At 41.1% G+C, this 288,358-nt stretch overlaps 2 protein-coding genes across 2 annotated transcripts; both read right to left on the bottom strand.

Annotated features, from left to right (window-relative positions):
• Positions 1–70,812: 70,812 nt before the first annotated feature.
• Positions 70,813–203,275, bottom strand: CHD7 (chromodomain helicase DNA binding protein 7). The gene is given in 40 exon segments (XM_030971645.1): positions 70,813–75,127; positions 75,911–76,015; positions 76,494–76,634; positions 77,043–77,264; positions 77,838–78,281; positions 78,509–78,736; positions 80,360–80,520; positions 80,918–81,595; positions 81,736–81,769; positions 81,772–81,946; positions 82,115–82,343; positions 83,059–83,113; positions 83,332–83,404; positions 83,684–83,813; positions 85,205–85,308; positions 85,889–85,978; positions 89,048–89,207; positions 89,798–89,997; positions 90,916–91,121; positions 91,218–91,328; positions 91,542–91,721; positions 92,380–92,547; positions 92,783–92,978; positions 93,457–93,667; positions 98,448–98,703; positions 100,829–100,972; positions 102,305–102,481; positions 107,095–107,338; positions 107,771–107,892; positions 107,989–108,126; positions 109,048–109,131; positions 110,489–110,603; positions 111,989–112,044; positions 116,928–116,993; positions 118,077–118,214; positions 121,548–121,686; positions 130,759–131,180; positions 161,392–163,252; positions 201,989–202,092; positions 203,081–203,275. Coding segments are annotated over 38 exon segments (9,042 nt in total). The 5' UTR covers positions 163,078–163,252; positions 201,989–202,092; positions 203,081–203,275; the 3' UTR covers positions 70,813–74,173.
• Positions 203,276–222,891: 19,616 nt separating this feature from the next.
• RAB2A (RAB2A, member RAS oncogene family) lies at positions 222,892–266,056 on the bottom strand. Its single transcript, XM_030967307.1, has 8 exons — positions 265,686–266,056; positions 253,931–254,002; positions 250,456–250,523; positions 240,713–240,795; positions 239,276–239,368; positions 235,695–235,806; positions 226,675–226,743; positions 222,892–224,530 (listed from the first exon to the last, which is right to left on the bottom strand). Exons 1-8 carry the CDS (start codon positions 265,729–265,731, stop codon positions 224,435–224,437), a joined length of 639 nt encoding a protein of 212 aa, XP_030823167.1. The 5' UTR covers positions 265,732–266,056; the 3' UTR covers positions 222,892–224,434.
• Positions 266,057–288,358: the final 22,302 nt, after the last annotated feature.

The raw sequence follows: 288,358 nt of genomic DNA, 5'->3' as shown, positions 1-288,358 counted from the left end.
GTTTTGAAGAATTCCATCCCATTTCCCCAGATGAAGCCCTAAGTTATGATCCCTCGCCACTGCAGTCAGTCCTGTCAAAGACATTACACTTTGCATTTCACATTCAGATGAGAGCCAGGGCTACATTCTGACTAGCTGCTACGTGATCCTTCTGGCATACCTTTAGGCTGAATGACTGTTCCAGTTCATGACATCTGAGGTGCAAGTGAGGCAACAGCTTCAGGTTTTGGCAGAAAAGGGCAGGCACTAACCCCAGAGAGAACCTGCAGCCATGAGTTCTGGGTAGTGAGGAGTGGCCACCCCCTATGCAAGCACAGTCAGGAGCTATTTAGGATCTTCACTAAGAATGGTCATGGATGGGGCTATCTTATAACACACCACAGTTATATTATATGGAACTGTGCTACGACAAAGTGATGTGGCTGCCACCTGCCCTGTACTGAGTATTTTCACTATTCTGGGAGTAAAAGACTTGAGTTTAGGCTCTCTTCAGCCTCAGAGGCACTAAGCCCATGTTCCAGGTAAAAACTGTCCACCAAACTGTGACAAGACAATCTATCCCAAGCCTGCAGCATAAGAACAGTAGGGTTTTCATCTGGCATTGAGATTCAGTGTTAGGGAATTCCAGAAAGAAACCCCAGTTATATATACACAGGATCAAAAGATGGCTCAGTAAGGGACCTCAGGAAGTCTCTCATCTCAGCTATGAGATCAGAATAGATTGGCCATAGCCTTGTTCATTCTGGTTTTGAGACCCTCCAAAGATGGAGATTACAGCCTCTGAGTGACCACTGCTTGGCTCTTATAATGGGGGAAAAGGTTTTTCTTATACCCACCTGACACTCCTTTATGTCACCCCTTGACTTCCTGACTTGTATCTGTGTGGAGAACCTGGATTTGTCTCCTCAATAACATCCTCATAGTTACTGGCAGGCTTCTAGGAAGGATAGAGTTTTGCTCCTTATGTCCTGACTCAGTTCCACAGCACTCAGGGTCCTCTGAAGTAACTGTAGATCCTTCAGTCTGTGTCATTAGGTAGAGGCCTCAGACTTCAACCACCTTAGTGTGCACAGTGATCCAACTTTGAAAGAAAGACAAGAAAACTGGAAAGTGCTGTCACACCAGGTATGCCATGCTGTGGTGTTTATTGTGCCCTTCTAATCCTCAGGCCTCATAAAAGTGATGATAACTTTCTTGCCATGCCCTTGTGGTAGGAAATTATGTAAAAGATGGGCACCAGCAAAGACAGTCATAGTCACAGTCTTTGGCACACCTAGCTTTTCATAATTCACTGTAAAAACTTCTAAGTGGAATGCACAGACCCATCTAATAGAAGAGTGACCATCTACACAGAACAAACACTTCTAAGCACACAGGGAAATCAGAAGACTTCCAGGTTAAGATTAGGCAAAATCTATTGGCATCTTCCACAGATTCATACCGGTAGCTTCCTGTTCAGCAGGCTGATTTCTGTATTTCCAATTCTCAGGCATCTAATTCTTCCGCACTAGATAAGCAAGTCTGTCATCTCACCTGGGCTAGGATTTCCCCAAGATGATAGGACATAAAAGAGTAAAGTTTTACTGTATGAGTTCACCTTGAGAATGTAGGTCAAAATTACAGGGTTTACCTCCACAGTCCAGACTATCTCAATTAGCACATATGCTCTTCCTACCTGGCTAAATCAACTTATTCCCCTCTGAGATCTCATCTCTTTTCCATCTGAAATCTGGTTTGTTTTACCTTATTCATGGACCTGGCTACATTGAGCTCTGCATAAATCTGCTGAGGAATTAAAGAAATACTATTAAGCTATATTTAATATTCTAGCGTGGGAGAAAACAGAATCCTTCTTCTCCTATCTTCTTTCCTGCAGAGGGAGAGAAAAATCTGTGGCCCTTTTGTCATCTGACTTCACACAATGCAACTCTTTACCTTTGAGTCCTGGTATAAGGGTTGAGATCACAGGCTTGAATCATCCCTTAGTTTGGCTTGTGAACTTGTATGTCTCATAGAAGACAGGCATGAACAGGCCTGTGACACAAAGTTAATCTCCAGAGTCAAAAGGCTGGATCATTTGAATTCTGTAGGCTGTAAAGCTGTACATAAGGAAAGTGCACCCAATGTAACTCTTTACAGTGGTAGTGCAGGGTTACAGATAAACTTGATAATCTTAAAGGTTTCTTCCAACCTCGATTCTGTGATTCTGGAATGTCATCCATGCATCCAGCTCAAAACATGGCTCTGCATCCAAGTGGCAGAGGTCACCTGGCCAAAGATACCCATATCCTAGAATTCACTTTAGCTGATCAGCTAGCAAAAAAATGCAAACCCAGTCATTGGAAGGATCAAGGTGCCTGACTCTCATTTCCCTAAGAGTTAGGAATGCCCACAACATGACTTAAAGCCCAAAGTACCTTTGGGCATGGAGGTGATCAGCAAAGCAAACCACACAGGTTTAGGACTACAGGCTTGTGGCAACCCTCTGTAGCCACATAGAACTATATTATGTCTGCAACAGCTGGGCCAAAGAATTTCATACACAATTACAAGCTTTATCCAGACCTTTACAAATATTTTGTGTTGGTCTACAAAATGGAGTTGTTTGCAAAATTCAAGATGATAATTAAAAAGAAGATCTTTTAGAGAATATTTTTATATAAGAAAGAAAATTTTTTTTTAAGTTAAGACAAAACATAAGCTAATGTAATGACTGTGCTAATAAGGTGCATTGATATACAATTAAAACTAGTCCCTAAAAATGTTCAAATGTGACAATGATATCAATAAATAATGAGAAGAGGAATTACTTTCAAATAAATTACTATTTTAGTCATACCAAATTCAGCACCCAAGGATACAAAGACAAAAATAAGGACTCCTCAAAATCTCCATTCTTTCTCATTATAAGGGTATGATAGCCCATATGGTGAGAAATGATTTTTAAAGTTTGCAGATTTCACCCTTCAACTGTTGGGAAACAAGTTTTCTTTAGCAGCAAGGCAAATTGAGGCATCATTTGAAATTCTTACCGGGTAAGGAAACTTAGGCTCACTTTTAGTGATACGAAAGCGGCCCTTCTTTGGGACACTACAATTCCAATCACAGCAAATGGCCTGCAAGGACCATCTGTTGCTCTGTTGAAATGCCTGAATAAGAGGGTGAAAGAAGAGGAGATAGCTGATAAATTAGACCTTTCCTGAAACATCTATGTGCATAAATGTTACATCTAAAATAGCTTCATGCTGTCAAAGGAGGATAAGCAACTCTTCTGGTATGGCTTGGAGAAGCATGGGTGGAAACTTCTAATGGAGTGCTGTGTTTGAAAGGAAATTTAAAGTCCAGATAGGTTGTTAGGAATGCTACATGGAGCTGTGTGCCTTTGGACTACCTTTCTATAAGCTGCGACTTAGCTGGGCTGCAAATAAATTGCTTGCATAGATGAAGAAATCACAGTGTGAAATCGTATGCCTGGCGCTATGCAGGAGGTCAGAGCAGATGAACACAACAGCCCTTCTGGCCTAACAATCTATGGAGTCTACCAAATCTTGCAGGAGGTAGACCCTATGCAGACAAAAAACATAAAAATCACCTATGTAGTTACAGTAACAATATATGAAAAATGGGGAATCTTAAAAAATGTGAATTAGTCAGAGGTAATTTTTTATTTACTGAACCATGTATATATGTGTAGGTGGCAGAGGTAAATTAAACTGATCCTTAGATTCAATCACCTACCAGATTTGTCCAAACTATAGAGATTATTTAGTCTAATTCCTGTATATTTCTATATTTTGGAACAAAACTCAAACAGCAGCACTGGTGGGTACTATCACAGAAAGGCCCTTCCAAACCGCCAGCATCTGCCTCTAAACATTAACTGGCTTGCTCACAACTGAAATGCACACAAGAAAGATTGGCACCTGCTAATGAAAATATTGCTTCCCAGCTATGTTGGGTAAACATCAGTTTGATTAAATCATTTTGGGTTTAATAAAGAAGAATGGGTTAGGGTTAGGGTTAGGAGAAACACCGCACAAGTGGCTGGATCCCTATCAGGTGCAACTGATATGAATATGCATCCATATATGTGTGTGTGTGTGTGTGTGTGTGTGTGTGTGTGTGTGTGTGTGTGTGTGGTTTATATGTGTGTGTGTGTGTTTGGGTGTGTGAGTATGGACTCTCTAGTGCATGTTTTTGTCTGCCGTGTGCTGGCGGAGCCCTCGGCGGCCGGGGGCCAGCTCCGAGGCCGGGCCGGGGTCGGCGGAGCCGGTGGCAGCGGATGCCCGGAGCGGGGCCGGGCGAGCTCCCCGCCCTGTGTCCGCACCCCAGTGCCGCCGCTCCGGGCAGAAAGCGGGGCGGCAGCCGGCAGATGGAGCGCCAAGCCAGAAACCGGGCTGGGGAACGCGCTGGGGGGAAGGGGGGGAGCTGCAAAACTGCCCGGTCCTTTGATTCATAAAATACATAAATCCGCCGGGATGAATAATAACAGGAAAAAGCAGCGACTGTGCGCTTCCCACGAGGCGAAAATACTCAGAAGTCCCAGCACCCGCAGGGTGCTGCCTGTCTTTAGCCTGGAATTCAGGTTTGAACGGCAGCTCCGCAGGGTGATTGCTGAGATTCGCGCACCTTCTCCGTGTTCCTCTATCTATTTCACTCGCATCCGTGGAAAAGTGTGTTCCCATCACCACCCTGCAAATTAACAGCATAGAATGCCGTGACTGATGCTTGGTGTTGTAAGACCTGCCATGCACAGTCAGTGCAGCGGCTTATAAAGTCCACGAAGTAGAATAGTTCTGTTTTTTAAAAGAGCATAAAAGACACACACACCAAAAAAAGGCATTTTCAGGAGCCCTTAAAAAAAGAAGTTTTTAGATAAATGGCCCACAGGCAGAGATAAAGCCCTGAATTTCAAGGTCCTATAACTCTCACAGAAGCTTCATCATCATTGTCACAGCTGACGTACAACATTGATTTTTGTGCTATTATCCAGACCAGCCAGGACATAATGTGTGAACATCTACCACCTATTTTTCCACTGGCTTTTATTTCTAATGTGCCCCAGACTCTGAGCAAATGTGAATCTGAGCCCCTTAGTTCAGTCAAATTTATTATCCTTAAGGGAGGGGGACCGAAATCACAATTGTAAGTGCTCCCTCCACTCACACACGCATGCACGCACACACACACTAGATGTGCTGTCTGTGCACCACTCCCCTATTGTTTTCACTGTAACTGATTTTGGCACCAGCTCTTTAGCACTTTGGAAGGGCCTTCATTAGCACTGGGACACTGTCCAAAAGGAATCCAGAAAAATCAACACATGGCTGCTCTTGTTCTCATGATAAATGACAGCTTTGGCTGAAAAACAACAACAGTAAGGAAGCAAAACAAAACCCAAAAAGCAACAAGGGTAGCCATAATGTGAATAGGAGAAGTCAGACATGACTAACTCAGCCTGGATGAGGGAACGGGCTTGGCTAGGAGGGGGCAGGGGAATTCCTCCCTGGGTACTGTATTAAAAAAGTGGTTTGGTTTGGTTTGGTTTGGCCTTTATGCTGACATGGGGGGCTCGTTCTTGGAGGGGAGCGGAAAAACACAGCCAGACCTGAGCACACCACTTCGATGACGTGAAGCAAAGGGCACCAGCACAGTGAGCTATGGAAAATAAAATGTCTGCCATCCTCATGAGGAGGAAGAGGCACCCATGTCCCTCGTGTAAAGCAGAGATTACAAATGCAGAGAATGTATTAGGTTGCCGTATTAACCCATTTATTCCCCAATGGCTGTGTTTACACTCAAATCCTGAAGTGCTTACTCAGGCAAAACTCCCAGTTGACCTAGTCCTGAAGGCTTTAATCAGGAAGTATGCCCAATGACTTCAATGGGAGCTTTGTCTCAATAACTATTCAGGATATGGCCCATAGGGATCTTGAAACTAGAACTAATTGAATTTTTTGCACAACATGCCTTTTCACTTGAAAAGAACCCTTTTTATCCAAAAACAGTTCTTCACAAAATGCATCAGTCATTTTTCTTTATTATTGGAAATTTTCTATCATATTTTACCAGAATGCTCGCAGTTAAAAAAAAAAAAAAAAGGAAATTAAAAAAGCTGGGGAAAAATTAAATCCTTATGGACATCTTCACTTTTTAGTCAAGAAAAAAAAGACAAGCAAGCTTTGAAACAATGTTGATGAAAACTATGGAAAACACTAGAGAATGTCACAAGAAAAAGTAAAGTCCTTTTTTAAAGCAAGGAAAATTGGCTTAGTGAGTTTATTTTGTTGCTACTGTTAAAAATTCATTCCTTGCATTTGATTTCTTACATTAAGAGCTACGATATACTACCAGTGAATACAGAAGTTTGCATATGTAGTTATCTTAAATCACCACAGACAATTTTAAAAGTCATTCTGTAGCCTTTAAAAACAAAACAAATGTCAGCCCTGACCTGTGAAATCTTCCATACACTTAAGCATAGGAGCTATAGGGAGTCCTTCAAGTTGTACAAAATTCAACAAATATTTTAGAACCGACTGACATTCAGAACAGAAGATAGATGTGGAAAAAAGCACTGTAAGGAAAATTTTGAGGAAAACATCCACAAATCTCTGAAAATATGTACAAACCCATCCTAGCTGTGGCAAAATTCTCCTGGACTGCTGAAAAAGTCAGGTTTGTGCCTTTTTTAAAGTCTGAGAACAGCCTGCTTTTCCAAAAATGTATTTCAGGGTCTGGAGTCCAATTCAAAAAAGTTTTAAAATACATTTTGATCTTATCTTTTCAAATGAGAACATCTATTGAATTTCAAGGGGAAAAGAAACAAAATAACAAGTTAAAAATCTGCTGTATATAAACCAAAGTAACATTTTCCAAAAATCCTCCTTGAGCTCTGCACACCACGTATCTCATCCCAACTTGGCACATATCAGATGGCTGGTCAACAGCGACCCATGAGAATACACACAAGACCCTCACACATCAGCTGCATTACAACTTGTTCATTACCACGCACAGCATCCCACATTGATCATGAATATATATCATTAGGAAACAGGCTGTACACTGATGAGAAGGAGTTTGGAAATTGTCCTGCTTGAAATTCACATGAGGAGTACATTTCCGATAGGTGCTTAGCCTGTTGACTTAATATGGTTAAAAGCTAAACCAGTATTATATTGGAACTTGCACCTGGATCTCTATCCATTCAAAAATATTTAGAGACAAGTCCTATTAACTGATTTTTATTTTACTACAAAACAAAAGGCCTGAGGAGATTTGCTGAAAGATCCCCTCTGGTCTCTGAATTTAAATCAAGCTTGGGTCAGGCATTTGTTCCGAAACAGCATGAAACAGCACACCTCAGTGTTTTCAGATGAGCTTTGTGTAAAGCTAGTTCTTTGCAGAGCTACAATTCAAACAAAAATTCAGGGACACTAGTAGACCTGAGTTTATGCTTTCCCATATCTCCCTTGTGAAGCTAAATCACTGGGAACAGTCAGTTGAGTGACTTCTAAATTCCCCTTCACACCCACCCAATTAAACTTTTATCATATGGGTTGATCCTGTGATATAAAACACAAGTGTGTCTTAATGCAATTTGAAGTCGCAGGCAGCCTTCTGGGAAAAGGGCAGATGCCTGATGTACCTTAAGCTGATGTATTGGATGCTGGTTTTTCCTGCTTTATGCCATTAGTACACTTGTTCACCATCTCCCCTACCACATTGCCATCAGGGAGATCTGAGCTTGGCAGCAGGCTGGGATCCCTGCCTCTAAGCTGAAAGAGGTTGAGCTATTTGCAGAAATAATGCTTTCCAGACGTACTAAACAGCACTCATCTTTCCAGATGGAGGGGCATTAGTGTTGCTTCCAGCCATCTCTTCACCTTCTGGTGTACTTGCCACTCCTCCTGTATGCACCACGAGCCTTATGCTTCAAATACCTCTCCTGCATGCTGAGAAACTCTGCGAGCTGCCTACACCTTGCAGCCCTTGGAGCCAGCTGGAGGAGGCATATAGCCCATCCCATTTTAGTGTGGGACTCCTGTCAGATGGAGGAGGGAAATGGGAAATGGGGGACTCTGAAAGGACCCAGAAGTTCAAGGGCCCCTTTTTCTCCCATGATCTGTATTCCTATTTAAAGGATTTAAAAAGGAGAGGATTTGGCAGGTAGATGATCTGCTGAAGAGAAGTGTTGATAGCAGCCAAGCTAAAGGGGGGAGGAGAGAGAGAGAGAGAAAGTCAGCGATGAAGAGGTAACGGCCCCACTGCTAAACTAAAGCTTTTAATGGTCCCACAAGACCTGCAGACTGTCTGGTCCAACAACTGACTAACGGCTAAGAGCCAAGCCTTGAACATGCAGATCTTGGATCTGTGGCACACCAGGCTACATCAACCCCGACGAGGTCATCTGGATCACATGAATGCTTCAAGTCAAACGGCTGAAAAAAATTTATTTTTTCTTTTTTTTTTTTTTTTTTGTTCTTCATGTGAATCCCCAGTGGAAGAAATCCACCGAACAAGCATGTTGATTTTGGCAAAGGCACACACAGTCATTCTGTTCTAAAGATGAGCTGACACGTGCAGATTCACAGATTAGCCATTTCTAAAGGTTAATTAAATATTGCCATTGTTTTCCAAGCTACTAATGTATGTTATTCTATTTTTCTCTGTTAAAGAACATCTGGGTTTTGGAGCTAAAAAATATGCAACCCTTCGTCCCCCTACAAAAAAGGTCTTAAAAAACACACACAGAGTGTCTCCTTTCAAAATATGGCATGACTGTCTTCAGAGTCACATTACAAAAGTTGAGAAAAAAAATCTTTGAAAAAATATCAGGAAAAATGTTCTTTCATAGATCAAAACATTTGATGTGCATTCTCGTCTACCAAGCGTGTCTCGGAACCAGCTCACATGGTAAATGAGCTGTAGAAGAGGCTCCTGGTATTAGTCAGCCTTCGTTATTTGCTGAAGCTACTCAAAGTGATTATATTCAGATATGTTCCTGCTCCATCCTTTGGTGCCAGGATATATTACAGCCAGTTTTGTTTACAATGCTGGCACTGCTGGGTAAATTAAGTGGATCTGTAGAGCTTTCCTTATCCCTGTCCTGTGTCCCTCCTCAGCAGTTTGGACTCAGCTTGTGAACAGACTTGAGGTGAAAGAAAGAATGAGTAGGATTAAGAGAATGGAAGTACACAAATGCTGATTAGGTAGAGTTTTCTTGGCAGGGATGTAAATGACTACAGAAGACTCAAGTCAGTCCTACCCAAGTGATCAAGCTTGGCAGCAGAAGCATAGGAAAGCTAAGCTTTGCTTGCAGCTTCACTCTGCTGTTCCTGTGATACGTGAGACAAACCTTCTTCATTCCTTGCACCAAAACTCCTTCATTACATCTCCGTGCCTCCACATCTCCATGTGTTATGCAGTCTGAAAAACCAACATGATAACATTTGCCTCCTCTTTGCGCAGATAACAATAACTGCTTAAGATGCGCTTAAAAAAGGGAATTCAATCCAGTACCTTCTGTGCCTCCATTTACCTCTCTGTCAAGAAGTGACAGTCACATGCAGGTAATTCACGGTTGTGTCAGAAAGTTCAAGCTATTAACGCAAAAAAGAACTTGAAAATTCTTAGTTGTAAGAAACACAGAAACATAAAATATTGTTCTCAGGATGAGAATGGGATTTTTCATATTCCGTGGCTACTTCTCATCAACCAGGCTTTGAGCTTCAACTTATGCTGTCTGTAATAATCAAAGTCCCTTGCAAATCCTAAAGAGATTAACCCTCCCTATTCCTGATTCTGGCCCCAACTCTGTTCAGGTCCCAGTCACCACCTAGGGTATAGTCTTGCCAACTTATGAATGAACTAAACCTGCTGATGATACAAATCAAAGACCAGTGATGGTCTAACTCACATTCTTCTGCATGACCTTACCATCTTTGCAGCCAAGCTGGAGTAGTACCTGACCCCTTTTTCACCCCTCTCTAGGATGTCAAACTGTGGTGGATCACTTCCCCTGTTCACCTGGCCACACTAGCAAGAGATGAAGGGAACTCTGTACTGTCTTCTGCATCCCTCTATAGGGATCAAGGGCCAGAAAAACAAGGGCATAGAGCTCATGGTGGGAGGTAACCCTGGCTTGGAGCAAGACCAACCAGCATTTGCAGTGTGCCTGCCATATCCTGTGCTGCCATGTACTCTACACCACCGCGTGCAGTTGGTTTCCCTACTGCCCAGTGCTATTACATTCCTGCTGGGATCACAACAGTCAGATGAAATGAGAATAACTCTGTTATTTATTTCTGTTGTGTTCTTCTTGGAAGGATTGACAATTCCTTCTAACAAGCATTTCACTAGTCGACAAAAAGTTATCCATATTGCAGTCCCTCTTCTGACCTGCAAGTTAGCAAACAATAAATCTTAATTACACTTAAATGCTAGAAATTTGCAATGAATGGGGCCACATTAGTCAGTTGTGAATTAGTCCTGACTCCTGCCTCTGCTTTGACTGGAGATGCAGCTGCAGGAATACATAAATTAGTTTTTTATTTGTTTGTGCCGGTAGAATCAGTTGTAGTTGTTTCTTAAGAGCATTTCCAGTATTAGTGGGCTTACTGGCATTCATCCTATTAGCATCTCTGATGCAGGTGCCATCTGGAAAGTTTTATTTTAAAAGACTTTTAGTATTGTACTTAGGTTAATAAGAAAGCATTATTTTTAAATATCGCGGCAGTTTTCCAGAGTGCAGCACAGTCTCATGACATCTGCTCAGTGGATACTTGTTACCTTTGGGTTTATTGAAAGAAACCCTCTGAATAACCTTTTTGTTAGCAATCTGCTTTCTAGGCCCTGCAATGGAATAGCGCTGGAGTGCAAATGGAGTTGCTAGCAGAGGGGATTTTCTATGCTGTAACAAGCTCTTTGGTACTCCAGCACTTATGTGTCATAACATTCAATAAAATCACACAGACCTCCTTCCCACTTGCCTCTTTGTGAGATTCTGCCATCTTTATTCAAGAACTGGAGCTCACTTGACAGCCCAGCCAACCACCATGGCTGCCGTGCAGTTCCCCCTCTGGAAATGGGGGTCTGGGAGGATTTCACCATGGCAGCACAGGCAAATCTATCGTGTACTGCTTTAAACACTGCAATGAGGCCAATCTTAAGTGGCTGCTCCTACTGGCTGGGAGCACTGACAAATTACACCGAATGAGTAATGGCTCATTTGCAATAAATTAAAAGAATCGTCCATTTCATTTCCAAATTTCACCCATTCCGATATTTAGCCTTCAACGGGAAAATGATTCAATGGAAATCCTGTTGGTGAACAGAAGAGTTTCATTTATACTGAGCAAAGTGAGTGCCATTGCCAGAAAAAAACCTCATACCCTTCATGAAATTCACCCTTATTAGTAGCTGACAGAGTTATGGTTGGCAACCCAAACTAGCTATTCAGCAGCTCCCATTAATGAAACCAGAGTAGAAACATTTTTTACAAAAGCATCAGCTGAAGCTTGTGCTTCTGTTTGGAGACATCATTCTCAATATACAAAGCCAAATTTTGCAGAGTCAAGCGCAAAAAAGTTGCAACCATAAACCAAAGCGAAGGAATTGAAATGGTCTTTTCCTACGAAACAGTAGTGTAAGAACTAAGTGTCACTCGAAGACATAGTCAGGGCCAAAACTTCTGACTGGGTTGGTTCTGGTGTGGCTCCACAGAAATCAAAGCAACAAAAGTGCACAAGCTGAGCTGGTTCACAATTCCTAAGTGTTTTTTCTACAGTTCAGTGTAACTTCTATTCTGGTATAAGGCCTGGATCTTTTGAAATATTGTTGAGTAAAAATTAAAGAAATAATATTCTCAGAAGCTGTTTCAGGACTTCTGTAGGTACTAGGAAAATTATTCTAACTGAATGAAATGGAAACTCTAGATTTGTGAGTGTTCCTAGCATACAAACTGCAGAAACAAGCACAACCTTCGGAGGCTCCTAAAGGTGCACCATCTGTACCAAAACAGCAAATAGTACAGGAGTTGCCATCGGACAGAACCAGAATAACCAGGTTCTGCTTAAGCTTCAGCCAAAGAACACAGACTAAAGTAATAAAAATTGTTTTTGGGAGTGGCAGTGGATAGTTTTCTAGCCAAACCTTGGATTTAGGTTCATTTCTAAAGAAGGCAAAGTATAGTTAATCTTGCAAGAAAGAATATCACCACTCAGCTGACACCAGTGTGATGCTGTCATCCTTTTATATGGTTCTTTTCTTCTTGTGCCATACCTGATTTATGAATAATTTACAAGATAAAAGTTTATTGACAAAGTCTAGAAGAGAGAGTTGAGTTCAGCTTTGTGGTTTAGACAATAGCTGCTAGAAAGATGGACTTCAAAGTGAGGTAACAAACAAGGGATATAAGAAATATTCTAGGAAATACTTTAGAAGCCTTGGGAATGTTAATTCTGGATGCAAAACCAAAATGTTGCCTCTAGCCACTGGGCAAGAGCACTCAGAAAAGACCAAGAATAATGAAAAAAGCAGGTGGAATTTGCAAATTAGTTCAAATCAAGATGAACAAAGGCAGATCATTTTAAATAGAGAGAAATACCTTTGGTAGCAAGGTCATATCAGTCAATTTTTATACTGCCCGTTAGGAAAACTTTCTCCACTTGGATAAGTATATTTCCTCCCATGTTTTTCCACATTGTGTCAGGATCCCTACAGATGTAGGGATCTGTGTCTCCAAGTGCTACTCAGCCAAGCAACAGCAGTGTCATCAGGTGCAGTGACTCTAGGTCTGCACAGAGTATCTGGCTGCAGGACTGGGAGTTCAGGTCCAGGCAGTCCAGGAGCTGGATCAGAGCTGATGACCATCTGTACTAAGTCTGTCAGCCAAAACTCTCTTGGCCAGTACAGAGCTGGAGAATGATCATGTCTTTGTCTCTTTTTGATCTTTCAGATTACCCTGGGAATGAGGGGAGCTACTGGAAAGGCACAATACAAGGCTCAGAAGGAGAAAAACAATCTGATAAAAATCCTGGACCTGAGCCTCCTTGGAGAAGATCTTTTTCTTGGAAGCAGGCAAATCTGTTCCAGAGCCTTCCCATTGTGGCCTCAATATATAAAAGTTAGTATTTACTACTTATGGATTGCCTCTTCAGGAGGATTCTGCATTTTTTTCAGGCTCTTGAAGATAAAGGACCATTTGGATTCTCCCAGTAGATGTCATCCAGGTCTGATTGTGAAGCCTTCATGGAAATGGTCTCTCATAATATAAATCAGTCACAACTCTGTGAAGTGTCATCCTGCTGAGGTTTGAGATCAGAATTCTGTTCAGGCCATTTCTCTATCTCCCACCTCCAGGAAATTTGTATCTAATTTCATAACATAGTTCCTGGGCCAAAGTTCTCTGACTACAAAGGTCGTAAAAAACTAGCGGCAAAATGTTAGTGATGCAGCTGTGATTAAAGTCCTTATCAAGGAAAAGCTTTCCCATGTACTTTTATGTTCAAGCCACCAAACCAGTTCTGCAACAACATGTGGCACTGAGTTTCCTGTACAGCCGATGTCTTATCTGAGAAAAGACTGACTTAGAGCTAATGAGGCTGCAGACTAAGTCCATAAGGCAAATTCACATACATTAGGCTGGCATGAGATCTAGTAATAGGGTGTTGGAATAATTTTGATACCCACAGGAATTGAAGCACTTGTAATAAAGGAAATATGCCAACAAGGAACTAAGATTTTACTGATCTGGAGGTAGTCATTAGTCCCATAGGCTGAGAAAGAATTAGCAACAGCTAATAGGATGCAGAGAGATGTGCATATTTATGTGATCTGAATGCCATGCCTTCTTAGATGGGTTCTTGCCACTGCTGGGAATTTTATAACAATATTTTTGTTTATGAGGGGGCCAAATAGCAGGGGTTTTGCATACAATCATTTGACCTGCCTCCAGTCTACTCTGCTCTTTCTTGTTTCCTTGTCTCTCAGTCAAGAACTGAAAAATCTGGCACTCGATACAAACAGCAGATGGGACAGCCTCCAGTTTTTGTTTCAATGCCACCAATAGTCATCAAAGGTGAGGAAACTAAGCAAGAACCACAAACACATAACCCTTTCTTTGTTCTTTACTAACTACACAGAGACACATACAGCCCAGGGATGCTGCTGTTTAGTGAGATCCACACTTGAGTATAGACACACAGTAAAGGAAGATCCACTCTCCTACAGACCTGAGAAGCCACAGCATGTTTACAGCTGCTCCTCAAGCTTCTTGGGGGAGGAGAGGTGAGAGGAGAGGTGAGAGGGACAAGTTCTCACCTGCTCCAGGAACAGGGGCTGGAGGCGGTTCACAGGGACACTGACAAGGCAAGGTGGAAAGAAGGAAGGAACAAAAGAATGCATTTCCAAATGCAGAGCAGCTTCTGCCAAAAGCAAATCCATTAGCAAGATCCTTTGAAGAAAATGTGTAGGTAAGAACCATTAACCACTCCTGGGAGATAAAGCATTGGCATTGAATATTTACTCTACATAGAAATGTGTTCCTATATTCCTGGCATGGTAAAACAAGCCTAGGACTCCAGCTCACTTATTATCCCCCACTGTTATTCTCTCTTTTCTTATGCTCACCCAGATGTGGAAAAAAAAAAAAAAAAAAAAAAAAAAATCCCAAACAACTCTATTAATGGAAAACATCTTTACTCCAGTGGAATCAAGAGGTATGCACTGTCCCTGAACTTAGCTCTGACGGATTGAAGAATGCAGGTAATTTCCAGCTGCCCAACACCCATCTAAGTTTCTTTCAGTCTGAGTGTCACAGTGGTGACACCACTCTGACCTTCACCCTGGCACCACTTCTGAGCTGTTCACTGTGTATTAACAGTGGTTTTTGATACAGGATCAAATGCTAATGATCCCACCTAGAGTATGCCAGTACCACCTAACCCTACCAGAAATATATCCAAAGTTACAGGCTCTGACTGCAGATCCCAGTGATCCTACTGAGTGATTTTGAGTGCCAGCCTGAGTTCCCACCATATCTTCAGACTACAAGTCTGTAGGCACATGTGTGGGCATGATCGGAGCATGTCCTCCAAAGGGTGCTGAGGTTCAAATTCAGGCAGGCACTTGGTCTCAGACTGTCCACAAGACATCTACAAAGAGAGCAAGTGGACAGAGTACAGCATGGCCCATATTTATGGAACCACATATATCTATTTTTCACAGTCCTCTGAAACTGCCTAGTCCAAAGGAAGACCCATCAGTGCTCATCTCAAAGTGTTTAGTTAGCACTGTCTCAGTTTATTTTAGCTCTTCATCTGCAAATCTACTACAGCACACCCCATAAAACACCTTTTTTCCTTTGCAGCTTTTTTCCCCTAGGCTGACCTCGAGATGTGTAGATAGGGGAAACGGTGGCAGAGGAACAACGCTGCGCTTATCCGCTTCCTGCTGCTGACAGGCCTGCATGGCTTTACCTAAGGCTTGACCCCTATCTCTCCTGCACAGCTGCCCCAGCAGATGCTGTGCCCATCGTGGAGATGTGCTACTCATCAAGATAAAAGGAATAAGAATCTATCTCAAAGCACTTAGGTATGATTAAATAAAGGAGGCCATTTCCTGTGCTGCTAATCTGGTGCCTTTCAAAATCACTAACTTCACTTTTTTTTTTAAAGTTACCATCTTTTAATTCTCCTGGGTCTCCTTTATAGTTCTCCTCCTCCTTCCTGGGAAGGGGTGATCCACTTCATGATACGAGAGTGGCTCACAGGGCTGATTAAACTGAACTCTGTGCAACACAAACAGCAATTTTTCATGTACAAAATGAAAGAATTGTACTGCTCTCTCTTTTGAGTTTTGCCTGGGTCAGGATACCCAATTAACCTGCAGGCTCTTGTACTGGCAGCTACCTGCTCTTCACTTTGAAATCAAGTCACTCTCCTGTTTTGGGAGCTCTGCTGCTCTGGAAGTCTTCCTGTCCTTTAATATGACAGAACAAAGCTGAAGCATCTACTGTGAAAAAGTGAAAAAACCAGACTCATTCAATATGGCCTCTTATTTTTTGTTTGAGTATTGCAGTCTAAAGTTCAATAACATCTTAACTGCTTGGCCACTGAGACAAGGTATTTTAGGACTCTAATATCTGATGAGTATGTATACAGTCGAATAAACCTCTAGGTTGTATCTTCCCACAAACAAGACACCTCCATAAATGTCTGGAGGGTTTTTTTTTGTGTGTGTGTCATTCACAGAAACTCAATCAGATTACAAACCTTGCTGGGCCTTCTTCATCAAATACCAGATGCTACATACAATTTCCCATGGAAAGCTCTAATCTTTGGTAGTTCTTTTCTCTTTTTTAATAAAACACCTCAGAATTTGCATATTTATCAACATGCAAGCATGTGAGAGCGAAGCAGTGATTGTGACTAAGCTGACTGTCATCTGCAATAGCCACACCAAATGTGAGGAAGGGCTGCATAGGCAGTGAAGTCCAATCTGTTCTAGGCATGATACAACCCCAAAGCTTCAACCATGGGGCTTGACACTTGAAGCGCAACAGATGTCTGATTGCAGTGAAGGCATCCCTTGCCTTTGCTTTGGAGTGCTGATCTGTGCATGTGTCTGCTGAGCAAAGGCATAGGCAAAAAAAAGGGTTGACTGCATCTGACAAAGTGTCAGATGCAGGGAGCATGTGCTGCACAGAGCACAATCCATATCTCCATCTAAGCCTAGATGGGAATGTGACTGCCATAACTTGTTCAGAGCCCATCTTTACTGCGACCTACTTAGGGTCACCACTAGTATGTGGGTAGTTAAAATCTACAGAAACCATATGCAACTGATATTTCTCTGCTGCAAAGTTTAGCACAGAACACAGTTATTTACACACTGAGTCTGACTTTCCTATATCTTATGCCATGAACAGCCTTTTACATTTGTGCAAAGGAGTGATAAACGACCACCAAGACAGCATGGTAATAAAAGGTGCAAGAAATGGAGATTGAGATTGCTGGCTCACAGAGATCTGTGTCTTTCAAAATTATTTTCTTTTCTATAAATACAGACTTCTAGCCAAAGCGAATTAATTATTTGAAGCTGGAGATTTGGGAAACAAAGGAACAGTTAAACCAATGTTCTTTTCTCTTCCTCCATCAGACTCTACTCAGTGTGATTTCAAAATACATGCAGTGCTTTGGAGTGGACATTTTTGTCCCAGCTTTTAAATTCACACAGATTGTAAGGCTATGCCATACCTTGAAATGCACTTGTATGTGTGAGAATATCCTGCACCAGCTGCATGGAGGCTGATAGCTAAATTTCCCAGGAACCTTAGTTTTTCTGCAGCCCAGAGCTTCCAATCATTAGAATTCCCCAGGTTTCCACCTCCTTCCTCAACAGCCATCTGTCCTGTCTACACTCCAGCTGCAGTCAGACATCCCTCACCACTTACACCTGATCTTTTGACTCTATGCACCTGAAACAATTCTCGCTCAATCTATCAAGCAATACACATTTAGACAATCAGGGAAGCTCTTCCAAAAGCTATGAACAAATTGCCCAGTTTAAAATCACCACTCCCTTTCCCTGATGTCCCAGGCAGGGTTAAAATGGAGGGGAAGATTTATTTGAGGAAGAAAATTCCAGTGCATTTCAATACCACAGTGCATCCTGAAGGAACAGTGTTTGTAAATGTTTGTACTTCTCTGATAGTTGTTCTTTTGATGGTTGATGCTTGCTGTTGTGATATTCTCATGGAGTTATAGAATCATTAAGGTTGGGAAAGATTTCAAGATCATAGAGTCTAACTTTTGACTGAACACCACCACGTCAACTAAACTAAAGCACAAAGTGCCATGTCCAGTCACCTCTTAAACACTTTTGAGGATTCCACCACTTGCCTGGGAAGTTTGTTCCAACACTTAGCCACCGTTTTGGTGGGCAAAGTTAGCAGATCAGAGTTTAACACGCAAAGGAAGGTGGTGTCTACGCAGAAGGGCATTGCAGAAAGGGAGACCAGCACAAGGAGTACTCATGTGGCCATCAGAGTGTTGCAGATTGCCACTAAAGAAATGTGGGATATGAGACTTGGATAAGAAGCTGCTGTGCTTTGAGCCTACCTTGTCTCAAAGCCTAAGGACCTTATAACATGTCTTTTTCCCTCCACCCCCTCCTGCTTCCACCTTTATTTTCCACATTGAAATGCATGCTACATTATTTTCAGTATTTTGCCCACAAAACCTCATCCAACTTCTTTTTTTGACACAATCCTCTTCCAAACAGCAGTCTCCTTAGTTTATAGCTCAGTTAGGCTAGAATGAGCTGTTCTGTATCAGCAAGAAATCTGTTACAGGACAGATGCCAGCATGATTACAAGAGATGAGTAAACCTCAAAAGGCCTAAGATCTGGTTGGGTTTCCATGAAGCCAAACCTCTGGGGATCATTTCTTCCTGCTGGAGAATCTGGTTTTAGAAATAACAAGAACAGGGAGTATTGTTTTTAATGCTATTTTCTGCTCCTGTTTTTAGGCCAAATTTGAGAGTGCAGAGGTGTTCAATTATTTTAATGAACAAATAAAACAGTTTTTCAGCCTGGAGACAGATTTGCTTGTGGTGTGTTTTCCATTCTCAATTTTAATTTTATCATTGAATAAGGTGGCCTACCTCTAGAAGTCTGTTGCATTGTAGACATATCAGAGCATGCCAAATTAAGAAAATCTGACTCCTTATACTAGTTTTGTCACTGCCCCAGCAGCCACAGTTTCTATTATACACTTTCAATTAATAATATTTTTTTGCTCTCTATTATTATTCTATTCATTTTTTTTTTCTTTTTTCACTAAAGGACAGTGTCTGTTTTTAATTCCTGTTAAACTGCCATCAACTTCCATGGAGCAACTCCAGATTTATATTGGTTGTCATTAAGTGCTGTTACAGCACCAAGTTCTTAGCAATAACTTAATTAAAATTAGTTTTGCTGATGTTACTCCTCTTTTTTTTTTCCAGTCAAATAAAAGAAATCATAAAGGAGATTTCTTTACTGGTCAGCCTGGAGAGCCTGCATCTGCTTCTCAGATCCTTCCTCTCTCCACCGTTCTTGTGCCCAGTCTTCCCTCATCAGTCCCTCTCACACACATTGTTATGTAGTAACGGGGTCAGTAGGAAACATAGAGTTCAGCACTATAGAAGTGGAAACAGAAAAGCAGCCATGGGCAATTAACCAGGGCTGTGACTGCTTATGTTTGGTTCCTGCTTCCATTTCTGTTTCCATGGAAATGGACATCAGATCATTGGAAATAAAGTAAATTTTCTACTTCTCCTCACCTTCATATCAGCCAAGCTAGACAATCCAAATAAATCTAAACTTATCTAATTAAACGTGAATTTAGAAATCTTTTCATTTCATTGAAATAAATTGACAAAAGCAGCATTGCTTTTGAAATAGTCAGATGCTGTTGGCTGTCCTTTGGGAAAGGAGTAGGTAAGTTTGCCCACCCCTTTTTGCTTTGTAAGGTATGGAAACATGCAAGCATCCATCTTACTCCTTGCTCTGTGCTCCTGCCTGCCCATTAATATTGTTGTGCTGAACAGTACTCATCACTTGCCCATTAGGGGTCATTTAAGCATAAATGACCCCCCCCCCTTACAGAGACTGTGTGGGTTAAAGACCTCTTCTTTGTCTGGCTGCTAAAGCTTTGAGGTTCATTTGTATTGCAGAGCAGCTGCATAAAAAAGGTTCAAGCCCACCTTTAAAGGTCATATGGTCTCAGAGGAGGAGCTTTGACCTAGAAGGGTTTCCCAGGTGAAAAGCTCAGGGTTTGGGAACAAAGAAAAAAAGTGAGTTTTAAGCTTTCACATTCCTGTGAATGACTCAGAAAGAGAAGACCTGTGTCTTTTGTAAATAAACATATTGGAGACTGAGCACTTCATTTCTCCTCTAGAGGTGAAGATGATCTACAAATCTGCCACACCTGTAAAGCAGTAACAATAATTTTCAGTTTGGCTTCTTACGGGACAGATCAATCACACAAAATCTTGAGTGCTGCTTTCAGAAGAAAGGTCCCATGTCACAAGTCCATATTCATCCATAAGTACCAATTGTCTTTACTGGTCAGACAATGAAGGCATACTTTTGTCTTTATACTCTTCATACTTCATACATGCTTCATACTTTTTTCTCAAAGAAGCTCTCTAATTCTGTTAAATCCAATGAACTAATGAAAACTTCCTGAGACCCAAGAGTAAGAAATAACAACTCTGCTTGAATTGGCACCACACTTTGCAATTTGCAGTGATTGAAAGTAGAAATATCATTACGGTATTAATGCAAACTCAGTGCCACTAAATTACTTGTTTTCTAATGAGGTTCATTTTACGGCAGGAAGAGGGGAAAGCTGCCTTTCCCAGCATCTACCAAAGTGTTAATTTCTGAAGTCCAGTAACAAGAACAGTAAGAAAGCAAGCAATCAAAGTGGATCCATATAGGATGGTAGATTTAAACTGTTTAATTACTGTAGCTGTAGCTGATTATTGCTAATGCATGGATCACAAAAGCATCACTCCTGCAGGAATCAGTCATGCGAGGGAGATCAGGAATTACAGATACTTCACCAATGTGAGGGATTTGGTTCTTTAAAGTGATTTCTTCCAGTGACAAAAGCCTCATGCCTGATACGAATGCAGAGTACGTGACAAATTTATTTTAAAGAAAAGCAGCCTGTAACCTAATCATAGTCAGTCCTAAAATATACTTTTTAAAATGGCCTGTATCAAACTGTTCAGTCACGTAGATTTTTTTTTTTATTTAAATCCACCTCTGTCAGATGGATAAAGTATAGAAGCAGCATTGTCAGATGCTAGCATGTCTTGGGGTAGTGGAGAAAGCCAGATAAAGGGTACCTAAATGTGGTCAATGGTATAAGATTTGATTTTTTTCCTCCCTAACCAGAAAGCAAGCTTCAAACCCTTTTTCTGCTGTAATCCCAGTCATTATGGTTGCCATGATGAACATGAACACAATCTCCTAGACTGAGCTATCTGTATGAGTTCCTTGCCTTCAAAGGCATTGCGCATGCATTTAAAACATAAAACAAGCACACAGGCCATTAAAACTGGTATGATCACCCCCAAAACAACATGGACTGGGATCTAACTTCACACCACTGGAGTTACTCAGAAAGCACTGGAAAATTAGATCATTACAGAGTGTACGGAGAAGCCTATTACGTATTACTTTGGTTTGCACAGAAAGGCAGGGAGCAAGGTGCAAAATATTTAAGGGGCAGATTAAAAGAAAAAAATTAGCTGGAACTGTGGGTTGCAGTCCAGCTTACAGTAGAAGGTTTTCACTGACAGGACTTCCTAGAAGTGATGTAATACATGCTGATGAATAAGTAGGTACAGGCCATATTTATTCAACAACTCTCATAAAGTTATGCAAGACAAATTGTATTTTTCTGACAAAACTGCATCTATACTTTAGCTTTTTCTTCAGTAGTTTAAAGAAATTATAATACCCTCAATTGCTGTTACAATCAAGCCCCTAGTTTTAGGTCTTGTCTAATTGTCATTTTGTAGATTAGATCCCCAGAGACTCTTCTGCTATTGGTTTTGTTCATATCTTAGGAGACTTTTTTCAAGTAATAAGAAAGATTTAAAGTAGATGTCTCTTAAATGATAATAAATACCTGGAGAAGAATGAGGGAATACATTAAAGCTGAATCACTGTTGTGTCACACCAATTTTCCCCTTTTACTCCCGAGATTCCACTGAAATCAATGAAGTTACAGTTACTTAAAGCTGTAGGACTACATGAGTGAGCCAGGTACACCACACTGCAATGATGAGAACTTGCTGGCAGTCTTGCTTGGAATCAAATATGTCCCCTTAAATTTCCTTCTATTTTCACAATCTTGTAGCAGCAAAGCAAAACAAGAAGTTCACTGTGCAGTCAAAACAAAATCTTTTTCCTCTGGTCTAAGTATTTAGCCAATACAGTATCACAGAAACATTGATTTCTGTTCCCAGCCTTAGAATCCTCCTGATAGTTTCCTACAGAACCAAAGACCCAGCACAATCTCTTCTTTTATAGCTAAGAAAATGCTAGGAGAATCGTTATCCCTGGGAAAGATTTCTCTGATGGACGAGGAAGGACTGTTCATTAGTGTCATGAATGATGCTGCCTCTTTTTTATGCAACTTGCATTCACTGATGCTGGCACTGTCAGAGCCTCCAACTGTGTGCACAGTTCAGTTCATCGAACAAGGCAGCATCCTTTCCAGATACACTCAACGTGCGCTATTATGGTTGGGAAATTCATTCCACGGAGGAGAAACATGAATTATTTCAATTCTCACCAAAAAAAAAAAAAAAAAAAAAAAAAAAAGGCACAGTTTGTGCCTTCTTTTTCCATGCTATTAGAGAGATTATCAGGAAAAAATAAACACAGCAGTTGCTCAAGGTCCCACACAAATAAAAACAAGGACTGCAGGCCACTCCATACACAGTGCTGAGCCATTGCTCTTGTTTACTTGTAAGATGCAAAATAACACATTTTTCAATTATTATTTTTTAATAATTATTCTGAGCTGACAGAGTAATTTTGCAAAATTTTGAGCATGAAAATTTGCCCCAAATATTGTCAGTTTTAAGTATACTCTGTTTTCAGCTCCTCCAGTTCAGCCATTTCCCTTTGGTGCATTTAGTGTGGCAGTGACACGCCAATTTGTCTGCAGGGAATGGCTGCCTATCACTGATGCCGAATGTAGGTAGAGGCCAGTCCCACGCTCCTGAGTCACCTGCAGAGCTCAAGGTGCATGAACAAATTACATCTGGTCCCTAAGCACCAAGGACCAGATCCAAAAAAGGAGCTACAATACGTGTCTCTGTGTGTGCCTTGGTGCCTGCCATAGGAGAGAGCCTGGAGCTAACGGCAGGGAAGCAGATACATCTACTCCGAGAAGCAGAGAGCCCTGCAGAGATAATAGCTCACATCCCAGAAGCTGGGTAGGTGCTTTACATCAGTAATGCTGACACAGGGCAAAAAGCCCAGTTTTCTCCTTAGGGATGAGACAGTACCCTCCCAGCATGGTGCCTGGTTCCCATTTGGCCAGGAATCTGCTGTTCAGGACAGGCAGGGCTAGGGGATGGGCTGGTTTCTGTACCCCCTTCACCCTCACCTCCTCCAGAAAACAGGGAAAATATGCAGCTGGGGCATAGAATTTTTGAGATAGCAGCATTTGGCCCTGATCCACAGAGCTCCATGACTTCACTTTAAAAGTGCTGGACTAAACAAGGAGCCATCATAGCTTACCTCCAGGAAAACCCTGAGGATGTGGGATAGGAGTAGAGCTGAAGTCCCTCTCCTCTCTAGAGCTTAGTTATTTTACTCTGTGTATTTTCTCATTTTGGATGCCCCTTTCAGAAAGATATCTCTTTCCTGCAGAACTGAGCAGTTCCACAGAGGGTGTTCAGAAAAAAACCCATGTCACTGAAATCCTCCATCTTCTGCAACAGTTGCATAGTCCCACCCAAAGTGCTTTGCCCCCTCTTCTGCCTGATGAGATTTGCTTCTCTGGGTGGAGAACTCTCAGTCTCTCTATTGGTAAGGCATTCAAGGTGGAAAAAACACCCTTTTCTTTACAAAGCAGTCATGCCTCATAACAAATATATACATATATATATTTGTTAGCTGAAGTAGACAAAACATGAGAAGAAAGAAAAAACCTTTGGCCTAATGGCCAAAGAAGGATCAGATCTGGCAGAGCACAGCAGGTGGATATGAAATGTCCTTGTGAGACTGAGCTCTGCAACAAGATAAGTGGATGAACGCACTGTTCGCAATTTCTAATCCAACTTAAATGTCAGATAAGCACCCTGCTGCACAGCCTGGTCAAGGCAGAAGTACTGGTTAGGCATGCTCCAAAATGGCATTAGATGCCTTAGGAACTTTATTGGCAAAGTCTGAAGGCCTTGCATGGTCTAAGTGCCTTTAAGGCCGTACAGGATCTGAACATGAATTTCAGGGAGCTTAACACTCCAGTCCCTAATTTCATTCCGTTTAGTTTTATCATGCCTAATTTTCCTCCTTTTTCTGGTGCAAGATGGTGCTACATCTGGGATGGAGAATTTATACAGAGGCACATTCCCCAGCCTTTGCTCAAAGGGAGTCTTACTGAAAAGAGGAGGAATCTCTGATAAACCACTTGAGAACCACCTGATAAGGACTTCTTTGGGTCCTTTGAGACAGCTGCCAGCTTTAAAAAACAAACAAACAATCCAATGAAAATGCATGGGACCAACAGAGTGGACTGGAATGTGGAGCATTAATTTTTCCACTATCAGCCATCAAGGTAAAGGGAAGGAAGGGAATAAATTATATGCCTGAAACATTTGTATGGAAACTTTTCCAAACTAGATAAAAATTCAATTATTTATTACTTCAGGAAATACTCTAACATCAACCAGTGACCCCTGGCTGGTGTCAATGCTTCCCCAAAAGGACTGCCATTCAGAAAGCTTTATGATTACCACATAAAGTCTAATCAGTGCATTAAAAATAAATTAAAGATTTGCTAATTGTAATGTAATTAGCTTAATATAATTACATTGCTCAGTGACTGAGAATTTTATTGTTATTGTGAGATCTTTTCTCATTTGGGGGGCCTGCAGTTAAGTGGCACAATATTGACAACCGTTTCTTCCCTTAATATTCAGTTTCAGGAATGGGCTGAATTTTTTACCTGAATCTTGCAATTTATCACAATCAGTATCATCACAAATTACAGAAAGCATCCAGTTACATGATAACTTCTAAATGAAGTGTCTGCAACCAGGGCAGTAGCAGCCTCGGCTGTTAATTTGTCATATTTCATAGCCAGCCTGACACCCTGTCCAATTTGCTTGTAAGCTTTATCACAAAGACAGTTATGAGAGCTGCCTCTGACTCTGAGCAGGATGGGGGAGATGGACAGAAATTCAGCAGCAGCAGCAGCAGCTTTGCTCTTCAAGTTCCCTGTTTTTGCATACGATCCAGATGCAAAATAAACACCCCTCTGTCTTGATGATGTTTTTTTTCTCCATTAAAATCTCTCCCTTCTTTTCTATGCTCCCCCCTTCCTCATTAAGACAACCAATTTTTTCTTTAAGACTCCCTGCTGACCATAATTCGATGGTTATAGTAATTTATTAGCAGTTAGAGGAGTTATAAGAAATAAGAGGGATAACAGTACTCAGGGAGCATCATTACCTATCTCACACAGGCTCTCAATTTCAATCCAAAGCATGTCCTCCTCTCAAAATGACCTGCAAGTTTTTCCTTTTGGGCAGAAGTTGTGCAGCACTATAAAAATGGCCATGAATATCCCTTCAGGATATTGGTCTCTCCTCTCCTGTTATCTTCCAGATGCTCTGAGGCCCTCAATCAATTTGCATTGATTTAAGCAACATCATTCAATACATATTATCAATCTGATCTGAGGGGAATTGTGTGAAGAGCAGGTCTTCTTTTCTGTTCCTGACATGCCAAACACAACATAAGATGCTATGAAACACAAAAAATGGTTTCTAACAGACCAACAGGTGTTAAAAGATGCTTGGACTTACAAAATGCAAGAAACCACATTTTCATTTGTCTAACGCTTTAAAGTCAGGTTGGCCAACTTGGGAGTGCAGACTGAATGTTAGCTTGGATGGATTTTGTTGACAGTATTGGATCCAGGAACAATTTTTAAGATCCTGGTCTGAGTGCCTGCAACATCAACCATTTCATACAATATTAGGGTTCAACTAATACCAGCCTGACATCCTTGGGTTTTTGTGCATAATGAAAAAAAAGCCTCTCCTTGAGGCAGGAGATATTACTGTCCCTTCTACACTTGCTCCATCAATACCTGTCCTTCTCATCCTGTTGCTGGCTGCCCAGCTGTGCTGTTGGGCTGAGGGCTCCACCAGAATATCTAGCAGGCAGGCTCTGCAGAGCTCACCTCTCCTGCCTCTAGGTGGTTTTGCAGATCTGTCCCCTATTACACCATGAAGCAAGAGAGAATGAGTAGGAAATTAGCAGAGAGCATTCCAGTCTTTACAGCTGAGCCTCCAGAGGGGCTATAAAACCTCTCATGCTGTCGGGGAGTCAAGGATAAACAGAGAGCTTGTGGTGCCTGCAACTAAAAGGAGGAATTTGAGAATGGGGACTGCCCAAGGGCACGGAGGCTAAAAGGAGGCAGAAGAATGACAGCACAGAGAAGAATCAAATAAGGTAGAAATCGGTCAAGAAAGTCCACAACTGTAAAAATGGCAGAAAAAAGATAAAAATTTGGAGGAATTTTCAAGTTTGAAGGAGCTTATTTGAACCAAGTGACCATCTGTCAGTCTCCTGAGGTTTTGCCTTTCATGTTGAACTGCAAGCCCACTGATTCTGTAGGATGCAGTCTTCAGCACACGGCTACCACTGTGAGTGAGTCATTTGGTACAGTTCCTGTGGCAAGAATCCCAAATGTGTCAGGCCTGGACTAAAAAGCAAGATGGAGAATGAACACACCTGAAGGCACATTTGGCACTTTAATTCTGAGCAGATATCACTTCTAATTATAGCCAGCCTTATGCCAGCTTACTACCGTTCAAGCGCTTGTGGGTTCGCACATCGAGTGCCAGATTTAATCCATTCAAGGTAAAGCGCAAGAGAACCAATTGCATTTTGCATGCCTTCTACCTGAATGATTTGCTTTGTTGTTCCCAGTTTGCAGTTTGACTTGAAGATTTGCACCCCTCTGGTTAGTTCTGGTTGGCTTCTCTGCAGCCACAGGGGCATATTTTTCAGCTGAATGAAGCCCAGCTGGCAGGCTCAATTTGCCCCACCAATGAGTCATATCTTTCTCTAATTTCACCTGCATGAGAGAATTGCAGCTTCCTCTCCTAATTCCTTGAATTCAAAATTCTTACTGCAAAAGAAGGTTCAAGACCACCCTAGCACACGGAGCCGTAACCCTGCTTGGCTGGAGGACAGTGGCAAAGCTGAAGAGACACTCACTAGTGAACGTTACTTAAATAGTAAGTTTAGTTACGGAAAGCCTTTCCCAGTCTGATCCTGTATCAGATTTTGATATTATATGGTGCCTAGTGCTTCACAAGGAACAATGCTCAGCACCCCACAAGGACACGTTGTTTTCCAGCATGATTTAGGGCTTGGAGCAGAGGGAAGGTTTAATACAATCATGCATCAGTTTCCTTTCCAAACAGCACTGTGAAACACAGAACAGAAGGAGGATTGCCTCTTCACCCCATAAATCCACTTAAGCTTGGATTATGAGCCATATTCACCCAATTTTTGCTGGGAGCTTAAGGCAGCACCATGCTTCTGTTGCTCTGAGGGATGCTGGGAAGCTGGGGCGGGATTCAGGAGGCTCCAAATTTCCAGAAGTGCAATGGCCACATTCTTCGATGTGCAGGGGTCAAACAGTGTAAGATCAGCCACACTCTATGTATGGAAATGGATGAAGTGCACAAAGAACAGGCAGAAGGGTTTGTTTTAGTAAGTAGCAGCCTTCAGAGCATGTGTTTTTTAGCAGCGCTGCCACACTGAGTTGACAAAGAAATAAAAGGGAATACTTCCCCACACACAAATCTATATTGATCCAAATATGGATCTTGTTTCAGTTTAGAGAACAACTAGCACTGATGCTGTCAAACAGACCCATCTGGAATTATTTCAGAAGCTCCATTTTCCACCCTTATGCACAAAGAGAGAGACAAATGGAGAAAAGAAAGGAAAGAGGGGAGGAGAAAATAGAAAGAGGAAAAGAAAAAGGGGAGGAGAGGAAAAGGGAAAGGGAAATAAAAGGAAAGAAATAGAGCATGGCCACTGGCAGGCTGTGTGAAACCTCTGCACCTATCACCTGCTCCGAGCACTGTCCTTCCCTTACTCATCCCTAATGAGCCGGTTCAGTTGTGCAGGGTAGTTCCTAATTAACTCTCTCTCCGGTTTCTCTCTTTCCCCCCTGAGAATGGCCTTTCCAAGAACTTACTTCACATGCACACACCTGGTACTGTGAGATAGAGAGCCTCACCATGGATACCAGCCCCCCATTCCCAGCCCGACCCACGCTCCTGGGATTCAAGCAACTATCTCCAGGAGCTGTAAACTCCAGATGTGCCTTACCTACTGCCAGGAGACACAGTGTGCGAACCCTGCTCACAACTATTATTCTGCACTCACACACACACACACACACACAAGAACTGGCTATGCAGATCAAGCTCTGAGAAATAAAATAAAGCAAAATGGTAATCTTAATCTTCCCTTTAATATCCTACCCTGTGCCAGATAAGAGCAGCTGTGCTCACACAATGTGTCCAACTGGACATGATAAATAGCCTGGGAGAAAAGAAAAATACACACAGACACACAAATATATATGTGCATACACATGTGCTCTAAGGAATTTAAAATATGTTTGCTCACAGAAGTGGTGGCCTCCAGCTTACAGCTTCCTCAATTAAGAAAAGGGTTTAATAGAAATAAAAATGGCCTGCCAGGGTTGGAATCGTACACAAAGTAAATAGAGTAAATATCTGCATGGGTAGCCTGAAGGGTTAACCTTACCAATGCACAAATACTGACTGGCTCTCCTCCTGTTACAGTGTAAATGCTGATTGGAAGGAAGAGATCATTCTAGGTCAGTATGTCCTTTACATTGTGAATAGCTTGACAGGGGCTAATAACTCCTCCGCCTATGGCACCAATAATTTATTATATATTCCTGGGCATCACATACAATCTTTTATTTATATATGTATAATTTGTTGGTTTGATTTTAAAGAGGTGAAGCACAACAATCTGGGTCAAGAAACATGCTTAAACCAGAGGATGCCAAAGGCTCCACTCTCCCAGTCTTAACCAACAGAGGAGAAGAACATCCTGGTTGCTGCTCCCTGCACCAGGACTTTACATGGCAGCTGGGCATCGGGTGGGTCAGCACAGCTGACTTCTTATAGGGATCCAAAGGGTGCATGCATGCATACCCACTCATACTGCAAAGCAATCCCAGCTGCTTTGAGCAATTCTTCGTGAATGGACATGATTGTGACACCAGCAGATTTCAAATTTCTTTCCTGAGTGGTCACTGCTCTGCAGCCTGCTGCCGAGGGAGCCATGCCCCAGAGCAGCCTGCTTTGCTGCTGCCTGCACTGCACTGCATTTCACACCGATGAGGTAATTCCACTGCAGATGAGGTAACCCTGCGAGTTGCCCACCAGCTAGAAGAGGTTACCATATGATTCCTCATGTAAACACGCAGCACGGTCCCCCCGGAGGAGAGCTGACAGCTGCGCTCTGCCGATGCCGAGCTGGTGGCCAGCAGCGGCCCCAGGGAGCCCCTGGCCCGCCCGCGGGGCCTTCGCACTTCAGCGAGACCTGCCAGGCTCCTGCCACGCCTGTGCCACACACTCCTCACACACACTGCTCGGCTTCCAGCCCTCTGACAGGGGACCCTGCTCCCCCGGCGCTCCTGCAGCCAGGCTCACCATTCAGATGGCTCTTTGTCTTCCCACACAAGGTTTCGGGACGCCTGTGCCTTCTCAGGCCCTGGTGAGGGGGTGCATCTCTTCGGAACGACTTCCTCCTGCGGCTGCGGGCGTTAGACCTGGGGGAAATCCCTCCTTCCCTTGCACAGGAGGTGCAGGGGAGGGATGGGGCAGGGGTGCTGCCAGCTGCCCTGGCAATCCCCAATGGTTTGGTGTGCAAGCACTGCCATTTCGTGTGAGTGCACTTTGCACAGGTGATGTTCCTAGAAAGTTCCCTAATTTGCAAACAGCATGAAAAATTACTTCTGTGGTTAGGCAGTGTCAATGGCTGCAACCCTCTTCCACCCACAAGTGTACATGTCAGAGGATCTGTAGGCCTCTGCTCGCCCTGCCAGCAAAAAGCTAAAGCCAAAGTTCCCAAACCCAATACCTTGTTTTCAGAGTCTGGAATCATTGCCATTTACAGCCCTTTACTAGCCAAGGAACCCTACTAGCTCTTCTGTGTTAAGTATTCCCAGTGCTGTTTCCTACCTAGGTGGTAGGCAAAGCAGACTTCTGTGATGAATGCATGAGGAGAAGGAGAAATTCACAAAAGGAAAAGAGAGCAGGACACAGGCTTGTCATCTCCCTAAACTCAGAGTTCATCTGCACCCTGTTCAGTGCCAGGAGTTCTCAAAGCCTCCTTGTGACTGACAGGGCAGCTGGGATCAAATCATACCACACCTCCCAGTAACTACCCGTGCCTCCATGGACTCTACTTAACCACAAAACTGCATTTGAGAAGTTTGTTTTAACAAACTTCCTCTCAGCAGTGGCAGTCACTGATCTGGAAATCTGTTCTGGGCAGACCTAGACCCAGACTGCATGTGACAAGTGACCCAGAAGGACGCTGAGGACTAACATGTCATTAGATGCAGGAAAGCAGCTAGGATGAGCACCTCCTGTTCCATTCCCAGGTTACAAACCTCAGGTCCCCTGGTCTGTCCGGTCTGGAGGAGGTCTAACCAAGCACTCCTGGTAAGTAAAGCATGTATGTACCAAGCATCCAAAGGAAGCTGTTTCCTTCCCCCCTGGGGGTGTGAGGATCAAGGAGCTCCTGGCTAGAGGGAAAGGCTTTCCATCATCCTCTGGTGAGTTTATTTTGCCAAAAATGGGAACTGCTATGTGCAAACCCTGGAGGAAGTCATGTCTCTCCTTCCCCTACCACCCACAGCAGCTGCTTACACAAGGAACAGGTCAAAACGAATTACTGTTATAATTGGAGTATATGAAGGGACACAAATCCATTACTGCTGGAGCTGAGCTCACCTCACTTTGCAAGGGCTGAGGTCAGGAATCTTCCTTCTCCTCTGAGCTCTCAAGATGCCAGAGGGACAGACAGATCTCCTAAAGCCCATCCAAAAGGGATTCAAAAAAGCCAGGGGAGAAATGGGGCCATCATATTCCCATCCCCTCCAGCCTGGAGAGCCATCAGGCTTTGCTCCAGCAAACCTGCATCAAAGCCCCAAGGAACTGTGCAGGGGGACATGTGTTGGACTCCAGACACCACAGCTAGATTTTTAAAAGGTGTAGCTAACTTCATAAGCTCTGGCAGTTGCTGTCATGCATAATGAGATACAGTTAATCATTTCTTTGTCTCATGCTGTAGCTGGATCATCTGCTATAGATGACTTTCCCCTTTTGTAGGGAAAAGCAAAATGCATCAGGTTTTACACATCCCTCTCTCAGACTGGGTGCTGGTCACTGTTCAGTGAACACAAAGCCTGGCAGAGTCAGAACTTCCCTCTGCTTCAAAGGAACCTGTGAACAGCAGATGGCAGGGGCCTAGGGCATGCCTGCCATGACAGACCCCAGGTCCTTGTCTGCATGCCACCCACACCTTTCAGATGTGCACTGGTTTAAAAGACAGCACAGCCTCATCAAGGTAGCCTGAGTGGCCTGAGCTCTCCCAGACCAGTGTGTGAGCAGCTCAGGTGGGATTCACTTCTCTGATCCTTGCTTGCAGCGTAAATGTTACCATCCAAGCTTGTCATTCCCCCTCAGAGTCTGGGAGACAGGCAGGCATCTTGCAGGCACAGCCATCTCAGAAATGGTTATAGCCTAGGATGAGCCACCTTTCAAAGGTGCCATAAAGGGTCTCTAAGGTCATTAGCTTGGACCCATCCCCAGAGGAAGCCTTGTGTTTGGTCAGACCAGATCCACCCTTTGAACGTGCTCGGCAGCCAGGCTGGCACCCCAGCGCTGCCCATGTGGAACAGAGCCTCAGGGCACAGATCCCTCTGCTGCTCTGCCTCAGGATGCAACTTCCTCTCTGAAGGCCTGAATACAGGTGCTGTAAGGCAGGCAGGGCATTAATTATGGCAGAAACTGATGGAGAACCAGCAGGAAAAGAGTTAAGAGAGCCAGGGCTTGTTGCTATCCAGGAACCCAGGCTACCTCACCTCCCAGGATAACCATCAGCCAGACCTTTCTCAAGCCTTTTTTGGCAGGCTTCGTTGTCAGAAAACCACCTGTTACTTGGGAGAGATTCAAATGCATAATGAATTAAAAAAGCATATTGTGTGTTACTATCTAGCCCCCAGACAGATGTGTTATTTAAGTGTGGGTATGATCTGTGCTGTTAATTTTAAACAACATATGATCAAAGATCATGTCTGGCTTTGTGCTTTGCTTCCTTTCAGGTTCTGGCTTGTGTGTCCATGCCAGACAGTTGTGGTTCCTGTCATATGGCAGGAAAAGCTTATTTTACATGCTGCCTAAATTTATATTTTATTGCACATTAAAGCAGCCCATCGGAATTAAGTTATCACAGTGTTTATAATGGTAAGTGAATCGTGGCTGTGGAAAAGAGTACCACACAAAGGGATTTTTTAGAAACACCTACTCCCTACACTCAGGACTTTCAGCCATTTTAAAGACAACAGCAGAGTGAAGAGCAAGACTGAAATAAATAAACCACATCACCACTCCTTTGGGAAGACTGGAAACTGTTGGAAATGGCAGTACTGCCAACCAATCAGTCCAGAAGCACCAGTCAGGCCCTTGGCAGACAGGGAGACATGCTTAACAGATCATGAGATTTTTAAAAAAAATAATACAGTTGAGGTTCTTTTATTTGCTGCTCAGCCTGAGCCTTCAGGCTTTGCTGCCCAGCTAGAATAGCTCGACATCTGCCTTGGATGAATAGCTAAGTAAATAAACTGACCAAAATAAGGAAGAGCAGCCCTGTGTGATTGTTCAGCTCCGCCTCAGAGGCAATGCATGTTTGAAGAGGTCAGGTAAAGCAACAGGAGCTCTGGCACACTCAGAGTGGTAGAGGGGTACGTTTCTTAGTGGGTGCCTAACTACACTGCTTTCTAAAAAACCCACACAATTTAGGGCAGATGTAAAGCACCGCAAAAAAAGTCATTGCTGCTGATGAAGAATCACTGTGCAGGATAGGGGTTTCATCACCAGCATTTGAGGATACAGAGATAATATCAGTTCAGACTTTCTGGATAAGTATATGAAGCAAGATTCATCATAAGAGAACTGAAAGTGAGAGTACTGGTTTGACATCAGTAAATAGGGAGGCAGACCCAGCCTTCATCTGCACCAAGGTAAATGCAATGCTGCTGCCATGGCAAGCACAGGGGCAGTGAGCAATCGCTGCCAGTTGCCCACCTCAGAAATGTGTTGGGGTTCCAGCCCTCCTTTCACTAACAGAAGGCAAGCAAAGCTTCTGCCAGGCTACAGACAGCTGCCAGGCTTTGACCACCCTGCTGGGGAGGCAATAATCCTCTGACACACAAGTTACTCAGGTTCATTACAGGAATCAGTCATCTCTTCTGCCCAGGTGTGCTGGGAGTACTGCTCTGACTAAAGGCTAGGGGCGTTCTGCCCCTGCTCTACCCGGGCCAGGGGTTTTGGCCCAGATTTCCTTCCCAGCCTTTTCATCTGCTAAGAAACTGTTCTTTCTCTGTTGCAGGGTTTCAGCTCTGCCCACTTCAGGTGCTGAGGAGGCCTCATGGCTCCCCAACACCAGTGTGCTCCCAGTCCCCCACAGATGCATGAGCAGGGCTAGCCACTGGCTGCCACTATCCCTATCCTGTGAGAGGCAGGCCAGCCCTCGATCTCAGCTGCCACAGAAATAAATAAATCAAAAAGACATGAACTCTCCCCTTCCAAGGCTGAATTAAGAGTAGCTCCAGCCAGCCAGCCCTTTAGCTGCAGTGCCACGGCTCTCCAGCCACTTGGAAAAGATAGCACCCATCCTCCCTGCTGGGGTAAAATCACCCTTTAAAACCTCTCCATGGAGGGGACCGAGAGAGGAGCTATCTGTGGTACATCTGTGAAGGCTGTCCCCACCTCTGGGAGCCAGGCTGAAATGCTGTGCGAAGGCACAGAGGTGAAACAGTGAGCATGGGTTAAAGGGATTGCACTGTGCTGCTTTAACATAGAAAAATCCTGCTCTGGGGCTGCTGCTGTTTGAAGACCTGAAAACACCCTCATCTACACACACAGTACTGAACAGGAGAGCAAAAGGGGTAAGAAGGGATTGTTTGAGAGATGATACCAGAGCTGAGGAGAGGATTTTAAAGAGCACAAACTCATTTCATATGGCTGAGTGCTGGTGACACTAGTAGAAATTCAATGGATTATGTTGCACCAGAGGTCAGAATATAATTGTCCCTTCTGGCCTTTAAAACCTGTGAATGTATAGAGGAACCTTGAAATTACCAGATTCCTCAGGAATTTGATTCCTGGGGTTTATTTATTTATTTTCTTACCAGCTGCCAGACACAGCATGCTCCTAGACAAATAAGGAGGTGGTAGCTATGGGGTGAGTATATCAGTAGTGCTAATCTCTTGTGGGGCTTCCCGGTAGAATATCTATCGGCCTCAGATGAGACAAGGTTAAGGGATATAAGATAGTTTCATCTTAAAATACTAAGAACTACACTGCTATTTCAGAAGTGACTAGATGTTAGGGAGAACTAAACAACTTGGAGCACAAGTATTCTCCTAGATTTTTTTTAACAGAACTTTCCCAGTCCCCATATTAAATAGCTCTCTGTTGTCCTTGCAAAGGGCCAAAGAGCTAAAGATAGGTCCACTGATTGCTGCTTCCCTTTGTGCCTTAGCGCTAGAGATTCCCAATTTCTATATTATGACTTCATCATTTTAGTTGTGCAAGAAGCTTTTCACAGAATTAATTGGAATAAAATAATACTAATACAAAAATAAACAGTTATTAGTATCTAGGTAGCACCATTCATAGAGGAGGCACTTTGTGAAGGACTATTAGCCAACACTTCTGTCAGCACATGCTCATGCTGGGCAGCCTCATTCTGCAAACCAGGGACACACCCTGACCTGCACTCACACCAAGGAGCTGTGCCAGGAAAGCGTGTTTTCATCTCCTGAGACATGCACTAAAGAAAGGACAGAAAAGTAAGTAAATGGGGGCTGCTCCAGCTCTGAAACAGGAAGAGAAAACGAAGAAAGTTTAAGGTGCCTTACAGCTACTGTTGCCTTCTCCATAACCCTGGAGGTGCAGGACCCAATCTGCTCTATTACTGATATCCACACGGGGAAGCAACTTGGAAACAGCTGACCCTCTGATACTATGCGAAGACATTCAGCAGACCAATTTACCAGTGTCATTCATTTGCACCTTTCAACTTAATGATACCTTACAGGGAAGAAAAATTCAAATTAAAAATTGAAGCTATTAATATATCTTTGAAAATGGTAACGGAACAAGATTAAGACCAATAGGAGGCCACTAATCTTGGCATACTTCTGGTTTTGTACCCTTTAAATCACTGTAATACCTTGTTCAAATTCCAACATAAATAGGATTTTTTTATGAGGGCGTTACTGTTCCTGGTGCATCAATAGCCATATTATATTTTACAAGTGCTAGAGCTGAGAATCCTCACTGCCAAAATAGACCTCCTCACCAGATGATATTAACACAGCTGACAAAATAACATTACATTGAAAAATACATCTGTAGAAAGTGAAATAGAAAAGCAGAAGAACTTTCCTCCTAGAGCTTTTGGAAGGGTTCAAGGGGCTTGCAAAGCAAGTAGAATGCATTTTACAACTTTCTAGCAGAGATACTGCAAGGTAACCATGTCCTCTTCCTTCTGCTACTTCTGCCTTCCTGGTGACTACCTACAGGCAGACTCACATATACATAACAAGCATCAGTCAAGAACAGGCAGCAGGAGGGAACTGCTCCCAACCACCTAACTGCATCTTTAAATTTCTCTTCTCCCTGCCCTCCATTATATCTGTCTGCCTGTCTCTGAGAATGCCTGTTTCCCTGGAAGGGAGGAGGGGACCCAAACAAACCCTCAAGCAATCCCAAATTTCCTTGGTAGGGGGGAAAAAAAAATCTATTCTCCGGAGAGCAAATCTTCAGTGAATCATTTTTCCACTGCTCTGACATGTCAAATACTCCAGTGATTCACCAGTCATGGAACTCTGATTCACCTGCAATAAACAGGGCTGATTGCTTCCCAGAAGCACAGGGGTTTGCATCATTCTGTAAAGGCTCCACTTCCTCCACGCAGCTTCTCACCTCCCTGCCACACACCAAAGCCACAGCAGCAGCCAGGGCAGTGATAGGGAGCAAGAAGTCCAGACTACTGGTTTTACATCAAGGGGACAAGAGGGAAGACAGTCTTGGATAAATGCACAGTACAAGGAAAAGTTAGGAGGGCCCATGGATCTTCCCTTGTTCCGGTTTAAGCGTGAAAATGGGAAGGACAGAAAAGAAAAGTGACAGGAGGAGTTTGGTATTTTTTCGTGGCTCTCATTGGGTTCATCTCCCTGCCAGCACAGGACACAGTTTCTCCAAGAGGGAGCGCCAGAAATAGAACTGACATTACATCTAATGAGCTTTTTGGTGGCATATTCATTAAGCTTGTAGAAAGGGTAAAGAAATGCAGGAAGCTAAGTCTTGGAAAGGCTCCAACTGGACCCCTTTGACTCATTAAAGGAGGGAGTAAAATGAACCGTGCCCCAGGGCAATCGTAAAAGGATAAGTGGGAAAGCAGGAAAGGGTCAATTCATTAAGGACTGTGGGACCCCAGCGGTCCCTGGCTGGGCAGTGTGGGGATAGGGCCACGGGATGGCTGGGGCATGATGGAGCCCAGCACCAGGGATGTCCACTTGCCCTTGGCATGCTGGAGGAGCCACTGGTGCTTCGTCCTGACTGAGTCCCAAAAGGCAGCTGTGTGGGGATCTCAGAAAGCCCTTGCTCCCCACAATTGCCATGAGCTCCCCGTCCACCACCATCAACAGCTTTCCTGCCTCCATCTCTGGCTTGGACTGGCCTTCCTGCCTGCCAAAGGGAGGGGGAAGGGGGGGAAAAGTCAGGCAGCCCCTCCCGAGCCTTGCAGGGGCAGGGGGAGGGAGGAGGAGGCGAACTCAATTGAGCAGCTTCGCGGGGGGCCCCAGATTTTCTCAAACCAGTCACGCCAGCTGCAGCCCAGCCATGATGAGAAAGGAGAGGAGACAGTGCGGCAACGGCTTCTCCGACCCCGAGGGAGGAGGAGGAGGAGGCGGCCCAGGCTGCTAAACTGACACCAGGCAAAAGTTGGCCACGTTTTCCCCCAGCCACGGAGGAATAGCGCAGGCAAGTCAGATGTGACCGTGCTACAGGAGCCAGGAGAAAATAAAAACAAGTGACAGCTGACTCTTGAGGACTTTTGTAGGGGGTGAAGGGGGGAGAGAGGGCGAGGAGGGAGGGAGAGACCTACAAATACTGGGGGAAGGGCAGAGCGCAGCCCAGGAGCCTTCTGCAGCAGCAGATGGAGAGGGAAGCTACCGCTGATTCCTGCAGAGTCAGGGAAGGAGAGAGACAGCATTGCACCGAGGTGATCACATGAATAGGGAATGAAGGCGCAGAACAAAGAAGGGGTTTTGGGGAGAGGGAGAGGGAATTCTTCACAGGACCCCCAGAGCTGGCGCATCCCAGTGCGGTGCCCTGGGGTGCTGCAGGGGAGCTTGGGCACAGCCAGCTGAGGCTGCTGGAGGACAGAGTCAGTGCGAGCAGAGGAGATGTTTGTGCAGTTACCGCGGGCTAATAGCCGGCAGAAGAGCTAATTTCTCAGATCAGGATGCAAGCACATGGTGGAAAGTCTAAATTCCCTTGCTCTGGGCTCCTCTAACCTGCTGCAGGATGAAGCTGCGGAGGCTGTGAATAAGTGCTGCCTTTCTTTCTGCTGGTCCTGAGGTCCCCGATGTGCCGGCGATGATTGTTATGACAGTCATTCTCGATGTGATTGGCACCTCCTGGTTAGATCAAGGTCGCTGTTAGAACACGTCTTTTCATTAAAATGGCCGAGAGCCTGTCAATGACCACAGGCCATGGCTAATTAAGGGAGGACTCAAGGCCCCCACAGGAGTCAGTAATCAGGGCTGGTGCTGAGCCACCCACCCGAAGGGAGCCGGCAGGGCGATGCTGCCCCCAGCACCCTTGTGCACAGGGAGGACATACCCACCCCCGGCATGCCGGGCCACCCACCATCCTCACTGCCGCCACACCTGAGCAACAGCATCACCCCCTGTCACACAGCTCACAGGAGCATCCTGGGCACCTGCAGATGGGCCCTTGTGTCCAGCTAGGTTATGGATCCTACAAAGGGGAAGGATGGATGACAACAGACTCCTTACAGTGCAATCAGGTGCACATTTGAGAGGGACTAAGACCATGAGCAAGCTTTAGATCTGAAGAAAATCCTTTTACAAAAATGTCTAATTACCACCACAGTGTAATAATAACTAATTCCTGGGACAGTATGAGGTTGTCTCTGCGTAGACCTTAGCAAACATGACAAGGTCTTCTTAGGAAAGGACATGACTGGAATGGGTTCACACTTCTAGGATAGATTTTCAGCTCAAACTCCAGTACAGGTGGGATGCAATACACTGACTAAAGAATTATTTGGTGTCAAACACTATGATGAAGCCATATACTGCCAGAGATTCTACACATAATTTGGATAGTACCTCCCCATGGTCTTAGTTTGGCTAAACAGCTTATAAAATAGTCAGTTTCTTCTCCAGTTAAAAAAAAAAATCTATTTCTTGAAAATCTAGGGACAACGTTTTATTCCAAAGGCTGCCATTTCTTTCAGTTCTGTGTCACAGCACTTCCGTCCAGATTCTTTCCTAGGGCTCTCTTATTTATTTTCCCACCACTAAACCATAGTGGGACAGTTCCTCATCATGGGAAAATGGGCCTCTGGGTTGCCTCCAGGCTGCCACGAATAACATCTATTTACTTTTGCTATCAAGACAAGCAATACTGCCTTGTATTCTCTTGCTGCCAAATTTCTCCCAGTTCAACACCAGTTGTACCTTACAGATAGGTTGTGCTAATCTCAAGAGAGCTCTGTGAGCCTCTTGAAATGCAGTTCTACACAAGTTTGTTTGATGATGAGCTTTCCCCTGTTTTGGCAAAGTATTTCCCCTTTGTGTCCAGCTCAGAATGAAAAGACATTTTGGAATTATTACCGCATCCAGGTGTGCCTCCCTTGTTTTGTGTCTGTGAAGGCCCTGCCCAACTTCCATCTAGAGATGAAAGAGAACCAGTTCTTGGAATTTGGCAACAGGACAAGGGGGGATGGCTTAAAACTGACAGAGGGTAGGTTTAGATTAGATATTAGGAAAAATATTCCAGGGTAGGTTTAGATTAGGTATTAGGAAAAACATTCTTCACTGTAAGGGTGGTGAAACACTGGACATGGGTGTCCAGAGAAGTTGTGCATGCCCCATCCCTGGAAGTGTTCAAGGCCAGGTTGGATGGGGCCTTGAGAAACCTGGTCTAGTGGGAGGCTCTTGTCAGGGTTATTCAAACTCGGTGATCTTTAAAGTCCCTTCCAACTCAAACCATTCTATGATTCTATATGAAGTCTATTCTGTGTGATTCTGTGGCATCACACACTTCTGGCCCACTGAATATGGGAAAGAAGTTTGACTTCCTAAACACCATCTGATATACCTTCAACAGGTTCCTGGTAGAGAAGGGGAGGGAAGTTCAATCCCCTCCCCCTGCCCCCAATCAACAAATGCTTTTTCAGCCTTCCCTTCAGTTTCTCCCACCTACTGTGGTTTACAGCTTCCATATTAGGCCCTGCACCTGAAGATAGTTTTGTAGACTATCCAGTTCAGGTGGGGCCTGGCCTTGTTGCTTCACACAAGGTGAATAATGACAATGGTGATGTTTAATTTTGACTGTGATTGTGGGTGAATGGCAGAAGACACAGCAGGGACTTACTCCCTTGCTCAGGAGGTGTGCTTTCCAATACAACTTGTTAAAAGTGTGTTTTAAAGAATCTTTTTTTAATTGCTTTGAAAAGAAGGTAAGCCATGTGAAATTCAGTCAGAATCTCACTCTGATCTATAACTGCCTAGTCCAGGCCAGGACTTCAAGAAAGCCATTACAGTGACACTAGGCACCTACTGTGAGAGCCAGTCTGGGAGCTAGACAGCTAGGAAAAACTACAGCTTTGGTCTGTGTCCAGCAGCCTAAATAAAAAGTTTCCTTTCCATGCTTTGCATTCATCACAAAAGAGCACTAGCTATCTCTTTTATACAGTAAATATGCACTGCCACAGAAACAGATCACATTAAAGTCACACTGGTAAAAGCTCAAGCACGGGATGTTAAAAATGAGGTATTGTAATTATGTTATCTCACATGAATTTCTCCTTTTTAGTGACACACGGTATTCGTGCAGAAATGTCAATCCCAAACATACAAAGAGTGTTTGTTGCTTTCTCCTCTCCCTCATTAAAGCATCATAGAGTTGGCTTTAGAAAAATAGAGTTTAGAAAAAATTATTTTGGTATAAATATAAATGTTCATGTATATAAGTGTGTGTATGAATTGTGATTGTTTATTTACTTTTCATTGTCTATTTGCACTTTGATGATGTTTTATGTTTTTTCACAAAGGTGTCAATGCTAAAACTGAGATTTTTCTGTTATTCATGAGACTCCAGAGGCTTGGGCTTAAGTAAAGTACCAGATGATGTGAGTTCATGATGAGATACAAGGCTGGCCAACATTAGTAATATTTTACAAGATAAATTATATATACTAAGCCAGCAAAGAAAGAAATACCTTGAAAACACAACTCACCTGAAATGCCACTGTGTTACCATTACAAGGAATTGAACAGCTGCACCTTGTGACTTCAGTATTAACAGTGCTTTTCTAATAGTTTGCTATGCACTCAATCTTTGTGATGCTGTTTAAAAAAGAGAGAAAGAGAGAAAATCGAGCACTGAAGTTCAGCAGTCTCAGAGGGGAATACAGTGGGGAGTAGCAAATTTTGAGCAGTGCTAATTCCCATGCTGCTAATTGGACAGAGGCCATTTCCTGCATGCTAAAGTCAAACAGGACAGGAGCATATGGGCTTTCAGAGAGAGAGCTGGGTCTTTGCAATGGAAAAGAAAACACACACTAAAAAACCACCCTAGAAGCCCCACAGAATATTGGTGATTGCAGAGAAATTACAGACAAATTACAAACTTAAAAGCTGTATGCACAGATGCTGCTCCTATTGCTTCTGGGAGAACTGTGCCTTTGAAGAGATGGTACTTGCTCCTTGGGGATATGCCATTTTCAGTGCCCAGTATTCTCCCTTGGCCCTACTGTTAAAGGGAATAGGGTTTGATTTGTTTTCTTTATTAATTTTTAATTATTTTTCACTTTATCTGCATTTCTTATAGGTTTCAGTGGCAGGATGAGATTCTCATTGGTAAGCTTTCTTGAGAGAAGCCAGTATAGTTCTCATGGGCTGGAGGGTTGCAAGATCCATAATGTTGAAGAGGGGACAGACCTGCCCTGCAAGGCTGAAAGTCTTAGGACTCCATGTCAGTCAGCCACAGTCTTTTATTCAGCTAGGTCATATTCAGCCATGCAAGCATTTATTATCAATGCAAACTGTATCAGGACAAGTATCAAACATTACCCGCTCTTCTTTAAACATGTTAAATCCAAGCACAAAAGACTTGAAAAATTATTTTAAGATAGGCATAAGGAGGTAACACTTGTGACAGAGCTGGGATCCCAAGGGTGAGAGGGATGCTCTAGGAGGAGATGCTGACTGGGTCTCTTCCCTGCATCTTCCTGCAAAGAAACTGGTGCAGGGCAGGGTCAAAAACAGGGCACTAACAGAACATCATTCAGATCCATTGTGGCAAGGATGGTGATGGTCCAAAAGAGTTTAATTTCTTCTATTAGCTTCTAATCAAAGATGCCTCTTTTGCTTCATTTGACAGTTTATTCTGCCTACAGCAGTCTCTCCTACACAACACCCTGCCAAATACAGATGCACAGAAGGTGCTGTGCAGGGACTGAGCATGGAAAATTTCAGCTGCCAGAGTGGGTGGTTTAGAAAGTCAATGGCCACGGAACAGAGGGACACAATGGCTCTCATGATGGAGCCAGTCACAACGGGCAGCACGAGCAGCAGCATCCCCGTTAGAGGAGTGAACCTGCTGCATCTCCATCCAGCTTCTGCCTGCAGCCGCAGCTGCTGCCGGCTGACCGCCTGGTTTAGCTGCTGCTGGGACTCCCTCAGTGGCTGTCACACCTGCTCTGCCCTCCCTTGGAAAGCTGCCAGAGGAGAGAGCAGACAAAGGACGAGCAGCACAGCTGGAGCTGCTGGAAACTGCACGCTACGCGGGCTGGTTTAGCGCTCGCCCAACACCCCTCTTCCGTAGGAAGCCTCTTTCCTGCCGCTGAGTTCTGCTCTTCAAGCTCCCTCGTGCTTATCCCTTGCCGTCGTTTTTAAGGCATTACTGCAGAATTCCTTTGTGTTTTTCAGTGTTATTATCGCCGTTTCTCACTGATTTAGCCGCTGCAGACGATACATCTTCATTGCTGGCTGTGCCCACAAGCCCATTTAGGTGGCCTGCCTTGGTGCTCGCACTTGTTTCAATGGCCCAGGACAGCGGGGCCCTGCTGGAGCGCATGGGCACCATAGCAGCAGAGAAGGGGTTAATAAAGGGTTTAATACCAAGAGGCCACACAGCAAAGCCCAAGTTAGGGCCAGCTGTACCCCTCCCCCCAGCCTCCATCCTTCTGCAGGAGCCCTGGCAGGGATGCAGCACTCAAGTGCTTCTTTCCCCACTTCCCTCCTGCCCCACTTGTGTGATGTAAAGCAATCCTTTTGTTTCCTCTTTAAGACATTAGCCTCAGGGGCCATTACAGGGAAAAAAAGGTAGCTGAGGCTCTTTTATCTGAAGGAATCCATTAGGAGTGGGGGTCTTTTCCTTCCTGCATGCCCAGGGAGCAACTCCTGCCTTTGCACTGCTCCAGGGACATCTCGTTGCTCCATGGTCACCTCCTCCCTGCCCCATGGCCATCTCCTCCCTGTTCCAGGGACATCACAGCACTGCTCCAAGGACATCTCCTCACTGCACCATGGCCTCCTCCTTGCAGCTTATGGCCAGCTGCTCATCCCAATCCAAAAATGGGTCAAACGGTGTCACTATGCAGAAAGGATGAATCTGCTGTTCAGAGCCCCCTGAAAGGAGAGGCTGAAAGGAGGAGGAGGAGGTGTTTTTAAATACACCCCAGTGTAACAGATTGGCTTTCTCTTTGCTGACATTTTGGGTGACTGAGGGGTATTTAGTGCTCTGGCACGTCTTTGTGGCTATAGAAAGCAGAAACTCATTCTTGCTCTGTTTATTCTTGCACCAAAAGCAGCAGGCCCTGTGCATTTGCAAGATTCCAGGACCTGAGGCTTTAAATAAAACCCCTGATATTTTGATACTCTTAATAAACTTGAAACCACTGAAATAATAATAAAAAATGGAAAGAAAGTAAAAAAAAGACAAGAAAACTAATTAGGTAGTGGGGGGGAGGGGTTCTTTTTGAGCATACCCTTTGCACTTCCCCAAATCAGGAATCGCAGAGCAAACATTTGTGCTGTACAGTGCATGCCACCAGGACCCACAAGGACCTACCTTAGGCTAATATAAATTGCCTGAGTTCCAGGAAGGCATTAGCAACAGATAGGAGCCTGCCCCAACCTCACCGGAGACCAAGCAGCCGTGGTCAGCCCAGAGCCAAAGCCAGCCCGCCAGCCCAAGTGGGTGTATTTACCCAGGCTTGGTGTTAACTGCTAGCACCATTATGTGGCTTTACCGCAGATAGGAGCTGGCATGCACGGCAGTGATTCAGAAGACAAGCAGGGCAAGGACACCGAAATAATCCTAGCTAAATACAGTGCTCAGCACAAAAGATGCAGATTAGGGTAGAAAAGGTGCCAGAGCGCCTCGCTCCTGTTTAAGTTGTGAGATATTGGATGCATTTGAAGGGCCTTACTCAGCACCTGCGTGTATCCATGCAAGGGGAAGCACCTCTGGAAGCCTTCCCCATAGGCACAGTCATGATGGGCACCACCGAATAGTTAAAAATAGAGGGAACAAATGAGAGCAGCTGCCAGAGCCATGGTGGGAGCATGCGTGTGAGCAGAAATACATGAGAGCCCTCAGCCAGAGCTGGTGTGAGCAGGAGCATTACCATGTCTCCTTGTCAAAGACATCGGGGAGAGAAATGCCAGTGGGCTGACAGCAGGAGATCACCTCCCTGGGCCCTGCCCTGTCCTGCCCTGCACTGCCCTGCCTTATGGTGGCTTTAGGAGAGACGTGGAGGGTGAGGAAAGGAAGCAAGTACAGGCTTCCCTCTCAATTTTGTTGCTTAGAAAATGTAGGGTCGTGGGGAAAGCCATAGGGGGGATTCACACTCTGTTCTTCAAAAAATCAATGGTTGTACATGCCTTGAACCCACATGCTCAGTCTCCAGAATATTTCAAGTTCACGCAATAGGCCCAGAGAATAAAAAATAAATGTAGGAGGACTCCTGCCAGGGAGCACACATGGGAAGGCCAGTGTCTCTGCTGCTGCCCATTCTGACAGGTCTCCCTCTGCTGTATCGTCAACGTCCTCCCCACTCGCCATATGTCACACATACCCTCCCTGGGCTCACCAGCACAATTATGCCGGGCCTCAGCACAGCCAGGGGACAACATCACTTTCCCATCCGTTCAGTGCTGTTGTCAGTGGCTGGGGGGATGAGTGACCCCCAGCTAGTTCTGTCACAGCCAGGAGAGAATAGGAACAGGGTTGAATCCAGTTGCTCGAGGCAAGACAAGTGGAAACACAAAGGTAGTGGGAACAGCACTGGTGTGAAAAATATTTAAACATGTATGATATTGTAGAAGCGACCTCTTTTGCTATGATGATCCTACTTCAGCACGGGCTAGTGCCACAAAACAAGTGGAGATGAGTGTTGTCTGCTGGTAGGACAGCACATGAGCACTGACCTAAGCAGCGCCTCTGGTAGGGCTCAGGCACCAGGATCTACAGCTCAGGTCTGGTGTCCTGCTGTGCAAACTCATCAGCAAAGTGTCTACACCAATCTAAGCAAGTTTACACAGCGAGAGGGTCCTACAGCAGGTGTCTATTTTGTATTAGGGTTTTGTGCCGAGGAATAAGATGCAGGAAGGGGGAGGTGGGTGCCTCACACACATCCCAGCTGCAACAACAGCCTGGTGGGAAGGGACACCAGTGAGCATGCAGGCCTCAGGACAGGCCCTGAGCACGTCCAGTGGTGCCTGTGAAGATGTGTTAAAAACAGCCTGATTTCCAAGCCTGGGCATACTCCTGTGGATTCCCTTCAACGAAGGAAAGTAACTAGCAAGTCCATAGCTGCCCATTAAGGTGACATTCTGACTGCACATTTCTCAGGGCTGTGCTGCCAGTCCCTCAGCACTTCTGGGTGCCATGCCTGAGCGTGACTCCACCACGGCCATGAAGTGGGTGTCTTCTGTCTTCTGGCATGGCAGAAACTCACCGAGCAGCCACAGAGCTACATCTGGTGCTGGAGGTAGCGTAGGTGTCTTGCTCATCCTAGGCTGATGTTCCCAGCAAGGCTGGTGAGCAAACAGAGGTTTATTGCCTCCAGTCAGGGAGGATGGCTGCTCAGGCCTGCCCACCATTGTGCTCAGCCATGTAAGTATGTGCTCCTCGAACCATGCAAGTCAGGCTGATAAGAGCCAGAGAGAACTGCAAGGGATTTTGAAGAGAGTTAATACAAATAAAACAGGTAATCTTTAGGAGAATTGCAAAAAAGGCTAGTCTTTCCCTACCTGGAGAGTTACTGCTGACACCGAGAAACTGTCCTAGCAAAGAGCTCCCATAAGACATTGGAGGGATGTGATGGAAACCCCACCATTTGAGATGTGATTGACTGGACAAAACATTGAAAATATGATGGCTCTGAAGCTGCCAGAAAAATACATCAGAGCTGATCTCATCTATGACAAGTGTATTATGTACTTATGGATGGATCTATACAATACCCCACATCTGACCTGGGGTCACAGGCATGAAACAGTGGGAGTCACTATAAACACACTTATAATTATTTGGGAAATTCTTCTCTTCCTTCCATTCATTAAAGAATACTATTTTGTTTCTCTTTCCACTACTTTACTCACAAAGAATTTGAACCTCAGCACATAAGGGTTTGCAGAACTTTGTGGGGTTTGGAAAAGACTTTAAAATTCAAGCCATTTACTGGAGGAATCTGCTCTGCCAAGATGTGGAGAAAATGTACTCATCCTTGGGAATCGCCTCTATATCTCATTGGTGTGCAAACAATAAACAACACTAAGGGTGATGTTTCTGACAGTCCTTGCAGCCTCATGAGCAGGATTTATGCTGGGTGCCTGTTACACATTGCTGTCACAGTCCTGTTGCTTCATATGCAATTATACTCAATCTTGGGAAGGTGCACCTGGCATTTTTGCCAAACACTGCTCTGTGCAGAGGCCATATGAAGATGATGCTGTGTGAAGGGATAGAGAACTTTTTTCACCTGCTCCCTGCTTCAGTTACAAGCATTTCCTGGGGCAGAGGCCAGACATACAGGGAAAAAGGGCTCAGGGAGTCCAGTTAGCCTAGCTGGTAAGCTTGCACACCTTGGCAAATAGAAAATAACTAATACCCAGAACTTGTTTAACCCAGCATGTTTTAACCTGTTTGGGTGTCAGCTCTGGAGTCTGACCTTGGGTGCTCCCAACCCTCAGGAGAACATTGTGCTCTTTCTGCAGTGGTGCCCTCAGCTGCAAGTGCCCAGGGCTGAGGTGGCCTGCGAGAGGCAGGTGGGCTTTCCTCAGCCCTTCCTCAGCCACTTCACCCTTGCACTCAGAGAGGCAGGAAGGTTGCTGCCAGTCACATCTCCGGGCACTACAGCAGCTGGGGCTGGACTGCCTTGCCCTAGACTTTGTGTCATTCATTTCTCCTCCACTGGGGAATGGCTCTCTGGGGCCTTCGACATCTGCTGCCTCTTGCCCAGGCTGCAATGCTGATTATTGGAGCCGGCATGGGTTCAAGAAGGGACTACAATATTTTATTGCGCCAGTGCTGGTTTTATGAAACCTACCCCAGAGGCTAGGAGGATGGATGGATAAGGAAGAGGTGGACACGGTTCTCCATAACTCTGTAGCATGGAGGGGGGGCTCCCATTCCCAAGGGTGTTGCAGCCAAAGTGCCAGTATGCAGTGGGAAGGGCATTTTGCTTGCACTTGGCAAGCAGCTGTGTGAGGAGAACACATCACTATGAAAGGGAGAGGATGTTTTCCTTGGCTTGGCTGGGGAGGGCTGGAGGCAGGTTTGGGTAGAAATCCTCCTGACAGGCAGAAAAGTAGGCAGGGGAGGGAGATAGGAAAACCAGGAAAGTTCAAACAGGAAGGCAACATCAATAGGCAAGCAACATAACAGAGGTCACCTGTTGGAAAAGCTCCAGGAAAGTTCCCACTTATTCAGGGAGTCAAGAATGTGTTGAGTCAAAGTCTATTAGGAAATTAATCTGGTGGGCTGAGTGGGAGGTGCCTGCCTCCATCTTACCCTCAAAAATACTTTGGATAGTGTCTCACAGCTACTGCCCTGAAAGGCCAAGAAACCCATTGGAAACTGCTGAATGATCCCCAGGACAGCACTGCCCTCAGCCAGGAGTGATTTGTCAGCAGGCGGACAGGGAATGGTGGAAACAGGAGCCATGGACTCCTCCCTAATTCGAAAGGGGAGATTTTTCCCAGCAGGATCTTGACAAACCCAGCAAACAACCCAACAGCACGCTGCTGAGGCCATGTCAGTCCACAGTCTCCCATCCCACACTCACACACCCTGGGGACAGAGCCCTCATCTTTTGTGGGTGTTTTCTCAGCCCTGACCACATCAAACCTGAGGGACACGTCAGATGGACCCGTAAAGTCCAGGAAAGTGGCTGCATCCAAGAGACAGAGGAGGAGGGCTGAGGCTATAACAGCTCACCCCATGAACACCGCTGCAAACACCCCACCAGAGGATTAAAGTTTCCATTAGATGGTTTCCCAAGGCTTTACAGATCAGCTATAAAACTGTGTACTGGGACAAAAGTTTGGCAGCATGGGAACAAAGTTGTGGCATCATTTTTCCTCTGCAGATTTGCCTCAGCCATTTCTCAGCCCTCACCCCACTCAAGAACTGAGCTGGAGTGATGACATTTGAGCACTGCATGACCAGAAAAACCTACATGTGCAAGGAGAAGTAGAGAAGAATCCTGTGCAGGATCGACATTACCGAGCTGTCTTGTGCCTCTGGGATAGCTCTGTGCTGAAAGAAGACAATAAATAACAGTGACTGATGGCAGCAGCAGCATGCCCTGTGCAGAGGGCTCTGTGGAGGACACCAGCAGGATCTGCAGACACAGGGTCCTGAAGGCAGGAGGGTGGCTCGAGGTGCCCAGGTGGTGCCCAGCCCCACACTCTGTGGGCGGGCGCTACCGCCTCCCACAGAAGCAAATTAATGCCTCCCCTCCCTCCCTCTCTGCTTCCCACCCGCTCCTCGCTCCACCTCCGTGGCCACCGGGGAGGGAGCCCGGGGGGCGCCCGGTGGCGCAGGGACACAGGTGCCTGTCACCTGCTCCCGGTGCCAGCTGGGGTAGAGGAGGATGGGGCCAGCAGCCTGGCCTCCCTCGTGCCCTTTTCCTGCCTGACTGGGGCAGAGTCTGAATCCTGCAAGAGAGGAAGTCAGTCTCTAAAAACCACAGTCATTTGCAAGGTGTATGGGGTGGAGTATTTGAAATTGCTTGAAATGTTTTTTTAAAATAAAAAGGGTTGGGGAAGGGAGGGGAGGGGAAGGGGGGAGAGGGAGAGGGAGCAGAGCTGCTGTGTTCCAGGTGGGAAGCAACAGCACAGCAGCCCCAGGTTCAGCAAATGGCACTGGCAGGAGATGGACCGACCTGTCAAGGCCACATGGTGACCACAGCAGTTTGCACCCTCTGACATCCCCTGGGCTGCAGGGTCCCCACCGTCCCCAAAGCTGTGTCACATCCGACAGTGCCCCGGCAGAGGGGCAAGCAGGGCTTCTTGTCCCTGTAATCCATGGTGGGTTTGGAAACCAGCACCTCGCTGGCACCTTCCCCCGGCCTCCTGCTTCTCCCTGTCCAACTTCAGCTCCTTTCCCTTGAAATCGAGTTAAGGGAGGCCTGGGCTTTTCCTTTTGCACAGATGAGGCGGGGGGTGCTGCGGGGGAGGGGTTGCTATAATTGGATCACTCACTGTGTGACTAATCACAGCGCCGGTAACCACAGTGACTGTGGTTTTAACCTTACTTGGTCATTCCCAAGCCACCGGATGACCCAGCCATCTGCAGCAGGGCAGGCAGCCGTGGCGTGGGGCCGGGCCACGCACCCCACACCCTGCCAGCCTCTGCGAGGGTGGGGCAGGGGCAGTGGGACACCGGCACCAGTCCTTTTGCCATCCCTGTGCTGGTGGCCTTCTGGGCAGGTGTGGGTAGGTTGGGAGTGCGGCCAAAGAGCAGACAGGATCAGGAGCTTGTGGTGGGGATGGGCTTCAGCCAAAAAAATCCAGCTCCAGATGTGAAGTTGGATTGTTCCCCAGAGGAGGGGTTCAGGCTTGGCCCAGGGACAAACCCATAGCTCTGCACCTCTGTGTCTGGATGTGACTGGTGACATCCGTGCTCACTGCAGAGGTGGCATCTGACTGCCCTCAATTTGCCCTGGTTCATCTATTTCTGGCAAGAGAGAAACAGCTAGATTATGGATGGTGGATCAGATTAAGTTTTGATTCTTATTCGTTTGAGTAAGAACAATCCTTAAAAGCCATTATTAACCTCTTTACCTTTAATTACCCAGCCAATTGCTGGGCATCCTGGCAGTCTTGCTTTTACCAGGCAACCTGGTGAACCTGAATACGGATAGGGGCAGCACTGCGTGGGCTGCCACTGTTTGTTGGGAAGCAGAGCTGCAGCAAGGTGTGTCAGGGCACTCACCTTTCTCTGTAACAAATACAGGGCAGCACGGTGAGGCCAGGGCACCCCCACCTGCCCCGTGCAAACACAGCCGCGCAGGAGAGCCGGGTGGCTGCTGCCACCATCGCTCCTTTTGAGCCCCGTGTTCAGTTTCTCCAAAGGAGGACGGAAGGAAGCAACAAATGGAAGGAAACGGGCCTGCTTGTGAAATCCAAAACCGGATTGGTAAGAAAAACATCATAAATTATGGATCCCCTGGAGCCGCCGGCAGCCTGTCACTGTGCATGATCTGTCTCCATTGTACTTTTCTGTGTGGGTGAAACTGTTGTAAACTAACACAGGGCGAGCTTTTTCTGCCGAGGATCGCTGCCCGCTGCTGGAAGAGCCCTCTGCCTTCCAGCACAAACAGGCCATTGCAAACCAAATGTTTCGTGTAACCGATAGCAGCCCCAGCGGATAGGCAAGCCCTTGAAGAGGGTGAAGGGGATTGAGGCTTTCAGCTGATCCTGCTCACTGGAGCTTAGCACCGGTGGACGCGCCAGCTGCAAGGACGGGGACGAGCAGCCTGGGCCAGCACAAGGCTGCCCATTGTTCCCCAATACGCTGCTGGAAAAGACAACCGGATAAGGGGAGACGAGTGGCAGCGCTGCAGTGCAGGACACCCATGCTGGGGAGCCAAGGGGCTCTGTCCCGACCCCCAGCCCCGGCTCCCAGGGGCGGTGTAGGGGGCTCGTGGGGAGCATCCAGTGTATGGTCCTCCCAGAGCAGCAGGGGTTATGGTTGTGGGGAGGGGGATTTTCAGCCCCCCAGCTGCACCAGCCTGTCTCGGATACCAGATGCAAGCGGGCAGGGGGAGGAGGGGAACGGGAGCAGAGAACGAACTCAAGGTCAAATAGCGAGGGGAGGGGAAGGAAGAGGAGGTGGCAGGGAGGGGAGGAAGGGTGTCCCCCACGCGGGTGGAGAATCGCTCTTTATCCACCCTCCTTCCCCCCTTTCCACACACCAACCACAGAGGCAGCCTCTCATCAAGATATTTATGAACACAAGCACAAATGGGAGGCTGAGGGGAGGCAAAAAAAAAAAAAAAAAAAAAAAAAAAAACACCAACAACCACCCAACCCTATTTTGCTCATTCTCTTTCTTCAAAGAGCAGATGTGCTGTGGCCTGCAAACCGAGAAGGACACTCCCTTGCTGTTAGCTAATTTAGGCTGACATGTTAGGGTTTTGTGGTTCGAAACAAGAAGTTTAGTAATCAGCCACTAACATTAACCAACACCTCTCACACAACCGCCCACACTGGGCTTGAGCATCCTTATACATAATGGGAAGAAGAAAAAAAAATTTTTTTTTTTCCTTTTGCATAAGACAGTGCTGCAGTACTGCTTGCAAGTCCCTGGACAGGAGCTGATCCAGCAGCCTGCTCTCATGGAAGCCCAAAGAGCAGCAGTGGCAAGGAAAAGGCTGTCATATCACCCTGGTGCTTGCCAAATGCATGATACCCCCACAGATTCAAAGGAATAAGTCTTTCTAGCAGATTTATATAATTTTAAGGAGTCTTGTCTCTCCTTCTAAGGCACCTTCCTGCTTATTTTCTCTATTTCTGGCCATGGTTCAGCAGCTTATCAGAAGGTGGGCTAGTTCCTCATTGAAGATTCAAATGTGCTTCTCTGCCAAATTGACCTGCTGTTATCCCCCCTTTCAGCTACTGTAACCAACACCACACAAACAATGAATTATGAGATTAGAGTTCCAGAAAAATGGCCTCATTCTGCAGATGTTGTGTCTGGAACCGGCTGCTACGGACTTGTGTTTGTTGTGTCATCTTCTTCGCTTCCCTCCCCTCCTCCTCCTCCTCACAGTCCCACCTTCACCAGGTGATGGTGGGAGCCAGGGACCCTGTTATGCAAAGGGTTAATTAGCATCTTCCAACTCTAATACATCTCCCCCAAATAAGAAGAAAAAAAGAGGAGAAATGAGTGAGAGAGAAAAACATCACTGATAAGAGAATAGCCATTGTACAGGCAGACAAGCAAATCATTGAACTGGAATTTAAAATGCCATGGCAGAATTATTTTAAGAGATATTGGAGTTTCACTGCATGGTGGGGACAGCACAATGCAGGGAGGCTGGAGAGGGCGCACAGGGCTCCTTTGTTGTGTGGGTGTGTTTTGGGAGAGGCAGGGGCGCATGTGTGCATGTGTGTGTGTGTGAGAGTGCACACACGTGTGGGGGTTTCACACAGGTGTGTGGGGGTGTCACACATGTGTGTGGGGGTGTCACACAGGTGTGTGGGGGTGTCACACAGGTGTGGTGGAGCTGGCATGCTGACATCAGGGGCTCAGCATCGCAGCACCTGCGGACTGAAAGCATCAGAACACAGTGCTGCAGCCTCCGAAGTACGTTTGCTACCTGAGGAGCTTCAGGGTGCTCTGGTTGGTTTTTTGGGGTATTTTTTTTCCCCACAGCGGATCCAGATTTTCAGGTTAAAGAGTGGTGCTTTTAAAGGACATTTGGGGACAAGAAAATATTACAAAATTAAACAAACACCTTAAACTCCCCATGCTGCTGAGAGTTTTGCTGTTGACTACAGCTGGGAAAAGATTTTGCCCAGGAAGCCAGTGACTGATGTGGATTGAGCCTGGCAGATACACTTCATCATTCTTCTTTTTTCCACTATGCAAGGATTACACAGCTCAATAATTATATCTTTTGTGCAATTTTTAATGCACATTAGAGAGTGATGGATGGAAATAAAAGCTTCCTGCATGCCGAAGGACCAAAGTTATGCACTTGGTTAGTGGTAGGACAGCTTTGTTTCAAAGTCAGTTGGAGCTATTTGCCAATTTCATCATATTTTAGGGGAATAGCTTTGACAAATAAAACAAAAAAAATCACCAGCATTTAATCTGGAGTTTTCAAATGAAAGTATCTACAATTTTCAAAATAAAGGAAACTCAATTCTGTGTTTTAAAATTATGTTTCACTTTGGAAATTATTTATGTTTACGGACTTTACAAGGCAAAACAAAATTAAATCATCTTCTTTGGAGTAAAATTAATCTTTACTTATTTCCTCTGTTGCTGAGCATTATTTCCCAGTTCAATGAAACCCTTTTTTCTTTGTTGTTGTTGTTAAATTTATGTAAGACAGAGTGGTGGGTGCCCCAGCTCACCTGGCTGTCTCCCCCAAAGCAGAAGGAGTTGTCAGTGAAGGGGAAAGTAATTGTCCACATGATGACAATAACTGTGAGTTCTTCAGGATGCAGCTAAGTATCCCTATGAAATCATAGGTCAGGCACCATGGAAGTGGGATGAGTGCAGTGAGGCCAGCAGAGGATCTAGGGTCACCAAACCGCTCCCTCCTCCGCTGCTCACTACCCAGCCTGGGTGTCCCAGCCTGCATGGAACATCCCCTCTGCTTCTCCGGAAAGAGCCTGGGTGTCACCTTACACCAGGAATCTGGGAGTTTCTGCACTGAAAAGCAGATGGCTCCTTGCCCCAAAGTGGGGCAGTCCCATGTCCTCCAGAGAAGGCACGAGTGTGTCTCTGAATTGCCTCGGGTTGCATCCATCCTTCCGCTGCCCCCCACGGGCAGCCTCTGGCACGCTGTGGTGCTGCCGTGTGCCTTTTTAGGAACTGGGACTGCCGTGACCCTCCAGAGGATGAGAAAGCACAGGACGGGGACAGGAAAGCGGCTGCAAGAAGAAGCCCCATGGAGATGCTGCATCTGCTGCATCTCTTTCTTTTCTGCTGGTATTTTAATCTCTCAGCTAAAACGAACAGCAAGTTGCAGGATTTGGCTTGATCTTTTGTGTTTTCTGCAGATTTCTCTGCCTATCATCACATCCTGTTGTGCTCCAGGCAATGTGTACTTCTGGGCTTTGTTTGACACCAAGCTGCACAGGCTGGAGCTATAGGTAGGCTCTGGTATATTAAAAATAGGTAGTGTTCCTTCAGGAGAAACACACTTTTCTGAGAAGCTGCAGTCCTGTTAGGCAGCAGGTTCAAGATCCTCTTCTCCCTGTGTCTCTGATCTCAACTTCTCAACAGCATCAGTTCTCTTTCCACCCACTGCTTTTGCCCATTGTTTTTATTTCCATTTTTTTAAGGCAAACTCAAATTGACGTTCTCATCCCAGTCCTGTGCTGGTAAGACAGGTTATAAGCATCAGCCTCCCTATTAGCAAATTCAACTAATAATATGACAAAGCAACATTTGATAAACACCAGTTATTAAGACCCAACAGTGACAGAAAAGGACATTAGATTCCAGCAGCCTGAGGTCCTTATCCCCTCTTTAGTTCCTTTGTCTGTATTCACAGCAAGTGTTTTCTCCTGCACTGTTGAGAGGTTTTGTATCCTCCAGTCCATTTGCCTTGGACATTTCAGTAGAGCTTAAGTTTATGTATTTCAGTGAAGTTTGAAATGATGCTCAGAGGCAGCCCAGGAGAAAGAGATGGGGAGGAAAAAATTTAGAAAGGTGCTCAGGAGCTGAATATGATCACAGTTGTATGGTAACTACACCCCAGCCCATTAATCTGGTACTGCCATGTCTATACAGAAAGAATTACTTCAGTTTTCTTGGAATTTGGATTGTTCCACAGGGATTTATGAGGCTGTGCTATGGCTGAACAAAATCTATTTGGTTTCATTTGAAATATTCAGGTCAAATGGTTGCATTTGGTTAAACCCCTCGGTAAGAATGAAAAAGGAGGCTGGATTTCTGGTTGCATTCCTGCTTTTCTTCCCCTCCCCCACCCCTCCAAACAGTAAGTCACTCATGAGGAAAGCTGGTGCAAGAAAACCTAGAATTAATTCGAGAAAGTTACAGGGAACGATAAAAAGGTCTAGTAATGGAAATTGCATTAACTTGAGTGCTCAAATCCACTATTAATCGCAATCCCCATGCTAAGAAGCCGCCATTTGGTGCTACGATCCTCTCAGCAATACCCACTGATAGGTCAGAGGGGTCATTCCCAGCAAGGGGACCGTTGTGGTCACAAGTGTTTTGGCTGGATGGTGCCAAGATTGCCGTGGCATCATCTACTAGATTCCATCTACTTTGTGCTGTAGCTGTTTCCCTTCATTCAGGTAATATATGAGCATTCAGGCACCTGGCAGCATTCATTGCTTCATTTTAATCTTTTTTTTTTTTAAATCTGCATTTGAGTTACAGCTCTAACCTTTGCAGCAGCATCTTTTTTAACCCTTTTCAGAATCACCCCATGGCTCACACTTGGCATCTCTGCTATTTGGTATTCTGTCTCTTGGTTACTACCCATATGCATTTTAATCTCTCACTGCTCATATTGTCCTTATATAGATGCCATACCAAACTCCTCCCCATCAACTACAGCAGTGAACACCTGTTCTCACATCATTAACTTTATGTGCTTAAATTCTTCAAGAATATCACTCCTGTCCTGTAGCACTGCTGCGTGTTGAACCCTGATGGATAATCTGTAAAATCTGCAAAATAGCTTCAAGGATGTAATACGGAGGATTTTCCATCCAGATTCACCTGCTGGTTCCCAAACATGCCATTTTAATTTGTAATATATATTCTTGTCTGTTTGGGAATAAGCATCTGGGGTAAAAAAAAAAATTTAAAAAAATCCCAGTTTATCCATCCATTATTCTTCCAGCTCAACTGGTGGTAAATCAACAGCCTTAATAAAGTGCTGAATTTTCCAAATGAACAAAAACCACTTCATGACTCCTGGACGAGAGTCTTTCCAAATCTCCATACAGCCAGCATCAACTTCATCACCTTCAAGGCTCCCAATTTCTTTTTTTTTTTTACTCGAGTGGCAATTTGCACAGGAACACCTTGATGTGCAGCCTGGTGCTTGCTGTCCCTCATCCAACATATCTGCTTCCCGTCAGCAGCAGTATCACAGATCCTGGGGCCAGCCCCCTCCCTCCCTCCATCCCTCCCTCTCTCCCTCCCTCCTCCTTCCTGAGCCTTCCCCAGGAGGTGCCGAGTGGGCTCTCTCCACGTGACGGGAGCAGCTGCACTCCTGCTCAGCCCCCCTCGCTCCCCCTGTGCTGCAGCTGCAGCCCATCCTGCCTACAAAGGACGAGGAGCTAACTTTTTGTGGCATATGCTGTTACAGTCGGCTTTGCTGCATCTTTTGTCTGGATTTGTTGTCTTCAAAATAGCTGAAGCCCCTTTGCTTTCTCAGCATTCACTGAGCCTGAGCATTCAGCCAGCACACACATTAGTGTTTTGTCTTTGTAAGCACTCGTGGCTGCTGTGAATGCAGCCAGGAGTTGTTAGATCTGGGACATCCTGGCACCCTCTTCCCTTCTCTCACATCACAAACTGGTGCTTCCTGCTCAGAGAACTGACCTCAGTCAGCCACATGCTTGACTATCAGGCTATCCCATCCCATCCCATTCCCAGCTCATCACCAGGGGCTTGCACCTTCACCTTTGCTGTGCTGGGGTCCCTGTTGAGCCCTCCAGACCTGTGTGATGATTTATGACCTGAGATCCTTCCCTTCCCAGCATCCCCCTGAGCTTTGCCTTTGCAGTGTTGCAAAGACTCCAAGGTTAGCAAGAGCAAACCTTTTTCCTCTCCTTCTGTCTGTAATGCTCCCAGAAAGATTTAGGAAGACTTGCTCAAGAATTATTTAGGAACGACAGATGTGCCTCCTTCACAGCCTGATGTGCAGGGAGGTTTGCCCATGATGTAAAGGTGACCTTTACAAAGAGGAGTGGTGCTGACAGCCCTCTGGCATGTTCCACAACACGTGTCCCTCCCAGGGTTTTGGGCTTGTGTGTGTCAGGGCACTCACCAGGAGCCCTGAAAGCAGCACGCCACCTGAGTTGTGCACACGGGATTTTGGAATGCTTCCACAGCCACAAAACTCGCTGGGACTTCTGGGGAGAGTATCCACAAATGTGATCCCAAATTCTCTATGATCTCAAGTATTTTTTAGACTACATAGAAAAATATTGTCCTTTTCTAAACTTCCACAGTATTCCAAAATGCAACTCTTGCTTTTCTCAGATCTGTCTTTAAAGCCAGAGGGAGTGGGAAGGCTTCCTTACACCCACAGACAAATGTGGCTCATGCGTAGGAAAAGAGAGACTTTACAAAATAACACCAAAACACCTCATGTGGTGTTGTCACATATGAGAATACAAACACAGCTTTGGTGCAAAACTGTTTTATGCCAGGGAGTCTGGAAGTAGCTGGTGTGGATAAATGAGTTTCAGAGGCAGTTAAGTATGTGCATATTAGGTGAGAAGTCTTATGCTCAGGAGAACCTTACAGCGCTGCATTACACACGTTAGCAGCTGCAAAAACCACAAATGTGAATTTAAAAATTGGAGGAAACTATGTTTTTATGGCTTTTTTTCTTCAGCATGCATGGAGAAAATGAAATGTTTTTCACTCAAATTTTTCATGATGCCTCGTTTATTCTGCATACTCTGTGCATAATACCAGTCTTATTAACCTCTGCCTCCTGCACTCACCCATCAAGTACAATAAAATGGCTCCTCTGATGTCCTTGGTCTGCAGGGAGTTTCCAGAAATGGCATCTGTGCTGACATTGAAATAATCTGCAGTCTGAGGCAAGTATGCAAGTTATTGACGAGGCTGCCTGGCAGTGGCGGTCAGCTCTGTGAACTGCTCTGTTCTTGTTTACTTAAAATCCTTTTCCTTCCTCTCTTTATTTGAGAACACAGTATGGCATGCCACAATGCTATCTCATAGCAGTCCCACACACAGAAGGGCTGGCCAGGGACCGTGGCCCAATATTCACAGTGTCACAGAGGATTCATTGCTCTCTGCTCCTCCACCAGAAGCTGTGGGCTTTCAGTGCCTCTGAAAATCCGGTCTCTGCTCTTGTTCTCCTGGCATCAGTCCCACAGCAGGGTCACAGTGAGAGCAGATTATACCCACCACATGACAGGAGTCAATTCCTACTGACTCCAGGTAGCCGGCGCTGCCACCGTTTCAATCAGTGTGCTGGTAATTAAAAATTGGGCAAGATCCAGCCACTTCCACCTGATACATTGGGCAAAAGCGTCTGGATGAGATGGACGAAGGGGTCCCGAGGCACAGATGGCTTTTCACAGGTCCTGCACAGCCTCCACGGGGAGCTGGAGCCCTGTGGAGGCTGTGCACAGCTCAGCCCGTCTCTTCCAGCAGCCTGCAGGGCAGGAACGAACCCAAAAAAATGCAACTGGGGACTGCACCACAGTGGGGGACTGCAGGGGCTAGAGCAGAGCAGGACACAAGCAGGCACGTAGGCAGCAGCAAAAAGTCATGGGGCTGAATTTGGCCATCCTTCAGTTGATACAGATCACAGGAAGAACAGCTCTATCTCACAGTAATTCCCTGCACTTTTCAGTACAACAATAAACATGTATTTATACAAAGACATCAGCATGAGACTTTTCTCTGATAGCACTTCCAGTCTGCTGTGGCTGAGAAATACAGAGCATAAAGTTAAACCCCCAGAAATAACATTAGCAAGCCATAGTATCTGGCCTCTCAGCACACCCCTGACTGCTCCCCACTTGTCCCTTACAGAAAGAGGTACAAAACCAGAACAGGGAGCCACTGTTGCCCAGACCCTGTCCAGCCACTTCCAGCCTGTCAAAAACTACAGCTCAGTCACAGCATATTGAGATAAACCTGGTGCTCCAGCTTTGAGCCTTTGATCTTCAGCTGGTTTGCAAAGAGAGAAAGAAGAAAAAGGTTAATCACAAACAGCTGATGGAGAAGTTGCTGGTCAGGCAGAAAAATGGCAGATTCCCCTATAACCACACACCTCCAAGAACAGGAGCTTTCACCAGAAAGCAGTTGCCTCCCCATTGCAGGAAATGGGTGCATGACAGGTATTTCCAGAGAGATGAGCAGATTAAACTAGTTTTCCATTTAACTTGAGCATTGGCTCATTAGAGACACCAAGGAAGGATATTGCTTGGTAGGAGCTCACAGCTCTAGTGGGTGTTTATAACACAAGCTGTGTGATTTTTCCAGCTAAGCTGCAATTTCAGTTTCTACCCTGAGGGTTACACCCAGAGATGTTAAAATGGATGCTGAAAGGTCTCTAAGTACCGAATGTCTGTCTGTTTCCCCTGATCTCAACCCCTTTTTGCACAGGCTCATACACCTCTGGGTAGACGCAGCAGCCTGGCCCTCACTGCTCCTTCCATGAGCTCTTGGCTCAGCCAGGCTGGCCAAACCTGTGCTGGGTGACATGCCAGCGCTGTCTTCTTTACCATGAAACCTTTCACCAGTCCCCATGCCAGGGCATCTTCTCCATTGTATCCTTTTGGGGAAATGGTGACAATTGGAGCTTAGTGGCCTTACAACAAAAGCGAAGGTTGCCCTTGTTCCCAACACGGTGCCCAGCTGCCGGCATTGGCTCAGCCACTGCCCCATAAGACCTGGAGCTGGTTGCACAGGACACTCACCAAGGAGGTTTTGGTACTACTGCCTCATTTCTCACCAGGCCACTCAGCCACTACTGGAGGCTGAGGCTATCAGGGAGGAGAGGGGGGAAAAACTGGTCTCTGCTCACTCCAGTGCTCAATAAAAATCCCATAATGAGGAGAAAACCTGGACTTTGCTCCAGGCTCAGGTCTTTCCCGATTCCATCTCAGTTTGCCGCTGAGATAGGCAGCACTGGGTGAAACAAAGAGGGAGCAAGAGCAGCTGCGGGAAGATTTCCAGAGAATAAATATTTCTATTATTTCCCAGTCTGACTGGAAGCATTCATGGGCTGTGAGGAGATGGTTACTCCCTCCACTGCTTCACTTATCTCAGCCGCTCTAGGTGGTGGTTGCAGCAAATGGCACGCTTGCGAGATAACAGCGGCTTTAAAGGGCTGCTGCCTCGCAGGGAAGGGGAGATAGATGCTGACTCAGCTGCTGGAAAAATCAAGCAAAACATGGAAAAGGCACAAAAGTTTGTTCACAGCCTGAAGAGGAGAAAATAAGGGAGGGATTCTGAGAATAGGAAGACGCTGAATTCAGGGTGCATCCGCTGGCGAGGGGAGGGGGGAGGCCGGGCCAGCCAACAATGGAGCAAAACAAAACAACACAAAGGCAGGAAATGCAGAAGTTCAGGTTCACACCAAAGTTCAGGTTCACACCAAAGTTCAGGTTCACACAGTGTAGCTGGGGCAGCTGCCCCACGCACGGCACAAGTACAGCACCTCCTGTGGCCACTGCCCCCCACGACATGGCTGTGCCCACCTGGGGTTTTGGGTCTGTCCCCACACAATTTGGTGGTGCTGGTTTTGTTTTTGTTTTAAATAAGCATGTAACACCTAGTAAGAGGGCTATGGAGCTAAGCTGGTGCTGTGAATGGCGCAGCATACAAAGTAGCCACACAAAGATGGTTTTATAGTACACTGGAGAAGCAGAGTATTTTATTCAAAGACAAAAATGATTAAAACATCAAAACAGTGGATGTCCCCTGTGACTTCTGCTTTCTGAAGATTTGTCAACTCACTAGACAAGATTTGCAGTCCAACCACTTTAGCTCTGATGAAATAACCAGACTAGTGTAGAAGCTGAAGTCTACAATACTGTGCATATTCAGTGCTTATATTTCTATAATCATTTAGCGGGGTGACATTAGGTACCAAAGCAGGGCCATATCAGCAGTTACTTTTCACTCATTACTTATTGTGTGTGGGGGTTTGCTGTAATGTTAATAGTAAATAATATTTACAGAGGCCTCTTTACCAGAGAGTCTTCACAGTTTTCTTTCCATTGTAGAAACCAGCACCTCTGGATGCTGAGCCAGGCAGCAGAGAAATAATGGCTGCTGGCATAAGGGACAGAACCACACGAAGCTCGACTTGGTTAGCAGATGTAGAAAGATAAAATTGTTGATGTAGACTTCCAAACAAAACATATATGGGAACTGAACTCATCTGCATGGCTGGGGGCTGAGCTTTGAACAACTGCTCTTGGCCCTCCAACACAGTGACAGTGGTTCCCAGGGCACGCTTTGTGAAACCTCTCCAGCCAGCAGAGGGAAAGGGCACTGGATCTGCCCTCAGTCCGCTGGGAACCACTCCTGCAGAGTGGCATCACCCTTCCTGCTACAGAGGTGGATTACAGCTCCCAGAGACTGAGCAGGGGAGGGTTGGTTTCCATCCCAAGGCTTCTCTCTGTCCTTTTGGAGATGCTGCTGCCAGTTTTTGGGGCCGCATGCAGCTCGCAGCTGAGCCCGCCCGCCCGGCTTTGCTGCTGCCAGAGCAGCTGAGCTCATTAGCATGTAAAGGAAACGAAACTGCAGCTCCTGCTCTGCTTTGGGTGCAAACCAGGGAACCACAGAGCCACGCAGGAGACACACAGATCCCTGTGCATCTCCGACCCCTGTAGCAGAGCAGGAAGCTGTAACCATTTCTGATGGGGAGGCACCATTTGCTGAAGAGACCCTGGCAAGAGAGAGATGCTTTGCTCCCATTTGGCATCCGCTCTGCCACTGGAAAAGGGGGGTAGAGCCCTGTGGAGGGGACCCTCTCACTGGAGCCAAGCAGCCAAAGTCCTCTGGGCAGCCGGGGAGTCTTATCCAGTGTCTTAAATCTCCACATAAATTTATGGCACTATATAAAAGTTTAAAAAGAAGGAAGAGGCTTCTGTTCTGTAAGGAAAGGAAGTGGTGGGGAAAGGAGTAGAGACAGGCTTAATTTGTGCAGTAGCCTGGAAAGAGTCCATAGGGAGTTTAAAAAGCAATTGTATTTTGGATCCTGAAATTAAGCAGCAAGCCGCTCGCTGTTTGGCTGAGGGTGAAGTGGTCAAATGTCATGACACGTGAGGGAAAACAGCAGCTTTCCATTCCCTGTGGGAGTGCTGGAGTGAGGGGTTTGGATGGGGAGGGAGGGTTACTGCACCAGAGGAATAAAAAAAAAAACCCAAACCAAACAAAAAAAAAACCAACAACAACAAAAAAGAGGACAGGAAGGCATGGACGGAAATTTCAGCAGAAGGCCCAAGCCTACCACAGCAGCAGCGCACACAGAGGCTGTGGTGTGGCTGGGGAAAGGAAGAGGATGCATGGGGCAGAGGGGGAAGGGTGAGGGGGAAGGAGTGCTGGGGATTATAAACCACTGTCAGCTTAATTTCATTCCTCAGGAAAATAAAAAAAATGTTTGTAAGCCCACCGATGAGAACAAGAACATAAGATTCAGCCAAGATGGGTTTGTTAAGACCATATTGCCTCCAATCAAATTAATTTCCTTGTGTGGTAAAGTAATAGGCTTTGTGGATATACTTGAGGTTAGCAAGGCTTTTGACACAGTCTTACAAACATCCTCCTAAGCAAATTGGGGAAGCACACTCTAACTCAAAGTCCTGCATCATGATGGAAAATCAAATTGGGAACTGTATTAAAGGATTTAGCTTATAGTTAAAAGTAGATTCTTCGAGGTCTCTCCCAGGACCTGGCACAGACAGCATTCAGCAAGGAACAGAGATCATGCCTTGATGAAGATGCTTAAAATATTTTAAACAGCAATGTTCATGTTTGAAAAAGGTTCTTCATTCAAAATAATGCAGTCGAGAGGCATCCACGCAATCTGGTGAGAAGCAGAACAAGACTGGAATCAGGCAGAAATAAGACATGGAGGTGTGACCAGCCAGGGGGCCACTGAGAGGACATTCTGGGAAACAGGATGACAAGGTGAACACAAAATGACAGGACATCATGGCAAAAGAGGAGAGCTGGTTAATAGAAGGTGTGAATGGGAAGAGCTGAAGCCCCAGATGAAGCAACCTGGCTGCATGAGCTGTCCTAGCCCAAACACAGGGCCAGTGCCAGGATGTGCCTGAAGACTGACTAAGGGAGAAGTCTGGAAGGGCCAACCTGTAGAGAGAGACTGGGCTAGTCATGGATCATTCTGAGGACAAAAGATTGAGGGGAAACACAGCTGATTTCCAAACTAGAAAATGTTGTCACCAAGGAAAGGGGATTGTTTGGTTCTCCATGTCCAGAGAGAATTAAGAGCAACACAAAAAGCACAAACTACACCAAGGAGAGTAAGGTAAAATGCAAGGGAAGCACAGCATGGTTTGTGGGATCTCTATCTCTCAAGGTCTTTTAAAACTGTTGAAGTGAATATGAACAGAAGAGCATGAAGGATGGTTGGCCCTCTTTTAGGACATTGGGTTGGTTAAACCTCCAAAGGCCCTGCCAGGCCAATGAGAGGCCAATACACTTTGACATAGTAGTGAAACAAAATGGTTGAGCACAAGCCCTTCAATAATAACTCCAGGTATGCAGTCTAATAGCTTAATAGGATGGTTTAGGTTATTTTGTTTAGGACCTGGATGCTGTAAGGCCAGAATCCATAGTCAGGATTAGTTTTTCCACTACGTGCAATATGGTCGAATTTTCACCCTGGGTTTCCAGCTCCTCTGCCATCCTCTGCAACTTTCAATAAAATGTTTATATCACCCATTTTTATTGGCTTTTTGTCTCCTTCTTTGTCAGCTGCTCTGTGAAATGCCCAAGAGAGCCTGGCCCTTTTAAAGTCACACACAAACACATAAGGGCTCAAACAGCGTTTCCTGTACCCACAGGCACCACTGCCTACACTCAGGTCAACATATCCTATTATCTTCATGTTTTGCTTTGCTGACATTTATGAATGCCATTGCTTAGTTAAAGAAAATTTTATTGGGCTAAGAAAGCATGATATGGTGATGTTCATTACTGATATAACTTCTCCTTTCATTCATCATAGCCATAATTAATTTTCTAGCATGGATATAGGCTGAGATTTAAAGCCATCCTTGTGAAATGAATTAGCCCCTTTTCTCATCTTATTTGGAGTTCCCTATTGTGAATATACACCAAGTGTAATAGAGAAGCAATTTATGAGAATGAAATCTCATCTGTGTCCTATTCCTTGCCCTCTCTCTGGTGATTTTATTATGCTGGGGTGCCTCTTGCCATTTGTTTAGAGGCGGGCTGCATTTGTTATTATAAGTTCAACAGGTTGTTTTGCATACATTAATGCACAGCAGGGAGCAGAGACAGACCTTGGATGCGTGAATTCAAACAGCCAAAGCATGCAGTGGGGTCTGTGGGTGAGGGGTGCTGCTGCACGTAACATTCAGCACCAAGGAAATCCTTAGTGAAGGCCCACAGTGGTCCAAGACTCAAATCCCACTAAGCCACAGATCAGTCCTGGAGGAAGAGATGGACACGGCAACCTATGGGCATGAAGCTTGACCTGACCCTGGCACCAGCACACCTCCTGTCATGCCCAGTTGGGTGTGTTCACACAGCTGAAAATGCAAAGATGGGATGGACCAACTGTTTTCATCCAAAGTCTGCTATAAGTGCATCTGGGAAGATTTAAAGGAATCTCTCTGAAATGAATTAGCCCCATTCCTCATCCTATATGTGAATTTAATCACAGCAGTGTGTGGAGAAAGCTGCCGACTTCCCGGGCATGAGCAGTCAGCTTCAAGGGAGCTCAGGAAAGCTGAATGGAAGAAGCAAAGGTTTTTGCAAAGCAGTGAGCTGCAGTGGCAATTCTCCGAGGCCCTGCTCAGGGACTCTGGTGTCTGCAAGCAGCCACAGCTCCCCAGGCCTCAGCAGAAGAGCTCGTACCTTTGGCTTGTGTCAGGAAGTTCCAGTTCCCTTGGTAAAACAAGGAGTAACTATTCAGCAACTTTAAAAAGGCCTGTGGCATCAAATGGTGACTTCAGGCCTTTAAACAACAAAAAACATCTTGCATAGAAGAGCAGATCCTGGCAATCACAGTTACAAGTGTCCTCTTGCAGGAGGACATGTGGATGTAGCTGGATCCAGGGAGTAAACAACCATGGCCACCAGCAATGCCCCTGCCAGTGGCTGGAACTGCTGCACAGGGTCATGTTTTGTGGCTGCCATGCTGAATTGAAAATAAAAATTAGCCTTGGTAACTTTTCACATGTTTTTTACCTTTGGAAAGTGGCTGCATTTGATTTTCCAGAAAACTGGCATATAGCTAATTAAAACTGCGCATATCATCCTAACATTTTATCCTCACTACTGAACTTCTTACCTGACATAAATACATTGCATACTATAACCTGTTTCTCCTGATTATTAACCTTGAACATGGCAACCTATAAATCATCAGTGAAACAGCTGGTGCTCAGCATTGCCCCAAAGGTGTATGATTACGATCATTTTATATATATCTTGCTATGCAGACATGAAAAATTCATTGAAGAGCTTGGTATTGTAAGACTTATTGTAATGAATTTTCTTTAAAACATAGATCATACTTAAAATAGGTGTCTGCTCATTATAATGTAGCCATTTATATCTTCTTGAATTACTTGTGTGGAGCTTGGCTGATCCCTAAAATTTAAATGTAATTCCTAAACAAATTCAGAGTGGTCAGTTTGCCTGTACTTCAGATGATATTTTCATTTTTAGTTTTACGCCTTTATTTCTATGAGGGTAAGGACTTACACCTGCAAAAATATTGAGAGGATTACAGATTTTTTTTCCCTGCAATACTTGGTGTTACATCCATCACTACTGGGATTTCAGCAGCTGCCGCTGGCATTTTAGCTGTGGGGATGGTAGCGGTAGATTCACCTGAGGTTTGGCGCCAGCAAGCACATGAATTGTACAATTGTAAGTCAGTAATAGAACCAAAACCAGGATATAAAGTAATAAAACAGGATATAAAGCCAGAACCTGAAAATTAACTTTTAAAAGCCATGAAATCTGATGGCCAGGAACTCCAGGAACATGGGGAGGTAGTCCAGAGGTAGCAGGTCATCTGGTGACATTTTGGTTTTCGGGATGGCATCCTCACCTTTTCCATCCTCCCAACAGCCATGTGCATAAACACAGCCTGTGTCAGCTAAAAATGTGCTCAGTGATTTAAGGCTACCCAGCACCCATCTAGTGAGCCCTGAGAAGCCTGTGCCACATGTTCCCATCCTACACACGTTTTACAGAGAGGCTCTAACTGTTTGTGTCTAAACTTGAGTGGTTGTTGGCAGGTGACGGGAATCATGAGAGAGGCCCTGCATTTTGCTTCTGATTCATACCATCAATTTATCATCTTGCAGAAGAAACCATTCTTTTCCATGAGGTTATGAAAGGATTTTATCATCTGTGGCTCCCCTCTCTCCTGCAGTTGCTCAGCCAGAAACCCTGCCTAGGATGGGATGGTGCAAGAGCTGCTTGTGCCAGCCCTTCCCATGCATTTTCCTCAAGATAACAGTGTCAATTGAGGGAGACTCTCCCTGCCCTTGCTGTAGCCTCCATTAACAAAGGTGACCAATACCTGTGGAGCTCCACCAAGGACTCTTGCACTACATCAGCCACAGACCCCTTCAGTCTTCACCTTGCACCCCAGGGACATCACTGCCACCTTAAATCTGGCAGAGAAACCACAGTATTCCCACAGAAATTTCTACGTTCCTCCTTGAACTCCTGGTTCTGATTTTGCCTGTGACAATTTTTGTTTACTGCAAGCAGCAGACACAAAGACATTTGCGTGCAACCTTATTGCACATTGGTCATCAAAGAGATCTGTGCAGATTTAATTTGCTTTTGCCTGCTCACAACATATTCTCCCTTACCTCTCAGAAAGAGTGAAGACAAGCATAAAAACCAGCTTCACAATTGCTTGCAGATTATTTCTGTACTGCAAACAGTAAAGGCTCAACAAGAAAACCTGATACCACTGCACGCAAATGTTGCTTGGGTCACCAGAGGCATGAGGCCTAAGAAGAGATCTAAAAAGCCACCTCTCCATGAGGTATAAGTGAAGCATATGGCAGAGAAGCATAATTTGTTCCAATTTTGTAAAGATTCTCTTGGCACGTGAATTCACAACTGCTTAAGGAAGACTTCATTAAATGGTGTGCAAGGAAGCCCACTCATCCTTTAACTTGTGTATGATGAAATTCACGGATAGAAACAGTTTTGCAAATCCCAGTCCAAATCCAGGTTAAAAGCAGCCACCTCTGAAATGGTTGTGGTGAAATGCTGCACACATTGGAGTGCTGTTACTGAATGGCGTGATCCCTCCTAGCCAGCAGCAGCAGAGAAGCCGATCCAAAATCATTAGAGACTGTTGCATAGGAAGGGTGCCAAGAAGAGCTGACAAACATGAGGTATTTAGCAGCATGTACTAAAACAGGCTGAACAATATTTTGGAGCTTGCCCCTCATGGTTTCTAGAAAATTGCTGTTTTCCTTTGGATTAAATATAAGTATACAGTAGGCAAGAAATTATGGCAGTTTTTCACATGGCAAGGGAAACTAATAGAGCAATAAAAAGCTTGCTCAATTCAAACACTGAGTGTTAAAGCGAGCAGAGATATTTTTCTTTTCCTGAATGATCCTTTTCAGTGCAGTTGTATAGAGCCAATGACAGGTGCTCCTTGGTAGAAACGGGTACTTGGAAAGCTACACTTTAGGCCTTTTTAAAACTACCAATTTCTGCTAGAAGACCAGTAGACACTGGAAGCCTCGTCTAACCACTTCTTCCTGATAGAAAGTGGACAAGGATGGAAAATCCAGGAATATTATCTTCTCTCTGACTGTCCCCAATGTATCCACAAGCTCCCTTACTGAGTCAGCTGTAAGCAAAGCCAAGGAAGCACTAAGGGAGGGCTTTTCAGCACACCTGCATGACCAGGGAGAAAGAGAAGCTGTCAGCTTAAGAATATACTAAAGTTTTAGCAATCTACCATCCTAATTTCAGTTCTACCCTACCAGCAGAGCAATGTGTGCAGCAGAAGCTTTGAGGAGAACATGGAGCAGTAATGATGCAAATCTTGCCTCTCAGAACCAGTGCCTGAACTTGCAGCTTCACTAACTGTATTAGTCAGATGAAGCAGCTGCACTGTCACATCCAGGGATAACCAAAGGAATATTAAAGAAACATGAACTACCACCATCCTGAAGAAGTCAGAGTACTGATTTATGTTCCCATTTCTGTGATGTACTATGCAGCCAGAACAAAAAGCAGCCCCAAGGTCAAGTGGTAGCAAGTTGTGCAGTGAAAGCAATGGCCACAGCCCTGCCTTGACAGTGGGAACTCAGGACAATGAGAAGCAAGACCCACAGCTTGGCACACAGTTTTCCATGGAAGTGGGAGATAGAGGAGAGAAGATTCGGTACCTCACAGCCGGGTAGCAGGTTTGCCGTTGTACCGTGGCAGCCACTGATTGAGAGGGGCCGTACTAGGACAGCCCAAGATGTAATGAAGACTGTCATGTTCAAGGATGAGCTGGAGTTCTACCCAGGCAGTCCTAATCAGGGTGGTTTGAGTTCTGCATGATTGTTGCTAACATTAGCCTCACAACATCTCTGTGAAGAAGGCAAGTGTCATTCTCCATTCCGAAGATTGGAAACCGCAATTAAAGCAACCGCCTCAGGGAAGCAGACAGAATTAGAAATTGAATCTGGAGTCCTGGTCTGCTGACTCGCCCACGGGTTCACCTTTCAAACTTGGGAGCAGGCAAGGTAAAAGAGTCAGAGGGCACCTTTTACCTGCAGCCGGAGAGATGCTCCCTGAGACTCCAGCGACAGCTCCTGCCTAATCAAACAGGCACAAAAGAGCAAACGCTGCTTGCAAAACAAAGCGCATACCCCACTGGTCACTAGAGTGCTACAAGCTGGAATCAATGCGATGATTGTGACAGCTGAGAACAAATTCAGCTATGTTTGACAACTTCCAGAAAATATTGGCAGAGGACAGGGAGTCTGCACTGCCCAGCAGCACCTTTGTGAATTGATTAGCCATATAGCAGATGGCAAGCCTGCTGCAGACTGAGACAGCAGAAGATGGCCAGTCTGGTTGAGAAGAACTTGAAGACGACTGGGAAGAAAAAGCATGTCCTTACAGTGACAGCCCAAAATGATATTTCAGAAATGTCATATTCATGGCAGATGAGGAACAGGGCTGATTTTTAACATTTTCTTCAGCTATTTATTACCAGCACCTGTCTGGCTCATAAAGCAAAATTATATAGCTTAGTTTAAACCCCTCAGTTTCAGCTCTTTCCTTCACAAAAAATCCTTAATATTAAAAAAAATTATTTTTTTCTTATAAAATATTCTTCTAAACAGGACTCAAGTAAGTCCTCCCAGAATCAACTGATATGTTTGAGAGAACGTCTATGCTTTCTCTGAAAGCAGGCATGCCTTGAAAGTTTCATTTTAGGAAAATATATTCTGGACAAAGAGCAAAGACACTGCTGTCCTCCTCCTGCCACATATTTTTGGGAGGGGTTTGGCACATGTTTGGGGAAAATTCATATTTTTTAATGGTTTTAGGAAATGCCTTAGGCTATTCAGAATCTGCACAGCTGCTCATCAGTAGCCAGCCATGGCTGAAAGAGCAGAAACTATGGTTCAGAAAAATATGCTATCTTTGTCTGGTGCAGAACAATGCTGCTGCAGTGAAATACAATGGCTGTCTCTTATTTTCTACTAGCCCTTAGAAGGGTGGGGGGGTGGGGGGAAGATGGGAAAAAAACAAGGGAAGGATCACGGAGTTTCCTTGCAGGGCCTCTGAGCGGAGGGAGGGAACATCAGCTCTGCACTCACAGATATGCAAATCCTTCCCCAGGCCCAACAATAGCAGAAACCCTGTGGGAGGAGGAGACCATGGCACTGCTGCTCCCAACTCCTTTACCTGCAAAGCCCACAGGTTCCTGGCAGTTCCAGAGAACTGGAAGGCCAATGCATCATCCAGGAAGAGGAGAGCTGTAAAAGCTGTGGTATCAGATTTGACCACTCTTTGCCCATGGAGCCGTGCACCATCACTGGAGACTTTAAAGCTTACAGTTTGCCTGCCATTCAGTTCATGGGTGCCACAGCCCAGAAGATGGATGAATCCATGGTTAATGTCTCCATATTGCCCCTTAGGTTAATAAGGAACATGTATAAAAAGCTGGAACTAAAAGAAGAAAATACTTTCTGTGGCGAGACCCCAGTTAACAGTATTTGCATCAGCACACTCCAAGTGAACTCTCTAAATGGAGGGATGGGGTTTTTGTTTCTAATGTAACTACAACTACCAGGATTTAATGAAGTTTCTGACTTCCAGCTATCACTAATATCTAAATTTCTTAAGCAAAGACTGAGGGAGGACAAGTAACAGATTGCAAACTACCTGCACTAAGCTACTGGAACAGAAATAGCTCAAATGATTAAGTTTTGATGATTTTACCAGTGCTGATAGCAATTCATAGGACCTGGAAAAACAAAAACATGCATTTATCCCCTTCTAGAAAATACATATTTTGCACTATAGTTCCTTATACTGGTAAATGTTTGCTCTTCTGCAACAAATCTGTTATCTAAAATTGCATGCAGACTGAGCTGGGACATTCACCCTGCATTCCAAGAGAGGTCTTTGTAAGTCCCATTGAAGCTTGATCATAACAACTGTCAATCATATAACTGAATTTCCTTCACAGATTCTCCTCAGAACAGCTAACTCAAACTACTGATTAGACTTGATGCTTAAAACATCACCTCTCTATGTAAGAAGCCATCTCCAGGTCTCTGCAAGGCACCACTTGAAGCCAAAGGAGTACAACAGGTTATTTGGACAGCACAGAAGCAAAAGCTGTAGCCAGAACTCTTTCCCACTGAGGAGTCAGAAACATTCATGGGCCGGCACCTTTCAGGTGCCCAGAAAACAGCATGGAGGCAGTGGGTCTGAGGGCCCTCACATATCCTGACACTTCCTGACCCCAGCCCTGATGTTAAGGATTCAAAGGAAGTGGAACACGAGGCGCAGAAGCAACAGAAGTCTTAAATGTCCCAAGCAGTTCTGTTCACAAAAGTCAGTGGGAAGCTTAATACAGAAAATACAATTGAATACCCCCCTCCCTCCCCTCAATCTTAAGCCCTTCTCAAATGAGGAAGTGCTCAGTGGTAAAGGTCCTCAATAGAGGTGTGCAATTCCAATAAGCAATACACTTTGATATTTGACATCAATACAGAACAAGAGACTAAAGCTGACAAAAAACCTGGGACTAGTTTAGGAATTTGTCCACTATTTCATCAGCAACAGTTTTCAAGACTTGCACTCCTTTATAGCTCCCTTATTAAAAATCGTGTCTGTATTAGCCTAGGCAGATTTGTTGCTGTTCGGTCCTTTCCCTTGGCAGGGTTGCACACCATGCACACAGAACAGGCTGTGTTAGCATGCAGACCACTGCTGTACTTTGACACAGGTACTTTCTTTTTGAAAGCAACACAAGAAAGTAATTTATATTCCTTGATAACCCCATTAACATTTCCATGGCCATTAGGAGGTCCAGCAAAAAATGGTTGGTGGCAAACCAAAGCCTCCTCATCATGAGAGACAGAAAGGGTGCTCCAAATGTGAATCAAGTGCAGAATAGTTTCTGATCTATGCATCTTACTCACATAAGCTTTTATTCATTTAGACACACTTTTAAAACTCCGTAAGAATCTTTGCAATAATTAACATGTAAAAACTCTGTCAAATCAAAGAAAAACCTTCATATTTTCATGTAATACATTTCTCGGACATTAGATGGCAATCCCCCCACTTCATTTTTCATAACCAGGGGCCCATATCCCTTCCAAAATTCAAATGTCACCACCTTCCCAACAAGTGAAGGGTCTGTTTGGCTTCTAGGAAGCAAGGCTGTTTGAGAAGCACAGAGCATGGAGGCTCTCCCATTCCCATGGCATTTGCTCTATTCCAACAGTTCTCCAGTTTTGCTTTTTTTTTTTTTTTTGAGTAGAAAAGGCAGCTGAGTAATGCCATCATGGAAGATGCTTGTACTGGGCATAAGATTCACTCATTTGTCACTTGGACACCCTACATCATGAGTTGGATGTTTCCGCGTCAAAAACCTATAGGCAAAAATAGAAGTTACCAGAACTTCCCCATTTCGACAGAGGAGAAAGGGACTAAGTATGGCATTTAACAATATAATTTCTAGTCTTGCCAATTAAAAAGGGTTCTCCCAAGGGATATCATTAGTCTCTGTAAATCTCTTCTGGAAATTATAAAATTGAACTAAAAAAACCCCTTCTATTTGGTACCATGTGTGGAATACACACAATCGGAAGCACCTACAAACTCTTACAGTGGGAATTTTATAGGTAGGAAAAAAAACAAGGCAAGGCATTTAATAACAATGTAAAAAACAGCTCAAATGAATTCAACAGAGCATGTAACATACCTGCCCAAGTCAATGTGCCTTTGCTTTCAGCCTCTCACTTTTTGCCGCGGTCTACATGTGATGTTTTAGAAAGAGGCAGGAATAACACACCTCATCAACCATTCAGTGATGTCCATGCAGGGGGAATCCTTCCTGACCTTCATTAACTCCCTATGATCTATTTAAGTGGCAGTACAAGACATCCTGACATCTATTCATTTCAACAGTGTGTGCCTGTGATTCATTCACACAAAAATCACTTCCTAAGCCTTCATCTCTCATCTACTTTCATCGTCCATGAAATATCCTTTTCAAGCCAAGTTCACCCATTTTTATATATCCCCCTCGGGACCAAATTTCGGCCTTGCAATACTTGCCCGTTTGAGCTCTTGTGCAAATTCACAGTGTACATGAGAGTGAGGTTTGCAGCTCTCCAGCATTCCAAAAGCACAGATAATATTAGTCCTAAAGACAGGGGTCCACCCACAGCTGGCTACTGAAATAGCTAATTTTTCATGTACTCCACTGAAAATCTAACCTTTTATCCTCACTCTGGAGCTTGTTGTGTATGTGTGTGTCAAGGTGACACCACCATGAAAACAGAAGTTCTCAAATGGTACATTATCTCCAATATCAAAAGGTCACAAAAGGGTACAAATCAGTAGCTCTCCAGAAGAGACACTGGTTTTTATAAAAAGTGGGTCAGTTTTAGTTTCATGTAGGTTGTTTGACACAGTGGTTTCTGGCATCACAAGCTCAGGTCTACAGGATACCACAGAGCCTTTGTATCCCTTGCTGTCACTACAGCATTGTGTTTTTCTACCCATTAACCAAGGATAAATGACCTAGATATTGTGCCTATTAAAGCCTCATTTTTCTTTTGCCCTTTTGTTCTTTAGTGTACCACATTATCACATGCTGAACACATTTAAAGTATTCTCAGTCTCTCATGCCCCTTTGAAGGAGTAAAGTAGGGATTTTAGCGTGCATTTCTGTAGAGTTACTTAGAGTGGAAAATATGAAGGCAATTCAAGGTTTCTCTTCCTGCCTAGTCCCCTGAAGACGATCAGTTCAGCATTTACAGCCACTAATCTATAAAGAATATAGCAGGAAAATGCTATAAAAAAGCCACAAATACAAATACAGAAAGTGAACACCAGTTTGGTTGTCCCTAAACACTACATTCTATAATTACATCTCTGCATATCATGGGTCACTTTTATTAAAAGCATCATTACTACAGTTGGCAGCAATTTACATCTTATCTTACATGATAGCAGTTTCCAAAGAAAAAAAAAATAAAAAGACATCACAACAAAGAAAAACAATACATTTACAAAGTCATGTCTGTAAACTTCAAGGCTAGTTTAGAGTTGAGGTAATGCTGTTTAGCTTTGTGGCTAAAGTAACAAAGTCCTTTAATTTAAAAAAGGTACCTGATTTTTTTCTTTTTTGTTTATACCAGTGCATTACAAGATCACGAGACGATTAAACTGTAGCTTTATCCTGTAAGAACCTTCTCCGTGGGTTAATTTCCAAAAGGTACTCTTCACATTCAACAGCTGCCTTATTATTGCTGTGTCTCAAGACAGAGACATTCACACTATCATGAAGATTGTCAGAGAGAGAGTGTGTGTGTGGGTGTGTGCACGCACGTGAGCGGGTGAACTCCCATACAGTCAAAATGAAGCGCGAGTACGATATGTATGGTAAATTTCATCTTGACCTTCACAGCAAAATAAAAAAAAAAAAAAAAAAAAAATAAAAAAGAAAAAAAAAATTAAATATATAACTTCATCCTTCCTTTAAGCAGCACTTCCTTCTATTAGTGCCACTTGATTACAAATTGCTGCTTAATTCATAATACCAATGGTACCAAAAGAAAAAAAAAGCAGAGCATTATGTCAATTTCCTTAAAAAGACATGATCACCTCTCAAATTTCATCTCTCCTAGGGATAATAAATAATGCACTGCACAATACTTAATGACCAAGATACCTTTTGACACATCTGTATAACATGACTTGAACTTTTTTTTTTTGCTACACTATGTTACAGAACAGCTTATAAAAACTAAGTATGGACATTAACTGTGAGTGTAAACAGTAGGACTACCACTTGTCAAAAGTTTAAAACACTTTAACTGTAACTGGTACTGGTTATTCATCGTTTTCATTGTTTTCTATTTCTTCCCCCCCATCAAGTGAGTCTAATTCTTCACCCTGTGCTATTTCATCTTCTAAAACGGAGGAATCTGCAGTTTTATCAAGGCTCTCCTCTGCATCACTGCCTTCGAGATTTTCTTCATCTTTAAAGGCAGCTCCTTCAGTTTTGTCAGTAGCCTTCTCTTCATTGGAGCCCACTGCGTTCTGAAGTCCTGCTAGTGCTGGGAAACCGGGCAGAGTCAATCCTCCCAGTCCTGGAGGTAGAAACATAGATGGATAGAAGAGGCCAGGAGCCATGGTAGACAGCAGGAAAGGATTGAAGGCCAGAGGGTTTGTGGGCAATCCAGTGTTGGTGGTGGTGGTAGTGGTGGCAGTGGCGGTAGTCGCCGCAGTAGCAGCACTGACAGATCCATTCGCAGAGTCAGTAGCAGAAACAGTGTCTGTGCTTTTCTCAGAGTCTTTGTTCTCCTCTTCATTCTCATTTTTCTTCTCTTCAGCTTTTGAAGCGCCATCCTCAGTCTCTCCTTGACCGGAAGCAGTAGTGGCATTTCCAGTAGTAGCCGTGATCGGGTTATTCAACAATCCGCTTAGTCCAAACATATTGGGCAGTCCTGCCATCCCTGGCAACATCAGAGGCAACATGGCAGCCGGATTTTTAGCGTCCCCCCCAGCAGTAGCAGCTGTTGCTAGCCCTGGTGGAAAGCCCATGAGGCCTGCGAGCTGGAGAGACTGCAGGTTCTGTAGGTTCTGGAGGCTTGTGAGGTCCATTCCAGCAAACAGACTGTTCATTAGTAGTGGGTTGATTCCCGAAGTTGATGCTACAGCAGCAGCTGCTGCAGCTGCTTTGGCAATTTCACTTTTTGGCCTTCTTCCTCTTCTGCTTGCTCCTTCCTCCCTCACAACAGGTCCAGTGAGAAGACGGTCAAACATGGACTCTGGAACAAAACCCTAAAAAGAGAAGGTGAAAAAACAAGCTTTATCCTCGATTGGCTTCTTTAGCTTTCAGCAGTTAACTGATGATGATAGAAGAAACAGAAGGGATTTCAGCATACTCCAAAAGTGGTTTGTTTTTTCACCCTGGCAAATGGTGACTAGCTTAGTACTATAGTGAATGGCAGTAGAACAAGTAAAGAAAGCTGAAGAAATCAAGATCACAGATTTTTTTATATTTAAACACAACAGTAAAATAATACATGCTGAAAACTCTGTAACTTCATTAAATAAACCCCACCCTGATATGTTGCAGTTACAAGTTTGTATCTTCATAATTCATACTGAATTTCAGAATAGTAATATTCTATTAAACTGAATACTTGAAGAATTTTACCCTTTATTTTCAAACAAGTGTTGTAAAATAAAGGCAGAAAACCTATTCCTTTGATGCTGCCTGTTACTGAGACAATGAAGTGTATTTCTGTTATGAATATGACAAACATTTTCTTAGTAGTTCCTAATGTACAAATACCTGTGCTTTTTAAGGATTGTTACTTATTAAAAAAAAAAGGCAAAACAAATGCTGAAGGCTGCCTTAACTGTAGCTGATTTTTTGGTGTATTTCAATCTGCAGCAGCCTTCTATCACCACTCCCTCTGAGCTGGTAACTCCTACACAGACACCATGATTTTCTAAAAACCTAAACCTATGAGATAAAGACTTAATAATCAATTTACACAGCCTTCAACTTTTCTGTGCTATAACCTGCAGTGATGCATGGAAGAGAGTTTCACTTACAGACTGTTTAACAATGTCAGTCCAATCTGGAGCAACAGCAAACTCGGGATTTTCTTCCAGCCATCTTGGCAAGTCCTTCATTGGAGGGGCCATAGCTCCACCCATCTAATGCAAAAGACAAGGTTATGACTTTTAACAAAAACCCACCAACAAAACCAAACAACTACTTATATGGACATTTTCTATCTTTCTTTCTTTCTATCTCTGAAGGACGGCAGCAAAGACCTTCAGTTTATTGTGAAAAAATACTTGGAAACCAGCTAGTGATACCTCAAATGACAAAATCATGTTTTAAAAAAACAGTAAAGTGCTGCAGCTTAGGCAGGTCTGGTAATAAATTTTGTATCTAAGAACAAAATGTGCTATATAGGTTCAAAAAATGAGAGTTATTCATTCAGGTGATTAATATGAAAGCAACAGAGGAGCAAAGAAGGAATTAAAGGAACCAGGTGGCACAGTCTAGTAAGAAAAACTGCTGGTGCCAAATTATTAAACTTTTAAAGAGAAAGCTTGGACTAGGAAACCTGCTTTCCACAAGCAAAGACATTATTAAAGACCTTGACTGAAGTAACTTAATTTTTACCTTCTTTCCATTTCGTTTATTTACAACAGGTACCCTTTCTTCTCCTGTCAAGGTGTTTATATCCAGTTTATTAGGGTTTCGACATCTGTGTCGTTTTTGTTTCGGCTTCTGAAATGGGGAAAACAGCACATCTGCACTCTTCTAGAAAGAAGAGAAATGTATTGCTTTTCATTTCATTTCTTGACAAAAATCACCAATCATGGTACCCCTTCTCACAACAATTTTAAGAAGGGATCCATTAATTTACTCTCACATTACAGGAAAAGAAAATTTTTTTGCATCAGATGAAGAAATTCTACAGAACTTGACAAATGTGGTTCTAACATGCTGTTACATACAAATGTTAAGAAAGAAAAAGCAAATCAAACACCCCAGTGTCACTTGGGTGTGGATAAAATAGGAACGGTGGATAAAGAGAAAACTTCTGTTGAAATGCAAGCTACAAAATCGAATGACTATGCTCAATGTGAGGGAATTCAGTCTGACGTCCATAAAAACTAACTTTTGTATTCATATAATAGAACAACACTTTTAGAATCACATACTTACTGGTACATAACTTGGCATATCTACAGTGTAAGTAGGATGCAACTTAAGCCATTCAACTAGATCCTTGTTTTTCGGGGCATCCTCTCCCACCAGCCTGGTCCCATCCTCTAGATTGATTACAGGGATGCGAGTGTCTGGGTCTAATTGACCAGGAGATGGAATGTTCCTTGCTGGTAGGGCTTCCATATCTTCTTCAAAAGCTTTGGTCACTTCTGCATCCTCCTGAAAACAATCACATCTGTATTAGTTTTCCCTTCACAGAAACACCTGGAGAAATAATTTCAGGCACTGACTGAAATGTTCAAGATTTTGCATACACAAGAGTTAATGGGGCTAAATACTCATACTACATAAAGTAGTATCATTGCATCAGGGAATTTTGAAAATTTTACATTCCCGAACAATAAAGAACATAGTGCTAAAGGCAAAGCAGGTTTTTTTTTGCATTTCCAGTAATGTCCTCCAAGATTCTTCAAGACCCTCCCTTTTCAACACATCAAGAAAGACATACTTAAGCCTCAAAATGTGTATTGTTAGAAATATATTTTGTAAAAAAAAAAAAAAGTAAGTAATTTTGAAAGTACAAGCTACCTAAAACTCAGTCAGAGTAAAATCTTGATGTGCACATTTTGTTTGGTTCAAAAAGAATTAACAGCTCTAAACAAAGAAAAACCTGGTTGGGCAAAAACGGTACGTTTCTATTAGAGAGAGTATAATAAGACTTAAAACACATTCAGGAAGTACCACAGACAGAAGAACAAATATGAGACAAAAGGAAAAAGGTTGTGGTCTTACTACAGTCAATGATGTCCGTTTGTTGCTCATAAATAACAGATCAAGCCCTTCTACATTTTTCCTCCTTCCTCTCCTCCTCTTCATGGGTGGTTCTCCATCTATTAAAGAGCCATTTAGTAGATGCCTTGTGGGTGTGCGTGAAAGACCTGCTTGCAGCAGCTCCATTTGAGTTTTAAAGGCATCAGACACAGGTGTGGAGACATTAGGCAAGATAAACTTTGAAGTAACAGATGAAAAATTTGAGGTAGAACTTGTTGCCTCTCGTGAGGCCTTTGATAAATCTACAACCTTTTCTTGTCCATTTTCTGAGACCACCTGAGACTCACGTAACTGGGCAACCATTTCCATAAGATTTCTCCTCTTGGCAGCTCTCTCAGCCTCAATTTCAATCTTTCTTCGTCTCCTCCTCCTCTGACGTGGAACTGATAAATTGAGTGCATCTTCCTAATAAAAAACCAAGCATTTCCAAACATTAGCAAAGCTCTGTTTGCTATGCTGAGTTAAAAACAAAACTCCAAACACATAACTCTAAAAACAAAGCCTTCATTTTATTCAAAGAAACACTTTGATGTTTTTCCTATTTTATTCATGCTGGTTTATTATCTATTACAAAAGAGAAGCTCATGCAAGATAAAATGTTTTATGTAAACAAGAGAATGCTGTAGCCTTGCCTTTGATAACTGAGGAGAAGCATTGAGATCTTCACTGCCACTGACACTGGCTTGCCCAACCATGGAGAGCTCTGCAAAGCTCCTTTTCTGTAGAGGGCTGTCCACAGCTGTTGGAGTGTACCCAGGTATGAGCCCCTGGAAATCAAACATCTGGCGCCTATTTACTGGCCACTTCCCTTTCAGCACTGCCTCACAGATGTTGTCTAATCGGTTGATCATTACTCGGTCCTGTAAAAAGGAAAAGTATGTAATGAACCCTCAGCGTAAATGTCACCTTTTAAACTCAAATGAGTCTTACGACACAGTCCCGTATCCATAGCTTAAGGAAGACATTCAGAAATAACTGTTCTTGCATATTAGGAATAAACTGATCACCTTGCAAGACACTAACACAATTTTGTGGAATAATAGGTTTTAAAAGCTGCATTTATATTGTGAGGGGAAGAGAAAAGACAAAGTTTTCTGTATGACAATGCACTAACTGAAAAATTTAATAGAAACTCACTGTTGTTTTACAAAACTTCAGTAGTTAGAGACATCAACAGTTAGGAAGGGAAAATAAACACATCTGCAATCAGTATCTTAAAGCTGTTCTCAAGATCCAAGAGGCTGGATCTGCAATTCTGTCCTAGGAAGTGGATCCTCATTAGCGTCACTATTAATAAAGTTCAACATTATGAAACGGGCACCAACCTAGGGACATCTAATGAATGTCAATTTTCATTCCACGCCCATTATCACTTCAAATTTCACTGAAGCGTGTACACTAAAAATCTCTAATTATGTTTATTAGTCTACTTATGCTGAACCTATACTGATGAAGGATTTTCTGTTCTACTTTCACACTATGACTGGAAAAAGATTTTAGCCCATGTTTCCAAAATATTTGCTGAAAGCAGACGAGCATTATTTGATTTTTTTTTCCATTTCAGTATCCAAGCACATTCCAGACTAGCCTGTCTGAAGTAGTAGAAACTTTGTGACTAAGAAATACTGCTGGTTAGGGAATATGAGCATCAGTTAGCTTCCTGAAAAGCAAAACAGTGCAGAAGCCACTAGCAAATCTCAGCAGCTGCAACAGACTGCTTGCTTTCCCCAGAAATAAGCCTATTAAGAGCAAGGTCCTCTTGCCCTGCTACTCCCTTCCCCCTCCCTGCCCCAACCAGATGGCTCTGTTATGGTGATTAGTAAGCTTAAGACTATTACTACTTTATTTTTCTCTCTCCCCTTACTGCAAAGGAGAGTACTAAATTAAGTATGGCTTTATTACAAGGTTACAGTTTTGCATTTTTAAAAGCATTTTATATTAGATAATTTTCGGCACTGTTACCAAAATAAGATACAGCTTCATTCTACCTAAAACTGCTGCTTATGTTTGCAGGATACCTTAATACAATTACATCTGTCAATATTACATAATGGCTTAGATCATGTAGGTCACCAAAACTCTTCCCTACAGTCTCCTCACCCCAAAATAAAAAGGTGATCTTTTAAAGTCTCTGCAGATTGCTCTGCAGGAAAAATGCCTAATCCAAAACTGTACACTGGTGCAAGAGGTGGGACTCTGCTGACAAAAAGTTATGGACCCTATGAAGAGTTCATGTCTGCCAGCAGTCCATTGTTTTACTAAATGACACTATTTTACAAAAAAAAGGAGCAATTTCTTTTATTTCCACTGCTAGTTTGTATGAGCTTAAAGAAAAAAGTGCCATCCCACAAAACATTCACAGAAAAAGGTCTCTTGCCTGCCAGAAGTGCAGTACCACACAAAGCTCACTGTTACTTTTCAAGCACATTTCCTATATTTTACTGAAATTAAAAGAGACAGATGTCTTTCTACCCCTAACCAACCTTAGGCCAGAATGAGAAGGCAAATGTTCTCTCATGAAGCAGCTGAACCACAGAGGGGTCCCCGTCTTCCATGTAGAATCCATCGCGTGTTTCATCCCTTGCGGTACTCATAGAGGCATTGCTTTCTTCATCAAAATTCTTACCCTGAGAAACTGCTCCTGCTGAATAACAATCATGACCAGGCATTAACATCCACTGTCTACCCAGATAGATAAGGTAAGGCAACCAGGCTTCACACAACATTTCTAACTCGGGCTTTTGTTCAGTAATTACTACAGCAGAGCTCCAGCCTTCCACATTTGGCACAGAGACCATGCTTATTGACTCAGTGAGCTTTCCCGGAAATCATCCCTTGTGGGGGAATACCCTGCTGATGCTGGATGGTTCTTATGAAAGCTTATTTAGCCACCTGATATGTGGAAGGGCAGAGGAACTGCTGCATGCAGCCCATCCCATACTCAAGAATAGCACTCTGTGTGCCACTTACCAGCTGGCATGAGCTACAACAGCTGTGGGGCTTGTGCTAAGCACACAGAACTGATCTGACCAATGTATTACCTTCAGGTTGGGAGGATTCTTCTGATTTATCATCATCTTCCAGTTTCTCCTCTTCATCTTCTTCTGAACCTTTCTCAGAAATAGATTTCGGATCTACATCTGTACTCATTTCTATGTCTTTCAATTCACATTTAACAGAGCCAGGCTCAGCCTCAGCATCACAGTCTGGTTTAGTGTCCTTATCTGTAGTATCTGTCTCCTCTTTGATTTCAGACTTTTCTTTGGCTGCTGGATTTTCAGACCCTTCAACTTTAGACTCTGTTGGTTCTGTAGTTTTTTCTTCTTGTACTGGTGTGGATGGGACAATTGGGGGTGTTTGACTGCAGCCAGCGCCCAGAGGGTTTACAGAAGACACAGTATTTGCATTACCTGTCCCTCTGTTTTGAGCAAAGTTTTTGTGAGCCTCAAGAAAAGAGAGTTCAGGATCATTCAGAATGTGATAATCTGTCCTACTGACTCCATGTTTAGCAGCACCAATCAGTAAGTCTTTATCATGTTTACCACACTCCCACCACTCTGGCAGGTCCAGACTTGGCTGGCAAAGCTTTAGCCTCTCCCCCAGCTGCGGGTGATGGAGGACCTGTTCGCGGATCTTGCGCAGCAGCTCGATGCGATATAAAGTTCTAGAAGCACGCTCCTCTGTGATCGGCTCAATCAGCGTGGAAAGATCAGGAGGTTCTGCAAGGACACCAAGTTGTGCTGTTTAACATGGATTGAATGCACACCCACTTCAAAATCATTACACCTGGGCATGAAGTTTCAACAGGCCCATGGTCTCACAATAGTCATGTTGATTTCCAGAGTCAGTTTAAACTTACCATCATCTGGTTTGACTGGCATTCGGCACACTCGCGTCTACACATATTCACAAAGCCATTAAAATACTTTTCCAAGCTTTCATCGGACTTTTTGTCAAGCCTGGCAAATGCTCTGAATTGATTCCACTCAAACTGATGTTTTACAGGATCAAAAATAACTCCAAAAGTAGACACCACACGATAAAAATCGGCTTCTTCTCTTCTTGTCCATCTAGTCAAGGAAGAAGCAAGAGAAGTGAGGCCACTGGATAGTTAAGATTCCAAACACTTTTAGAAGCCCCCAAACCCCCTGAGTTTATTCTTTCAAAACAGAAGAGCTGTATGGGTGACACACAAGCTTAAATAAGATTTAAAGAAAGATTATCACCGGGAAACTCACTTTTGTCGTTTCTCAGTTATTATGGCTTCCCTTTCTGCCTCCAGTGCCCTCACTTCTTCTCGAGGCCGACGTCTCCTGCGGTCAGTCTTCATTAGTGCCTCTTGCCTCATTTGTTGCCTTTTATAGCTGCGCTGATAGGCAGTAATGAGGCGACGCAGACGGGTAGTCAGGGTTGAAGTGTTGGGCCAGTAGAGTTGCCCTAACTCAGCATTGCTTTCACTGTGCTTGCCTAGAGAACAGAGAAGTATTTGCACTGCAAAACCAACACTAAACATTTCAGTTTCTATGGCTATAACTGGATTCCTGTTTTATCAGATAAGAACATGCGCCTCTAATACTGGTGCATAATGAATTAGAAACAGGGTAACTATTGGTAAGAGATAGAAAATAGAATCAAATCATCCAACTCTAGGAACTCAGAAATGCTTGTGAAGCATTTAGAGATAACCATCAAGCACTATAATTCGATGTTATGAATGCAAGCATATTATGAACACTGTAAGTATTTAAATTAATGCAATGCATCTTTAAATACATTACTAAGAAGATCATTCTGCCTCTGAGGAAACACCTATGCTTATCATTTCCCACTTTATTATTCTCACTTAAACTTGGCAATTTTCCTCCATACTGAGGAAACAACGTATTTGTAACTTCCAAGATTATATCAGCAAAACCATCAACGGCTGCATTATGAAACATCCGGTCTTTATCATCATGGTTTCTACTATGTAATTAGAAATCCAGAGAACCATAATGTGGATTATTCAAAGACAGTATGTAATTGTTTTGAAAAATGTGAAGCATGAAGAGATTTGGCAGCAAAAAGCTTTCTGTGGTATTGTCCCAAAACATCTCCTATCCCCTCATGTGCTAATATAAACAGTCCACTTTTCACTAAACGATCCCTTTTTGCTTTTTAAATTTTTTTGCTATAGACTTACTTGGGTGTAATTCTATGGACTCCTCTTTGTCTTCTGGAGGTGAGTTTGCGAATTCCTTGGGGAGAAGACAGAAGTTATTTTAGTTTTCAGTTTTGACCATATGTCATAATTTGAGAAGAAAAATATGTCATCTCTCAAACACAGCAGCAAACAATCTTTTTAAGGAGTGTTTATCCGGTAGCTCTCAAACTTAAAAAACACACATTAAAATAAATATGGAGAATCACTTGTAATTGTACATATTTGTAATTAGAGAAAATTTGGAGTTCTTACATCAATTTCATCCTTGAAGGGAGTTCTGGTTGGCTTATATTCTGGATCTTCATCCTCTCTGTCGAATTCACCCCTATGAAATATTTTTAAAATTTTTACAAGAAAAATACTGGTTTTTGAGAGGGGGCTGATTTTCTGGACAAAAGCAAAAAAGCTACAAAAGCCATCAGTATGGTGTATCAAGTTACACATTTGTATTTCATGCTCAACTGTGTAAACAAATCTATGTACTTTGTACATCATACGATCACTTCATATCCTCAGGCAACATGTAAGTATAATATGACATATGAACCCATGCCAACATATACAACGCTGATAAAGTTTATTAATTTTTTCATGTCCTCCTTACCCATCACCGCCATCTGCTAACATGTCTGTCCCTCTCTGTTCAGCAGCTATGGCCTTTGCATCAGGCATGCCAACCCGTTCCAGAAAGCACAGTGCTGGATCAGCTCTCATGGAATTGTACTTCTCATAACCTGTGTGCAGAGTGGGAGACAAATGCCTTTTTAAAAGCTATGACCAGCTGTGAATAGAACAGGTCTAGGCAGTAGAAGTACAATTTTCTGGATTCATTAATTTATTATTAAATAAAACACAGGTGCTATTGCCACGCTGGAAACATTTAATTAATATTAAAAAATTGTTCATGTTGGTGAATTCCAACAGCACAGAAACATTTTCCCATCAACATTAACATAATCCCAACATTAACACAGATAAGATAGTGAAAAAAGCATCAAATTTCATGTTGTTATAAAGTAAAATAAAAATCTTTCACAAGTGAAAAACTTCTTTAAGTTTCCTTTATGACTTTGGTTCTTGACATTCAATACTCGCCAGTGGAAACACGCAGACACTAACAGGGGCGCACAGACACACACACACACTGACAGACACACTTTCAATAGCTCCAGCCCTGCTGGAACCCTCAATATAGGCTGCAAAAATGCTGCATACATGGGTTATACGTAAGGCCAACGAACCTGTCTTATTAGGTTTAGGATGATGCATGTCAGTAAGATGACACTGTTCCCTCTATGGTTTTCAAACTGCTGTTTGCTTTTTTACTGCCCAAGTTGACTAGATGGAAAATGGCAGATCCCAACAGTGCACTGCAGGAAAATGATTTTTAGACTAGACTTGCCTCAGCTGAGCCCACAACACAGAGCTGCTGTACATAGGCAGAACAGCACAATTCAATTAGGATTTGTACTACAACACACTGCTCCTAACTGCTGTAGAGCCTCAAGCCAAACTGTAATCATGAAAGGTTTTATAAGCCATCATTCTCCCCTTTAGTCAGGCTGGGCTGCTGAGAATACCTCTGCGACCTCCAGAGAATTGGGATTATAATCAGGAATCGCTCACTGTATATATCATGCCAGCTCTGCATCCCCAGCCTTTCAAAGTTAACAAGGCTGCATCCCACTCAAGGGAGCCGGGAGTTCTCAACACTGACATTTGTGAAATATTGCTTGGAACAAAGCCCAGGAGGCACTTGTACAGATTAATAGCAGAGGTTAAGCCCACCGTCCACTTTGACACTGGTTGGCAGAGCTAGCAAGTGAAGCAGTGCTGGAAGCAAAGTTTATGGAGATCTATCTTACTATTTGGCTATTATTTAAACAAATATGGCTTTGTTTTATTTACAGCCAAGAAAGTAATGTTTTCTTCTCAAATGTTCTGCAAACATTTAAAAACAGCATCTGATATTTACAGCTCATATTAGGTTTTTAATGCAGGCAAGAAAAAAGGGAGATACAAGCCAACAGTTCTTTGGAACAATACTTGTTAATATTATGACTGAACAGTCCTACACGCTGAAAGCTTTACAACTGAGTTTTGTTGAGAGTGAGACACCACTTACCGTGTTTAAATACTCCAATTAAAAGGGATTTATCTGCCTCCTTATCCCACCAGTCTGCAGGAACTTCGGCATGGAATGGCTCAGGTATCCATATATCTACTTCACTGTGAAGACAGCATTATACATGTTCTCAAAGGTATTACTAGACAAAGATTAAAAAAAAAAAAAAAAAACACCAAAACAAACCATCCTAAAAAGCCCAAGTGTTTTATGCTGTTCTGTAAATATAAATTTTGACCTGGAAAACCACCCCAAAGCCCAATACAGAAATTGAAATACTCTTAAAAATAATTAGGATGGTTAAACAAACACACAACAAAAAATAATTAATCAACCAAAAAACAACACAAATAGCGCCACCGCCCCCCCCCAACATTAGGCTATTTTGGGAGTCAAATGGTTATCTAAATATGATTAATTTAAGGTCTTAGTATTTTTTTAATTTTTTTAATTGAGATAGAATAATCCCTCAATATTAGCAGAGCTGCAAATCCACTTCTGTCATTTCCCACATCATTTCCTCCCCCAGGAAAATGACCCGCTGCACTTCATAAAACAATACGGCTGAGAACAGACATATAAGAGATAAAGTGTAACCACCTTTAAACACTGCATTATTATAGTATGTGTACTTTACAAAAGCCAGAGTCATAAAGCAAAAAATAAACCTGCACTTGCACTAACCTTGAGTCAGCACCCTCTAAGATCTTGTCTGCTTGGTCCCCTATAACTTCTTGTCGTAGATAGTAGAGCATGCGGACACGCAGCAGGACCCTGGAGAGGAAGGCAGAGGGGGGAAAAAGTTCTTAACTTCAGGACTGTTTGCCAACAGTGGCTTTTGGCAGCTGCTGCTGTTCATCCATCATCCTGCCAAGGCTGATTAGCCATGCTGTATGGTAGGCTTGAAGCGTGACAGATGGTGGCACATAATCACCTCTGTGTGGTGCTTTCTGCTGGCTTCCAACAGGCCTGCCTGGCAACTGCTTACACTGCACAGAGAGGGACCCAGCTCAGCCCGGCCCCGGCGCATTTCATTTAGTTCTACCTAGTGCAGCTTGTGAAGTTTAGACACGTACTCTACCACTGCCTCTGAAGTATTGAAGCAAGTTTGTAAACAACTGAGCAGATGGCTTTCAGTAACTGTTCTGCTTCATTATCTCATAAAATTTCCTCAGCTGCTGCCTTAATACCATTTTTGGAAGCACATCAGAAGTTGTAGGAATAAACGAGATATAAAATCTGGTTTTACTACCTTACAATAAACCCTCAATATGGAATGTCAGGTTTTTCAGATTATACAACTTTTTGCTTCTGAGAATGGGGGGGAAAAATAATCCCCCATTTCCCTTGGGAGATATTAACTATTTTTACTCTTTATAGTTCAAACTGCTATTAAATTTTACCTATGCACAACCTAACTGTTACAAGGAAGTGAAAAATCTTCGTTGCCAAGTTTATTTTTCCCCATTTCTGCAATACTGCAGTCATTTTTGGAAGTGCTGTCAGGTGTTGTGGTCACACTCAAAGCTGGCAGGAGAGAGAATGGCAGACCGGCTTTTCAAGGAGACTAGAAAAGAGGTCATTTCTGTAGAAAAAGTATCTACCTGAAAATAATCCTGCTCTCCTATGTTTACCCAATTCAGGGCACCCCCTGCTGCCTAGTTCATGAAGTAAAACCAGTACCAGCTAAGATGGAGATTACTCAACCTGCCCTCTCACTGTACCTAAATTCATCACAGCAACTGCTGAATTACTGCTGCTCCTGAACAGCAAGGGTGACCAGGGAAGCAGTAATCTGATCACCCACTTGCATGAAAAATTTAGACCACCACCAGTTTTGAGAGGTCCTTGTTAGAGATCAGATGCAACTAGAGCAATACCCGGTTTCACACGTGTTATTCAATCAAACCTCGGAAGAGCAGGGATGTGAATGAAGGTCATGTCTGCAATTCAAAACATGTCAGACATGCTTCTTTCTGTATGCACAGTAACTGGGACCAGTAAGGTGTCCCTGCTCCCTGTGTGGCTATGTAAATAAGCTGTTGAGAGTCTCTGTCATAGTATTAAGCAATAACAGCTGTTACATCAAGCCAAAGAGGAGAAGCACGAAATAAAACCCAAGATAAACCAAAAACCAGAGGCTCTTTGCACCTTCCAGGAGTCCTATGCATTAAACCAGGATACACAGTTCTTAAGGAAAGGACACCAATTCTTAAAAGCCAACTTCAACTGGTACCTTTTCAAGGAAATTACTCAGATTATTAACTGGCTCCACCTCTGTTTGATTTTACCTGTGCTAAAAACATGTAGCTTCTACAATTCATTTAGTCCTGGTGAATCTGGGAAGTGAAGGAAAAAGATAGCAACTGAAAACATTCTTGCATATTTACCAGTCTTCCCGGTCCTTGCAATTGTTCTATTGTATTACTAAAGAAGAAGTATTTAAAAAATTAAGTCAGATCTGCAAACTGATATAGCAAGTAATGAAGACATGTTACCTGAGAGTTTAAAATAATGTGACAGGAAAGAATTTTATTACTTTAAGAGCAAGTGAAATGTAATAACAGACCTGAGTAACAGTTCAGAAAAATCAGAAAGCACTTTATTTGGAAGTGCACTCACTAACGTGATTCTATGAGTATCTGTTGTCATCAGCTAAGAATTAAGCTTGGTTAGCATCTGGAAATGAGCTAATAAACCCCTTAAATGCCTTTCCTCCTTCACATCACACCCCCTATTGACAGCTCACAGGTACTTTTCAAATCAATAGTATCTTTCCACCAAACAGCATTAATGAGACCCAATATATATTCAAACCACAAAAGTAATGATGACCTTTCGGTAACAGTGCATTACAACTGCATGATATATATATAATGAAGAGTAGAAATTTAAAAACAAAAACAAACATCCCAAAATCAATCAACCACGTCCTCAGCTCTAAACCAAGGTATTTTTGGGACAAGGTTTAGTGTCTATGTGCAGAATATAGTAAGCAAAACTGAGATGGCATCAAAGAAAGCTGACACAAAAATAAGATATAATAAAACAAAAGCCAGAAAATATGTAAGGAAGGCTCTTAAGAGACATTCATGAAACAATAAAACATTATATACATTGACCTTTATCCCCAAAAGCTTTTGGTTTAGTTACATGTTTAGAATTTCAAAAATCAAATCAGGACAAATCAATTCAGGTAAAAGAGTTTGGTGAGAAATTTCATCTCAAAGGAGAAAGAATAAATATTCTGTATATTTATTACATATTATATTATTGCCTATTTATATAGATAATTTATATATATTATATATACATTAATAGTCTCTGAGGAGAACAAGAGAGGAAGGGAGAGAAAGAATAAAGAGAAAATGTATGCCCACATATAGGTGAACTACTACATGAAACGCCTGAAATTAAGAACTGGATATATGAGTTTAACATCTATGGAACAGAACTTTAAATACCAGCCTGAGCGACTCCACATGAAGGTAAGAAACAAACTGCTTTTGTTCAAAGATAGCCAGTTGTCAAGTGAAATAGACTTAGTGTAGGACTATAGTCTTTACTTTCTATGGTAAAAAACCAACACTATCTGATTCCATTCTTATTTAGTAGGAAGAGAATAATTTTCTTCAGGACTGTGCTGATCTGTCACAAAGAGCTTACAGAAGTGTCCAGATATCTGTTAAGATGATTATCCCCAAATTAAAAAGTAATAATAGCCTTTATATCCTATTAAATGTCCCTGTGTTCTATCAATATATCCAAAGTTGTGGACTTTTCAAAAGCATGTAGTTTAAAAAAAATCTCAAACCTCTAAATGAAACATTTATTAGTACTTACTTATTACAGTGATGTTTAAGATGTTTCCTATAGCTGTCTTCTTGAAATAATACATCTGGATTACAGGTTGTGAGCCAATCAGCATCCTGCAGCATTGGCTGTGAACTCTGGGCTTTTACTTTCTTCCCTTTCCTCCCTCTGGGCACTGGTGCAGACAGACCTAGAAAACCCCCAATATTTCTTACACAATCGGAATAGAAAAACTTTTACCCCAAACAACATTATAAACATATGTTTAAAGCTAAGTATCCATTACTTTGAGGGCAACACAACCACCAAAAACTGAACAGCAACATGACTCAGTACAGAAAATTGGAAGTAACAAAATCAACCAAAACTTTCATGCAAATTTAGGTGTGAAGATTTCAAAAATTCAGAGTGCTAGCCAGAAAATGGTGTTATATAAATATTTCTTGTAAAAACTCTCATGAATCTAAATGGCCGTAAGGAAACAAGCTTTCTGACTAATGGCAATTTAAAAGAGATTAAATCCAGCAGTAGGTGCCAGCAAAAAATAATGCCGCAATATTTGTTTAAAACCGATTTAAAGGAAAGAGCACTGCATTCTACAAAGTGTCTGAGGGAGACTTCCCCTTTAAGTACAGACCAAGTCAAAGCCCACCTTACTCATAAAATCTGACAAGATCCTACGACATGTCAGAATGGCTATAGTTTAAACCCAACACATAGCACGACTGAAGCAATTCTTTCCTATTTACTAGCATCATTATTTGATTGTGGTAGACATACCGGAATGATTAACCAAAGCTCGAGTTTGCCCATCTGCAGTTGGAGTGATCAGATCCCAGATGAAACTTTTGATATTTTCATCCCCTTTGTAATGATTAAGACAATACACCAGGATAGTCCGGCAGATGGTTTCCACATCTTGCTCTGTTAGCTGACGTTTATAGCGCCCATGTGAGAGGATGTCAGTCCACCGACCCCAGCTACAAGAAAAATATGTTCAATACAACAGCCAGGGTACTGGAATTTTAATTTGTGACTTTCAGTTTAACTCCTGGTATCAAGCAACTTGGGACCTCCTGTGTTAGCGTTAATGCATTTTGCATTTGCAGGTTATGTCAGGGAATACAACATCCAGCACCAAAGAGTTAAGAATGTTTATTTTACAGAACAGGCAATAAGTTCACTGCTCGTAAAGCTGCAATTGAACTACACTCAAATTAATAAAGTACATATGTTTAACTCTAAAGGTCCCAGTAAGCTACAAATAGGAAACTCAACCAATTCCTACAATGATGGGATTTGAGGAACAATTCCTATTTTGAATCAGAAACCTATTACTAGCAACAGTTGCACACTAAATTTAATTAAATTTCTAAAATAAAGACAGTCATTCTAAAGGCCACCATGTTAGAAGTCAAATATAGCTACCTGCTTGCAAAGAGATAAAATTCAAATTAGCACACTCAATGGGGAAAATATCAAGTATCTGAATGTAAGTGGTGACAAAGTCTAGATTGACTGTTGATTTTAAAACCACTTTGTTCTTTACAAATACACTATTACTCTCTTCAACACTTAGAAAAGAGAGGTTGAAACTCATTAACTCAAGAATTCTTTACACTGAGAAACCAGAAACAAATATTCTGTCATCAGAAAACCACTTATCTTACCAGTGAGCTCATAGCCATCTGTGACACACTCAGATACTTTAAACTAAGTAACACATATAAGTGCAATTTATATATATAGCAACCAAAACCAAATCTGACTGGCATGTATAAGCATTATACAGTATGATAGTATGCGAATGTGTCCAAGAGAAGGATGAGTTATTTACTATATATAATTTATTTTCAGCTCTTTAGCCACAATTAGTATATTCTATTTGCATATCTTACCCATAAACCAACAAGTTCTTCTCCACCCTGAAACATTCACTTCTTGCATAACCTTGTGATTTGTCCTGAGGCCTACGGGGCTTTGTGCTAGGCTTTTCCTCAGAATCGCTTTCCAGGTCTGAAAACTCCATCAGCTCATCCTCTTTGACTGCACTGTAGAGTCTGGTTTGCTTCCTTACTCTTGGTGTATCTATAACTAGGTTGTTCTAAAATGATAGGGAAAATGTATAAATTTAGGAGGGAGTGGAGGGGGAGGAGAAAATCTTCAATTTAATTGTACTAGAAAGAGTTATAAAGCTTACCCTTCCATTTAGAGCATCGATATCCAGCTCAGCTTTCTTTGCCCACTTCTGCCAGAAATTAGGGTCATCCAAAGAAATATCTGTCCTGTTCCCAGATGCAACAAAACTAGCCTAGTAAAAGTAAAAGCACGTGGATTGATTTCTTAACTGCATTCTACGAAGAATACCTGTTTTTCACTAGCAAATACAATACTTAGGAAGAGGTAGTATCAAGAAAGAAAGAAGACAAGTACACAAAAAAAAATTGACACAGAAGGCAATTTAATATACTTCCATCTACTATAGTCACATTTTACTCCTTTTCCTCTGAATGTCAATGCATACCTTTGCAAATGTTGAGCCTTTTCCTTCAGATTCAATAGTAATTGTGTGTGTTCGCCTTAAGAGAATCTGATCGATATCCTCTTCACAAAACTTAGACCCTTCATCTTCCTCATCCATCAGAGCACCATATGCCCCCTTTCGAAGAAGATCTTCTATTTCTTTTTTAGACAGCTGTTGCACCTGTAACACATAAGACAGGTTATGGTTTTGGGTTTTTTTGACACCAGCCAATGTGTTCACCTGACAGCACAATCAGATGGATCATCCTTGTATTTGGCATTTTTAGAACTGAAACTCTACGATAATGTGGTGGTGGTCAACCACCCCATTCATGCTGAAATCACCTCCTAAAGAAGACTACAAACAACAAAATTCTCAGGGTGAAATTATGTGAGTGGTTTAAACGACTTAATAATTCATTGTCACTGAATCCCTTTAGCTTTGATGACTGCTAAACTCCTCCTGGGAGCAGATTTAACTTACTAACCTGACAAAAAAGCTAAAGCAAAGTAAGTCCCAAAGCAAAAAGGCTACATCAGCAAAAGTTAACTAGAAGAACTCCATAAAGTGCCAGGATCAACATAATGTAAAGGGTGGAATGATGAGAATGGATCAGGATGGAAGGAACATGACTCCACTTGCCCCCTTTTGGCAGTAAGTGAGCCATTAGATAGGCTGAGCCAGTTCATGCAGCCAATGCCCTTATTTAACCCGACTAAACTATCAGTCATACTCCATCTGAAAACCACTGTTCTCCAGCTAAAACGCACACAAGCAAGCAAAGTATAACACCTTCATAGCATTTGTTGATAATGCATCTTAAAAAAAGATCCCTTACCCCATTTGTGGCATTTTCTCTTCCGCTCATAGATTGTAGTACAGCCTTATCAAGGCCCAGCTTCAAGCTAGCTTTGTCAAACATTTCCCTTTCATAAGAATTCCTTGTTATCAATCTGTAAATTTTCACTGATTTGCTCTGCCCTATTCTGTGACATCGTGCTTGAGCCTGAAGAAACAAAGGCAAAATATTCAGTTACGTGTTACAAATGGAAGAAAAAAGAATTTGAAATAACCAATAGAGAGAACCTACTTTAAAAGTTTTTTTTTCTCAATATAAATAATATTGTTTATGATTTCAAGAGAGTAACAACAGATAGTTCCTCTTGTAAGTGAAGAAAATTTCACAGTAAAAAGGCAAAGAAAAATTTAATTTTCAATAAAATCATCTCTTGTAATATTACCTGGAGGTCATTTTGGGGATTCCAGTCTGAATCAAAAATGATGCAGGTATCAGCAGCAGTAAGATTAATGCCCAAACCTCCTGCCCTTGTACACAGCAGGAAAACAAACCTATCAGAATCAGGTCTTGAAAACCTGTCAATAGCTGCCTGACGCAAGTTGCCTCTCACTCGACCATCAATTCGTTCGTACGGGTACCTGAAAAAGAGATGCATTATAGGGATTGCTTTACTGCAATGGCACTGCTTCTTTAAAAGAATATGCCATTAAAAACAACAAAGACAAATATGCTTCTATGGGGTTAGAAGAACTACAACAAACTAAGAGACTAACTGCATCAGAAAAGACATACTACTTTGTATCTTTCTTTGGTAAAGAACAGACTTTCACTCCAAGGAATTGGATAAAAATTTAGGCCTGAACTAAAAAACTCTAGAGCCACCAAAACATTTAACTGAGAGGTTTAAAGCTCTCCAAATGAGGTCATTTTGTATTCACTCAAAAGAAAGGGCTCAGTACTTGCAACCTCCAGGTTTGCTCTTCCCCTAAGTCAGATCACTATAGAAAACACTGTTTTAATTTCTTCCCTTTCTATATGGATTACTCACAGGTTAAATGCAGTGGTCACAGAGGAAGGCACAGTTTATTTATAATTGTATTATATTGTTGCTCTCACCGTCTTTGAATGAGGTAGTCTTCCAGTATGTCCAAGCAGCGCACCATCTGGGAAAAGATAAGCACCCTGTGGCCACCAGCCTTCAGTTTTGGCAGCAGCTTGTCAATCAGTACGAGCTTGCCAGCAGCCTGGATCATTGCCTGGAGCTGAAAATCTGGAGAGTCGGCATTGTGTGTTTCTTTAAACTCTTCCAAAATTTTCTCTTCAGCACCTGCAAAGATTGGACAGCAATACATGAACACTGCAAAGGGTTTTATTAATAAACAATGAGTTCGCCTTCAATACCCTATAGAAACTGCAGGAATGTTTTAAGCACTATGTGAACAAACATTTATAAAAAAAAATAAACATTTATAAAATATATTAAGCTTAAATTTGAAGCAAACATATACACAAATACAGCACAAATAAAAAATAGCTCTGAGAATTCATTCTTTTTTTTCCTCTTTTGAGCAACATTAAACTCTTTCCTAAATAAATTCATAGAACTATTGACACACAATTCAATGAAAAAAAATGGAAAAAGGTGAAAAAAATTAAACATATTTCAACGGATAAATTTTTTTTTCCTTTTAAAAATGTAACATGAAAGAAAACCATGTCTTGTTTACACAGGAAAATACAAGGGACACAAATCACATTTAATATCTGCCTCTAAAATCAGCCTTAAACATCCACATGACCTGAACCTGCTTCTTTCATTATTAATTTTAAAATAAAAATCCAAACAAAAAAATGGGGGCAGAAGCAGCTATCAAATTATTATTTTACCTTCTATTTCATTTTTTCTCACTGAATGTAGTTTTTTTTGTTCAGTTTGATGAAGCTATCCAACATATTTATTCTTTCCAGCATTAGCCAAAAGTTCTCTCCTGCCACTCACTTTGCCTATGAATGATATGCACAGCAGCAACTATTTTCTTGTTCTGCTTACTATTGGAAGACTACAGACCAAGTTCAAGCTTTCTCTTCAATCTCTCCTATGCTTTTATTCCATTTTTAAGTCACTTCTACAAAGTCGGCAATTCCAAGAGCTATCAGATTGACAATCTTGGCATGTAAAATGTTAGGAATCTTTGTTCTAAGCTTATTTTACTTCCAAAGAAGCCCCTTTTTTGAACCATCTTTTCTTCCCCTCTGCTTTTTTTTTTTTGGCAACAAAACATCATTTATAAAATATTTCTAGTTTGTCTTATATTCAGCTCCAATACTGCTTTTGAATAGCACAAGGCAAGATGGAAGGGTTGGGGGAGGGGGAAGAACAGCTTACTGCCAGGCTTCTGCTGAGCATCCCTCTCTCAAATCCCAGCTCTAAGGAGATGCCTGTAAACAAACACGGAACGCGCCCTTGCTGTGCGAAGGCTGGTTCAGTGCCTGCTGTAACGCGGTGCCTGCAGCAGATCCCACCCGGGGCAGGCTGCCTGACAGCTCCGTGCTGCTCCTGAGCTCACACCGCTCCCTTTTACAGAACCTCACGGACTCAAGATGCGATTGCATTTCAAGATAGTTTTACGTCCCTAGATTTTCCTGATCTGGACTCCCTGGATCATCCTAAAGCTTTACACATAAAGACAGTAAGCCCAAATGAAATCAGTGTAAGCAGACACTCAAAGTTCCTTTCAATCATATCACCGCCCGTCTTGGTAAAACGGGCAGAATTTTGAGCAGTAAATCTCCGATTCTGTACTGAACTTTGGCAATTCAGCTCCGTGCTGCTCCCTGCGCTCACACCTCTCCCTTTTACAGAACCTCACGGACTCAAGATGTGACTGCATTTCATGATAAATTTATGTCCCTGGATTTTCCTTATCTGGATCCCTGGATCATCCTAAAGGTTTGCACATAAGGAAGGTAAGCCCAAATGAAAGGAGTGTAAGCAGACACTCAAATTTCCTTCAATCATATCACCGCCCATCTTGGTAAAACGGGCAGAATTTTGGGCAGTAAATCTCCGATTCTGTACTGAACTTTGGCAATTTCAGGACACAGCCGGCTGTCAAGCAGCTCCTATACAGTAATTTCAGTCATCTTTCCAGGTTACAGGAATTATTTCTGACTCAACTGTGATATCCAGATTTAAGTTTCACTACTGTGAAGCAACCCAATATGCAAGAACAGCATCTGCAAAAGCAAACCACACCACAACAAACCCACAATCTGGTCTATTGCATGGTGAATTTACAGCATCAGAGCTTGGTCTCACCAAGACCAAAATCCAGTACAGATAACTCCAAAAATCTGTTCTTTCAATAACTTTGTCCTAGCTAAATCCTGTAGAAGACCAACCTTTTCTTTTTAATTCCTACTTCAATTGCAATTACGTCATGTCCATTGAGCAGCCTGTTACCAAAAGTTACTTGATGCAGTACTTGCCAATCTGTAAAATTACTTCCTATTCTAGCTGATATTTAGCAGGAGATGAAAGAAAGGTATTAGAATGTGGGGTTGGTCAATCAGGGAAACCTCCACTTCTACTCTTCATTAGGAGAGGCTTCCAGGGCTCAAGAGGGCACAACAAACAGAGTAAGGAGCCTTTCTGGTGGTCAACACTAAGATGTGTAACTATAGAGGCATTTCCCACTGCTGGTTCTTGGAGATAGAGAGGAACGATGTATAAATACTTGAGAATGGTTGCTATGGAAAAAACAAGGAGTCTAGCCCTAAGAAAAATGACAGACAATGCTTTACCCAAGCTGACTGGAGAATACCCAACATGCTGTAACTACCTCTAGAAGCCTACTCCTAGTCTCAGCAGAACACATCCATCAATCAAGAAAGAAACAAAAACCTGACTTTACATTCAACTCCTACCACACAACTTCCATCATATAGCCTTAACTGAAGTTATATAGAAGACTTGTTTGCAACTCTTACACAAAACAAAACAGATTCAAATGTTCAAATAAAAATGCTTGCTCACAAACCCCACAAACTGGGAAGAAAATGAGGCTTCAGAGACACTTTTATAAAAGCAGTTAAGCTTAGAAAACAGAACTTGTAACTGCAAAAAGTCATTCATCAGGAGAATACTGGGCAACCTTAAGTACTCACACTGCAAAAAATCTGAGCAGAAATAAAATAAACTTGTGCCATTACACTAACTACAAAGTTGTTAAATATCAATCAGCAAAATAAAGCCTTGGGCTCAGATGACTACAGCATGTAGGAGAATTTTCTGCCCTAGGACTACAAAGGATGTATTTGTTTAGTTCCATCTCCACACTAACACATCAGGATTTCTTTTTCCCATCAAATCTGAAGGCTCAACCCATCTGCCATGTTGCTAAATGATATCAAGCAAGTCCAGAGGTTCCAAACATCACAAAAATATTTGATAAAGGCAAATGCATTCAAGAGACAAGCCCACCTCCCTTTATTAAGATTAAGATACAGTAATGAAAAAATATTTGAGGTTTTCTAAATTAACACCTGAACTTTATCAGTCTCAATTATATTAAATGATATAAGACTTCTGAGGAAAAAAAAACCACTGCTGTAGGCAACGCTGCAATCACTGCTCATAAACTCTATTTGACAAAATAAAGTAGCAGCAGAATATTCTTTTTTTTTTCTTTCAACAAACATGAAATAAGGAAAAATAATAGCAAGGTTAAAAACTAGCTGAAAGCCAAGAAGCATCAATTCAGACACCCATAACCTGAACAGCCTAAACTATTCTGATAAACACATTTATATAATGGATTAACTTAAGCAAAAAAATCAAATAAAAAACCCCAACAAACCCTGCACCAGAACCACAAAGCTACTTTACTGTATACCATTTGAGTTTAGAAACTGAACAGACACCAGCATGGATGAGTTGAAGTACTTTGGAGTAAGCCTATATTATGTCTTTGGAATAATTACTTGCGCATGAAATATAATTAGATATCATTTCATGAATCAGTTTAAGCATTTCCCCCCCCCCCCCATCCATTTAAACAAAAAATATGAAGAGAAAAAACTTAAGTACTGCAATATGGAAGCCATACAATAAAAACCTGAAAACACATGTGGCTCTGGAACAAAACAGTCTCTCATCATGAAGCCTATAACCAGCATAAACCAACCATAAATCATATCTAGTAAGAAACAGGAGTTGGAAAACAAGAAACTAGTAGAATGCAACCCTGTATGGAGGATTGTGTTGCACCACCAAAGGGAAGAACTGACCAGCACACACAAGTTTAGCATAACTTCAGACAGAGCTGGCTGGTTCATCACAGGGCTGGTCACTTAACAGCCTCCCCAGGGAAGTGGCCATGGCACCACAAGTAGAGTTCAAGGATCATCTGGTCCTTAAGTAATATGATTTAGTTTTAGGTAGTTCTGTGAGGAACAGAGAGTTGGACTCAATAATCCCTACGGTTCCCTTTCAACTTAAGATATTTTATGATTCCATACTACTTGCCAAAGATAATCCTGATCTAAACCCAGTACTATCACACAGAAAAAGTCACTGAAGTCTAGTATGAAATTCACCCTAATCTTTCTCTTACTAGTCAAATTAAGAAAAGTAACTGACAACAGGTGGTCATAAAAGCAGGCTTGATCACAATTTCTTACTCCGCAACTTTTATTCAGAAAATTTAAGTTACTACTTTATGATGTTTGACAGCAAGAAAGTAAGTAGCAGCAAACCATAAGTGAAGAAAAAATTACCGTATTCATGCTAGCACCCAACAACCTGCATGATAACTGAAGTCTTGTTTTTCACAAATAACAGAAAGGAAAACTTTATAAAACCAACATTAACTCAGTCAGGGCTAAGTCTGTCAGAAAGCCTTAGAAAAAAGCAGCACAGAAAAAAGCAGCTGCAACAGCAGCACTGTCCTGGCTAGCAGATATCCATACCTGTGAAAATCTAAAAGGTTATCTCACTTTTCTACTTAAAATAAATGAATAAATAAGAAGACATGCTAAAATAGAATTATAACTAGTGAACATTTTCATAACCATTCTTCAAATGAGAAGAAAAGTAGGCAGCCTACCATTAATAAGGTATGGATGATTGCAGCATTTTCTTAGTTCCATCATAGTGTTTAAAAGATTAGGTACATTTGCCTGACCTCCACCCTTGGAAAGAAATGTGAAATTCTTTTCAAGAATAGCACGATAGTATTTCTTCTGAATATTTGTCAGCTCAACTTCAATGATGGTTTCCTCTTTGGGGGCCAGGTTCTTTTCCACATCCTCCTTGAGACGTCTCAGCATCATCGGCTTCAAAATAGCTTGCAGTTTTTGCACCTGGAAAACAGATGTTTAATAAAATAACTGAATTGAAACTGCTAGAAATCAAATATTCATTTTTCAGTTTCCTTAAGTCTAAAAACCTTGTTTTCTATCTCAAATGCCAAGCAGAGAGCATTGTAAAAAATCTTTCTTCAGTGACTCAGCAGTAAGTTCTCCTTGTTAACTCAGTGACATACACATTTCTAAAGTCTACTTTTGGTGTGTAGCCCTTCTGTTTAGTGATGTCTGTAATTAAATAGATCTCACTCAGAACTATCCTTCTCGACATGGACAGTACTGCACACAAATCATGCAGAGTAACCCTTTGTTAAATCAGCAAATCTGACACTTTTAAGATAACTTTTGCTGTTCACTTCTAATTACTAATCAGTATTTATTGCTATTTTCCCAATTTAGGTATCTGCTTCTAATTATTTTCTTATTTCCCTAGTTTTGACATCCACTGAAGTAGAAAACTATTTAGGACTGGTCTAAAAATGAAAACATTGTATTTCTGTTACCACTTATGACACTGATAATTTTTAGTGTCCCCAGGTTTTCTGGAATATTCATTAAGACACATCCTAAAGGGTGGGAGGGACAAAGAAGAAAATGTCAGTTTTCCTAAAAAAAAGGCTAAGTTTAAGTTCTTGTAAAGCCTCTTACACAAAATTCTGAAATGTATTCCATATTAAAAAAAACCAAAACACCCGGTATTTAGGTTGTTTTAGACTGTGCTTCAAAGTACAAACCATCTCAGTGCTGAAGAGCTAATAATTCACCCTGAAATTGGTAATTCCTGACGCAGACCTGCACAGCAGAAATATGAACAAAAGACACTTTCTCCTGAATTTACACAATTCCCTTAGTAATAAACCAACTTCAGAACAGAAAAGGTAATTAGCAGAGAGGGATGAACAATTGAGAAAATATATGGAATACAACTTCAAGGAATGGAGAGGAAACCCCAAGCCACGAATTAACACATAACCTGTCCTGCCTCTTAAAAGACAAAGTCAATTCCAAAACATCTGAGTGTCAACAGATAAAGAAGTCCTCCTGAACTTGTTGAACCAATCTAATTCTGATCAGAGCCAATGGCATTATTTTAGTAATAGTTCCATGTATGGATTCAAAAGCTTCCAGTCATTTTGAGCTGGCCATACAAAAGCTATGTTGAGAGTTAGGATATATTAGCTCCAGTTCAAACACTTCATTAACAGGACTATATGACTTCTGCCTCAGAGCTGGCTCACTTTCAGTCAGGTCAATGTCCATTCTGACTGACATGTACTAGCATGCACAACCTATGGAAACATATCCTATTTTGCCAGGAGGCCAGGGGCTAGAGGAAGAGCTATTTTGTAATTTAGACTATGATGTGTGAAAGAGTTGTTCTCAAAGAAAGTCAACAAATTCAAGCAGTCAAAAGTTGAAAGATATCAAAAATTGAATTTTCAGACAAAGCCAGCAAAGTTACATACAAAAATACATGCAGTTATTACCACAGGAAGCAAAGGGCCAAATTAAGATGCCATGCTTCAGTTACCTCCTAAAAATAAGGTGGTTTGGCCTTTTAAAACATTTTGATACATACAAAAAAACATTTGAGATATAACACATGTTGCATCTAGGATCTTTTATTTTGTATTAATTTATGCATTTCTTCTCTTGGACAGCTCAAGAAATCTAATTCTGAGTAAAAAAAACCAAACTCCCTCTATTTGGTTACCTCTTGTTAAACTGTGTTTCTAATATGTTCCTGTTTGCACTTAAGTCACTGAGAAAACTCTCAGATATTAATTCCACAGAAGTTACAGGGAGAGTCCCTTCACTCTGATGCTTAAAGAAGAATGTCAACTGACAAGTTAATTCTCATAGAAGTATTTTTCATCCAGAAACCATTACAAGACATCCCACCTCTATTTTTTAAACATTGTATTTTAATAAAAGGAATGTCTTCCTGTTTCTGCAAGACCAATGGACAAAGGACTAAAAAAAAGCAAAAAAACCCCAGAACAGTGAAAAGGCAGAAAAAAATAGATATTATTTTAAAAAGCAAATAATGACGTTCATATACAATAAAATGGATAAATTCAAAATATCTAAATAGAAAAGTAAGTGTGCAAGATAAGTTTACCTGCTCTTCAGTTTTAAGATCCCCAAATTCTTGCATGAATGTGGTTTCTGATGGAAAGCGACCTGGTTCCAAGAAGTGAAGCAAGCTAAACAGCTCTTCTACTGTATTTTGCAAAGGGGTTCCAGTAAGCAGCACTTTATGCTCCTGAAAGGTTAAGAAACAGTTGCCTAGGAATCCATCACTTTCATTTCCAATGGAAAAATACACAAAATTCTTTCCCCTTGTCACCATACATCTGTCTCACCTTTGCTTCCCCTCCCCCCTTCCAGCTACTTACATAAAACTGTTCTCAGGACATTCCTAACTGGTACTCTGGTGTTCCTTCAGTGATAGCCCAGAAAAACACTTCACTACTTAAGCAGCTTCAAAAGTCCTCCAAGATACAAGAACAGATTTTACTGTTCCACAATGTCCCATCCCTTTCACAAGTACAATGACTTTTAGATGGCAAAGCAACAGTTGAATCTATCCCATCATTTCCAGTAAAAATTCATTTATTTACCACACCTCCAATTGACCTCAGTGCACTGATCTCCTCAGGCCAGGAGATCAACACAGGACCTAACAGGAAACCTGAAGCAGAGTTCTACCTTCCTACTACATGCTAAAGAGCACAAGAGTGGCAGAGACTAAAGTAGCTTTAGAGAAGGAGCCCAGACAGGTTTAGCAACTAGCCCAGAGCCAAACATAAATTTAGCAGTGTAACAAGAACTAATGTGAAAAGTCCCATATCTCTATCTGTAGTCTGTAAGGCTATAAGCTCTGCTTTCCTCTAACAGCAACCACAATAAGAAAAACAAAAGGTACACAGCATTTTAAAAGACCGAATTACAGGTATTAGTTTAGCATGACTGCATTGTTCTCACATTTTAAAAGAATATTCTGCCTAAAACAAAGTAATTATTGTGTTTTTTAAATGGTAAATATCTTCATATTATCTCATTTTCTCTGTGAGTTTAATGCACCTATTTTGCACACATAATACATATTTATGTAAGCATCAGAAACCAACTCACTTGCCCTTCCTTAGTCAATGTGAAAGAATATCCTTATGGTCACACAACAAATTAACATTAGAGCTGATATTAATACAGAGCAGTTTAATTCTCATGGCCAAATTGGGCCACCTGACCACATTACACTTTTAAACAAATGTCTATGTGAAGAAATGACTATGGATTAACTCACATGAAGGGAGAGAAAGGAAAGAATAAATTTATTTTTATTGTCTTAGGAGAATCCACATTATTCTACACCTAAACCAATGAAAAATCTTATTAAATATCAGCACTCCAAAACTGAAGGTATGCATATGCTTCCAGGTATTTTATACTTTCTCATCTGCATTCTCTTATTCTTCTTAACACCTGATGATTTACTTGAGAAAAAACCCTTTTCTTTTACTTTTTGATTAAACCGTAAATCAGAAGTAATAAAACTACAGAAGACTCAAAGATAAGAGAGATTCACACTGACCAGATCCATCATCTTGAGTCCTTCCAAAAGCTTACAGTTCCTGTTTTTCAGCCTGTGGGCCTCATCAATGACCACGCAACGCCATGGAATGTTACGCAGCTCTGGGCAGTCAGTCAAGATCATTTCAAATGTCGTGATAATGGCATGGAACTTGTAGGACCCCTTTATCACACGACCCTAAAAAGAAAAGCAAATGTTAAAAATAAACTCCCTGGCAAAGAAAAGAAGCCATTTGCTTCACCTTCAAATTTTATTTTTTAAAAATACAAAAGAGTAGAATGGACAAGACATTTAAAGCAAATTAAGTCATTGTTCCTGCCTAAATGGGGAAATACAATTCTGTAAGCTTGCTACTGACTTCATGATAGCTGTTTTTAATCCTGTAAATAGGCCCACAGAATCACTGTACATTGATTACAAAGTATACAAGTATTTCAGTTTTAATTCATATGGATTATACTAATGCCTTGAGGCATTAATATATTGCTGCAATATTGAAATAAGGTTTTCAGACTTCATCAAGAGAATTCTCTTTTTACTTGAATGGAAGGTACATGAAGGTCCTCCTGAACAATCCAAATACAGCAAAAGTGCATTAAGGTTTTCTTTTTATGACTATTTGAATATTGTGCTCACTGGTCTAAAAATGAAAACATTGTATTTTTTTTTTTATTTTTTTTTTCCCCATTAGACACTCGGGATTCAAAACACCTACAGTTCATAGAATGGCTTGGGTTGGAAGGGACCTTGAAGACCATCTAGTTCCAACACCCCTGCCATGAGCAGGGATGTCTTCCACTAGACCAGGTTGCTTAAAGATCTGTTCCATCTGGCCTTGAACACTTCCAGGGATCGGGAATCTACAAAAACTCTAATGAACAGCTTTGGCAGAAGCAAATATCTGAGCTCTTAAACGCAGAATGTGTATCTGCATACAATTTCATAATACTTTTGTAAGTCTGTGTTAAGCAAAGTTCAACAGGACAATTAACTTGATGTCTGACACCATATTCACTGGTTCATTAGTTCAGTCTTATTTTCAGCACCGATATAAAGACTGTTTTAAAAAAAACCCTGAATAAACTTTATTCAGGAGCATGAAATGAGCATCTTTGTGACATTATGCTAAGCTTCTTCCCAATGCTTTTCAAAGAAAAATGTAATTTGGTACCTCCAGTGTCACTGGGTCTGTGCAGAAAAACTGTCTCTGTAAGGATGAGCATTACACAAGTTCAAAGCTATTCCACATTTTCAAAGGACTCTGTCATGGGTTGTATATTGAATACATTTCAAAAGAAACACATATTTTACAGTAAGGTGACCATTTCTTCCCTTAGACCTGTGCAAGACTGAATCCTTTTATAAGTGACCTGCATATAATCCTCTCCAAACCACGGGGATCAGAACTGGCTACTGACTCAATGAAATGATTGAAAACCTGATATCCTGAACTCAGCATTAAATCTGCCTACTCAAATCAAGAACATTTCAGAGAGAGTAATGACCTGCTCAACAATGCTTTCTCGTGGCATAGTCCAGAAGTATTTATCTTGTTAGGGGCAAAAAAAGCTGTTACTTAACAAACAGCAGATGAAGATACATTAAGTGGGCAGCTTTGAAAGCCAGAAAACTGAAATGCTGTAACCCTTTCACAAGCCAAGTAAATTTCCACCACAAACCAAGCCAGCTCTTTTCCAAGTCTCCATCATTAGCTGTATTTGGCACATATAGGTTTTGTAATCTTAAAGCAGAACTCCTCAGAGGTGGGATAATACAGAAAAAGCACATGGTTTGTTTGATATTCCAACCAGGGAAGGGCTCCTAGGAAGACCTTCCAGTTATATTGCTCAAGAACACCAGAACAAGCCTCTCTATGCGAACCTCACAGCAGAATGTCTCTGATAACCCCACGTCCTTACTGTTGAAGTCACACCACTGCAGAAATTTATTTTATTCTTGACTACTCTTGAGCATTTCACAACAACTTGACTCTGGTAACTGGGGCTGACCCTGAAAAATCACGCTACTGCACATGGGGTAGGTGCTTCTTATGCACGTTCTCTGTTGTTACTGCCCTTCAAAAGCCACTCACACACTCTCAATGTTCAATTGTCTTTTTGAGAAACAGCTCAGATTGAGAAGACTCTTTTCATATTAAGACCTAAAAAGCCAAAGATGCCTGATTTCTGGGTTGATGTGTCTGGCAAGGGAACTAGAAATGATGCTGCCAAATCATGACTTATTTCATTCCCTTTTTGTATCCCATCCTATTCCCAGTGATGGTACTTCGGAGAATGACAGAGTGAACACTACATGGGGACTCTTTTTTTCAGAACATGAAGAGATTTTTTTCCCTGTTTTTGGTTTCCACCATGTGTTTCACAGCTGACATTCTTACAAAGAATAGAACACAGAAGGTGATTTTGTGACACATCTAAGCTAGCTGCCACCAAAAGGATGAGTTCTTTCCATTTCTCTTTTATCCCTAAATGCAGTAATTGTCTGATTCAACTCTTAACACAGTTCAGAGAGCAAAGCCAGCAGAAAATCATTCATTTTTCTGTGCCACGAGTGCTTTGTCATTACTCGCTATGGGGTAAAATGACTGCCACACTCACGGCAAGAATTGAGTTAATATGGCAATGGGGGAACAAAACTTTCTGCTGCATCTTGCTGTAGATCCCTTTAGTTACTTTTAAATCAATGAAACAACATTGCCAAAATAACTTAAGAATCTGCACAGTAAGTGGGATTTTTCAGATGACATTCCTTCAGGCTTCATGCTAAGTAACTGTTAAGGGGAAGAACATGCTGAGAACAAGCACCAATCAAATAGCAAACAAACATGATTTTTAACACAGGAAACTATTCAGCAGAGACAGTATTTGTATAAATCCAAATTTTTAAATTATATAAAATATCAATCTCTGCTAAGAAATTATTTTAAAATCAGAAAAACTGATTTCAATCCCACTTCATTTGTGTCTTATACATCTAGGTAAGAAGATAAATGTGAGAATTATTATAAAGAATAATAGAGATTAATAGAATGGCCAGGACTGGAACCTTAAAGATCATCTAGTTCCAGCACTCCTGCTGTGAACTGGGACATATACAACTTCTCTGGCCCACCAGACCTCAATAAAGCAACTGTTACTCAAATAAATCTTCAACAAACACAGATTTGATTTTCATTTAAAAGTTTCTTCGATAAATTGCTGAGAAAACAGTCATCTTCTAGACCACACAACTCTTACTTCTAACTAATATAAATTACTATGTGTTTGTCTACTATGTTTAAATACATAGTTCTTTCTGTTTGCCCTAATGGCATGTCAAGTTGTGCCACAGCCATACCTTCAAAACAGCTTTTAATCAGTTTTTTACCTGTAAAACCATATTTCCTATCTTGCAATTTCTCTCATAGCTTTGCTGTAAGACTCTGGTTTTTCAACATACTTTGAGGACATGAAGTGAGAACTAAGCAGAACTGGACCACCCATCACATCACTGACAATGAGGAGAATGCTTTTCTCATCTTTAATATAAAGATTTGTTTTCTCCCATGCACTTGCAGTACACCAGCCCTTTTAACCACTGTGTCACAGTGGTTTAACTGGTCATGTGTCATGACAAAAAAAGATCTGCTTTTGTCTTACAGCCTTCCAGAGCTGAGCTCTCCCTATGGAAGAATCATCTTAATTCCTTGGACATAGACAGCCCTGTATTTAGCTATCCTGAGTATTGCTAGATTGGATCCAATTTATTAAGTAATACAGCTTACTCTGTATCCATGAACTGTCTTAATCATTTACCACTCTCCACATCTTTGTGTCGTTTGAAAACTTCCTCAGTAATGATTTTATGTTTTCTTTCAGGTCACTGGTAAGTTATATAGCTCATGGACATGAACCAATCCCTGAAGAACTATGCTGGAAATGCAAATCACTTCTCATTAACAATTACATCAAGAAATACCAGCTAGCCAGTTTTAAATCCACTTAATGTGTGCCATATTGATTTTATATCCTTCTAGTTTATTAATCAAAATGTCCAGTGGTGTAAAATAAAATGCCTTAAAGAAAATCTAAATGTATGAATTCACCACTATCACTTTTTAAAGCTCAGTTGAAAATAGTACTCCACAGGTTGAACTTCTACCCTTTTTCTCTCTTAAGTGAGGCAGATTTTATTATTCTGCAATAACATTCAATGTATGCACATTTTATTTCCCTTAATTCTGTTTACTCTGGGAAAAGCCATGCACTTAGGAGTAGGGATCTGATGCTCCTCTTAGCTTCTGTTTTCAAAATAATTTCCTGTTTCTACCCCTAGTAATTTCTGCTTTCCTTCACTCACAACTATTCAACCTAAGCACAGACAAAATATATCTGACTTACAAAATTTGATAAAGAGGCATTGACAAGTTTAATTTCTGCAAGCAGGTCTTTCCTGGAATGGTAGGCAAAGATTGATTTTTAAGCTTAGTTCCACTTAAAGGAGTTTCTCCATTAAGAATCTCTTCTGCCAGCTCCCCTCAGAAACACAAAATAACAAAAACCTTGCAGGAAAGAATGAAACTCTAAACAAAAGTTGCACCATTTCATGGTGCCCCTTTATTCCACAAGAGATACTGGCCACTATTAAAAAGGATTCTTAATATATGTATCTGTACATCTAACTGAAACCTAACATACCAGTACTGAAAAACTAATTGATGCTTAAATTAATAAACAACTGTAAAGCATATACAAAAAAAGAGAAAAAGAAAAATCATTAAGAGCTTTTACCTGTGGATCTTTGAAATACATTTCATACAACTGAATGGTCCGCCGACTTGCCTGACTCCCATGATACACAACCACATTCAACTCTGTCCAGGTGCGGAACTCCCTTTCCCAGTTGGGAATTGTGGACAATGGTGCAATAACCAAGAAAGGACCATGGATTCCTTTCAAATATATCTCATAGAGAAACGTAATGGACTGGATAGTCTTTCCCAACCCCATTTCATCTGCTAAAATGCAGTTTCGTCTGAAAACAAGAATAAAAACAGGCTTAATGATTTATTCCCAACTTAAAACATAGAAAATCAGTAAGGCAATAACCTGAATAAAGCACATATTTCTAGAATGAAAAGGCATCATAACATTTTGCATTTTAAATAAATGTTATGATTTGTGATGCAGTTAGCATGGATATATCCCTTCTATCTACCTCTCAAATTTACAAGGGGGAGGAAGAAGGAGCAGCAGGGGCATGCATGAACCCAAAGCATTTGCTACAAGAATCTATCTGAAATATTCATGTTCCACCCCAAATTAGTTTGTATATGACTCCTGCAGCAAAAAATGAGCCACGTAAACGATTCTAAAATCTCACTTTAGTGGGTTACTTTAAAAGGCTGCTATTTCAAATAAAAGCTTTTCCAAAGCAGGATTCAGCAGTAAGCTATGTTTTACGTACGTGTTGTACCAATTGAAAAGAAGCCAGTTTACTCCCTCCAACTGGTATTCCCTGAGTTTGTTATTGTTTTTATACTCCCTGGAACTCTCCGATTTCTTCCAGTCATCGGCAGGAGGTCGCTCCTGTTTCAAATACAGCAAATCCCATTAGTGGTTTCTAAAAGACCACATTACTTTACTATTTTCAAATAAAATCCTCTCTATAGAGCCAATTCTTACCACACGCTCCATTTCTGGCTCCCTAGACATCAGTTTCTCAAATTCTTCGATCTTGGCTTGGTCGATGTCTTGCTTGAGCTCCCAAGTGCTGTCTTCGTAAGGAAGCGAACACCACTTCACCAGATAGTGCGTGACAGGCTTTGTTAAGACAAAAATTACATTATCTCACAATACAGAAGGAATAAAAGTGTACACCCATTCTTACAGAAGATCTGCAGGCTAGATGAAATTCAAAAAGCTTGATCAGACCTGAATGCCTGATTCAGCCAGAAGGATAAGCAAACAGCAGGCTGACACCTTGACAACCTAACCAACCAAGTTGAGAACCTGGAGAATGCAGGCTTACCACCAAAATGAGCATAACACATTTGAAATCAGTAAGGTTAGACTAAAATTTAGAAGCAAAACAATATTCCCACTTCAGTCCTTACAATTCTATGCTTTACTACATATTTAAAAATTGACTGTTTTATCAGTGTCATCAGAAACTTCACCACAGACAAGTCAACCATCACCATTCACTGACAGAGCAACATGGAAACAGCGACCTGCCAGTGAAGCTTTCTATTCTCCCAGGACCAAAAGGGAATCTCCAGGAAGATAAAATCATCTTCTTTGCAGAACAAGTCATTAAAAATGAAGAAACAGTGAGTTTCAGGACTTTTTCTGTAACAGGCAGTCTAAACCATTATGACATTTAGCTAAGACTCTTTCTTGCCATTTTCATTTAAATTCTGCATTACACGTATGAACATTGTACTTCTACAATATTAAATATCACTTCTTCGTTGTTCTTGCCTTTTGGTTGGTTGTTTTGCATGCTTTTTTAAAAAATAGGTAACTTAAGAAAAAGTTTGGAACTCTCACTTAACCCCCTTTATTTAAGAGAAACTGCTACATTAGCCAACGTTTTCTCAAACATGTTCCTATTTTTTATACATATATACCATGGTAGTTTCTGTAAATGTTTAACATATTCTAATTAATGTATTTCTAAACAATAAATTCTAAACACAATGTCTGTATGACTAGAGATGCACTAAACAAAGTTTTGTTTACCTCTCCATTATCATCTGTGCTACGTGAAAAATCCATGATTCGATCAACTTCCACATAATCTGGATTAAAAAGCTCATCATCAATCTGTTCAAGGAGAGAGGCAAAAATATAAAAGATATCTCTATTAGCCCTTCCTGAGAGGGAAAATTATTATATATTTCACCAGGCAATAATATTTTGGGTCACGGTGACACAGAATTTATATTTGGCAAACTTCAACATGTTAATTGAAATGCTACAATTCAGCAAGATCATTCCCCGTGAGGGAATCAGACTTCTCAGACTTTGTTAACTGGGCCTCTTAATTACTGTGTGAAACCTTTTACTGTGAGAGAATGTTTAAGAATATTTTAAATGAAGTGTGAAATTACAATTCACTAATGAGCAATCGAAAAGGCTTATGGCATGCAATGCATTTAGCATTCTTGAAAACTACAGCTTGCAATAAAGAAATTAGAGCCTTGTACACTAAGTGCCTTTGGATTATTTTAACTACAGGAATTGTCTAATGCTTTACAAGCAAGATTTAAAGATTATTATTTCAAAAGCAGAGAAAACACAATGCATGCATACACAGTTTCTCTAAAAATCACAATTTGTCAGGTTCGTTCCTATGCCTTAAACAACTTACAGGATTCTCTTCTATATTAAAGCATTGCATTTCATTTTAAGATCCACTTCAACTGAAGAGACAGCCAAAAGGACTAAAGACTGTGTATTTTAAGAGCTTTTTCTGAAACAATGACAAATTCCAAATATTTACAGTAACTTGTGATCCACTTGGAAATATATTAAAAAGAGAAAATGGAAACAATTCCAGCTATCTTCTCTTAGAACAGGTGGAAGTTTTCAATTTGCAACAGGTTTTTTTGTTTCAACTTGAATGATATAGTAAAAATAAATATAAATAAATAAACACAGTAGCTCATGAAGACATTTTTTTTTTTCTTAAAAGACAGCATTTTTCTAAAAGGTAATCTTTCAGAGACACAAATCAGCAGATCTGGTCTTTTATTGACAGGACCCCTGCCACATTACTGCTTATGGCTCTAAGTGAAATTAAATTGATGATAAAAAGCTTCGAATCCCTAGTGAGCAGCAGTCCATAACATAGAAAAAAGGCATGCATTTCTTCTGGCATAATCAGCTCCTGAGAAAAAAGACATGGTACTGATTCAGTCAGGCTTACAAGGCTAATAACTAGCCACTCACTTCAAGGAAAAAAAAACCAACCAAAACTATAGGAAAAAGCATACAATCAGGATAGATGACTTTCATAAACTTGCAAGACTTGCATCCAGAATGCTTTATGCTTTATACCAGAATAGGTGCTGCTGATATATCACAGACTTATTCAAAATGTTCTGCTTGCATACAGAACAAGAATTCCTAGGAATATTCCTTAAACACCTGAAAGAAACAAACAAACAAAAAAACATACTTCAGAAAGGAATTTATTCTGGCCCTGTTTTGCCTTAAACCGCTTAATCTTCTGCTGAATTCTCTTGTCTTTGTCCAGCTCTTCCACAGATGCCCACTGACAGTGAAGGTAAGAACTAGAAGATGAAACAGAAAAATCTTACTCAAAACTCTGCTTCCATTGCACTCCTGATGTATTCTACTAGTACTAGATCTTTCCAGCACAGCGTGCTGCTATGCTTGGAAAACTTGACACTATCTTCTTTACCATAGAGGTTATTAATCATCTTTACTCAAAGTAATTATACTTACTAATGGAGAAACTTGTCAGGAAATAGAAACAACTCCCACTCAAAATTTGAATACATACCCTCTATACTTAGTTTGGCACAAAACTAGGATGACTTTTATTGGACATACTTAAAACATAATTACTATACAAAACACTTATGGTAAAGTCACTATTTAACATCATATTCTAGCAAAGAGCGGGATTTTCATAAGTTAATCAAAAGATGCAAATATTTTAAGTACTACCATCCTATATAATTTTTTTGTGAGAACAGCATTGAAACTCAAAATTACTTGTGAGTCTTTCAAGACTGACAGAGAGAAAAGAAAACCCCCTCGTAAATGCAGTTCCACAGTAACAACATAGAAGAAGGAACAGTATCTCTGCCAAAGTGACCTGTCCTACTCCATAAATTTAGTCTGTCAAAAGCTCTAGTGCTAAGACAGCACAGTTAACACAAAAATTATGTCTATGTAATAGAACTAAACAAAGCATAATTAAGCAATTAAACATTATACAATAAACAATATAGTGCAAAGGATACAAAAATGACAGCATATTTAAAGTGAAGTCAATTACGTGCAGTTAGCTGCCACAAGCACCCTTAGAGCAGACTTCTGTCTCTCAGACAAAAAATTTGGTAAAAATACACAAGGTGTGCTATTTTCCTACAAGAAAAATGAGCTTATCCAGCTATGAAGTGTTTTATTTTAAATTCTGATTGCATTGCAGTTTCAGAGTCCAGAAGTGAAACAACATGCTGCTCTCACCACGATTACATTCCTCTCATGGAGGGGTAACGATCTGCTGGAATACTGAAAGCCATCTCATTTGTTTGTTATCTTAGACATTTTGTACAACATAAATCTTGTTTTTGATACAACATCAAGGGTTATGTTTGAGTAGTTTGCACACACTCTACAGTTGCAGTTAGACCTATACAGCACAGGTGTGTGCTTATGAGCCTGCATGCATAATGAGTCTTTAAGTATTTAATAGCAGAGCAATTTTACCTGTGGATTTAATTTTGGAAAGAACACAAAACAACACTGTCAAACCCTGTACCACCAATGTAAGGTATTCCCCTGTTTATTTGTCACTGTTTTGGGTTAAACATTAGATAGGTTTAAAGTTTAATAATAATTTGTATCAGTTACAAAACCAGTTTTGAATGCTATTTGGAAGTTATATGAACTTAAGGATAGCAATCAAACCCATAACTTTACTTACAAGTTTTTGTATTTTACATAGAATTCCTCTACTTCTACTTCCTCTCCATTCTCCATCTAAAAGAAAAGAAATGTTGAAACGTGAATTAAATCTCTAAACAGCCCAACTTATTAAACTATTTAAAAACTATCTGAGATATGGACTATGGTCCCCACACAGAGACACAAGTGGAGGTGTAGGAAAAGGTTTGTGGGGGAGGACATGGGCGAGGAGTTTCCTCCAGCTGCTTACCCAAGTACATACTGCAGTGCTTACTACAACTTCCAAGACATGAATCATTTGAACTCCTCCCTAACCACATGCAGCTTCATTCACAACCTCACCCCAAATCTGGCTTTCTGCCAAACCCACAGTGTTAAGTAGAAGCCAAGTGTACCATTTTCTCAGGCAGCAGCCAATTAGCAACTGCACTCCTGAATGCCATATGTATTATTTTTGGCTGGCTCATGGCAACTTTACATTGTGGGTTTTGTAATGTTTTAAAAAAGAGTTTTAAAGGGGGTTTATTCCTCCATATAGTTAATAACTCCAAACAAGAAGCCATATAAAACTAAACCTTATACCTCTACTAGAATTGTAGTGCATCAGTGTTCATGGCTTTAGTTTTACTCAATGGTGCAATTAAATTCACTCAGGCAAGATGTCTCACATACAGAGCAGCCAAATTAAATTAACACCCAAAAACTACATTTAAAGCAAGGTTAAAGCTGTGACATAAACCAGCAAAACCAAGGGCATTCAGTGCTAAGAGTTGAGCTACCCCTAACTTATCCCTGGTGCCAAAGTATTGCATAACATATGGCATGTAATACTTTGTTGAATTGCTCCTTAACCCAGCCACAGGACAAACTAAGGACAGTGCACCAGGCACACATTTAGAATTCAGATTATGTCACAACATTAACTGTTTGTTTTTACTAATGAACTTTAGGAAAATTTTAAACAGAGCAGCATTTTCTGGTTCAAACATTTCATCAGGGACAACATCATCTGTAATAAATACTATGTATGCAGCATTAAACAGGCAAAACTGTTGACTGCTGCATAAATCAACAACTTTTGTATGTTTCTACATATATTTAAAATACAAACACACACACGCACACAAGAGGGACTACCCTGAAACTTGAACTGTCATTTTTAGTTACTGGCTAGATTTCACCTCCACAGCAGTGCAATTAAAGAACAACAGTAGCAGCTGCATTAAACTGTGTTCTAGCACAGTGAAGTTCATGCATTCCCAGTCCCTGATTCACACAGTATTCCTTTACTTCCTGAGTAGCAAGGGAGTTTCAGTTTAGCATTTACATCACTCCAGTACAGTCTGTTTGTATTCCTTCCTAGAGAGAGAAACAATACCAGATTCTGCCTATTTCTCCCTAAAGAAATGGAAGAAGATTCCTGGTGCTACTTCTTGATCTTGAATCTTCCATCAAAGAAGATAAGCTCTCCAAACCATGCTCTAAACGCAAACACAGGGGAGAAATTCTCTGACACTCACAAAGACATTGTCAAAGGAAAGAAATCTGAAGATCATCAAGATTCTTTTTAAAACAAAAAAAAAAATAGAAGAGTCTCTCTCAAGATGATATTAATATTTAGAGATCAAAACTGCATTGAAAAAAGAAGTTGGAGATCACATTATCGGAACCTATTCATTGCCCTGAGGCAAAATTAGTCTTTAGGAAGTCAACCCTAATTTTAAGACATTAACTTCTTTTATTATCTAAAATGTATTACAGCCAAGTCTCTTTGATTACTCTTAAACCAGAATCCTTTGAGATCCATCAGTATTACAATGACAACATCATTAAACACCTTTACATAGAGGTTTCATATTAACCAAATTCACTCCCCTCAGCAGCATTTCAGTCAAACATATTTTCTGTCAGCTGCCAACTTAATAACAATAATTTACAATGCACATCTTGATAAGTTCTGTAACTCTCATGAGTAAAACACAATTTTGTATTGTCTAATAGGTAATGTTAACTGGTCTATGTTATTAGATGTTCCATAAGAGTGCATCAAAGATTCACCTAAGCAAAAAGTACTTCAGAAAAAATATTTTTAAAATCTTAGTCTGCCATTCAGCCCCTATGCCCTCCTCCAAAAATTTAATCAAATTACAACTGTCAGCACTCAAGCAGAGGTTAAGAACATTAGGGTATATGAGACAGCACCTTATGCCTCTGATGTCACTGTGCACTCCTCACTACCTGTACACATATATTAACCAGGCAAAAAGAATTTATGCAAAATTCTCCCCCAAAATGATTACACAGACATCCTAAAATAACACATGGCAGACTTGGGGAATGCAGGACACTTCAAATTATCATTTCCAGGTGTGGCCAGGATCTGATTCACAGTCTCTGCAGATAATTGAAGAAATAAATGACCCCTTCATTCAAGCAAATACTTAAAAGCACATAATCTTGCATGCCATTGCCACAGAGGTGATACAGTAACACTGCTAATGCAAAAATTAGTTGTGTAAGCCACTCAGGTGTAGAGACAATAAAAGGGAAAAAAAGCCAAAAGAACAACCAACCAACCAACCAACCCTAAGAAAAAAACAAACCATGAAATACCCCAAACCACCACAACTATCAACTACTAGAAAAATAGCAGATAGAACTCCTTAATAACAGATGCAAAGCAACAGACAAAACCCAATCACTTCAACTGATACACAGCCCAAAATTGTAAACTAATTTGAGGAAGTAGGTACCATACACTTTTGAATTAGTTCTAATTCTCACGTGTACTAGTAGGCAAAAAGAGACATTCACATGTTTAACATGCAGGTCCAGGGTTCTACAAACTCCCTGTCCTTCCAAAATATGTGCTATTTCTGCTGGATAGCATAATCAGTTCTAGCTATTCCTTTTCAAAGTTAAGAAGCAGGAATTCAAAGGGGACTGAATGAAAAATTTCAACATCCAAAATCATCAGGTTTGGAACTCATGAGGAGTGATACACGTACTTCATGCTTTCTGCAAGAAGAAAGATTATTCAAGGGAATTCAACATTCCACATTAGGAACAACTGTGAAAAACACCATCTTTTTTACTTCAAACAGGAACTCAGCTCTACCTTTTACTCCGTACGTTTCAAAAATGGCTGCAAGTACAGGGCTGCATCCTATCTGGTAACTCCAGAGCTAGACTTAGGCTATTTCTCAGAAAACCAGCATGATTTTATGATAAGAATACTGCTCCAAACGCATACTCATTATCTAATGTCCTTTACTTGAATGCAACATCTTTGTTACAACCTAATCCACTGAAAGGTTTCCTAGTGAAGCCTCTCCTCGTGTTTATTTTATGCACTGGTCCTGATCGCAGCAATTTTGCTTTGATTAGTAATCTAACAACCAGGGTTTTGATGACGTTAGTAAGAGTGTAAAAGACCTTTAATAAAAGCACAGTTGGATACTTCAGATGTTAAATATTAACATCCTGAAATCCATTTTTTTTTTGAAATTTGGAGAAGAGGGTTGGGGAGAAGAGCAGGGAAAGAAGAGACACCCCTCAAACCTGCAAATACAATCCATAAAAAACATTAAAGAAAAAGCTCAAAATAGAGCTTGCCTCCAGCAGAGCTTGCAATCAAAGACATGTAGGCAGCAGACCAACTACTTCCCACAAACTGCAGCAAAATACACACTCCCCATGAGTAATCACACCTTTGTTTGCAGGGGAGAGGAAGAAGGGAAGAATAATCGGTGAAAAACAGCTTCCCCTGTAAAGACATTTATGAAAGGACCACATCCTCCTCTCCTGCCTAGCAGACCATCAGGACAAGTAAATACTCACTTTATATTGCCTCAAGTTTATCTGAAAAATAAGCCTATGATTTGAAACACAAAATACAGCTCTAGACTTAAAAAAAAAACAAACAAAGAGAAAAACCACTCCAAAAAGCCTTAGAAGCTTATGCTGTAAGGTGCATAAACAGGTCAGATTGAATCACAGGAACTCATGACATTAAGTGAATTAGGTTTACAAAAGTGTTAATTATGTTAGGACAGTAGTAATAAAATTAAACACACATACCCCACTTTGTCCATGAAAAACAAACAAAACCCCAAAAACAAACCCCAAACCACCACAACATTGAAAAAAAAATCCATTAATAAAGGCAAATTTCCTTTCTCCAATTTGAAAATTAACACTGAGGCAAAGATGAATTGCTGGTTAAAGATCAACATGATGCTGTATCGGTCTAAGTCAGACAGTTTTCTGTCCAACTGTAGTACAAGTCAGAGAATTAGCTCCACAAAAGAGTCTATAAATACAATCATGTTCTTTTTTGGAGTAAGTTCTTTTCTACTTCCTTCTCAGACTTCTAATACTTTGGAAGTGCAAAGGCCAATCAAGTTGAGAAGCAGATTAGAAAAATCTATAAGCAAAATAAGAACCAGGAGGCAGGGCAGAATTATAAGGGAATCACACTGAACTTGAGTGTTTCTTTCACCATCTTAGCACAGGGACAAGGAAAATATTCATCACCTGTCTATGCATCGTACTTGCTCACATGTAAATTCTTTTCAGCTGCTAAGCACAACTGCCATCAAAAGATGCAAAAATTATGGGCAAGGGTTTTTGAGTTCTCTCATTCCTCAAACTCCTATGGAATATTACTCTGAAGTGAAGAGCATCACAGATTTCACCCAAGCATGTATATTTGCAAAACTCAAATTTCTCATCCAAAAAAAGCAAAGAAACAAGTAAAAGATTAAACAATCTGTTTTGTGTATGTCTACTGAAAAACACATTGCATACCATCTGAATACACTTTCAGGGAACCTCCTCTGTTCAACAGAACAGTTTTTAAATTGGGAATATCCAAGGTATTTTAGGAACTCAGTAAGGGCTTCAGAAGAAATATGCTTAGCCTATTTAAAATATGAAGGGAAGGGGATTTATTTTACCTTTTTCTTGACTAAACGGCTACTCATGATTTTCTCCACAATAGGACCTTCAGCATCAGCAGATTCCTACATCATAAACAGCATACAAGAGTTATGGGAGTGCATCTTTGTTAAAGACTTCCTTTATTAGAAAAACTTTAAAATAATTTTTTGTAACAGAAGCTTAATACCAAGAGGACATTTTCCCCCTAGCATGAGAACTTTGAGGATTCAAAGAGATTTAATACCATAATAAATGACTGAAGGATACTTGTTTAAGCCTGTTTTTAAGACCTAGTGCAACTCCAGCTCCCTCAGTTAAGAAGGCTGATGTGCACAGACAAACAGATATAACAACATGAGCAGTTCCCCTGTCCTAAAATGCTTTCAGCACCATACAGTCTAAACAGCAGATGATGTTCAGAAGCTCTAGCTGGCAGTGCAGGTGTCGACACGATCACTCTCAAAATTGCCTGCAATTCTCTATTACATTAATTCACTATTACAACGGGAGGCAAACCATCCCAACTGTCCTTCTGATAAGACACAATTAACAATGGAGATCACATACAATATTTCACAAGGCTTAACAAATTGCCAAATGAAACACCAAAGAACAAGGATATATTCTTGAATAGGTCATCAGTTAAATGAAGTAGTTTGAAAAAGCACTACAAAACAATGAGATTGTTACAACAGTCATTCCTACAGTATTACCCCTCATCTTATTCAAACTATTTTATCCATCATTTACATTGCACAGAGAATAAAGTGTACCCTGCTGGGTACTACAAGGCAGTAATTTCATAAAGGAGTTCTTATGGTGCCTAGCAGCAGGGGACAAGCTTGAGTGGTTTATTAAAGTCACAGAAGCCAGACCACTGAATTCACAGAAGTACATTCTAGATTTCTAGCAGTACAGTTTTGGTTTCCTTTACCTAGGGACCACTAATTTCAAAGAACTCAGCTTGAACTTTTAAGCTGTATATCATCAAGCTGTATATCATTTGCAAACAAAGCCATGAGTTGATATATTTTTTAAGAATGTAAAAACTTATGCCTTCTGACACATTCTATCAATCACATGTGAAAACCATTCAGGAAAAGGGCCCATATTTGACCTCTGAATGCTGCAGTTATGGCCACCTTTCCAGCCTGTTCATATCTGACCTGTTGCTCTGACTGAGAAGTATTTGAAGGAGAGTCTCTTCCAGCAGCATCAGCATCATCAGCCTCTTCATCTGAAATCTTGAACTCCAGGTCTTCGGTATAACGCTTCCTCTTCACCTGCCTGCTGGAGCGTCGTTTCTGAACAGAAAGCATCCATATTTTTCATGAGAAACAAAGTTGATGAGAAGCAGAATAACCAAGAAAATTTCTCTGTGTGTCTCAAATACATTAGTGTGCAGTAAATGCTATAATTTCTACAACACCCTGGTAGAAAGAGAGGACTCAGGACACTACCATTCTGAATTCCTGCCTGTTAGCCATTCTTAAATTCTGCAAGCAAAAAACAACAGAAACCTAAAATGAAACAAAAAACCAACCACAAATAAAAATTGACTTTATGCTTGTTCCCAGCTGGAAAGTGGGGGGGCATTTTTTCCCTTTTTTTTAACATTACTAAAACAACCTTAAAAAATTAGGAAGCCTATCTCAGAAAGCAATTAAAACCCAAGAAGCTGCACCTCTCCATTCACATCTGTAACAAACTTTGACAGATGGCCAATGCAGGAGCCAAACACCACCTTTCCACAGCATGGTCCACTGTGTTGCTAAGCAGTGACTACACACTTTCTTCCTCTCCCCATCCACCTAGTTGTACCAGGATTATCTTGTAGGGGAAACACAATGAAATACGATTTCCTCACTTCACTGACCCAGCACTGTTCAGAAAGGCATCCTGCAGCACAGCATGGGAAAAGACCCCAAACTAATAGAGGAGAATGGAAAACTTGAACCACCCCAAATTGAAAACATGATTTCTGTGCTCCCATACCCTCACCACGAGGATGAGATAAAGCTTTAGCAGGATTGCACAAAACAACCTGTAAAATACAGAAGCATGCATTTGACATAATTTGCAACTTTATGTTCAGTGCTGGGTATTGTTTCTACAACAATAAAATTCAACTTCCCAGACAGTCTGCATCAGGTTATATATTTGAAAAGCTGTAAGCATATGTTGCTGAAGAAAACTGTCAACTGAGCTTCAAATGTCTTAATGGAGTAATGTGTACATTAAAATTATGTTGACTATCAAATGTTAAAAAAACTCCATCATACATACACTACATATTTATATATTTAACACTACTTCTTTATACATCTTTCTCAGCCACTGCACATCTTCACTGATACGTGCAAATACGTACGCAGCTTGTTTAACAGACTTACACACCTGAGTCTCTCAATATACATAGACAAACTCAAATACTTTTAGATAACTAATCATTCTTTTTAAAGCACAAATACTTGGTGCACTTCACAAAAATAGAAATTATTTATTTAACTGAAAATGAAAATTTTGAGCAAAGGTTAAGCTTACATCACCCTTTTAAACAACGGTGACTTGACTTCTACCTTTAACGCAGTAACTTATGGGGGTTTCCAGAAAACAACATTTTTATACTTCAAAATAGTAACACTTGACAAATTTGCATCGTGATTTACATGATCACTGATGGGAAAATACCAATTTTCTTCTGACTCTGTAGGTAAGTCTTACCATTATTTTTGGTGCCAAAAATATCTTCTTCCATTTCCCTAACAGAAAGAATACCTAAAACATAATGGTAGCCTTTATTTGATATTTTTTCGACTTGATGAACTTCCTGTTTCCTCTTACATTCAATGTGGTTTTGCAATTGTTATGCGCTGTTGACAGAAACTGTGCATGTATTTACCTGCACCAGATTAACTCATTAACTGATCTACAGGTAGGAAGGTGAGTAATAGGTTTGATCGTGGAATATAAAAAACCTGCATAACACACAAGGATTTCTCCTCTTTAAAGAAAACAATGCATCACTGTGCATTACTACATAATATCTCTACAGAACGCTCAGGATTTAACACTAAGAATGCAACTGTGTCTTAGACAACTGAGTAACATCAATCTCAGTTGAGAAATACATAACAAGTTTATTAACTGTAGCTGTCCCAGCAAACATGGTTGGCACCCTTTCCTAAGTTCATGCAAAGAAGTGCATTATAGCATACACAGTGCAAGAAACACAAAGTTTCCTGAACTACTTTGCCACATTTAACTAAAAAGTGATGCAAGTGCCCTAGCACTTCTATTTACAAAAAAAAAATCAAAATAATAATAAATCAAAATAAAACATCACTCAATTGTGTTTGACAAAAAAGAAAGGTTTTGTTCCACTAGACTGAAAACAAGCAATCCATGCAGAAATATTGAACTGTAAATGGAATATAATCACCTACAAATTTGGAAACCCAAAAAACCTGTCCAAAGCCCTGAAGTTTCTTCATCTTTTGCCAGTGTCATCAATCAAGCTGGCAGAGATTTGCAGCACAGAACAGAAAACTTAATTCTTCAAACACTTTAATATCTGCATGGTTTAACTCAACTTCTCTAATTCAGAATACACAGTTTGAAGGAATCAGGAAGAGCACGCTCTTCTACTGCTTCTTTTGTTTTTAACTAGAATATACTAGATCACTCACATTTCATTATTTACTACATTCTTCTTGAAAATAGTGGGAGGAAGGGCATAACCATGCTTTCGTAGGACAACTGTTAGCCAAAGTCTTCCCCAGGCTACTTTGACCATTCCCAATTGATCATTGAACATCTCTCATAATCAAAAGCAATCCATCCACAACCTGATATGCAAAGGACAAATGCAGTGGATTCATGTACACTGTTATGACTACATAGGAGTCTCATACTTTCTCCACCACAATCCTATCTCCATCTCTCCATCCTATCTCTTCATAAGGGGATTCTTATTTTTAGTGCCCCCTCTAAACACTGCCAGCAGAAGCAAGCCAGGAGCTGACCACTTCTTAACATGCCAAATGACAGAGCACACAAAACTTGTGCTACTCTATTTCCAGATTTGCTTTACGTGAAACAAAGGTTGGACAGAAGGTTATAGGTGCACAGTGGTCAAGAGAAATGAATCAATGTGAGTCCATGACTGGTAGTCCTGAAAAAAAAGCCCTTCATCCACTAAAGCAGTGTAGCTACAAGTGCTTGACATGCATGTTTCCAACACTCTGCCCTGTCATGCCTCATTCTTGGTTTCAGAAGGTTTGCAAAGCCAATGCAAGAATAAACACCAAGTTTATAAGCAAGACCTTGTAATAGTACATTAAGTCTACAGAACAGAACATTCAGCATCATAACTGCAAAACCAGTCAAAGAGAATGTGTGAAAACTCAGCAGCATCGTACACATATCTGCAAACAACACGACTGTAAAGCAAAATTGTGATGAAAAATACTTGTTTTTGTAAAATATTCACCACGGTGATTTTCATTTCTCACCTTCTTTGTAAACAACACAGAAATTACCCAAATACCTGTATCTCTGTAACGAAGACCACAAGAACTATTGTTTTATGCTTCTAAGTTGTCAAAGCCTACAATGAACTTCAACAAAAGCATTACCTGAACCCCTGGATCATCTTCATCTTCAGGATGAGGTGATGGTGGTGGAGTTTTTTCCAAATCTGAGTTTTCAGAACCTTCCTTTCCCTTGTTAACCTTTTTCTTCGCAGCACTGGCTTCTGAATCTTGCTTCTTGCTACTGAAACAAAGGTATTTTTAATCAGTATTTGTAGAAAAATACAAGCAAGAGGTGCTTAAAAAACAGTTGATCCATGAGATGTTTGTTTTGAGTGACTTCATTATTTTCAACTGCCTTTCTTAAGTATTTCAAAGTAACTGCAAATTCAGTGATGCATGGGCCATCACTACACAAGCCTTAACAACAGACACCTTGCTTCTTTCCTTCAAGACCTTAGACAGTGACACTCAATTTGTACTCAACGAGAAACTAAAAATGAGATGGGAAAGGAAGAGCTGCTCTCCAGAACCTGCACTTTCTGAAAACAGTGTTTGGACACCTGACACCTGAGAAGAGAAACAGGATTACGCATGCGCTTGTCTTGTATTAACTGTGCAGCCCAGGTAAGCAGAACCAGGGCAAGCGTTACCAAGACAAAGGACTGAATTCATCTTCTTCTACAATCCCTGCTATTTCCAAGCAGGAAATGCACTTTAGTGCCAGTGCTGAGGGCACCCATACAGCTTCAATACATGTAACTACAGCTTGTACAGGGAGAAAAAACACCCAGCTAGTATCTCAGCATCTACACAATACCAGAAAGCTATATCCACTGAGAGTGATGTTTTGAGGGTAGTTCCTTCCCTTCCTCCCCCATGAAAATGTTCATCACCTGAAGAGCTGGGACTGTCTCCAGATGCACTCATTGGCTTGGAAATGGGTGAAGACATATATAGCAAAATACAACTTTAAATATACCATCACCAAATCACAAACTGAGATGATCTGCAGCATGGCAGGGGTGAAATTTTTAAATGGCAATAAGAATCGATGGTAGAAGGTAGTATTTTAAAGCACATCTAGCCTTTGAGTCTGAGGCAGATTTTTACTAGATTTTTGTGGTCAGCTCCCAGCAGCCCATTCCCAGTGTGAGGGGCTTGCTAAGGGAAGTTGCTGAGATGGCTGACAGCAGAGCAGAGCAATGTGCTGGTTCCTGACACATGGCAAGCAGAGGTCACCAAGCACTATATAAGACACTTTTATATGGCTTCTACATTCTTATCACTTTACTTTCATACCTGGGAAATTGCCTGGGGTTTGTTTTTTCTTCATGATCCTCATATTTGTAATTTCTCATTTAAACGTCAGCTTTAAGTTTGTTCATTTTGATCAGCACATTAGCCCACCAATAGTGTCTTTTGGAGCTGTAATTTAAATTTTCCCAATACAGTCACTTGTCTCTTCAGGACTCCGACAACTCAGCTACAGCGTTATTTTCTCCTTGCAGCCTATGCATAAACTAGCAATGATTTCCAAGTTTAAAAAAAGAATTAAAAAAAATTTACACACGAAAAGACTGTGAGTTTTGAACATGGATCTGTATTATTGCAAAATTGTCTCTACTTAGCCCTACTGAGGCCATATCTGGAGTACTGTGTCCAGTTCTGGACTCCTCAGTGAAACAAAGACAAGGAGCTAGTGAATAGGATACAGAAGGGATGATTAGGGGTCTGGAGCATCTCTCTTAAGAGGAGAGACTGTGGGAGCTGGGCCTATTTAAAGAGACGACTGAGACTAGATGATCTACAGAGGTTGCTTCCATTCCTAACACTTCTGTGATTCATTAATGCATGGAAGCATCTCAACAGTAGGCATCAAGAGGATGGTGCTAGACTCTCTTCAGTGGTGCACAGTGACAGGACAAGGAGCAATGGCCAGAAACAAAAACAGAAGTTCCACCTCAACATGAGGAAGAACTTCCTTACACTGAGGGTGGCAGAGCACTGAACAGGCTGCCCAGGGAGGTTGTGGAGTCTCCCTCCCTGGAGACATTCAGAATCCACCCGGACACCTTCCTGTGTCATCTGCTCCAGGTGACTCTGATTTGGCAGGGGGCTTGGATGAGATGATCTCCAGAGGTGCCTTCCAACCCTAACAATCCTGTGAAATTAACAGGACTCGACACCGCTCAAAAAAAGCCCACTTCAAACTGTGACAATTAAAAAAAGAATTAAAAATGAAAGGGGATGTGGGGGGAAGAGTCCGACCCGGCGCAAAGAGCGCGGGCACAGCGGGGGCAGAGTTTGGCACGGCGGGAGGAGCGCGGGCAGAGGGCGAGCCCCGAGAGGCGGCGGGGCCGGGCAGCGCGCGTCCCTCCCTCCCTCCCTCCCTCCGTCGCTCGGTGCCTGGCGGGCTCCCCTCCCTCCCCGCCGGCGCTTGTTTCCGCTCTGGCTGCCACCAATGGCACAAAAAGCCGCAGCTGAAGCGGGGCCCCCTTCGCCTTTTCATCCGCACGCCGAGAGCGCTGGCGTCGCCCCGGCAACCCGCGGCCACGTGACCAGCACCTGCTCCGCTGGCCGGCGGCCACCGAGCGCTGCCATCTGCTTCCCTCAATCAGCGCCCGCCCGCTCCCGGCACCTGCGCGGCCGCGGCACGGGAACCCCCGCCGCACACACACCGGCCTCCAGCAAATCACCGCCGAACCGCTTCCAAAAACACCGCTCAAAACCGAACACCAAACAGCGACAAAGCAAAACAAACATAGAACGCCGCTTTACGCGTTTCTCGAACTTGTTTAAATGGAAGGTGACGGTCGCCGCCAGGTGAAGCGCGCTGGCAGCCCGGAGCTTTTCCCCCCGACCCCCGTAAATCGGAGCGGGGCGCGCAATTAAAGCTCAGCCGTCGTGCCGTGCCCCCGGTGCACGGCCGCCTGTGAATAACAGGCTTAAAGCCGGGAAGAATAGCGTGGGCTAGGCGGGATAAAGCACCAGCCTGCTGAAAGGCCGGGCAGCGCTAACGAGGGCCCGCCGAGCCACCGACCGCGCTGTACTACCGGCCGGCCGGGCGCAGACAAAGAGCCCGGCGCTGCGGGCAGGTCCGCCCCGACACGGGTTCCGGTCTGGCCTCCGGGAGAGCTTTCCCTGTCCGAGCCATGACTACACTTCATGAGCTGTATCTATCCCCGAGCCCTGCACCTCGGTGTACACAGGCACCCTCAGCAACGGAGACGCGGTCGAAACGATTCGGACAAAGTTTCAAATCACTTCCCTTTCCAGACCAGTTATAAACACACACGTGAAAGACCGACCAGCTTGCGGAGAACAAAGCCCGTGAGCAGCCCCACCGGGAATTTTTAAGTTCTAAATTCAGCAACAGAACTGCTCTTTTTAAACGCACAGCTACAACTTCTTTGAAAGAAAGGGGGGAAAAAAGTGAAGTAGAAATAGAACAGCACCACCCCTCTAAACGCAGGGACACACTGCTTCCCAGTGCATCACACACGCAGGAGCTTCATCTGGCCAGTGAAAGCATCAGCTTCCTTGCATTGCCAGCAACTGTGCTTCATCTTCCCACGGAGCCAGTGTGATTTACTCCTGACAATTAAATGTACCCACTTTTGACTCAGCCTTTGCACTTTCCAGCAGATCACACTCAGCATTAGCCTGGAACAGAATTACCTTTCCACATGAAGAACAGGCAAGTACTCAGAGATTGTTCTGAGACTCTATCATTAGGAGTCCCTGTCAGCGCTCAACACTGGGTGCACACGATTAGTATTTTCCAAGTCTGGCAACAAGGAATGTAAACTGTAACATACACATTTAAACAGCTACCTCTCATATTTGTTTTTACACATGCATGAATGCAAAATTTAGCCAAGGCCCACTAGTGACAAAGTGTCCAGTCTCAAAACAAGAACTATAAATCTAGGACAAACTGGAGCAGTATTTGCCACACATAAAACTTTGAAGTATTTAAAAACCATCAGTTAAACTCATCCCTCAGAGATGATATCAATACAGACATTTCAGATTAGATGTTTTACAATCTCACTCTCCAACATCCCTTTCTGGTTTCATCCTCTTACCCCTGAGGACTGCACACCATACTGACCAGAGAGGATCAGTATGAAGACAACCTGCAGAAGGTCAAACAAGCAAACAACATGAAGAAAAAGAGGCTGAATAGGAAAACAGTAAGTAGGACAACTGAAACAAGAGAAATATATACAATTTGAGAAAGATATCCAAACTCCAACAAAGTGTTTTGTATCAGCTCAGCAGCCCCCAAGAGAGCTAGATGAAACTCCAGAAACTTACAAGGGCAAACCATCTGACTCAAAAATGACCCCAAAATCATGACATGCTTTATAGGATTAAGGGGGGAATTAGCCCATATGTTTAACCTGTGTAACTACTTCACCTGATCTGGGTAACTCATAGATCTGTTTATTAGTATTTCTGACAACTATCATGGGTTGGATGATGGTTTTTTTCTATAATTCTATGATCTAAAGGAAGTCAGATGCATTACTGATTTTTATTTTACCATTTGGGAACATTGTCCTGTAACAGATTAATGACTGGAACCTAGCTTAGACAAACTTTACACATTCACTGTGGAGCATAAAAAACATTGAAAAACAAAATGTTCTCAAAACGTCAGAGATGTGAGACTTATACTTCACTGCCTTACCCAAGGAAAACAATTTTTTTAAAGCTCCTAATGTAATCAAAGCTTCTTTTAAAATCAGTTTTTACATATCACAAAAGTAGAAAAAACAGTACACAACAAGGTTTTTTCCAGCCTGAAAAGTCAGCCAAATTACTAAAAGGCTTTGATAATAGTGAAGCCTACAAGGCCTGCCCTGCAGCACAAGCAAAGGTAAATATCAGGCAGCTGGGCTGGTTCAAAAGGGAGATGAGGACAGGTGTGAACAGGAACAGCCTCAGCGGACACATGCATGGAAATCTCGCACGATTTCCTGTTCTCTCCCAAAGGCAGCCCCTTCCTGCCTCGCTCAGGATGATCCGACCTTGGGAGTGGAAACTACCACCACTGCCTCGGGACCTCTCTTCCTGTCCTACAGCTCCCCAGGGGGCTGTGTCCTGCTGTCCACACCACTCCCCCACACAGCAGCCTCTTCCCACTTCCGTGGCCAGGAGCCATCCCCTTTCTGAAACAACAAACAGCCAAACCATGTGCCAAAAAAGCTCTTCTCCAACTACCTCTAAAAACCCTTATTATGGTCATGTTTAGCACTCCCCTTATAAGCAACAACCGACTCACCCCACACTGCATCCCAGGCTGCTGCTTAGTGTGTGGGGAAGATGAAGCTTTCCCTGCCACAGGGAGGGGAGGAAGCAGATATGAGCAGCCCTGCAAAGCACAGCACACTGCTTTGAGGAGATGGGACGAGGCAAGGGCTCCTGCAAATAGCTGCCATTTGGCCCTTGCAAATAGTTACTGCTCCTGCCACCATACTCAGTGGCCAGTCTCTAGGGTTTCACAGGAAGCAGCAGGAGAGATATCAGCTGTGCTGCAGCGTGATCTTCTCAAACAGGTGGTCCTCATCTCCTCCAGGGACAGGCACAGGAGGAACAGACATCTGAGCCATGACTTTGCAATTCAGTAGGATTACTTGCCTTTCCCTTTCCTCTACTTTTGGAAAAATCTGCCTGCTTTGCATGTGCCTGAAGCTGGCTTCATACAGTTTAGAGCCCACATAATACTCAGTATCCACCCAATTTAATGAAAACCCTTCACTCATAAGCCTAGGTTAACCTACATTTTGCTTTCAAACTTGTCTAGTTTGGTCCACAAGAGATTTGTTTTGCCAGTGTTATGTTTTTTAGCCACCACTATATTTGTCTTTCAGTATTGGTAGAATTGGGCTAATATCCATTAAAAGTTAATAGTGTAATATTAATGTGTGATCTTTCTTTCACTATGCAGTGTAACATACTAGCAGAAAATTTGGACATTTTCTTTCTTTTTGAGATCCCATGACACAATTCAAACCACCATTAAACTAATGAGGTTCTTCTATTTTCCAATCTGACTTGTCCCTCACATGAAGGTGCATTTCAGTGCAGCAGGCTGCTCATTTTGTTGCAACTTGCACCAAAGATAACAGAGATGTGAAGGATAGAGTTTCTGGGGTTTTGTTTTTATTTGTTACATAAAAGGATTATACTTTTAGTTGAAATTGGAACTAAAATAACAGGGTTATGAGCTATATTAAATTACAAAATGGTTTAAGATAATTAAACATCAGATTTTTTCATCCATGTGTATGCTCTTACAGCCCGTGTCAAACTTAACTATTAAGGACTCGTTATGCTCTATCCAAAAAATATTGCTCCTCAATAAATGCCTACTTTATTTACCTTAATATTACACGATTGCAAAACTCTTCTATTGAAACTAATCATCTTACTCAGGAATGAGGACCATTAGTTACACACAGCATTTTTAGATTTCTAAACCACACTATTCCTTTCAATACTTAGAAGCAAAATACTGAGCATTATAAGCAATAGCAGTAAAGACATGCCAGACACTAACTTTATAAAAATATTTTGCTTCTACCTAATCATCCATAATCTGTATTAACATGCATTAATCTCACTCATCTAAGCTACTGTAATATTTCCTTTCCGGAGTTAGTGCTGCTGAAATACTGTGACTTATATGATTTGGACTGTTGATTTATTTAAAAAACTTTATTCAGTGATCTGTCACTGGACAGGCTCCCCAGTCTTTGATGTTGCCAAAGTAAGCAAGTTTCTTTCACTAATTTAAAATTCTTTGGCAGCATAGGATCCCCACACAGTCTCTGGGTTCTTTGAAGAAGCTTAATATTGAAGCTGACAAGACCACAAAATGAGAACAACCTTGTTTTCAGGACAGCATTTGGTAACAAGAGACACAAGCCCATTACAGCAAAAGCAGGACTTTCTCCACACCCCTGAGCAAGCATAAGGAACACCCAATGCTCTTGCTGCTGCTCCAAACGTGTTTCTCTCACAGGTAAAACAACAGAGCGTAGTACTTACTAGAATACAGTAAGTCACCTAGCCAGCCAGGGACAAGAATCATTGCATGGGAAAGCAGATAAAGACTCGCCTACAAACACAATTAAGCAAGCACTGTTTAGTTCCTTCAGAGGAAACACTACTCCTTTAATCTGCACAGCATGTCCCAAGATTTAGAGAAGATGTGCATAGAGGTATTAGGATGGAGTGGACAGGACAGACCACTCTGAGCTCTGACATCCAGACCATCAGGGTGTTTTTGAGGCAGACTCCTTCTAACCATGGTTTATCAAACAAGGCTTCAATGCAGTAAATGGTTTTTACTTTTTGGCAGCAAAAATCTGGGAAATGCTCAGTAACATTTATGATGTAGCCTGGTCAGCCTTTAAACCTGTGAGTCTAGGGAACTGGAGTACCTGTCTTTAGAGGAAAGTCTGAGGAAGCTTTGCCTGTTTAGCCTGGAGATGACTGGGAAGCAATCTTACCAATGCATACAAGTATCTTAAGGATGGGTGTGGAAACAGTGGGGCCAGACACTGCTCAGAGGTGCTCACTGACAGGACGTGGGACAGTGGGTACAAACTGAAACACAGGAAGTTCCATCTGTCTAAAAAGAAAACCTTTACACTGAGGGTGATAGAGCACTGGAACAGGCTACCCACAGGGGCTGTGGAGTCTCCTTCCCTGGAGATACTAAAAACCTGGACACTAAAAACCTGGTCCTGGATGCACCCCATGCAACCTGCTATAGGTGAGCCGGGTTTAGCAAGGGCCTTGAACAACATGATCTCCAGGGGCCCCTTTCAACCCCAACCATTTTGTGATTCTATGGAAAGGCTATTTTAGCTAATAGAGTACTTTCATTTCAAAAAGACATGCTGGATGATATATAACTTAGAGATTTTCTAAGCTGTGAATTGCTGCTGTGTATGTAAACCTAGTTCTTAGGACAATATGGTACACAGCCAAAGTAAATGCTGCAATAGGGATAGGCTGATCAACTGTAATTTACTGATCAGTTAATATAACCTGTACACAACAACACTTGATTTTACATGCCAGTGTTTATAAATTCTTCAGGAAACATCATCTCTGCTAGTACAGAAACTTTTCTGTCTTGCTAAAGCAATAACATCTTACCGTCCATCCTCATTTAGCTACAGAGCTGTATCAAACCTAACCAATAAATAGTCAGTCTTGTAGAATATATGCAAAGCTGATTCATTAAGTGCAATTTTTAAACCCTAATACAAATGGATTTTGCAAACTGATTTGGATTAACCAAGTCTGGCTGTGCTTCCATCTGGAAGTTATATTTTATAACTCTAGCCACATCTTGAAAAACAGATTCAGATGTTTGGAACAAATTCAGAACAGTTGTAAGAAATTCTAGGTACAAATGAAAAAAAAATATTGAGCTTTAATGTCTTTGTGGTCTCAGTTTTCTTCCAAGTAGGCATTTATAACCACAGTGTTTAGGGACTTGAGGGACAAGGAAAGAATCTGTGTTATTACCTATGACATATTTACTCATGCGTAATGACAGTTTATGCTTTCTTGTACTACTCTGGAACGGTTTAAACCTATTCTGATAAAGGTACATGATGCTGAATGGCAAGTTAAAAAACCCAGTTAAGAAACATAGTTGAACCATCTGGTCTAACCACAAAGATTTTCTGCTAGGAAAATTGTTTTTATGTGAAACAGGAAAATTAATATCATCCCTAAGGTGAGGACACACCAATATCCATATAAAAAATGCCTTTTTAACAGCAGAGATTAGAGCCCATGAGTTGTGTTAGTATAAAACTGTCTGTAAGGGTTGTACAGCATACAACAATGTGAAGTACCTAATTTCTTTATTTAGGGAAAAACATCATCAAACCATTTTACTCTCAGCCTTCATCTCTGAAACCCTACATTAATATTGAAGCTGTTTAATTTCTCAACACAAAAACCACACACAAAGACAGATGAGCATAAGAGGAGAAAGAGTTACTTTTGAAATCTAACACATCCAGAAACTTTTCTGCCTTGAAAGGAAAAACTAACCTTCTGCCTTTCCAGCTTGCTTAAAATAACTGTGAAGCCATAAACAGGAAAGTCAAACAAGAGAAATGTGCCCAAGCTTCTCAAAAACATGATGTTGTAGATGGTATAAGGCAAATGACAAAACAAGATTTCCTCTCCACCCACGCCATTTAGCACAGATGCTCTAGAAATCCCACAAACACACTGTTTATCTCTTATTGCATATACAAGTTTCCTGACTTACCTAGCCTTTTTGCTGGTCTTGGGTTTTGGCGTGGTATTTTTTGCTTTCTTTTCCTTTGGCTCTTTAGGGGTCTTAGGGACTTTGGGGGTCTTGGGTTCCTTCTTTTCCTTGGGTTCTTTAGGATCCTTCGGTTCTTTTTTTGCCTTGGGCTTTTTCTTTTTCTTCTTGTCTTCTTGGGAGCAATCCACTGAGTTTCTGCTTAGATTCTGGCTGTCAAGTCCCCCAGGAAAGTCTTCCTTACCAAAACCTTTACTGGGACCTTCTGCAGCAATGTGATTGTTTTTCTTTTTCTTTTTCTTTTGCTGTGGCTGCGGCTCAATTGATGGCAGATAATCATCGCTTTTCACTAGCTGGGTATTCGGTCCACTAACCTGAGTCATATCCGGCACTGGTTTCTCTAAAAAGGGTTCCGACGGAGAATGCTGAGAGAGATAAAGAGAAATAAAAATTGGAGATCTGCAACTTTGATTTCTAAAACTTTGCTCTTTTGGAACATGAGGTAACAGAGGGAGAAAATATTAAGCACAAGATTAACCTATTAACAAGAGTCAGCATATCTGAAACATTGTGCAGTAAAGAACAATGCTTTTTGCAGTCAGAACAGTAGCAAAATGATCAGAGATTCTTGATGTATCAAGGGTAAAATTATTCTAAAGCTTGTATAAAGTGGAAATATAGAAAATATTTAGTCTACAACACATCAATACAAAATAAAAGCAATTTCAGACATTTCAAAACAGGTTTTAGTAAAATGATTAACTTATTAAAAATTATTAAGCTGCACTGGAATTTTGTCCTTTGGGGACAAAATTGTTAAACTTTGTTTCTAGACATTTGAAGGAGAATAAAAGTGTATTCACAGGCTATATCGACAAAAAATTAATTAAGGCACTTTACACTGGTTCATCTGTGACAGGAGGTATCTTGATCAGCAAGTTAAGGATTAAGCCACTTGAAAATGTAATACAAGGTTACATTTTATATCCAAGATCCACTGCTTCCAGCTTGTACTCAAAACAGATTTGTCCCTGCTCCAGACTGGACAGAGAACTACAGTAAGTGCTTATAAGCCTGCATAAACATCCTATTTCAAAGTCTCTGTAGCATATCAGGTTTACACCAAACCTACAAACTACAGGAAAACCTATGTATAATTACACAAATGTTAAATACCTAAACTAAAATATTTTGGATATATTGACAACTATTTTCACTTCAATGGTTCTGTTCTACACAAAGATCCATGAGTCTGCAGTCAAAAGATATCTCAGCTCCACCATGACTTTGCAGCCTATCAAAGCTCTGACCTGCTTCTCCCTGCCTGCCCATGGTTATAAATGCAGGACGACACTGCTTTTCTAGAAGAAAAGTAATAGCATGACACTGTACTGATGCCTTTCTCACACCTACATATATGGTCAGATCATTTTACCCACCCTCTTTCTCTCTCTGTTTCTCCTCCTTTCCTGTTTCCTAAAAATTAAGTCAGGATGACTCAAGGTGGATTAATCATGGTATAAAAGGACAGCCATTTGACATATTTGATCTGCTGAACTGTGGAGAAGAAAAGTTAATAACAAATCATAATTTTACTTCTACAAAAAGCAGTGCCAGTCCAAGTGCATTGTTCCTTGCATTTCCTTTTCTCCTCCTTTTTCTCCAATGCCACTTACCAAGAAGTGGCAAGCGTGCAAATGAATGACTACAAAACCAATCCCTAAGCATAAGGAGAACTGATGGGCATATACTGATAATCAATTTCAGCCATCTAGATCTAAATAAAAATGCACTTAGGATTTAGGAAACAAAATTCTTGACAATATGACATGAGAAAGTGAATGCATGTATATATTTCCAAATGTATTAATACAATTTCCTGAATGCAAACAAACGGAACCAGAGCAGTCCCAACTACTTCTGCCATTTCTTCACATGAACGTAAACCCACTGTGCACTGAGCACACTCAAATACTCAGAAGCAAAAGGAGCAAGGTTGTCAGGAAGGTAAGACAGGAATTTTTTCTGTTGTCTGAGAGGTCTAAATGGTACATGCTACACACTACAGTTCTTCATGGAAGAGAACAAGAGGGAAGGCCTGAGTGACAGACTGATGGTCTGCATCTCTTGGCTTAACTGAGGACTTCCAAGGGTGACTTCTGCATGTTTCTGTCCTCCACATGTTTATTAAGATCCTTTTTAGAGCAAAAGGGCCTAAGTTGCAATGGAAATCCAGCTGTGATGAGAGCCCCATGCACTCACTGCATTAGCACTGCATCTGTCAGCCCCACTTCAAGACCACCTCATGCTATAGGCATTGTGAAGAATCAACCAACACCTCTTCTAGAGATCTGTAGTCACCACTGGCACGTACAGCTCTGTGCTGGAAAGTTCACAAAAACTGGGTATCTGTATAGAAAACACTACCCCACAAAGTCAGTGGTAACAATGAGTTCTGCAGTCCAATTATGCATTACATAAAATGGAGATCTTTTCAAATGTTCTAATTGGCTGTGAATTTGGTTGACTGAATTAAGTGTCTCAGATTTGTTATATGACACAGAATAAAACTGTCTTCTCTGTACCTCGGACTGTTATGTGCTTGCACTAACCATAATTTTTAGGTGGGAAAATACAGGGATATTACTGAGATCATCTGTAAATACTTCTTATTCCCGAGTTTTCAGAGCAGTACTTTTAACCTCTGTTTTTGAAAGATAGTCAATATATTTCTGCATTACCTGCTATTTTGTATCTCATGCATCCTACATTTTGCAGAAATTCCAAGTGCAAGTTTCACTAATTTTTTCACTGAGCTGTCCCCTACCATACTCAATACTGCTTTAAAATACTGCTCACCTGATATATATATAACATACAAGAACTCCAGGGTTTTCTTTACATTATTTACAGATTTTGTATTGAGCAAGTACCTTGAATTTGGCACTACTTTATTAGTTTGCCATATTAAGAGAGACTTTTACAATCACCTAGAAGCTTATGTATACGGTACAACTTTCTAGAACAGGTCAGAATCAGTAGTTTTATTTTTCTTCCTCTTATGCATACAAAACAGCCAAGCCAACAAATTTTAAAAACCACAAGAAATCCAGTAATGCCATGTACATTTAATTTTACAAAATTTTCAACATTGCAACTTCATTAGTGGTATGACCATCACTGAATAAATATTAAATATTATATTTTATAAATGCTTCAATATTAAAAAAAAAATCCTTGCTGCCTTTGTAAGACTTGTGGGTTGTTTTTGTTTGTTTAAGTCTGAACAAAAACTTTCAGCAGAGGCATAAGCAAATCTTTCCAATCTCCACAACAGCAGTGTCAGTTCTTCACGGCTTGACATTTCCAGTTTTAATGTAAGGTCTGGCCAGAATGCACGGCCCTGAGAATGGCAGCAATTGCTGCCACACTGTAGTACTCTGTGAAATTTCAGATTCTTACTTTTCAGAAACCTTATCCACAAGAGTCATTCTCAGGCTCTAAAACAACTAAAGACTATACATTAGACTAAAACATTATGCCTGAAACAAATACTAAAAAACCCCCAAACTTACTGCCTTTTATTTAAAGGATCAAGTTATGTGCATTACCAAGCATAATAATACTATGGTTTTGGTTCATATAATTCAGAATCTCTGGAACACAGCTACATTGCTGGGATTGCAGCTACAAAAAGACAATTCTGCCCTAATTAGGCTTTGTAGGCTGTATTTGCTATTACTTGAAAATATATTACTTTCGCCACGTGCCACTCCCCTTGCAGTTTGGCATGTTTTGTAATCCACTTACACATGATTTTCTAAATTATAGCACTCTTTCAAAGAAAGAGCTGTGAATACTTTTATTTTTCTAGGAAGTGTGTGGCTGTACGTCTGCAATATGCTAAAACCGTTTATCCCTAACTGACAAGCCCACATTGCTCCCTAGTGTGAAGCTGTGTAGAAGCAGCACAAATCTACTGAGAAGAGACTGGAAGCAGCTTGAAAGATGCATTTTCTTACCCCAAACCAGTTGTCTGCTCTTTCTTAAGAAGGGAGAAAAGGACGAACAACAGGCTTTCACTATAAATATTAGATTAAGCCTACCACAGGGAATTATTTCAAATAGTTCTACTTCTTTAAATCTAGAAAGGATTAGCTCTAGTTACAGGGTCACAATTTCTAATGAAAGAACCCCATTTTCCATTTATAGAATTTTAAAAAATGTGTATATTACAAACTTTTTATCAAAAGATTGAAAAAAATTATCTGCATACTTCACAGAAATTGCTTCTCCTGCTGCTTTTAGTAGTAACAAAGCCATAATTTAGTATGTTAGTACAGAATTTAATCTTGCATGGGAAAGAAACCAGTGGAGATTAAACACAAATAGCTATTCATCCTATTTGATATTGCAGCAGAATTATTTTTGGTATTATTTGAAATAAGGTGAAAAAGGTGCTCAAAAATATTGGTGTGTTTACTAGACCCACATCTCTTTAAATCTTTTAGAGAAAAGCTGTTTTTGTAAACATTTAACAAAGAACAGATGGCCTGTTTTAATCATGTGAAAAAACCTGGAGCTCACATTAATACTCCTACCAGTGACTACTGGGGCTAGTCACCTCCCTAACCAGCAGCATGGCGCAGTCTTCAGTAATTCCATTTAATTTTACAATGGACATTTTCTCATCAGTTCCCACTGCTCGACAGTTAATCAATGCTATTAACATGCAATATCACAATGCAGGACACTCCTAAAGATTGCAGCTTATTAGAGAAAAACAGAGATTCTTCAACAACTGCGAAGTGTTAAAACAATTTGTGGCACAACAGGCTACACAGTATTGTCAGGAAGAGCCAACAACACCCAAGGAAATTAAAAATGAAAACACTATTAGAGAAATAGAATTGTCTGATTCTAGACTGCAAAATTTCTGGAATTCAAACCTATTTTTGAGCTTCCAAATAGGTATCACCAAGACTTGAAAAATTAAAACCAATTTGCCTGTGTTTCACAGCTGCTTACATTTTTAGAGCATAAGCTCATTTTCCCCAGCCCAAAGCATTGAGAGCTGTCTCAAACCAGGCCTGTTACGTGAAGTAGCAAGATGGACAAGAGGCAGGATTAATCCAATGAGGGCGAGTGGCAGGGAGGGAGGTTAAGAAGGAGAGTCTTTCTGTTGCTTGAACAAGGACTGAACCACAATCAACTGTACTGAAAGCAGCTGAGTGTCACTTCCCTAACAGAGCAGCAACTTGAGCCAACACTGAGCTTTACAATGTATGAAGCAAGAGCAGCAAAGTATGTGATGTGACTCAGCTAACTTTGTGAAATTTAAACATCAGCACCAAACAACAAACAATTTTTAAAAACCTCAACTTTTTACCAGGACTACACTTTAATTCCCCTTGTAGATTTTATTTCCAGATTCCATGGTCTTTTCCATATTTAAATAAAGATCTACAACAACACTTCATTTAAATTTTCTTGAATGTTGGTTTACTAAGTTGTCTAACAGTAAAGCAAGTGCTCAGTCAGTCCCCACTGACTTCATAATACAAACCGCTGTGGTATGATCTCCATACAATGGATAATTTCACTTTAGGTAAATCATTGCAGAATATTCTCAACTGCAAGCCTGTTCAATTACCACCTTCACTTTGGAGAAGTTAAAATAACAACCTATGGAAATTCTTTGAAAACAGAACACACACTACAGCATGCTTCCAGCAGCAGCTCTACCTAGTGCCACAGAGATCATTCATTTTGAATTATATCCTTCCTGATGGGACAGCCCAAAAGGTGTTAAAAGCCACCACATAACTAAATTGCGCCGGGATTCTTCCTTTCAAAGGTTAATGACAGGATTCATCCTCCCTCTGGATTATTTAGAATGAACTACTCATCTTGACTAATTTGGAAAGTTTCTGAGTCATACATTGCTTTGTCCCTGCAATTCTCAACTCGTCTCATTAATACTCTCAGAATTAGGCCTCTCTTAGTGCCACCTCAGTGTGAAATGTGTCACTCTTTCTAGACCTTCATAAATACTTTCCTGACATTGTCCATATGCAGTGCTCACATATCAGTAAAAACCTTAGAGTAAACAGGAATCAACACCACCAACAACACTCCGGCCAAATGCCAGTACCTACATTCAGCAAAAGCTGTACAGAATTTTTTCTATACTAGGTGAAGCTCAGCAACATCCTCAAGACTACATTCACACCTTGTTTTGAAAATATGTTTTACTGATCAGTTTCTTCTCCTTTATTGTGAATGATGAACGCTTCCCTTTTCTGTGAAACTACTACCTTGAAGATGTGAAAGTTTCTTTTACTGTACTATGTGAAAATACTTAATATTAAAATATTTTGGAGAAAATGATTCTGTTTAGAAACAACTGGTATCTCAGTAATTCAGAAACCCTAAGAAAATTGTAGTTCCAAAGTGACAACTGGGATTTAAAAATCAACAAGCGCTGTCAGTGATCTCTGCAATAAAGGGAAAGACATCACACCACATGAGAGTGAAAGTCTATTTTGCAAATAGGCTTGGAAGGAATCTAAATTTCTTGACATACCTCTTCAGAACACAAATGAAAGTGTACAGAAAACAGAAGTTCTAGTAATACCTTTCTAGAAACAAAATAACTACTGTGCGTAAAAAAAGTTAAATGTTTTAGCAAAGTGCTTCTGCAATACCATTTCTTAATCAAGTCTTAGGAGAAAACAGAATAATCTAAGATGATTCTAAGTCATCCCACTCTGTTACTGCTCCTTGGAACCTGCTAAAAACAGTACAATTACAAACAAGTTATAACTTGCTGATTCAAAGTTTTTTGAAAAACTCTGGATCCAAAAAAAAAAAATCTGATGCCAACAGCATCCTAACAGTCGAGTGTAAGTGATTAAAACCAATGTTAGTGCCCTCTGCTACCACTGTAAAACTGCCATAATTTCTGATTTGGTGGAGCTGAAAATATCACCCAATTTCACTATTTGGAGGAACAAAACATGCTATGCAAAATACAGAGTTTCTTAATTGAGTCTCAGCACAGCTACAGTAATAGAATTATTTATTTACTGGTCATGTACTCTGTGAAGAAACACAGATTTTAAAAAAGATGAATGATACTAATGTGGCCATCCAAAAAGCAAACATCTCATTATAATTCTACAGCAATTATATGTAGTGCTTTGTGCTCACAGAAAAAGTGAGACCTATTACTAAGCTATGGAATATCAGCCAGTGCAATGAGTGCTGACAGTTTGTTCACAGCTCAAGAAACAACTAACTTGTCCCATAAGAGATGTCCTAGGCTGCTGTCCATTGATCAGAATTGATCAGAATCAGTGTTGACCAGGCAATCTCAGACAACTGCCACCCCTACAGTAATGAAGCATGCATGCTCCAAGTTGCCTTTACATGTAAGACATTGCACAGCTACCACAAGGATTGTATGTAACTGGTGATGTGATGGTCAACAAGACAAATGTTTTATTAATACTTTTTTTGCTAGAGATTACTTTGCAATATAGACTGACCTAGCAGTATAAGGTTACCCCTAATGCAAGCAGGGCAGGTCCTAAGTATTACACAACAGCAGCCTGACTCTCTACTCTCCATCATCACTATGTAGACTGGTTGAGGACTCATGATTTTGGCAAGTTTTTACTAGCTCTAGCTGCAGAGACACATAGAAAGGGTGGGACAATTAGGTACTGGATTCTACTGGTGAAAGCTTATTGATCATGTTGACAGCCTGTCCACCTCAAGCCTGCCCTCTGCGCGTGGTCACAGTAAAAGGAAACTTCGCTTTGCGCATGATCCACTATCGAGCAGAAGACATGCCAGGACATGCCAACATGTTTTACCACAGAAGGTGCTGACTGTCAGACTTGAGGATCTTAAAGGTCTTTTCCAACCTTAATGGTTCTTTGATTCTGCCATGTAACATTTGTACTTAAAAATGTGTGTATTCTCTTTGTGAAATTATGTCTGTGAAGTTATTCCCAGGCACAGCTATCAAGATACCTAGTGCTTACTAGAGAATTCCTTGGATTAGACAATATCCAGGAGATTTACCATCAGTCTTTTCCAACCCCTCTAAGACAAGGCTGCTCATCACCAGGCAAGACAGGGAAGTCACACAGTAAAGTAAGAATGTGTCAGGATGAAAGAGTCTCCAGAGAATATAGTACAGTACTTCAACTTCTCCAGTAAAGGGGGAATAGAGGGGAAGAAACATCTGCACATCCTCAACCAAAACAGTAATAATGAAACTGCTATGATTAAATAAATTAGCATTACAGAAGACTACCCAAACATTTTAGCCCATATACAGGCTGAATTGTTGCTCTTGGGCTTGCATCCATGTCACCCACAGCCCCTTTGCTTCACTGTAGAGGCAAAGCAGTTCCTCCAGAACAGTCAAATGCAAACACTCTCCTTCTCTTGGGCACAGCCCACAGCTTTGGAATTCAAGGTCCTGAGGGGACAGAAAAAGCTGTACTGCCCTGTACATGTACCCTCCTCCCTCCACCAGCAAAATTCTCTCCATTCAGCTACAAAACGTCAAATGCGTGGAGATCCATCCTCTCTGAAGAGCAGCCTGCTCCTCCTACATCACCCGGTATTGCTATCACCATAGTTCATGATGCTCTGATACCAACTATGATTTCCACTAAACACTCCATTTCCTACCCAGAAAAAGAAAATTCAACAGAACAGTCCTGGCTGACTTGATATATTAAGCACTAAAAGCAATGAATGCCCTCTAAAACTTTTCTTTTTCTACAGAAGACTAAAGTTACTCAGAGAACCATTTTCAGAGGGACCTTAAATAGATCATATCTACTGATATCAATAATCTTTCTGTTATCAAATTTAAATCACAGTGACATGCAGCACACGGCACCAGGTTTAGGAGAAAATCAAAGACAAGCATACGTGGCACAAGCGCTGGTTCTTCTGACCACAGACAACTGAAAAAGTTCCATCTGTGCTTTCACTGCTGCAAATAATAGTAGCAGTAATAGCATTACACACCACAACAGCAAGAGCATTTCTATTCTGGTACTTTTTCCCCCCACCCCTTCTAACATCCAAGAGTTACAGAAAAACTTACTTAACAGGCTATAAATGTAAAAAACATAAGGTGATGGGTAGTAAGATACTATATTGAATGTTTACTTGATAAATACATACTATTAAAAAACTTACAAGGTGTATATGTTAAGTCAGAAGCAATATTTTTTTGATTTGTCAAAGATCTAATAAAGTATTTTTTATCTGAATTCAGAATAAGTACACTTCATCTTCTTGTAATTTATAATAAAAAAGTTTACTTTAGTCTAAAGAAAGGAGAACAACTACAGAGAGAAGGGCAGTATGTTTGGGGTGGGTTTTTTCATTAGATTAAGCTGAAGACTTGCAGGCCAGGAAACATTTTTCTCCTGCCTGCTCTGCAGCACTTAAGGATCAAGTAAATACAAATGAGAGAAATGTCCACCTGTCTGATGAACATCCTGTGAGCTCCAGTTCATTACTCATAAGGACAATACTAATCCTTTTTAACACTGAATCACAGCATATCCTGGCTTGGAAGAGACCCACAAGGATCACCAAAGTGCAACTCCTGACCCTGCAAGGACACCCCAAGAGTCACATCATGTCCCTGAAAACATCCAAATGCTTCTCTGTCAGGCCTGTGGCTGCAACCACTTCTCTGGGGAGCCTGTTCCAGTGCCCAGCCACCTCTGGGGAGACTCTCTTCTTCCTAATATCGAAACCAAACCTCCTCCGACACAACTTCATGCCATTCCCTCAGGTTCTCCTATTGGCCACCAGGGAGAAGAGGATTAAGAGTGCTCCTCCCTACACTTCCCTTCATGAGGAAGTTATAGACTGCAAAAGGACCAAACTGCAATAGACTGTAAGGAAATCCACTAGGAGCAGATGGGCACCATGTGGCTACAACTACATAGTGCCCCAATCTAATTACTTGGCACCACTGTATGCCTCTGTACTTCATTACAACATGCCTGCACCAGGAAGTCCTCAAACTCTACCTTCATGGTGTCCTGCTTGCACCCTGCTTGTGTATGCACACCTGAGTGGCCTTTCTTCTGGGCTTGTCTTCCAGTCTTGGGAAGTTTTAGAAAGACACAAGTCACAGACAGTCCTTTCAGCCTTCCTCATGTAATTCACACTCTGTTTTGCCATTCTTACCTGCCCCAGGGCAACCTCTCACCCCTCTCCTGAGGGCACTCTAATGCAAGAGTCTTCAGCAGGACTAGCCCACCTCTGAGAAAGCCATCCTCCAGGGCACTCTAAGGCAAGAGTCTTCAACAGAACTAGCCCATCCCCCGAGAAAGCCTAGGGATCACAGCTACCCAATAAGCCCTCACTCACAGACGTGACTGAGCTGCTCTTCAGCAACTGAAGAGCACAAGACCAAACATTCACAAACAGTAAGATACAGCAACCACCAGTAAAATGCTTTCAAATGCATTTTTAGGCCATTACATTTATTATCATATGATGTTTGTTCCAATATAGTAGGAATAGATATAACTTCTCTATCACTTTCCTATCCCCCTCCTTATATACCTAGGAAAACAAAAGCCCAGCATTTTTCTTTTTAGAGCTCCCTACCCTCAGCTTCTTGTTAAACATCCACGTTTAAGAAGACTGCACATATAAAAAAAATAAACCAGTCACAATTTAATGATAAACATGCATCAGATGACAAGGCTGGTGAAAAGAGGATGCAATTCATAGAGAATCTTTACTAAGAACTTTATCACTTCCCCTATCTGCACACCCCAAGAAATAACAAGTTTTCCCCAAAGGTATAAATATGTATACTACGTTCAAGGAAAGGCCAGTGGCCTTAGATGTTAAAGATTTCAACAGATGTGAAAAGGACTATAACTCCTGGGGTTTTACACCTGTCCATAGAAAGGAGTAGTCCACTGAAGTCCCAAGATACTTCCACAATACCACCCCTAAGTACTTTATTAAATCACAGAGTACTCTGAATGTTCTGTGGTTTGCAATAAGGTATTTTAATAATTTCACCAAGATATCTTGCAGTTAAGAGTGTACCAGATCAAGAAAAATTAGCTGAAAGCATTAGAAGAAACACTACCAGTACAGATAGTTTGGTTTGGTTGGAGGTTTTGATGGTCCACACTTTGGTTTCAATTTGGAAACCAATTCAATGATATTTTATCTGGATGACTGGAAGAGACTCACTAGGCAAATAATGCAATAACTCTTTTTCTTCCCATGACATCTTCCCTGTCTGCAAGGTGATCTTGTGCAATATCCACAAGCAAAAGATTAAATCCTTTTCATTCATTACTTGTGCTGGTGTCCTTTTTTTTTAAACTACAACATGTACACAAGTATTTTCTGCTACATATTTAAAAAAGCACACAGAATTCTCTGATCACATGGACTTCCAATACTGTAAAATACTAAGGTACCACCAAAGAAAGAAAGTTAAACCACTCTAAACCAATTATTATTATTTAATTATTCCAATCTTTGCATTTGCTAACTTGCTCTGATTAAAAGAGCCTCATCTCAGAATTTTCTCCCAAAAGACCATATTTGATAAATGTTTTCTGATACCATAAGATTAAATCCAAAGTATTTCAATCAAGCTGTCTCTACTGTTTATGTCTACTCCAAACCTCAAAGTGTTTAATTGCTGCTGTTTCAATCTCATAGTAAAGATGAGCACATTTAGTACTAGGAGATTCATAATTTAAAACTGTAACTTTATGTTTTGACATTCTAAATGCCATTTCCTTAATCACAAAGAAATACCACATCATGACAGAAAAAGAAACTCCAAAATCCCACTGCCACCATCACTTTGACTTCTATTAGATGTCTCAAATAATTTGGAATTACTTTGCTAACCCATTTTTATCCAATATTAAACTGTTCTTGTCCAGCAAAAATTCAAAACCTTTTTTTCAGGCACTGACCAATCAATCAACCTGCAAATGAAACAGCAAATATGCAATGCTGTCTTAAAAAGATTACTTAGAGTTCATTCTAACCCTAAGAAATCACACTGTAAATTATAAACATTTTTTTAATTAGTCTAAATTATTTAAATATTTCATATACTAGAAAACAAAGAATAATTGCTGTTACTAAATGGATTTTATGCCCTATTACTTAACTTTCTACAAGAATATCTCTAACCTACAGCATCTCTTCCCCAGTTACTCTACAACTGCTGCCTCAAGCAGTTCATAGGATGGATGAGACTTCTAGATTAAATCAGATCTAAATGACTATGACATTAACCTGAAGACAAGGCTCATGTTACCCTGGGAAAGACTACAAGGAGTGATGAAACCAGTGAACGTCAGGAAAGATAAGTTACTTATTCCTACCAGCCTCAACTCATTGCGATACTCCACCCCCCAAAACGGGCTTTTGTTTTATTGGGTTTTCTTTTTTCCTTTTCTTTTAAATTAGATGCTCATTTCTTACTAAGAGGGATTTCCAGAAAAGGACTTGCCATGGACCTTCTTGAAAACTGCTCAAGGATGACTGCAAGAAAGCACCTACTTGGAGAACTACTGGCTTCAGCTTCAGGGCAATACAGCCCAGCCTAACACATACAAAGAAACCCCAAATCCCATTACTATCACTCTTGCCTCAGGCAATTCCCTATCCCTCTGTACTGGTTTACTCATATGTAAAATGGAGAATACAGTCTATAGGAGACTTAATTTGATGAATGAATTAGTGGCTGGTGAAGTTTTGATGCCTTGTGAAGGCTGACCTAGAACAGAGGCTGGACAGAGCTAAAGAATAAAGTAGGTATTTATTAGAAGGCTTTAATGGATACACCTTGAGCAGTACAAGAGCCCAGCCAGGGCTACGCCCAAGATGAACCAAAAATGGTCACAAAATGGATGACCAGTCGCAGAGTTTCACACTTTTATAAGTTCCGGCTCATTTGCATATTGAAGTTAATTGCCCAATTATAGCTTTAGATTATGAAGTCCCATCCTTCTTGTTTTTCTCTCTTCAGTCCACCATTGTTTATGCTCTTGGGCCTGAAATTTGGATCATTTGTCCTTGGTCTCGAGCTAGAGAAGGAATTGTTTTGTCTACCTACTCTGTGAAGAGAACCTACTATCCCCTGATATGAAGCTCAGAACTACGTACTAAAGCAGTACAGAATGTGAAAAACAGAAAAGCTAAAACCTGAAGCATCAGTTTAGCTATTTTTTCAAAGATATGAAGAGAGCCACTGTTTGTAGGAAAAGTCCGCCTGGTTCAAGGGATTCAGTGATATTCATTATCAAGTTTACTGGATTATATACAGACAAATTATCAGGCCATACCTCAAACAATAAAACCGAAGTCATTAAAAAGCTACTTCTATCACAGAAGGTTACATACACAGATTACATCCTATTTTATAGGCATGAGGATCATGTAGTGTTAGTCCTACTTCAGATCTATTTTAACTACATCTTTGCAGCCGGCCATCATTCCGTAAACACAATCACGTAAATTTTGTGTTAAGTAACATAGAATCAAGTAAGTGACAGAAAATGTTAAGCTTTCTTGATACTTACTTTCAAAAAGTATATATAAATGTTACAACGAAACCTTCTTGCCAACTGGCAATACAAGGCATACTCCTCAGATGTAAGAAACAATTACAGTTTTCCAACGCCCTCCTCACGCGCCTCTCTCAGAGCCACTAATGCTTACACCAATATAAATACTGAAACATTTAAAGTGTCCCATATTTAGTATTTGGGAAAAAACCAAAAGAAGAGTTAAAAGCTGCATAGTTCCTCATATACAGGCATTTACTAATATATACATATGTATTCAAACATTTAACTTTCAGTGTTTAAATTGTTTCTCATGATGTCTGACTCCCTTCCCAAACTACAGCTGTTTCCACATTCACTTTCCAATATAGTACAAAAAATCAACACAATCAAAAACCTGCCAAACCAATCCAAAACCAGCCTGCAACGGGGAAAAAAAATTAACTACCCCAAGCCAGCTCTCCCCTGGTTATATGCTCAAGAATTAGCTTCTCCCATCCTGTCATGTAGAAGATACCCAGTCTTCAAGTTAAATAACTTCTATGAAGATAAAACACAATGCAAAGATATGTTTTTCCCTTTTCCACTCCTGCATCTAAATAGAAAAGGAAAATAACCTAGAAAGTAATAATTTGAGCAATGGCTTTCTTACATTTTGTTTTCAATACACTCCCAAATAGTTAAGCAGTAATTCTAAAGAAGTCTGATTAACCAGCCTTTGAACACCTATGGTTGATCAAGTCACAGAAATCAAAGAGCAAAAAGTACAATATATCTTCAGCAGTGATGCATTTTATACCAATGACACCTATATATTATGAGAGAAAAACTACTAAAGATTTAATGGTGCCAATTAAAGAAGCCAAGAGTTTGCATGGCTCAATGGCTGAGTCATAGACCTTTTCCCCATAATAGGTTCCATTATAGTCCTGAGCTCAAGCTGTGGGAAGAGGATTACAGATGAGTAAGAGAATTAGTATTTTTAAATGTTATTGCCAAGGAAGGTGTCCTTTAAGCATTACACAGCTGAATGTCTCTCCTAGCAGTAGAGCAGCTTGTGCTTACTCACCATCCTGGTTTTAAGTGAGAGCCTCAGAACTCACTTCAAAACACTAACACAGAAATTAAGCCCATCAGTGTAGAGCCCTCTCAAATGTAATCAGTATTTCATATGCATTTCCAAACTTGAAATATTTCAGTACTTGTAATTTTTGTGCCATTCTATTACCCCTGATTTTTTAAAATTCATATACACTTACATAAAACAATGTAAGACTGTGTAGCTAAAGAACAAAATAGTTTGTACTTAAACCATAGGATTGTCTGTAAACAACTGGTGTGATGTACAATGAAGAAAATTAAAACATTCAACTGCCTCTCAAGATCACTTCCAGAAAACCCAGAGAAGTATTTGTGCCAGAATACAACACTGCACAAAATTCTGATCATCCACATCAACAGCAATCACACTTCAGGTACAACAACAGATAATCCTGAAGAATTCCAAAGGGAATTTAACTTACTTTAGATAGACTGCTATTTATCAAAACACTGACAGATCCTAATACAGTAAATGAAAATAATTAAGATGAGTAAAATTGATACCAGAGCAAATTCAGTATGAAACCGGCATCTGATAAATTTAGGACACTCAGATTCCTGTTCCAACATTCAAACTGATCTGGGTAAGAATTTTTAAAAAACCAGGAATACTGGAAGCAAAAGCCAAGTGCTCTTTGACCTTGATGAGGTTTAGAAAAGCAGCTCATAAGATGGCAGATGTGACAGCTAGAAGCCCAACTCAATGGCCCATACAACCTTTACAAGTACTTTGCTTCTGATGACTGGGAACAGTAAAAATCAACATCAAAATATTGTTTACATTTAAAAATAAATGCATTTTAACAAATCCGATTTGGAATACGACAAACATCAAACATGCTAGTAAACTACAATATTTAACTAGAAAAAGAGTTAAATATGCTTAGAAAAAACACTTATGTTTAATTTTCTTGGGGAAGAAAGCATCTATTAAGCAGACTAATAGGGCTGGTAAAACAAGCTCCTGCTCACAGGAATTTTATCTTCAAATCTGAGAAAAGGGGTTGGCTACCCAAAAAGCTTTTCTAGCTACACTGGCCAAAATAGTCAGAAAAAACCCTGTAGTATTACCTGGTTTATAAGCCTTACATCACACACATCCTTAAGTCATCACAGCTATGAATGTGACTGCCTAGATACCCCAAAGAAAATGTCTGCAATTTCAAATGTCTGTTTTTATAAAATTTTTTCTTTGGCAAGTAATTGTCTTTGTATCAAGACTATCATATGCAACAATGCTGTTTAAAATAGAAAGGGCCGCTAATTAAATAAAGATGCCACAGTTACCAGTGTTCTTTTGCAATAACTTTTCTATTCCCTGGTTTGGACTATTTTCCACAAGCATTGCAGAAGTCATTTTTATTTTCAAGTACTACAGACAACAGAGACTTGAGAAAAACAGAAGTACACAATTTATTAAATTACTAGTCATCCATCATTTGTTCATTTACGTAGTTACATGATTTCAGTATTAGTGATATACTTGCAGAAGGGAGCCAGTATCCAGTTGCTGGGCCTGTGTCTTAACCTGTCAACCAGAATTTTGCAACTAAAAAGACTACTCAAAGAATTTCACCTCTTTCTAATGTTGTGTTGGAAGACTTGTGCTTCCTCAAGAGCTTCCGACACACATCCCTAATACAAGAGATCAAAATCAATGAGGATAAATGAAGGTAGAACAAATTCTTCCCTCAGAAAGAGGAACTTTTTCCATAGAAATTACCCCATAGCTCCCAGCCGAGAAGTCCATGGCCTGCTAGTTAATCTAAAAAATTAATCTAATAATCTAAAAACCCTTCTTCTATCCCCATCCATTGGGAAATTGAATGGTTTACAAAACTGCTTTGTTTTAGCCTAAGTTTGATATAAACTGATTTAGAGGCACTTTGAAGAGACAAAAAGGAGCAAAAACTTCTTTTACATCTACTAGTAAGTCTTACACAGTTGATCACTGAAAAAGCGAGACAACCTGCAGATTACTCTTCAACTACTTACAACCCAAGGTTTCTAAGATTTTTTTTTCTGTCCCACAATGTTTTCTTTGCTTCTCTTATGAATACAAGCATCTACCTCTTCAGCAGCTACAACTCACAGACCATATTTCTGAGTCAAAAGGAAAAGACACTGATCAAGATTTAAGTAATTTTGTGTTTTTAACTTGCAAGAAATAAACTAGTGGTTTTCTAGCATTGAAGTATTTTCACATGCACTGCTAGTATGCTTTTTATGTACCAGTCCCCACAGTTTCTGCATGAAACTTGGTAATCAAAAATTATCCAATTAGATATAGTCAGTAAAAACCCTTTAAATGCAGGAAGTCAAATACTGAAGCTGCAGAGGTTATATTCTAGATCTATTAGAAGACAAAGTAACACAGAAGACACTCAAAGGCTTTTTTGAGAACTTGTAAATCCACAGGAGAAGTCAAGCTAACATTGGAGAAAGTGTGCAGGAGCTGACAAGCAAGCAGTGCTAACTCAAGGTAGGGCATCTGAGGCAGCACCCCTCAGAGCAGAGCTCCAGGCAGACGTGGAGGATCGCGCCCAGGATGGTGGGGGTGGAAGACAGAGGAGGTTTGTGGTCACCTCCATAACCCCAGGCATGTTACTATCTGCATAGTTCCACCCTTTGAAATGGAAACAGTGATCGTGTTTGTGTGACCCACCAACAAATTCTCACTGATTCAAGTTACACAAAGGTTATCTGATGGAAGAAGTTTACAGATATAGAGGGTACATATCACAGGATAAAGCCATTTTTTCTAGGTGGCTTACTAATACTGACCTGTCAAACTCGGGTAACTTTGGTTTCATGCTGACACTTCCCACTAGAAATCTTACAATCTCCCAGAAAAGGCTTAGCTACATCCAGATCCCTTCAAAGCAAAAGGCAAATATAACACATAACAAATGTAACACTGGTCCTTTCACAGCCTTTCCAAAAAGGTGGCACTATACAATCCATAACTTTCAGGTGAGCTGTGGATACACCATCAGGAGCCAACAGAGAACACCCTCCTAGAGAGATTATAGAATGGTTCAGATCAGAAAAGACTTTAAAGGCAATCTAGTCCAATCCCCCTGCAATAAGCAGGAACAATTTCAATTCAATCAGGTTGCCTATCCAACCTGACACTGAACTTTTCCAGGGATAGGGAATCTACCACCTCTCTGGGGAACCTGTTACATTGCTTCATCACCCATAAAAAAAAAAAAAAAAAAAAACCAACAAATCTTTCTTATGTCCAATCTAAACCAGTCCTCTTTCAGTTTAAAATCATTACCCCTTGCCCTATCACAACAAGACCTCCTAAAAGGTCTGTACCCATCTTACTTCTAAGCCCCTCTTTAGGTACTGAAGGACTGCAGTAACATCTCTACAGAGCCTTCTCTTCTCTGGGCTGAACATCCCCAACTCTCTCAGCTTTTCCTCGTAGCAGAGGAATTCCAGACTTCTGATAATCTTCGTGTTCTTCTCTGAACTCACTCCAAGAGATCTATGTCTCCCCTGTGCTGCAGACCCCAGAGCCAGATGCTGCACTCCAGGTGGGGTCTCACAAGAACAGAGCAGAACAACAGAATCACCTCCCTTGACCTGCTGGCCTCACTGCTTTTGGTGCAGTCCAGGATACAACTGGCTTTCTGTGGTGCCAGCACATTTTGGCAGGTCACACACAGTCTTTCATCCACCAGAACCTTCAAGTCCTTCTCAGCAGGGCTGCTCTCAATCCCCTGAGCCCCCAGTCTGTAACTGATACCCTGATGGAAATGTAACAGCTCGCACTTGGACTTGCTGAACCTCATGAGGTTCACACTGATCCACTCCCCTGGCTTGTCCAGTTCTCTCTGTATGCATCCTGGACCTCAGGTACGTCAAGCTCCACACCCAGCCTGGTGTCATCTACAAACTTGGTGAGGGTGCACTTGATCTCCCTGTCAGAGTCACTGATGAAGACACTGAGCAGTACTGGTCATAATACACTTTCTGGGACAGGTGGTCTCTGCACTTTGCTTTACACTGAGATGTCATTTCAGAGACCAGCCTGAGCGGATCCCACCAGAAGTGACATTTATGTTACACCACAGAATTCTGTTCTGTCAAATTTCCCTCTTCCCCCCCTTTTTTTTCTGTTGCAAAAATCTGCAAGCTTCTAGTAGTGGACATGTAATTCTCCTAATAAACTTCCCACATGCATATAGCTGCTTATCATATAAATCTGCTCTCCTTAATCAACTTTCCCAGGCCACATAAAAGTAGTCTGCAAGACACTTTAGAGGTATAACAGACCATGGTTTGGAAATATCAACTTAAAGAAATCTTAACAGATACACATGTGACACAAAACCAGAAGTAATCAGCAGTAATCAACTCTATTTTGCTTTTGGGATGGGAAGATAGCAGTTCTCCATATGGCCTTTTCATTGCACTATTTTACTAAATTCAGGATGACAAAATGGGCTTGAAATCACAGACTTGATAAAAATCCACTGATGTTATATTTGCTGTTACGAGCCATTTACACCAAAGAGCCCAAGATACTTCTCAAACTCTATAGTCACAGCAGCAAATGAAAATAGCCTTTGAATATGTTAGCTATGGCATGCCAAAGGTAGGCCTTTCCCCAGCTCCTCTAGTAACTGAACTAAACTGATAATTAAATCAGAATGTGTCATTAGAACTGGAGGGGAGGAGGGGAGCATGGAAAACAAAGTGCAAAATAAAAAAACAAACAAAAAGACTCCAAACAAACAAACAAAACCCCCCAAAACACACACACACACAAAATCAAAAAAACAAGAAAAAAAAAAACTCACCTAAAATTCCACACTTTATTTTCTGTGGACAAGAACCTGCCTCATTTACCATCTGAGGTAACTCTTAGATTCTCCAACCAGTTTGATTAACACTGTTCTATGAAACACCTTATCTTTAGTGCAAATATATTTAGTATCTTTGCTCCAGACATTCTTAACACAACCTATAGTAAAATGTAAAAATCCCTATAGGCAGATCTTAAATCAGACATGCCTATAGTAATACCACATATAGATTTGGGGTTATATCATAATGTTATATTACAGTTGCAGAGCTGTGTCTAAAGCAACACTTTTAACTTACCCCTGGCTGCCATAACAGTTTCTGAGTTACATTTTTGGGTGTTGCTGCACAGAGCAGCAGGGAACTGCAGAAACTCACCACTGCTGCAGGGCACCTCAAGCACACCCTGAAATACTGACACCAAACAACCAACCTGTGTCAGTCAGCAAAAATTCTCCCAGTCCCAATCTAATACCCTAGGTACAGCATTATTTGGTTTTTAACAAATTTTCCTGAAGTATTTCAAAGGAGGCCTGCAGAGAGAAACACAACCAAGCAGTATTCCAGTACTGCAGGCATGTGTCCCTATGTCCATCTGTGACAATGCTTGCCCCAGCAGACATCTACAAGATCCCATTAACAAACAGACACAAATAACTACCACCATGCCCAAAGTTTTAGATCAGTTTTAATGACTCTGTATTTCATACACAGTTGTACAAGTAAACTGTAATGTCAACTTTTTAGGGTAAGGTGTTGCTTTAAATTCAAATATGCACTATTATAAGCCTCTCATTATATTTAGCAACAATTGGCTGGTACAGAACGATTTTTTCCAAAAATAAAATTAAGGACTTCATATCATCCAGTGCTCACATGTAAGGAAAATAACAGTATTATCACACTTATCAGCATCTTGCAGGGCCAAAAAAGATACCAAGTACCAGAACGCAAGTGGATGGAGGGCCATCTGGAGAGAAAGGAGATGTAAAAGCAGAGTGGAAAAAACAAGAGTTCATATTGACTACTAGACATTAGAAAGTTTGTTATGAAGCTTGTTATGAGTCTTCTCTCCTCTTCCAGGAAAACTGCATCCAAAAATCTGTGGAACTATTAACTTCTCAGTCACTGTAGTCATGTTATTTTGTTTGTAGGAGTTACAGAACACAATTTAACTAGCACAATTAACATGGACTATTTTTTTCTGATTCAACCAATTAAATTATTCAGTCTGTTGTAAAAAAAGTCAACTGTAAGTGGGTATACATTGGGAACTCAAGTATAACATGAAAATTTCCTCTATGACTACAATAACAAGATATTACATTTAAGAAAATATAAACAAATTCATATTTTAATATAAATATTAAAAAAAGTTGAAGTTAAAGCCTAAATAAACGTTTGCTAAATAAATGTTTGGCACTTCCTACAATTTTATAGCAATATATCAGTGGCACATTTGGGTTTGCACACTGAAGTGTAAGTGTTGCATTCATGAAGACAAATACTTGCAATTTTCCAAAATCAAAAGGTTAATACTATGCCATAGAAACTTGCCAAGATTCAGAAATCATGACTTTAAAAAGTTAAGATTGTGGACTTTCAGTACTTAAAGGGGGCTTATAAAAAAAAGCAGAAGAGCAACTTTTTAGATAGGCAGATAGGGACCAGGCAAAGAGGAATTGTTTTAACTAAAAGAGAGGATTTAGATTAGATGTTAAGAAGAAATTCCTTCCTCAAGACAGTACAGAAGCACTGAACAGGTTGCACAGAGAACTTGTGCATGCCCCACCCATAGAAACATTCAAGGCCAGGTTGGATGGGGACCTGAGGAACCTGATCCAGTGGGTGGCATCCACCCAGGGTTAACCCACTCCAGCATCCCTACTTGTGGTGGGGTGGCTGGAACCAGATCCTCTTTAAGATCACTTCCAATGTAAGTAATTCTATCAGCCTGCAATTTCTTAACATTTAATTTCTACAGCAGCAACCCATGCAATATGAACCCATTCCCAGAAGTTCTTAATATTTTGCTTGCTCAGCCTAACACAAGTGCTGCTCTCTCCTAAGCTTGGCTAACACAGTAAAATCACTGAGGAGGAATACAAGCAAGAGCTGCATCCCAATCCTTGGTACTGAGGAACAACAAAAGCAAAGGAACAAAGACTCCTCCCAGCCCAACAGGGAAAAATCAGAGATCCACTTTTTTCTTCCACATCTTGTATAACTGCACTACTCTCACATTAACCTCTACAACTACCAAATTCCTACACAAGAAGTGGGATTTTCTGCTTTTACCTGTTAAGACTGGTTGTCTCAGTCTTCTTGACCTGCACTCTAAAGCAAGGGTAATACTGGAAGGAGTGACAGAGAGCAAAGAGGTGGCACATTTTAGAGTAACAGATACCTGAGTAGGAATTTAAATTGAGGGGTTTATGAATTTTAGTTTTGAAGAAATAACAAAATTTAAGGCCATCATCTCTATGTTCCTCTTCATAAACAGAGGCAACACTATTGGCTACACCAATCTTGCCAGGAATAGAGAAAATTCTAAGTAGGTAATGTATAAAGTACAGTAAAATCAAAAATAATGAATTATAAACTTTGGAAAAGAACAAACACACACTCAGATCACTTAGTCATCCTATCTCTCAGTTCTGTTTCCTCACAAAGATGACTAAAAAAATTAATCTGAGTTTTATTTCTAAATTGCCATGCTTTTAAACAATTCTCTATGCTAGAAAAAAAAATCCCATTCAGTACTCAAAGAAGACAATTCACCAACTGGCACTGGAAGCATCCTCAATATGACACACACCAAATGAAGTTGTGCCAAGCTCTTTGGTAGAAAGGGGATATTCTTTCACCTCTGCAATAACAAAACAGCTGCAAATACTTTAGTTGGAAAACAGCCCCACTTTTCTAAAGAAAAGAAAACGCTCCCAAAATCAAATTAGTCATTAATATTTGTGTGGAGTAAGAGGGAAGTTGGGAGAACCTGGAATGTGGCCTGTTTGACACTAATTCAATAAAGACAAAGCTTTCTAGGACTTCTAACAGAAATTTTAATTTGAGGGAGGACTCAAGGGCTAGTTACTGAGGGCAGGTACTATAAAAAAACCAAGCTGTGTAAGGGTGTTAAAGGGCCTGAAATCTCACTGCCAGAGGAAGAGGCAGTCCCCATTCTGCCCCAGCAAGCATTCCCACTCCTACACCACCAACTTGGGTGATCCTGTGGTCACACACTGGAGAGCTGCCAGGAACATGACCTGGCCAGATAAGCCTGTTCACCAAATGATCAGGCAGGTGCAAGGAAGCAGCAAAAGTTCTGTATCCCAGACCACAGCCACCTTCATCTGCATTTTTTTTTGGTTTGTTTTTTCTAAAGCAGATTAGATATTGGGAGTTACTGAGCTCACACAGCTATCTATGCTGGGAAGCTGTCAGTGGGCTAAGTGCCCACAGCAGGGTGACACAAAGGTACACCCTGAAGCAGTGAGAAGAGCAGTAACAGGCACCACTGTACCAAATGGCTGCCTCTGGCAAGGGCTCAAGAGGCAGGTGACTCAAGCAGAGAGAGGTGGAGTGACTCCCTAAACTTCTCTGTCCCCATTTTAACACAGACATTGGCCATTTCCTCTCCTTTCCTACTGTTCAACACTGCTTTGTCAGATCAGCTCAGCCTTTCCCTGCCCCTTCCCTGATCACTGCTTCCTGCCCACACTTCCTACTCTGCTCCTACCAGCTTCCAGGAAGTAGCTTCACTATCTTTAAACCACACTGGCAAATTTGAAAGTATTTAAAAAGAATAGGCGTACAAATAGATGCTTTAAACACTCAAACCTTGCTCTTTAGCTACCACACTTTACAACTCTTTTGAGAAGTCTATAAATATTTACAGATAGTATCTCAAAAAAACCAAACAAGTGTTTTGTTTGCGTTTTTCCCCCAAATCCAGACTACATTGTCACCAGTAAAACACATGTATCATCATACAGTTAAAAGCACTGAAATCTGAAAACTCAAAAGTGAAAAGCACTGGCTTATCGAACTGAGAGAGAAAACAACTTCTACAGACAAAAGTTACAAATTACACTTCAAAGTGATGGTGTCCCATCATAGCAGGAATTGACACTCCACAGCGTCAATTTACTCCACAGAGGAAATAAGAACACTTATGCAAGTTTGTGACACTTTCATTCAAGATACAAGCAAGGACAAGATAGCTTAAAATAAATAGATGTCTCAAATTCCATGAGAAAGAGCAGGACAGAATCCCAGGACAAGGATCCACAGTAAAAAGATAGGAAATTATTTCTTCACTTGTAACTTCTTCTTTATTAAGACTGCCACTGTATTTAATGAATTTTTTTAAAAATCAAGAAAAAAAAATCAAGCATTTTCCCTTCATTTGCCCTGATTTTCAATCCTTGTGTCTGTAGGTCGATGATGACACAGACATGAGGATTTTTATTAGACTATCAGCTTTCAATCATGAAAAAAACTTTCTCTGAAACAACAGATTTAAATTTGTTCAAATAAATATAAAGTAGGACAACATCTTCAACCATGGGAAAGTAAGACAGCTGTCAAGTCCCACTGGAAGTGACCATCAGCAGCAGATAAGAACACAATACTGAAGTACTAAACAAGCAGCATAAATGCAAAAACTTTTCTAGTTCAGTGATTCCTCAGAAAATGCTAATGATTTCAGGAAACAATACATTCAGGTCATCTGTATCTCACAGAAACCTTCAAAATACCCACGCTGAAGAACAAGTTGGGTAACTCTTAAACCTACAAATCACTATGCTGATGCAGACTTATGTTTTCATGTTAATGCTACAAACTGGCTTTACCCAAAACTTCAGAGCAGACAATTTAATGGCACAAATTATTTTCATCACAGTCAAATCATGGCACCTGAGGGAAGAAGTATTCTTGAAGTAGCTTGCGCCTCTTCAACAGTAAAAAGACCAAAAAGTTCATAGCAAAACCACCTCAAAAATACAAATCTTTGGCCCAAAGGCCTATTCACTGAAAAATCACTGCAAGCACTTTATTTATAAAGGCACACATAGCCTTTTCAAGGGTGAGGAAGAAATAAGCCTTTGGATATGTTAATAATAACTCTTAGACTGGAACACAACTGCAAAGTTTTAGAATATGAACTTTTGTTGGACACAGTACTTCATAATATTATATCCTTTCAGAGACCTGCATGGAAACTCACTCACAGATGGATCAAGTTATCAGTGTAACAGAAAATTCTACTCCACAGGGGTGAAATGACTTCAACACTTCCGACCAAAGGTAGATTTTATGGTCTGTTTTTCTTTTAGTTGGAAAATTTTAGTTAATTACATTGCTTAAATTGCTCAAATACAAGAATTCTTCAGAGCCCAAACAAAATACAGCAGAAGCCTATAAACTTTTAAGACAAAAATACTGCTATCAACATTTATTTTAATATAAATACTATGGATTTTCTTCCCTTTTTCTCTCCCATTACTATCCACAACCTCTTATTTTGCCTACATTTTCTCCATATATGTTACAGAAATATACACACACTCATGCTTATCTATACATAAAATTAATACACAATTGTAGCTAATAAAAGTTCAGTATTAGTAGGTTCTTAATTCCATTTAGTCTGGCAGTTTCAAAGATCTTGCCAACATACACTGTTTTGCTGGCCTGTGAATACTTAAAAAAGGAAACTAGAACTTCTAGGGGCAGGCAGCCACAAGACTTTGCTGAACACGCAGCATACACAGTACCCCAGATGATAGCTAGCAGTCATGTGAAATAGCCTCAGCATCAAAACAAAAAGTACCCAATAGTGTTTCTAGGGGTTTTTTAAAATAAATTCAATTTGTTCTACTTATCAACAGGAAAATAGTCCAAAAGTTAAATACTCAAGGGATTAAAAAGCCAGTGGCTCTCTCTGGAGATGTGGGAAATTGCTTATGAATATTATTTATGGGAATAATCCTAACTATTCAAGTATTAAGATTTGTTACTACGTAAAGTTACAGGAAACGCTGAAAGATAAGTCATGTGAAGAGAGTAAGGAGTCAACCACTTCTCATTAGGCATTAAAACAAAAACCCAGGAGAGAATAAACTTCATTTTAGTGTGCCAGCAGAAACTGATTTAACCTTTGCTTTCTGCCAGGTTAGAATATTGCATCAAACCAATACAGCTGATTATAGCTTTCATCAACATCCCTTTCCATTCAGGTATATCCAAGTATAAATTAAACTGAGGCAGCAACACAGAGTTTGAAATTGCAGGAAGGGCCTGTGAAAGGGGTGACCCAGCTGGTGACTCAGCAGGACTTTCCCTGCCTCCTCCCCTGCAAGGGAGGGCAGGAAATTTCAAAAGAATGTGTTCATACCAAACACAGCTATGAGTTATGATTTAAAGCAAAGTCACATGCTCATAGATAATAAGGCCAGCAGAACAAACCTGGCAGTGAACCAGTAACACACACAAAATTAGTTCCTTCTCCACCAGAACCTGGACACTGCAACCCAGAATCCTTCAACACTGTTTGTGCCCACTGTGGAGCTCTCCCATTTAGTCAGGCATGGAGGCTATACCATACTTGTTTGTCATTTAAATACTCCTGTGTTTGACTATAAATAATGTAGATTGCATTTGTGGAACATGATTAATGAACATGACTCGAAACTTCAGCCCACACAGTAGCTGTGGGTAAATAAGTTGTGTGTAACAACACACCCAGGACAGCCTATTCTTGGCAAAGAAAACTCCTACACTTCCTCTATCACCAATAAAATGCTCTGAAAATAACGATATGTAAGAACAACTGCATAGCATTAGGCCTCCAAAGGCCTGTCTAACCTGATATCACCTCTGATAAAGTGTGTGGAAGAGGACAAGAACCAGACAGACATGCATACAGGAGATGCAACCCAGTAACAAATTCTCAGGCACTTATGTATGGCACAGATCTGCCCAGTCAAATGTGGTGCCTTTATGTTTATCAAATGATGATGCATTTTTCAGTGAAACATCTCAGAGATCAGCATCTTATTGTTCAGTTCTGAACTCACCACTGGACAATTCACTGAATACCTAAAAAGAATCCAAGGAGACAAAAGCAGGTGACAAACAACCCTTACTTCACATTCATCCTCTTCATGCACCTGTATCACTCACAATTTTAGAGGCTTTCACCACCTCTCTCCTTCCTTCCCCCACTAAAACACCCCCCACCTGCGCCCCCTCCCCCGGCTTTTTCAAGTGCTGCTGTATTTTCTGAGGTCTGAGGAAGGAACACAGAACTTCACAGCATTTGCCTCACCAGCATACCATACATACAAGTAATAATCTTTGTTTTGTTCTCTACTACTTTCATTACAATTCCTACTGATTTATTTATTTAACTGTTATAGCTCTTTTTCACAGCCATCCAACACCAAGACCTGCTCCAAAAAGATAGTTTTGCCTGCCATTTCAGTGCTCAAGCACCACAGAAACATAAAATCATTTAGGTTGGAAATGACCTTTAAGATCAAAAAGTCTGACTGTAAACCCAGCATTGTCAGGTTCACCACTAAAGCATGTCCTTAAGCATGTCCACATGTCCCAAGGCACCACATCTATACATCTTTTAAATACCTTCACAAATGGCAACTTTATACCTTCCCTGGGCAGCCTGTTTCAATGCTTGATAGCCCCTTCTGTGACAAAAATTTTCCTAATATCCAATCTAAACCTCCCCTGGCCATGTCTTGACTCACACCACTTAGTGTTCAAGTAATTGACTCTTCTATTATATTTCTAATTATTTTATTTAATTCTTATTAGGTTCTTCACCACATCTGCATTTGGTACTCTGCTTTGGGTACATCAACAGCTGAAGCAAATTTTGCCATCTGACTTTTCACTCCTCTCCAGATCATTGATGAGTACTTTGGAGAACAGAAGCTCACAAGCTCAACACAGATGCCTCCACTGTGAAAACAGGCAATGATTTGCTCTGCAATTTGCTCCTTGGTGGATGGCTCTGCTACAGCAGAACCAGCCTTCCCACCTCATGGCCACCAAGCTCTTCCAAGAACCTTTCGTGAAAAGTGTTTCAAAGGAGTGCCTGACAAACCAAGCACACTGACTGAACATCCCAGCACTGCAGTGGTTCTTATGGGTCTATCAAACTCCACTGAAGCCAGCAGCTCACTGCTAACACGGTCCTAATAACCATATCTAGGTTTCAGCTATTAATCGAAACCAGATGAATTGTCAATCACCAGCTTCATCTCACAGCCAAAATAATTTGCAGTTTTCCACACAAAAAAAAAGAAATAACAAGCCTTGGAATCAAACAGCAATTTCTTTCAAGTTAAAAGCAAAAGAACTTCATTTTCCTTCCAACATATCTAACAACAAAACAGTAATTTGGTTAACCACAAGTATTACAGCCTTTCCATGATAAGGCTAGCTTCAAATCACTGAAAAATAATTACTAAGATGACTTCTGTTGATTTTAAAGTACACAGAGATTTCCATTTTCACTGACTATATTAATTTGGTTGATTCATTTTATACAAATAAAAACAAACCAGTCATTTAAATAACTGCTCTTTGGTGAACAGTTTTCTGCTTACTGACATGAAAGGAAAACCATGACACAGGAGAGCTACCAATTCTGTATTCAGGCTTAAGAGCAGGGGTTTCACACATCTGCATTTTTTCCCCAGGGGGTGGGGAGGGGTTCAGTTTTCGTTGATTTGAACAATACTCATTTCATCCAAACAGTTTTCAAGGGGGAAACGCCTGCCTGTTAAGAGTTTCATTACTACAGTCAGGGCTCAAACTAATTACTTAATGGGAAGGTACATGAACAGTAACTTTAACCAGATAAAAACTTAACAGAAATAAGCTAAGAGAGAAGTTACTTGGCTTGCTACAACTGTCTGAATTACTGATTTTAATCAAGTAACTGGAGTTATCATGTGGTTTTCCTCTAATTATTTTGTTTCAGCACTTACCTTTCTTCAAGCTATTCATTTGCAGTTCAGTACTCTGTAATAGGTTGCTTAGCTTATTTAAGGGTTGAGCTGCCTGTGTTTAACCTCTTCACTGATTAAAGGGAAAAAAATGTCCCAAGAACATTTAACAAGCTTGTACATTTTTCAAGTAAACTTTCTTCTCCCAAACCACCTTTTAATGCCAAAAATAGGCTTACTGGATGGGCAGATGAAAACAAGGAATTCATGCTGGTGAAGAATACCACTGCTTCAGGGTACAGTCCACCTCAAGTATTTCCTCCCACATCTCCACCATCATGGGTTATGAAAGATCCTAGTGACACTGGTTTTTGTTCCTTTATTGTCTTAAAAGTCTTATGTTACTACTTCTATAATTTTCTTTCAAGTTTTTTTCTACTAGATGCTTCAGCTCTCATCTTTAGAGTAAAAAATGTGTCTTATACTTCTTTTTCTCATTCCTACCCTTTCTGTACTGATTTCTCTGTGCTGTCATTACCACCTTCCCAAATACTCACTCATTCTTTTTATTTTTTCCCTATAGTCTTGAGCTCTCTCCTTTTCATCCTGCTTACCCACACAGTTGGTAACAGGAGGCATTGGCAAGAGCTGCTGTCTCAGGCAGGAACACACAACTCCACGTGCATGCAAGAACTGTAATTTAAGTTCTCCAAACAAAGTCTGTGTGTGGAAATGCAGAGAGAGGAAGAGACATCTAAAATTTCAAGCCAACTTTGAGGTAGGCAGGGAAAAGAAAGATGGTCTTGAAGATATACTTTGACTCTTCAAGAGAGCCTCCTCCTCCCTCAAGAGAAAGACAGCGCACTTTTCCCCTTGCCCAGCTTAGTCCCCCCCTCCTCCTCTCTTCCACGGGGAATGTGGAAGCCTGTCCCAGCTGCTGAGCTGCTCCATCTAGCACTCCTTGTCAGCTGCCTGTCCGCAGAGCGTGCGTCTGAGTGCCAGCGCCGGCTCACGCTGTGCGGAGCAGCGAGCAGGAGCAGCCGGCAGGCAGCAGCCGAGGGGACGGCCGAGCAGCTGCTCTGCGCACAGGCCCGGGACACTGCCCAGGACAGCTGGCTTTATCATTTATTAAGTGTATTGTAGCATCGTGTCCTTACGACTGCATTCCAACAATTGTCTCCAAATATTTATGGGCAGAGCTACTTGGCATTAACAACTGACTGATTGGAAAAAAATAAATAAAATTAATAAATCATTGATATCTTGACCACTAGTTCATCTGGTACTAAAACCTCTTGAATTCTGACTGACTGAGTCAAAGGCAAGCAATGGCAAATGTGAAGATTCCAAAAAGCACTTTCTCGGCTGAAGCTTAACATACTAGCATGTAGCCAAACCTGTTAAGCTACAGAGGATCAAGATGTTTTACCATTTTTAGCTTTTAATTGAAAAATGACATGGAAGAAATACATGGCCATCGAAACCTGGCAGACCAAAGCCTCAGTAAAATAAAACTTGCATTCTATTTAACATTTCATTTGAGCCTCAGAAGATTTAATTTCAGACTGATTCACATTGTTGTCTTCTCCTTGTATAAACTGTTTCCCCATCACTTCTTGGTTTCATTACTTAGTGCTAAAGAAGTTCACGCCAGAAATTTTCTTCACATGTAACAATTTAAGCTTTAATTTAAAACCACAGAACATTCCCATAGGATTTTAAAAAAAGATCTTGGTTTGGCCAAAACAAACACATTATAACACACATTTCTTCCTCCAAGTTGCAAATACAAAAATTGAATAATTAAATGACAATTCTCACACATGCTTTCCATCTTCTCCCCAAAGGAACCAACATGAAAAAAATAGTACGTATTCTGCTTGTCCTGTTGTCGTATCACATTATGGTCTATCCATAATGTTACCCTAGAACAATTACCATAAGGATGTTAGAAAGATACCTGAACATCATTTTACCTTCAGCCTCTGTACACCAAGAAAGCCATGCAACCAATAACAAACAGGGGAGGTGAATAGGGGCAACAGTTTTGAAACCATAGTTCTTGTGTATCCTGAAAGGCATTTACAGTAATTTAAAACATTTTCAACTAATTGGAAGTAGCTTACCTGAAGGACAGGCACTTTTTGTGGTGTGTTTTGTGGTGACTGGTGAAGCTGTGCCCAAGGCTGATGATGAGGATGTGGGGGTGGTGAAGACTGGTGATGTATCCCTGGATGAGGCTGCATGGGAGGACAGGTTGGCATTTGTTGTTGAAAAGACTGCTGTTGACTAGGAAGCTGCTGGCCAGATATTAGTCGCTCTTGTATTGCTTGTGGATCTGCAAGGCCAACACCTGGACAACCATTTGGTCTCATGTGCCCACCCATCTCCCGTGGTGTTGAAGACATACCCATAAATGGACGATTCTGTTGCATGTTTCTGGGGCCCATATTCCTTTGTCCAATTCCCATGGCACCAGGGGGCTGGTGTGACGGCTGAGGATGGGGTATATTTGGGTAATTGCCAACTTCCATAGGTATTCCAGCACTACCGGGTCTAACCTGTGGAGGAGGTGTACCTGCTGGATTACTCATTGCTTTCATAGGTGACATGGGAGGTGGAGAGGCATAAGTTCCCTGAGGCTGTGAAGGGTGCATAGTTTGCGTGTTCATTTGGTTAAGTGAGCCACTAGGGTGGATGGGCTGCTGGTGCATTAGTCCTTGACCACTGTTTGATGGAAATCCGACAGCATTTGGGTATCTTGGTACAGATTGATTCATTGGAGTGTTATTTGTAAGGCCTAAATTCTGATTCATCCCTGTATTATTAACTAATCCCTGATTAAGGTTACTGTAAGGATATCGAGAATACTGCCCTGAGTTGTTTATAGTAGGTGAGGGTACCGTCTGGCTCCGAGAACTAAAATTAAGTGTTTGCGGCCTAACAGCACCCTGCTGGGGAGGATTAGGGGAGAATCTGGGACTGTGGGCTACTGATTCCCCATGGAGAGCAGTAGGGGGATGGTGGTGAAATTGCTGGACTGAGTGTCGCAAAGAAGGTGCCATACTGGGATTCTGCTGGGGCACATGAGACAAGTGGCCAGGTCCTGAGGTGGCAATGAAAGGGTTTCCCTGATTGAGGCCTTCTTGGCCTTGAGAAAACTGGTTCATCCTCTGCTGCTGTGGCTGACCGTGCTGCTGCATTGAAAAATCACCACGAGCCATGTAGTTTCCCATCTGCTGCATGTGCTGAGGATGGCCCTGCCCAGGGGGTCCGGAGGGTGCCTGTGGCGGCTGTGTGGGTTGTGGCTGCTGCTGCTGCTGTTGCTGCTGGTACGGTGCTCTTATCTGGTCTGGCACTTGAACTGCCCGTGGTCCCCACATGGAGCCACTGTCTACGAAGGGCTGGCCGTGTCTTTCGTTCTGCATGCCGGGATAGACTCCCATCTGACCACCGGCACCGCTGCTGTGAGGAACCTGAGGAACTGGAGGGTTGTGATACTGCGAATGAGGAGACGCCATACCATTCCCAGGGGCATTGCTTATCATCCTGTTCGGCTGATCCATCAGGTGCATTTTCTGCTGTTCGTATTGATTATAGTGATCAAAATGGGTCAACTTGGCTTGGTTTTGATTTGCAGGAGGATGATGAAGAGATGACTGTAAAGTGGGAAATCCTTGATCCATGGGCATTTGCTGACCCATAGGATTCACTGTATTTTCAGGATATCCACATTCTCCAAGACCTTCCAACCCTTCACTGAAAATATTCCCATCTTCTCCAAACAGACTCATCATTCCTGGATCTGCCATCTTTCTTCAGCACGCAGCTCCTTGGAGCTACAACCAGAATGTTAGTCTGTGCTTCACCTCGGTGAGGTGTTTTGTCCTCAAAGCCTTTAATCCTCAACTAATCTCCTTCATGTCATTCCATATTTCCTTAATTCTTTTGGACCACGCAGTGTCAGGCAAAGTCTGGTTACTGCTCCTAGAAAAAGCAGGGGAAGGGGGAGAAAGAGAAGAAGATATTAAAATAAATAGCATCAGGCAACATACAGAAAACATACTTGACTGTTTTTTAAATGCTAGCTACTTTCAGCCCCCTGAAATACATCTTAAAAATCTATTTCACATTACGAAGGATTCATTAGCTTTATCCAAAGCTTTATTATGATAGAGAGTTAGGAAGCAAGCAAAACACTAGTCTTAACCTTAAATTAATCCATTCACTACACCTCCTAGTGCTCCTTTCTTGGGTGGAACAGAACAAAAGAACACAACACGCAGCAGCAGCAGCTGCCACAGCAGGTAGGCAGATGTATGAATATAGCTGAGCAGCCCATCTGCTGAACTAAAGCCCTGAAAATGCTCTAGTTACCAACAGCATGTCCTTAACCTTATTCCCCTGAGCTGCGTAATCAGATGAGCAAGCAGAAGCACCAGGTCCTACGATGAACTAAAGTTAGTTATATGCACAACAGATTTTTCAAATGCATATAGAGATGACCCACTGAATAAATACCAAACACCAAGACTTAGCCTTTAGGAAGGGATTTTTAAAAATCTTTTTAAACATGCAGTTTAGTCTAATTTAATGAATTTGTACACTGAAAGACACAATATTTCTCCCCCTTTCCGCAAAGCTATATGCTCAAGTAAGAAAATCAAATTTACAAGCTTCATCATATGATAGTGTGGATTTCTCAATCCTTCTCCCAATTTCCTTTATGATGGTAACACAGAATAGTATCAATGAACTTCATTACTCATCTTCAGGTTATTGTGGTACTACTGCAACTACAGCACTTTGCAAGACCACATTGAAGTTCTATTGTCTCCAGAACTTGAATACTCACTCAAGAGAATTAGTAATGGAAAAATGACTTAACAAAAAGCTAACCTATCAAGGTACACATTTGGACTTGAGGATTAAAAAGCAAAAAGCAACTACACAGTAACAACAGATTCAGAAAAGTTCTCATTCAGGTTTCCCACAGGGAAGACTGATCTATTCCGAAATGTGTCCCCTATCCTCTTCCCACAAGAACTCCCAAGATTTGTTTGGATCCATTTTTTATGAGCAAAGGTAGTCTAATGCTGTCTTTTTCTTCTTAAAAATCAAAATTTTGAACACTGTAAAATAAACTTTTGCATGCGAAATAAACTTTAAGACAATAGTCTTAAAATTTTTTACATGCAAAATAAACTTTAAGACAATAGTCAAGGGAGCCCATACAAAAATAGTTTTACTTGCTAAGTGTATCTTGGTTGTAATTCAGTGGTGACTCTGCTTGCAGATACCGACTACTCTTAACCAGCAACCAAAGTAAAGAAGATTTACAAGTTTACGCTTTCACATCTTGCATTCTTTTGTGGAGGAGAGATGCTTTCAGTCACTTTGGACACAAAATGCCTGGCCAGACTGTTTGACTGAAGGTGATTTGTCCCAAACAAGGGACAAATTTTTAGGGAGAAAAATATCAGCACATTTATTACCCTTCTTGTAGCCACTGTCAAGAGGACCTTCTACAGCATGAAGCAGAGGGCAAGAGGAAAGGCACAAGCATTTATCACTCCTCTTAAAATAGCATTTGAATGTCACCTTTAAAACCACACACTTAAATCTCTTTAGTGCTTGGCTGGAATATTAACACTTCCTAAATCACTTGGAGGCAAACTCCTATGAGCCATCTTCATATCTCTAATATCTATTTGGTTTTATTTCATTTCAATTATTAGGCAGAAGCCATCTGTAATATTTACCACCTCATTCAGCTTATTAGAGCACACCATAAGGAAGTTTCAACAAGGTGAGAAGGAACCCCCTTCACCAAAAGAAGCTTCTGCTATTAGACTGCCCCAGAGCAGACTGCAGTCATAGTGAAGATCCCTGATGGCTCAAGGACGTCTGGCACTGCGACTACTGATGCTCACTGCCATCAGGAGCTGTTAAAGCTGGACTTCAGTGTGTACTGACAGCCTCCAACAGAACAGTCTCTTTGCCTGGAAATGCTAAAAAGCAGAGCACACAGATACTGTTGCCTCCCAAGCACTGATGTAATTTGGGCAATATCAAACTGGAGCCGAGTATCACCCATCCACTAGAAATAGCCACACAGTTAAGAACATGTAAGAATTTCCACTCATTTTATTATATAAATCATGCCTGCTAAAAGAACCATTTTTTAAGACAAGAAGGCTCCACTCCCCTGAAGCACTAATGAAACTTTATAACAACAGAGCATCTTCAGAAACAAGGTTACAAGCATCAAGCAGGCATTTGACCCTGCCTTGTTTACTGTTTTTCAGCTGACAAGCATCCAATAAAATTCAGGCACGTCAGCCTCTGATAACTGTCAACATCAGCTCACAGTAGCTCGGATCTGCTAATATACCCAGAGAACCAAATTAAAATAGGGTAAGGGGTTTGCTTTACTTAACACACTTTGCTCAACTCACACCATTCCAGTTTGCAGGTTTGGGCTAAGTACTGTCCCTCACAATGCAGAAGATGTTAGGGAACCTAGCATTCACCCTGCTTCCTGAGCACACAGTCTTTCAAAAGAAAAGTAACCTTTAAGTTTATGATGCAGCTTGTAAACAAACAAATCCATCATCTAAATTAAGAGCAAAAATGTTGCTTGCCATTACGTGATTTTAGATCTGCATTTTTATCTGAGGCATGAATCAACTTCATGTTTGAGCTCTGGATGCTGAAGTTACTATGTCTGAAACACAGTGTAAGTCCACAGTAAAGAACTCTCAGACTTTAGGAGTATTTCTTCAGATTTAAGTCCAGCCTCAAATTTAATGACCACAGCCCTTAACAGTCAGTTGTGCTCTCGCCAAACCTTATTCTACTTTCCCCAATAAAAGTCACACCTCTGATGTGATATATGGCTAACAGCAGCTGTTGAAGCATGAAAGACAGTAGCAGCTACAGCCTGATCAAAATAAATTAACCAATGTTTTGATAAGGAAATAGTCAATACTGGAATTACCTACTAACCTCTCAACCTTCTATTCCAACAGGGTAGACATTTAGGTAGTTAAGCAAGTCACAGCCTTATTTTAAGTTGCAACTATGCCTGCTTCTTTCAAAACAAAAGGAAGCCAACACATAAACAAAAGTAGAACCTGCATCAAGCAATAATTCTGGTTAAAATACTCATTCAGCACTACTGTTCATTTCCCCATAAAGGCAGACATACTAACAGCAAGACTAATGGTGATAAACTCAGCTTATAGTCTTTTTTTTAATTAAATAGTTTAAAATAAGGGATGGCACATCCTCTCTACATTCCTGTAATTTAAAATCAACATACACAGAAGCAGTGTTTGTTGGGTACAAACTCAAGAGTATCTGACCCCTTAGAAAGGTGTATAGCTGAAACAAAGTATGAATGTATGAAAAGACAGCGAATTTTTTTTATTACCATCTTAAACTGTACAGGTTCTGCTATAAAATTCTATCACTTTTCTGTTCCTGAACATGAAAGATGGCTCCAAGAAGACTGACCTAAAGAGTCAATGAATATATTTCATTAAGGCTGCCTAGGCAGCCTGTTTCTGTTCAAAGCAGTGGCGTGATCCCAACCACCAGGACACAGTCAATTGCTTAACAACCCTGTTGTCTCAATAGACAAAGCTTACATTTACTCCAGTTTTCAACATTCCAGTCTTAAACAGCTAAATCTCAAATTTAAGTAGTAGTTAAACATTGTCCAGCTTAATATTCCAAAGCTGCATGCACTCAGTTGTCTTCAGCAGCTTCCCACTTTTATAAGTAGAACTAAACTGGCTGCTGCATACACATAACTTATTTAGGGCTGCAGATGCTAAAAACCTGAACTTCATTAGTTTTGCTCCCAAAGCAGCAGATTCAGGTAGTCAAGAGCAGGAAGCAGCAAGGGCAGCACAGAGATGCCCATGCCCTCCACACCATCCTCACATTCTGCCGTTCAAAAGAACATTTTGTAAATCAACAGGTTCCTTGATTCAGCTATCAACCCTTCTACAGAAGAAATTCAGCAGCATTTGGCCATGCAGCAAATAAACTGAATAAACAGAAGGCGAGAAGGCAACTAATACTGACTGCTCCAAGCTCGAAACGACATGTGTCATGCAGAGTTGTATTTTTACAGCTATTAGTTGATATCTCTGACAAAACTCTGAAGTACTTGACAGACACAAACAAACCAGCTACTCACATAATGGAAGTATGCCCTTACATACAATGAAATAAACACCTCAAATACCATGCTATTTTGAAGAACTAGGCTAAAAAGACCTCTTGTGCTAAAAACAACACCATGCCAAAGGTCATTTTGAGAGCAGAGCCTCAAAATGTAGGATTAAACATTAGGCTACTAAATCTGCATTTAAACATTGCACATTTAAACTGCTTTTCAAAACTGCTAAGCTCCTGCTGGCTGTTAGGGGTAGTAATTTAAGCGTTTGCCGCATGGAAGGACATGACATAAATGACAGCAATGAAAGTCACATTCTTATTTTACTCACAAAGTTGAAGGAAAACATTCACCAAAAACTTCATAAACACATGTAACACCATGACAACATAGGAAAAGTCACGACAAGACATTCAAATTGAGCAAGACGGCTGGTGAGGCTTCTACATTTCACCTCATTCACCTACTGAGCACACAGCGCTGCTGATGCCAGGACAGTTATGCAAGTGCCTGACCATGTCTGTGGGAAGCATGCCTCGTCTCCTACGTGCTTAATGCTTACTTTTCATTGCTGTCAAAGACGTCACGCATGGTACGCTCCTCCTGCATATAGATTAGCCAAAATATAGGACCAGACCTGTAAAGTGATTGCAACATCATTTCTGACTGCGGGTTCCAAAGAAACTTGGTTTCCTGAATGCCTGAAGACCTTTTTTTTTTTTTCATTCACTTAGAATGCTTTCCTACTATGCACTTCACACAGCACAGCTGTGTTAAAAATTAAGTTCGTATAGTTCAGACATCAAAGGATGGCAGGAATCTCGTTCCCCCTCGTCCCAGGAAAGGAAGACAGGACTTGCAAAGATGAAAAGAATGACCTGATGCACTTCAGGAGTATTCTGACTTAGTGGGAAGCATCAGCAAATATGACTTAAGCATTTCTTAAAAGTTTGGTTTCACCATTATCTTAGTAGAATTCAGTTAGTTCTTCACAGAAATACATCCTTAGAGAATTTGTAAGGATGTATTTCTGTTAAGAACTAATGGAATTCTACTTAAAGGCTGTCAATATCTCTTGTTAAATTAAGAAAAGGGGGGGGAGGGAGGGGAGAGAGAAAACCTTAGGTGCCTTTCCTCAAAGGTCATAGGTTTTGCCAATGTGCAATCAGCTAAAATACCATGAATGATATTCAGTAACACTTTTTTTGCCAAGAAATCCATGAAATCCTACATTTTTCATAAAATCATTTTGCAAAACCCTGATTGGATTTTATTTCCCTAATGTATGATGTACGTTGGCAAAAACAGGCTTTCACTGAGGCAATTGAGGGCACTACAGCCTTCGAATATTTGGCAGCTTGCTGCTGTCAAGCAGCTGATGCAGGAATGACCAGCCCAGAGTTCAGCCTGTGCCACACATTTGGAAACAATATCCTACATCATTCAAGTTCACAGGAGCTCTGATAGGAGACCACAAAAGCGTCACTTAGGAGAATTCTGATGCAAACCCACTGAGCCTCGCTGTTACATCACGCCAAGGCATTCGCCACACCAGTTGGGCTGCAAACTCTTCACCCTAACATGGGAGCACTGCTAATTTCAAACCAGCACCTATAATATCACAGAAGAAGCTCCAGCATGTCTTTCCTTTCCTGATAAGAAGAAAAAGAGGAAAGTTTAGAGCCATTTACTAGAGTACGTACTTGGAGGCCTTCAAAGAGGTAACCAGAGGAATAAAAAAAAATTAAATAAATTTAAAAAAGATTTTTAAACCAGCAAAAAAAAAAAAAAGAAAGGCATTTTTTTACATTTACGTACATTACAAACATGAGGTGAGAGAAGAGGGAACAAGCCTAATTTAGAAATACTTCACTTTTAGTGTTACATAACCTGGAATTTTAAGAGGCCTTTTTCATTGCATGACCACCCTCTCTCCCAACGTAACTTTTAAAACAGAGATGTGAGATGGTTCATCTAAAAATAGTCCCAGATAAGTAAGAGAAACAATTGCAGTCACAAAAATATTTCAGGAATACTCTTCAAAACATTTGACAGAGGTGCTAACCTCACAAATAACTCCATAAAGGGGAGCAGTAACATGCTTAACGTGAGCCCTTAATGAGGTTTGACCACGACAAGGCAGCAGTGTAGTCAACATTAAAAAAAATTACAGAAAATTGTATGTGCTGCACGGCTGCCTTGTTTCGGTGGGCTGGGGACACTGAGCCGAGCGCTCATCGACTGCTCCGTGGCTGTGCGATGGCCAGGCGAACACAAAGCGCTAGCAGGGCCAGCGGGGCGGTGGTGTCACGGAGGAGACCTATATTGTCGCCATCAGTCACCCAGAAATCTCCCCGCAATTACATTCCCTTCTCAAGCTGACACTAAACCGGCCCGGGTGTTCAAGAGGTGGGGCCAGCGGCGACCCCGCTGGGGCTCTGAAAAAACACCCCGTGCAAGCGATGGCTCCGGGCTTTTTGTGCACCTACTGCAGTTGTCACTGATTAACCAACTGATCTGGCAATTTCCTACATTCTTTTGCATTTAAAAAGGATCTGAGAGGCCCGAGAGTCATCCCCTTGCATATTCCCGGGGGAGTGGGAGGCTGCGCCCCGTCCTGCTGGGCCAGGGGCGCGAAGGGGCCCCGCCACCCTCCTGCCCTCCTCCCCCAGCCCGGGCCTGCAGCTGAAAATAATTTATCTGCTCGCTCCGCCGGGCTCCCGGCATATGCGATTGGGAGGGAAATGTATCCATCATGGATAAACTTGAGCACAAAGACAGGCTGAGTGTCACAGGATACAAAAGGGCAGAGGTCGCCGCGGCGAGCGGGAGGGTTTGCGCAGGGCAGGGCAGGGCGGCATGGCCGCCGCACCGCAGCGCCGGGCCGGGCCTGGCCGGGCACGGCCCCCGAAGTAAACAAAGCCCGAGCCACCAAAAGCGGAAAAAAACCCGCTGAAAACAACGGAATAACCGGAGGGGTGACGAAGCTCTAAGGAACACGGGGCCTTTCCCTGCTCCTTTCGCTGAAAGCAGCTCGTGGTGTTTACACCCAGAAAGTTGGGAACTGTAAAAATTCATGAGGTGGAGACTCAAATGTTTCCCAGAGTTTCTAAACATGTGATTTTCACCGAAATGTATTTTTTTAATCACAGTCAGGTTTTAAGACTTAATCGTATCCCAAAAGGCTATTTCCAGCCATAGAATTATGAGCGCTTTAAAGTAGCCAGACCCTATATTTTACTTTACCTGTTACAAGGCCAATACAATCATGTTTCATTCATAGTTTATGAAGTCTGAAAAACCACTTGATGAAATTGCAGTCTACCGATACCACACATGGTATATTTGTCCACGTATATTCTATAATCATTTCAATTTATGACTTGTACTTAAGAGTCATTTTCCTGTACATGTGTTCTTCATAAATAGTGGTAGATCGCAGTCTGTGCTCGTACGGGAACCACATATCCACACTCATTTCTGTGAAAATAAATACACCCTGTGCACCCAAAGTGAAAGGCCAGTTTTCACATGACTAAGGAGAACCCATTCGGGATTCGGGAACAAAATGGTAGTTCCTCCCTTACACTCTTTACATGTGGCAAGATGAATTATCCTACATCTGAACTTAAGCTCTCACTCAGCTTCCAGTATTGATGATCCTTTCTGCCTCATACACTTAAGCATACTGTCTTGATCCTTTCAGCAAAGAAAAAAATTATTATGTACTACACCAGGAAAATACTACAAATTGTCTCTTTTAGAAAAAGATAACATCAGCATTTCCTAATGTATTTTAAATGAAATCACACAGTGAATGGCTTGGGTTGGAAGGGACCTTAGAGACCATCCCAAGACCCAAACACTGGATTTTACAAATTTAAAATTTTCTTTTTTTTTTTTTAATTTTAATTTAGTTACAAGAAAGACCTGTAGCATCAAACTAATTGTGTATTTCATCCTATGCTACAGACTATTTAAATTATTTCACAAACTTAAAATCGGCCACAAAGAAAAGGTTTGGAGAGGGAGGGTGTGAAGACAGACAGTACCCTACAGGACAGAATACAGCACATGGAGTAAATAGATTTCAGAAACCTTCATAGGTGGGCCCAGTAATGTCCCACAGAATAAAGGGGATAGCTGAGATACAGGACAGATACCCAAATGAAGTTTTACAACTACTTTTAATTGGACTACTACTTAAATTTAAGAGGTTTGTTTGTTTTAACAAAATCAAATATGCACCTTGAACATTCTATTGTTTTTGTTTGTTTTTTTTTTGAGAAGGATATGTCAAAAAAAGAGGTTTATTCTTGGTCTGTGCAATGGAAGCAGGCTCTTGCACATACAAATGAAGTCTGAAATTTTTTTTGTGGCTTTTTGTTGGTTTTTTAATATCACACCTGGCTCACAGTGACTATCAGTACTTAAACCACAACATAAACAGCTATACCAAGCTGTTCTCTCCCCAGTGGACAATGCCAAGGGAGGAGCTCTCAACAGCTTCTGGTGCGTAGGACTAAGATACTTAAGAGTAAGCTCAAGTTCACTCAGACAGGGAAAAGAGGTGCCCAGACAGCATAAATAATAGTGCCAGAAATTTCAAAATTGCACTGGGGACTGTCAGATGAGTGCAACCCTTGTCAGTCCTCATGTGCAGTGTGGCCCTTCTGTTCAAGCACGACTGAGCTCAATGTTTTTCCTCTATAAAAGCAGGTTCAAAGGGAAGACAACCAAATTGTCTTGTGCAAAACTTTAATGGGACATCAGTTTTTTCTTCATACAGAAGAAAACCAACTAGGGTGTTTTCAGGCATTTTGCTTAATCAATTTGCAGTTCTAAAATTACTCCAGGATAGTTAAGTTCAAATGAAAATAAGAGCCTTCCAGGGGAAAATTTGTCATATAAAATTCTAGAAGTATGCAATTTCACTCCCTTCTCATCAAGATTTTGAAGAACTTGGATGTAACTGTCTTTTAATGTGCAAACTGCTGACCCAGAACCCAGAGCCAGAGTCATTCAAACTACTGCAACCAACAGGAGCAGCTGACATTCATCTACCACATTTTTTTACCACCAACAGGGAAGTTCTTGAGCTATCTTCAATTCCCCACAAGCTCTGCAGAGATAAATTATGAGCATACAAGAGCAGTGCTGCATGCACAGATTACATGTGAAAGGGAATTTTTACTCATCTAGAACTGAACTTGGAAACCTCTCAAAAAGCAGGGCTAAACTTAATTTTCTAATAGAAAGCACTATCTTCGGTGTTCCTAATTATTCACAGCCTATTTAAATTACCTATTAAGCTTATCAATTTTACTGCAGCATCTGCAGAGAATTAGAACTTTCCACACCCTTTTCACTTAAAATAAACTTTTAAAAACCTAAAGCCCCCAAAACCCAAACAAACAAACCCAAAACAAAACTTTCCAGATTGCTGTCCCTTCAACAAACCAAAACATTTATTTCTACTCATAAAAAACTGAGGTTAAAATTTAGGGCAGAGGGTTGGGGCGGGGGGTGGGGTGTTTTGTGTTATTTTGTGGGGGGGTTTTTTGTTGTTAATGCTTTTGTTGTGGTTTTTGAAGTAGGAAAGGCAAGAAAATAAAGGAGTGGGCAGGTTGCCTAAAAGATTAGAATATTATTTTACAAGCATAGTAAATAGGAAGGCTTATTTTGATAATTTTGGAAGAGTTTGATTGCAAACTTTGCTTGACCAGCAATTTCTTTCGTGTTTGTAAAAACCTGTAAAAGTGAAGGTATGACCAAGAAAATGGCTCATTAAAAAAGCCCAAGCAAACCCATTTAAGTAGCAAGGATCCCAGAAAAAGAGAATTGAGGACTCTTAACCAAGTACTATATGAAGACTGCTACCATACAGATTTTTGTATACAGCCAAGTTTAGAGATATTTCACCTACTATTCAGAGTCCGTTTCTCAGAACAAGACCTACAATGACTAGTGAGTTATCTATGCAACAGTGCAATATAGAAACACTACTAGGAAAATCTTTTTCCTATCAAGAGTCAAAAACCTGCTAGTTAAAGGTGAATAAAATCCAACACCTAAAAGTGTATTCCTTTGCTTATCAACTATGTAGTGAGGACAGTTAGAAGAGGTACAAAGAACTCTGAATTTCCAGTGCTAAACATTTCCAAAGTTACTTTAGCTCTAAAAAAAAAAAAAAAAGCCTCATCCATAATAAGATAGCCACCAAAAGACTGATAGATTATACTACGTTTTACTTAAGCATTATAAATGGCATTACTGTAGCATAGACTTAGATCACCTAAACCCAATAATGAAGTGCACAGCTGAGGAAAAAGCATGGATGAGGCTCTGCTAGAGATCAATTGATTTAGAAGTCACAGGAATTAGTGGCAGATTAAATACTTATGCTGTATTAGCAAATATTATTTGGATCTACAGCTGAGACTCAGGTAACTGTTTGATTAATTATGCTTGCAAAGCAATAAAATTAGCTCCTTGTCCCTCCAATTACTAGTTATGAAAGTAGAAGTACATAAAGCTACTTGAAAGGGAGGATGAACTGCCTGCTGTCACTACACAATGAGCTTTCCTCACCAACCTTTTACAGTACTTTTTAAATTACTGTATCTGATCACAAAGCATCATCCAAAAATCTGAAACACATAAAAGCATGATTCTTCCCTTCCTATCCTGCTCAGCACCTGAAATCCATGTACTTGCGTTTTCAGGCAACAGTTATTCTGAAGGTTAGACTTGAAATAGAAGCAAGAGAGATCACCCCAGAGAAGCCCATGTTATGCCCTCAAGTGAGACTGCAGCTGCAAAGCAAAAAAGCAATGAACCAGCACACCTCAGTAACAGCCAGACATCAGAATCAGGCTCCTCTGGACACTGTATACCAGTGTGCCAAGCTTGGACAGGAGTGAATTGTTCAGGAAGAAAATGCTATTTGAGAAACTTCAGTGCTTAACACTCACAAATAAATGAAGACTTAATAGACTGATCTTCTACCACTTGGTATTTATATGAACTATAAAGGAGGCTCTTTTACTGCATTTCCCTCAAAGCCAGGTACTTCCCAGAGCAATGGACACCAACACCAACTGTACCTATCGTATCTCCACAGCACACAATACATTCTGCACAGCTCAAAAACGAAAAGTGAAGAGTCAAGCAAAAGGTACTGGAACCAGCTTCACTGAGATGTCTACAAAGCAGTGGCAACAGCAACAGCTGTCAAGCAGATTTGCTCATTGGGATTGTCAGGAGTTCCAGCCTCTTTCTGAGCATCCAGGTAAGCCAGCTGCCACCTTCCCTTTCATGTGCACTCCTCACTAGTCAGCCAAGCCTCTCACAGCATCACAGTTACACAACAGGCTGCACTGTGATCATCTTTAAAAGCTGTTGCTACCAAAAACTAGAAGTATTTATTTAAAATTGAGACTTCTTTGTGTGTATGTCTTTTTTTTTTTTTTCCCTCTGGGGAAGGCTGCATTTGTGTTCGATTTGTGGCTGCTTATAAATTAACTTTCTAGGAGCAGGCTAAGTGAAGGTTTTATTGAACAAATTGTAAGCTTTAGACTTGACAATATTGACAGTCTGTTATCAAAAAAGAGAGTATCTATTCTTATATGCAAAACCATAAATGGCATCACACCTTTTTCTGATTATTTAATACCTGCATTTTTAGGCACCTGCATTTATAAGTGCACTGGTTAGGTGTTAGTAACACTAAATGCTAAATGGTGTATGTATTCTAGTAACTCCTCCTGATGTGTCCATATAAAATGGATTCTTTAGATTGAATGGAAGATGCTAAGAAACAAGAATTACTGTGTATTTATAACCTTTTCAGTAATCAGTAATTGAAGCATTAGGTAAAAAGAAAAATCATCAAGAAAACCCAAACAAAACCACTTCAACATCTGTGTGCTTAAAAGGAAAAATTCCCCTATTCTTTAGGGATCTCAAGATTGTAAACAGCATCTCATACAGGAAGGATTATTACATTTTTCACAACATCAAGATGCTCTACAAAGAAACAGGCGAAATCACTTTTTCTGTCCACAATAAACATGTAATTCAATTTAGTTCATTTAAACCAGAGGAGTCAGCTCCACAGCATCAGCCTGGTCCACAAATAGCCCTTGTTGATAATCTGAGAATTTGAGATTGTTGCTATGGCCATGACATGCTACTTTACCTAAGGATCAACAGTTAATTTTTCATGTCTCACACCTATGCCCTATGTCTTCTTCACAACAAGGACAAAACTGAGCTCTCTCCCGCACCTTCTAAAACAGTGAGGTACCAGCATTAAAGCTGGAGTAGGTTTACAGTAAGATCCAGAGGAGTACCAAAAAAGCCTTTTTCTGCAGAGTTGGAGCCAACTAAAACAAGTTTAAACCAGAGTTTCATTTGAGAGGCAAGGAGAATATAGTATACATCAACAAAGCAGTGATGCAAGGAACATCTACAAGATAGAAATCTATGGAGCGCTTCTATTTCAAACCTGTGATGGCAATATTGTCCAATCATTTATACTTTGTTGGAAAAGTGGTGTCCATCTTATTTCATGAGAGACATGCTGCCTGTTAAGGTAACTGATACAAATTAAACAGTGCTATAGAACACACTGAAATATTTTTAAAGTTTTGAGAACTAGATTGAAGATTTCAGCATTTATCACAAGCTTCACATTTCACAGGAGCCAGAGACCATCCAGCCAGTTTCCCCTGCTTTTCTGATCTAGGCATCTGCAGTTTTGAATGAATTAAAACCCAGATAAACTACTAAAGCATCCATTTAAATTAATTTCCTATTTCTGCTGCACCATACTGTAGCTACTTAATCTGAGAGCCTTATAGCCAGACAGACTACCATACCAAATAACCAAACTCCTTAAACCATCTGTAGACATTCATTCCACTGTTTGTTGTTCCCAAACTTCAGAAATCACAAGCTGGATTCCCCTTGACTCTGCTCTTGTGTCCTTCCAAGTAATGCTCCAAATGCAGAACACAGGGTGGGGAAGATTCTTTCCAAAACATTGCAGAGCCTTTTCCCTGACTTCTCCATACACACTTCAGCTGAACTCTTACTGTTCAGCTGAACTTCTGAACTATTAATATGGTAACTGCTTATGACTGAGCACAGCTGAGAGGCTGAGTTGTGCAAATGGCGCGCAAATCAATGAAAACACTTCTTCTCACCAAGTCCTCCCCTTCTTGGTCAGTGCTTCATCTGCTCCATGTCTTTCATGACAGCAGCACATCTCATGAGCACAGAGCTTCTCTTCTCACTCTGCCAATGTGTGGCAGCTGCACTTGCACAGAAAATCATCCAGAAGCATATTACACTTTTGTTAATGCAATACATCTATCATCCCAAAATGCAAACAGTTGCTCCTATCAGCAACTCTGTAATATTTTATTTCTTCAATCAGTTTCTGCCAACATGAAGCTAATAAATGCATGATCCCTAGTTAGAAATCAGTGGTTAAGTTACATATACTATATTAGCCAGGATGTGGGGGCAGAGCGGGGGGGCTAATTTGAGAAATACATAGAAACCTGGCTTTCAGGCGAATGAAAATTAGCACTTTTGATGTGCTCTGGGATTTCAAGTTGAATGTCTGAACCACTTTGAAAAAATCACTTTACAGTAATTTCCAACTGGTTGCCTAACACCCATCTCCTAAGTGACTATCATCAAAACATAACCATAACACTAGCAATGAATTAATATTAAAACCCTTCAGTGAGATCACAGAAGTCCTCAAAAAACAACCCAAGTTGTCAGAGCACACTTTTCCCACACACTGAGTAGTAGTCAGGTTCTGGAAATAAAAGCTTTGTTCAATTACTAAAGTGGGTGCTAGGTACACTTCTCATTTACACATATAATTTTGAAATCCAAATCAATTTGATGATGTCTAAACAGATTTTAAAAGCCAAGAACAGCTACTCCCAAAAAGATGATGATGCAGTAGTCAGAAAAAGGGAAGCCACGCTCACCTACCAGGACAACTTGACTAGCAAGGGACTGCTCTCTGACAGTTTCAAATACTTTGGCAGGGATAATTAATGAAGTTTTGCAGAGTTTCTGCATACCAGCAAGTCAGAAGTGGCTACAGTTCTTCACTTATGAAATGGACATTTTGTTATCCATCTATTTTGCTTTACAGAAATACTCTGTTGCAGGCTTGCATTGCCACTCTCTCTCTGCTGATGATGGTAACTCAACAGTGTCACTCACGAGAGAGCAACAGCCCAGCGATCTGTGAAAGGCATAATCTAAGCAACTGCAAAATGGAAGTGCTAAAGACAAGAGCAGCCTAAAATAGCAGTCTGAGGGTGGGCAGCAGGCATCTGCCTGCCAAAAGTAAAACACCTCACAGGGTAAAGTTCCCCAGCTCCTGGGCCAAGAGGGCGATGGCCACCCCAAGGTTTCTTAACACCTCCCTTGGCTCCCTAGCACTTCTCACTAGTTGCATGTTTTTGTCTTCGCAAAAAAAGCCTCTGCTATTTCTCTTGTCTGCGTGCTGCAAGTTAACATTCACCATTGCTGAACATTTTGTGAGCCCAGTGACCCTCCCAGGGCAGGGGGCAGCTGCCATGTCAGGTAGGTCTACAGCATCACATACATAACTAAGATGAGCAAACACATTTGCTACAAAGAAATGAAAATGCACCTAACAAAGTTTTTCAAAATATTAGATGTGCATGTGTTGCATGCCAGGTTTCTGAGAAAAAAGGAAAATAAGAATGCAAGCCATTTTCTCCAAAACCACAACCCCTTAATTCCCCAGGTCAGCACAGTGTCTGGTCCTTCAACACTGCACTCAGCTCAGCAGATGAGGAAACAGTCACACCAGAAGGCCCTGTAACAGATGGAAACCAGAGCAGCTGGAGAGCAGGGAAATGTCTGTGCGGATGAGGGGGTGGGGGCAGAAAGCCCATCCCCACTCCCGAGCTCTAAAGCTGCGTGCAGCCATCATGCCCTACTGCAAACTCAGCCCACGGATCTGCTGGGGAGAAAGTTGAAGGAAGCAGTATGTGGCCAGATGATTTAGTGCTTCCCAGACTTCCCATTGGGAGAGCAATACTGAGCCATGCAACACAGGGCTGCAAGCAGTGGGTGTGAGCCCCTCAGGGATGCAGGAGATAGTGGAAAAGAGCAAGCTGAGCATTTGCCTTCTTCATGGAAAGCACAGCAGATGAAGAACTGCCAGCTGGAGAAAGCCTAGAACTGGAGCAGTAAGGAAGGAAACAAAACTACAAATGCATACTGGAGAAATGAGTAGGGAAACAGATATCCAAACCTGTCAAGGTTTGAGGGATCTTTTTTTAAGTAAGAGGTATTACCAAAATGGCACAGAGATGCATTTTTATAGAGGAAAAAACATGGTAAATGTGGAAGCATAAGAATTGAAGATAAAGCTTCTGCCATATGGTACAATTATTCCACTACAGTTTAGATTCACAGCTTTACAACACCTGCGCAGTTAATAACCATATTAAGTCATACATGATGTCACCAGTATTTCCTTTCTTTCTCAACTTGGTTAACTATTAGGGAAATACGTCTAACAGGGGTTTCTATACTTTTGGAAAGACAAATGACTGTCCATGATTAAGATGCCCATCCCCTGACACAGTTTGGAAAGCAGCCTACCCCCAGTTCCCAGACGAGGGAGGGAAAGGGACCAAGCCTTGTGAGGGAAACCCGGCCATTAAGTAGAGATAGTTTATTATAAACAGGATAAGTGAGGTGGGATTTTTTCTTCTTTCTTTGTTTCCTTTAATTTTGGTGGGAACTACTTCCTGCAATCCTTTTTGTTCCTCAAGTCAGGAGACAGAAAACTAAACTGATCAACTTGTAAGACGGAAGTCCTCATGTTAGAGCAGGAGATTACAGCGTTAACCCAGATAACGCAAACAAGGTCAGTCAACGCTTGTAAAAGGCACACAGAAATACTCCATTATATATATACACATATAAAACTGTTCGTTACCTGGCCTGCCACGTAGAATTAGACTTTGAACATTGATTTCCAGCAGCTGTGAGCAACTGCAAAATTGACAGGGCAGTGGAAAGTTTTCATGACGATTTTTCCTCCTTAGTTATTCCTCTTCCTAACCACAAGCATGATGCTTTTGTTCTACTATTACCCCAGACAAGAAACTGTTCAGGTGCAGTCTGGCACCAGAGGTAAGCTGATCTAACCATTAGCTGCCATCAGAAGATCATTACCACTGGGGTAGCTGAACAGCAATGACAGCACAAGGGAAGAAGCAAGAATGGTACGGCTGATTTCAAGCATCACAACCCATTGGATCAGCTTATTACTATACCATGCATTCAAACTGCCTTCAGGCCACAGCCAGGTGGTTCAACAACTTAAACTGAAAAGCACAGCAGTAAAACAAGCTAGACATTTGCTGTACAGAAAGATAGGAGAAAACAGTATCTGCTGATATGACTTGCAGGAAAAAAAAATAGGAATTCTAATTTGGTCAAATATGTGAAAAAATATTTTTCATTCAACTGATGAAACACACAAATCAACACCAAAGACTACACAAAGTATGGAAAACCTTGCAGTTACCTCTAGCTACTCCTGCTGACTGGAAGACTGATGACTTAAGAGCTATTTCATCCCAATGTACAACTCCAGTGAAGGATGTGCAAATATTCTGGGATCTGGCATTAGAATTTCTTTTAGACAAAAAATATTATATCTCATTGTGATTTACAAAAATAAAGGCCATTTGTGAATAATAAAGATATTTGTCAAGAGACTTAAATTACAGGTTTTAGTTAAGACATTCCAAAAGCAATTAATCCATGGGTGCTCAGAGGACAGTCTCCAGCAGTTCAAGCCAAGCACACACACAGTCCCTCAATGAATGGCTGTGATGGATAAACACACTACTTAAAGGAAGAATATTCCATTGACATCCATTCAACACCTAAGAAGCCTTCTGGACAGAGAGGTAAAACTTTCTTAGATTTTTCATTACACTTCTCTTGCTCACATTGTACTTGTCTGCAGTCTTTCCTAAATCCCCATATTAGAAGTCCATTAGCATAAGATTGGATTTTACATATTCGGGGGGGTTTTAAAACATAGTCACCACAAGAATTTTTAAATATATCCCACTATTCGAAACACTTTTGTTCCAAGAGCTGACCATTACAGACTATTTTCTAGATATGGCAGGACAAATTCCTTCCTGTCTGAGAGTTTCCATGGTAATAAAAGTCCCCTTTAAACACATTCACGGTGGTTTGGGCAGGCCAAACAGGCAGCCTTTGTACTGAAAAGCTCCCTCTTTGTACTCCTCTGTGCTGATCCTGCACAAACTACCGTAAAAGTGTATTTTAGTGGAGGCAGAGTAAAACTAAGGCTCACATCAGTTTCACACGACAACTGTCTATTCTGCAGCACACATACAATCCTCTGGAAGATTCCCTTCCCCAAAATTTTTGAGTGGTTGGAGAAAGCAATCTGCAGGACAGTCTAGGGCATATTTCAAGCAGACCTAACCCCAGAAACTTTGCTACTTCCACTATTAAAAAAGATGAACTGAAATAACCACCCTCCTTTTCCCATCCCCCCTCCCCACCATGGAGTCTCACTGGTATTTGGAGATGGCGTATTTACACCAGAGCTTGCATCTCTAGTTAAACCACGTACTGGTCTCAGTTGACACCTCCACACCAACACAAAGATCTGTCATGGAAAGGAACTGGGAGAATGACCTAATGTGGCTCAGAATGTTTGCAGGAATATATGGAAACAAAAGAAAAAACGTTTTTCTAATGTTCAACAAAGCACCTCTCTCTCAATTTCTATCTATTCATATTCACACTTGTGTTTCAGCACCTTTGAGTACTAGCAAAAATTTCAGCACATTTAGGTCTTGTTACAAGTGAAGGGGTTTTTTTATTAGGAGTTTACATTTCTATAAATCTGTAAATAGTATTTCAAATTTAGAAAGACTTTTTTTTCTGCTACCATTACAGCAGACCTACAGATGCCAGATCAACTCCACAGACAATGATTTTCTTAAAGAAATCTTAAGCAAAAACATGCAACTTGAATTCACTAAGAATGGTTTCATAGCCATCCCTTAGATTCTTCTTTTATTAATTTTCAAAAACTTGCATGGAGATCGTTTTAGAGAAAAGATCTCTATATCCTGGCCAAGTTTGTTCACTAGAGTTTTCAACGTTGCAGACGTCTCAAACTTTTAAGTGCAGCTGAGTTCCCAAGCCACTTTACTTGCTTATAACAAGGGAGAGGAAATTTAAGCATCTAATTTGCACAGTGAGCTTTTCTGTAGTGCTACCATTAAAATTTGTGGGGTTTTTTTCTACCTCATCTAGTGGAAATTTCAGCATAGCACAGTCAGTGTAGCACAGACCTCTCTTATCCTGTCTTTTGAGAAAATGTATGAAGAAAGAAGAAAGAACAGCAGGAATAGCTCCAAGAAACCAATGTAATGCTTCATTATCTCTCATGTCCACAGTTTAAAACCCCCCTCAAACACACATGCACATCCCCTTTCTCAGCTCCCACCTCTGCCATGTAGCTCATGTCCTACTGGGTGCCACTGCTCCAGAGAAGTCTGATCTTGACTGTGGACTCTCTCTGCTTCCCAAAAACTGAAGCAGTTTGTATGGAAAGCATTATCCAGATGAGTGAAAAAAATCAGTCTTGCGATCACTTTCCCATGCATAAGGATGAAAATATCTGATCTTTGTCAGATCCAATTTAGAGGCATTTAGAGTTCCTTTTTGGCAATAGAGGAAACAGCCTTAAAATTACAGCAAATTTAAAATTGTGGAGGCAATGCAGTAACATTTAAGGCAAGCAGACAGAATAGAAGGTGTGAGAAAGGCATGTTATGCAGAACTATGTGACCCATAAACCCAAGCTACAGCTGTAGCTTTCTGGAGAAGCTTTTTGGTAGGCAAATTTTAAGAACAAAATCAGACCAGATACAGGAAAACCAGGTGACAGCAAAGTATTCATTAAAGGCTTCTCAAAATAACAGGTCTAGTAGCTCACTGACTACTGGCAACTGAAAAATTATGGGTTCAGCTTCAGCAAAGCTAACAGCGTTTATTTTTTCCAGTAGAAAGTTTCAACTTGGGAAAAGAAACTGAACAGAATTTGTTTTGGTTGCCAGCAAAACCTGGTCTATCGCTTTCCTTGAAACTAGTCCAATTTAAACAAACATCAATGTAACATCCCACATTTCTCATGCTAGCAAATCTTACCAGGAAGACTTTCCACAAACACATGGTATTGATCAATTATCAACAACAAAATACTCATATGCAGTCCTTAAGGATCATTTGTAGTAAATCCATCTACTTCAGCAATCTAGCCATAAATCTATCTCCCTAAACAGACGCAACACATTAGATGATTTTCGCTGTAGGTTGTAATATTTCTGAGTATGTTTAAATTGCTCTCAAATTAGGCTTTATCAAGCCATCATGCTGATTGTAAGATAAGTGAATATAATCAGAAAAGGTAAACTCTAGCTTCTATTTCTTATGCAGCCTCTTCTTAAAATCAGACTCATTGTACGACAGAGATTTCATTACCACCCTGTTCTGACAGAAACCAATATTAATTATTATTTGAATTAACCTTTGAGCCATAGTTTTCATCAGTACCCGGTAAAGACACAGACAATTTCTAATTACATTCTACTCTCATTATAAGTCACTAGGCTGTAAAGCTGCATCTGACAAGACTGCTATAGTTGGCCTTGAAATGCTTTGGACTTTGCTATAAATCTTTCAGAAACATCCAAGAACTCATTGAATACAAGAGCTATCACACAGGATGCTTCTCCAACAATTTAGAGGCTGCTTTAAAGGGATGGCAAGTGTGATATGACTGGATTGCAATACTATTCCTGAAGCAAAACAAATTAGCAGTGTCTTTATCATTCAGCATCACTACATAGATGATCTTTTACCAAAAGTTAGATACAGTGGATTCACTCAGTCTATCAAATGCAATTATTCAGTGATCATCAACTAACTCATAATTATATTCAACAAATAATATAAAAAAATTAAAAATTTAAAGACTGAGAGAAATCTGATTCCAAAGCTTCCAGCAAGTATCTACAACACAAGCCATATTTATTACAGACCAGAGAGAAAGGTTTGATCTGCTAAAGAGTTATTAGTTCTCTAGCAGGAAATATGGATTTTAAGGGTCATAAATGAAGAATAACCTGTAATTAATATACAAAAATTAGTGCAAGTGGGCAATTTTTCTTTTGTAATTTTTCAGCTTTCCCTCACATAATCACTTTGCTGCAGTCAGTTATCTAGCCAGGAAAAAATGAAATATACACATGGATTTAGGGAAAGTGAACACTATTCTGGAGAACAGGTTTCTACCCCCGACTATGCCAAATCTCTTGAACGAACAAATTAAACTTCTAACAGAGTGATTTCTGGCTCTGTAACCTGAGCCTCACTTTTGCAACTTCACAAAGCTCACATCTATGACTAACTCCAAATGTCCAATCTCTAAGCAAAAGACAGTTTTATTTGAAGGAATACCAGAGGCTGGGATCTATCAGGTTTCAAAACCAGAACTTGACTTAGCTGCTGACTCAAGACATATTTCAAGATAACAGAAGCATATTTCAAGATACCATTTTTAACCTTCCACTGTTGAAAATACCTGTATCTTAAAACAGAAGCTTGAGTACGTAATCAGTCTAATTCCAGTGAATGTCATTTCATGTTAAAGAAACCTTGACTTGGACTAAGTTTCACTACATGTATTACTTTAGATTTTGTCCATCTCAAAAAAACCCCGACAAAACCCCAACCAATGATCTTTCCTTCATAGATCACTTTTATGGATGCTGTTAATTACACAGAAGATCCAAGGTACTAATTCCACAAACATTTTAAAGAGATAATGCAAGACACAAGAGAACCTAATATGAAGTTTGCAGGTTTCAACAAGGAAAATGCCAACTGTGCATGTATTTAAGCATATTGTGGATTCTGTTAGGTAATGCATAGCAACTTTGTAATCTCACAGGGTAATGATGTTCCAAGACTAGAAGAATAGCTAGATTTAATCAAATTTATCACAAGACAGAATATGGTAAGAGAACTCAGATCTCTTGATTTTTGGAAATGGCTAGAGATGATGGATGGGACTCCAGTCTATAAAAATGCAGTGTTTGTAGCACTGGTGTCAACAGTGTTACCAACTCTAAACAAGCCTCCATTAATCCTGTCCACATTTTCTGAAACTATCCAGGCCCTTCACCTTAAGGCCCCAGCTTGCTTACCCACCCAAACTGGCCATACTAGTTTGTTGCCTTTTTCTTTTCCTTGCAATTAGATGCTTTTCAGAAGTTACTCCAACATACAACTTCTCTCTATTACATTAGAATCTACTTGAATATTCAGATAATCATTTTTATTTTATGCCCAAAACATTAAATGCCCAGATTATTCTTCTACTTCTCAATGAAAAACATTTAAGTGGTAGTTTGACTATTTCTTTTCTAGACATACATGGATAAAAGGAGACTAGAGGAAAGAAAAATCATCATTCTTGACCATACAGAAACTGTACTTACACAGAAACAGACAATTTAATTCCTACTTCTTATCCTTACCTATCTCATTACTAGAATATGTGGTGAAGTGATGGGCAAATGTCTGATTCAGATCAATAATCCCATGGAGAAGATGGAAAGGAGGCATCAGACCCTCGGTGGGATTGTCCATCTTTATGAACATTTTCCACATAAAATTTCCAAGAGTTTGCTGCTGTATTAACTACCCTTAAGTTTAACACTCAAGGGTAGACCAGAAGCACAAATATATATCCAGTTCTTTGAAAAAGCAAAAGGAAAGAAAAGGAAAACTGACAACTTTCTGTCAAAGAGTCACTTTTGATCTTATCCTACAACAAACCCTACGTTGGGACTCTATTCTGCTAAGGCATAAGTGTTTCACAGATCACCGAATCATAGAACAGTTTGGGTTGAAAGGGACCTTGAAGATGATTTACTTCCAGTCCTCTAAAACAAAGCACATGATTTCATCTCATGCTACTCATCAACACATTCACCCTTTTGATTAAAATTAAGATAATACAAAAGATTAACATCACCAACAAAATGTTGGTGATGTTGAAAAATCATCAACACCAAGCTTATTTGAAAGATGTATTTGGAGAACAGAAAGGTGGCATTTCATTTCAAAAGCCCCCAAAAGATACTGTCTTATTACTGGGGGTAGAGGGAACACAAGTGATATATGCCTTTGAGAAGGATCAAAGAAATAGGGGCAAAAAATCTAAAATCCATAGCTTTGTTCATGCTACTAAATTAAGACCTTCTTCCCCTTCCCAGTGCCACTTTCAAAATCCTGTGTGTTGGGGCGATAAGGGACAAGAAGGTTAAGAGAGAACACAACAGAATTACAGAGCCTTGTTTTGCTTATCAACCATTCAAAGCCCATGACAAAATCCCCAACAGTGCTCATGCCATTTTTTCACATCAAATTTACTAGTTGCATTTTTCAACAAGCCTGTAAGCAATGCACATTAATAAATCAGCCTATAAAAGCACCTATTCCATTTAAAACTCAGTGCTAAATGACTGATAGCTTGTGATCTTCCAATAGTAGAGATACATCCTACTATTGCACAACTACTCAGCTTTTACACAAATTCTAGATTTCCCCTTTATTCTCCATGAAAGTTACTTAGGAGGCAAAATTCAAAATGCATTAGTAAGGGAAGAGATACAAAAATGAATGGCAAGAGCAGCCATTCACTAAACACCACCTAAGAGAATTTACCATGCCAGAACATGCTGCTTTTAATTGTGTCTAGGCTGGATTAGTTTCAACTCTTGTTACTTCAAATTCTGTTACCAGCCTTTTCTTTGCAAACAGAAAACCACCTCTCCACCTTCTTTGAGGTGTTTTGCTTGTATTAGTTGAACTAAGAAATGACCACTTCCTAAATTCCTCTGAGTTCTCTCTTAAAACAAACCCTGTATTTCTGCATAGTTCCTTTTCCTGTTACCCTCCACAAATTTACCAGTACAGACATTGATTGCAATTTAACTTTTAAGTAGAAAACAAAACAACTGATGAGTTTATTTTGTACATATGGCATACTACCTAGAAGCTGTAATAGGTTTCATGAGAAAGCTTAAATATTAACTTAGCAAAGCAGGATCATGACTCCTCAACAACTGAAATAGGCACAAGCCTTTCGTGACACCTGCATTCCTGTTAAAGAAAAAAATTAATTTTGTAGGATCTCATAAAATTCTGTTTATTTCTTCATCTTATGAACTCACACTTGGTACCCTTCAGAGCATCTATTTTGAAAGTGTAACTGCTGCTTCTCTATAAAACCAGTTCGCCTACTTTCATGACCATGAGTTCTTAAATACTTCATGTTCTTAATACAGCTAACATTTTCCCCCATTACCTTAGTATAAAATTCCTCAAATTTCAGTTGCTTGTGCTAAAATACTGTGTGAGTGCATGTTACAAACTACTTTGAAAGAGCAAGAAACTTTTGGGAGAACCTCTTCCCTAACACAAGTCATCAAATGAAACTCAGAAGTAACAGTGATGCCCATGGCTTCAGATTTACAGACTTATGTCCTTCCAGGTCATTCTCAGCTAAGCAAAGCAACATAATTCTCAAAAATCTTGCAGTACCAAGTGGATATTATTTGTGCAAAAGTTCTTCTAAATATGGTGCTCACACATCTATACATGAAGACATGAATAAACTCTTACTGTTCCACCACTGCTTCAAGCACCAAAGGCTTTTATACAGGGTGGTACTGTACCATGTCACATACTATGATAAAACAGAGAGACCTTAGTACTAAACAATTAAATAATATACTACAGTACAGTTTTTTACACAGAGAGCCAAGAAAAAGAAAAGTAGAAGTTATGGCTCCCATGATAACTGCAGCTTGATTGTAATACTGTTTTATACTGTATATTTGAACAAATGCATCAATTTACAATTGATGGGGAATTATAACTGAAGGACACAGTCACATACTTTGTCTCACTCCTAAATAAATCAGTGGCATTCAGAATAAATTTCCATCCCATTTGTACAACTTGGTAAGGTGACTGGTTTGCTGGCAAGAATTTACAGTATAAAAGCATTTAAACTGTGTGTATCAAACTGTTTATATGAAGTTACACTGAAGCACACAGGGCAACACTGCCACAGAACATGGACTATTTAAACATCCACAAATTTATATTATGATTCAGATTTGTTCCTGTCATATTTGACTTAACTTTATCATGATTCATGGCCACTGCTAATGAAATCCATTAAATAAACTTAAGCTCAGCATTCCTAAAACAGGAATAAACAACAAAAAATGCATCATAGGAGTGCTTACTTTCAAAGAGAAAAAAATATTAAAATGAGGAAGAGCCTGGTAAGAGAAACAAAATGAGGCAGTTTGACAAAATATTTACAGACAACAGACAAAAAAATACTATATTGAAAATGCAGAGACACAGGGGAAAAAAATGCATCACAGCTAAACCTCAAGCTGGGAAGGCTATCAGTAAGAACATTTCTCAAGAAGAGGGGAATAAATTGGACCAAAGGAACTAGCAAAAAATTGCAAAGATATGTTCCTAGAGGGGCAAAGTCATAAAAGGTCCTTTCACAAATGCCAGGTATAGGGAGCCTGCTAGAGAATCCACTGGACTAACATATAACCAAGATAGGAAAGAATTATTCCAAGAAAATAAAAATTACAAGTTTTCTGCATCTGCTGTCATTGAAGAAGCTAAAGCAAGCTTTCATCTTTTTTAGCACATTTATCCTCAGAGGCAGTTTTGGTCAAACCAAAGCAAACAGCAGCAGTCACCAATGCACTCACCAACAGCTGGACGGCACTCACCAAGCTGAAGGATAAAATAGCCTATCTGTCCACTATGCCACTTAATAGCTCAGGTTCCAACACTGCCTTGTTGCCAATTGTGCATCAGTTTTGAAAGGTGGTCATACCTTTAGCCTGCCCAGAACTACAGACCAGCAAGTCTCATGCCCCAGCAGGGCAAGTAAGAGAATAGAAGAAACACGGGCACATACCAAAGTACAGACTACAGAGGTGACACCGATGCCTTCCCACAGCAAAGTCCTGTCTCACCGGTACAGGAGATTTCACTGAAGCAATTGACAAGTGGCCAAAGTCTGAGCTAACCTGGATGACCAAAACACATCAGCCAGCTGCTGAACAAAGGTCCTCCAGCAATGGCTCCTAAGGAAACTAAGCTACAACAGCAAAGGAGGGAAGATCTTCACATAGATGAAAGTTCAAATCAGGAAATGAACATTAGGAAACATCACCCAGCCCCTTTCCAGACCTGCACTGACAGCATGCACATAAAAGAACTAGAAACAGGTGAACTTTGAAGTGAGTTTGCTAATAATAATAACAAGTTTATTTTGCTAAAAATTAAAATCAACTATGCAGGAAGCAGCAGACCTTCATCGCACCCACTGAAGGTGTAATAAGCTGCAGATGAGATGCAGTGAAAGGAAATAGATAGCAATGCACATGAGAAAATACAATACTGTTTTACATAGATTTTACTGAGCCCTAACATGATTTGGGAGCTAGAATAAATAGTCTAGGAAAACAAGATTTGTAAGAAGAGTAAACAGAACACTAAGAATGTTTAAGAAAAAAGAGATTAAAAAACCCCCCACAGAATTGCACAAGAAATGGGATACACAAGTCTATGAGGTTCTTATACCTTGCTGCAGTGACCATGTTTGCTCTTCTCGCCTCCACTTCAAAATTACAATTACTGATGGAGCAGAGAGGGGTGACAGGCATTTGAATACCCTCCAGAATCTCCAGCCTCAAGAAGGGCCAACCAGGGAGAGAATAAAAAAGCATACTAAATATCAAGCAGCGTGAAACAGGTACACAGTGAACCACTGTTCTCCTCTTTTAACAAGGAAACTAGAGAACAAACAAAACTAGCAGCTGGTAGGTTCAAAATAAAACAAACAGAAGGAAGCAGTTCTTCATACAATGTGTACTTAAGCTGCAGAACTCTGCCACTGTCCCAATGGAAGCCAAGAGTTTACACAGACCAAGAGAAAACTAGATGAATTCATGCAAGAGAAACTCATTAAGCATTACCTATCACTTTTTCCAAGACAATTCTGAGCAGCAGAGCTGTGGAGGCTAAGGGGTTTGCTCTGTTTCTGGTCTCTATGAAATAGGATTCAGACCTCTGGTACTATAAAAGAAAGATGATATTCACAACATGGTTTTAATAGGTGTTGACAACTATGCTACTTCAATAATACACCATTTCCAGTATAACATTTCACCTCCTTTCATGAAGATACTGTATTTCAGTCCATGTTACCAGTACTTCAAGAATGTAACTGAGATTACAACACTTTAGAGGACCACAACATGAGAAAGACAAGGACACCCAAAACTGTATTTGAGTCTGCTGAAATTCTACTGATCCTATATAAAAGATTATCCCTATTCCAACCACAGAAAATTTAGAGAGAGTATATGATCCAGTTGTAACCCCTTAAAGAGTAAAAAAAAAAAAAAAGAAACAGAAACACTGATAATACTAAACACTGTAGCACATACAGTACATCTCTGGACATACTCAGTACCTACAATGGGTTTTAAGTTCATTTTTTTAACAACTGAAAAAGTGCGGTTTTAATAAATCAAAGTTGTGTTATACACTGAAATATTAGGAATACTGAACTTTTATTACAACAATCTTTTCATGTTTGAAGGAAAAAGACTTAAAAACAGCACTAAGTTGTGAAAAAATTAAAATATTCATACTTTTCCTAATTTTAACAGCAGTTGTAAAAGATAATATCAGCTCAAAGCACTGGCCTGAAGCTTTACAACTGTTATAAAAAGGTACTTAAAATAACTACAACATATTTAGGTTAAGCACTTAAAGGAATTACTGGAAGACTGAATCCAATCCTTGGTTCCAATCCACAAGTCATTGTGCAACATCTTAGCTGCTGAAATCAAGCCCTCTCCATTACCTATAAAGTGGGGACCATGCCCATCTCCTGAACTGGGGGTCCAGAATTTTCCCTCTGCAAATACAGAAGGCACAGCAATTGCTTCTGTAAACAAAGGAAGAACCCAATCTCCCCACACCTTCCAGCCTACCCCTGCTCTCTCCAGTCCATGGAAGGAGCTGCTGCCATTCTGTGCTGAGCACAGCCCAAGCCTGGAGGCAGCAGCATATTCCCAATGTAGAACAGACCTTCTGCTAGACCTCTGTCAGAGCAGAACATGCCAGTGGTTTATTTTCAAGGATTCTAAATGATCAAAGTTTTCACAGGTACAGTAAAACTCCCCATAACTCCCAGATCACAGCCAACAGATAATCTGCTTGGCTTCGGTTTAGTTCAGTCAGGTTAAATACCTGACTTGATATAGAAGAAAAACCTGACAGAAAATGTGAGCCAAAATGGCTACTAGCACAGAGTAGACAGTACACTCTCTGAACTCTTCCTACTGCCAAGCCAAAGCTCAAGATATTATGGCAGACTATTTGGCAGAGTTTGTTTAAGAAACTGTATAGGACAAGGAGGAAGCTTATAGTCCCTAAACTCAATACAAAAAATACAATTGTTTAGAATTTAGTCCTAAAAAATACTTAAAGGAAAAAGACAAATTCTGAAAAATAGCAGGCTGTTCAGACACAGACTCTAAACACTTAAGACAGATTTTTCTTTTAAGTGCTGAATGTCAGACCAACTCTCCTTTTAAGGATGGCATTTATCTACTTCACAAGAGCAGTAGCAAGACAGAATTAACACTTGGTAAAGAACCAAGATCCTCTGCCGAGTGCTGCTTGGTAATCAGCAACTATTACACATCCCAGTATGGCAGACACAAAGCACATCACTGTGGACCTGGCACACCAGTTTGGAGTAGCACTTGGGGTCCTGCCTTCCAAGCACCTGCTCAGGTTACTGGCCTTGAAAGGAAGAAAAACCATCCAAGCACTCAGAGATGCATGAACTAAACAGTTATTTTGCCTTCTAACCCTTCCATGTGTAATTAAGACAGGGAGCATCACATCCACTGGAAGTGAATGTACTTTTTCTTATGGTACAGCAGAGATATGTGCCCAAAATTTCTCCCACTCTTTCAGAACAAGCCTTGTCCATATAACAGCAACAGCAAGCATCCCAAAGTGGAAAAATACCCTCACTGCTCCTATTCCAACACCTTGGGTTGTTTTTTTTTCTGAGGCAACGCTTAAGTTCCTTTTAAGCCCTTCCTGTAGCAATGCCCACCACACCAGACACCTCCAAGTGTAATCCACTGGAATAAGCAGCCTTTAAATTAAGGTGTTGTAAGGTCATATAGCAACAAGATCATCGGATTAAAGAGGAAGTGGAGTTAAGTTAATACTGAGTCACTATTTTAAGTTCTGCGTTCAAGACAACAGCATGATAGCCTTTCAAGTACAAACCAGTCTTCAAGCAGTATACTGAAGAACTTTTCTATCAAAAAAAAAGTTTTATTTCTTGTGTAAATCTGAACATGAAATGAAGGACAACAACTCATCAGACAGACAAGATCTGGTCCCAGAGACAGATGTTTTACAGCTGTGCTTTGGGCTTCCTAAAGCCCATTAGAGCTAGCACATACAATTCCTAATGTAAACAAGGTGCTTTTAGTAACTACAATATTCACTCTGAACACACACAACGCTAGTCAGGGCCACCGCTCCTCACAATTTGCACCAAATGCAGCTTACAATGCCCATAAGATAGAATCTGTAAATCCCCTCTCCTGCACCTCCTGCCATCCCCTGTAGACCCTGAAAAAGAATTTTTTAGATGTAAAACCAAAAGAAAAGAATCTAGAAGGTGCACTGCATTAAAGTTTGGGTTTTTTATAACTGTGGCAAGAATTTACCTTCTATTAACACACATACAATTGCCCAAATCTTGAGAAAAACAGGAAGGACAGCATGAGCTTCCACTCTTCCACCTGCCAAGAAGTCCCTTTCTGTCACACTGCAGGCAATATACACAAAAAAGCCAGGGCTCTCCAGAAAACAAGCAGCTTCTAATGGCACGTTGCTGCTATGCTGAAAGAATCACCTCAAACTGACAGGTGGATTGAGCAGAAGCTGCAGTCAGAATCCCTGACTTTTTTGTAAGGCGTTCACTCCTCTGCTAAGCTACACAATATAAACTGCCCATTTCTCTCTCTGGGGAGCAGCAAGAGCACAGTATTACAGAAGTGACTAAGCAGCATGTTATTTGATTTGCAATGTACTTTTTTTCACCAATTTTAACAACGAGGAGTGCATTCATTTCATTATCAGAAAGCTTAAGACTACGATAGGAAGTAACAGCCTCAGCCACCTACTAGGACCAAGCACTTGTTCCATCCCAAACCAGCAGGAAAATGTAAATAGTTGGGAATACTCTGAATAATGGAATCCACTGAGTTACTGACTGATGAAACTTGGTGACACTGAAACAACACTGATTTCATAAAATTTGAGACAGACAAATTGACTGAAAGCTGATGAACTTAATGGAGGATTTCAAGCTTGCAAAAAAAAAAACCAAAAAAAAAAAAAAAAAACACCAACCCAAAACCAACAGCCCCCTCCCCCCCTTTCTTGTGAATAAATTGTTTCAAAGATTAAATACCTCACATTTGAAAGAGCAAACACGTTATTTATACATTAGTAAATCTTTTAGGCTTTTGTTTTCCTACCTGAAGAGGGAAGCTGATTTTTGGTCAGTGGATTATTAATTTTAACCAATTTATAGCACGCAATCCATAGCATCAACAAGAATAAATAAATTTTAATATCCATTTTAACTCAGGCCAGCACATTTTTCTTTTCGTGTCCTTTGCTTCACAGATGATTACTCTATTTCTCTTTCTCCCATGAAGGTTCCCAGGCAACTGATCCAATCCACTTGCTCACTGCCACCAAAATGAAAAGATGAAAAGGGCTTGCTGCTCTCCAAGCCAGCGGCCCCCCTCGTCCTCAGTACCAGCTCTGGTGTTCATCAGATCCTTTTATGAGCTAGTTTGATTCATTACAACAGCAAAATGCTCTCCATTTTACAGAGTTATTTTTCTGCCATTTTGGTGGACTAAAGTGGCTCACAGAAGGACCTGACAAGCACTGCTGCCAGAAAAAAGTAGCAGAGCCATGTGGTTGCGAGTTGGGGTGCAGGGGGACAAAGGCAGAGAGGAAACTTCTCCTTTCAAAACAATGTCCAGTTAAATTAGCTCACTGCATTTCTCACACCATACCCTGACTTACACATGATTAGAGGGACCACAAGACAACATTCAACAGCTTCCAGCTATCTTCAGTGCTACAAAAAACTTATCATACCAAAAAAAAGTACTCTTACACAGATTTAAGTATAATACTCCATCAGAAGAAAGAAAGTTCTTACAAACATAATATCAAGATAAGGATATCCTACACAAGGAGGGTAAAGAAAGCTTGGCAGATTTCACTCTAGTTTTTTAATTTACAAAAATGAACAAACAAAAATAAAAAACCAAAAAACCCTGGGAACAGCCACCAATCTCAATAAACATTGTGATGGAGAAACAAGTATTTTGGATAAGCAGAAAAGAGAAAGAACTTCTCCCACCAGTATCCAAAATAAACCTACCAGAGGACAGCTTATGTACCTAAGAGAAAGAACCTTGAGGGAAGGAGGCAGTCAAGGCAACATGGTGGAAGCAGGTGCTACAGCTGCCTAGTCCCCAGGTTTTCTGCCCAGAGATTTCTGTCCAAGGATCAATCTGCCTCATTACCATGGACTGCCTGCTGCAGATATGCTGTTTCACTCCAGAAGAGAGAAGTCAAGGTGTACCAAAGGTATCACTCCCACAGCCACTTTGAATCGATCTCAGTAGTCAAAGTTCATTGCCTACCTGGAGGCTCCTCAGCACAGAAACAGCTGCCTTCAGCATATGCTGAAGAGAAAAAGCGCCCTGCCCCAAAACAGCACCATTATCACACCTTGGCAAATTAGAGAAGGGATTTTTAGCTTTCCTGACCCTACCAGCTTCCCACCAAAAATCTTAATGTTGGGTAGCCACAGAACACACCACCTAACTCCAAGTGACACACAGGCACACAAAGGAAGACAGCAGCAGATCCCAGAAGCCCCACCAGGGGACAAGTTCAGGCACACAGCCTGCATCCCAGCTAGCACTAATATCCACCTCTAAGAGCCCCTCCTAGTCCAGTTCCTCAGACAGCCAAAACCTGCATTGCCCAACCAGCCCCTACTGCACAGTCCAGTTGTGCCACTGGTCATGTGACAATCTCAGGAAGTCACATGTGAACCAGTGACAAGCCAGAGGTTGTCCACCCAGAGAGGCAGGCAGAAAAGTAAGCATCCTGGTTTCTTCTGAGAGGAGACAGAGAAAGGTGAAGAAGAGAAAGAGATTAAGGAGATTAATCTTTTAAATCACACCATTAGGGAAATTTCTTATGAGAAGAGCTATGGAAGCAATTGTTTTCACCTTCCATCTTTTCTGTAGCCAAGGTTTTATTTTTTAACTTCACAAAATTAAGTAGTCATGGTTTGGGCAGGGGGTAGCAAGGGGGTGTGAGGCCTTAACTTACTTCCCTGAGAACTCACCATTCAAGACTTCAGACACCTTAACCACAGCAAAGCCACACAAACACCCTCCTTCCATTTTTCTTTTTTTTTTTTATAGTTTCAGTGCAACATCTAATATGCTCAACTTCTAAGAGTACAGAATCTTTGTAGTACTACATACTACAAAGATTCCCAGACCCAAGCTGTAAGAACCGTTTCTGTCCTAGTGCCGCCTGTAACAACCTGATTCTTCCAATAGCCATGCCACTTCTACAAAACAACCCCTTCCTTCAGCATGGCTGCCACAAGGCTCAAATCTTGTTTGAACTGTGAAAGTATGTTCACTAAGAATCACTTCTGTGAGAGAAAACAGCACTGGGCTGGGGAACACTGCAGAACTGTAGTAAGGAGAAATGCAGGTGAAACAGGCAAATTTTTTTCAGTAACCTCTGTAAAGATTACAACAGAAATAAAGAAGCACGTTTCACTTACTTCTGTACAAAAAAATAGAACAAAAAATGAAAATGACAATGTACCTTTGTAGAGATCAATACAGAAATAAGAAGGAAGTGAAGCTGAAGCCTGCTTATTCACTTCCCCCCAATGAAACAAAGATGATTAAAGATGAGTGAGGTTGTACTCCACTTACAGAGCTGAGTGAATGCAAAGCACAGCAGACACCTCACAATGGTACTGATAAATAAACTGAATTACTTAGCAGTTCTCTCCCAGACTAACATCCTGAGGCAGTCAAGAAATCCCTATTTAACTCACTTTCTGAATGATTCCTTCCTAAATCAAGAGAGATAGTAAACTGCTCACTATAAACTCTCAATTTAATTCTTCATGGTTAAAACAACTCAGGGCAAGAATTATACTCTTAGTGAGAGTCCCCTCATCAGAGTTTAAAGGAATCTCTGAACTCACATAGGCACTGGCTACTACATCAGAGGGCCTTCCTTTAAGCCATCCTGACACAACTACACCACCCTGTGCAGCTGCCTGGTCTTTCCAGGAACTAGCAACATAGTCCCAGAACCTTTCAAACTGAGAACTGGAGATGATGAGCTGTCTGCTTTTTGCCTTGCAACAAACCACCAAATCCAACAAGCAACTACTTCAGTCCAGAAGCTGCAAAAACCAGAGCACATTCTCAAAAATCCACAGGGCTGGCCTAGATATATACCAGACAGTTGAGCCAAAAATATGAAATAATCATCTTAGATGTCATGTCAAGACAGTAACTGCAGTTATGATTGTTTCAGTATTTTTTATCCCATATGAGAAAACAATACACTTTCAAATACAGAACTTCAAGCAGCAGGATACTTGGGATGCCTGATTCCTGGACTTCAGATAGGCTCGCCTGTCCAGGAACAGGTAAGGTTTTGAAAACAACTGTTATACCCTGAATAACTAATTAAGATGCATCCTTGAAATTCACCAGTCTCTCACTGTCATGCACTTTTATCTCAGCCTTATCAGAATTATTTTTGAACATCTGTTAGCCTCATCATTACTCTCCTTCTCTCAATCCTCCTTCTATTGAGCATTACAAACCAGGTCAGTTGTATTGCCTTTCTAGCTGTTAATCTTCAACTTGAAGAAATACTAAACTGCTTTTCTCTACAGTACAGACTGACACGTGCTTTCCTGCAAGACCCTTTACCAAGAGGCATTTCAGCTTTGGATTTCAATCTCAACAGCTACATTGATGGATCCTCTTTGAAGCAAAGAATATTTTCTCATAACTTGTCATCAACTCAGACTTCCCACTTACTAGCTCATCCAAGTTAATACCAAAGACTTGAACCAAGTTTCTCAGTTTCTATTACGTAAGAGCTTGTTTCACATTTCTCCCAGAACAGCACTACCTACCTCAATGCTTTCTGTAATGAAGACTTTCTCCATGTTTGTCCTATTACTGATGTCTAAACTTCTAAATTCCAGCTTTCAGCTCAGCTTTAGTCTTCACCTGAATTCCCTCCCAAAGAATGACCAGTATTCCTTCTCACATAGTGACTACCCACTTAACAAATCTTGTTTATCCTGTAAATAAATCCATAGGCTTCCTATTTTAAGATCGAGGACAAAAGTGCCTTTATTAAAGTCTTCCTTGGCCTTGCTCCATGTTCTGATCTGCTTTACCACTGGTCACACAGTTCCTGGTCTCCAAAGCTCTCCTATTTCTTTCAGAAATATCACAGTGCCATCAGGAGCTCCTCCCCACATCCCAAACTTCTCTGCTTGGCAAAGGATAGCCCACAATGGCTACGTCCATTTTCAAATTGTTCCTGGGACTAAACTCTCCCCACTCACAGCTACACAGTGCACAGAGTGAGAGAAACACTACAGCTCTATCTATCCACTATTAAAAGATGGGGGAATGTCACTTTCATGAAAACAAAACTTGAAACAAGAGGATTTTGCTCTTCAGAGGGTCATGAAGAACCTTTGGGAAGCTGCCAGCACACTGCAGCTGCCCCCTGCTCTGGCTGTCTGCTGCCTCCCATCCCCTTGCCATGACAGCATCCAGGGGCTAACATGAGACTCCACCAAGCTCTGGTGCAGCCCAGCCAGCCCTCCCCACACCAGCTCAGGCATCCTCCACGGTTTTGGTAGAAAGCAGCATTATTAGGTGCTGAAATGCATGCTTATTTTGCCACATATCCTCATTATCTAGGGCTGGCAAGAAAACACAACTCCATTAAGCAAACAGAAAGCAGTATGAATTGGAAAAAAGATTAAAAACCCAACAGGAAAGGAACTTGAAGAGGAACAAAATCTATGGGAAAGCTGGGGGGAGGGGAGTAGAAAGGGCAGGAAGGAGAAAAGAAAGTTTTGTTTTCAGAGCAGGACTGCCTCTGCTGCACAGAAGGAATCCTACTTTGTACATCTGATGTACACGTCCACAAAATGTTTTAAGTGACACTTGCTTTGTAGATAGAGATCAAAATAAACTGTGGGGAGGTCAATTTCTTTCAAAATCACCAAGAAATGTTAAAGCCAGCTACCTGTTGAAGTTCTAGCAGTAAGCAGAAAGCTCAGCTGAACAGCTTAAAAAGTGGCTCAAGGACATTAAAATGAAGTGCTTGCAAAACTATCCAGCGCTGCATTTGCCATATGCCAGCTACTCCCAGGCAGGTAAGCTGCTGCATTGCTCTCCCCAAACACAAGCTCATATTTAAATGAAACCTGAACAGAATAACCTCTAGGATCAGGACCATATAAATGAAATTTTATTTTCCCCTCAGAACCATTAGGAAGAGGGCAGACATTTTGGCTGCAATGACTTTTTCCAGACAATTGATTCCCAAAGTTATTTATTCCCCACCATTCCCCTCAAGGCCCTCTCATCACAGCAATTGTCTATGTCAGAGGAAGGTTGGACTCAGCTCCCATGAAAGCCAAGCAAAACCACACCCAAAATAGCTATATAGGTCACTACAGAGCAAAGGGAGCCCTACATCATGCCAGCGAGGACTTCTGGTTAGTTCCCACATGCCAATAAGCTTTCAAAGTCATGTGTTACAATGTTCCACTAAAACAGTAGCTTATATGGTAACTAGCACTCTTATATTGCATCCTAACTTTTAAAAGAAAATGCTTAATTTAAGTTGTACCCCTCCTTTTTTTTTTTTTTTTTTTAAGGAGAATGCATTTAGCATAAGGGCAGCAAAACAACCAGAGTGTTCAGAAACAGTTACGGAACAGCATCCAGAGAAGAACCCAAGTGGCAGCACAAAGATCCTTGGTTTTGGCTTGGCTTCTTCTAGGTGCATGTTTACATCTCAGAAAAGTCACAATGTTGGAAGCTAAGAGCTAATCAGCTTTTATGTACTTAAGAATACCCTTAAGAGCTTTGTTGTCATATTTGGGCTCTTGGAATGTGTCCTTTAGGTCATAACCTCCTTTTTATTTTTTGCATCATGCCTTCCAACCTCATTTTCCAAGACAGATTTTAGTGCACAACTACAACATGGCATTTCCATGACTGCTGATCTTGGGTAAGATGTGAATCACTGAAAGTTAGTCAAATTGTGCAGGCAGAAAGAAATCAGGAGGAAATCTTCCATCAGGTGTCAGTATCTCATCAGAACCCTAATAAAAACATGAGATGTTTCTGCATATTGTACCTCACTCCTTCCTCTGGAAGAGTTTTAAAAATTAAATCATAGTTGGAGTTTCCCTTTGCCTTTTTATCACTGCTACAATATATACAGTATTTAAAACTTTCTTGCATTAAAATCCAGTAGTATTTGTGCTTACAAGCTATTCATGGAAATATAAATGATGAGAAATGATGGAGTTAATGTCTGTCTCAATGATGAAGCTAAATGGTGAAGCTAAATTAATACAGTAACTTTTCTGTTGGAAAAGTGAAGGCTAAAGCCTCACCTACACACAAAAGAGTCATTTGTCAGAAAGTTTAATAATTTACTAAAATTTGCAGTTTTCTCTTGTATACAGGGAACATTAAAATAACATAAAAGTATCACCCGTGTTACTTATGGGCATCAGTTAAGCAGCTCATAAATCTGAGCAGTTAGTGATTTGCTCACAGCAGACAAATACATAAGGGTTTGGAAGAGTGGATTTAAGGGGACTCGGGGAAAGAAGACCTTCAGACACACACGCCACTTGTCTCACAGCTGCCTGTACCCCTGGTAGCCACACACTTTTCTTTGAATTACACCAGATTCACAAGAGCAAATACCGACCAGCATATCCTAAAGGCTTTCCATCTGAAACTTAACGTAAAAATGAATGGTAAAATAAGGGCTAGAGGTAAGGCACAGGATTCAAGGAGACACCTGCATTTATTTCCACCCTCCTTCTTTCTGGTTACTTTCTTCCACCTCTTCCTTCTCACCTTAGCAACCTCTGCCTATCACACCATACGCTACAAACAAAACCAAACCCCATGGCAAAACGCAGCCTCACTGCCACACTTCAGCAGCTCTGAGAAAACCTGAGAAGCCTCTATCACTCAGGCCTTTCCAGCTTGACAGAAAATCATGCCTGGGTTGCCTTTGTTTAGGTTTTGCTGTATCCTCACACTGCAGGTTCTCCTGTCCGCAGAGCCGCCGTCCGTGGGGCACAGACCTGGCACGGAGCCTCCCTGGGTGCTGGGGCAGGACAGGCCCACTGAGCACAACACACACCCACCCACGCCAAGCCCAGACTGAGCAGCACTTCCTTCTTCAGTACCTGCTTGCAGCTTTGCCATCGGCCTGACCCACCTGGACTCACCAACAACACGTTTTACATCTTATAAAAGTCCTAATATTATTTGAGTGCTAATGGGAAATACTGCAAACATTCATCAGCAGCTTTTCAGTTCAAAACAGCAAGTAACTCACGTGGGAAAGAAACTACACTCAGGTTAACTGACCCCTCTACACAGACAGGGAAACCTTTACAGTGCTCCCATGACACAACTCTTCAGGCTTCTGCATTAACCAAACCCAAAAGGAACTGGTCACAACTGAAATCTCCCATCACTGCACAGAGTTTTGATTGCAATAGAGAGTGTTCCACTAAACCTCATTTTTACTGACATTGTTATAGTGCAAAATCCCTAGAAATTTTTATTTTCCTAAAAGGACCGTGGGATCCTTGGCTGTGACCAAAACTTTCCTCCATTACTGAAGAGGCAATAAAATAATGTTGGGTTGCAAATATGAGGCTTTTTCCCCTGTTTAAATAACCTAACCATGATTTACAAGCAATAACAGAAATGTCATCACATTGTTAAATATTTAGTAAGATATTTGGTCAAATATGATTATCCAATTAGTATCAGTGAATTAGTAATTCAGTTACACTTGTAATTACAAGCATTTAATACTCTTTTAAGAGCCTGTGCAATGGCTTTAATAATGATCTTTATAAAGTTTATAAAACAGCTCAAAAGAGACTGAAAATAAGCAGTTCAGGTTAACAGAAAGACAGGACAAGATGCATCAATCTGTGGCATTCACCAATACTTTAGTAGGGGAAATTTTGTTTTGTGAAACTGTTTCAAACTTCACATTATGTCTAAGACAAAAAATAATTACTTTTTCCAAGCAGCTGTGGTTTTAACCTAGAGGAAAATAGTACACTATCATAAGGATCTCTGCAAAACCCTGAGCATATTTACAACACCAAACAAGAAGAAACAAGCTATACTCCCCACTTTTGGTAGCTGAAGATAGGAAAATATAAAGAATGTAATTGTTCTGATCACCTGTTACAAACCTCAGAAAGAAATAGTTAATTTTCCCCCAGACTGCATCTTATTTTAGAAGTGATTACTAGAATTTTTCTGCTGGTGCTACAAATGCAGACCTCTTCAAAGGAGCTCTCTCTAAATGTCACCTCAGTGTTAAGTTTGTAAGCAACCTGGACATCTAAAAGATGGTCTATGCTGAGCAACGTGGGTTTTTTATTATTATTTTTATTCTGTTAATAAGAAAAAAAAGTGGTGGAAACTTTCACGGTGGAAACTAGACAGCTTGGAAGTTCCTCTCTTAGCAGTGCCCAGCAATGGAGAGGAAAGTGTTCTGCATACGTGCCCCAAGCATCCAGCTACATTTAGCTTTCAGCCTTTTTATTATCATTGTCAATGAATGGGCCCCAGTCAAATTAAAGCTGCCATTTTAGGTTAAAGACTGGAGAGCCTCTGTTGTGCAACAGCGAGACAAAAACACTCCAAGCGACAGATGCAGCACTCTCATTGGAAAATGATAGATTTCAACTTTTATAAAAAAAAAAAAAAGAAGAAAGAGGAATAATAATTACGGATCATGCTTTTTAATATGAATTATATATTGATACTCACACATTACCGCAAACTAACGGGATTTATAATTGGGAAAAATCAGCTACCCATGCTGCTAAGGTCATAGTCATTAAGATTTTTTTGCCGTCGTTAGAATGGATGATCTGTGAGGAAATGAACAGAAACATTTTTTGTTCAACTTGCTTGTTTGTACCTCCGCTAGTCCCGTATAACACGAGAAAAGAAAAAAAGGAAAAGGGAAAAAAAAAAAAAGACTAACACATTCTCCCGAAAGCCATCTTCCAGGATAAACACTGCCCGCGATCTGCTTTGATGAGAGTAAAAATCGAGACGAACATCGACACAGAAACAAACTTATCGCACCGAGGTTATTCTGATATTCCCCAAGCCAAACATCCGCGGAAGTCCAAGTGGCACGGGAAATTTAAAAAAAAAAATTAAAAAAAATAGAGGCTTCTCGCGAATGAAAAAAAAAATCGCCCTTTTCTGTAGTGGGGAGGCACGCTCGGCCCCTTCCCAAACGAAAACAAAGGCAGAAAGTGGGTAAGTGCGGGAGAGTTGCGCGGCGCCGCGCGGCCCCGCAGCGGACAGGGAGCTCCCGGGCATCCATCGCTACTTTCCTTTTGTCCATTGTCTGTTTAAAAAACAACTACTTTAAACCCGGGCGTGAGCGGGCTGTCGGGGGGAGCCGGGGAAACCGGCTCCATTTCCAACCCATGCCCACGGCCACCCCCTTCCCCAGCACCCCGACCCGCCCCCCCCGGACACCCACCCGCGGAGACCGGCCCGGCAGCGCGGGGCGCGCCCGGAGGGGCTCCCCCGGCGTGGGAGCGCGTCCCCTGATTTAGCGCTACCGGGATAAATGAAGGCAACGTAATGATGGCTGCTCATTGCCTGCAGCGCCTTCTCCCTGAGACTCACTAACAACCCTGCCCCCCTCCCCCCGCCACCGCTCTCTCTCACACACCCGCGCACACGCACAGGCGCTGCCCGCTCCCCGCCGCCCCGCACGCAGCGCCCGCCGCCGGCCCCGCTCCGCTCCCCACCGCGCCCCGCGCACCGAGCGCGGCCGGGCCCCCCCTCGCTCCGCGCCCTGACCGCTTTGGCCTCAAACCACCTTTTTCCGCTCACCCTCAAAATGGCCCGGAACGGGGTGGGGGGAAGCGCGACGAGGGGAGCGCCCCGGCCCCGACCCCATGTGCGCGGCGGCGGCAGCAGCGCCTCCCGCCCGCCCCGGCTCCGCGCCGGCGGAGCGAAGGTACTCGGCGGGGTGAAACCCCTATTATGCAGCGTCCGCCGGCACCGCTCCGGCTGCCTCGGGTAGCGTTCTCCCTTCCCTTCCCGTCCCCTCCCTCTTTTCCCCGCTCCCCTTTCTTCTCCGGCCGCCGGGGAGCGTCGGCCGCCCCCTGCCCCCTCCCGGTGCCGCCGGGGCAGGACGATCCCCCCGCCGCGCGCACCGGCGGCCGGAGCGGCACCTCGTGCTCCCGCCTCCCTCCTCGCTCCCCGCCCGCCTTCCTGCCGCCCGCCGCCACCCACCGCCCGGCCTCCGCTGGGGTGCCCCCGCTGCGGCCCGGGCCCCGGCCCCGGCGACCCATGTGCCTGCGCGGAGCGGGGCGGTGCCGGGCCGAGCCGGGCCGGGCCGTGCACGGCAGGGAAGCGCCCTCACTTTGTTAGCGCTTGTTGTGCCGACGCGGCCGCCGGGAGCCGTCAGCGTGGTCAGCGGGGGAAGCGCTCCCGCGGCCATCCCGACCGGCGCTGGGCCCCGCCGCCCCCGCCGCGCAGTTTCGCTCAACTTTTCCCGGATTTTTAGTCACCCTCCAAACTTGCGGAGAGGAGCGCAGGGGGGAGAAGAAGGGAAGGGGAAGGGGCGCCGGCGCTCTGGCTCTCCGGTGCCCTCCCCTCCCCCGAGGCGAGGCAGGCGGCCGGCCGGCCGGCCGCAGCACAACAAAAAGCCATTTACACCCGGGGAAGTGCCCCGCTGAGACACCCCCCTCAACACACACACCCCCCCCGCCCCGCCTCGCCCGGAGCCGCGGCAGGGCTCAGCATCCCCAACCCCCCCGGACCGCCGCCGGCAGCGAGCAGCCCCGCGCCGCTCCGCTCCGCCGGGGACAGAGACCTGCCGCGGGTCCCCTGCTCCATGGCCGGCGCCCGCCCTCCCTCCTTCCCTCCCTCCGCCCGCGCCCAGTGAGGTGCGGGGTCACTCACCGGGCCGGTGCGTGGCCGTCGGGGACCGGTGTCCCCCGCTCGCTCCCTCGCTGCCCTCCGCCGAAGGGCTGGGGAGGAGGAGGGGACACGCTCCGGAGTTGGTGCCGTCGGCCGGGGGGGGCGAGGCGGGGTGCGGGTCTCACACACAACACACACGCACACAACACACACGCACGGAGTTGCTCGCTCGCACCGGGGCTGGGCTAAGAGGGGAGGAGGGGGATCCCTGACCGGGGCGGGCAGGCGAAGGAGGGGTAGAAGGGAGGGGAGGGAGAGGAAGGGTCAGCGCGGGTCTCGGGTAGTTTCGGGGTCTCCGCCGGCTCCGCTTCGCTCCTTTGTGTAATTTCACTCGATTCAAGTTTAATCCGATAGTTCCCGAGCGAGCGAGCGCGCCCGCCGGAGCCGAGCCGAGCGCGACACCAGCCAGCCAGGCGGCTGCCGCCCCCTGCGCCCGCCCGCCCCCGCCGCCTCCCTCCCCTCCTTCCTCCCTCCCTCCGCCGCCACAAGGCGCGCCCCCGACACCGCCCCTCCCCGGGGCGAGCGCCGCCGCGCGCCCCGCCCCCGCGACGTCACCGCCCCGCCCGGCATAATTTATGCAACGAGGAGAGAAGGGGAAAAAGGAAAAAAAAAAAAAAAAAAAAAAAAGGAGGGGAAAAAAAAAAGGAAACCCCCCGCGCCCCGGGCGGGGTCACTAACCTGCCTGCCCGCGGCCCGCCAGCGCCCCGCCGGGGCTCCGGCCGCCCGCCCGCCGGCCGAGGGTGCGCTGCCGCGGGGCACGGCGGGGCACGGCGTCTTCCGTGCGCTCCCCCGCCGCTCCGCTCCGCCCCGCCGCACTGACCGGGCCGTGGGGGGGCCGCTCCGCACCGCTCCGCACCTCGGGGTCAGCGCCGCGCCCGCCCGCCCGCCCTGGCGTGTCCCGTCCCGGGAAACTCCCGGTGAAGCCCGGGGGGTGTGTTGTGTGTGAGGTGTCACTGTGTCACTGCCGCTCTTCAAACTTCCCAACCGCGGCGGCGAAACGAAACCGAGAAGCGTCCCGGGAGGCTGCCCGGCCCGGCCCCGGCCTCTGCCCCCGGACGGGCAGCGGGCACCGCACCCCCGCCCGCCTCTCTCATCCCGGCCACCGAGGCGGGGCGGGGCGGGGCGCGGGTAGGATCGCCCGAGACCGCGGTTTAGGGTGGACTTTGTCCCGAGCGGGTCGGGCTTTCAAAGGGAAGCGGCCATTAAGCGCTGCCCGCCCGCCCGCCCGCGGCAGCGCCCCCGTCCCGGCGGGGCCGCGCTCCCCCGGCACCGCACCGGCACCGGCTCCGGCTCTGCCGCTGCCGAGTTTGTCAGCGGTGCGTTCGAATTCGCGATACAAAGCGAAACAAACTCATTCCGTAAGTAAATTAGACAAATCCCACCCAAAAGTGATTACCAGTAGCGCGCTTAGCGGTCCTCCCCGCACTGCTCTGGAAACTAAATAAGCGTCTTAAAAGTATAAAGAGATTAAAGCGTAAACCCAGTGCAAAGATACTCGGCATTACAGGAATTTTCAGCGAGTCATTTGACGAGATAACTTTTTACCATCATTGTTAGTGGCAGGTTGGAGAAGGAAAAACAGTCATGTGCTCCTGAGCAGGGACACCCTCCCCCTCCAGCTCCTGCCGCTCCTTTTAGGGGGCTGTTCGCTGCACCCACCCTCGTATCTTTTCCATGGGAAAGAGAGAAGGCGTCCTGTCCTCACAGGATCTCACACAGCTTTCCCTCTGCGCTCTTTTAACACACAGTTAGCAAGCTGGGAGCTGGATCCAGGCAACGTGCATGTCAAAAGCTTCTCAGGTTGTTGGCTCCTTCAGTCCAGGTGTCCATGTTGATTCCACAGCCATGAGGGCCACTACAGCTGCAAAAATATCTCAGGCTTCTCCAGAGGAAGTATGACACTCTTCCACATTGTGTCATTCATGTCTGGCCTACTCAGTCTCTCTTGGGTTTAGGGGAAGGCACCTTTTGGGAAAAGGGGAGGTTAGCACTTAGAGAGGCATCACCATCTTCCATGCAGCTGGGCCCTTGCAATCACCCAGAAAGGGGCCAGCAGCTGGGGTGGTGTTGCTCTCCCAGGTTTTCAGCTGAAAAATGCAGTGAAAAGCTGATAGCACGTGATGGTGCAGTAGAACACACTCCCTGTTCTTTGCCAAGGTCTTCTGTGAAGTTAAAAATAGCAAGTGGAAATAGTATTTAAAAACAAAATGCTTTGAAGCAGCACATGCCCCAAGTATACCTTCACTAAATTTGCCCAGTTTACCATCGTTCTATTTTTATTTGCATTTCTGTACCCTTTGAAAAAAACAAACGACAAAACAACAAACCTACACAGAGGTATTTTCACAAGTTACTAAATGTAATCAGTTTCAGCTTTCTCTCGCAGTATGTTGACAGACCAGAGAGAAAACAGCCTAGAAACATTTACCCCGAGTCTGTTTTTCTGCGTGCATCATTTCTGTGTGCCCCAAGTCTGACAGCCAAGCACCCTGGTGCAGTGTAAGCCTGCCTGGAACTCCCCTTGCTTTCAAAGATTTAAGTTCTCCAAGATTTAGGGGGCGCGAGAAACTCATTCTGAGACCAACTGCCAGCAGCCTCAGTGCTCCCTCTAGAACTTGTTTCAGTTTCTTGTTGAGCAGAAATCAGAGTGAGAAGCTGCCGAGCATGAAAAGTGCTCGAAGCATATCGTGGTGCCAGGGTGAGCCAACCAAAGAAATGCTGCACTTCTTTAAAAAAAATGAATATATTAGCATGGCAGAAGCAGGGGGGCATGGATAGGTACTTGGTTAAATGTTTGTTCCACATGAAAAAAAATGTCCCAGTCTCAACTGTGTCTTGTAGAAGGCACAGAACCAGCTCCTCAGGTGCCATAAATCATCCTCAGGCTGTGGCCTATGGAATCAGCTGGCTTACTACTCCAGTCATAAAAATGTGTGGGGAGTCTCCCAACGCTTTCCAACATCAGAAGAAACAAAATCTTCAAATAGCACTTTCACAGAAGGGGGAGAATTACAGCCATTCTCTAACTCCTCAATAACAGGAAATAGAGAGTAAGGAAAAGTGCTGCAGTGGTTTCACTGCTCCAGGGTGGGACACTGTCATGGTGTGGCACAAGTTCATACACGTGCACACTCACTGGTAGTACCAGACGTGGACAAAATACATCACTGTGCAGCTGCTACACAGGAAAGGTTTTTGAAACCTTAACTTGTGCTTCAGCCAGTCCCCAAAGAGAAAGCTGTAACTCCACGAGTTACCAACAAGGCAGCTTCAGAGGAGAGTGAGCAAACAGCAACATGGCATCTTCATGATTAACCTTATTGGTAACAGCTTATTAAAATACCCAAGAGATGACAGGGATGAAAATTCACTTGTAGCCAGCCACCCAACCCTTTGTGTGCTGTTGGGAAGAAGTAATCCATCTGATGTAGGCAGCCATTTGGCTCACAGATTAGAAAGAATTTGCATTAATGGCTGAGAATTTCAACAGCAGTTGCAGAGCAAGGGTATGTGTACCAACAAAACCCCAGTGAATTGCTACACTTTACCTAACCAGGTAAACTCTCAAGTTTGTGGGGATAGTTTGTACCAAGGTGAGCAAGTCACTGTGTATGACAGGCATAGCTGTGCAGAGATAAGTTAATGTACTCTGTAAGAAGTACAGCACTGAGACTGCTGGGTGGCATTTAAACCTGTTTTAAAATATCAGAATTACAAAATGCAAATGATTTAGCATCACATGAAAATACAAAGGCAGGTTACTTATTCAGTAGACTTTGAAGAACCAGCATCTGTTTTAACAGCCACGTACAGCAAAATGTGATCTTAAGATCTAGACATTGTCACTTCTGCAGGTAGCAGATGACACCTCACAGAGTCCTGAGTCCCCAGACAGGCTGTGCACAGGGAGGCCTTCAGGCTACGAGGGCCAAGCAGTCTGTGCCTCGTTCCTGACAACCCAGTCCAGCTATTGAGCTTGTTTGAGAGCTGCTGAGGGCTGTGCAGAGAGCTCAGAACATCCCACCCTGCTGGAGAGCAGCTCTGTTAAGCACATCTGGCTCCTCACCTGCTCAGCACTGTGAAGGTCCAAGCCATGCATCAGATCCAACAGAAAGTACTTGTGCTGCTGCCATGCCCTCCAGGTGGCTTCCTCTAAAAAGCTTTTTTGCTTTGGTGAAGGAAGTTGCAGCTCCTGAGGAAATTCTGTACAGATGTAGCCAAAACTCAAAAACTTCTCCTCTCACAGGCTTGCTTTTGCTTTTATTCATACAAGGAGAGATGTGAAACCATACAGTGAGCCCAAGCTTGTGCTTGGAGTAACTGCCTTCTGAGCACTTCAGGCTCAGCATTCAGGATGCCATTTCAGAGCCTCAGACCTCATGTTTTGTCCCATGGTTGCTGGGAAGAGGCTCCAAAGTCACACAGCCATGACACATACTCACGTTTTATTAATCTTTGAACATTGTTTCAGTTAAATGAAGTGAAAAAAGTCAAATGGTCTCTTTTTCTTTTACAAGTGAAAGTTTACTCAAAGTTTCTCAAAATTTACAGAGCAATGGAAGCACACAAGACAGTGTGTGTAGTGCCCAAGAGAGCACAGCTGATAGAGATAAGCTGAAGGAAAAATAAAAATTTTTCAGAAGAAATCATTCACTAATGCATAGCATGCTGAAATACCAAGAGCAGGTGGATTTTGGCAAGTACCAGGAAGCAACAGACTTGTATCAGAATGAACAACTTTAACGACTTCAGCTGAAGAGCTAAAAGTGCTGGAAATATAAGTGCTACAAGGAGCCACCCTGTGGCACCAGCAAGTTAAGGGAACAGAGGGCAAACCAGGGTAGACACTTGTGTGGGTTGGTCGGGTTTTTTTTTTTGAAACTCAAGCCAGCCATAGTGACAAAAGCTGGAACTGGCCCAAACAGCCACTTCTGTGGCAGGGAACTCTTTAACTGAGCAACTGAACCAGAAAAGCAGAGGGGCAGCGAACTCCAGGAGCTCTTGCCCACATGCCACTCACCTGTCAGGCCTCTCAGGGGCAGAGCTCTCCGAGGGGCACCAGCATTCCCTGATGCTTATCCTTGGGAATCCAGCAACAAGAGGGAAATACTACTCCCAAAATTTATTATTTTATGTGGAAATGTTTTGATACAGCAGTATCTTCCTCACAACAACATACAGCCCTCTCAAGGCTAACTCAAGGACTAACCAAAGGCTTTTAGGGAGGAATAGGTGAAAAGTCTGTCTGACACAGCACACTGTGACACGTCACTGTGGGTGGTGTGGGTGCACACACAGCTGTGGGCAGCTGTCCCCAGCCTGTCTGCGCTGTCCCACTCCATCTCTCCAAAATGCTGCCCAGGTACTGCTGCTTACCTGTGATGATCTGGATGGCTGGAAGGAGGCACCCAGCCAAGTGCCAGCGGCACAGAGGTGACAAACAACTTGCTGTCCCTCCCAAACAGACTCATCTCTTAGTTTGCTGGTGTATGAGGCAGGATCACTTTGCTTCTGTTTAAATTCTGATTTAGGAGGCCAGTGCATTGCTCACCTCAGGCTTCCGGTTCCCACTACTACGGGAGACAAGACCAGGCCACCTCTTTAATCAGGAACAGTAGTGAGTTCTTACAAAAACGGAGCAAAGCCACAGAACTGACCTACTCCACATCATCCCTGCTGGTGAGGACGTTTGCTCTTGGACCGTGACATGAGCTGACAGCTTCACGGTCGGTTTTGTTCTCACCGTGCAGGAGCAGCGTTAAGGACTCCCATTTCCATCTTTGACGGCTCAGCAGAATGTGCCTCTTCTTACATGGAGAGCCACAGCTATCGCAGCACTGGCAATTCCTGACCTTTGTCCTTAATAAATGGAAGGCATCATATCTAAGAATGAAGTCACACCCCCGCCAAAAGTATCAGCTGAAATAAAAACACGGCAACTCATCTGCTTAGCAACACGGGCTGCCACCAACATCACTTCCTCCTGAAATACAAAGTTCAGTGTGCGGGCTCCACCCTGACTCAGAGCCGCCCATAAAATTGGATCTGACTCGCTGAGAGGTCACGTCTCCTCCTGTGAACAGGACTTTCCACAGCAGCAGTATTTCACTGGAACTTCCCAACACACAGGCAGGGAGAGAAGGAGGCAGGGAGGGAGGAAACGCTGCTGCAGTCACAGTTCACCTGCTGAGGAGGCAAGGCACCGACTCTCACATTTCCATTCGTCTTTTCCAGATTTTTCAGAGCAGGTACTGAATAACTTGTTCCTTCTGTGGATTGAGGAGCAAGAGTGATTTCTCACCATTATTTCCTGGGTTTGCATATGCAAGGAGCACCTAGGTGTGACATCCTCGGATGTAACTACGGATGTTGTCATTGCTTGTTTTGAAATGGGAAGCAATGTAAAACCTATGGCCAAACACACCCAATATCCTTGAAAAATATTTACAAACTATCCTTGAAAAATGCTTATAAACTATTTTTCCTACTTACATTCATTGAGAAAAAGATGCATTTAAAATGTTTCATTTTATAACTTTTTTATAACTTTTAAGAAACTTTTTCCTATGTGTTTGTTTTTCTAAATGCTTCATAAAACAGCAACAATTAAAAAATCTATTTACTTATATGGTTAAGTTAAATGTGGTTTCTTTCTGATTCTTCTTCTATTCTGAAAGAGGATCAACTAATAGGATGATACTGTTTTCTCATTAAACTCAGGTCCACTCCCCTCCCCACTTGGTAAACTTATAGGAAGGGTGCTGAGAGGGATCTGAAGAGACCATCTGGTCCCCCCAGGCTGCACAAAGATAGGATAAAGTAGCCCCAGACAATCCCCAACAGATGTTTGTCTAACCTGTTCTTAGAAACCCTCCACAGAGCAGAGACCTGAACTTCCTAGGTAGCCTGTTCTGGTATTTCGCCAACATTCAAAAACAATTGATCAGACCTCTCCTAACCTTTTATACATTGGAAAATTTATCTGATTCCCTCTAAAAGTTATTTTTAAGGCTCAGTATCCTTCCTTCTTTCACCACTTCCTTTTGTATTCTACATCTCTTATTTGCTTTCTCTCCCTGTTCTGTACTTTTTTTTCAACACCATGAAACCAAGGACAATGTGGCAGTTGGGAATTTACTGGCACTCAGTGGAGTCATCTTTACCTTGTTCTTGATGACTTACATATGCCACCTATTGATAAATCCTAAGAGAGCATTTTGCAGGAGCACTGCATCGTCCACTGCAATTTTGTCAGTGATGCTCTACAAACTCCCTATAACCATCTACCCTGACTTCTCCATGAAATTGATGATTTGTTTTTCCTATATGAAGTTCATTTTGATTTCAGTACTAACCATCTACAGTGGTCACTGTCCTCCTAGCTTGGTGCAATTGGGACATCTCACAAACATACCCTGCATTTCACCAGTTCAGTTTATTCTTTGTCTTTTTGTACATTGGCTTTATCTTGGGACTATCCTGGTGCCTTGCAGCAGAGTAATTTGTGACATCTCTCCTGTCTCTTTCCTTCTCTATCTTGTCCTTTCTCTCTCTAGAATGGTGTGCATGGAAAATTTGGTTTCAGAAGGATATAGGGGCATAAATAAAATCACTGTATGTTTATATAGGGGAAAAAGTACAATAAACTGCTCCTGCTGCTATTTCAGACCCAGCTCTGAGAGATCAGTCTCACACATGGTGAAGTTGATAAAACAGTCTCATACATAGTTAAGTATAAAGCTTATGGAAATGTTTTTCTGTTTCGGAGTAGCAAAGGTGCCAGCTGTGGTCTTCATTGCACTGACACAAAGCACTTCAAGGGACGAAAATTTAAATATGAATCAATACTTAGTTATGGAAACAGCACGATTTGGAGGAAAAGGAGTATGCACTCATACTTATTAATAATAATTGTGGGCATAGGGACATTTAGAAAGTGTGAGATGTATTCAGCAAGTGTGTAAGGACTTAAACTTGCTTGTACGATCTTCACAGTTCCTCCCAGTCCAGGCAAACATGTATCCTTTGTGGAGCACTTGACTGCAAGAGAAGAAACAACTGATTGGCTACACAGAGTTTGATCACAGAACCCATGAATAGTTTGTGTCAGAAGGGACATCTAAGAGCCATCTGCTCCAACCACCCTCCAATGTCCAGGGACATCTTCAACTCAATCAGGTTGCTCAGTGCCCAATCCAACCTGACCTTGAATGTTTCCAAGGATGGGGCATTGACCACCTCTGGGCAACCTGTGCCAGTACTTCACTACCTTCATTGTAGAAAAAAACCTTCTAATCAGTGAAGTATTTAATAGAATACACCATTAATTGAACCTTTAAAGAAAAGGTACTCTGGCAATACCAACTCACAAGTAAAGGAGTACCTCGCTTCCTAGGAGACCTGCAAGATCTGATTCCAGGAGGTGCTGCATATTTGTTCCTCATGCTGACGTGATTTTAAAGCAGAGGTGTTCTCTGATGTGCCAAACATGAAGAAATAAAGCTGGATCTACAAATCAGTGTTAAAAGCACCATTCTGCACATTTTCTGTTTCTGTTTTGCATAAATATCTAAAATTTGCTTTATCCTTCAAGAGGAACACCTTGGCTCTGCAGCACTGAGGGAACTCCCCTGAAAGCTGGCCAGAAACTCACCTCTCCTGTGCACAGCTTTGTTTATACTTTGGGTATGACAAGCAACTTACACAAACGTTGTATTTGCTGGTACACTCTGATGAACAGAACAGAACCTTGTTTCAGTTAAGGCAGGACGATCTTGTGTCTTCATCTGGTAGTGGCTGAGAAAAGAGGGGATTTGAGGCACATCTGTGATGCCACAGGTCCCACTCCAGAGGCTGCCCACTTTGGCAGTGCTGCACAGAACAGCACAGCTCAGCAGCAATGGGCCAATTGTTTTCTCTCTTAAAAAACACAAGTCAGAACATGCCGAATATTCTGCACTGAGCGCACAGATTGTATCACGGCTTCCGAGGCAGCAGGTTTTTACCTGGAGCTTGTCTATAACTTAACAGAAAAGCTGTAAAGTAGTTGCTACAAGATAAAGATAACAAATGCAGTGCTGGCATGAACATTCATCTTCGGTGTAGCAGGTTACTAACATGACTTTTGAGTCAGAACACTGCACATGCTCTCAAGCTTTTTCATTTAATAAGTAACATACCACACACCGTGTCCACCTTGCAATCTGTTGGGAAATAAGAAACGTTGACATGGTAGCTAAAAAATCCCAAATGTGATGGCAGTCATGTTGATGCCAACTTCTTGGAAACCAAGTTTCACGATGCATAAAAGCTGCTTGCTTTCTTCAGAGGTAGGCTTAGCTTTTTGAGTTGTATTTGCTGTTGTACAACCACCTGAAGTTGACACAGCACATTGTATACAACAAAACTCCCCAGAACATTAACAAACCAACATAAGTGAAGGCAGGCACTCTTAATATTTCAGTCAAGGGAGTACACCTCTCTTAGTTTTGTACCTTAGTCTGAATGGCAGGCAGTTCTCAGGGCTTGGATGAAAGGGAATTGCAGCAGGATGAAGGGAGGAGCAGGAAAAGGCCCACTTCCACCTGGAGTTGCTTTTTATAAGCCTCCCTGCTACTAAACAGGCAGCCCCAGTGCTTACAATGATTGTCCCATGGGAACCTTGCTGACAAAGGCCCAAATACACAGTTTATTCTTGATCCAGAAAAAAACCAAAAGAAGGGCCTTCAGAGATATAAGGAGAGGCATCATCAGTTCAATATGCTGGAAAGACCTTTCTTTGTCACTACCCTCCACAGAGATTTAAGGGTAGCAAGACACAGATTCCCAAATAGAAGGAGCAACGGCAGTTATTGTAATAAAAGGATCAGTGTACCCAGGCCTTGGATTTTTTCAAGCAGAAAATATTATTAGAAGTTCTCCAGCGCTAAAGACAGCAGCACATCAAACACTCTGCTGGCTTGGGTCTTCCGTGTATGTTTATACAAAAGCACAACGGTATTGGAAGGGTTATCATCAAAGCCAGTAAGTCCTTCAACCCTCCTACCAATCCCTAGAAACAATCTTCTGAAAAACAGAGATACCACCACATATGCACACACACACAACTGAAAAAAAAATTATAGGCAATGCATGCTTTTAAACCCTCCCTGTTCTTTCCCCTGGCTTAAATGCCATAAAATCCCAGTAGCTTAAACTGCTGTGAGAATTTTAAACCTATCATTCACCACAAATGGTAAGTTTCACTACACATTTTTCACCCCTTTAAAAATGAAAACCCAGATCCAGCTTTCAGCAGAAGTGAGACTATTGCTTCACCATGATTAGATATAAGCAAGGGGAAACAAACCAGGCAGCACTGGGGCCTAACGCTGTCAGCATTCGTTCTGTACAAGGCGCTTTACTGGGCACCTCGCTGCTCCAGCACACATGGTAGTTTTTGCAAGATCATGGCCCTTGTTTTAGTATAACACAATCAAGATAATTTTTACAAGGTCAGAAAGTTGGAATAAGAGGAAACAAGATCCAGGCCAGTTGTGTCTGGAATCAATTAGGCTTATGTGCTTTTCAGATGCTGCTCGTCTCTCTATTAAATAGTATTTCAATGTATACTTTCTATTAATATGTACATAAAAACATGCATTGCATAAAATATGTTTCTCCTTTTATTTGAACCCACCTAAACTAGGGATGTCAACAAGGAAGAGGTGTTCATCTGTGAGTGTTGAAATTGTTCTTTCTGCATTTACAGTTTAGTTATCTGCCTCCTCAATGACAAACTGCTCAGAAGGGCCAAAAGTCCAGGCATGTCTGTGGTGTACTCTTACCTGTCTAAAAAACAAATTAAAACTGAAGCATTCAATCAGGTGAATACCAGCTGTGCCCACTGTCAAATTTTAAACATTTTGTTGAGTTGTAAGATTTAGAGGAAAAAACCCCAAATTGTTTTGCCTTTGCACAATAAAATTTGCTGTCTAATCATGACATTCAGTACTGAATCATCCACAGGAGATTTCAGTTAAGGAAAAGCTGACTTTATAAGGAATTTGCATTTTCTCTACATGAAACCCACCTAACTTATACTAAAATGAAAGCCAGTGCCTGTACAGAAGGAATGCACAGGGGCACACAATCCAGAGAGATTTGTGCTGCATTTGCAAGTAAAACAGGTGACAGGAAAAATATTGATTTGTTGCCCATGTTGTGAAAAAAATTTACAGACATAAAAATTCTATTGTCAAACCACTTAAAGATAAAAATATTTGCTTTCATTGCTTCTTTTCTCACCTTCATTTTGCTAAGTATGAAAATAAAGTGAAAGAATTTGTTCTTCCTCCACTCTAGGAACTTCTTAACGTAAAAGTTGGTATTATTTTGGATAGCACTATAAATAATAATATGCAGTGAAAGAAGTAAAACCCATCAGTTTTCCTATTATTTTTCCAAGCAGAACAGTTATGTTCTGTGTTTACAGTTATTAACCGGGCTCGGAGCCTGCTCGGTACCACAACACGCGGCTCATCACCGCTCCAGCTGGAGCTGGGTCAGCGGAGGAACGCGGGGACGGGCTCCAGGCAGATCCTGCCGGGTCAGGGAGGCGCGGCAGGCCGGGTTGCCCTTGGAGTGACACAGAAACCCATTGCCTGGTCGCAGGGAATGATTTTCCTCCTGCAGTCACCCCTCCCACGCTTCCGTGCAGTCGCACAATGGTGCGGCTCCACACGCGGGCAGCGAGGGGAGGACGCGGCCGCCTGCGAGGGCGTAGGTCGAGCAGGCAAACGCATCCCGGAGGGAAGCCCCGGGTGGGCTGGAGAAGCGGCCTGGCTTCCTCACGGCCATTGTTCTTTCCGGGAACGGGACGCCGCGTATCCCGCGTCCCTGTCCGCCGGGCGGGGCGGGCTCCCGGCGCCTTTGCGCGCTCCCGCTCCGGGAGGGCTTCGCTCCTTTGAAACGTCCCGCTGCTTTGCGGCTCTGAGCCCCGCGCCACGGCGGGGCAGGAGCACCGTGCCCTCTCTCACCCGGGGGGCTCCGCTCACCCCGCCCCTCCCGCCGCCGTTCCGTGTCCCCGGGGACTCGTAGGGAGCCCCGGGACACCGCCTCAGGATCGCGGCCGGGATGGGGAGGGGTCCAGAAGCGCGCCCCCCTCGCAGGGATGCCTCGCAGGGAAGGTCGAGCCGGGCGCCTCCCGGGGCCATGGAGGCAGCCCCGCAGGGATGGTGGGACCGACCCCGCCACCGCCGCCCTCTACCTGCGCCCCCTCCCCCAGCGGGTCGGAGTTGCCGTGGCGACGGATCAACACCATCCCCCGGGACAGGGCTCCGCGGGAGCCACGGGCACGGCGCGCTCCTCTCCCGCCTCCCATGGGGAACCCCGTCCCGCCCCCTCCCGCGGCGGCAGCGCGGCCGCCCCCGCGCAGCGACGTCAGCTCGGAGCGGCTTTCCTGCCCCGGCGGCGCCCGCCCGCCGCCAGCGGTCACCGCCAGCGGTCACCGCCCGGGCACCCGCACCGGGGCCGTGGGCCCAGATCCGTCGGGGCCCCGCTCCGTGGGGACCACCGTGTGCGGCGCCCGCCGCCACCTCCGCGCCCCCGTGCAGGCAAAGCTGCACCCGTTTAAGCTAAGCCCCCTGTAGACGTATTTATTTCGGTTTAATAGGTGTTTATGGTATGTGAGCCCGGACCTGTTCCTAATCAATCCGAGCTTAATCAAAATAACGCAGATTTATACCGGCACCGGTGCCAACCGAGCAGGTGCTACCTCGCACCTGTGGCTGAGCCGGCGGTGAGGCGGCCGGGGACCGACCGCTCCCTGTGCCCGGGGCAGCTGGGCCGGCGGGAGGGCGATGGCTCTGCCCGGCCAGCGCTGCTTTGCCCTCCCTCCCTCCCTTCCCGGCCGGACCGACCGACAGCTGCCGCGATGGTCAGAGCCAAAGCCCGCGAAGCTCAACAGCCGTCCCCGGCAGGACGGAGAAAGAGGAAGTTACGGCACAGGGATGTCGGGGTAGGCTTTTCTCATTTTCTGTCCTGGCTCACGCTAGGAGCACATGGTCGTGGTAACAACCCGCAGCGCTGGGAGGAGGAATTACCTCATGGAACTGCAAGCACTTTCCAAGTAAAGGTGGAGTCTGGAGCAAACAGGAGATCCAGCTGATAGCGGTTGATAAGCCTAGGGAGTATCGCATTGCTGCTTTGCTTACCTCAGAGACGCCTCAGTCCTTGTGGAGCAGGAAGAGGAGACTCCAACACACTGGCTCCCAGCACCCAGATAATGAGCTGTCTCCTCCTTCCTGCAGCAAGCAAGCCGATGTCTTGGCTCACAAAGCAGCAGTTTCAGTCGAGGCTTCTCCTCTCATGGATCCTCTTTTCGACTGGTTGAGCAAGAACCCCACAACTTCAGAATTTCAGAGCTCATTGAAGGAAAGCTGCTTTTCAACTTGCATAGCAATTGAATTTAACTGGAAAGCCAGAATGAAATGAAATTACACACACTTTCAAAACAAAGCCCAAACCAAACAAAATCTCACCATTCAGATGGTGCTTGGCCAAAAAAATGACTAATGGGGAACTGCAGTTTTCTTCTGTGATCCTACTGAAGCCTTCTACTACTGGTGGATGATCCAGGAGCTGGGATTTAGCAGTTAAATAGGTGGGTCTGTGACTAACTATGTCTCTAAATTTACACAGTACGTTGTTAAAAGCAATCATTGCTTCATCCAAAGTAGATGAAAGTGTTTTGTTTTACCAGTGATAGTTACCAGGTCTTCCAGAAGAATAGGGAACTAACTGTAAGTATGCTACTCTTTCTTGAATCATTTCCTTTAAACGGACACCCAAACTCCAAGAAGGAGAAAAAAAAAGGTAGGAGAAGTAACAAGGAGAAGTAAACTGGAAAGAAAATAGAATTGGACTTGGATAGGAACCCAGGGAAAAGCCAAAGCACTTAATTTATGATGCACAGTGGTCAGCCCTGCACATGAGGATGCCTCTTTCTCTGGAGTTATGTGACTTTTTAGAAGAACTTCCCAGGCAGAATTACAACATTGCACATGAGTTCACAAACTTAATTTCTGCTTCATAGCAGTAACTATGAGAGATGCCACAAGTGCTTTTGTTCCTGTGCAGGAATGTTTTACTTCTGAGATGAAAGCTGAACAACACTGGGCAAGGAGGAGCAGCAGAGCCCATCCGCTGATTTTTGCGCACCGCTGATGGCTGACAGACCTTCATCAGTGACCAGTTGGCTTAGGTCAGTCAGTCACCTTTTGCTTAGAAGTGGCTGAATTGACTCTCAAGGGCACCAGACACAGGAATTCTTTTGTGTTCTGATATTCTCTGTCTTAAGTACTTTAGACATGACACTAACCAGCAACCCAAGGTCTAGTCATCCTCATAAATTAAAATGGATTTAAAAAGCCCATAAGGACAATCTGTTTCTAACTACATTCAAGACAAAGCTTTGCTGCATTTGTATACAACAATCACAGAGAGGTGTTGTACATTGATTCAGGGTTTTTTTGAGCCAACAGCCGACATGTAAATTTGCCCATCTCTTCATCTGCTGCCTCTGTACCACCCCTCCTCCTAAAAACCACTTATTCACACCTGTCCTACAAATTCTGGACACTACCTCAGCTGCAGTCTCAGTGCTGTTAAATGTGCACCTTCAACAATGTCCATATTTAAAAGTTCCTCCCTCACAGCCAGTCCAGTCCTTGTGTAGCAGCACTGGCCCAGGTGTGGGTGTCAGTGCTCAGGTGCTGGGCAATGCCTCAATCTGACAGCCTTCTCTGCCTCATCTGGACAGACAGCAAGCAACCCCATGGACTCCTGTCTTCCCAAGTATCCTTGCTATTTAACTGGTTTTTAAGTCACATTCTTTCAGACATTTCCTGCGTCTGAAAATGCTTTCCCATGCCACAATCAGAACATGCAGTGTTTACTCGACTGCTTTAACCCAGACAATGTTAAATTGACAACTGTTACCATAGTACATTGATCTCTTTAGAACTGTCCTCACACTATATCTTCCTCCCTCCTAGCATTTTATGCCTAAATCTAGGAAAAGTAATGGAACTGGGCTTCACTTAAGAAAGGCTAATTAGATCCTGCTGTAATTTACAGCAAATGTACCATAGACCCAACCATCAACAAGAGTCTGCCCAATATAAACATTTATATCTCTGACTCTTTAATGAAGGAATTCTAAAAATCATAACTATGCTGGGGGGGAGGGGGTGGGGAGGAACTCCAACAAACATACTGATGCATCAATTAATCTACATTCATGCTGCTACGGACAATTTTACAAGAACTGTAATTTGGGAGAGGAGTACAAATGGATGTGCAGACTTCTAAATAAACTTTGAAGTAGGTTTTTCCTATACTTTTTTTCACCTCTATGTCACAGAGCCATGAGATGTTGCAGTTAAATCCCATGTCTAAATATTAGATGTGTTCCAGTTTATATGTCAAGTCAAATGCCTGTCACCACAACAGAGATTTGCAACCAAACACAAGTTTTTAAAATTTATTTTTAACTGAACAGTACACCTGACAGTACAGAATAGCCATTTCCTTACACAGCACTCTCCTAACAGCGTGCTTTTTCAGGCTAGAGTATAACTGACTGTGGAGCACACTGGGTTTGCCTTCTTCACCTTGGATTGCCTGTGGTAAGATTGCTACAGCAACAATCTTTTCTCAAGCCAATGCTAAGGCAGCAACACTTTCCCCCCCTCTTCCAGCTGCTAAGCAAAGAATAAACTTTTAGCTTTGCCCCTCCTTTATTGGAAGGGGAATAGGGTAATATGCTGTAATTGGTTTTCCATGTTTGCCAAGAGTCTGTTTCCTCTTATCATCCACAATATTTAACATAAGTCTTGTAATAGTTCCAAAAATAATAAAATCTGTCCCAAGAATAAAAATGATAGATCCACAACATGCTGCTTTTTTTGTCATGGTCTTGGTTTCATAACATTCTGTTAGTAGTTTTTATTGCCTAATGTTGTGGTTTCTTTCATACGCGGCAGACCCAGTAAAGACATTTCAACAGCTACTTACACAGCAGCAGCCTGGATTATTTACAAATGGAGATTTCAATAGTGTATTACAATAAATCACCACTGCATACTGTTAAAGTTAGATTGCAGCAATGTGGCAGAAGAGAACCCAGAGATTCTAGGGAGAGGAACATTAACCATACACAAATCATACATATGATCTCAGCAAACAAATTTATTAAGATATCCAAATAAAACCTGTTAGTCTTCCTCTGTCTCCCCTATCTCCTCCCATGCAATAGTGGAAGAGGACTAGGCAAATTATATCCCCCCACACATGCAAACCAGTACACACAGTAGGTGTAACAACTAACAGAACCTGTGCAATACTTCCTTCACAGTTTTATATCATGCAGCCAGATAGCACACATATCCCTCTCTCCCTCTGCCCCACCCTTCCACCCCTAAAACAAATGCCCCATACTGGGCAAATTCCTGTAAGCGTGGGAGTTACGGATGTGGAGCAAGTAAAGACAGAGAGCAGCATTTTCCTCACGGGATTTAGTCTAAATGAAACAATATGAAAACAGAAAAGACAAAAAGGAGATAATACACAGAGAAACTTGATTTAGAACCCCAAACCAAACAAATCAGCCAAAAAACCCAAGATGAAAGTCGTAAGACAGTAGTGTCAAAAGAGCAGTCTGTTAAGAGAAATCACTACCTCAGGCCTAAGCATTTACAAAAGCAACACCCTACTGGTAATCACTAAGAGAAAAATACAGGCACATTGGGGTACCCTCTTTAAGAAAGACCACTTAAAAAAATCCTGCAATGCTCAAAATTGTCTTCTCATATTTCTAAGTTACTTTAATATACTTTTTTTTAAAATTCCGATTCAGTTTATCTGTATTTTTGAGCCTGAAAAGAAGTTTCAATTTCTTCCCAAGGCCAGATTTAGTGCTCTAACACAGTCACAGGTAAACTCTTCAGGCAGAAAAAACTTGCCCCGTTTAAATGTGCATCATTTAGTGTGTGCCACTCTAACGCAAACACCATATAAATGTTGCAGCTAAAGGCTCTTCAAAGGCCACCACAAGAAACTAAGTGTCACAAAAGGTGTAACACAACAGAAAGGATACAACTGTGGAGCATGGGATGGAGCTCTCACTGCTTGCCAGGGGCTTCAGACACTTGCTACTTTAGCTTATCAGCAAGAGTTTTGGCAGTTGTTTTACCTTAACTCACTGCTGAGTGTCGGATCTGCACGAGAGTAAATCCGAATGACTGAAGCCAAGAGAGACACACAGGGCTAAGACTGAGGGGGAGTTGTTAATCTTTCTTCAATGACTGCCAAAATTCCTGGAGCATTTAATTTTTAGTAGAAATGGGAGAGATGGGTTTTTAGTCATGCTTGGAGGGCTTATCAACCCAATCTTTTTTTATTTTATTTTAAATTGACTATGCTTTCTACCATATTCTAAACTGGGATTAAGGGAAAAATTGCACCTTGGTATGATTTTTTTGGTATCAACAGTTTCACATTACATGTAACAGGTGTAGCAGCTGCTGGGAAACAATTACATGTTTTGGTTCTTTGGTTGTGAAAATGTAACCAACAAAAGCAACTGGAATTCAACATGGAATCTCAACAAGTTATCAGTCACTCATGTACAAGTAAAACTGAAACCTGTGAAAGAATCATGTTTAAGCAAGTGTTTTAGAAGTAAATCCTCCTGCTAAGTTCTGTGCTATAAAATTTTCAAATTCTAATTGGATAAAATAGCATCAGGACTTCTCAAAAAGAATCCCTACAAAAATACAGACATTTCTGTAGCAACAAAAGGTTTATGTGTGCCTAAAGTTTGCGACAAAAAGCCAGCCAGAATGCATGGAAATTTCAGTTTTGTTCTAGCTACTCTTTGAAAGTACCACAGTCTTAACATAATGTACAGTCTAAGACTGGCATGTGAGCCAGGACCAAAACAGCAGGATCAGCAATTGATTGCAGACATGACTTTAGTAAGTCACAGCATATTCCCGCTACCCCTCTCACCCCCAAAAAGCAGCACTGGTGTTTCTTAACTACAGCAGCCCTGGCTTCCTGGGCAATTCCATACCTCTTCCATGTTTTCAGAAAATGAGACTGTCAGAAGGTTTCAGTTTTTCAAATCATCACTGCTAAAACAGCATGAACTTTTGTTCTTCTCAGGGCAGGGCTCAAATCTCCCCCTCCCACTCCCTTAATGTACAGTTTTTACAGCTAACTTTATTCCCCTTTGTAATAAAGCTCAGGCTGCTATGTAAGTGCACATTTTTCTCTCATCTCAAACAACTGAATTCTACAACATTGCCAAGTGAAAAAAACTTCAAGTAGTTAATCCAAGCTAACAGTCTTTTTCATTCACTCCTTGTAAACAGCTAGTTAGGACATGCCAGTTTTCCTGTCATCCATGCAGTTCAGTCCTATGGTTTTACTGTCGTGCAATGCAATTTTCAAACTTCAACTGAAACAGTAAGTGTGCTCTATAAATGCAAACTCTGTATAATAAACAGGTAACAGTTGAAAGTACATAAATGGAGTAACCTCTTAATAATTTAAAAGCTAAAAATAATTATATTACATGGTTGAAAATGCTACTAAGTGTGCAAAAAAGAAGGGAGTCAGCAACTAACATAAATTCATACTGGTTTCCCCTTCCCCGAGATACCAACAAAAGGTTCCACACCATTTTTTCAAATTTTATTTAATCTCAGAACCACTGCTATGTTACACCCATCAGGCTGAAATTTATTCACTCTGGATGTTCAAGTTCTGACAATTAGAATGGGTGACATGAGGATCCCTTTCCTCCAGTGTTGTGTTGCAGTCAATATTGGTCCAGTAAGACAGAAGTTTTGCAGTCATTGCCTGCCTCCCCTTTTATTTCCCCCAATACATAAAGCATGGCCTACTATTAGCATCACCCTTTTGTCTGCAATTATTTAAATAGGATGAGATGGAAACTCAGTTGTTTGCACATTTCTATGAAAGGTGACATGAACATTCTGTATTTTAACAAATAAACACTTAAACACAGGATTTTGTTTTGCCCTGTTGCAACCCTTTCATTTAAGGAAAAATATGCCCCTCCCCCCAGCCATCACCATAATAAGTAACAAAACATTTGTAGTTTTGATTTTCAGCAAGATTTCCAAACTGGCAGATTTTATTTTCACACCCTCTTCACAACAGACAAGATGCTTACCATATATTTAGGATTACAAGTTGTCACTAAAAGAAAACTTTACACGACCACTATACATTTAGGTTGAAAAACTGTCCTTGCATGAAAAATATACCTAGAAATCAAGTGGTAAACAAGAAAAAAAACCATTGAGAAGATTAATGTTTTTAAAATGTGCCATTTTAAATTTATCAACTCCTCCTCTACTTTTCATCCATAGTCTGTTTTCACCTACAGTATTTGTTAAGGCAAACAGCTAATCCATTTCTGAAGAGGTGTTGTGGAAATTGTGGATAAACAGCAAACATTTGGCATTAAAATAGATAGCACGTATGTAGCCTCTAGTAATATACATTAAGCATCTCTCTTGGACTTCAGGATAATGACAGGGGAGCATGAACATGCTAACAATGTCAAAAAGGCTTAAAATTTAGCATCCAAGCAGTTCCTATTAATGCTTTTGTAGTTTTCAAGCTCTAAGTAGTATAGATTTTATGCAAATGCATTAAAGAATTCTAGCTTGGCAAGTACACCCAAGCAGGTTATTAAACTATATATACAGAAAGTGATAAATACAGAATTAAAAGAGTCCTTCTGCTTCTCTTCATAGCCTTGAAAATTGACAAAAAACTTGAGGACAGCTCTACAATATTAAACATTAGGTAACCTCAGGAGCTGGGAAACCTAACTACACAAACTGATTAAAATACTCAGATGACTTTGTAGTGTTTAATACAATTCAGTTCGTAGCCAAGGGCACAAGACAACATTTAACAAAAATAATCACATCAATTGACCTAGAAATCAAATGTAAATAGATATGAATACAATCTCCAAAATCTGTCTTTAAGTGAACATTAACCATTTATTCAAAGTTATACAAGAATTTGAAGGATAAAGTCTTCTGCAACAGGAAACCAACTTACAAGTTTCATGTCTCAGTTGAATTGAAGTGGAGGCGAGCGGGGCAGGGGGAGGGAAGGGTGAACAAACAAGTAAGTAGGCCTCATCCAGGCAGCTAGAAAGTAAAAACAGGCTCAACAGCAGCCTCCTCCAGCTTGTTGTCCTCCCTGATTGCCTGCAAGTGTTGCATTGGTGGCAGCATGTTGAGGGCCAATTTTTATGCCATTTGCCTGAAATGAAGTTTAATACACAGCGTAAATATTTTAGAATATACTTGAAAAGCTACTTTTTCTATTTAGAAGATCATATAACAAGTTCTCCTAATGTATGCAATAAGTACATCAAAGTTTCTAATTTTTCCCAGCATGTTCTTAGCAATTAAATGTTATTTAAACTAAGATGCCTTCCTTCTCATTTGAATTTTATCTCCATGTTACACTCTGTAGCTTAAACTCCTGTTTAAAAAAAAAACACAGAGCAAGAATTGTATTTGAATACTACTTCGCATATAGCTTAAAAATACACAACATTTGCTAAGAATGTATAACCTCTCCCCTCTTGCCAAAATCTCCACTAGTTTAATAGTTTAATATAAAACTTTTCCTCTCTAGACAGCATTTCTTTCTGTGTTGAATCAGCTGTAGAGGCTAAGGGCATACGAGTGTTCTGTGTCATCAATAATTTCTGTGATCCCAAAAGACATGGCTACTTGCCAAGAACCCACACACAGCGTAGCTCTTTCATTCATCAAAATCACACTTATATCTTAACCCTCACTCCCTCAAGTGGATTTTACCTAAAAATACACCACTCTGAGAAAAGTAATACAGTAGCTTCAGAAATTAAGCTCTTAAGGAAACTTTGCGTCACAGCAAATCTCAGATTTATAGTGCTTGGCAGTTGTTCTGCAGCAGTGGTAGCCCTCGGGTTTCTGGCACTTGCTTAGTATTGACAGCAGCTGATGTGGTTTCTTTTCGCTCTTTGACTCCCCTTTAATAAAAAGCATGCCCTATGGCTCATTGGTTTTGCCCCCTCTGGGCTGATAGCAACTTCTTGAGGAATCAAGAAGCCAGACTTGGCATAAAGCCAAATAAGTAGCACGGACTGTTGGCTCTTGACAGCATATTGCAATCAAAGCTCAGTAAGGCACAGTAAAGCAGTCAGCTACTATATGAAACTCGACAGATACAACAAGCATGCTTTTTCAGACACTCTGCTCTCCAATTTAGATTGCACTACCAACTGCATTTTCTTCAGGAAAGATGTGAAAGATGATCTTAAATTTTTCATCAGTGAACTGAATTTAAGAAGTGCTTCACCAACATGCGCACACACTTTCCAGTCAGAATTAGTTTAGAGGATTACTATTCACATCTTATTTAGCTACAAGTTTCCTGATGCATTACTTTGCATATTACTGAAGTTTCTGATTTTTTTCCTCTCTGAAGTCTTGAGTAATACTTTCAATAGTCTCAATTTTCTCATGCTGAAATATATTGAGCGAAAACAGATGAAACTACTTAATTTGAGTCCTGCCAATTCCCTCCCTACTCTGAACAATCCTGCAGGGACGGCAATGTCTAGGAGAAGCATCACACTGACAGTCTGGAGATATCTCTCCACAGAGCACAAAGAGAACAGAGTGGTGGTGCAGATTTTCACATGTGGTTTCACTAAGCACCTCAGCAACAATATTCAGGGACATGCAGGATAAAAAACCCAACCTGATCTCCCGAAAAGACTGATCACCTCACATTGTCAAATTTTTTATGAGACTGTTAACAGAGAGCTTATTAGAATACTAGTGTTACGAAGCAAGATTTTCAACAGCACAGTCATTTCAAAATTCAAGACACATTATACATCTTTCTAGCTCTTGTTCCCCTTTCTCCAGCTCTCCACCCCTATCCCAAACAAGCAAAGGCACAGGCCCTAATCTCTAATTTCACTAATGTGCATAAGCAAAATGGCTAATCTTTTTCTCCCCATAGTATCCAGCCACCTAAACCAGGAACATTTCAAAAGTCTTTTATGTAACTCTCAAAGCAATCCCTCCCCTACACTGGACAGCTCATGGAGTGCATCTGGCATATCAACATGGTCCTCCATTTACATAGTGGAAAATTATCTTTGAAAACAGATGACACCATATGGAGAACTGGATGAAAGTGGATTTTCTTCTCTTTTGGGGATTTATATTATTTTGCAATGCTTCATGGATGGATAGGGTCACTTATTTTAATCCATTTTTATCACAATGGCAGACAACTCTACAGCCAAATGGAACAGACAAATCTTTTACTGTCCAGCTTTCTAGGGAAGGTGAATTCTGTACTTTAAAAAAGCAGAAAGTGTACAGAGTACTAAAAGTTACCTCATTATTAATGTCAAAAACTCCTTCCTGGATTTTCTCGTAGATCTCCTTTGCAGTGTTAATAAATGCCTAAAACAGAGGAAAAAAGACCACAGACACAATGAATGCAATATCCTTCAGTGTAGGATGCACTAATTGGAATTCAATCTCATGTGCAGTTGCTTCAGTGAGACTTTCCTTCCTGACCTCTGCAGGAACAGGTATGACAACAGCATCCCATAACCCACCCTGAAGCAGCAATGGATCACACGCTGTTTACAAAAACAGTGGCATTTTCATAACATCTGTATTCCACAATCTGTTGTCCAGTAATTACAGGGAAAAAGTGGTTTTTAAGATATATAAATTACTTTTAAATTATTTATTTCTGACCCTTATGGATAGATTGTGTGGCAGATGGTTTCCCCTACCCTTAATATCTTTGTAATAGGCCACTCTAGATTAGAGTGCTTAGCAACATAAAACCACAGGGTACTTACAATGATGATGTAAGGATGCTGTCTGCTGGCTGAAACCTTACGCTATCATTTAATATTCACCTAATTTTAAGAATGTATTCTCTTTAATTAATCTTGCACACAATGGGTAACAGACATCTTAATAGTAGAAAGGAGGGGCCCCAGGTTTTGTAAGGACTTCTAAAAATCTATTGTTTTAATTCAAAGAAAATACTTTGACACTCAGGTCTGAACTGATATAGATGTTTTTGGTTAAAGTTTACAATCAATGATTCCATTTTCATCTCTCATTTAGCTTTATAGGTCAAGTAACACCTAAAATAATGCATAATTTAGGAGGTGATTAACAGCAGCTAGTAATTACAATAAACATACATTCTTTTTGTTTTAAAATACCAACACCATGCAATCATACAAGACATGCTACCTTCTGCACAAGCCTATTACAGCAAATACAGATCTAATTCAAATATAAAAAAGTAAACAGGGTTCATGGAGAGGAACAAATCATACCTTTCCTCATTTCTACACTGGAAGCATTTGACTGCTGAACTTGCCACCAGAGCTTTGTTTCCTAATTAACAGGACTGATATGTTTTCACCTTTAAAGGCCTTACAGCTCCCCAGAGTAATCAATCTACTGCAGCTCAATTACTGCACCAAGCACACACCACAGCCAGTGAAGGAGACTTGAACGACTGCAGCAGGAGCAGAGAGATATGAATATGCATAAACTCTAAGTGGGTGATCGAATCATCACAGAGGGTCATGAGAATTTGCAGCAAAATAATGAGAAGAATTAATCATTGCAGATTCACAAGGCACTTAGGAAGCGAGTTCGTTTTTCAAACACGTGTTACAGTTGAGAAGAAAAATTGGCTTTCAGCCAACTACGAATTGATTCAAATTCCTCCGAAACTGAAGTTTTCTATGTAAGGAAAAAAATTCAAACTTATCTTTGTTCCTGATAACATACTAATTATTGTAATGGCCTCATACGTGTGCCCACTGAAAGGTGTAAGTCAACTTTGAAAATTCACACAGCTGGATTCTGTGAGGATCTTTACTTCTACTTCAGTGGGACATTAAACAGAACTTGAAGTCTTAAAAATGTGTTATGATAACTTCATGTAAACAAGCACTTAACAATTGGCACTTCTAACTCCTCTAGAAGATGTTGGCTAAGTACACCAAGACTCTTAGAATTAATTTAATGAGAATTACATTAAATCTATAAAAATTGCTTTAGAGCAACAAACCAGAATTTTAACAGACTCCAAACTGATACAACTGAGAATAAACTAACTTTTGGATACTACACTCAAGAGCAGTCATTGTAGCAATGCATCTATCCTCACAAAACCCAGTAAAACACACTGGAAAATAGCATTGCACAAACATAAAATTCCTTCTGTTACTACACATGTACTGTACAAAGCAAAAGAGTATACTGAGTCCAGTACAGTATATTTTAATATTAAACATATTGGCCAAGAAACTGTTGATCTGAAAAATCCAAATATTCCATTAATCTCAGTTGTATCATTTCCGTTCTCTTGAAGTCATAATCTGACTACCCCATTCCCATCATTACCTAGCATAGAAAAGTGCCAGGTTGCACTGGGCCACAGAAATAATTCCTATCTGAAAACAAATTATAAGAACATAGCATGTAATAAGTCTACTTCACATTCTCTTCTTCGTATGTATTTTAAAAAATTACTACTAATCAGCCTTGAAAAGAGACTTGAATCCCTTGATACTTCCATTAGTCTCTCAGATCCATGTATCTTAACTTATGATTCAAAGTGTAAGCAGACTCAATCACCTGAGAACATCACTAAAACGGCAGTCTAGCTGCTTTAAGACTACCTCATCAGATTTTGGCATTGCATGCTAGTGCCCCAATTATCAAGGACAAGAAGGTGAACTTGGTAGAAATTGACTTCTTCCAAAAATCTCTTTTAATACTGCATGTTCTCACTCTTATCTGGAACATGCAGTATACTATAAACTCTTAATTATTTATGGGCAGTTTATCCTATTTTCAGATTAACTGAGCTATAAATGCAGAAAGACAGAACAATTTCCCCTCAAATCCAGTTTAGATTTATTAGACCACATGCAGGGTCTGCAAGAACACAGCTGCATCACCTCACACACATGCAGGGACTGCAAGAACACAGCTGCATCACCTCTCACACCAGCTTGGATCCAGGTGCAGTTTAGCCACTTCCACACAAGACCTCACCAGCAAGCCCACAAGGACTCAGCTGGCTGCCTACCAAGCCTACTGCAGTTGCACTGTACGTTCCTATAATGCTGCTGCTACTAATACACTAGACAAAGATACTCATGCTTTTCCATCCCAAATCAGGCCCAGGCTCATTTTCACCACTCCAGGGGAGGCAGTACCAGACTCACCCTGCATTTATACACAATCACCTGAAAGATGGCAATGCCCTAGTACACAGTACCTCTCCTCCTCATAAAAGGAAGTGAGAGACTTTTGCAAAATCAGTACGTTAGACTTCCAAATATAAAAACCCTTGACTACATTTTGGGAAAATTCAAGAAAATAACGTACCTTCAGGAAAATGTCTACATTTAATGTTTAACTCTGTTCATTTTCTAAACCCCAACTTACTGATGCTTTTTGCATGAGACTGCTGAATATAACTGTACTACAGCATTAAAAAAAGATTGTACACAAGTTATTCAGTGACTTGTTTTAATGTAACATGTTTTTCAATTGTGTGCTCATTATCACTAGGTTCCCAAATAACAGCAATATCCCTTTGAGGAAAAGTGCATTTCTGTACAAGTGGGAAAGTGAGTCTCGCAAGATGTGATCTGCCTGCTGTGTCACGCCTGCAGCTACTGCAAAGCCAACGAAAGAGGCTTTTAAATCACAATATATCAGTATATTATCACTTTAGATTATTTGTATAAGGAGTTTCCCAGATTATATAGCAACATGAGACTCAAGAAGTCACGACTCACAATGCTTGCCCCAAAAAACTCCCCAAACAACCCAAAACTACAACTACGAAACACTACAGATACTGCATTTAAGCTAAATTAATCCTACAAACACTGAATGTAGAATGAAATCAACTTCAACATTCACATCATCACACAAATAAACAAGTAAACAAGTCATAGTTTTACTACCCTTGAGACAAATCCAGGAAGAATGAATTCTGTAACTGGTAAAAACAATGCAAGAAACAGGTATGGGAGTAAGTTCCTGATACCTCTGTCCTGTGGAAGCTCTGTGCAGGAGTAATAATAGGCACCAGAGTAGTAGAGCAGCTACATTTAGTTTTTACTTGCAGATGTCAATAATGTTACTTGTCTTTCTCAGAAAGGTATTGGCAGGACAACAATCTTAGGACTATAAGCTGAGCATAGCAGGAAAAAAACTTGTAAATGAGTTACTGATACGTTTCAAAACTCAAGACTTTACAAGTTCATCTTTGCCTATAATCAGGTACGAGATCATGTTCAGCACTGCTAGCTCGTGGAACATGCTGCCCTCTGGTGGCAATGTTAAAATTAAATTTAATGCGTGGAAATAAAAATTGGGCAATCATTATTTCCTGGATTCTTTCTTACAATTACATGAGGAATGCTTAAAGGTTAAATGTACCACAAATTCTAAATTATGACCCAGCCAACACCTAGAATTTTCCTCCTCCTCTCCAATTTCCTATCTGATCTTTTAGCAGTAAGATATGATATAGTTAGATTACTCTACTATTTAAGAATGCATTTGGAAATAGTAACAACATAGACAACAAATGGATTTATGCCTAAAGTATTCACCATCCCAGTGTGTAAGTGGTGCTGAATGGCCACTTAATAAAGTGAGATTCCAAAGCTCTGAGCAGCTCTTTTATGCACCCACAGTGAGGCAATGCTTTTTACAGGTAAATTACCTTTCAGGAAGAAGCCTAGCACACTAAAAGGGATGCAGAGGGGTTAGTATGCATAGCGAGGTGCTATATAATGAACCCACACCCAAAAAGCACCCCAACACATTTATAATCTTATATTTGAAGTAGGTGCAAAGACACAAACGAGAAGTTGACAGCAATTTCTTTAGGTCCCCATTGAGGCACAAACTTTCTGACAGACTTATTGAGCTGATACATATTACTAGAGTTCAAACTGACTTACTAAGTCCTGTAACTGTTGTTGAACAGTTACATAGGACAGAACACTTGAGGGAAAGCAAAAAAGATAGACCCCACCTCAGAACTAAGAATCCATTTCTCCAGGAATCTACAGGTCAGGCAGGCAGTATCATAAATTTCATGCTCTTCTATAAAGACTGAAACACTCAGGTAACTGAGACCTTTTATTCTTAATCATATCATGAGAAGCCCAGAAGCCCCAGGAACCACGGCAGAGCCAGTGTTCCTTATTGTGAAGTTGGGGCACAATTCAAGGATTTGCCACAAGCAGCTAAAAGCTGTGTATCCTCATTACAGCCAGGTGTCCTGCCCCTTCTTTCCTCAGATGAACTGACACAAGCTTCAACCCCATTTTCTCATGGGAGAAGCTGGCTAAAATGTCAGCTTCGCAGAGCTGAAAGGTCACAGAACTTTGATTTCCAGGAACCTGAAGGAATATTGGTTTTGATACAAATTAAGATAAACCTAACTTTTGGGTGGGTGTTTTTTGGTTTTTTAAAGACTTATGACCTAGAAATCCTGCTCTTTTGCAAGTGCTAGTCAGATTACCTCTTGTGTGTGACTTTACCTTGCTACGAAAATTATTAACATCCTATGATTTTTAAGTTTTATTAACTAAATTCCTGCTTATTATATTACCATGTCAAACAACTGCTTGTTTCCCAGCTGTTAGTTGTGTTCAAGGAGGGTTAGAAGGGAAATTAAACACACTCTAAAAATCAGTTCAACTTTAGATGCCTCTAAGAATCAAATCTTTCCACGAGATTTTCACTTTCACCCTTCAGAGAATATTACAAAGAGCATCTCCTTTCTCTTATCTGTGCCACTGCTGAAGTTACAGGAGCTTTGAATATTTGTTATTCATTTAAGCAAAAGCATGAAAGAAGCTGCCTGAAGAGAAAATTGTTACAACTGAAACAGAACCACTGAATGACCATCAAGCTCCATGTAGCACAAGTGTTCCATTGCTCAGTTAAAACCATGAGTCCATTCAGATTTAATCCTAAATAATTAATTCATTGTTGCGTTCTATTTATGCGCAGACAACTTGGAACAACACAACCAATGCTCTTAAGTTTGGCATAGGCACCCCTCCATATCGGAAACAACTTACTAAAACCAACTCCCACACCAGGAGTCAGTGATACACTGGCACAACTCAAGTGAGACCAGCTTCTGAACAGTGATGTTGTTTAGCACTGCTTTGACCAGCATCCAGAAAACTTTCTGCATTAGGATTGGTCCCATCATTAATCATTATTAAAAGTAGCAGTCTGGAACGAAATAATAATGCACTAAGTTATTGTAGCTTCCCAAATACAGCTAGGAATCCTTACTTCATGTGAATCAGTGCACATAAATAGATTCAAGCCATTGATATGCCAGGGACAAAGAGTTAAACACCATGTGCTGTAGGGAACTATGTGGTCACCCTGAGGTCATTCTGGTGATTCTACTCTGCCCTTGCCGAAGCAGTAGGCTCTCAGCAAACTCTGAACTGCAGGTTGCAGGTAAGAGCACAATTAATAGTTACAAACTACTGCTGAACTACCAATGAAAATAACTAATGTGATAAAATTGCTAATGTCTCTTGCAAATGAGACAAAAAAATTCCTACGTATTATGTGTTGGTTTAATGAGAGGTCAGAAAGTAATGGATGCTATGATTAAAACAAATGCAAACCTGCCTGGAGTTTGACCCCAGACATACGTGTGTACAAGTGAAAAGCCTCCCAATGAACATCACGATGTTTCCTTAGAAAAAGTATATAAGCAACACTGAACTCCGCAAACAGCGTTTCAGAGTGCACATCACCCATCCACAGTAGAGGAAATATGTTACCCAAGATTCCAAAAGTCAGTAAGACTACCATGAGAAAGCCCACAGCCATTCATGACAAAGTGTACACTGCTCTAACTACAATCACCTTAGAAATCACTGAGGAGAAAAAAAAAGCACAAAAAGTCAGTAATATTTTGATAGTCGGTTACCTGTACAGCTTTAGACAGAGGCTAAAAGGAAATCAACAACCTCCTGTTCAAAGAAATATGATACTGCTGAAGAGACTAGCATTAACTGTCCTTGCACTGCAGTCAGATTATAAGCCTGTGCCTAACCTCCCTCCAGTAACCATTCTATCTTCTCAGTGACGCAGAAGCTCTTTTTACACAATCCCATTCCACATGAAATACGATGATTTAACTCTGTGGTCACAGCAAATTCTTAGAAGTCTCCAAAGTAACTATGAAGTAGATCGATCTACTTCCCACTCCCTACCATCTATTACCTATTATGCAAACAGGGTGGAAACTTCTCCAACAGCCTTGCACAAAACAAACAGCCAGCAGAATGTTTTCCACTCCTTATCATCCATTTCTACTCAAGATGTAGGTAATGAGACAAAATCCTGAAGAATATAATGAACAATTTTAAACTGTTTTAAGATCCAAGCACAAAAAAGGTCAGTGTACTGCTCCAGCTACGGATTTACTAAGGTATTCCACAGCGGTGGAAATCAGGATTGAACAAGGGAAACAGCTTAAAAAAACATTACCAACAGAAGCTGATTTGTTCATATAAAGAAACTGCTAGAAGTTAGGATTTTGCTTCTATAGCTGTTAACTATTCCTACATCATGCTAGTTTTTTTGTGTTTACTGAGAACACTATTTAAGGAATGCACTTGACTATCACTGGAAAGGATTATATCCTAAAGCTTTTCCACCAGAATTAGTCAGCGCACACACACACATTACTCACACAAAGAGAGGATTCTTTTGAAAAAGAACTTAATGCTCATTTGCCTCCTGATAATCAGAGATGCATTAGATATTGCACAATTCATTCACTAGGACATATTTTTTGATGCAAAAAGAGGTGATAACTTCAGAATCAGATGGTAATGAATTCTGTGAAAGTCATCTGTAGCTTACTGTAACTTTTCAAAAAACTTAAATATTTTATAATGAAAAGGCTTTACCACTAAAATAATACCTCACTGGTCACACACCATTTTGAATTTAGGATAGTTTTGGAAATGAATAGGGATGGATTATGCAGTATAAGAAGTTATGTCGTTATAAGAAAGGTCAGTGTGGATGAACCCAGTATGGGCTTGAAAGACGTGTGAAGCAATCTTTCTGATGCATAGCACTAGCATCTCAGCTGGAGCTCTTGGTCCACCACTGTACTTGTCTGGCTACAACACAGTTGGTTTTCTTTACAGCAGCCTGCATGGTGCTGTGCTTTGGATTTATGACTAAAACAGTGCTGATAGCACACTGATGTTTTAGCTACTGCTGAGTGTCAAGGTTTTCTATTTCTTACACTGCCCTCTCCTGACAGTGATTAGGCTTAGGGTAGGCAAAATTGTGGGGGCACATAAACCAGCCAGGACAGCTGACCAGAACTGGCCTGAGGGTATTTCATATTATATGATATAATGCTCAAGAATAAAAACCAAAGGGTAGTCAAAGTCACTGGTTCTCAGAGAAATTAAATTCAATTTGAAATTCAATTTGTTTGTAGGAAGTTGTGAGTGACTGTCTTTCTGTCACTCTTTGTCTGTCTCTTTCCTTAATATTTAAAACTATCTCAGGCCCTGAGTTTTACCTTGCCTTGGCTCTTCTGGTTCTTTCCCCTATCCTGCTGGACAGAAACACTGAGTGAGCAACGTGGTGGGTATTCAGTTGCAGCTGAGCTCAGCCCACCACGACTACCCTTCAAGAAAGGAATGCAGTAAACCAAGGTGAGAGATGCAAGAATTCACGTATGTCCAGAAATGTGAACTATAAGCCAAACTTGAAAAGACCCAATATTCAAATACACAGCAGACTACAGTAACCAAGGCAATGATCCTTTCAGCAGCTCTGTAGAGGACAGAAAATAGAAGCTGTGTGCAAATTGAAGAAGATTCCTACTAGGTAGTATACAGGAAAGATGATGACAGTACAAATAGCAAAGCACTGCAAGAGATTGCTGTGAAGAGCTCGTGATATACCAGGAGCCTTTAGAACAGGTTACAGTGACATCTGCCAAGAATACCAATAGCTTGGCTTGCTTTGGACTAGCAAATCTATTCTAGCTCTACTTCTTAGATTTCACAGCAGACAGAAGTCAGCCATTTCTCTAATCAAATACTCCAAAAAACCTACAAGTACATTAATTAGGAAGTCTCAACAATATAATTAGTGCTGTGTAATCAATTACAACACAAAATAATATATAATATATATTATTCTCATAATATAAAGAGTAGCTAATTCAAATTAAGGAACCCAAAATCTAGAGGAATAGTATCTATACAAACAAGTGTAATTTAAATCAACTGTTTTAATAAAAAGGCAGTGTTGAGCAAAGTTACCTCCTCTACATTGGAAGCAGTTTTGGCAGATGTCTCCATAAAGATAAGTCCATGTTCTCGTGCAAATGCTTCACCCTCCTCTTTCTTAACTTCTCGTCTAGATTCTAAATCACTAAGATAGAAGAAAAAAGAAAAGTTAAATTACATGGTCTAACATGTCCATATAAAGATTGTTCTTCACAAACATGCTTATAAGCCTGAGAAGCCAAGGGCCCCCATAAGAACTTGGGTATATAACTTGTCAAGCCCTTAAATAAAGCAAAATTATTGTAAGCCCTGCACTTACAGTACATGGAATAGTCACAGGCATCACACTTACTTGAGCTATACACACTAGCTGACAAATATTATCAAAGACTTCATGAAATAGCTTTCCACAGGAAGAGTGTGTATTTATCTAGGTATTCCTTGAATATTAACTTTAGATATTGTACTTTCAGTATATATCACTCTCTTCTATTATATTATTATCTACCAATTCAATACTATAAAGCTGAGCTGATAAATGAGCTTTACAAATGAGTTATTTATATTAAATATAATTAAAAATATAATTTTTTTTTCCTATTCAGTAGCAAAACTTCATACAGTCAATTTCTTCTCTGATTAAAAAAACCTTAAAAGCAGAATTAAGTTCTTTTGAACTACATTAGCTGTTCTCTCCCAGTAAGTTAGCTCTTTGGATGTGAAACTCCTGGCCCTCCAGCAGCAAAAGAAATTGAAATGACTGTTAGACAAGTTCTTGCTTCCTGCTTTCCAAGCAATTTAATTCAAAATTATTACCCAAAAAAGCAGAAAAAAACCCTCTTGGACTTGACAACTAGAGAAAAATCTGTTTCTCTAAGTCATATAGACACAAGTATTTCACCCTTACTTTTTAAAGATTCTTTAATAACGAGGAATTCACAGTTTTTCCTTCTTTGTAAGTATATTACATCTTGAGCAATAAAAATTATATACTTACTACTCATGTATAAGTGTAAGATATATATTTCAATGAATTTTCATCTAAGTTGTACATGCATAAATATCTTCTTGGGTACAAATCTTTAACTAAACAGCATACAAATAGATATGTTTAATGTGCAGACAGTATACAAATAAAATGTATCATGCTAGACTTCAGTGTTTGCCAACTTTATAATTATACATATATTAAAAATATGTAATACTCACTGTGGCATCTATTTTGCAGTAAAGCAGGTTTTTCTAATTTTTAACTAAATGCTAGCTTAGATGAGTTAAAGAATCCATACAATTCAGCACATTTAAATACTTAAAAAAATTGAAGATAAGGATACAAGAAATATCTTCTCAAAACAATTTTGAAGTAGATGCTCATTATATTTAAGTACTCCCAGTATTAGCTAACATTATCTTTTTCAACCTGAGTAATGTCTTTATTTGTTAATACCATGCTACTCTCAAAAATACCTTATTTAAAACCTTGACTCACTACAGTGTTATCTCCATGACAAAACATAAACAAGTAACTTTTTACTTGAAATAATGCAGTTGTATCAAAAACTGCAATGACAGCCCAATCAAAACTCAATACTGATACCTAAACATATTCTTAAAGATCTTTAACTGCTTCTACTAACCACAGTTGTCTTCCTCTCTCCATTCCAATAATTCGAAGCATTTGGTCTTACTAGATCAATATAGCTATGCTTTGTTCTGGAAAGAAGATTAAGTACAGTATTTGTAATGTTTTAACACTAGTATTTGTAATGTTTTCAAAAAACAGCCATTATATTTCAAATTAAATTCTCAACACTCTTCAAATCCAGCAATAAGTCAGTAGTACAAACTTACGTCAAGTGCACTTTTGGGAGTCATAAGAGCAGTATTTATTCCTTTAAAACTACTATGCTAGCATACACATTCTTCCTTCCACCCACCTCTAGCAGTATGCCCTCAGGATAATGCAATAAAATTGAAGGAGTTTTCTTCCTGCCCTCCTTGAAAATAATATCTTTTAAAAAGCTTAAAATTTTAACTCTTAATACTTTTAGTTCATGTGGTACCTTAATCTGTAACAATTTACAGTGCACATTTTAAGTATATTTATTGTTTGAATAAAACCTAGCTGTAACTGGGAATTACCAGGCTAGCTGAAAGCAGCAAATCAGTCTGCATCCGCAGAATACAAGACATGAAAATTTAGTTTAACAGCTAAGAATAATCAGAAAGAGTTACAGATGTCAATTAAGTATGCAAACTTATCTCAAGTAAACAGTACACTTTACTGTTTTTCTCAGTGCCATATTTTTACTCACACAAGTACAAAAACAGTTGGTCAGGGCCATCATGGGTTTACCAAAGCTTCATTTAATAAATCAAGATTACAATTTTTATATTAATTTGTCAAGATCATGCTTAACACATTCCTCAATTAAAAAGAAAGTTGTTAGTCATTTACTAGATAATGTAAAAAAAAGTTGACAAACATCACAGTTACTTAATATGTACCATGGTTTTAAGGAGGAGGTAGAGGGTATTGGGCCAATGGGGGAAAACAGAAGGGAAAAGAGGGGGAAGAAGAAGAAAATAAAAGTTCAACAGGCCCAAACAGCAAACCCAGACTCACTATCACAAAGCTGCTTCTCAGTAGTATCTAAGAAATTATGTGGCTGCTCATGAAATTTTCAGGGGCATGCATACACCCCATAATTTCAACTGGCACCTTTACCTTCAAGAATTATTGAGGCATGGACACAAGTTCCAGTCAATTACACAAAGGCCCAAAATTAATGGATTATTAAATTCTGAGCTGATGCTTTTGATATTTCGAAAAAGTTCTGCATCCAGAAAAAAAAAATCTCGATATGATGCTGTAATTCACTGGATCAAAAACTAGAAGAATTACAGATAATATATTCACTGATGTGTTTTTATTAAGACTTTCACTACCAAGTCTCAGCATCAACAGGGAATAATTTTATCATTTTAGACAGTGTAGCTGATGAGAAGACCAAGCAAGTGAATTTACCAGGAAACAGTGAAAAAGCATTCTCTGACCCCAATCCCAGCTAAAAGGTACAGAATATGGAAGAGGCTTGTAAATCAGAAATGTCTCAGTTATTGAGGTATGCACTTCTTACATTTGAGAGAAGCTTTTGATGTGAATCCTGTACTACGGGCTTTTTTTAAAATGACATTTCCTCTGATGTAATACTTAGTCAAAAACTAAAGCACTTTAGAACACCTCATATTAGGAATCATATTCTCTTTATAAGGGAGAGATCCAGGTGTTCTTAATTGGTGATTCCAGAAACAAAAAAGCTTAATGGAAAATAACTCTTATAATCCATTGCTTCAAGCATTTGCAATCAATCCCTTGGAATAAAATTACTTCTAAAATAGATATTCAGAACATAATGTAGCTGGTCCACGTGCTGCACATTGTATTAGTCTAAGTAGAATAAGAAAGGTTTTAGGCTCACCACAGAACTATGCACAGTGACAGAAGGGAATTTGAAGTTAACATATTCCCTACAAATAAGAAAACTCAAAAGCTGAAATACAGAGAGGTGAAATATTTCCCTCTTACAAAACAACAGCTAATAAAATTTTACCTTTTGTTTCCAATAAGCATTATAACCATGTTGGAATTGGAATGCTGACGAGCATCTTCTAACCAAGTTGTCAAGTGGTTGAAAGTGTCCCTCCTAAGTACAGAAGAGAATGAACATTAAAAGCAGTATTTTAAGAAATCTTTCTCCTGTTAGTCCACTATTCTACTCAAATAATCAACTCATTTATTAATGCACATGCTCTAGGGATAAAAGCTAGTAATCCCTTTGTGAGAGGGAGAATGGGCAAACAAAACTTTAGTAAACAAGCAGTGTTAATGAACTCTACCTACAAAGTAATTGAAAACATGTTTGCTAGAAAGAGTAAAGAGGATTCTTAGAGTTGTAAGAATCTGTAGTTTTATATACATATAAAGACTGAACAGAATTTTAAAAGCACCCATCAGCTTCACCCAAGCCAAACAACAGTACAAATAAACACATACTCATATAGCAATATTTGTTTTACTGAAAGCAGAAAATGTTTGATCATTTTTATGTGAGTTTAAAAGCTGAATAATAAATTTAGCAGTAAAATATTTTAAAGTGAGGTATGTGAATGTGACACATTACAGTTTTACAGAAGGTGTAAACTAAGTAATAAATCCCATGCTTGTAGAGTGGTTTTAAGATATTGTATTTTATTTATTAATCAAAGATTCATTTACTGGAAATTCAAAGGAAAGAATACATTGCTTCATGATATTTAAACATAAGAAGAGAACAAAAGAAAAAATATATAGGAAATCTCTAGTACAAGTGGTTGCTCAATGCAACAAGAGCCAAGACCCACAAAAGGAGGCACACAACTTAATAGGACTTTGGAGCCTGAATATTTTCATAAACCAGCCAGAGTACCCACAGTTTTATAGAAAACCTGCATATAGACACTTTATTTAATACAGCAAGGAAACTTTAGTAACTTCTACCTACTAGAAAAGTATCAGATTAAGACTTGTATTTTCTAAACCTCATAAACACAGCAATGGTACAAGTTTCCTGGTATTCTTTATGTAACCAAACTTCTATGTTTGACTATATCACTCCTTTGCAGAATAGCACTTCAGTAAAAGTAATCTGCTATAATTAAAGAAAAAATATCCCTCATGATAATAAAATACTAGAAAGGAAATAATTAAATATTTTCAGGTATTTCTCCATAAAGGTAAGCCAGAGGTTGATGGTCAATAGTTTATAAAAATATTTTATTTCATTCTTTCTGAGATTTTATGCATGCTTTCTCAACTACCATACAGAGAAAACTGAAAGTATATAGGTTACATATGCTATATCTTATTAGAGCACTCAAAGAAAGTTGATACAATGTTAGATTACCAGTATTTAGACAAAAAGCCAAATTAGAAGAGACACTTAGCACTACTGTACACCACAGCACAATTCTACAAAGACATGCCATTGTAATCCAGTTGGTATTCTCACCTTGTAATGTCATACACTAGCAAAGCCCCTGCGGCCCCTCTGTAGTACGATCTTGTGATGGAACGGAAGGACTCCTGCCCTGCCTGTAGAACACAAGGTTTCATTACTTCATATCTAATACTTGTTTTTTGTTCCTAAAAACCATTAACTTAGAATCACAGGATCATAGAATTCTACTTTAGAGAGATGGGGAAAAGGAAGAGTATGGATGGGAAATCAGAAAGGGGACAACTGGGACAAAGTCACCAACAGCAGCAAGAGAAGTCACATAGGGAGAAGACACCAACTACAGCACAGTGCTGTTAAAAAGGAAAAAAAAATCGGAACAAGACCTCTAAACCTTTTTTGGCAATCCCTGACAACCCAATTTACTGAATGGCTTCACAATACATGAATCATTATTAGAGCACAGAATGGACTCCTAGCAACTAAGCTCTGAAGACAAATTTGAAAGGAAGCAAATAACCCAGAGCTTCACATTTGAATTCAATAACCCGCTCCCTGGGGCAGCTGTTGACACTAGAATAAATAAAGTCCATTGTAAATAAATGATGAATGACATCTTTACGCCCACCATCTGCTGGTGTAAAGGTTGTTGGAAGGCCAAGGATGCAGATTTTATCCGTTATATCATAAACTGCAGCCAGCTTTCAACAGTCTTCAGATGGAATTCTTTCAGTAATCATTTTATTAAGAAAAAACAGAAAACGGTTGTGAATTCAATTTTACACAATTCTGCTCCACAGCTAATCAATTTCCTCTGTACTTGATAAATAATGCTTGTCAAAGCAGCTACAGGATACAAGAGCCATCTTCATATACACTGTGAAAACCTTCACAGAGTCTACATAAATTACATAGTTCTCACAGAAAAGTATTCTGTAAATATCTGAGCACCTAAAAGAACATGCTCAAAAGAATACAGTCCTGAAAAATAAATATTGCAGATCTTGTTGCAGATCTTGAGCTCTTCATGCTCATGTTTTTCAGAAGAGCTATCTAGCACTTGACACTTGCTAGAAGAAATATTTACTTCTAATATTTAGCAATAACAGATGTTTTAGCATGATTCAAAGATAACACAAAACATGCTTAAGAAATATGAATGCTGAAAGAAACTATGTGCAGTAGATCTGTAGAACTATAGGAAATTGCCCTGATTTAAAAACATTAAACACAAGAATGAAATATTTATCAAATACAAGGAACCCTTCAGGCATGCCTACAAAATTAGTATATGGACAACTGTTTCTTCTCACAGTTACTGTACTTTTCTTAATACTACATCTTCTTAAATTCAAAGAGAACTTGATCTAGATACTATCACTCAACAAGAACAGTGGCACAACAAGTTGTGTTCAGTCTTCAGAAAGCATCCTTCTCTTCCAGAACAAACAGTAACTTCTATTTAAGAAAACATTTTATCTTAGCCATTCCAGTGGAAACAGTTACAAAATACCATATAACACAACAGTTTCAACACCATTAGAATACACTCACATATGCTCTTGGCCAAGAGTCCAAGTACACTTTCATATAAACTTTGGTAAGAGAACACATACAATGAGTAGAATACACCAAGAAATAGTCAAAAACAAATAACCAACAGTTTTTAGTGTAATATCTGGTTTCCTACATAGAAATTCAAGTAAGCTTTACCACCTTTTCTTGGTGTGGTGAGTAGCTCAAGTGGATGGTAGACAAATGAAACATTTCCCTGCTAAACAGACAACTTACTGTTACCAGGGTATTCCATACATTGCCTAAAATGACACATGACCTGGACTTCACCTGACACATTAAGATTGCCTGTTACACCTTCATAAATTCCATCCTGACACGTGAAATTGTTCATCTCCCTGAGTAAATTAATCATGATCAAGCAACATTGTCAGAGGTCCTGGCAGATCTCACAAAAATGTATGAATAGTGAATTCTTAAAAGAATCACATACAGAAGTTCAGTATATAAATACTGAAAATACTGTAATAATTTTGTGTCTCACTTGACAATGGTGAAATTTAAATATCACTGCTTCCTTAAGGAAAGGGTGGAAAATGGTACCTCCTTTGGTGAAGGGATCACATTTTCCATACAGCAATAATGAATTTATGCTTACATATACCAATGGACAACACAAACTCAATTCCCTTTCATTCTAAGCAAAAGAAAACTGAGTTTCTGGAAAGAAGCTCCACAATATTAATGTTTGTTTTACCCATAACATAAAAATGTATTATATAATAGAAACCCCTTACATGTAAAAATTTACTGGCTATTTTAACAGTATCATTCTGAATGAGATCTAGGTCAATATAGAGTCAATATAGGGTTAGGCATGCAGCATACATTCCACAGCTTTTTTTTTTTTAAAGCATCATTGTTACTTTACTTCTTCCTCTGACAGTTTTCTCTGTCCACTTCCCTTTTTTCCAAGGGGGACAAGCTATTTCAGAAGTCAAAAGAAGTCAAAACTGAAAGTCAGTCTAGGCTATTAGCCAAAACTGACTTAAAAAATGTCAAGTGTACTGTAACTATACTTTATCAGTCTCAGAAAGAAGGACCTACCCAAGTTAAGATGCTTGTTACAAGGAGCAACAGAGAGAAGCAGCAGCATAGAAGCTCAGTATAAATTAGAATCAGCTTCAATATCAGAGAAGGGCTCTTTATCTTAAATATGGTTTTGTTATTACCATCCCCTTCATGTTCCTGCAAAATCCAGCACTTGTTTTTATCTCTCTTCCATATTAAAAAGTGTTTTCTCACAGAACAGTTGAGGCGGGAAAGGGACCTCTGGAGGTCCCCTACTCCAACCTCCCTGGCTCAGGTAGAGCCATTCAAAGCAGACTGCTGAGTTCCATGTCCAGATGGTGGGGGAGGCAGGGGGCTGTGGTGTTAGGAAGGGAAGGGGCAATAGTCAGGAAACAAATGCTAAACAGGGTATTTGCCAAGGCCATATTACATCCAGTACAGGTGACACAAGCTTTTGCTCATGACAATTCCAGGATATATCCACTGTCAGAGTTACACTGCAGTGGAAATGGGAAGATGGAGGATGTTTCTGGTAACAGTCAGACCTGACAGCTACTTCACACACAGAAACTCCAGCTCAGACATGGCTGCCTGCAGGAACCTAGAACATGCATCCTATCTCTTCAGACAAACAGATGCTAGGTCTGACATGAGTAGTTCACTTATCATGAAAAAATGTGAGCCTCTGATAAACAAGAAATGTTTTAAGTGCTAAGTAACATTCTTTTCTGGCTGTTTTCTACTCTGTTAGCTTTTACAATTCATACCATAATGGTTCACAGAAACAAGCAAACTTTCTGATAGCAGAGACTTGTCTATACAGACAGTTCTAGAAGTCATAGGTCTTCAAGCAAGTACAAAAATCTTCATCCCTGCTTCAACTGCACAGATATATTTATATCCCATGTGCTTTTCAAAGTATACTTCAGTATAGACGCCAAAACACAACTTGAAAGTAACAATGTAAGCAGAACAGGAAGCAAGATCAATCACCTCCGGTCACTAAGATACAAGATTTAGGACCTGTACTAGAGTTTTCAGTAACATTCAAGCTATGCAACTGTTATCATGGACACAGTATCTCTGGCATATTTAAAAAATACTCCAAGTGTTACTGTTTTCTTACATTACAGGAATAAAGATAGTGCAGAAGGTAATCTCACCCCTGAGGAGTTGCAACTGTATTAATTACCAAAGATTAGGAACAGGCCTGTCTTTAACAGGCCATAGCTGTGTCCAATGAGGATGAGTGCTATAAAAGAGTGGGTGAGCTGGTTGAAAAGGGAGTTGGAGTTTGTTGGCTGTGCTGTGAAGAAGGAGTCAGTGCTGCGAGGAGTTGCCCATGAGAAATCATCAAGAAGGTACGGAACTTTTGCAATAAAATGACAACAATTCCCACAGGAAATCTTGGTGTCATTTCCAAGTATGCAGTGTAGTTGCATCAGTTGCAAAATACGCAGGCAAGCCTTTGTTTTCAAAGAGAGTAACCTTCAAGTGCCTTAACTGCACATTTTTGAATCTATAAAGTAAGGGGAAAAATGAAAAGAGCCATAATGCAGGACAAGAAAGTAGTTAAAAAACCAGCACCCACAACAGTGTATCTCCCTAGAAAACAGTTCATTAATTTTGCTGAATTCTCCATTCTCAATGCTGAAGAACTCGTAAAGTTTCTTCAAGGACCAAGTTATCTGAGAACGTCCCAGCAGGCCTTCAGCATCCAAGCTGACCAATAGTTTTTTATTAGCAGGGAATGTTATAGTACACATCCACATGCAATATGAGAACTACAAAACACCTAGCTAGTGGCTCTAGATTCCCTCACTCTGAAAACAGACACACACATGCAGTATGTTCAAAACTGGTGACAGAACATTTCATTCATGTTGCGAATTATTATTTACATGTTTACACTTTCCTACATTACAAAGAAGACTAAAAAGACATCTAAGAAATAACCAACTTGCAAGTGTCACACCACCTGTGACAGCTGCCAGCTGGGAACTACTCCACAAAGTTGATCCCTGGAATAAAATGTTCCAGAAAGAAAAAGGAGCAATACATACCTTTAAATATAGTTTTGGAAGTTATAAATACGTTAACAGCCTCTAAGTCACATGTCAACTTGTTTATACAAATGCATTAATCTTTCTTGCTGTCATATCTCCAGTCCAGAAAACTGAAGAATTTTAAGGTGATTTACTAGCATGTAGGACAAACAGACACAGAAGCAGTGTAAAAATAAAAAACAACCCCTGCTGTTTCCAGCAAAAACATTCCCAAACAAAAACAGAACTAAAAATGCTTATGAAGAAGAATCTATCATAATATATAAAAGTCTCAGAATTTATGTGACAACCTTAGCAAAGTTACATGTTGCTTGAGAATAACCCTGTCAGCATGCAGTAAGAACTGAAATTTCAAGAGGACTAAAGATCTCCTAGGATTAAACTGTACATATGTCTAAATACAGGTAACTTGTACATCTGCTTCTTCTGCTGGTGTTGAATAAATGCTACTTAGATAGCCAAAGCAATTCCCAACACATCACAGAAACAAAGCTTTAGCCTTCCATTACCAGAAATACACTTATAACTTGAAAGAAACTGTATTTGAAACCTTTAGGTTTTAAGTAGCAACCCTCACTAAAATAGGAGTTTTTACTGTGCAAGAAAGTGATTCATGCACTTCCCATTTAAGGTCTTATCCTAAGCAAGAGCTTGCTCTTGTAGAAATCTTGTAATTATTGTAGAAAGCGTGGATAAATCAAAAAACAATTCAGAAAATAACATGCCAATACTATAGTATTTCAATAACCAAATAGATTTAAGCATGACAAATGTTTATGAACACTAAGCTAGAAAGCATATCAAGTTGCCTCAGCTTCCTAAAGTGACATCATGGGTGTGAAGAGTAGCTTAAGCTACTGGCACTGAAGCTCAGATGTTGGTCGTATTAAACAAACAGCAACAGGAATAACTCTTAAACAGGCAGATCTCCCTGTCTCACCCTTCAGTCCACGGATCCAGAAATAAGTTAATCCTCCCACCTGGCAGCGAACACAGTCTGTGACTGATGATCAGACTAGGTTCAGAGACTAAAGTAGATTCTCTGTAAGTTCTTCCTGCAACTTCACAGCAGTAGTGTAACAGAGGGCCATGAGATGCAGCAATATGCATGCAGGTACCATGGTTAAAGAGTCAAACTAGTAAAAATGTAGTAAAAGAATATATCAACTGCCCACAAACATATGAGTATGCTCTGACTACTAAAGCAAGTAGAAAACATCATGAAGTCAATGGGGGTGAACCCTATATCCTAGCAACTGTCAGAGACACGGGGATGAACATTCATTTAATGAAGGAAGAGAACTTTATGTGGTTCTAATAGATCCAAACCAGTTGCAAACACAAGAAAAATATCTTAATTTCCAAGAAGAATTAGTATATTCAGAAAATCTAAAAGGGAAATATGCCTTTAACAATTATGCCTCCAGTCTTCCACAAACATGCTTTTTTATGAAAGCTCTCAACTACTAGAAAATGCTATCAATTCAATTAGAAAGTACACTTGTACGGAAATCAAGAAATTACTTGAAATTGGTTTATAAAAACCAATTATTTCAGATATTTAGTCTGTCTATTTAGTCAGATCTAAGGTGCTATATGAATTAATGTTTTTAAATAATGAATTTCCATGAAATAAAGCTGAAATAGATGCTAAAAATATAGTATTCAAGTACACAGGAAAAGTTAGTATTCATACCAATTTAGAGAACATCAGCATTACTTAGTGTCATCACAGATCAGTCCTACTGCAGTGTCTGACAGAATATCCTCTTCCAATTACTGCTTATTTTTCCTCATCAACAATGACTTGTTAGTAACAGTCAATGCAATACAGAACATCCCCCTCAACAACAAAACCAAGGCCACTGACTCAGCCCGGTAACAAGCCCAGTTATCTCTCTAAACAATGAACTTTTTCTGAGGAGAAGCAATTTTAATATTTCTTAGTGTTATGCTGCTGCCACAAGACAACTAAACTTATCTACACAGCTTATTTAAACTCAAAAAGCTTAACAGCTTCCAGAACAGTCATTTTAATCCTTACTAGCTGCTGTAAAACCACTTCCAGTTCTCCAAAAGTTACATGTGCAGCTGACACCAGCTCAAATACCACACTTCCACATAAGAGTTGCTTAACTTATCATAATAGGCGATTACCAACTAAGCAGTTTGGACAAAAGTATTTCTCCGTCCATCCAGCTACTGGAAGCCATTACTAAGACTAAAGATGCAAGAGAAAAAATAATCTAAAGACACACACACAAACAATTTGGTCCAACACCTCATCTTTACAGACCTAAAAACACTGAAAAGGAATAGTGAAACCCAAAGACTCACAGAGCTAAACACCTGGGCGTGCCACAGCACACACAGCAGCAAGCTTGCAGAGCCCAGCACTGGGGAGATCCAGAACAGCCTGCAGCTGGGAGAGAACAACAGGACACTATTTGCTTGTGCAGACACGAACAGCAGTAGAGCTGAGACTGCTACACACAACATTAAGAATGCAAAGGCCACATTGAGTATCTTTCATGGAATGTAGATTTTTGATTGGGTGCTTTTTGGGGGAGGAGGGGGCTGGGGCTAGGTGTGTTTTTGCATCAGACTAGCAAATACTGGACTACAATTTCTAACAGGAATACATGCATTCCTTAAGCATATCTTCTAGTCTGGCCTCATTCAAAAGGAATTCAGTTTGCGTACTCCCACATCGAAAACAGACTGCAATAAATAGAATTAACTTCTGTAACATGCTCCTAATCCAAACTAGGATGATAATGAAAAAGTAAAATATTATTGAGTTATCATACAAGAAGGACACACAAACAGATCTCACAGACATGCAACAGTGTTAGCTTCAGCTGTCCCTGTAAGGTGCAACATACTCCTGCAGTGAGGTATGCTGCAGCTTCCATGTGTTCCCATTACTACAACAGGGCTTTCCTTGGGGCTGCAGTGATCTGCTAAAGACAACACAAAATGAGCACTGTTGCACAGAAATATCTGGCCAGAAAAACCTGAATTTTAGAGTTTGATTCTCTTAAGCAAGTAAGTCCATTGTTAAGCAATCCAAACAAATTTTATCAAGTTCTCCACTTCTTATGCCTCTCCTCAGGATTCATCCTGTTCAGTGATGGATTAAAAGCAGATGTATAAGGCTAGCACCAAATAAGAGAAGGGCTAGTGCCGTGACTCAGTAAGCACCAACCAAAACCATAAATAGTTCATGTGTTTCCTTAGCAACAGGTGTAAAATGAACCTTCTCTCATCAAACAGAAGTTGCTACAGCTTAATAAATATAGAGATAGCACGAGTAACACCTACCAGTTTTGGCTAACAGAAAACCAAAAAATGCTCAATGCAGATAGAACACAGTAATCTTAGTCATTATGGACATTTGTGTACCTTAACACTCATAAATAAAATATCTCTTGAGAATTACTTCATCAGGTTTCTTATTTTTGCTATTCCTTCAACACCTTTGTACCCAAGATCAGAAATGATACAGTGGAATTCAGATGTGCTGACAAACCAAGACTGGATTAGAACAGAAATATCCTGTGTTTCAAAAATCACACTGCATACAGTTAAACTTTTAACTAAGGCCAGTATACTGTCATTCACTGCATAGAATTTATAAATTAATAAGTACAACATCAGCATACAGTCTACTCAATGGATGAAAGCTTTCAATTAATATTTTTAATTTATGTATGCTACACTTAAGAAGCTAGCCAGAAAAAACTCCCCGCTCAAATAGAATTTATAAATTATAGTCAAAAGCACTTGGGTTGCCATTTTGGCTGGACAATTTGCATGCATTCTAAACAACAACCAGACTGCAAAGAGCCACTGAGTCAGAGGCACCAGGAAAAGCATGACCTACTGAAACACAGCTGAAGTTCATTCGTTATCTAAGGAGATTAACAGAATCAGTTCCAAAGCCGGCAGTAAAATTAGTACTTTTGCCTACAGACAATCTGCCCCAATTTTAGAAAACAAGGACCAATATAGGTATGTAGTCACATGGTCACATTATATACTAAGGGTTTGAATATAAAGCTATTTTTTATGCAGAGATTTACTTGTTTTTTGAACTTAAAAGTACTCAGCCACCTTGACAGTCTGCAATCCACAATTATAATAGTAAAAATGCCCAGAGCAGAAAAAGCCTAAAGTACGCTGGCCATATCTTTCTATGCCTTTTTCTTAGAACTTCCAACGAGGCACAGGTGTTAGGTGCCTTTTCAAGTAAAGAACCTAAAAAATAAGTAAGATCTTACCTATGAAGTTCACGGAAATATTACATTTATTTACATTTTTATATGCACATGCACATATGTAGGCATGTGTATATGAATGTATGTCCCTCCACTGATCTGCTGTACCAAAAAAAGCACATACATGAGGCTAGGGATCATGTACCTGTCAGTTTCTAAAGGTATCCTAAAATGCTTTTAGAAAAGGAAACAGGCAACTCTGTCTTAGGGAACAGTCAAACACATTTAAAAGATATAGCTACCAGTATGAACATCTTAAACTTGCTTCATCACAAGTGTAGACAGTGACGCTGACTGCTTTACAGTAAAGTGACTGACAACACAAGAATAGCCAATGTATGTTCTTAACCTCAAAAGTCAAAGTCTGAATTTTGGAAGGTGTTTTGAAACTTAAAGCATTTACCATTCAGTCGCTTCTTGACTGAAATATTTACTGTCTTGAACTTGTGTTTTTAAGTCTTCTATGAAGTGAGCCATGTGTTTTCTTCTACCTTGGAAATGCAAACATGTCCTCTAGAGAACTCTTGTTTAAAGGTAGCAGACACATCACAATTTCACAAAGAAAGACTGTTTAGAGAAATGGAAGTTCTTGGTAATATAGAAGACTTTAGCCAAATAGTGAGGCAGTAGAATTCCAGTCTTATAAATCTGACAAAGCTTGAGGAAGTTACAGTGCAAATGCCAAACAATACATCACAACAAGAAAAGGATATATTAGCAAATTTTTAACTTCATAGACACCAAAGAAAGCTGCAAGACAAAGTACATAGTCTATGAATGCTGATGATAGAGAGCTTAGCCAGAATAAAGGAAAAGTGAAAAGTTAGTGGAGCAAAATGTTTAAACAATTTTTATGATTACTTACCGTATCCCATATCTGAAGCTTTATCTGTTTTCCATCAATAGTGATCATTCGAGCCCCAAATTCTACACCTGAACAGATTTTACAAAACATTACATTATTAGCACATATCAGAAAGAAGAATGTCAAGTACTACAAAAGCAAGAACATAAGTTTAAGTTCAGTCAATGCTGTAGGAAAATACTCTCTTTCACAACCTGCTTTTAGCTGATTTTCCAGTAGCTTGAAAAAGCTTTCTAGAAGAAAGGTAACTGTTACTGTCCAAGTGTCTGGGAGGTATTTCCAACAAAGTTTTCCAAACCACTTAGTAGCTCTAGATTAGAGGGAGAAACACACCCCCCTTTGAATGTAAACAGGAAATTGAAGGGTCACAGTTATTTTAACACTTTACCAATGACAGATTGCTGGGGCCAGTTTAGAAGAAATTCAACCTACCGTTCCTTATCAATAAAATGATCTATTAAGGCAGCATACAAAGTCACCTTTGACAAGATAAATTTTATTACTGTATTAATAAAAATCCACCTGCCTTTATGAAAAAAAAAAAAACTTCCAAAATTCTAGCTAGTTAAAGATCAAGTTTTATAACTGAGGGGGGGAAATAAGTGTGTTCCAAATAAACAAAAGTAACTTCTTCAGTGAAAAATTCAGCCTTCTATACCATTTTTAAAGCACTTTTGAGATCATTAACAAAATCAAGTATGAATTGAGGCCATTCATGCAGCAGTGAAAATCTAACAAATGGCTAGAGATAATGGACATATTTAAATACAATCAAGTTTCCATTAATCTATAACCATTATTAAAAAAAAAAACCCTGATCTGCTAGCTGAAATTTTGCTAAAACTGGTCACTGTCTAGATGAGGACCCAAGACTTTCAATTATGCAGCCCTGAGTTGAAATATTCCAGATGTCTTTTCAAGAGCTTGCTTAGAATATTTGAGGGTGCAGTGTTGCTTCCTGTGGAATGACTTCTGGTGAAAGGGGCAGAGATCTCCAACAGGATATTGGAGCCAAATAAAAACCATTGGCCAAAGACCATTGTGCTCCTTAGCAACCAAATAATTTCCAGCAACTGTATGCAAAGAAATTGAAAGAATGGAGGTGGAAAGGCAGCAAGGAGGAAGCAGGTGAATGACACTGCTCTTCCTGAAGTTCACTCCAAAGCCAGGGGAAGGTCCTTGGACTACTACACATGTAAACATTGAAGGTTTTAACTGATCTCAAAATGTGACTATAGAGCTGCTGATTTAAACCCAATGATCATCTTAAATGTTTAGCTTCTGCAAACAAGCCCATAAAAAATTAAAAGGATATTTATTTTATTTCATCAAAATACATGCCAGGAAAAAATACTGAATTGGAAAAACACAAACAATTTGATGGCAAGCTTGTTCTCAAAGAAGGAATAGAAGCTGATCATGTTTACAAAAAGGGCATGTCCTACAGGCAGTGGGCAAAACAGCTAGAATGTTTACAATGGTTTATTTAATCAACACATTTTCAGGACTTTTAATACAACCACTAGGGCATTTACTAGTTAAATTCAACCCACCCCATCGCCCCCACAAGGGTATTCATATGACTTTGAACCCATGTTCTTTATTTATCTGTCTTTCCAAATCAGTTTGGGTAATTGGGAGAACCTGGCCAAAATACACACATGCCCTCACAGTTAAGGAGGCAGTTCCAGCCTCTTCTGATGCTTTTAGGGATGACCTAAAAACAGAGGCCAGACAAAATCAAGGGGAACAAAAAGCAGTTATATTTACTGAAGGGCCTTCAGGTACATTTTGGGCAGAAGAAGGCCCCCCACCTAGGGGCTACACCCAAAACCGGATGACCAGTTGCAGGTTTTCATACTTTTGTAAGTTTGGGCCATTTGCATATTGGGGGTTAATTTTCCAATTACAGCTTCAGGTAATGAACTCAATTACCCCAAGTTTGCTTCCCTCCCCAAATCACTTCTGTTTACATTTTCAGGGCCTGAGACAGTAAGGTGTCTTTGATTTCCAGACCTAGAGAGGAATTGTTTTGTCTGACCAAAATTTGAAAACAGTAGCTAACACTCTATATGGAGTTTAGACTTATACACTTAAGAATTGCAGGATTACAAATACATGAAAAATATAAAAGCTAAAATCCTCCTTCCCTCCTTTTCAAGCAGCTTCCCAGGCTCTATTACTACATCCCTCATTATGTTGCTTCTAGGTTCACCACCTCATCTTACTAGCTTCAATTTCTGCCCTGCTCCCAGATTTCAGCTAACTGTATGCCAAGCCAAGAACTGGCACTACAGCCACCCTGCTGAGGTGAAGCTGTTCCCCAGCACCTATCAGTCTGAGGTGACAGGGCTGCCAAATGCATGAGTGATATATAAGGTGTCATATATTTGGCAGGCCTAAAGAAGAAAGTATGATAATAAGTCAAGCCTCCCTAAAGTACTCAGGCTTTTTATTCAGCCAGCCTACCTGCTGCCAAGACCTCACAAATATCTGAAAACTCATGTTAGCCAAAGAAATTGAACTATACAGCAGGCACACACAAGGTGTGGAAGGACTGTCAGGAGAAAGAGAATTCATCATCAAGCCACCTGATACATTCTGTTACATGAAGAAAATCTGTTTATATTTCAAGCAGCTATTTCAGTACTCCCAAACATAGGAAGCCTACCTACTCCAGGGCACGAACTAAAAATAGAGACTAGGATACATTTTGTGCAAGGATTATGATTAAAGCTGATAGGTTCCTTGAAAGAACATGAACAAGTTGAAAGGTTCTGCAACCTTCTCTGAGACTAGCATCTGTTATGCTTAACATCAAAACTGATCTGCAGACTAAACCTGCCCTAGAATTTACTACAACGCAATTCCTCTTATTTTGTGTGGAAAGATAAATAAAAGTTGGTATTATTTACTGTAGTTAGATCAGAGGCAATGTGTCAACATGTATTCATTTCTCCAGTATCAAATCATGCTGAACACAAATGGTCCACATCCAGTTGAAGAGTTGGGAAAGAAAATCCCTATCCTTTCCAAAAGCAAATACATTCACACTTCAGTCCTCCATTCAAAAGTTAGTCTTCCCAAATGAATTTTTAAAATTCATCTTTAAGGGTAACTTTGCTACAGTTTATCTGTAACTTGTCTTCAAGGTTTTGTGGCTAGGGTACTTTACGTTCCCTAGTGAAAAAATGCCACTTCCATCACCATCAGTGCATTTCAAACTTGTACAATTCTTCTGTTCCTGCTTTTCCAAAGAAACAGTTTAGATACTGCAGCTATGAACTTTTTAAATTGTTTTGCACCCTCCCAATAAAAAACCCCAAACTGACTTTATGAGCTAAAATATACTCATTAGCTAGAGATTCACTGCCACCTTAATACAGCACTTCTGCAGCACAACAAACTCATAAATGCATGCTGAGGTACCCCAACCACTTAACTACTAATACTGGGCAACACAAAAAGGACCTACCAATAGTGAGATCGTGGACTGGTTGAAACCGCTTGTCTGTGAACTGTAACAATAAACATGATTTCCCAACACCTAAAAGAAAGAAAAGAAATAAGTGTTAAACAAATTTTTAAAGAAGTCTGTAAAGGACCAACAGAAATTAATTTAAGGAAATATTACACATTGCTTAAAATTAATTACTGGAACTGAAGGTATTAGATCTCATACTTTGAAGTGTATGAAACTTTTTAATTACAGCTTTAAAAGTTCTAGAAACATCATAGTCAAAGCAGTTATTTTCAAAAATTGAACAAAAATTAATTATTCTTTTGAAAAAAGTAGTTCTGCTTTAAAATTAAGTGGAAAACAAGTTTTCTAACAGACCTTCAAAGTACCATTTTACATCCTCTCTCCTCAATAACTATAGGGCTTGCTACTCCTCACAACCCTTTGTCTGCTTCTCCTTCAGTACTTTCAGCTTTTTCCAAGCTAACTATTTCCTCAATAGCATCAGTCTCCCATCTATCTCTGTATTTATCCACTGCTTACAGCCACTATATGCTGCTGCCCACTGGTCCCCCACAGGCCAAAAAGGACACCAGGAAGAACTTGGCAGCACCTGAGTTTACATTAGTCAGACAGGTAACACAAACACCAACTCCCTCAGACAACTCGTGTCAGAAATCATCATAACTATTTCTCATTACATGGACACTGGTCAGCAAATGGGCAATTTCTTCTGTATGTGAAAGCACAGAAAAGTAGAAGTTAATGCATTCAGCAGGAGTACTCAGACTACCTAGGTTTGTAAATATACTACTTTTTACAGCTAATTTTTCCTTCTTTTACTTGGAGGGGTTATTCTTCCTGTTCTGTGCAGTCAAACTTCACCTTTTCAGCCCTTAAAATTTGACAGCAATATATTTGGTTTAAACTCTGAGCTATTATCACATAACATACTATACTGTAGCATCCAAGTTCCTGCTGTACTTCGTTTTATCTGTCCAGCAAGATACAGCTATTCTAGCCACATACTAGAGGTCAGCAACAACTCACCATAAGAGACATATCTAGTAATAAAAGATAGCAAACAAAGAGATAAGGAAAAGAGCCACACTACTGACAAAAGATACACATACCAGAGGTTTGCATACAATGACATTTGGTCTTTCTAGTACCAAATTCAGCAAAGTTTTTTAGTATGGTTTAATGAGGAAACAAAGCCTACAGAAATATAATCACCACATATCTTATTTTGGACTTTAATTCTAAGACCAGCAGCCAGTTTCAACCAAATCTAACAGAAATAGGAAAGCTGCATTTAGTTTTGTCACAACATGAGTTGTGGCCAACTGATGGCACTCAGATTAATATCCCAAACAAGGCAGCAATTCCAATAGCCTAAGCCAGTTGTTAGTGCTGCTGTCTATTCTCTTTCCTACAGTTTGCTCCTATCCATTTCTCCACACAGCTGAGTTCTGAAGCAATTTCAGTCATCTGCTGGGTTAGCATGCTAATCTGACAAGAGGAGTGACAAAGCAAACAGAAATGGCTTAATGCAGGGTCAGACAAGCCTAAGAGTTAGCTCAAATGAGGGAAAAGAAATGCAGCAGGCAGCAGATCAATAACAGAGTCACATGGAACTGTAGTCCAAGGCAAAATTCGCAGCATCTGCCTTACTAGATTTATTTCTTTAGCTTTCTGGCTTATGATGGCAAGCTGTCAGAACACAAGCAGCTTTGAAGTAGGTATAGATTCTGCCTCTAAAAAATTAGTTAACATAAGAGAAGTTGAGGAGGAGTGGGGGAAAGCACTGCAGGCAAAAAAGAAACAGAAAGGCAGAGTGTGGGAGCTGTAGGGACAGAACACAAAACTGTACGAAACTTTAAAATATTAATAATTCTCCTCAGAGAACAGCTCTTGTCACAGCTGGTGAGCGAGCCTACCAGGGGAGGGACTACACTAGATTTGCTGTTTGCAAACAGAGATGGACTGGTGGGATATGTGGTGGCTGGAGGCCATCTGGAGCACAGTGATTGTGAAATTACAGAATTTTCAATATTTGGTGAAGCAAGGAGGAGCATCAATAAAACTTCCACACTGGACTTCCAGATTTTGGCCTATTCAAGAGATTTATTCAGAGAGTTCCTTGGGAAGCAGCCCTTAAAAAGAAAGGAGTCCAGGAAAGATGGGCATGCTTCAAAACAGAAGTCTTGAAGGCACAGGAACAGACTGTCCCTATGTGCTGAAAGATGAGCCAACAAGGAAAACAACCAGCCTGGATGAGTAAAGAGCTCTTGAAGGAACTAAGGAAAAAAAAGAGGATGTATCACTTTTGGAAGGAGGGTCAGGTATCTCTGGAAATGCTTAAGGGAATTGCTAGGTCATGTAGGAAAAAATTTAGAGAGGCAAAAGTCCACAAAGAACTCAATCTGACCACTTCTCTAAAGGACAACAAAAATATTTTTATAAATACACTAATGGCAAAAGGAAGGGCAAGGACAAACTCTATTCTCTGTCAGATGTGAAAGGGAATTCAGTAACTAAGGATGAGGAAAAGGAAGAGGTACTTAACACCTTCTTTGCCTCAGTTTTCAACAGAAAGACAGGCTGTCCTCAGGACAACTGTCCTCCTGGGCTGGTAGATGGTGTCAGGGAGCAGAATAGCCCCCATTATCCAGGACGAAGCAGTCAAAGACCTGCTGAGCCACTAAGATGCTCAAAGATCTATGGGACCAGATGGGATCCATCTGGTGATGAGGGAGCTGGCACATGAGCTTGTGAAGGTGCTGTCATTTACCATCAGTCCTAGCTCAGCTGGGAGGTCCCAGATGACTGCAAGCTGGCCAGTGTGACACCCATCCACAGGAAGGGCTGGAAAGGAGGATCTCGGAAACTACAGGCCAGTCAGCCTGACCTCAGTGCCCAGAAAGATGATGGAACAGATCATCCTGAGTATCACACAGCACCTACAGGATGGCCAGGGGATCAGACCCAGCCAGCATGGATTTAGGCTGTGGTGTCCCCTTAGATCAGTGCTGGAGCCAGTCCTGTTTAATATCTTCACTGATGATCTGGATGATGGGATGAGTCCACCATCAGTAAACATGCAGATGACACTAAGCCGGATGCATATGCCAATGGACAGTAGGAGGGCTCTGCAGAGAGACCTGGAACGGTTGGATAGGATGGGCAGAGTCTAACAGGGGGAAGTTTAGTAAGTCCAAGTGCCAAATCCTGCATTTTGGCCACAACAACTCCCTGCAGTGCTGGGCATAGTGTGGCTGGACAGTGCCCAGGCAGAAATGGTCAAGAGAGGACTGAACATGAGCCAGGAGTGTGCCCTGGTGGCCAAGAAAGCCAAGGGCATCCTGGCCTGTATCAGGAATTGTGTGGCCAGCAGGAGCAGGGAGCTCATCCTTCCCCTGTACTCAGCACTGGTGAGGCCACACCTTGAGTGCTGTGTCCAGCTCTGGGCCCTCAGTTTGGGAAGGACATTGAGAGGCTTGAGCACATCCTGAGGAGGCAACAAGGCTGGTGAGGGGTTTGGAACACAAACCCTGTGAGGAACGACTGAGGGAGCTGGGGTGTTTAGCCTGGAAATAGGAGAGACCTTATCACTCTCTACAACTCCCTGAAAGGTGGTTGTAGTCAGGCGGGGGTTGGTCTTTTTCTCCACGCAACCCCTGACAGAACAAGAGGACACAGTCTTAAGCTGCATCAGGGGAAGTTTAGGTTAGACATCTGAAAAAAATTATTCACTGAGTGATTGGGCAATGGAATTGTCTGCCCAGGGAGGTGGCAGGAGTCACAATCCCTGGATGTGTTTAAAAAAGACTGGACGCAGGACTCAGTGCCATGGTTTAGTTGATGAGGATGTGTTAGGTTAGGTCATAGGCTGGACTTAATGATCTCAAAGGTCTTTTCCAACCTAGGTGATTATGTGAACAGTGTTTATATACACAGATAACTTTTATATCGCCAATTAAATAAAACTGCCCCATTGGAGAACATAATCACCAGCTCACTTAAAAAAACCTTGAAGTCACACCAGAGATAGCTTTTGCCATTACCTTGCAAAGCGATTTCAGTTTCAATGGATAAACCAAAACCTTAAACCAATCCAATATTCCTGCACAAATCCCACGAACGTTGGAACATTTCACCATTTCAAATTCTAATCAACAAAATGACATTTTATTAGGTATTCCAGCAGCACTAGTTCTCAAGTGGCAATCTGATATTTCTTCTCCTTCTGAGGCTGGTGACCAAGTTGGTTGAATTGAGCCTACAAACACCAGCCTCAGCAGAGTGAAGATGACAGACAAGCACAGCCCCTTTGATGCAGGCCCTGTCTCAGACTGGCACAAGATGACTGCACTTCTAGTCACTCGTCCATAGCAGTCCTTTTAGGAGCAGACTGCAGACTGATGGGCTCACACAGAGAAGGCAAAGAAATAACTAGTTTCTCTTTAATGCCATTCCTGCTGGTTCAGAACCTTCCAACAAAAAACCCCATCTGAAAGCCCCTAAGTTTTGTACTGCTGTTGACTGAAATAGAGGTTTCTTTTTAATTTTATGGTTTTCAGATACTGCACATTTGTATCACAAAAGTTCTTATGAAAATAATTTGTAGCTCAAATCACTTCCAGGGTTTGAGCTAACTCCACTATCATACACAGGAACTTGTATCACAGACAGGAGCTGCATATGAATGTCTGAGTAGTTTACCACCTTGTGACATAAACAGATGCTGCAAAGATCAGTCAACAGGCAGGCAGCTAATTCTATGACATGCAGGTGGTTTAAAATAACTAAAACAGTTAACTCTAAGAACAGAGTGGCTGCTTACCAGGTATCTTGTTCACTTAGCACTGTAAATATTACACCTGAAATGAGGCAGACACTGTGAGAAGTAGCTGAGAACGTCTTGATGACAGTCAATTGCAGAATGCAAAATGGATAGATTCAGTTATTTATTAACCCATTCTCCATTTTACTGCCACAATTATTTTAATATAGCTTCCGATAAAACACCCCAGAAAAAAAAATCTAGTGTTTTCATATGAGAGAGCTTGGATACACTTCAACAACCACAGTAAACAAAAGCTCTTGCTTAGGAACAAATGAAAACAATGGATTATGTGCTCAGAGGGAAGGCAGCTTGCTTCTTTCCAAGTGCCTGTTTTAGGATCCCTTCATTGCTTCTTTGCACTCAAACCACGATGGGAGTAGAACTTGTGCTACAGCAATTTTACCCTCCAGCCCTAAATTCTGAGCCATCACACTGAGTTGATTCTCTAAATTCCTCTGCCTCCCTTAACAGCTTCCTCTTAATCTGGGTGCAACTCTGTAGTCAGTTTTATTAGATAAGGCATTGCCAGAACTTTGCTGTCGTCCACTTTGGCCCAGCTTCAACACAGCCCTTCCTTATATACTTGTGTTTATTTCAGGGCTCAGCAGTAAAGCTACCCTTCTCACTCATACGCAACAAACTACGGATCCAGCACAGTACTACACTCATCCAAAACACCAGTATGTGCATGAGACTACAGCTACAGCAAAGGGAATGGTTATTCTTTTCAGTAAGAGGCTGCACTCATAGCACTTAAAAAAAAAAAAAGCAGCTCTGGAACTGCAGCACAGGTGATGGTACAGCTGAATAAGTCTTTGGCTAAGACAGCTGATTTGCTTCCTTTTCCCCTTCTTGATTCCCTGTGAAGAGGGCAAAGAAAGTTCAGTTACTGGCTGCAGAGTCAGGTGTGTACTACTGAATATGAGGAAAACTTCCAGGCTTTTCTAACCTCTAGACAAAACTCATCAGTGTTCCTTCCACTGATGTTTGCCTTGAAAAGCCGACCTGGTTGAAAACTAAAAATGCGTCAAAAAAGAGGGAAAGAGGGCAGGGGGAGCTTAAGAGTTTCCTTACTTGCTCACCTAAGCACCAGTAAAGCCCCAGAAAGGTGACAGAGGAAAAGAACTGCAGTAGTAGTCCTCTCAACCGTGGAATAAAAACTGAATGCTAAAGAAAAATCTCCTATGTTAATCTGCCTGCTGTCAATGATGAGTAGATTCACTCCTTCCCACACAGCTCCACCTCCTTACCCAAAAGGGCTCTTGCACTCTTTTAAGCATACCTACTATTTGTTTAGTTTTGTTTTTCAAATTATCTTCGTGACCTGAGCTGGCTCTCTGAAGGATCACAGAGACCGTGATGCTGAGAGCTAAGAGGCAGTAGAGCTCATAGTTGAGACAAGAAGTGGTAACAAGGTCTACTCGTTTTGGCAGCAGATAAACCCTGGATTAATTCAACAGTCTCACAGAACTGTTTTTCTTGTACTTGATGGTGATCAATCAGTCCACCACACACAGAGATGAAGACCTACTTCCCTTTGATATCTTGCTCTCACTAATCTTCCTAGATCCAGTTTCCTTCCTTGAAAGTACTCCAGACTGTGGAAAGCACAACCACAAGACCAAATCACATGGTTCAGCCACTAAGTGAAAAGCTAACCTAAAAAGAAGGTACTTTTCTACTGCATTAGTGGGTGGATCCAGATCATGGCAGACTATCAAAGTCACCACAAGGTAAGGGGAGCAAGAACTCCTTCTTTCACATGTAACCAACTATGTCAGCTTGGATGTCCATGAAACCAGTGCCACAATAACAACTGAGCTGAAACAAGCTTCTTGCTTTCTTACCTTCCTTTAGAAAAACAGACAAAAATAAATCTTAAAGATAGCGTAACACAGTTTCAAATAATGGGCAAGATTATATATATGATTATTATATACATACATATTATATATCGATGATTATCTAGATGATACATATAAGAACACAGATTTTAAAACTAACTTTGATTTTAACCAGGTAATTACACATTACAATGTCACAAGATATACACCTCTAACCTGGTTTATGAGATACTTTTAGTTCTTCCCAGTAGTCTGCAGAGCTTCCAGATGTTTCATAAGTCCTTTTCTTATCACAGGCTGCAATTCATTCCCTCTCTCCTCCCTTTTCAACCACAGCAGCTGTATCAAACCCTGGAAAGTGCACTATTACTTTTTCATGGGCCTAGGCATAACAAGACATGAACCTAAAGCAAAGATTTTTCTTAACCTCTTCTCAGTCAGTTATGTCTTAGAACTACCATCAAGTGGGAAAGCTTTATTTAAATTTATTGGAAGGACAAACAAAAACATTCCGAACTGTCACATACAGAGCAAAGGGAGTTCACATATAAATGTAAGCATGGACAAGAACAGAAGAAGAAAAACAGCCTCCAAAATCCTTCACACTGCCTATGTAATTTTGGGAAAAGTAATAAAAATGGCTCTTTTAAAGCTGTTTTAGCTTCAACACTTAAACATTTTCAGTAACATATTTGAAGCCAATGATGTAAATTTTTCCTTTCTACATAACAATTAGCACAAGCATACAAAGTTAAAGGAGCTGTTCAGCTTTACCATATTTCAGTTTGTATGGCACTGCTCCACTGCTAACTATATGTTTTAAAAGTGAGTAAAAATTATTTACAAATAAAATTAAGCTACATTTGAGTCTATAAAAATGAAGTTTCATGTTCTGCATGGTCACAAACCACTTAGAAACTGCCAGCCATTCATAATAATATGGTTTTAGATGAAATTGGAGGTGGGGTTGGGTTAGATTTTTTTGAGTGGCATGGTGTCTGGGGTTTCTTTTAAAGAAAGTGTTAAGAATTAGTACAAGTGTGCACACTAGCAGCCTCATGAAACCATTTGAATGGACATACACTAGTTAACTTCTAAGAGGCTAAGAGGATGTTCTTATACAACACCTAATATCTGCTCTTTTGGGATTAAAGCATAATTGAAAGGGTCTCAAAGAAAGATATAAGTAGTACAGACCAGTACTCTGGTTTTCAGCACAAACAAGTTCTCGAGCTATCAAAGGATATCAACACCAGCTCTGGTGAGATGAAAACCAGTTTAGTCAAGAAGTACTACTACATAGAGAAAATAAGGGCAAAAGACACTAATCATACACATTACTAGCTACTAACAGCTGCTGTTCCAGAGCAAAGGGCAAAGACACTAGAAGTATTTCACAAAGAGGACTGAAAAATAAAGTAAATTTGATTGCTTAATTTCAACATTTGAAAGTCTCGTAGACAAGTGAAATGGTTGACTAGACAGCTTACTTTACTCTAGAGAGCGAGAATTACATCACCAAGCAACTATATTTTCTTTCATCATCACCTCCTAACAGGAATAACTTAGAGACACTCTTGGTCTAGGAGCAGCAACTGTCTGCTGAAATTGAAAGGCAAGTGAAAGTCCATTATGCAAAAAGCTCAGTGAGTTGCTGCAGTAACATATTTAAGAAAAGCAAGTGGACCTGCTCATGGAAAATGCAGGAACACTGATTATACAAACATCATCGCAAAACTAGTACTTGAGGTATCCTATCCTAATGTTCAGGAGCATTCTCTGTTGGAATCTAGCAAGTACACTCTAATAAAAGAAAATTCTGATTAATGTGTATTATTCTGAAAAAAATATTCCAGCTGTCATCTTCACAGAAATCTTGTTATCATTCCCAGTTTATTACCACATGGTACACTGCTAACAAACATATAAGTAAAGATTTTACCATTACATAGAAAAAAACTAAAAGAAAAAAAGACAGACTTTCAGTCACCAACTGCACAGACAATTCTCATATGCCAACAGTATTTATCCTAGAGCAGATCAAAGACCATCTCAACTTCAACTGGTGGCCAAAGGTGGATGTATAGGGAAGAGTGGATGAAGACACCAACTCCTACTGGCAATCAAAATCAAAGACACCATCAACCATAAAGGCAAATGTCTCAGAGGTACAGCCCTATGCAGCATGAATCACTCATGCTTCTAAATTAATTTGCAAACTCCTATAATGCTTTGGAAATAGCCAGATCAAAGGATTGTTCCTTGTAAACTCTCACAGTAGTCAGTATGACACAGTACTTGTATTTTTCTCTTAAAACTCCACAGCTACAGTCCCACTGCTACAATGTAAAAACCACACAGATTTATGGCAATGTTTTTTAGTATCTGGAATACAGCCATACCATTTCAGGTCTCTCCCATAACAGAAAACTAACCAGATCCTAAACCAGTTCCAATTATACAGAACATCATTTTTATATATTTAAAAACTCAGTTAAGAACCAGATTAGGAGCAATTCCATGTTCATAAAGCTACCATGCCTGAAGCACCAGAAAAAGGAAAGAAATCAGTGAATGACAATGACCAATGAAACAGGGAATGCAAAGGGACAAGAACTGTTGAGCACAAGGCAGTCTTGCACAGTCAGTCTCTGTGGTTGTCATTTTAAGAGACTGAGATCATCCTGAGTTCCTGTGTTTAAGCAAATGAAAGCATGAGGAATCACAATTCAGAGAAGGCACATACAGGTGTCTTGTGTAACTCCAGGGGGGTTTCATTGGTTTGCTTATGGATGGCACAACCTACTTTGTTTTTTAGTGCTGAAAGAGGAGCTAAATGTTAACATCAGTCCTCAGCTGAGTCTCTTAGTTTTCTCCTACAGTTTGTTTACAACTAACTGCTGAGTCACCAGGCAGCTGAGGCATTTCCAAAGACTCTAAATCAAATACCAGAAGCAAATTTCTTGATTGCTATTAAATCTACATGGTCTGCAAAGCCAGTGGCATATCTTCACTGGCTGGAACGCTGTGGGAAACCACCATGGGAACTGAAGAGGACAGTCACCATCCACTCTTAATTTCCACTGTCAGAACTTTGGGTTCAATTGCCTTCATCTGAGGAAGAGCAGTAATACCCAGACGACCACCATCATCTTGGCAACTGTGCACAACATATATTGGCTCTTCAGTACTAGCCCATTAGAATACTTAAAAGGCTCACAGGAGATCTAAATAAAAGCAAAACCAACTTACCACTATTGACATATTCAATTCACTTCAAAAATAATCGTTGCAGTAGCTTTAATTAGCTTCCTGTAGCAACTCAAGAATACAAGCCACAAGAATTAAAAAAAAAATAACCAAAAAGCCAACAGCAAAACTGTGAGTCGTTTTCCTCTCTGTTTCCTTTTTCTTACTCTTCTGATATTTGGCTCTTAAGCAGCTGCAACAACTTCAGAAATGACACATCCGTTCTGTATTTCACACTTCAAGCAACACAAATTAAAGAGTGAAGTACAGACCCTTACACTGAGGATATTTCTTTGTAAAAATTTAATCAGTATACAATCAATATACCAAAACAACTGTAAGCTGCTGTCTACCACTTTAGTGACTACAGTTTTTAGAGATGCACCAGAATTGGCTACCTGTTCTGAACTGTCATTCTGAACTGTGCACTACCACCTTGCATCACCCCAGCCTGACAAACCTCTTCTTACTTCTCCTGAATTTGCACAGGTAATATCCTGTCCTCCTGTCCTGGCTTGATGAACTGTCACTCAAGTAAACACTCCACAAAAATCAGAATCTTCAGTTATCATCTACAGCCGAAGGCTTCCAACATGGTCATTTATAGCTGCGATATATTTTAAATGTACACTTAAAAAGCAGAAAAAAGTCACATAGTAATTGCACCCAGTGCATTTAACAACCTCATGTGTAATGCAACTACAATGTATAATTATACTCCACCAACAGATAATTTGGTTCATAGGTATGAAGTATGAAGGCGCCCTCAGAATAGCACCTAAAAAAACAGGTGTGTCATCAAACTTATTAGAGAAGGCATTTAGACAGGTATGAGGAAAACAACAAGGAAAACACACAATACACAGGCACAATGGTTAACTAAGTTAGCTACTTTGTCCTGACAATAGTTTGATCAAAGTATGCTACTCCCATCCATACTAGGCTGAAGAAGCATAAAACATTGGCAAAGGGGCTTCAAGCAGCAATTCCTATCAGCATATGGCTCTGCCAACAGCATTTATAAGCACTGTTATTTATCGCACAGCAGCCAGTAACAAATAAAATGGAGCAAATTTGTGAGAAATGTTCAAGGCTAGGTTGGATGGGGCCTTGAGCAATGTGGTCCAGTGGAAGGTGTTCCTGCCCATACGGGGGAGGGTTGTGACTAGATCATCTTTAAGCCCCAGTCCAATCCCTTGACATTCTGAGTCAATATGTTTTTAAAAAGTGACAAGAAACATCTGGAAAAGCAGTGGTGTGTGTACATATATACACATAAAAAAGAGTTCCCTTTAAATTAGACTGGAAGAGTCAGGGCTTTTAAGTCTCTTTTGATAGCGTGTCTTCACACAGTTTGTTACAGCAGCTCCAGCCGAGACTGGAAAGAGCATCCTTGCAGCCCGAGCTGAAGGTAACTCGCAGCAATGAGACAAACTCATCACAAAACTGCGGAGAGGAGTGTGGCCTCGCTAACACAAGGCTGCAAACCACGGGCACTCCCCAGGTCTAGGTTTCGTTGTGACAGTGCCTTCTCCCTCTCGGCTGGCCCTCTCTGCCGCCGCAGCCAAGGCCGTGACACAGCCCGAGCTGCCCCGCGGCCCGTCAGCCAGGCCCGGAGGCGGCTGCCAGCGGCCCAAGGCCGCCGGGAGACAAGGCCGAGGCCGCGGGCGGGGCCCGGCGCAGAGGCGGGGGGGAGACACCGCCTCTTCCTCGCGCGGAGCCACCACGTCGGCGGCACTGCCAACACTGCGGAAATGGGCGCGGGGAGCCGGGCCTTCCCCTCCGTCTCCCGCCCCGCTCCGGCGCGGCCCGGGCCGGGCTCACCCACCTGTGTCTCCGATGATGATGTACTTGAAGAGGTACGCGTAGGCCATGGCCGCTCCCGGGCTGCCGCTCCCGGGCTGTCCCGCTCTCGCTCCGGCGTGACGCGCGCGCTCGCCGCCCGGGCTCGCGCTGCGGAGAGGCGGAAACGGGTTAACGGCCCCCGGGAGGCGCCTCCGCCCGCTCGCTCCCTCCTACCTCCGGCCCCGCGCCGCCGCTGGCGGAGGGGCTCTGCTCGCCCGGTCCTGCTGTCCGCCCTCCCTCGCTCCCTCCCACCGCGGCCCCGCAGGCGCCGGGAAAGCCAGAACGCGGCGGCGGCGGCGAGAACAATAAACAGGCGCCGAGCGGCCCCCGGACCCTCCGGCGACGTCAGTGCCCGCCCCCTCACGCCGCCCCGCCTCCGACCCGGAAATGCTGAGGCGCGAGGCCGCCTCCCGCCGCGCGCGGGGCGGAGCGTCGGCCCCCGCCCCGCCGGACTGAGGGCGGTGGCTCAGGGCCGGGGGCTTCGGGGAGCTGCTGTCCCTGAGTGCCGAGCCCTTCAGGCTGGGAAAGATCTGTGGGGCCATCGAGCCCTACCCGTGACCAAACACCACCATGTCAACTAGATCGGGGCACTGAGTGCCACATCCAGTCTTTCCTTACCAGGGACGGTGACTCCACCACTTCCTTTGGCAGCCCATCCCAGTGTCTAAGCACCCTTTCCGTGAAAAAGTTCTTCCTGATCTCCAACCTAAATCTCCCCTGGTGCAGTTTGACACTGTGTCCTGTCACACTGTCGCTGGTCGCCTGGGAGAAGCAGCCGACCCTCAGCTGATTGTAGCCTCCTTCCAGGGAGTTGTAAAGAGTAATGTCACCTCCGAGCCTCTTTTTGTCCAGACTAAACCCCAGCTCCCTCAGCTGCTCCTCACGGGATTGGTAGTCCAGATTCATTGCCCTTCCTTGGACCAGCTCCAGCGCCTCAATATCCTTCCTAAACTGAGAGGCCCAAAGCATAAACCCTCAGAATAGCCAACGATGAGCTGTTGGGTAGAAGTATCCATGTATCTTCATCACGAGTTCTGGCCTGAAAGGCGTTTTTCCCTTTCTGTTTCTGTCTTTCCTCACTGAACTGAAAGCAATGAGCCAGGGGAGTAACCTAAATTCACAGCTGGTGTTTAGGACTTTATTTCTTAGGGTTCACATGAGATTGGTGAGCTGGAAGAGGCTTCAAGGTCTTCCATAGTCTCAGCTGCTTCATGAGGTGTCTGGTGTACCCTGACCTTTGGACCTGGAGCAGTCAAAGGCAGCCTGGCTCACGTATCACATCCATACTGAGGCTACACCAGATGCCTGGCATGGGTAAATGTGGCAGGACACTCCAGTCAGGTCATGCTGGTGATGCTTTGGGATTCCCCTCAGCTCAGCTGTTTGTGTGCTGGGGGTACTGTTCAAGAGCCATTGGCACATTCTTCATATAAACTGACAGTTTACTCCCCTTCTGGCTGTCTGGTAGAATGGGAGTAAAAGGTGTCTGTCTTTTAACTTTATAGAGGATTTTATTTGTGGTCAACAGCTTGGACAACATTGACCTGCATGGCTTCTAACAGGTGTGCATCCAACTTACTTGTAAAAGCTTTTAATAAAGCTTATTATGCCAAATCCTGTTGTCATATTTCATCTGAAACCCAAAATGAAGCTTTTTTTAAAAAATAAAAAAAACTTGTCTGCTGTGGATGTGCAAGCTCCCCCCCCCCCCCAAACAACACTAGAAATCCTTTATATATTCTAAACATATCTACCTTTTCCACATGAAAAATTCTCAGATGTTTGCCATTGTCAGAAGTTTGCCTTCTCTGTACTTTTCCTAATTTCTCAACACTATTTATTAAGTGTAGAGCCCAAAACAGCATTTCTCACGTGTCTCTAACCAGCCCCATCACCTCAAGAGTATCTCCAGTCTTGCCCCTCTCTGAACGTGTTTGTTTTTTTTTTAATAAACAACATCTGAATTTAATTTTGATACTAGATCTCTATTCTAGACAGTTACTACTCAAATGTATCCATAGATTTGGTATTCCGCTATTAACATTGTTCCTCTTGCTAAATTTCAATAATTTTGATCATGGCCACTCAGTTTAGCAAAAACACTTGATTTTTTTCTCTTTTCATATTATCTCTGCCATTTTGTTACCCAGGCTGTTCATGACAATATTGAATAGATCTTGCATGGACAGGACAGGACATTGAGAAGTGGCATGTAAAATTTTGTCCTAATTTAAAAACCCTCTCCCCACTGAAAAGAGCCATTTCTCTATTATTTTATTTGCAAGTAGTTTTGATGTACATTTTTGTTAATAAACAATTCCTAGCCAGAATGAGTTTTCTCAGAGAAGCAGGTTTTTGCCTTGCTTCCTATGAAAGTTAAAATTCTGTTTTCACATATCGCTGTGTGTCTCTGCCCTAATAATGATCATGAAATCTGGCATCTGGATGGAGCAGGATACCTCAGCTGAAGAAAAGACTGCAGCTGGGGTCAGCTGTCAAACCCAATCAAGAATTCACACTAAAACAAGTCTCAAGTGCTCCCTCAGCAGCTAAGCCCATCAGCTGGCATTCTGAACCCATGCTGTTGGCATGGGTTTGTGTGACCTCAACCACTGGAGACAAAGCTGTAGGAGATCAGGCCATAAGCAGATAAGATCTCATCCAATATAAGTAAAGGTTGCTCTGCTAGGGATGGGGCAGCTCTGCTCCTCCTAATCTGCTTGTGGACCCTCCCTTGTTCTAGTGCTGTCAGAGTCATCTGTTGAATAGAAGCAGCTAAGCTTTCATTTTTTCAATATTAGCTTTCAGGCAAAATCATCCTGGATCCCACAGCCACACCAACAAACTAGATAACCTCATCAGTTGGACCCCATCTCCATCCATGCATCCTTGCTTCTCCCAAAGGGTCTTGTTGTTGTGAAGGCTAAAGCTCGCTCTGTGAGGGCAGTCATGCAGACAGGTATCAACTCTCAGGAGGAGCTCTCTCCTGTAGCTGCCTCCTCTGTGACTGGAAGGATGAGGTGGAACTGTGTGGGCTTATGTGTCCTTCACCTTTCCTTCAGAGCTCTGTTTTTGTTCATGACATGCTCCAAGTCTCCATTAGTACTACTGGGGATTCTTACATGATTGAGCCATGAAGGGTGTTACTCAGAGGGTTGGTCAAGTCTTGACACTCTGTCCTCAACATCCCAGGGTGTTAAGTTTCAAGTGTGTTTGATGGTGACAGACTTTTTAGTAGGACTGTAGTGATAGGATAAAGGGGTTTAAACTGAGAGAAGGGAGATTTAGACTAGATATGTGGAAGAATTTTTTTTAGTGTGAGATTGGTGAAGCACTGGAAAAGATCACCCAGAGAGATGGTAGAAGTCCCATCCCTGGCTGGAGGGGCTCTGAGCAACCTGATTAGGTTGAATTATTGCAAGGGTTTTGGACTCAATGGTCTTTAAAGGTTCTTTCCAACCCAAACTATTTTATCATTGTATGAGTACATGATTCTATGGTTCTGTTTACCTCACTGATGGGATTTGGTCTTGTGGTTCCCAAATTATGTGATCTGCTAGACTTCTAGACAAGCCAAATTGGCCTGACCTCATTGGTTGAATGAGATCTGGTAAGAAAAAGGAATTCTGTTTTGTAGAACTGAGATTTGCTGGTGGGGGAAAGTACACACAGTGCCGAATGCCCAATGAGATGGAAGGTGCCTTTGACATCACGGCTGAGCTGTCTGAGAGCCAACAGGTGGATTCCATTCAGAGGGAAGGCAGCCCTACCTGTTTGTGCTTTGGCAGCCTGATGAGCCAGGCAGTAACCAGCTTGCAGGTGACGTGCATGGCAGGGCAGTGCCCCACTGACTTCAGTGGCTGCTCAGCTTGGCCAACACCTGCACTGTGGACAGATAACCAGGCCTCTGCTGGTTAGCCAGGCAGCCAAGCTGCTCTGTGGAGCACCTCAGGGTCAATGATGATCACTGACGATCATTGCATCAGTGTTTGGGATAGTTTTTGAATCAGTGTTTGGGATAGTTATTTAATCAGTGTTTGGTAGAGGCTTGCAAGAATGTAAGAATTTGTGGCTTATCCTATCCCATGGTAAGTACAAGCTAATTTGCTGCTGGAGAAGATACTGTTCCTAACTTACTGAATATTATCCACTGTTCTACAAATCTGAGATACCTCCAACTAGAGATTAATGCAAAATTGATTTTCTCCAAGTTATGTGTACCATATATCATGTTAAGTACTAATAAGAGGCATGCAAATAGCTACTGAAATAATTTTCACTTTTTTCATTTTCATTTTTTTACTTCTCACTTGCTAAATTTACCTTTTCCAGAGAAATTAATAGCTTCTTTTGTTAAGCATTAATACTTTGATAGAAGGCTACCATGTAGTCAGACTAGCTTATTAAAAAAAAATAGCCATTTGATATAAAAGAAGCATTTGTAATTCTGTATTGAAGAATTGCAGAGGAGTGTTTTTCTTTACTTTCTTTTTTTTTTTTTGTTAATGTTATCATGGCTGCTCATCTGTTAATTATTTTACATCACATGATGAAATATTTCACTGTGATGACTATGTCAGGATTATATTCTGGCAAATATGGGAAAGTTTCTGGATGCACTTTGGAAAACTATAACTTGCTGTTTATTCTGTGTCACTCAGTTTTTTCCCTGAATTTTCCACTTAGCAAACTCACTTGGGGTTTATAGAAAAGCCTTAGGCTTTGCAGGATCCTTACCACTAAAAATATTATTTAGGGAAGAGGCTTGGAGTCATCCAAAGCTCGACATCATCTCCAGAGCAAAGCATTAGACTGGATTTTTTCAATGGAAATTAAAACACAAAAGCAGAACTCTGTCATAACATTTGAATTCAACCCTTTAATTATATTTTGTAGAGTAGTATCATTTAACTGTTAGAAGTATATCTCTACCCACACTTCAGTCTAGCTTAAAATTTTTAAATCGTTCAGTTGTACGGTTAAATTTTCTATAAGATGCTGAGTAGGAAATGTTATTTTCTGGTGCCTGTCATTTAATTTGTCTGCATGTACTTCTTCTGAACATTAAGTGTATGGTTAAATTTTTCTTATTTGTGAATTTCAAGATTAGATTTGTATTATATTAAGAAAAAAGGCAATATACAGTATATTTTATTTATTATAAATGTTGAGGATGGGACTCCACTTCATATGGAAATAAATATAGAGAGCAAGAAGATGAATATAGCTAAAACTCAATGAAGATCTGCCTTTGTAAAGATAATTTTAAAATACATGTTAAGCCTGTAAAGGTGAACTGGAGACAACTTCTGAGTCAAGTATGTAGAAATCCATGTCTATGAGTGATGTGTGGCTTGGGTTTTGCAGGTCGTAGATCAGGCAGCTTTGGCTGAGATTTCAGCTAACAGCTGGATATTTGTGCATAGTTTACATTGGTACTTTTGATCTGGTGGAAAAAGAGGTTTGGAAATTAGTTTTTTTAAAAACATTCCTTTACAATAGTGTAGTATTTAACTAACAGCTTAAATTAAATGCCCTTGACTAAACATTGAAAATAAAATACCACATTTGTCCAGTCACTGTAATTATTGAATGCTTTATTACAGTTCAATTACATTGATAAGTAATTTTTGGAAGTGAAAAATTCAGTTCTAATAGCATTTTTTTGTTTTCAAAATATAATCTTGAGACTAAAGACAGTAAAGTATAGTTCTAGTGTTCCCAACTGTATTCATATTTTAGGTTCTTGCTCCCTTGGAAATATTTGCATGACCTCTACTTTATCCCTGTTTATTTATTAATGGTCTTTGCCACTGTTATCATTTCACCCTGTTTTTCCTTGCAAATAACCTTGTTTTTTGCTGCCTTGATGTAATAATAAACAGTTTGATAAGACACCATGTGATAAATTTTAATACACTTTTCCCATAAAAACAGAGAAAACAATAGGATCCTTGAAATAACCTTGAAATGCTTAAAAAACTAACTGAAAAGATATGTTGATTTTTAAAAAATTATTCTCAGGAGCGTTTGAAAATATGTGCTTGTTTAACAAGATTCACAAAAGCATGGAGGAGTAGTGCTAAACAATGTCAGAGATCCATTCAGAAGCCTGCCTAAACTGCCATCAAGGTAAAATTTCAGTATTTTTGTACTTAAGAGACAGTTTTTTTTCTCAATTTTTTGAGATGTCTTTTAAAAGTTGTTTTGGCAATGCTTTCAGAAAGAGAAAGTGGAAGCTAAAGTTCCCACACAGGCTCATAGAAGTGAAAATAATAATGAAAATTTCCTGTTTACCACAGCAGGAAGTGAGAAAACTTTAGGGAAACTGGTTTGCTTGAAAAGGAATAGGAGCAGGCAAGCTTGGTGACACTTTTCTAGTCAAATATATTTAATGGTTAAAAATAAAATTTTAAATTTCTTTTCTTCTTCTCTTCTACCAGTAACGACTTTTTTTCTTTTCCATACACCCCTATTGATGTTTTTTGATGGATGTAGAAAATATGGAACTGTCTAAGACTCTGGAAGTCAGCAGCATTGCTGCAGGATCTGAGCTGAGGATGTATTAGAGATAGTGTTGCAGAAATAATCTTTTTCCAACAAGATATTAGCAGATAACCTACGCTACATTTTTTTTTCTAAAAGGTATAATAGCAATTTCTGGTAATTCTAACAAAACTGTTTGTATATAAATCAAAGATAAAATTATGTTAAAGGCTTTAAGTTTCTATTGAAATTGCTTAAAATTTCACAAAACAAGATAGCATGAAACTAGTTATTTCTCTTTTAAGTACTTCTTCATTATGCATTCCACTGAATAAGCTTTGTCATGAATATTTTTCATCAGAGGATGTTTTACTTTAAAAATACATGTGTAGGCTCCCTTAATATTCAACCATTGTTGATGTAGAGGGCAGCATTGCTTCTGCATGTATTTTCCTTAATTTGCTTGACTTATTTTTAAAACTCCAGCCATCTTAAGGTTGTTTCAACCCAATTTTCCCTCACTTGGCTTCAGGCTGTGAAGGTCACACCAAAGCTGTTATTGCCCACATGAGCTGTGCCATTGTAGCCTTCCGTTGTGGGCTAGGCAGTCTTTAATTCCATAGATCAGAAGGTGGGCAAGTCTTTACTTTTTTCTCTTAATTTTTCTCTTAATATCTCCATTCATACAGTGTTTGCAAAAGGTAAACAGTACCTCCTAGAATGGGAAAAAAACACCAAAAGAATGAACTGCAATGGAACACACCCCACCATCCCCCAGCCATCAGCTTCCATTCATTTTAGATATCAAATGCGTGTAGGCGTTCATTCCTACATGTTTATTGGGAACACCTTGTTGCTATGGTCATGAGATGTAAAGGAGTATGAAATTTTGGATGTCAAGTATTCTTCTTATGTTTCATGGCAAAAACTGCAGCAGAAAAACAATTTTCCTGGCTTCAAGGCTGTATGGTTTGACACTACAATGCACATAAAAATATACTTTGGTGTGTAATAAGAAAGCGTATTTGAAAAAGATTATTAACAAAAAAAACACACACACACACACACCACACACACACTTGGAAAAGAACTTACAAAACATTTCCTCCTCCCCCCACTACATTTCTAATACATCTTCTAAATTTCAACTCTCCATCCATCACCTGTAAATACTCAATTCTAGTATTAAGAGGAGAGGACCTTCTTGGGGCTGGTGACCTCTTCCTTGCATGCCCAGCGTCTCACCACTGGACAAGAACAGACGCTTCAAGGGTTTCTTTTTAATTAAAACACAGTTTTCTCTCTCTGGGACCTCTTGTCCCCCCATACTTGTCTACCCTGGGGGGGGGTAAACTAACTCTTTGAGCCATCCTCCGCATGAGCTCTGTGTCATGTTTGTCTATGGCTGTACCAAAGATCCACAACCACTACTCCATCATCTCTTTCCGGCCTCATCACTGCTCTAACTGTCATTCACTTGCTCATTTTTTTTATCATCCACTCCATCTCCCCTCCGGGAAGGTCTAAATGCTCTGTGAGGTCTTCATTGTCCAGAAAGGGGTTAACAAACTCCTGCACTGATCCTTCCCTGCTCACTCCCCCTTCCCCTCTTTCTTCACAGCGATATCACTTCAAGCCACACCCGTCTCTCTCTCTCTCATCTTCTAGCTGGGGGTTGCTGCTATATCTTCTCGGCCTCTCCCCTCTGTCTCTCCTGGGGGCTGCCAACGCCTCCTGGTGCCCCCACACCCTTCCATCCTGAGGGGTCGTACCTCTGCAGGCGTTTTCTCCTCCCCGCCAGCCGGCGGAGGAGCCCCTCTTTGCTGGCGGATCAAAGGAGCCCAAGGAGTGCTCTGCTTCTAACCTGTGTTCTCAGAGCATCACCCTCAAGCTTGTTTAAAATTGACATATTGCTCTCATTAACTGTAAAAAATTTACCTAACACACTTTAAAATTATTAAAAAATAATAAATACATCAAACCTCTACTTATTCTACTACTAACTTTCATAGTAATCTTTGTTTTATTTTTTTTGATCTCATCTCACATTAGCTTCTCACTCTCCAATTATTTCCATGACAAATTGTTTGACACTGACAATATGCCTGAAAATATACTTTTTGGGTTTGTGAGATGTGACTAGGATAGAAAACTCTACTAGAAAAAGATTTATTAACTAAATAAAAAAAAAAAAAAACACACACACAACCAACACACTTGAAAATAAACTTACAAACATTTCCTCTCACTACATTTTAATACATCTTCTAAATTTAACTCTCCATCATCATGTAAATACTCATTTAAGAGGGATCTTCTTGATGGTACCTCTTCTTGCATGCCCAGGCTCTCACCACTGAAAAGTTCAAGTTATCTTTTTAAGGGTGCTTTGACCAGTTCAAAAAACACAGTTTTCTCTATCCGGGACCTCTTGTCCCCCCCATACTTGTCTACCCCCTGGGGCCGGGTCTAAAACTGCCCTCTCAGTTCTAGCCATTTATGCAGCTCTGTGTGAGGCATGTTCTGTCTATGGCTGTACCAAAAAGAGTCAAACCACTACTCCATCATCTCTTTCCGCTCACTCCTGCTCTAACTGTCATTCCTTGCTCATTTTTTTTATCATCCACTATCTCCCTCGGAAGTTAAATCTCTGTGAGGTTTCTTGTCAGAAAGGTTAACAAACTCCTGCACTCCGCAGGCTCCTTCCTGCTCACTCCCCCTTTCCCTCTTTCTTCACAGGCCGATATCACTTCAAGGCACACCTTTTCTCTCTCTCATTTCTAGCTGGGGGTTGCTGCCAAATATCTTCTCGGGGCCCTCTCTTGTCTCTGGGGGAGCTGCCCACCACACCCTTCCATCCTGGGAGTCAGGCCTACCTCTGCCAGGGCAGTTTTCTCCTCCCCGGCTTCGAGCCGGGCAGGGGAGGCCTTCCTTTGCTAGCCGGAAATCAAAGAGAGCCCATATACCCTGTGTTCTCAGAGGCGATCCACCCTCGTGGCCAAGCCTGGTGTCATTTAAAACTGGACACCTATTGGCCTCTGCCCATTCCAAAAACCTGTCCTGTAAACCAGGCACAGTTTATTTTCATCTTATTTCTCTTTGGCAGACAGTCTCTTTTATAGTTCTATACTTTACCACGTTAAAAATGGGATTTTTCAATTCTTGTTCACAGTTCACAATGGAAAGAATGGTTGTACCATGTCTTTGCTTAAGGAAGCTCTTGTCTGCTAAAACTTAAACTCAGATGATATCAATAACCACTGCAATTCCATCTTTTTTAACAGTGAAGCTTGTTTAGTTATCACAACTTTCATGTCATCATAATTACTTAGCATAGAAAATGGTTGCAATTTGTGGCAGTGCCAAGCCCTCATCACCATAAATGTTGTCCTGTCATATGTTGACAGTCCTCCAATGCCTACCTCTATTTACCTTTTTTTTCCTTTGCTACGTGTCTTGATCCTGTTTTCTTAATTTTCCTCAGAATGACTTTCATTTCGGTTCTGTAATCAAAAATTACATGAAAATGGACAAAATGGCTTTCTGGGTAACAATTTCAGTCATGGTATTTTCTTCCCATGTTTTCAAAAGGTAAAATGACCAGTCTTTTACAGAACTTCTTGGTGCTGTAGGAAATAAATGCACAGTATATAGTACTTTAGGAAGTATGAGCACAGAGTAGTCTACAGATTATGAAAAGTAATCTAGTGTTTCAGAAATAAACCTCAAACTTCCTCCTTTTAGGAAATCAGCCATTTAACAACTGGCTAAGGCCATAAAACAGTGGACTCAGCACGCTGACTTATGTTCTGTAGGGATTGGGAGCCTACTCCTAGTACTCCTTGTAGTAGTTTTCTTTCATAGAGACAGTAGGGGTATACAGGCAAGAGACTAAAACAATTTTTCCATAATCAGCAGTTATATGGAAAGTTTCCATAGTTTTTCTTGCCATGCACATGAACCCAGCCACATGAAGGGAAAAGTAGAGCTGTTCCTGACAAAAAAGAGTGACCATGACCATACTTGATAAATTCTTTCGGCAGTAGCAGTCAGGCCATAGCCATCCTCTCATCCTCTCTCATGTGTAACACAGAGTTAATTGGTTTTTATCTACTCAGTAAATGGGGTGCTGCCATGTTGCATCAGACTTACCATGCTGAAGGGATGCAATAAAATTCTGCCATGTCTTGGGAATGCAACTTGTCTTGGCACAGAAAGGAATGAAAAAAACAACTTCCCCAGAAAGGTATGGCAGCACTATTCTAATTCATGTGACTTAGGCTTAGTAGAAATCAAGATATTTGTATCCTGATGACTCAAATCAATGTATTAAAGCTGTTGCCTCAATTGAGAGCAATGGAAATGTATAATTCCTCTAGTATAATGCCTGGTGAAGCAGAGAAAATGCATAGAAAGGCTTAGGACAATGATAATATTTATGGCAAATGTAAATGGAGAAAGTGATGCAGTGCTCAGTTTAAGTATAATGTAATGTATAAAATAAAAACAACTGCTTTGGAAAAATATGTTGATTACACTAGACACTGAAAGGAAGAAGAAAAAGGAAATATAACTACAGATTAATTATACAAATGAGCCAGTTTCCAAAACAAAGGGGCCATACAGAGATTCACAGTCTTATTACCATTTCCTAGTAAGTTATTGCCTAATTTGTCTGAATTAAGCCTACTTCTTGTTCCCCTTTTATTGGGAAAAAAGTGTAATTGAGATCTTTTTGAAAATTAACTGGATGGCTTACTGAATATTCAATTCATTCTGTGTCTCCTTCTTTCACATTTTGTCTTAATAAGTTGATTTTTCTGTCAGTACTTTTCATTTAAATTATGAAAAAATAATGAAGATTTTATCTGCATGTACTTTCTTAGATGAAAATTTTGCTGTAATAACAATGGGAAAGATTAATTTTATGTAAGTCAGTTTGGAACATATTTTTGTGTCATTGTTTGGAATAGTTCAGTAGTTCAGCTTTACAAGCTCTAAGTTTGTGAATGTCTTAAACCGGCAAACATTTTATCCTACACCTCAGATATAGATCAAATAGGTTTAAATAGCAGACTTGCAGTAAGCAGATATTTGACCATATGTTCTGGAGTAATTTCTATACATTTTTGCATTAAAAAGTTGGGCTCTGCCTTTTCTGGAAAAGAGGATCACATGCCTAGCTGATGCTTAGTAATGTGTGTGATCTAGCTGAATTTTAGAGAAAAGTAGACTTGAAGTGACAAACTGACCAGTAAGAGCCTTATTTTAAAGTAATTACCCACAACTTCTCTACCCAACCTGTTTTGTGTAGATATATATATAAATGCAGCTGTTTGCAATTAAGGATCCATGACATAAATTTTTCGTGTTCATTATCTTTGTTTATGGGAAAATCTTTTCTTCTGTCAGAAAAAAAATATATATTCCTTATCCCACTCTTTTGAAAATTCCCAGATTTTTGTGTTTCTATTAATTCTGAATCTAATTTTCAAACTATTTAATAACAGGTACTTTCAGTACTTTATGCAATATGTAATATTTGTACAATACTTTTTACAAACTGCTGCCTCTTTGTGGACGAAATAGTAAGTACTGCAATAAAGATAAACTTGGCATCACAGAGAGTATATTGAGGAGACCAAGGTGCACATTGTGAATTAAATGCCTTAAAAAGTAACTGAGGAGCATCAGCCCAAGGACTTCAGATTTCAGTTGCAGGTGATGAGCATGGCTCAGAGTGTATTTAGCATGTCGTGAACTTAGACTACTGACTAAGCATCTAAATCTGTCAAAGTAAATCAGGTAAGCCCCTGGCAAATTTCCCCAGATGCTGAAGCAAAACCAGATTTTAGACTTGAGTAGAGCTGTTTAAATTCTTCACCAAACAGTAATGGTCCTTACATTTGACTTTGACTAGAGATCCAGTGCTGAAAGGAAGGAGGTACAAGGGCAAACATAATCCCTCATCAAAGAAGGCTAACTTGCGGAGGCACTGGATTAAAGGGGATGTGAGCTCTCCAGAGCTCTTCTCCAGCAGTGGAACAAGGTCAGTGAGAGCTTCTCAGTCTTTTTTTCCTCAAGATAGAACTGTGAAAGGGGAATGGAAGCCTGGTACAATACTTTTTGATATGAATGAGAAATGAAAAATAAGGAAGTAAGGAGACTGTAAGAATCACTTAAGCTCATAAGAAATTTCAAATCTGAGAAAGAGCCTTTTTCTAGAGAGTTGCTAGTCACCACAGGAAAGAGGAGCTGCTGGAACCAGAGTGCAAAGGTCTGCTTTAGAGAATCTGCTTCTTAAGTAGCAGGCTTTGACAAGATTTGAATATGGAAAAGATACTTCACTGAATAATTTAGCTCCTTTAACCACATGGATTGTGGCAGCATGCAAACGTTTCCTAGAGCCACAGTTACTCCAGGAAGGTTAAGAATAGGCTGTGGAGTAGTTTGCATATAGCAGCCTCCATTGAGAAACAGAGGATAAAAAACTATTTAAAATTTACTAATAGCTCCTTTTTTTTAAAATGGACTGAACATACCCTCAAGACTTCACTGATCCTGAAGGTTTATATGTGTTCTGTAATGACAGAACCATAAATTCTAAATGTTGGAACAGTCAAGTGTTCAGGGCAGCATAACACCTCCCTGAAGACACATTTTGGCTCATGTACTTTTCCTGGTGTGTTAAGTGATCCTGGAGCTGGGAAGGAGGAATTCATGAGAGTTTAAATGGCAATAAACCTATCTGTGAACATCAGGGAAAAAAACGGGCCTGTCTTTGCATATACTGAAGAGTGATGTCTGTCTCCCAACTAACAGCTTCCTCTATGTATTGTTTTTTCAATTTGCAGTATCTTCTTTTCCAGTTAAATCATTTAAAAAATGTGTATTGAAGCACACATATATTCCCATAGTTATACTGCCAGGGATTTGTATTAGAAGAGACAAGAAATAGTTAGTTTAGTTTTATATAACTGACTCAGGGATAAACATTGCAACTTCAACACAATTCAGGAAGCCTGAGTGTTTCAGAGGATCATATATTTGAATAATAGCTACATAAAATCTTTTAAGACTTTGTAAATAGCAGCTATAGTAACCCCATCATTTAGTCTTCTGTGGAGATTATTCCTGCTTTACTGTAATTATTTTATTGCCAGTGAAAGTGATCTGAATAACATGATTGGCTTTTAAAGCCTAACTTCACTGCAGTTGTTTCCTACAAGCTACCATTTCAGTCTTTGGATGCTCTTGCTAATGGCAAAAAAGAAATTCTGAGACAACAATTAACAACATCCCCAACACCACTACAATTAAATAACTATGGTGATTTGGTACTTCAGAACACAGATCTGCTTTTCCAGACCATGATTTACAGTTAATATTGACAATGCCTTGGATATGAAATCTTAAAACTGAAACGGTTGATGTTTCATTTAACACAATATTGAGTTTTCATTGTTTCCATGGACCAACACTGACTGCTGACCACTGATTTTAAGGAGCTGTATGTTTGTGTCCTCCTTCCCAAGTCCATAGAAATTATCAAGGTTATTTTGGTGCAGTTCCCTTTATAAATACAAGGGCTGTTATGCATCTCAGAATGATGATGTTTAATCTTTGGTGCAGGTTAATTTAATTTAGTCATAGATGTTGACAGTTATTCTGAAGCACACTGATTTGGCATTGTAATTCTGCTAGATATTTGGAAGTTTGCTTTGACTTATTTAGAAGAAACCTTGAGGAAGGTCAGCAGTCATGGTTGAACCATCAGTTTCTTGAGTGACTGTCAAAATGAACAATTTAGGTTAGCGTAGGTTATTTAAGTCAGCATTTCTTTTGCAATATTCTATGCTCATTGAGAGGGCTACATTATAAAATCTACTTTTATTGTACAGAAAGTGTCAAAATCATTGTTACCATGCCCCCAGTCACATCTTCTGGTTAAATAATGTCAAAACAGTAAAGAAGCTTATAACTGCCAACTTCTCTTCAAAACTTCACTTGAAAGTGGACTTACATTTATAGGATGGAGAGTTTAAATTCACTTAGGCCATATCATGGAAAGTTGTTTTAAGACCTGGGACATTAGCTTGTGATTTGAATTTACTGCTCTAACAGATATGTTGTTTCCTTGGTAAAAATTATGGTTAGCACTTTCTTGCACACTTTCTGAAATATTGTCAAGATGATGGAAAACTCAGGTATCATCATAACAGGGGCCATGCAAGCATGTTAGCATCTTTAACCTCTTGCATCAATACTATGCCAATGAATCTCAAATCCCTTACATAAGGGTGGATTTCAGGCCAGTTTCTGTTAAGCAGGGATTTCTTTGAAGAATCACCAAGTTCCAGATGTTCTTATGATGGCTGTAATGTTTTTGTGACATGTACCTCATAATCATCAGTTAGGGATAGGACAAAAATAAAGCTGTTTCACACTGAAATATGTATCTCAACCTAATGGTTCGCATGGTATTTTTACCCACTGTTAGAAACTTCATGTGTATTTACTCAGCCAAACAGGACTTTTTCCTAAAGAAGAAGGTGTTTTGTTCAACTATTAACCCTTAATCACAGGCTTTTTCTGGGTCTAAGGATGAGAAGCAAGATTTACCTGCTCAAAGGGGCCTGTATTCGAGACATCTATTGCATACCATTATGTTTTTCTGCAGCTTCTGAGAGTCTGGTTTTGATATAGTTCTTTTTTGTTTTCCTTGATAATTTCATATATTAGGTAAGACTTAATAATGTCTTCTCTACAGGCTACGGTCAAATTTCTCACATGCAGACTAGGGATCTATTTTAAACCTTCAAAAATGTTTGAGTACTCCCTGTGACTGTTCTCCAAGATGTATTTTCCCATACACCTCCAGTAAGTCTTCATCTTCAAAGCAGCTGTTCTCTGTGTTGGTAATCCAAGACACAAATTCTTTTTCCAGATAGATTCAATCTATATATGCTGAGTGTCCAGTACAATTTCTTATCTGTAAACTTGCCAGCAGTATTGCCTTTTTAAAGTAACAACCATATAATATTGAAAATCTTTAGGTTCTTATGTTTAATTTTATCTTCTTGAGTCAGAGAGCAGTAGCATTCCTCAAAAATATTGCTGTTAAATTTTCAGTAACCATGTCCAATCCCTGCCACACTAGGGACTATTTCTGGGGAGGCTCTTCTCTTTCCTTTTCAGTCTGTCTAAATTATCAGAACGTAATGGTGTCCACAAGTGCTGGACGATGAAGAACATATTCTACACTCTTAGCAAACTCAATTTTGATACAGTCATAGTACTTGCTGTTCTTTACTGTACTTTGTTTATAATTTCAGGATCATTGTAGCTATTTATCTAGTGCCAAGCCCAGCTGGGAACAATTAATTGCCAGCTCAGTAGCCATGGTGCTTAATTAAAATAAGATTTCCCTCTATACTTTTTAAAAAATATATTTATGTCCAGTGACAGTCTGACACAGTTTCTTTACTCTCCAAACTTTCGAGGCGTATCCATATAAAATCATCTTCCCATGGGCTCCAGTATCCCACAAACCCTCATATTTCCCTCTTATATTTCCAACTAAATTAGTAATCCTAATTTATTCACAGTATTTTATGTGTCAGTGTTTTCTGCTTTGTGTCTGTTCACATGTTATTCTTCTTCATGGCATTTGGAATTATACTACTCTGTAATTCAGTATCTCAGGCGCTGGTGCCAAATCCACCTTTCACAGAATTAACACTCACATTTTTCAGTTATCCAGGATACCCTGGTCCAATCCAACCTTTATTATGACAAACCAAATTGATTTAAACTGACTTATCTGTCCTTTTACAAGGAGCTGTAATTCTGTACTGGTTTATTTTATTTGATCTGGTTTTGATTGCTGACGGGCTTTCTTGGAACAGTACATAAATTTTAGTTTTTCAATTTACTGTTTCTGAATTCTACCTTCTCTTTTTTACTCATATTGTAGTCAATTCCATTTTCTAGCTCTTCTTTAAGTAATTTAACGTTTGATCATGTGAAAGTAGATTTTTGCTGTAATTCTGTGCCATTTCTTTTCAGACTTCTCTAAATATTCATTCTTTAGCTAATATAAGAGTTCTCCTATCCCTATGCAAATATCTTTCAAGTATTCCTTAGATTGTACTTGCAAGTAACTAAGTCTTCTGTAGTAACTTCTCCTGGAGAAATTTACATCAAGTAAATGAGACTCTTAATAGTTCAGCTTCTCCTGTCAGGCCTGTTAAATGCTACAAGTGTCAATTTAAAAAATAGAGGTATATTAACTTGAGGTGTGTAAAAACCCTCATACCATTGCTTGCATGGTACCTGTCTTGCCTGTCACATTTATCTCTTTCCTTCAGTTCAAATCCTGGATAAAATACAATATTTGTAAATATAATTTGGTTTCCCCTTAGAACAGACAAGAATAGTCTGGACTACTTCAGTTGCAAGAGACCTACAATGATCATCTAGTCCAAATGCCTAAGCAATTCAGGGCTGACCAAAACTTAAACCATGCTGTTATGGGCACAGTCCAAATGCCTCTTACACACTGACAGGCTTGGGGCATCGATCACCTCTCTAGGAAGCTTCTTCTGGGACTTGACCACCCTCTCAGTAAAGAAATGTTTCTTGATGTTCAGTCCAAACCTCTCCCAGCACAGCTTTGAGCCATTCCTACATGTCCTATCACTGGATAACAAAACTGGAGGAGATCAGCACCTCCTTCTCCACTTCCCAACCTCAAGAAGCTGGAGAGAGTAATGAGGTCACCCCTCAGCCTGCTTCTCTCCAAACTAGACAATCTCAAAGTCCTCAGTTGCTCCGCACAGGAAGTGTCTTCCAGCCCTCTTGCCAGCTTTGCTGCTGCCCTCTGGATGCATCCAAAGACCTTCCACATTCTTCTTAAACTGTGAGGCTCAGAACTGCACACAGCACTCAAGTTGAAGCCACATCAACACTGAATACAGCGGGATAATTGCCGCTTTGGAGTGGCTGGTGATGCTGTGTTTGATGCATCCCAGAATGGCTTGGCTGACAGGGCACACACACTGCTGGCTCCTGGTGAGCATCTTGCCAGCTTGCACCCCCAGACCCCTTTATGCAGGGTGCTTCCAGCCACTCCTCTTCCAATTTATACTTGTGTTACTCTGTTTTGGGCACAGAATCCAGCATTGCAACTTGTTAAATTTTATCCCATTAATCACTGTCTAATGCTCTAATCTATCTGGATCCATCTGCAAGGCCTCTTGCTTCTCAACAGAGTCAGCAGCATTTCCCAGATTGATATCATCATCAAAGTTGCTAATGCTGCATTCAGCTCCATGCTGCTGGTAAGTGTATTGAACAGACCTGTCCCTAAAATTGAGCCCTGAGGAACACCTCGGGTGAGCAGTCACTAGCCAGATGTAGCCCCATTCATACAACACTGTGAGCTCTGCCTTTCAGCCAGTTCTTCACCCTGTGAATCTCTCATCCTGCAGTTGGACAGCTTGTCCAGAGGGATGTTGTGAAGACCTGTAGCTATTCCACTAGCCTCTTACAACATGGAACCTTTAAAATATAATTGCATAGAACTAACTGAGGGAGTTGGGAGTGTTTAGCCTGGAGAAAAAGAGACTCAGAGGTGACCTTGCCACTCTCTACAACTCCCTGAAAGGTGTTTGTAGTCAGGTGGGGGTTGGTCTCTTTCTCCAGGCAGCAACTGACAGGACCAGAGGACACAGTCTTAAGCTGGGCCAAGGGAAATTTAGGTTGAATGTTAGGAAAAAGTTTTTTTATGGAAAAAGTGATAATGTGGCCTGCTCGGGGAGGTGGTGGAGTCACCATCCCTGGATGTGTTTAAAAAAATGTTGGATGTGGCACTGGGTGCCATGGTTTGGTTGAGGTGTTAGGGCAGGTTTGGACTCAGTCATCTTGAAGGTCTCTTCCAACCTAGTCATTCTGTGATTCTTTGATGCCTGTTTTTCAAAAATGTTTGTTCTAAATTGGTCAGGACTTTGCACTGAGCCTACTGACTGGGGACTTGCCCCCTAAAAGGGACTTCACCCCTAAGGGCCAAATTAAGGACCAGTAATTTGCTGCAACTGTAGTTCAGACATTGAAAATATAAATTTATTAGACATTTCTCTCCAAATGGCATCCTCCTTTTCCTGCTTGCTATAATTCCATGTACTATAAAGGCCATGCTTAAAAGGGAAGGACTGAATCAGGCTTTGTGCTAGCTTCTGGAAAAATACCCAAGACTGACTGAGTTATGTGGGGCAAAGTGACAGCAACAGTGACATCTGCAGAGCTAGTGCTGTCACTATCAGCAGCACAAATGTGTTCTTGCATCTTTTATGAGTTTAATTCATCAGAGGATAGAATGGATCTTTTGACAAATTCTGTGCTACAATTACAAGTCTGTTGCTCAAAGAAAAGACTTTCTCAACTGAGAAATCTGAGACTTTGGTCATCTGTAGGCTGAATTGCTACAGTAATTTAACACAGAAGCAAGAAACATATAATCCAATTATGGGGAGTAATATCTAAATCACTCCTATTTCTTTTTTTAATGGTTTGCTTTGGAATCTATTAGGACAAAAGGGTCTTTATGTATTTAAAATATTAATAAAGTGAAAAATTGAAGTGATCATACTTAGTTGCAAGTGAACAAAGTGCATTCATTTGTGTTCCCTCTAAGTCCTGTCATTCTTCTGCAGAATATGTTGTCATGGTATCCAATATGGCCATGTCAAAAAGTAGTAGTGACAAACGATGATGGTTAGCAGCAGTGGCAGATTACTTTTCCTGTTTGTTACCTAGTGTGGGGTTGAATGAGCAAAGATAAAGGTCTGTTTCAGATTCAGAGGTAACAGCATTCTGAGGCTAAACTCTGAAAAAGTGGGACCTAGCAATGGTGAACCCACATGATGTAGAACAAATGTTAGAGGGGATTTTGAGTATTTTTTCTGAGAAATGAAGAGGATTTAACTTATTGTTTAACCGTCCCTGTATCTCAGCTTCTATAAAACAGGTTGACATCTTTGAATTAATAACAGTTATTTAGTCAGATTATACAAGGCAAGATTCTGAGTCCCTCTCACTTAAGAAGGCCTTCAGATAAGGCCTTTGTTGTGTTCAAGGTCAAAAGAAAGCCCTTTGCATCCTCTGACCAGAAACAGGCTGCTGTCCCAAGTTTGCCAACATGCAAAAGTACACTGATTTAATTTCAAATGTTACATTAAATTGGGTTAGTTCAGACTGTGATAAAGGACATGTTTATCAGAGCCTCCCAGTCTTTGCCTGGCCTGAGCCTCAAGACCAAATATTCCAGCCAATATTAAGGGTGTAGAACTGCTTTCATATGAATGACATGAATGGAGAGATTAGTTGTCTTGAAAGAATTATTTTTCTGTCCCAGACCTTTAGAAATGTTTTCTAGGGTGCTGGGAAATCAGTGGCTAGTCCAAAAGCAAGACAAAGGAACAGTTATAAATATCCTTCTCCTTCCAAATCCGGCAGAAAAGATGGCAAGATTAACATATATGTGCCTCCATAATTTTTTTCTGCTGTCAGTCACCCTTAATCCCTTCCTATCTTTGGGAGGCAGGAAAACACAAGGATTTGAAGGGCCAATTCAAAGGGCAGGATGGCAATCCATTTTGCTTAACTGTACCACTGCAACTGTGAATGGAAAGAACATTCCAAAAATCTGCATATCACAATCTTAACATCATGACAATAGCAACCACCCCCTTGCCCAACTGACTCTTCCCTTGCTGTTTTCATAAGAAAGAAATCTCTGCCTTGTATATAAAAATGTTTAGCTGTTGTTGCCCCAATAACAAACTCAGATTTCAGCATATTACCTTGAGGCTATCCTAATTTGCATCAGAATCTTCCCCAAAACATGGAACATTTCCTTTAGCCATCAGCCCTTCTAACTTCCCTCTCTAGTTAAACAGACATCTTCAGAAAGCAAATCAGAGAGTTCCTCCTGATACCAGTTTGACCTGTCATGCTCTGTAAACTACATACAGAGCCACGATTTTTAGTTTGGGCAATGTGAAATCAATGTCCTTGTGTCTTGGGCTTTATTTTTGCAGGTAATAAGCAAATAATGGGTCTGTGGTACTATCCAATAAAAGCTGAAAGTTTAATTTTTCTAAAACTTCTCCTGTAAATTTTCAATTATGGATTATGTTGGAGATGAGAGGAAAGGGCCAAGTCTCATACACATAAATAGGCTGCATGTCTCCAACAATATCCACAATCATAACTCTGAATATAATCCTTGCCAACAAACAACGCCTGTCTGTGAAAGGCATTTTAGAATTTCTGAAGTAAATGGTCAATTCATAAAAGAACAATGTGATGGATTTTGTCCATGTACCCTAGATAAAAAAGGAACAACAGCTACTTAAAATGTTTTGCATTTATCATTTTTAGGAAGAAAAAAAAAGAATTTGGAAACACTGTCCAATCCCAAGGGATACTTATTCTGTGTCTAGTATGACCCTAATTATAATGATAATATAATGAAGAAATGTTCCCTCTCTTTCTGTAGCTGCACAGTGGCAATCTGCAGAAAATTGCCTTCAGCTGTAGATATATGAATATACATTTTCTAACAGTGAACTGTGTTCTGTGTTCTTGTAATAGCACTTTATTTTTAAGGGATCACCTCATGAGCTACAATTAAAAAAGGAGAATGTCATGTTATTAAAATACCAAGTAGCTCAAAGTCAAAACTAGATGGCATCTTAATTTAATATAGCTAAATAAAAAAAAAAAAAGAGGGCACCAACATGGATAATAGTGTGAATTATAGATAATTGTGACTTTATTCCAAAGTCAAATATAGCAAGCTTGCATACGCTGGTGAAGCAGTTCCAAGTCTGGCTAACAATGCTTAAATATTTCCCCTGCTGGAATATTTCCATTTATTAATAATTTCTAGAAACTTCCACTTGCCCCAGTTGCATTTTCTGATTCATCGGAGATTTTTTTTTGTGCAAATTTCACAGAAGACTTCAGCTTTTTTTGGTGTAAGTTTTTGTTTGTTTTTTTTAGTCATGACTACTAAAGAAAGTTTCTTCCCATGATAATATACCTCAAGATGTGCTACAATCCCAGCACCAAAGAAGTAGGTAGTAAACAAGATGAAATTTGGCAAGGTAGGAGCTCTATGCCCCCAAAAGTCATTTTGATTCCTTTGGTTTGCCTTTCTGTATATTGAAAACATCACAGAATTCCATAAGGGAATTTGAAAAAAACCCAAACAACCCAGAGCCATGCAATTATATTAGTTCTTACTCTTGAAGCAGTGCTTTGTAGCCACAACCTTATAAATGACTAGCTGATCAGTATGATGAGATTTCTTAGCAACCCTTGTGTGAGCAAGTATAAAAATCAAGGCTTGCTCCTCAATTAAAGGTATTTTTTCAAATGTCTGAGAATATATTTTTACTTCTGGTTATATGTGTTCTAGCAAAGAACATGAGGTCAGTTTTCATTCAGGTAACAAGCTCATTTTGTTTGGACCACGAAAGTTTAGGACCTATTTGAATATAAGCATATAGCACATGAAGTCCCTCCTTTGTGGGCAGCAGGATGGAAGAGTATTGCAGATGTTTTCTCGCTCATTACCAGAAGCCTTGTTGTCAAAATCTCAGTGAAAGGAACCTGGCAAGCAGAGAAAATAATTCCCCAGTCTATCTTCCTGTCTCTGAAGGACAGTAATATTTTTTGATTCTCAGGAAGAAATAAAGGCAATGTATAACCAAGAGTAGCAGATTAAATCAGTAGACTATTGTCACTGAAGAATAAAAACTGGAAAGCAGTATGTTGGCACAAGGCCAGCATAGCTACAACTGAAGAGCAGAAGACATATTCCCAGGCAGAAGGACAGGGAAGAGGGGTTATAAATTTTGCCCTCCTGTTTCAGCCACATTCATATGTCCAAATCTGACGTTCCCTTGTCATTGTATGTGGGGTATTTGCATGTCAGTATTTGTTATACAATATTCTTTGACTTCAGCCATGTAAATGACAACTGGAATGTACCAAGGGCCAGCAGATTCCTTAGGGTACACACACTGGCTGAGCATGCTGTCAGGCAGCCCTAAAATTTACCCCTTGTACACTGAAAACCAAGTGAAAAGTGTACAGTGAGGG

Source organism: Camarhynchus parvulus, chromosome 2 (assembly GCF_901933205.1).
Source record: "Camarhynchus parvulus chromosome 2, STF_HiC, whole genome shotgun sequence".
Lineage (NCBI taxonomy): Eukaryota > Metazoa > Chordata > Aves > Passeriformes > Thraupidae > Camarhynchus > Camarhynchus parvulus.
Note: the sequence above shows the minus strand (reverse complement) of the source record. Positions and strands in the feature narration are given on the sequence as shown.

Coding starts and splice junctions, on each gene's coding strand:
- RAB2A (XM_030967307.1), bottom strand. CDS start 265,731: ATGGCCTACGCGTACCTCTTCAAGTACATCATCATCGGAGACACAG. Junction 250,524..253,930: donor AGTCCACGATCTCACTATTG/GTAGGTCCTTTT, acceptor AAATCTGTTCAG/GTGTAGAATTTGGGGCTCGA. Junction 239,369..240,712: donor CTAGTGTATGACATTACAAG/GTGAGAATACCA, acceptor TTCTGTACTTAG/GAGGGACACTTTCAACCACT.